The 240,422-nt window shown below is 43.3% G+C and overlaps 4 protein-coding genes and 1 long non-coding RNA gene across 5 annotated transcripts; 4 read left to right on the forward strand and 1 right to left on the reverse strand.

Moving 5' to 3' along the window:
• The first annotated feature begins 52,100 nt into the window (after window positions 1-52,100).
• On the forward strand, window positions 52,101-53,313 carry LOC147600477 (uncharacterized). Its single transcript, XR_015258825.1, has 3 exons — window positions 52,101-52,248; window positions 52,914-53,048; window positions 53,205-53,313. It is a non-coding gene; the product is annotated as an uncharacterized LOC147600477 (long non-coding RNA).
• Window positions 53,314-59,084: 5,771 nt separating this feature from the next.
• Window positions 59,085-63,000, forward strand: LOC147600478 (nesprin-2-like). The gene is made up of 5 exons (XM_086750183.1): window positions 59,085-59,217; window positions 59,964-60,128; window positions 60,999-61,355; window positions 61,868-62,002; window positions 62,887-63,000. Exons 2-5 carry the CDS (start codon window positions 60,018-60,020, stop codon window positions 62,899-62,901), a joined length of 618 nt encoding a protein of 205 aa, XP_086606309.1. The 5' UTR covers window positions 59,085-59,217; window positions 59,964-60,017; the 3' UTR covers window positions 62,902-63,000.
• A 5,385-nt stretch (window positions 63,001-68,385) lies between these two features.
• LOC147600479 (nesprin-2-like) lies at window positions 68,386-77,548 on the forward strand. Its single transcript, XM_086748438.1, has 7 exons — window positions 68,386-68,475; window positions 68,763-68,918; window positions 71,641-71,781; window positions 72,121-72,303; window positions 72,846-72,983; window positions 76,682-76,915; window positions 77,444-77,548. The coding sequence occupies exons 1-7, from the start codon at window positions 68,386-68,388 to the stop codon at window positions 77,546-77,548; spliced, it is 1,047 nt and encodes a 348-aa protein (XP_086604564.1).
• A 1,434-nt stretch (window positions 77,549-78,982) lies between these two features.
• On the forward strand, window positions 78,983-146,253 carry LOC104486276 (nesprin-2-like). Its single transcript, XM_086750170.1, is given in 46 exon segments — window positions 78,983-79,101; window positions 79,682-79,834; window positions 80,090-80,299; window positions 81,407-81,508; window positions 82,604-82,723; window positions 82,893-83,093; window positions 84,855-85,028; window positions 85,615-85,746; window positions 87,369-87,565; window positions 87,682-87,814; window positions 89,886-90,068; window positions 90,518-90,664; window positions 91,460-91,636; window positions 93,423-93,578; window positions 94,488-94,637; window positions 96,762-96,932; window positions 98,850-98,983; window positions 99,571-99,775; window positions 101,728-101,907; window positions 102,237-102,365; window positions 102,922-103,076; window positions 103,390-103,537; window positions 104,808-104,902; window positions 106,278-106,512; window positions 107,943-108,137; window positions 108,899-109,024; window positions 110,946-111,101; window positions 115,908-116,066; window positions 117,040-117,206; window positions 129,033-129,195; window positions 133,554-133,741; window positions 133,898-134,048; window positions 134,507-134,689; window positions 135,966-136,103; window positions 136,893-137,087; window positions 137,944-138,226; window positions 138,581-138,649; window positions 139,454-139,590; window positions 140,491-140,620; window positions 142,001-142,212; window positions 142,655-142,855; window positions 143,167-143,349; window positions 143,867-144,055; window positions 144,732-144,821; window positions 145,054-145,100; window positions 145,921-146,253. Coding segments are annotated over 45 exon segments (7,182 nt in total). The 5' UTR covers window positions 78,983-79,101; window positions 79,682-79,774; the 3' UTR covers window positions 146,147-146,253.
• A 6,305-nt stretch (window positions 146,254-152,558) lies between these two features.
• Window positions 152,559-187,768, reverse strand: ESR2 (estrogen receptor 2). The gene is made up of 9 exons (XM_086748910.1): window positions 187,648-187,768; window positions 185,909-186,381; window positions 179,398-179,573; window positions 176,563-176,679; window positions 167,283-167,582; window positions 161,710-161,848; window positions 159,252-159,385; window positions 157,393-157,567; window positions 152,559-154,736 (listed from the first exon to the last, which is right to left on the reverse strand). The coding sequence occupies exons 2-9, from the start codon at window positions 186,340-186,342 to the stop codon at window positions 154,547-154,549; spliced, it is 1,665 nt and encodes a 554-aa protein (XP_086605036.1). The 5' UTR covers window positions 186,343-186,381; window positions 187,648-187,768; the 3' UTR covers window positions 152,559-154,546.
• Between the last annotated feature and the right edge of the window lie 52,654 nt (window positions 187,769-240,422).

Raw genomic sequence — 240,422 nt, forward strand, 5'->3', positions numbered from 1 at the left:
TAGGTACACTCTTTTCTAGGTGCAGTGCTCTTAAGCTTGCAGGGGGATTGAATACGGAGTTCTTAGATGCGGAAACTTCACCTCAGTCAAGCACAGCAGCCTGTCTCGGGTCAGCATGACAGACAAGCAGTTGAGGAGGCATCTTGCCTCAAATGAGCGCTGTGCACGTTTCACGTTGCCTGTATCGTTTGGAACTGTAGTCACTTGGTGGAAACAAAATATCTGCATCTTTTTGAATCTTGTCATTGTATTCTAGTCATCGTAACACTTTCAATAAAAGGATGCCCATTTGTTTTGGTTGACATACAGCGTCCTGGGGGTTAGGACTGCTGTGTTCTCTTTCTATACCAGCTTTGAAATAAGAAATTGTGGCATTGCACGGCAATGGTTTGTAATGCACGTGTTTTCTAGATGAACATGATTATGGCTGATGTATACAAATATGTAATTACTTTTTTAATGAAGGATTATTTTTTATTATTTTCACCTACTGAATAGTGTACAGTATCTTGGGAGAGAATTGTGCATTTTTAAAATCTTTATCTGTAAAATGAAACCAACACTTGGGCAATGGCTACAGAAACCCTGTGTACAGTCAGCGTTGCCACTGCTCCTCGGTTGTACAGTTTGAGTACTGTCACTAAAACTTTGCCAGTGGCTGCAGGGGCTATTGCTGTGTCTGGTGGGGAGGCAACCAGCCCTGCGTTCCAACAGTGCCGACCCTTCCGCTCCCGTGTAAGTCAGCTTGTTTGCATGCTAACACAACAGCGTCAGGAGCAGCATAACCACTCTCGTGCTTGTCAGAGCAAGAGATGAGGAATTCAGCAGTGGAGCCTGTGTCCAGTGGCACAGAGCCTTTCCTTTGCAACTGACGGTAATTTCCTGGAGGCAGAAGATGAAGTTGAAGCAGCCAATGCTCATTACTCTTTTGGATGGCTGAACTATTTCTCCCGTCTGGAACGGATTTTCTAAACCGGGAGATATGACAGTGCTGGAGCGGGTAAGGTGCACAAAATGGGCTTTATGATTAGCCTTTTCTGCCCTTGTCACCACTGGTGCTTGCTTATTCCCATCTTCGGGCAGGGCGGTTTATGAAGCAAGTTGCTTTGCATTGTTGCGTTCAGAGAAAGACAGTCCCTGGAGCAAACCAACAGCTTCTTCCCAACCGTGATGGCAAGAAAGCACAGTTCATTACCAGGATATTAAACTAAACTAATAACTAACTGGGATGTAGTTAGGCTTGCGCAGTCAGCAACATGGTTGAGGAAAGTCAAAGCTGACAGTTTGGCATTTTTTAGCAGTGGTACCGTACAGCAGTTCACATCCGGGCTGTGTGCTCAGATCTGGGACAAGGCAGGCCCGTGCCGTACTGACGTGTCTCGACCTCGGTCTCAAGCAGCAGTGCCCGCGCTCCAGCCTTCTAAAGACACACGGATCCGGCAGCCCTTCCGGACATGGCAGCTTCCACAGCCAGTAAGCCAGCACACTGCTGGGTGGAGCTGTGTCTGTGGAGCCAGGCTTGTGCTCCAGCTTCCGATTTCCCAGTGTTCTGGTTTTGTTTAGTGAGGGGGGCTACGGTGGCAGCTTCTATAAGAAGCTGCTAGAAGTTGTTCCCCTTTGTTTGGTGGACTCGGCCGGGCCTAGGGCAGACCCACTGCTGGCCAAGGCCGAGCGAATTGGTAGCAGAATGTTCCCTGGTAATGCCTCTGCGATAACGTATTTCAGAAGGGGAAAACAGAAAAAGGAAGATGTGAAGACGTAGAATGGGGGCAATGGGGGGAAGGCGTAAGCCTTGTGGGCCTTACGGCCCTCATCCTCTGGCCTCCCGCCGGGCAGCCATCTCTGCTGGACTTGGCCCGGCCCGGCTGCAAGTATTGGAGAGGAGAGACGTGAAGAGATCCTGAGAGGTGTCTGCCTGGCTGTTGTGAAGAAATTCTTGTGAAAGGAATGGCTGCAGATACCAAGGTCAGTGAAGAAGGAGAGGGAGCAGTGATGCTGCTCCTGGCCAAGATCCCCCTGCAGCCTGTGGTGAAGATCATGGCTATGTTAAGCCAGGGAAGAGGGAGGGGTGAGGGGAACTGCTGTGTCAGTTCCTCAATGGAGCCACTGCAACACCCTTGCACCCTACGCACCAGTGCGCAGGCTGCTGCTGCAGCTGCAGGTTCATCGCCTCCTTTCCCTATCACGCAAAATGGCTTAAATTTCGCATCTCAAAATGTATATCTGGACCAAATTTCAGCTTTTTTCTATGGAAAACAGACTTTTAAAATAGATTTTTAAACTGTAAGCAACACGCTTTCGACTTGGGTAGATACACTCTTTTCTAGGTGCAGTGCTCTTAAGCTTGCAGGGGGATTGAATACGGAGTTCTTAGATGCGGAAACTTCACCTCAGTCAAGCACAGCAGCCTGTCTCGGGTCAGCATGACAGACAAGCAGTTGAGGAGGCATCTTGCCTCAAATGAGCGCTGTGCACGCTTCACGTTGCCTGTATCATTTGGTACTGTAGTCACTTGGTGGAAACAAAAAAATCTGCGCCTTTTCCAATCCGAGACAATTGGTAGCAGAATGTTCCCTGGTAATGCCTCTGCGCTAATGTATTTAAGAAGGGTAAAATAGAAAAAAAAGGGAAGACGATGTGAAGACGTAGAATGGAGGCGACGATGTGGAGGCACGAGCCTTGTGGGCCTTGCAGGCCTCAACACCTGGCCTCCCGCCAGGCGGCCGACTGGGCCCAACTCGGCCCGGCCCGGCTGCAAGAAGTGGAGAGGAGAGGAGATGCGAAGAGAACCTGAGAGGCGTCTGCCTGCCTGTTGTGAAGAATTTCTTGTAAGAGGAACGGCTGCAGACGCCAAGGTCAGTGAAGAAGGAGAGGGAGCAGTAATGCTGTTCCTGGCCAAGATTCCCCTGCAGCCTGTGGTGCAGCCCATGGTGGAGCAGGTTGTCCCCCTGCAGCCCATGGAAGCCCACGGAGGAGCAGAGATCCACCTGGAGCCTGTGAAGGACCCCACATCAGGGGAGGCAGATGCCTGAAGGAGGCTGTGGCCCGTGGAGGGCCCGCTGGGGCAGCCATTCCAGAGGGACTGCACCCCGTGGAGGAGATGACCCACGCCGGAGCAGTTCATGAGGGACTGCAGCCCGTGGGAGGGACAGCACGCTGGAGCAGGGGAGGAATGTGAGGAGTTCTTCCTGCCGACGAGGAAGTAGCAGCGTAAAGCAACGTGTGATGAAGGGACCGTCACCCCCATTCCCTCTTCCCCCTGTGCCACTCGGGGTGAGGGGAAGGTGGTAGAGATAATGTTAAGCCCGGGAAGAGGGAGGGATGGGGTGAAGTTATCTTGTTCTCCCTCTCGTTCTCCTGCTTTGCTTTTAGGAATAAATGATTAGTTTTCCCCAAGTCGAGTCTGTTTTGCCCGTCACGGTAACTTTAAGGATTTCTCCCTGTCCTTATCTCAAACCTGGAGCCTTTTTTCTTACATTCTCTCTCCCTGTTCTCTCGGAGGGTGGGGGGAGTGAGAGAGAGACTGCGTAGTCTGGTCCCGATCGCGGCTGCACTACGACACACAGCTACAGCTTTCACAGTGGCGCTGTATCCAGAGAGTAATGATGGATCCTGCCCAGCCCTCACCGCACACGGACACACACTCTCTCCTCTCTCCCTCTGCCGTCAGTATTTTGCATTTTGAAAGCAATTACTTTCCAATAGAGCTCATTTAAGTTTCTGTCGGCCATGGCCGTCAGCGATACTCTGCTCGCTCAGGCTGTGCTTCCACGTGAAACTCTTGTCCCTATTTCTGCATACGTAGTTTTGAATCTTCTGCAAGCAATTCTAAATGACATCTGCAGGCCCTATCCTGATCAGCCTCCCGGACATCTGCTGGGAAGAGTGCAGCCTCAGCAAATTCGCCAGCAACACTGAGCTGTGTGGTGTCGTCGACACGCTGGAGGGAAGGGATGCCATCCAGAGGGACCTTGACAGGCTGGAGAGGTGGGCCTGTGCAAAGTACAAGCAGGCCAAGTGCAAGGTCCTGCACATGGGCTGGGGCAATCCCAAGCACAAATCCAGGCTGGGCGGAGAATGGATGCAGAGCAGCCCTGAGGAGAAGGACTTGGGAGTTCCCGTGGATGAGAAGCTCTATGATTCTCTCAGTTTCTATGATTCTAGGGTTCTATGATTCCAACAGTTCGCCATGGTAACCGTCCACTCGGTGGTGCCTCCATGGTCTCAGCACATGATCGCATGCTGTGTCCATGAACTCCTACTCAGGCGATATTGGTTTGTTTTATTCAGGTAATTTGACTTTGTATCTGAGCTTCCGTTTCTGGAGAGGAAGGGGATCAAGCGATATCCAGCTGGGGAGGGGCAGAGCATGCCGTAAGCGTAACCTAAATGCTTACGTACACATGCAGGGAATCATAGAATGGTTTGGATTGGGAGGGACCTGTAAAGGCCATTCAGTCCAGCCCCCTGCAAGGAGCAGGGACATCTCCAACCAGATCAGGTTACTCAGAGCCTCATCCAACCTGGCCTTCAATGTTTCCAGGGATGGGGCATCCACCACCTCTCTGGGCAACCTGTGCCACTGCTTTGCCACCCTCAACGTAAAAAATTTATTCCTTGTCTCCAGTCTAAATCCACCCTCTTTGAGTTTAAAACCATTACCCTTGGTCCCATCGCTACGGGCCCTGCTGAACATGTGTGACAAATGGCTGTCACGCACAGTATTATAGGTGTGTGATGTTTTGTTATTGGCATGAATGAACCCAAACATACAGGCTTGGAACTAGAGCTGGAAATTTCAGGTGGAGGTTGAAGTCAACTGGTCCCTTTTTATTTCTTTAGAGACGTATGCCTAGACACACTTAGGCTGCTGTTGCGGGATCTGGTTACTCAGATTTACTTTCGCTGTTTAACGGCACTTTCCCGTACTATCTCAGAGGCAAACAAGAACAGTAATGATTAAAGGAAGACATTGACAGCGGAAACAATGCATTTTTATCTCTCTGAGAAAAAGAAAGAAAAAATGAGATGGATGACTGCATTTCTTTCATGTGCTTTGCTTCAGAGGGAGAGGCCGCCTCCTGTCTCCGACGCCAGCCAGGGCTCTCGAGGGAAAGCGGGAGACTCGGAGGATACGGTGGATTGTGGTAGGCCTGAGCCAGAACCCACCCTCCAGGTGTGCCAGGCCCAGGTTGCTGGGCTGCAACAGCAGCTACACAAAACTCAAGTGACCCTGGGGTCAGACCCCCAGGCCCCCAAAATACAGCAGATGGTGGGACTGCAGCTTGCTGATTACCAGGTAAGACTGAGCCGTCAGTTTGCTGCTGCCACCCAAACAAGTCGCCTTTCCCTGGAGTGTGTGCAGCAGAAGAGCTGTGCTTACTGCTTCTCCTCCCCGCTCTCCATCGGCTGCGTTGCGCTGTGCAGAAAACAGGGAACCTCTTGGCTTCAGTTTCGGGGCAGCTCTCCAAGGGCTTAGTTAAATACCTATTTTTAGAGTTGGGATCTTTATGCATCCGGGGGATTTAGGTAGGATCCTGAGTATTTTCACAGCTTTGTTTTTATTTGGATTATTTTCAGGAACATGGCTCAGTATAGTTTGAATCCTCTGTTAAATCTTTCGCTGGTCGTAGTCGTGATAAACCAGCTAGGAAAAAAGGAATATTTTTTTCTGTTGGCATTTTCACTTTCTACGGTTGTCGCAGTGACTTGAAAGGCTGGTATAAGATAGCTTCCCAGCTGGTAAATTCTTCTTCTGCACTTTTTGCCAAAGTCTGGCAGCATCGGTAGAAAGATAGGAGCTGTTCCCCTGCCCTCTGTGAGCAGTGGCAATATTTGGACCTACTGCTCTTCTACTGGATGGCAGCAGAAGGAAAGGAGTGGGTGGTAGCCCTTGGTGAAAACAGGTGGAGGAAAAGAGGACTGGCATGAGGGGCTGGGCTGGATGGGAGTCCTGGCATGCAGATTCTAGGAAACTGCAGGCATCCCACTTTGAAGTTCCCTGCGGTGCCAGTCTGCTGTAGCAGTTTGCTTCAAGCACTGAGTCTACCTAAAGCAACAAACTTCACTCATATAAAGGAGCCCACACCAACATGTCCCCATTTGAAATGACGAGGAGACATTTTCAGCTCTTCTGTTGGTTTTGTAGGGTGGGGTCTTTTTAACAGGAACGGAGTCCGTGCCACTTGTTGGCGTGGGTTTAGGCTGTGGTTCAGCCAAGTGCTCGGGTGCTGAACTCTGTGGGAGTGAGGATGCTGAACGCACCCGGAGGAGCTGGCTGTGTCTGGATCCCCTTCAGGGTTCCTCTCAGCATAGGCTTCAACAGGGCAGTTCCACCCAGGGGAAACAAGCAGGCTTCAGGCAGCTGTAAGCGCAGTTGAATTCCTGTCGCCTGTTAACACTCTGGCTCAGTGTTAAGACGTGAACTTGGAGGGGGGAGGATTTTCTAGCCTAGTCAAGATCTACACAGACAAATACACAGAGCACGAAGCGGCAGCAGACTCTAGATGTGGATGTCTGAGGTGAAGCAGTTAATTTCTTGCAGCTGGTTACTTTGCAGTTGAGCCATGGTACCTGTCTCCATACTCACCTTAAAAAGGTGAGCTTAAAGTGATGCAGAGATGCACTTTGATTCACAGCAGCTTGAATTAAAACACAGATCCCCACAGTTCACAGTGGCCTGGCTGACAGGTGGTAACGTCAGTATGTTTTGGTAATGCAGCGCCATTCCTCCCAAAGGATGACGTGACCAGTCCGTGCACTGCCTCCTTCTCCCCCAGAGGGGTCCGCTGTCTTCTTGGTTGCATCACAGTTGAGTCTGTCATTTCTGCTCTCCTCTTCTATGGCTCCATAGCTGAGTTACTGTAACTTCCTGCAGAGACAGTTGTTGGAAACACTTGTAAGACTAACTCATATAACATTGATGTATTTGTTGACAGTAAAAGGAGATGAGAGTGGAGAATATCTAGGGAGTGTGCACCTATTTCTCTTTTTGCCTGTATGTTTCTGTTCTTCAGGGACAGGGGAAGTGTGGGCAATGACTTCAGAATGTTCTCAGGAAAGGAGTGTTGTACTTCTAAGAATGAATAATCGACTGTTGTCCCTTCTAGGCGGCGTTATCACAGATTGAACAGAAGATCCTTTCTTTAACGGAAGGTCGTGAAGATAACGTAGACTACCAAAAGGAGACAGAGGCTATTGCCTTGAAGCTGGAGGAAGTGAAGTGCAATTTGGACAAAGTCCAGATGACGCTTCAAGACAACTGCAATCAAAATCAGGTAAAGCACAGGAATGCTCTGCAGAGCAAGAGTGAGAGACTCACGGTGCCTTAATGTGCTGTACTTGCAGAAGAACAGGTAGAGCTCACCATGTGAAGCAAGGAAGGGAGAAGAGTCAATCAGAAGCCTCACACTTGCTATTCTTCTGCTTTACAGTGCTGTCTAACTATTTGTAGTTTGCAGCAAGTTGTGGATTTTTAATGAATCTGAACAACTGCTTTTCTGCTTTAAGTGCTCAGTGGCAGTGGTCAAGATTTTGTGAGGAGTACCGGAAAAGGATAAAAACTGTTTGTTGCTTTGCTTTTTTTTTTTTAAATGCCTTTCACATGCCATGATGTTTGTCTGTGGCAGTGTCACAGCAGAGAGGCCTTTCAGCAGTCACTTTCTCTTGGAAGGATGCGTAAGTGGCAAGGGCAGTGACTCTGCCAGCTCTCCGGCGCTACAGCTGCTCACTCTTTGCTGAGTTTCCCAGTGGGTGAGACAGTCAGTGCCAGCGTCAGAGCTGATTCCCACTCTGTTGTGCAAGGGGCCAGAGAAGCCCACCTGATGTGTTTGTGGAAGAGCAGCCACAGTCTGTCCGGTGCTGCAGGAGCAGAGTCTAAAAGGGAGCTGGCATGGGCCAGGAGAGAATTAACGCTGGAGAAGGGTCCTGTGAAATATCCCTGTGAGCAGCGACAGATAGAAAATCCAGGTGCATGAGGAACTTTATGAGCATAAATCGCACATCCCTGCAATTTGGTCAAACAAGGAGAGTGCAGGGTTAGTATCAATTGGTCTGCTAACAGAGAAAGCAAAACAAGCCCTGTAACTGTCGGGGAGAGAAGTGTGAGAACTTGGGCGGCGGGTTAGAATGGATCAAACTTGCAGTCAATGGAACTGGACAGAGATCGTTGCAAGAAGAGCGACTGTGTTTCATACATTGCTGATTCTATGGATGGCAAGTCTGAGAGGGCTCTGCTTTTGCCGTTTCCCCAAAGTGCACCTGCAGTTTGTCAATTCTTGTCATTTCTGGAAGAGTTTCTCTTTACAGATTCACAAGATGGTACTGGTGTCTGGCTGCTTTTGTTACCATTAATCCAGTCTTGAAGCCTTAGAGTCAATATTGCCAAGACCCAGAATCCAGCAAGGAGCATCAGCAAATGTACTGCAGAAGCAATGAATTTGCCACGTCCAGTCTTGTAATAACTAGCGTCACTGTGGTGTGTGTTTGTTTACTGGGAAGGCCCAGAGACCCAGGATAAACTGTTAGTAAAGCTGCAGAAGCCCAGTGCTAAATCTGGCATGCGAGAGCTCAGCAGCAGCCCAGCCACCCCAAAGGGACACAACTGAAGCTTGACCTTGGGCGGCTTGTCAACCTGCAGGGCTCACCCACCAAAATGTCATTGCAGGTGAAGCAGCTCAGCTCTGCAAGCAGCAGAGGCATCAACAAGGAGAAAATGATGTCTACTAACCTGAGTGATGACGAACCCCAAGATAACCAAGAGCTTCTGAATACACCAGCTGCAGAGCAGCAGACAGGTACAGAGCATTAGGGGTGGCTTTGGTGCTGTGGTGTTTGTCCTGTGACTCTGGGGGAGACAAAGCAGAGATGGCACACAGGCAGCACATTTGCCTCGGGAGCAAAGGAGAAGTAAAGCACTGTTCTCTACGTTGATGTGTTTTGCTAAGATTTGCTCAGCTGCCTCCTCACCTGGTACTGCCCAACCCATCTTTGCTGTTCTAAGCTTTTACTTTTCCTGCCAGAACTGAGGTTTTTATCACTCATAATAGACTTCTGTCTCTTTGCTGGTTAGAGTGAATGGGAACAGTTTCACTTTTGTGTGATACTGAATACTTCAGAGACTTTTAATCAGATTTCAAACCAAAAAAAAAGTGTGTCTCTTTGGATAAAATAAGATTGCTATATTTCGTTTTCTCAGTTACTGGTACTCTGGATGCTGCAGCTCCCATTTACAGAAATGTTTTGTCAAAGCTGGCAATGTATTCTGTTCTTCACTGTCTTTGCTGTGGTGCCTTCTTCCAAATGGGCCAACAAGCTGGTTCTCTTGACCTTTTAGGACCTCATTCCTGGTTTCGGGTGCTTGAGACTGCATTACAAACACATCTGTACTGCAATCACAAAAGCAAATCAAGTGATAAAAAGCAGACTCCAGCTGTATGCACCAGCTTACTTAGTTCATGGCTCAAGTCTTACAAATGGAGGAAAATTGAGTCCCATTCATGGGATGAATAGGAAAGCATCTGAGAAGGGCTTAGATGGGCTTCCAGAAACAGTGGTAGAGATTGCACAGGTGGCATCTCCATCTCCTTTAGCTCGGAATGAATGAAGCATAAACCCAAGTCCTGACTGTTGGATCTGTCCGTCCCACGATGAATTAGAGAATCATAGAAGAGTTTGGGTTGGAAGGGACCTTGAAAGGTGATCTGGTCCAATGCGCTTGCAAGGAGCAGGGACATCTCCAACCAGATCAGGTTGCTCAGAGCCCAGCCCAACTTGGCCTTCAATATTTCCAGGGATGGGGCATCCACCACCTCTCTGGACAGCCTGTGCCAGTGTTCCACCACCCTCCTTGTAAACAATTTTTTCCTTATATCAAGTCCGAATGTGCTTCCTTCTGTTTCAAAACCATGACCCCTCCTCCTATCACAACAGGCCCTGCTGAAGACTTTCTCCCCATCTTTCCTATAAGCCCCCTTTGTGTACTGGAAGGCTGCTATAAGGTCTCCCCAGAGCCTTCTTGTCTCCAGGCTAAACAGCCCCAGCTCTCTCAGCATCACAGCTGGGCTCACTGAGTTCTGTCTCCTTAGATTTGCTCTGTTCTTCCAGGTGAATTAAAAGGTCTTCCATTCATGTGATTAAAATCCTCTGTAGCATGACTGTGTGGATAGCATGACCAGTAATATGCAACTCACAGACTGCAGAATCTCAAGGCAAAATGTGTCTGGGTAACAGTAGGACCTGGTAGCAATTATTGATCAGAGAATAATTTACTCGTAAAACTCCTTGCATCGATTGTACTGACTCTTCATCTTACTGAAGTTCTAAATACTTGTTGTTCCATCATTTGTAGGCATTGTCGATAGGCGGGAGCTCGTCCAAGCTCAAGACCTCAGAAATAAGCTTAGGATGAAACAGAAATTGCAGCAGTGGCAGCAGCTGAACTCAGATCTCAGCGATGTCTCTGCTTGGCTTGATAAAACTGAGGAAGAGCTGGAAGAGCTGCACCAAGTGAAACCTCCAACCAGCGTCCAGGTGCTGGAACAGAGGGTCAAGAAACTGAAAGTAAGTTGTGGCATCCTGAGAAGTGGGATTTCAAGATGCTGGTGCTCTTTATCATTGTCTTTGTGCTCCTAGGATCTCTCATCACCATGAATGCTAATAACAATGTGTGTGTGCCACAGAGGAGCTAAGCTGGTTTTGGCTAAGAGGACTAAAGAGAGTAGTGAAGCAAGGTGCTTCTGGCTTCACATGCAGAGATTGACAGGCAGCGTGCCTGGGAACACAGGCAGCCAGGCTGAAAGAAAAACCTCTCCCTTTCTCTTTTCTTGGAGAGACATTTTATTCTCTCCCAAACAAAACGTTCAGCCTCAAGCTTCTCTTTTTAGGCCCTTTCTTTTAGAAAACAGGCCTTGTCTTGGGGGGTTGGGTATTGTGAGCAGTCGTACTGCATTTTTTCCTTATTCTGTGTCATTCATCTTTTTGCAAATCTTCTTTTTCTACCAGGATGTGCTTAAAGCATTTGATAACTACAAGACAGTGGTGCTTTCCATCAACCTGAGCAGCAAAGAATTCACAGAAGCGGACAGCACAGAGTTCAGAGAGCTTCAGAATAAGATTCGGCAGGTGAACTTGCACTGGGAGAAAGCAACTCAAGCGCTGGACAGCTGGAGGAAAGGTCTACAGCAAGCCCTACTGCAGTGCCAGGTGCATACCCCGTGCCAGCTTGTAGGGGAAAACTCCTCTTGAGGGTGCTGCTGCGGGGGAGATAAGGGGAGAAGGCAGAGGGGCAGTTCCTGCACATCAGCGGAATGGTTGCTCAGAATCAAGACCCTTCATTTTCTTAGAAACTTGACTCTGTGAGGTCTAAAGAGTTTGGTAAAGATATCTTTGAACTGGGTAAGAGCCTTTTATTACCTAGGTGGAATAGTTTGATGAGGTTGCTGTAGCCTCACTAACCGTGAGTTTGTTGTTGGCTCTGTCTCATCTGGGCTGGTCATTTTGTTTGGAGGCAAAGCCAGGTGAAAGCACTGAGAGTGTTTTTTCTCTTCTGCGCAAATCTCTTGTTTCTCTAGGACTTCCATGATCAGAGCCAAAAACTCATCCTGTGGTTAGCAAGTGCTGATAGACGACGGCATAAAGCACAAGTTGCTGGTGCAAACGCTGACCTCAGTACAGTACTGGAATGCCAAAAGGAGCTCATGGTAAGTGCACTCCTGACTGCAGCACCTCAGCTCTTCCAGTGCTTCCAGTCAGTAGTTCTCACCACACAATGAAGAGCAAGATGTTTATTTCTCAAGATGTCTGCAGCGTGTCCTCGGACCTGCTGCATTCAGGCACATGGCTGCTTTCTGAAGTGGACTAAGAGATTGCCTATACGAGGCATTTTTTCCCTGTAATTACGCATCATAATTAAGTTCCTTATGAACAGTCTTTATGCTGGAGTAAGGCTTCCAAGACGCAACATCTTTTCCATATGGATTAATTGCTGCTATGACTATATCTAAGTGTTAGTTCAGGCAGGTACAACTGGTCTTCTCAAGAGAACTTCATTTCATCTGTAGCTGTAAGAGCCATTGCTATGTATTGCGGATTCCCAGGCAGGTTGAGTTGTTCTCTAAAGCCTTCCAGAGCTCCTCCTTTTATGAGAACATCCTTAAAGTTGAGAGTGACTGTGGCACTGTTTTTTGTTTGTTTGTTTGTTTGTTTGTTTGTTTGTTTGTTCTAAGCAACTGGAGAAAGAGCTGCTGGAAGGACAGCTTAAAGTCAAGTCACTTCAAGAACTCACTGCTTCCCTGCTGCTTAAATCAGATGGTGATTACGTTGAAGCTGAGGAGAAGGTCTATGTAATTGGAAGGAAACTGAAGCAGCTTATTGAACAAGTTTCACATGACTTGAAAACAATACAAGGAAATCTGGTGAGTCAGAGTTGAAATACTTTGAGTATTTGAGATGCATGTACCTTATGAGAGAATTTACAACAGGACTTCAAGCCTACAACTCCTCTCAACTGTGTTGAGAAGGAGACATTTCTTGTAGTTTGTGAAACCGGGATACTAAAAGCTACTTCTCTCCACAGGTCTCCGCGAGGGGAAGTGCAGATGGTGGCAAGAGCAGGAGCAGGAGGTATTATTTTCTATTATCCTGATCTCTGGAAGGATAGTGACAATGGCACGGGTGAGCTGAGTGCCAGCAGAAAGCTGGGCAGCTGTTCCTCACAGGTTGACATACAAGTGGAGGTGATTTCTGCCCACCTGTAGAATCTCCTCTGCCTCCCAGCTCTGGGCTGCACCTGGGTGAATGGTTTCCTTTAGCACTCCTGCTCCTAGAGCTCTGCACCAATGTGCAACCGTGGCTTGCCTTTACTCCTGAGAAATACTTTCTAATGCCAAAGTGGGGAATCTTTTAGTTTTAAACCTTCCTTTAGTTCCACCAGCACAGCTGGACAAAGAAACTTGCAGCTCAGAGCCACTTATCCCAAACAGACAGAGAAGGACAAAGGGAGGACTTCTCCCTCAGGACATTAGGGTCTGTTCAAAGGAGACATCTCAGTAATGCCAAGGCAAAGAGGAGCCTCATCAGTCTGAGTGGTGGCTTTCCTCTATACTTCAACATGGATTTAGGGTGGTTGGTTTGTCTGTTGGGAAAGCTACAGTTTGCATCTGAAAACAGGGTAAAAGCCCACTAATCTCAACTCTTGGAAAGAAATGTTTCCTCTTCAGTAGAAAGGACAGTAAACCCAAGCCAGCAGCTGGCTTCCCATTGAGCAGTCCTGCAGGCTGTCAAGTTGCAGTTCAGGTGTTTCATGTGCAGTGCATTTTCCGGTAGATACACACACTCTAAAGCTGCTTTTTCTTTCTTTCTCTCTTTTTTTTTCTTGTTTTCAGAGGTGAAACCTGTCCACAACGTAGTGAAGCAGTTTCTCCATCTCCCTCCTTCTTTTCCCGGGCGTTACGAGTAGCTGTTCCTTTGCAGTTGTTCCTTCTCCTGCTTTTACTAGTGGCTTTCCTTCTTCCATATTCCAAGGAAGACTACAGCTGCACCCAGGCAAACAACTTTGCCCGTTCCCTCTCTCTCACGCTGCGATACATCAATGGGCCTCCACCAACTTAGAAAGCAGCCCGTGAATCTTCAAGACCAAAACACACTCTCTGCAGTGCTTTTTTCATGCTGTTTCCTCAATCAAGCACTGACGTTGCAGAATTGAATACAGAAAGTTTTGTGCTGTGTCAGTTCCTCAATGGAGCCACCGCAACACCCCTGCACCCTACGCACCAGTGCGCAGGCTGCTGCTGCAGCTGCAGGTTCATCGCCTCCATTCCCTGTCACGCAAAATGGGTTAAATTTCGCATCTCACAATGTTTATCTGGACCAAATTTCACCGTTTTTGTATGGAAAACAGACTTTTTCTATAGATTTTTAAACTGTAAGCAACACGCTTTCTACTTGGGTAGGTACACTCTTTTCTAGGTGCAGTGCTCTTAAGCTTGCAGGGGGATTGAATACGGAGTTCTTAGATGCGGAAACTTCACCTCAGTCAAGCACAGCAGCCTGTCTCGGGTCAGCATGACAGACAAGCAGTTGAGGAGGCATCTTGCCTCAAATGAGCGCTGTGCACGCTTCACGTTGCCTGTATCGTTTGGAACTGTAGTCACTTGGTGGAAACAAAAAAATCTGCATCTTTTTGAATCTTGTCATTGTATTCTAGTTATCGTAACACTTTCAATAAAAGGATGCCCATTTGTTTTGGTTGACATACAGCGTCCTGGGGGTTAGGACTGCTGTGTTCTCTTTCTATACCAGCTTTGAAATAAGAAATTGTGGCATTGCACGGCAATGGTTTGTAATGCACGTGTTTTCTAGATGAACATGATTATGGCTGATGTATACAAATATGTAATTACTTTTTTAATGAAGGATTTTTTTTATTATTTTCACCTACTGAATAGTGTACAGTATCTTGGGAGAGAATTGTGCATTTTTAAAATCTTCACCTGTAAAATGAAACCGACACTTGGGCAATGGCTACAGAAACCCTGTGTACAGTCAGCGTTGCCACTGCTGCTCAGTTGTACAGTTTGAGTACAGTCACTAAAACTTTGCCAGTGGCTGCAGGGGCTATTGCTGTGTCTGGTGGGGAGGCAACCAGCCCTGCGTTCCAACAGTGCCGACCCTTCCGCTCCCGTGTAAGTCAGCTTGTTTGCATGCTAACACAACAGCGTCAGGAGCAGCATAACCACTCTCGTGCTTGTCAGAGCAAGAGATGAGGAATTCAGCAGTGGAGCCTGTGTCCAGTGGCACAGAGCCTTTCCTTTGCAACTGACGGTAATTTCCTGGAGGCAGAAGATGAAGTTGAAGCAGCCAATGCTCATTACTCTTTTGGATGGCTGAACTATTTCTCCCGTCTGGAACGGATTTTCTAAACCGGGAGATATGACAGTGCTGGAGCGGGTAAGGTGCACAAAATGGGCTTTATGATTAGCCTTTTCTGCCCTTGTCACCACTGGTGCTTGCTTATTCCCATCTTCGGGCAGGGCGGTTTATGAAGCAAGTTGCTTTGCATTGTTGCGTTCAGAGAAAGACAGTCCCTGGAGCAAACCAACAGCTTCTTCCCAACCGTGATGGCAAGAAAGCACAGTTCATTACCAGGATATTAAACTAAACTAATAACTAACTGGGATGTAGTTAGGCTTGCGCAGTCAGCAACATGGTTGAGGAAAGTCAAAGCTGACAGTTTGGCATTTTTTAGCAGTGGTACCGTACAGCAGTTCACATCCGGGCTGTGTGCTCAGATCTGGGACAAGGCAGGCCCGTGCCGTACTGACGTGTCTCGACCTCGGTCTCAAGCACCAGTGCCCGCGCTCCAGCCTTCTAAAGACACACGGATCCGGCAGCCCTTCCGGACATGGCAGCTTCCACAGCCAGTAAGCCAGCACACTGCTGGGTGGAGCTGTGTCTGTGGAGCCAGGCTTGTGCTCCAGCTTCCGATTTCCCAGTGTTCTGGTTTTGTTTAGTGAGGGGGGGCTACGGTGGCAGCTTCTATAAGAAGCTGCTAGAGGTTGTTCCCCTTTGGTGGACTCGGCTGGGCCTAGGGCAGACCCACTGCTGGCCAAGGCCGAGCGAATTGGTAGCAGAATGTTCCCTGGTAATGCCTCTGCGATAACGTATTTCAGAAGGCGCAAACAGAAAAAGGAAGATGTGAAGACGTAGAATGGGGGCAATGGGGGGAAGGCGTAAGCCTTGTGGGCCTTACGGCCCTCATCCTCTGGCCTCCCGCCGGGCAGCCATCTCTGCTGGACTTGGCCCGGCCCGGCTGCAAGTATTGGAGAGGAGAGACGTGAAGAGATCCTGAGAGGTGTCTGCCTGGCTGTTGTGAAGAAATTCTTGTGAAAGGAATGGCTGCAGATACCAAGGTCAGTGAAGAAGGAGAGGGAGCAGTGATGCTGCTCCTGGCCAAGATCCCCCTGCAGCCTGTGGTGAAGATCATGGCTATGTTAAGCCAGGGAAGAGGGAGGGGTGAGGGGAACTGCTGTGTCAGTTCCTCAATGGAGCCACTGCAACACCCTTGCACCCTACGCACCAGTGCGCAGGCTGCTGCTGCAGCTGCAGGTTCATCGCCTCCTTTCCCTATCACGCAAAATGGCTTAAATTTCGCATCTCAAAATGTATATCTGGACCAAATTTCAGCTTTTTTCTATGGAAAACAGACTTTTAAAATAGATTTTTAAACTGTAAGCAACACGCTTTCGACTAGGGTAGATACACTCTTTTCTAGGTGCAGTGCTCTTAAGCTTGCAGGGGGATTGAATACGGAGTTCTTAGATGCGGAAACTTCACCTCAGTCAAGCACGGCAGCCTGTCTCGGGTCAGCATGACAGACAAGCAGTTGAGGAGGCATCTTGCCTCAAATGAGCGCTGTGCACGCTTCACGTTGCCTGTATCGTTTGGAACTGTAGTCACTTGGTGGAAACAAAAAAATCTGCATCTTTTTGAATCTTGTCATTGTATTCTAGTCATCGTAACACTTTCAATAAAAGGATGCCCATTTGTTTTGGTTGACATACAGCGTCCTGGGGGTTAGGACTGCTGTGTTCTCTTTCTATACCAGCTTTGAAATAAGAAATTGTGGCATTGCACGGCAATGGTTTGTAATGCACGTGTTTTCTAGATGAACATGATTATGGCTGATGTATACAAATATGTAATTACTTTTTTAATGAAGGATTATTTTTTATTATTTTCACCTACTGAATAGTGTACAGTATCTTGGGAGAGAATTGTGCATTTTTAAAATCTTTATCTGTAAAATGAAACCGACACTTGGGCAATGGCTACAGAAACCCTGTGTACAGTCAGCGTTGCCACTGCTCCTCGGTTGTACAGTTTGAGTACTGTCACTAAAACTTTGCCAGTGGCTGCAGGGGCTATTGCTGTGTCTGGTGGGGAGGCAACCAGCCCTGCGTTCCAACAGTGCCGACCCTTCCGCTCCCGTGTAAGTCAGCTTGTTTGCACGCTAACACAACAGCGTCAGGAGCAGCATAACCACTCTCGTGCTTGTCAGAGCAAGAGATGAGGAATTCAGCAGTGGAGCCTGTGTCCAGTGGCACAGAGCCTTTCCTTTGCAACTGACGGTAATTTCCTGGAGGCAGAAGATGAAGTTGAAGCAGCCAATGCTCATTACTCTTTTGGATGGCTGAACTATTTCTCCCGTCTGGAACGGATTTTCTAAACCGGGAGATATGACAGGGCTGGAGCGGGTAAGGTGCACAAAATGGGCTTTATGATTAGCCTTTTCTGCCCTTGTCACCACTGGTGCTTGCTTATTCCCATCTTCGGGCAGGGCGGTTTATGAAGCAAGTTGCTTTGCATTGTTGCGTTCAGAGAAAGACAGTCCCTGGAGCAAACCAACAGCTTCTTCCCAACCGTGATGGCAAGAAAGCACAGTTCATTACCAGGATATTAAACTAAACTAATAACTAACTGGGATGTAGTTAGGCTTGCGCAGTCAGCAACATGGTTGAGGAAAGTCAAAGCTGACAGTTTGGCATTTTTTAGCAGTGGTACCGTACAGCAGTTCACATCCGGGCTGTGTGCTCAGATCTGGGACAAGGCAGGCCCGTGCCGTACTGACGTGTCTCGACCTCGGTCTCAAGCACCAGTGCCCGCGCTCCAGCCTTCTAAAGACACACGGATCCGGCAGCCCTTCCAGACATGGCAGCTTCCACAGCCGCTAAGCGAGCACGCTGCTGGGTGGAGCTGTGTCTGTGGAGCCAGGCTTGTGCTCCAGCTTCCGATTTCCCAGTGTTCTGGTTTTGTTTAGTGAGGGGGGCTACGGTGGCAGCTTCTGTAAGAAGCTGCTAGAAGTTGTTCCCCTTTGGTGGACTCGGCCGGGCCTAGGGCAGACCCACTGCTGGCCAAGGCCGAGCGAATTGGTAGCAGAATGTTCCCTGGTAATGCCTCTGCGATAACGTATTTCAGAAGGGGAAAACAGAAAAAGGAAGATGTGAAGACGTAGAATGGGGGCAATGGGGGGAAGGCGTAAGCCTTGTGGGCCTTACGGCCCTCATCCTCTGGCCTCCCGCCGGGCAGCCATCTCTGCTGGACTTGGCCCGGCCCGGCTGCAAGTATTGGAGAGGAGAGACGTGAAGAGATCCTGAGAGGTGTCTGCCTGGCTGTTGTGAAGAAATTCTTGTGAAAGGAACAGCTGCAGATACCAAGGTCAGTGAAGAAGGAGAGGGAGCAGTGATGCTGCTCCTGGCCAAGATCCCCCTGCAGCCTGTGGTGAAGATCATGGCTATGTTAAGCCAGGGAAGAGGGAGGGGTGAGGGGGACTGCTGTGTCAGTTCCTCAATGGAGCCACTGCAACACCCTTGCACCCTACGCACCAGTGCGCAGGCTGCTGCTGCAGCTGCAGGTTCATCGCCTCCTTTCCCTGTCACGCAAAATGGCTTAAATTTCGCATCTCAAAATGTATATCTGGACCAAATTTCAGCTTTTTTCTATGGAAAACAGACTTTTAAAATAGATTTTTAATCTGTAAGCAACACGCTTTCGACTTGGGTAGGTACACTCTTTTCTAGGTGCAGTGCTCTTAAGCTTGCAGGGGGATTGAATACGGAGTTCTTAGATGCGGAAACTTCACCTCAGTCAAGCACAGCAGCCTGTCTCGGGTCAGCATGACAGACAAGCAGTTGAGGAGGCATCTTGCCTCAAATGAGCGCTGTGCACGCTTCACATTGCCTGTATCGTTTGGTACTGTAGTCACTTGGTGGAAACAAAAAAATCTGCGCCTTTTCCAATCCGAGACAATTGGTAGCAGAATGTTCCCCGGTAATGCCTCTGCGCTAATGTATTTAAGAAGGGTAAAATAGAAAAAAAAGGGAAGACGATGTGAAGACGTAGAATGGAGGCGACGATGTGGAGGCACGAGCCTTGTGGGCCTTGCAGGCCTCAACACCTGGCCTCCCGCCAGGCGGCCGACTGGGCCCAACTCGGCCCGGCCCGGCTGCAAGAAGTGGAGAGGAGAGGAGATGTGAAGAGCTCCTGAGAGGCGTCTGCCTGCCTGTTGTGAAGAATTTCTTGTAAGAGGAACGGCTGCAGACGCCAAGGTCAGTGAAGAAGGAGAGGGAGCAGTAATGCTGTTCCTGGCCAAGATTCCCCTGCAGCCTGTGGTGCAGCCCATGGTGGAGCAGGTTGTCTCCCTGCAGCCCATGGAAGCCCACGGAGGAGCAGAGATCCACCTGGAGCCTGTGAAGGACCCCACATCAGGGGAGGCAGATGCCTGAAGGAGGCTGTGGCCCGTGGAGGGCCCGCTGGGGCAGCCATTCCAGAGGGACTGCACCCCGTGGAGGAGATGACCCACGCCGGAGCAGTTCATGAGGGACTGCAGCCCGTGGGAGGGACAGCACGCTGGAGAAGGGGAGGAATGTGAGGAGTTCTTCCCGCCGACGAGGAAGTAGCAGCGTAAAGCAACGTGTGATGAAGGGACCGTCACCCCCATTCCCTCTTCCCCCTGTGCCACTCGGGGTGAGGGGAAGGTGGTAGAGATAATGTTAAGCCCGGGAAGAGGGAGGGGTGGGGTGAAGTTATCTTGTTCTCCCTCTCGTTCTCCTGCTTTGCTTTTAGGAATAAATGATTAGTTTTCCCCAAGTCGAGTCTGTTTTGCCCGTAACGGTAACTTTAAGGATTTCTCCCTGTCCTTATCTCAAACCTGGAGCCTTTTTTCTTACATTCTCTCTCCCTGTTCTCTGGGAGGGTGGGGGGAGTGAGAGAGAGACTGCGTAGTCTGGTCCCGATCGCGGCTGCACTACGACACACAGCTACAGCTTTCACAGTGGCACTGTATCCAGAGAGCAATGATGGATCCTGCCCAGCCCTCGCCGCACACGGACACACACTCTCTCCTCTCTCCCTCTGCCGTCAGTATTTTGCATTTTGAAAGCAATTACTTTCCAATAGAGCTCATTTAAGTTTCTGTCGGCCATGGCCATCAGCGATACTCTGCTCGCTCAGGCTGTGCTTCCACGTGAAACTCTTGTCCCTATTTCTGCATACGTAGTTTTGAATCTTCTGCAAGCAATTCTAAATGACATCTGCAGGCCCTATCCTGATCAGCCTCCCGGACATCTGCTGGGAAGAGTGCAGCCTCAGCAAATTCGCCAGCAACACCGAGCTCTGTGGTGTCGTCGACACGCTGGAGGGAAGGGATGCCATCCAGAGGGACCTTGACAGGCTGGAGAGCTGGGCCTGTGCAAAGTACAAGCAGGCCAAGTGCAAGGTCCTGCACATGGGCTGGGGCAATCCCAAGCACAAATCCAGGCTGGGCGGAGAATGGATGCAGAGCAGCCCTGAGGAGAAGGACTTGGGAGTTCCCGTGGATGAGAAGCTCTATGATTCTATCAGTTTCTATGATTCTAGGGTTCTATGATTCCAACAGTTCGCCATGGTAACCCTCCACTCGGTGGTGCCTCCATGGTCTCAGCACATGATCGCATGCTGTGTCCATGAACTCCTACTCAGGCGATATTGGTTTGTTTTATTCAGGTAATTTGACTTTGTATCTGAGCTTCCGTTTCTGGAGAGGAAGGGGATCAAGCGATATCCAGCTGGGGAGGGGCAGAGCATGCCGTAAGCGTAACCTAAATGCTTACGTACACATGCAGAGAATCATAGAATGGTTTGGATTGGGAGGGACCTGTAAAGGCCATTCAGTCCAGCCCCCTGCAAGGAGCAGGGACATCTCCAACCAGATCAGGTTACTCAGAGCCTCATCCAACCTGGCCTTCAATGTTTCCAGGGATGGGGCATCCACCACCTCTCTGGGCAACCTGTGCCACTGCTTTGCCACCCTCAACGTAAAAAATTTATTCCTTGTCTCCAGTCTAAATCCACCCTCTTTGAGTTTAAAACCATTACCCTTGGCCCCACTGCTACGGGCCCTGCTGAACATGTGTGACAAACGGCTGTCACGCACAGTATTATAGGTGTGTGATGTTTTGTTATTGGCATGAATGAACCCAAACATACAGGCTTGGAACTAGAGCTGGAAATTTCAGGTGGAGGTTGAAGTCAACTGGTCCCTTTTTATTTCTTTAGTGACGTATGCCTAGACACACTTAGGCTGCTGTTGCGGGATCTGGCTACTCAGATTTACTTTCGATGTTTAACGGCACTTTCCCGTACTATCTCAGAGGCAAACAAGAACAGTAATGATTAAAGGAAGACATTGACAGCGGAAACAATGCATTTTTATCTCTCTGAGAAAAAGAAAGAAAAAATGAGATGGATGACTGCATTTCTTTCATGTGCTTTGCTTCAGAGGGAGAGGCCGCCTCCTGTCTCCGACGCCAGCCAGGGCTCTCGAGGGAAAGCGGGAGACTCGGAGGATACGGTGGATTGTGGTAGGCCTGAGCCAGAACCCACCCTCCAGGTGTGCCAGGCCCAGGTTGCTGGGCTGCAACAGCAGCTACACAAAACTCAAGTGTCCCTGGGGTCAGACCCCCAGGCCCCCAAAATACAGCAGATGGTGGGACTGCAGCTTGCTGATTACCAGGTAAGACTGAGCCGTCAGTTTGCTGCTGCCACCCAAACAAGTCGCCTTTCCCTGGAGTGTGTGCAGCAGAAGAGCTGTGCTTACTGCTTCTCCTCCCCGCTCTCCACCGGCTGCGTTGCGCTGTGCAGAAAACAGGGAACCTCTTGGCTTCAGTTTCGGGGCAGCTCTCCAAGGGCTTAGTTAAATACCTATTTTTAGAGTTGGGATCTTTATGCATCCGGGGGATTTAGGTAGGATCCTGAGTATTTTCACAGCTTTGTTTTTATTTGGATTATTTTCAGGAACATGGCTCAGTATAGTTTGAATCCTCTGTTAAATCTTTCGCTGGTCGTAGTCGTGATAAACCAGCTAGGAAAAAAGGAATATTTTTTTCTGTTGGCATTTTCACTTTCTACGGTTGTCGCAGTGACTTGAAAGGCTGGTATAAGATAGCTTCCCAGCTGGTAAATTCTTCTTCTGCACTTTTTGCCAAAGTCTGGCAGCATCGGTAGAAAGATAGGAGCTGTTCCCCTGCCCTCTGTGAGCAGTGGCAATATTTGGACCTACTGCTCTTCTACTGGATGGCAGCAGAAGGAAAGGAGTGGGTGGTAGCCCTTGGTGAAAACAGGTGGAGGAAAAGAGGACTGGCATGAGGGGCTGGGCTGGATGGGAGTCCTGGCATGCAGATTCTAGGAAACTGTGCAGGCATCCCACTTTGAAGTTCCCTGCGGTGCCAGTCTGCTGTAGCAGTTTGCTTCAAGCACTGAGTCTACCTAAAGCAACAAACTTCACTCATATAAAGGAGCCCACACCAACATGTCCCCATTTGAAATGACGAGGAGACATTTTCAGCTCTTCTGTTGGTTTTGTAGGGTGGGGTCTTTTTAACAGGAACGGAGTCCGTGCCACTTGTTGGCGTGGGTTTAGGCTGTGGTTCAGTCAAGTGCTCGGGTGCTGAACTCTGTGGGAGTGAGGATGCTGAACGCACCCGGAGGAGCTGGCTGTGTCTGGATCCCCTTCAGGGTTTCTCTCAGCATAGGCTTCAACAGGGCAGTTCCACCCAGGGGAAACAAGCAGGCTTCAGGCAGCTGTAAGCGCAGTTGAATTCCTGTCGCCTGTTAACACTCTGGCTCAGTGTTAAGACGTGAACTTGGAGGGGGGAGGATTTTCTAGCCTAGTCAAGATCTACACAGACAAATACACAGAGCACGAAGCGGCAGCAGACTCTAGATGTGGATGTCTGAGGTGAAGCAGTTAATTTCTTGCAGCTGGTTACTTTGCAGTTGAGCCATGGTACCTGTCTCCATACTCACCTTAAAAAGGTGAGCTTAAAGTGATGCAGAGATGCACTTTGATTCACAGCAGCTTGAATTAAAACACAGATCCCCACAGTTCACAGTGGCCTGGCTGACAGGTGGTAACGTCAGTATGTTTTGGTAATGCAGCGCCATTCCTCCCAAAGGATGACGTGACCAGTCCGTGCACTGCCTCCTTCTCCCCCAGAGGGGTCCGCTGTCTTCTTGGTTGCATCCCAGTTGAGTTTGTCATTTCTGCTCTCCTCTTCTATGGCTCCATAGCTGAGTTACTGTAACTTCCTGCAGAGACAGTTGTTGGAAACACTTGTAAGACTAACTCATATAACATTGATGTATTTGTTGACAGTAAAAGGAGATGAGAGTGGAGAATATCTAGGGAGTGTGCACCTATTTCTCTTTTTGCCTGTATGTTTCTGTTCTTCAGGGACAGGGGAAGTGTGGGCAGTGACTTCAGAATGTTCTCAGGAAAGGAGTGTTGTACTTCTAAGAATGAATAATCGACTGTTGTCCCTTCTAGGCGGCGTTATCACAGATTGAACAGAAGATCCTTTCTTTAACGGAAGGTCGTGAAGATAACGTAGACTACCAAAAGGAGACAGAGGCTATTGCCTTGAAGCTGGAGGAAGTGAAGTGCAATTTGGACAAAGTCCAGATGACGCTTCAAGACAACTGCAATCAAAATCAGGTAAAGCACAGGAATGCTCTGCAGAGCAAGAGTGAGAGACTCACGGTGCCTTAATGTGCTGTACTTGCAGAAGAACAGGTAGAGCTCACCATGTGAAGCAAGGAAGGGAGAAGAGTCAATCAGAAGCCTCACACTTGCTATTCTTCTGCTTTACAGTGCTGTCTAACTATTTGTCGTTTGCAGCAAGTTGTGGATTTTTAATGAATCTGAACAACTGCTTTTCTGCTTTAAGTGCTCAGTGGCAGTGGTCAAGATTTTGTGAGGAGTACCGGAAAAGGATAAAAACTGTTTGTTGCTTTGCTTTTTTTTTTTTAAATGCCTTTCACATGCCATGATGTTTGTCTGTGGCAGTGTCACAGCAGAGAGGCCTTTCAGCAGTCACTTTCTCTTGGAAGGATGCGTAAGTGGCAAGGGCAGTGACTCTGCCAGCTCTCCGGCGTGACAGCTGCTCACTCTTTGCTGAGTTTCCCAATGGGTGAGACAGTCAGTGCCAGCGTCAGAGCTGATTCCCACTCTGTTGTGCAAGGGGCCAGAGAAGCCCACCTGATGTGTTTGTGGAAGAGCAGCCACAGTCTGTCCGGTGCTGCAGGAGCAGAGTCTAAAAGGGAGCTGGCATGGGCCAGGAGAGAATTAACGCTGGAGAAGGGTCCTGTGAAATATCCCTGTGAGCAGCGACAGATAGAAAATCCAGGTGCATGAGGAACTTTATGAGCATAAATCGCACATCCCTGCAATTTGGTCAAACAAGGAGAGTGCAGGGTTAGTATCAATTGGTCTGCTAACAGAGAAAGCAAAACAAGCCCTGTAACTGTCGGGGAGAGAAGTGTGAGAACTTGGGCGGCGGGTTAGAATGGATCAAACTTGCAGTCAATGGAACTGGACAGAGATCGTTGCAAGAAGAGCGACTGTGTTTCATACATTGCTGATTCTATGGATGGCAAGTCTGAGAGGGCTCTGCTTTTGCCGTTTCCCCAAAGTGCACCTGCAGTTTGTCAATTCTTGTCATTTCTGGAAGAGTTTCTCTTTACAGATTCACAAGACGGTACTGGTGTCTGGCTGCTTTTGTTACCATTAATCCAATCTTGAAGCCTTAGAGTCAATATTGCCAAGACCCAGAATCCAGCAAGGAGCATCAGCAAATGTACTGCAGAAGCAATGAATTTGCCACGTCCAGTCTTGTAATAACTAGCGTCACTGTGGTGTGTGTTTGTTTACCGGGAAGGCTCAGAGACCTAGGATAAACTGTTAGTAAAGCTGCAGAAGCCCAGTGCTAAATCTGGCATGCGAGAGCTCAGCAGCAGCCCAGCCACCCCAAAGGAACACAACTGAAGCTTGACCTTGGGCGGCTTGTCAACCTGCAGGGCTCACCCACCAAAATGTCATTGCAGGTGAAGCAGCTCAGCTCTGCAAGCAGCAGAGGCATCAACAAGGAGAAAATGATGTCTACTAACCTGAGTGATGACGAACCCCAAGATAACCAAGAGCTTCTGAATACACCAGCTGCAGAGCAGCAGACAGGTACAGAGCATTAGGGGTGGCTTTGGTGCTGTGGTGTTTGTCCTGTGACTCTGGGGGAGACAAAGCAGAGATGGCACACAGGCAGAACATTTGCCTCGGGAGCAAAGGAGAAGTAAACCACTGTTCTCTACATTAATGTGTTTTGCTAAGATTTGCTCAGCTGCCTTCTCACCTGGTACTGCCCAACCCATCTTTGCTGTTCTAAGCTTTTACTTTTCCTGCCAGAACTGAGGTTTTTTCACTCATAATAGACTTCTGTCTCTTTGCTGGTTAGAGTGAATGGGAACAGTTTCACTTTTGTGTGATACTGAATACTTCAGAGACTTTTAATCAGATTTCAAACAAAAAAAAAAGTGTGTCTCTTTGGATAAAATAATATTGCTATATTTCGTTTTCTCAGTTACTGGTACTCTGGATGCTGCAGCTCCCATTTACAGAAATGTTTTGTCAAAGCTGGCAATGTATTCTGTTCTTCACTGTCTTTGCTGTGGTGCCTTCTTCCCAATGGGCCAACAAGCTGGTTCTCTTGACGTTTTAGGACCTCATTCCTGGTTTCGGGTGCTTGAGACTGCATTACGAACACATCTGTACTGCAATCACAAAAGCAAATCAAGTGATAAAAAGCAGACTCCAGCTGTATACACCAGCTTACTTAGTTTATGGCTCAAGTCTTACAAATGGAGGAAAATTGAGTCCCATTCATGGGATGTATAAGAAAGCATCTGAGAAGGGCTTAGATGGGCTTCCAGAAACAGTGGTAGAGATTGCACAGGTGGCATCTCCATCTCCTTTAGCTCGGAATGAATGAAGCATAAACCCAAGTCCTGACTGTTGGATCTGTCCGTCCCACGATGAATTAGAGAATCATAGAAGAGTTTGGGTTGGAAGGGACCTTGAAAGGTGATCTGGTCCAATGCGCTTGCAAGGAGCAGGGACATCTCCAACCAGATCAGGTTGCTCAGAGCCCAGCCCAACTTGGCCTTCAATGTTTCCAGGGATGGGGCATCCACCACCTCTCTGGACAGCCTGTGCCAGTGTTCCACCACCCTCCTTGTAAACAGTTTTTTCCTTATATCAAGTCCGAATGTGCTTCCTTCTGTTTCAAAACCATGACCCCTCCTCCTATCACAACAGGCCCTGCTGAAGACTTTCTCCCCATCTTTCCTATAAGCCCCCTTTGGGTACTGGAAGGCTGCTATAAGGTCTCCCCGGAGCCTTCTTGTCTCCAGGCTAAACAGCCCCAGCTCTCTCAGCAGAGAGGGTAACAGTAGGACCTGGCAGCAATTATTGATCAGAGAATAATTTACTCGTAAAACTCCTTGCATCGATTGTACTGACTCTTCATCTTACTGAAGTTCTAAATACTTGTTGTTCCATCATTTGTAGGCATTGTCGATAGGTGGGAGCTCGTCCAAGCTCAAGACCTCAGAAATAAGCTTAGGATGAAACAGAAATTGCAGCAGTGGCAGCAGCTGAACTCAGATCTCAGCGATGTCTCTGCTTGGCTTGATAAAACTGAGAAAGAGCTGGAAGAGCTGCACCAAGTGAAACCTCCAACCAGCGTCCAGGTGCTGGAACAGAGGGTCAAGAAACTGAAAGTAAGTTGTGGCATCCTGAGAAGTGGGATTTCAAGATGCTGGTGCTCTTTATCATTGTCTTTGTGCTCCTAGGATCTCTCATCACCATGAATGCTAATAACAATGTGTGTGTGCCACAGAGGAGCTAAGCTGGTTTTGGCTAAGAGGACTAAAGAGAGTAGTGAAGCAAGGTGCTTCTGGCTTCACATGCAGAGATTGGCAGGCAGTGTGCCTGGGAACACAGGCAGCCAGGCTGAAAGAAAAACCTCTCCCTTTCTCTTTTCTTGAAGAGACATTTTATTCTCTCCCAAACAAAACGTTCAGCCTCAAGCTTCTCTTTTTAGGCCTTTTGTTTTAGAAAACAGGCCTCGTCTTGGGGGGTTGGGTATTGTGAGCAGTCGTACTGGCATTTTTTCCTTATTCTGTGTCATTCATCTTTTTGCAAATCCTCTTTTTCTACCAGGACATGCTTAAAGCATTTGATAATTACAAGACGGTGGTGCTTTCCATGAACCTGAGCAGCAAAGAATTCACAGAAGTGGACAGCACAGAGTTCAGAGAGCTTCAGAACAGGCTTCGGCAGGTGAACTTGCACTGGGAGAAAGCAACTCAAGCGCTGGACAGCTGGAGGAAAGGTCTACAGCAAGCCCTACTGCAGTGCCAGGTGCATACCCCATGCCAGCTTGTAGGGGAAAACTCCTCTTGAGGGTGCTGCTGCGGGGGAGATAAGGGGAGAAGGCAGAGGGGCAGTTCCTGCACATCAGCGGAATGGTTGCTCAGAATCAAGACCCTTCACTTTCTTAGAAACTTGACTCTGTGAGGTGTAAAGAGTTTGGTAAAGATATCTTTAACTGGCAGATGAAGTTGCCAAGCCACTGGCTATCGTATTTGAGAAGTCGTGGCGGTCTGGTGAGGTCCCCGATGACTGGAAGAGAGGGAACATAACCCCAATTTTTAAAAAGGGGAGTAAGGAAGACCCAGGTAACTACAGGCCGGTCAGCCTCACCTCTGTGCCTGGCAAGGTCATGGAGCAGATTCTACTGGAAACCATGCTAAGGCACATGGAGAGCAAGGAGGTGGTTGCTGACAGCCAACATGGCTTCACCAAGGGCAGATCGTGCCTGACCAATTTGGTGGCTTTCTATGACGGGGTGACGGCATCGGTGGACAAGGGACGAGCAACTGTCATCATCTACCTGGACCTGTGCAAAGCTTTTGACACTGTCCCGCATGACATCCTTCTCTCTAAACTAGAGAGACATGGCTTTGATGGACGGACCACTCGGTGGATAAGGAGTTGGCTGGATGGCCGCACTCAGAGAGTGGTGGTCAACGGCTCAATGTCCATGTGGAGACCAGTGACGAGTGGCGTCCCTCAGGGGTCCGTGCTGGGCCCGGCCCTGTTCAACATCTTTGTCGGCGACATGGACAGTGGGATAGAGTGCACCCTCAGCAAGTTTGCCAACGACACCAAGTTGTGTGGTGCCGTCAACACGCTGGAAGGGAGGGATGCCATCCAGAGGGACCTTGACAGGCTGGAGAGGTGGGCCTGTGCCAACCTCATGAAGTTCAACCAGGCCAAGTGCAAGGTCCTGCACCTGGGTCATGGCAATCCCAGGCACAAATACAGGCTGGGCGGGGAATGGATTGAGAGCAGCCCTGAGGAGAAGGACTTGGGAGTGCTGGTGGACGAGAAGCTTAACATGAGCAGGCAATGCGCCCTTGCAGCCCAGAAGGCCAACCGCATCCTGGGCTGCATCAAAGAGGAGCGTGGCCAGCAGGTCGAGGGAGGTGATTCTCCCCCTCTACTCTGCCCTGGTGAGACCCCACCTGGAGTACTGTGTCCAGTTCTGGAGCCCCCAACACAAGAAGGACATGGACCAGTTGGAGAAGGTCCAGAGGAGGGCCACAAAGATGATAAAAGGGCTGGAGCACCTCTCTTATGAGGACAGGCTGAGAGAGTTGGGGCTGTTCAGCCTGGAGAAGAGGAGGCTCCGGGGAGACCTGATAGCGGTCTTCCAGTACCTCAAGGGGGCCTACAAGAAAGATGAGGAAAGGCTGTTTAGTAGGGCCTGTTGTGATAGGACGAGAGGTAATGGTTTTAAAATAGAGGGGGGTAGATTTAGATTAGAAATTAGGAAAAAATTTTTTACGATGCGAGTTATAGAACACTGGAACAGGTTGCCCAGAAAGGTGGTGGAGGCCCCATCCCTGGAAACGTTCAAGGCCAGGCTAAATGAGGCTCTGAGCAACCTGATCTAGTCAGGGATGTCCCTGCTCCTTGCAGGGGGGTTGGACTAGATGACCTTTGAAGGTCCCTTTCAACCCTAACCATTCTATGATTCTATGATCTTTGAACTAGGTAACAGCCTTTTATTACCTAGGTGGAATAGTTTGATGAGGTTGCTGTAGCCTCACTAACCGTGAGTTTGTTGTTGGCTCTGTCTCACCTGGGCTGGTCATTTTGTTTGGAGGCAAAGCCAGGTGAAAGCACTGAGAGTGTTTTTTCTCTTCTGTGCAAATCTCTTGTTTCTCTAGGACTTCCATGATCAGAGCCAAAAACTCATCCTGTGGTTAGCAAGTGCTGATAGACGACGGCATAAAGCACAAGTTGCTGGTGCAAACGCTGACCTCAGTACAGTACTGGAATGCCAAAAGGAGCTCATGGTAAGTGCACTCCTGACTGCAGCACCTCAGCTCTTCCAGTGCTTCCAGTCAGTAGTTCTCACCACACAATGAAGAGCAAGATGTTTATTTCTCAAGATGACTGCAGCGTGTCCTCGGACCTGCTGCATTCAGGCACGTGGCTGCTTTCTGAAGTGGACTAAGTGATTGCCTATACGAGGCATATTTTTCCTGTAATTACGCATCATAATTAAGTTCCTCATGAACAGTCTTTATGCTGGAGTAAGGCTTCCAAGACGCAACATCTTTTCCGTATGGATTAATTGCTGCTATGACTATATCTAAGTGTTAGTTCAGGCAGGTACAACTGGTCTTCTCAAGAGAACTTCATTTCATCTGTAGCTGTAAGAGCCATTGCTATGTATTGCGGATTCCCAGGCAGGTTGAGTTGTTCTCTAAAGCCTTCCAGAGCTCCTCCTTTTATGAGAACATCCTTAAAGTTGAGAGTGACTGTGGCACTGTTTTTTGTTTGTTTGTTTGTTTGTTTGTTTGTTTGTTTGTTCTAAGCAACTGGAGAAAGAGCTGCTGGAAGGACAGCTTAAAGTCAAGTCACTTCAAGAACTCACTGCTTCCCTGCTGCTTAAATCAGATGGTGATTACGTTGAAGCTGAGGAGAAGGTCTCTGTAATTGGAAGGAATCTGAAGCAGCTTATTGAACAAGTTTCACATGACTTGAAAACAATACAAGGAAATCTGGTGAGTCAGAGTTGAAATACTTTGAGTGTTTGAGATGCATGTACCTTATGAGAGAATTTACAACAGGACTTCAAGCCTACAACTCCTCTCAACTGTGTTGAGAAGGAGACATTTCTTGTAGTTTCTGAAACCGGGATACTAAAAGCTACTTCTCTCCACAGGTCTCCGCGAGGAGAAGTGCAGATGGTGGCAAGAGCAGGAGCAGGAGGTATTATTTTCTATTATCCTGATCTCTGGAAGGATAGTGACAATGGCACGGGTGAGCTGAGTGCCAGCAGAAAGCTGGGCAGCTGTTCCTCACAGGTTGACATACAAGTGGAGGTGATTTCTGCCCACCTGTAGAATCTCCTCTGCCTCCCAGCTCTGGGCTGCACCTGGGTGAATGGTTTCCTTTAGCACTCCTGCTCCTAGAGCTCTGCACCAATGTGCAACCGTGGCTTGCCTTTACTCCTGAGAAATATTTTCTAATGCCAAAGTGGGGAATCTTTTTTTCTAAACCTTCTTTTACTTCCACCAGCACAGCTGGACAAAGAAACTTGCAGCTCAGAGCCACTTATCCCAAACAGACAGTGAAGGACAAAGGGAGGACTTCTCCCCCAGGACATTAGGGTCTGTTCAAAGGAGACATCTCAGTAATGCCAAGGCAAAGAGGAGCCTCATCAGTCTGAGTGGTGGCTTTCCTCTATACTTCAACATGGATTTAGGGTGGTTGGTTTGTCTGTTGGGAAAGCTACAGTTTGCATCTGAAAACAGGGTAAAAGCCCACTAATCTCAACTCTTGGAAAGAAATGTTTCCTCTTCAGTAGAAAGGACAGTAAACCCAAGCCAGCAGCTGGCTTCCCACTGAGCAGTCCTGCAGGCTGTCAAGTTGCAGTTCAGGTGTTCGATGTGCAGTGCATTTTCCTGTAGATACACAGCCCTGCGTCTTGGAAGGGTAGTGTGAACCCTGGAGAGGCAGCTAAAACAAGCTGTTTAATTCAGACTCTAAAGTGCCTTTTTTTTTTCCCACTCTGTTTTTTTTTTTTACTTTTTTTTCTCCTTTTCAGAGGTGAAAGCCGTCCACAACATAGTGAAGCAGTTTCTCCATCTCCCTCCTTCTTTTCCCGGGCGTTACGAGCAGCTGTTCCTTTGCAGTTGTTCCTTCTCCTGCTTTTACTAGTGGCTTTCCTTCTTCCATATTCCAAGGAAGACTACAGCTGCACCCAAGCAAACAACTTTGCCCGTTCCCTCTCTCTCACCCTGCGATACATCAATGGGCCTCCACCAACTTAGAAAGCAGCCCGTGAATCTTCAAGACCAAAACACACTCTCTGCGGTGCTTTTTTCATGCTGTTTCCTCAATCAAGCACTGACGTTGCAGAATTGAATACAGAAACTTTTGTGCTGTGTCAGTTCCTCAATGGAGCCACTGCAACACCCCTGCACCCTATGCACCAGTGCGCAGGCTGCTGCTGCAGCTGCAGGTTCATCGCCTCCATTCCCTGTCACGCAAAATGGGTTAAATTTCGCATCTCACAATGTGTATCTCACCAAATTTCAGCTTTTTTCTATGGAAAACAGACTTTTTCTATAGATTTTTAAACTGTAAGCAACACGCTTTCTGCTTGGGTAGGTACACTCTTTTCTAGGTGCAGTGCTCTTAAGCTTGCAGGGGGATTGAATACGGAGTTCTTAGATGCGGAAACTTCACCTCAGTCAAGCACAGCAGCCTGTCTCGGGTCAGCATGACAGACAAGCAGTTGAGGAGGCATCTTGCCTCAAATGAGCGCTGTGCACGCTTCACGTTGCCTGTATCGTTTGGTACTGTAGTCACTTGGTGGAAACAAAAAAATCTGCATCTTTTTCAATCTTTGTCATTGTATTCTAGTCATCGTAACACTTTCAATAAAAGGATGCCCATTTGTTTTGGTTGACATACAGCGTCCTGGGGGTTAGGACTGCTGTGTTCTCTTTCTATACCAGCTTTGAAATAAGAAATTGTGGCATTGCACAGCAATGGTTTGTAATGCACGTGTTTTCTAGATGAACATGATTACGGCTGTTCTGGTTTTTTTTAGCGAGGGGGGCCCTAAGGTGGTAGCTTCTGTAAGAAACTGCTAGAAGTCATTGTCCTTTGTTCAGTGGACTCGGCCAGGCCTAGGGCGGACCCACTGCTGGCCAAGGGCGAGCCAATTGGTAGCAGGATGTCCCGCGATAACGCCTCTGCGATAACGTATTTAAGAAGGGGAAAACGGGAAAAAAAAAAAAAGGTAAAAGATGTGAAGCAGGTGAGTGGGGGCCGAGAGGAGGAGGCACGAGCCTTGTGGGCCTTGCAGACCTCGCCCTCTGGCCTCCCGCCGGGCGGCCGACTGCGCCTAAGTCGGCCCGGCCTGGCTGCAAGAAGTGGAGAGGAGAGGAGACGTGAAGAGATCCTGAGAGGCGTCTGCCTGCCTGTTGTGAAGAATTTCTTCTGAGAGGAACGGCTGCAGACGCCAAGGTCAGTGAAGAACGAGGAGGAGCAGTAATTCTGCTCGCGGCGTACACTCCCCTGCAGCCTGTAGCGCAGACCCTGGTGAAGCGGGTTGCCAACTGCCACCGCCCCTCGGCCCACGGCCCGCTCCCCGCGCCCGCGCACTGGAATCTGCTGCCGGGCCGCGCCGCCTCATTGGTGCTCGGCACCGGGACAGGCGAGCGCTGCCCGGATTGGAGGAGGAAGAAGACGAGGAAGAGGAGGCGGTGCCGGCAGGGTCGGCGCGCAGCGGCGTGGGGTTTGCTGTCGCCATCGGCTTTGCCTGTCTCGTCCCTCTGCGGGCCGCGGGGGAGGCGGGCGAGCGCCGGCCGCCGGCACAGCGAGGCCCATCGGCTGAGGTAACGAACCCGGCAGTGCGCAGGTGAAAACGTCCCCGTCCCGCCGCGCCGGGCCCTCGTAGGGGAGCCCAGAGCCCCCTTCCCGCGGAGGGCGGCGGGCGGGAAGGGCCTGGCGGCGGCGGAGGCGGCGGGAGGGACCCGGCCGGTTCAGGCGCGGCCCGCGGCTTCCTCGCTGTGCTCCGCCGTGAGAGGCGGGGAGCAGGCAGCGGCGACAGGGCTCTGCAGCCCGGCACCCTCGCCCTTGGGTGTCTTTAGCCGGTGTACGGTTGATATCTGAATCATTTTGCCTTTTTTTAAGTGTCTTTTTATGTATAGCGGATAACACCACACGTGCTGGTACTGTTAAATATCATAAATTTTGTTTAAATGTATTTACCTGATGGCGTGGTGTTTGCTGTGGAGTTTTTTTCCCCCGTAAAATACAATTAATGATGTTAAAATGGCTACTGTGTTTGAAAATACTGTCCACTGCTTCCCCTGTATGTCTGGCAGGAAAAAAAAAGAAAATTACTTATAATGAGCAGCAGTCCTGCAGTGTTGATATGACCAAAACCCTCTAAGGTACAGTAACTTTTTTAGGCAGTGAGCTCGAGTGCTGGGTGCTTTGAAGAGTCAGTCACATCCCCTCTGTGCAGGCAGTGAGTGCCTGAACCCTCTGAACGTTGCTGATCTTACGGAGGGTACCGAGTTTTTGACCCACTCAGCTTCTTGACTCGGCTCACCCTCCAGGTCCGTGAGTACCGGTGTTGGCATAACGGAGGAGGTGGGACTGTGGCAGACTTGATTTCGAATGATCTGAGCTGTTGTGAAAGTTTCAAAATTGCTGATTTTTCAGCCAGTAAGTTCCTTGGTCCAGCTCACATTGAGGAACCTGGCACATGAGTTAAAATAAGGTCCCTTACAACTCTAACCATTCTATGATTCTAAAAGCTCACCGCTACTGAAGTGTAACGGTAACTGGCGTGAATGGTTTTTGCCTCTCGTCTCTCAGCATGCATCTCTTAAGAAATATGTCTCCCCTCATTTTTTCTGCCTCTGGATTAAGTAATTCTACTTCATTTCTGTCCCTCCTTGTACGTCACAGTTTGAAACCTTTCAAGATGTTTCTCTCTTCTCCCTGTGTTGTCTCAAAATCATTCACGTCTTTTTTGAAGTGCAGCACCCAAGACTGGACAATTTCGACCTCAACAACACCAGCATCTGCTGTCATGCCTGCACAGACTACATTCCTGTTTACGTGTGCCAGTACAAATACTCTGAGTCAGTATGGCCTGTTTGCTGTTTTGCTGACCTGTTTTACCCCCGCATCCATTTCTGCTGACCTACCAAGCCAGTTACTTCTCCCTCAAGTAGACAGTGATGCTACGTGAAAAATGATTTACTGCAACAGCCCCAATGCTTCTTCGTTTTTAGTGCAGGACAGATGGACAGTCAAGCAGTCAAGACCTCTTTTAAAATAAAACTCCAGGTGATTTTAAGTCAGAAAACTGTAGAGTTTGTCATCCTTTGTAAATTGATGGCGTTTCTCAGAAGAATTGTATTTAAAAACCAAAACTTAACTAAGATTGAATGATGCCACAGTTACGCATCAGTTGTGTAACTCTAAATTTAGACGAGATATTTGTACGTATTTATGAATATTTAAATCTTTAAGTTGACTTAAGCCAAACCAGCTAAAATAATCTAAAAGTAAGCAAGGGCTGATAATAAAGACTGCAGGTCAGGGAGTTTCATACCAGTATAAGGTAAAATTTGGCAAAAACAGTGTGACTTCCTGTTGAGCCCATCAGTGAGGGACAGAACCTGCAGATGCACATGTTTTGCTTTGTTATATTTACTTAATTCTGCTAGCTGTGTTTGTCAGTGACATACGTTAACACTTAGATTTATTCACTGTCCCGTGTGATGATTTTGATCTGGACTGACCAGTGCCGTGAGCAGCTCAGAGAGCCATGGATAGCACACTCTCCAAAAGGGAAGTTCTGGCACGGCCTGATGGCTAGACTGGCTTTTCTGCAGAAGTTCAGCATGTCGTTTTACACGGTTGTACTTTGATCTGCCCCGTATGAAGTGAAATCCATCTTTGCCAAACACTGAAAATCATGTGGGTATTTATTAAAATAACTGCCATGGAAGGGACAAAAATCAAGACTGCTGTGCAAGTCCATTGTCCTGTGCACACAGAGGTTTTTACTGTTCATTCTGGTTTTGTATAATGGCTATACAATTAGTTCTGTCTGTAGCTGAACAAGCCGGTAAATAATGCATTTGGCTAATTTATTTCTTATATGAAAAATTGTATGTTTCGTCCATTTTGATTGTCTAAGGCATTTTTAATGTGTTTTGTATCAGGTAATATTTGTATGGTAACAATTCAAGAAAAATACCAGCTTTATCAGTGCATAAACACAAATCTTACCTCTTCTTTTTCACTTGGCCATCAGAATTTACAGAGTCGGCTTCCCTTTTATTTCCAAGTTGCTTTCTTTTTTTTTTTCTTTTTTTTTTTCTTTTTTTTTTTTTTCAATGTAAGAGACAAATGTAAAATTGCTCATATTTCTAAGGGGCACTATTACTTGTCTTTCCCCTATTCTGTTTAGTCTGTATTTTGTATTTTTACAAAATAAAAATGATTACATGAATCCCAAGCAGAGATGGAAAAGAAATAAGTACTACAGGTGTTTTACATAGATGTGTATGTGCATATATTTATATATGTGTTTGTATAAATATATATAATATCAATTTGCAAGAATAAAAATGAACTCTCATCAGATGAAGTTCACATGACCAACATCTCGCATACAAGTGTGTAGGCATATGCGTAGAACTATGTGCACATTCACAACCTGCAGCCCTTCCTGAAGATCTACAAGCAATTGCAAGTTCTTTTGATCAGTGTTTCTCCACTGCTATCAAAGGCACAAGACAAGCCTCTCCTTTTAAAAAGTTATACTGCCTTACTGTCCTACAGAAGGGATTTTTTAAAAATAGCTTTGAAAGGAATTTTCAGGGCCAGCTCCTCACCAGTGAGGCACTGTCCTTTTTAGCACCCGAACATTCAGAACAGCACTCAAGAGTCCCCCAAAACAGAGGTTTTGTACCAGTGACTCAGATTTGTGCCACTTCACGTTTTTTTTGTGTGACTGAAGTTCCGCTATGGACCATCTGTTATGGCCACCCAGGCAGGAATAGGGAGCCTGCATCCACACTGGCGTTCTGCTCTTCACGTAGCAGCTTGTCAGACAGGATCGTGTCGTAGATACCACCTTGGGAGTCCTGCTCCATTGTGTGATAAACACGAGTGGATCTAGCTGGAGCTTGTAAGTGTTTCACGTAGCACGTCTGATGTGGATTTGTCTACAGTAAGGGTCACGTAATATTCCGTAAAGGATCTTGTATATGTCAAAAGAAGCATTATTGGGGGCACCGTGGGATTAGTTCAGATATTCCCTGTTCCAGTACTAGTAAGCAAGAAAAGACTGGAGCTCCCCAGAGAACTAATTATTCAGACCAGCAGGAAAAAGACCAGAAAGAGAAAGTGTTATGGAGGAAGAAGCAGTGCTGTTTGAAGAGGCAAAGAGTAGTTCTTTGTTATAGAAAGGAAACAAGTGTTCGTGTTGTATTTTTTTCCACTCACTTTCTCTTCCTTATCTCATGGTACAGCTTTAACCTATTGGATAATTTATATTTAAAGTTTTCAAATTATGGCAAATGCAAGTGGTGTTCTGTAGTCCATAGCTCTGCTCAGCGTTGTAGGGAATGCTGAACATCAGGGGGAGTCCTAAAGCATTTAAATATGTTTCAATTATAAGTCCTAATGGGTTCCAAAGCTTGCGGTAGGAAGCTGGGCAGAGGAAGGGCTGTACAGGTGCCGAGGGCGCTTCCACAGAGCTTTGGAACAACTTGCTAGAAGCAAAGCTACGCAGAACAAAGTGGCTGAGTGTTGGTCACAGGTCTGAACACAAATCCTCCTGGGAGTCTGCTGCATGAGCAGGAGCGCCCTCACAGCGCGAAACAAAGCGGGCCCCGCTACATCCACCGTCAGCGGGAGTCAGCCGTGCGCAGCACAGGTGCAAGGCAGTCAGCGCTGCGGGCGGATGCAGCAGCAGAGACCACAAACACTGGAAGGGAATCTGTATGGCTACTGCTGAAATGGGAAGGACAGGAAAAGAACGGTTGTGTAAGCATTTTCTAAAATATTCCCAGATCCACTGTCAGGGTTAAACAAATAGGATAATTTAGCCGCTGAGAAAATCACGTGAGTAGGAGGCTTGCAGGTCTTTCGTGACCCTGTACAGGAATTACAGATCCCCTAGAAATTACCAGTAAAAAAGGATTTAATGTGAGACAGGAACTGGAGTTGAAATCCCAAAGCTGTGAATCCTAGAAAAAGACAGAAATTGATTAGATTTAGACAGAAAATAGTTGAGAACCACCTAAACAATCTGCCAAAGCAGACCACACCAAAATAGGTAACTGGGTAAAGAACTCTTCTGTGCAAGTGCTGGAAGTTTAAAAACTTAGCTGAAGAGAAGAGAATGTCTCACTTTAAAGGAGCACATGGGTAGAACTGATTTTTAGGAAACACTGAGAAGGAATGGCGTTAAAGCCTCCGCAGTACTTGATGACAAAGACTAGAATGCTAAGGTTAGGAAAGAAATTACAAATAAACCAGGAAAGATCACTAGACCATTGTACAAATCTATCATGCGTGCTTCCTTATCTTTCAGTCAGTGTAATTCGGTGTAGACTGTACTTAGAATAAAGAGAAAGCCAAGAAATAAGATGGTGTGGTACAATTCCTACACAGGGAGAGGATTAATACACTGGGGATCTCGAGCTCAGAAGAAAAAAAACTTCAGGCTGAATTTGTTAGAGGTCTGTCAAGATCTTCAACGGAATTGAGATGCGTGAGTGAGTGACTTATTTTTCAAAACTGCTTTGTATTATTTGTTCTTGTGTTATCTGGCAAGATGAAACAAGCTTTCATGTCTTGTTACAGAGGCAAAAGGTATGAACAGGTTCAAATAAAAAAAAAATTAAAACCAGATGCCCAGGAACACCAAGGAGATTAAATTGTCCTTGCACTGTAACAGGCTACCATAATTGCAACACACATTACATATACAACACATTAATGAGTTCAGGAGCGTGTTTGCCACTAAATAAAAATGCACCCCATCAGCTTCAAAAATCTGTTCTGTAGAGAAGTCTAGACACCAGATTTAGGGTAACATAACTCAGTAAATATAGAAGAATTCGAGCCAGTTGTCTGTGATGCGTTATGATAAGATTTGGCATATTACCATTATTGAGTGGCTTCTTTGACATGCTGTCCAGTCCCCACATTTGGAGAGTTTTCAACATTGTTCTGTGTCAGGTGGGTCCCGGAAGAATTTACAGCAAGAAGCAATAGCCAAGACTTGAATGAGGGAAGATCAGAAATAGAGTTGAGATTTTCCTTTTTAAGAGGATCCAAGGAGGAGTTAAAGGCATGATTTGCTAAGGCATCGAGCAGCACCAGCAACCTCTGGAAAATTCATCTTAGCTATATTTAGTACGTTTGAAGAAATTGTGGCTCCTACTTGAGCCATTTCAGCTCAAATAGAGATAAAAAATAATCAGATCACAGACTCTTAGCTCATCTTGAATAAATATTTAAGGGCATTGTGCATTGTGTTCTGAGTCATGTTTAGGTCAAGTCTGTGTCTTTCTAGGTGAGCTCCTACCTTTAAGCAGATTCATCTCTAACTGCATTCTGTAGGTGTGCATTTGTACTTCATGTGCTAAAGACCATAAAAAATGCGCTGTACAATGAAATTCTAATGTTGAGAGCTTTTAGTACACAAATGGCTAACGAGAGCCCTTCAAACGAGCTCTTCCGTGCACGTTTGTTTTAGAATAGTTGCAGTGCCTCACAGTTACTGGGTTTTAATGGTGGGCTGTTGAGACAATTTTTGAAGTCCTGTAATCTTTGTAGAGTTCAGTTCTTGAAATTTTATCGCCATCTTGTAGCTTGAGAGTGAGATACTCCTCGGCAACGCCGTTCAATGCCTGTCTGAGTACAATTTTAAAATGTGAGGTTTTTTCTTTTCACTGATTTATACCCAGGTCAAATCCATATTAGGATCTTAGGTTCTTCTCTTGAAAACTCACTGCAGCTTTGTTTAGGATCTTAAAATACTAGGTAAGCCACATCCTGGAAAATATGAAAATAAATTTTCTCAGTCTTCTACATGAAACATCCTTTCTGAGTTACCAAACTTTGTTCTGATGCACACTGGTTTTGATCCAGAATTTCATTCCTTGTATGAGAGACTGAACTGTAGAGTCTTTGTCTCAAAGGATTGCTTGGCCAAGTGAGACATTCCTCCAACTACCAAATAAGATAAGGACCATAGAGACCCCCGGTTTGGAATTGTTTTTCTAAGTGGGAGACTCCTCCAAGCGCTAGACAAGATAAGGACGACTGCAAGGCCACAGAGATGCCTGGTTTGTGGTTTATGTAACAACTGTGTGGAGAGCAGGGCCACGGTCGTGAAGTGTGTGTACAAGTACAGAAATGTGAAGACATGCAGCTGGTCAGAAGCTGCAGCCCTTGAGTGGGGATAAAAGGACTGCTGAGACAAGCCCTCATGGTGATCGCCAAACACCGATGCAATCACCCACCACCGAAGCCCTGCTGCGATCGTCCACCATCAGAGGCAAACACTAATGTGATCACCCACCGCCAAAGCACCGACAGATTTGGACCCCTGGGACACCAATGCGATCCATGGTGGTGACGATTCTCACAACTCTATCCCGAATGCTTGCTTAATTTCCACCTTTTCTTTCCACTCTGTCCTAGCGCTACTATCACTCACCTTTTTATAATAAAACTAAGCCTTGTTGCACAGCATTTGACCTCGTTTGTGTCTTAATCTTGCTTGAGGTGATCGAACCTGCAGTGAGAGGTTGGTCTATCTTCCCCTAGCCTCCCAGCCTCGTCTGAGGTCGGCTAGAACGCAAGGAGGCCTTCCTCTCATCCAAAATCAGATTGTAACAACAATACAAACACTAATTAATCCTCAATTAAACAAGTTTAAAAGTACACAAAGAGCACTCACAGGTCGATTTGTTTCAAGGACAGCATGAACTGGAGCAGGTGTTTGCCAAGCAGAGCTGTCAAGTTGTAACCAGCTCTGACTGATGCTTCTGCAAGTCATTGTGTTCTTGGGCTCCAGCTGAAATAGCCCTCAAAAAGGTACAGGATTCACTTTTGCTTGGAAAAGAAAAAACATCCTTACAGAAAATCAGGGCTCCAAATCTGGCAGAATTTCTTTGGAGACATCTGTGGGTATAAAGAGAAGCTTGAGTAAGTAGGTACATTTGGCTTTGTTGCCTTGAAATACACAACCTCGCTTGCTTCCACTTTTAAAACTTTGTTGATGTTTTATCAGCACAGGTTGAGGAGAAACCTGATGGATCGGCACTGGCAGGAAGCACTTCTGGAAAGATACGTTTTTCTTTGGGTAGCTGGACGACCTCTGCGTGTGCAAAGCAAAGTTCAATCTCTGTATTGTCTCACTTTGTGAAGTCTACAGCCAAAAGCTATCCAGCGTCAAATGGAACAAATCTAAGGAATTCCTTCCTCTCTCTCCTCTGAAGTTCTAAAACACTCCCAGTTTGCTCCGTGTTCACATAACTGGCCCCATTCACCCTTGCAGAGTTCAGACTGGGCAAGGCCAGGTGATGCTGTCCCGGAGCTGAGGGAAGAGCCTGGATGTGAGAGGGGAAGGCGGCCGGTGCCTGGGATCTGTGCGCGAGGTGAAGGGAGCTGAGCCTGGGGAGGGCCGTGGATCTTCCCAGATCACAAAACGGTTCTTACCAACACGCAGCTTTTCTTGCTTACTTCCAGCACAGCCCTTTCCCAAAGCACAGGGACACAGGCAGCGCTTGTGGCCTTGCCTGGCTGTTCCCGAGGGGCGGGGTGCGCAGCGCTGTCCCGCTGAGCGCTGCGAGGGAAAACACCGGGAAACCCCCGGCAGGAAAACGGCGCCGGGGGAGGGCAGGCGGGGAACCGCCGTCCCTGGGCGGGAGGGCGCAAAGAGACGGCGGCTCCCTGCCTGTCCCGGCCAGACCCGGGGAGCCCCCCTCACTCACCCCCGGCACGCCGGGCCCTCCCGCCGCGGCGGGGGGAGGCGGAGCGCCGGACAGGGCCGGGCCGGGCTGGGCTGCGGGGGCCGCGGCCCCGCCGCCTTCCCGCTCGCAGGAGGGGAGCGCGCTCGTTCTCTGGCAGCGGCCGGGGCGGGGAGCAGCCGGTCCCTCCTCCTCCCGCCCGTTCTCGCCGCCGATGCCGGGACTGCGCCCGCGGTGAGTGTGCCCCGCCGGGACCCGCTCGCGGGAAGTTGCGGCGCGGCCTTTGTGCGGGGAGCGGCGGCTCTGCCCGGCCCCGGCCCCGGCCCCGCCGCCCCGCCCGGCCCCGCTCCCCCCGCGCCGCGCCGCTCCGCTCGGCTCCGCCGCGGTACCTGCCGCTCTTTGTTCCCCGCCGCCTTTGTTCCCTCGGTGCCGGCTTCACCTTCGGCACCGCCCGCGGGACGCGGCTGCACCGGGGTACCCGCTCCCGGAGCGCGCTCCCCCGTCTCTCACCTCCTCGCCGGGGAAAGGGCGCGGGGAGCGGGGGAAGCGCAGCGGCGGGAGTTCGCTCGGGAGCGCGGGGGGAGCCGGGTTTGTGTGAGCTCCCGCCTCCGCCGGGCCCTGCTCCTCCCCGGGAGCCGAGCGTCCCCGGCCGGGAGCCGGGCTGGGCTCGTTTTGAGGCGGTGGGGAGCGAGCCCGGGGAAGGGAGGGTGCGTGCAGGTGAACGGCGCTGCCCTGCAACCCCGCTCCTCGCCTGGGTGCCGTGGGGCATCCCTCAGAAAGTCGCTCTCGCTCGGGTTACCTGTGTGGAAACCCGTGGTGGGTACTTCTTCAGGCAAAGTTCTCAGCGGAGGGAAAGGAGAAAGTACTTTCTGGCAGGGCCACGGGAGGTCCCGGCATTTCTTCCCTCGCTGCTGCTGCCCTGGGTAAAACGTTGCGTGCTGAGGAGTCGCACTTTGTGTTCTTCCCACTGCACATGGGCTCCTTTCTCATCCCCACCTTGCCTCCCGCCTTCCCTTCCTCCCTCCCGTCTTTCAAGGACTCCTGGCAGCCGCCTGTTCGCTCTCGGAGCAGTTATTGCGGATCTGTGTTACTGCGGCCGCGGGATGCGGCACACTGGTGTCTGTAGCTTGGTGCTGAGCTTGTGTCAGGTGCTGTGCGTGCGTGGAGTTAAGGGAAGGCTCTCTGTCCTCCTTTCACCTCAGTCCTCTCCCTGTCCCCTCAAAGAGGGGTCATTTTTCTTTCTTCTCTTTTTCCCTGAGAGCTGCTGCAGGAATTGGGAGGTAGAGCAGGTGCACGCTCCTCGAGTTATGCAAAATGCGCAGAGAAAATACTTTCAATACTTAGAGGAGGCTTGTAAGAAAGATGAGGAGAAACTTTTTAGCAGGGCTAGTTGTGACAGGACAAGGCATAATGGTTTTAAAATAGAAGGACTTAGACTAGATAGAAGAACGAAATTTTTTACCATGAGGGTGGTGGAGCACTGGCCCAGGTTGCCCATGGAGGTGGTGGATGCCCCATCCCTGGAAAAAATGAAAAAAATAGATGGTATAGTTGTATAAATGTGTTCCCTGCTAGATAAATTTAAGTTTGTCAAAGGCACTGTCAGCTGCATAACTGGTGAAAAACTGGCATTAAAAAGCCTAAGGAGTGGATGGCTGCTGAGGCACCTGTACAGGGCACTGAAGGCCACTTTTGTTCAGATCCCTGCTTCACCGTGGATTTTCTTTAAAATGTTAGAAAAGCCATTTAAGCCCTTATCTTTAAAAGTATGTTGATATCTAAATGATGTGACTTAGTACCTTTAAGAATTTAACCTGCAACCTCTGTCTGTGCCCCCAGGTGCTGCAGTGCCTCACTCCGTGGGCTGCTGTGGCAGCAAAGCCGGTGGTGATTCAGAGCAGAGCTGCTCCAGGGTCCTGGCCGTGAGAAGAGCAAAAAGTGTTTAAGAAAGCCAGGAGAGCAAAACTCAGTGTGAACACTTTCGGTAAACTGGGTAATTTGCTCTCAAAAGGAAAAGGGAGTTGAAAGGAATGGTGTTGTGAGAAGAAGGGCACAGGGTTTTGCTTAAGCCAATGTTTTGTAACCTTATATAGATAATACATAAAGCTTTGTTTCAAGTTATGAAAATGTATTTGGCAAGATTCACTCTTGTCTTAGTAGTTCGACATGACTAAAGGTTTTACCTGCGCGACAGGGCTGCAAGGTTACAAGAAGGATATCTGGCAGTTGAGCCTGCAAAAGGCGGGAACTGGGTTGGGGGCTGATAACCACAAGAATATCAACAGCTCCAAATATGGGACTGGCCGCTTATATGCTTTTAGCTAATTAACACCTGTACAACGGCGCGTGATATGCTCTTAGCCAATCAGCACCTGTCACAGACAATGTAGGTAACCAACAGAATGTAGATTGTGAGCTCCAAAAAAGGAGACAGGCAGAGTGGGTAACCAGGAGAGGTTATAAATATTGTAACTGTGAACTAAGGGTGTGTGCCTCTGCCATGAAATGCACCCGACGCAGCTGACTCGCGAATAAAACTTTGCTCCAGTGACTTTGTCCTCTGCAAATTTTTCATGGTGAGTGGCTATTTCTCACAGTGAAGCAAGAAAAGTTCCCACTTGCTGCCATACATGGTAGTAGTTAATTAGTTAATATTTGTACGATATTTGGATTTGAACAGACCCATTCCTGTAGAAATACTTTCATCACTTTCACGGAGTTTTAGATAAATTTCCTAATCTTGACCAAAAATACTGTGTTTGGTTTTGATTGCTTAACACCATGTTGCTGAACATAAATGCTGGAAATAGCTCCTTTCCCTGCTTTCCTGTTGGCAGAAAATGAAACTGTAACTGGGTAGAAGGGATTATATAAAGGGCTCAGGGGTGAATTGCTCACCCTTCCCCTGGGTTGGCGAGTACTTAACGGATCTTCTTTCTTCTGATGGTTCCTATCATTTACAGCGTGTGCTTGCTTGGTGTTTTAGTTCATAGCAGCAGTGCTCTGGAGGAGCTCTCCCAGTTATCCCTGCTGACGGTGCTTTGGTTCGTTTTGCTGAGCTGCCAGGGAGTGTGGAAATGGTTATTTTGCATGAAGCTGAAATAAATTCTCCAAGAAGGTTCGGTGGCTGTCTGTGAGCGTTCAGGCTAGAACTAGCCCAACACAACCTTTCTTCCCTGGACATGTGGTGGGTACACTTTGTCCTGATCACCAGCTCTTTTTGTCTACTGCCCTGTTCTGGTTGAGCTCCACTGCTTGCTACTGTAGATGCAGTCTTAGCTGACCTGAATGGTGAAAGGAAGATAGAAAAGTATCACACAGGAGGTAATTCCTGCTGGTGAAAGAGAGATGGGAAGGTGTCAGACAGGTTTGCGCTCATTAATTTCAAATAATTGTTTTTAAAAGGTATTTTTTTTAAAAAAAAAAAAGATAAAATCCACACAGTTGTAAATGGTTCACTGTCAGTGACGCACTGGTCCTCGCGACAGAAGAAAACCTTTTTGCTGTTTGGTGACATTGTTTGATGAGTGTGGACAGACAGGGTACATCTGTTCTGCTGCAGTTTGCTTCCGCCAGCTCCCTGCCGAGGGAGGAGACGGTGCTTTCCTCTGAGCTGCCGCCTCTGATCTTGGGAGGGGAGGAACGAAAGGCAACAGAGAGGAGATTAATTTTAAGTTTGGCTTTTCTGTATAGCTGTTAAGGGAAGGCTGAAAGTAAAACCATGGTTGGCAGTGCTCCTGCCTTCCCCTCCTCTTCCTCCTGGGAGAGTTCAGCACCGCCGTGGTCCCTGCGGTGTCCCCATGCTCCAGCCCTTAATGATTTGTCTGGTTTGTAGCACTTGTTTAGTAGCACTGTCTGTTTGTAGCACTTTATCCATCGTTACTGGATAAAACAGTCATTGTCCAGCAGTGTGTATTGATTTTCGGCTAGCCTATGTGACACGCTGCTTCTCTGTGTTATTCCTCCCTAAGCAGTTCTGCTGAAGATTAGCTTTAAAACACAGGGAGAAATGCGATAGATTTTGGGTGTTTTCAGATTAGCAGATTCCTACTTTGTTCTCTCAGATCCACTTTTTGGCTCGATGAGTTTTTTCTGATAGCTTTTTTTTATTCTGGGTCAGTGACATTTTGAAAATTAGGGCAAGAGAAAACCAAGGTCACTTAGAGTTCTATAAAAAGCCCTAACAAAGGATCAATTCATCCTCATAAAAATAAAAATCTGTATTAATTAACCACGTGGTAGAGATAAGAATTTGAGAGCTTGATTAAATCATTAGTACCTCTGAGCAGTGGAGGGGGGAGATGCTGGGAGGGAAAACACATTCAGCCTGAAAATTGAGATACGGCTGCCTGCCACAGCGCCAGAGGCACATCTGTACTGAGCCGTGCGTAGCGTAGCCTGCGTGGAAGCAGAGTGACGGCTGCGCTGCAGTCTGGGGAAATATTGGCAGGCACAGAGTTTTGTTATTGAATCACAATGAGATTTTTTTTTTTAAATTCTTATTTATTTGGGTAGGGAAATAAGTCACGTTCCAGCTGAGGCTGCGGCTGCTCGGAAGGCAGCCCGGTGGGTTGCACTAGGCAGCGGCTGTAGCTTTGGGAGGGTGTAAGGTTTGCTTAGGTGCGTGCTGTGAAATAACTGCCTTGTACTTTTGCCAGGTGAGACGTTTGTCTGAGAGCTGCCCATGTGAATCAAGTCTTGCAGTATCTGGCCCATATTGCATGATGGAGCACGTTAATATGGAGACATTCAACCAAAATAAGGCCAAATGTCCTCATCCTAACCATCTTTCTGTAACCAACCCCAAAAGCACGTTCTCCAGAGCAGTAGCAGTGGTGTGTCTTTGGCAAGAGCTACAGCTGGAAGAGTTGCTGGCATAAGGCAGAGTTGTTAATATTTGCTTTCCATCCCTTTTCAAGTGCCAGCAATACTAGCCTTGGCTGCCTGATAAAATTGAGTGCAGCTACTCAATAATTGCTCGGTAGGTAATTGGAATGGCTCCCATACAAAACTTGTGGGTTGAGATGAAGACAGTTTATTAAAATAGCAAAGGAAAATATTTTGTATATTTTACTCCTCCCCCTCCTTCTTCACTGACCTTGGCGTCTGCGGCCGTTCCTCTCACAAGAAATTCTTCACAACAGGCAGGCAGACGCCTCTCAGGTTCGTTCACATCTCATCTCCTCTCCACTTCTTGCAGCCGGGCCAGGCCGAGTCGGGCCCAGTCGGCCGCCTGGTGGGAGGCCAGAGGGTGAGGCCTGCAAGGCCCACAAGGCTCATGCCTCCCCCTCTCTGCCCCCGCTCAGCTTCTTCACATCATCTCTCTCTTGTTTTTTTTTCTGTTTTCCCCTTCTGAAATACGTTATCGCAGAGGCATTACCAGGGAACATTCTGCTGGGCTTGGCCAGCAGTTCATCTGCCCTAGGCCTGGCTGAGTCCACCGAACAAAGGGGAACAACTTCTAGCAGCTTCTTACAGAAGCTGCCACTGTAGCCCCCTCCCCCCCCCAATAAATCCAGAACACAGAGTAATAAAAATATTACCTCAATCCTTTGTCAAATCCAGCAAAGATTTCTGGATATGCTTAATTGTAAGCATATGAATGATCCCTCTGGAGTCAGAGCTATTTACAAGCAAGTTATTCTTACACCACTAACACTGAAACAGACTGAAATAAGTTGATCCAAAGTAATTTGTCTTTGCAGGACTTCCCTTATCAAAATATAAAAAAAAAAAAAATTTTTACAACTGAGAATGTAACCTATTCTTTTTGCTTCACAGCCACGGGAAAAAGGATTTAATACCTTCCAGTGAAGAAGCAATATAGAAAATGCTTTGACATTTTTAAAGAGCAGATCAGTAAGTATTAACTTCAAATTCACAACTAAAGCCAGTGTAGCTGATGAAACATTTTATTTGTTAACAATGAACCTTTTCCCTCTGGCTCAAGCTCATAAATATTCATGTTGCTGATATTATTGTACTGACATTGTGCTGACATTGTACTTGGCCTAATTTGGACAATTATATTTCATTTTCATGTAAGTATTTCAGTGATGTAAGTGAGCTTTAGTAGAGGGAAAAAGCACAAAACTGTGTTGACTTATGTGCTTGTCAAACCAGTGCATCTTGTCTCTGTCTCTGAGCTGCTTCACCAATGCAACGACGGCATTACAGCTTGATGATAGGATGAGAGGTAATGGTTTTAAAATAGAGGGAGGTAGATTTAGGTTAGCTATTAAGAAAAAAATTTTTATAATGAGGGTTGTAGAACACTGGCCCGGGTTGCCCAGAGAGGTGGTGGATGCCCCATCCCTGGAAACATTCAAGGCCAGGTTGGACAGGGCTCTGAGCAACCTGATCTGGTTGGAGATGTCCCTGCTCCTTGCAGGAGGGTTGGACTAGATGATCTTTGAAGGTCCCTTCCAACCCTAACCATTCTATGATTCTATGATCCTGTGATGAACAGTATCTAGCTGCAAATGGTAGGAAGGAAAGATATTGACTTTTTTTTTTGAGTAATCAGTTAAAAAATAGGCTAAACTTTGCCTGTCTATCTAAGGCCTGTAATGATTAAGCTCCAAATAGAGCAAATAGTGCAACGTGGCTCACACCCATCTTCTTAGGGGTAGCCCCCCTCTTCAGTGCTTGCTACGCTCACAATGTGTTGGATTTCTCTTTGTAATGACAGAGATACTTGGAAGCTTCCTGGAAGGAAAGCATTATACATGACAGTGGCTGCTGTTGTTGCTTTTCTATTCCTCATTTTGGAAATAAACTTTTGGCAGGGTTCTGCTTTAAATGATTTCAATGCCTCTGTCTAGATCCCTGCTGAGATCCTGGCAAAGTGGAATTCAGTTCATGGTTCCTTAAATGAAGCTGGAAACTATCTCATCGAAGTCAGCAAAGAGCAAGTTGGATCAAATATTGCCAAAGAGCTGAAGAAACTGAACAGGAGATGGGCTAAGTTCATCAAGAGGACACACTTTGTAAGTTGCTAATTTCATGTGACTCTTTTGCTGGGCGGCCTTCAAAATCATATTTTCTAGACTTACCAGCTTACTAGTCAGAGGTTGGTAAATATTCCAGTCACCTCAGGATTGCCAGTTTTAAAAGAGGAGGAACAGAGAATACACAGAGACATCCCATTCTTAAGTCTTTGTGACTCAGTCAAATGCTCTTTTTGATACGATAGAAAATGTTCCGTTTTTAAAATGGAAATTTTAAAACCACTTATAAAAGGAAATCTTATTGCAGGATAAAGCTCTTTATTCAGTTCTAGAGATGGAAGTAATCAATTCCTTAAGAGCTCGTGAGCCTTTGCTAAATTATATAATCTCTGCCTCAGCTAGTAGAAAGTAATTATTGCTGCATAGATGTTTCTAAGGTTTTGCAGCTTTACACCAGCTCACCTGACAGACTTTTAGGCTCTGTAAATTCCTATACAACCTACTTAATTTTGCATATAGAACATTTCCTAGAATGCTCTCACAAGAATGACGTTTTGACTCTGCCTGGGAATATTAGAGCTCTTAATTTTCTAAGCGGAGCCTTTCGTTGACATTTATTAAAGTTACTGCTGTGACAATAAGCGGTGGCAAAAAATTACAACATTTTTATAGGAGATGAGCTTAATGACAGTGCAAGAAGTTCAAAGGAAACATATTCCCAAGAGTGAGAGAAATCTGGAGTTTCCTAGAAAAACGCATAGTAAGAGATGCTTTTAGGAAATACAATCAGCAGAGATAAAGAGGCCTCTTGCACCTTTATGAGGATTTAAGGACTTCAGGAGTTACTTGTCTGGCATTGCTTTGGACATTATAGCTATATAATATATATAATATTTATTTTTATATATAAAAAGGCAAGGGCAAGTGCTTGAGCTCTGGCCTGTGACTGCCAGTACCATTAAACTGTTAGCATACTCCCTGGTCTGGGTTTGACCAGCACATTGTCTCTTGGACAATTCCCTGGGGGATGCTGCAGCCCAGGAGTTGCTCTCCATGGTGTGGCTGTGGCTGCTTGCTGATAGGGGAGGGGGCAGCCCATATGGGCAAAGGTTGTGCTGTCCCACCTGCTCTCAGGGTGGAAGAACTAAGCCTCAGGTGGTTCATTTACCAATTTGTTTGGCATTTGTTTCTCCTTCGATCCTTCTTGGGTGCAAAAGCTGGAAAGTAAGTTAGGCGTGTTGCAGGAGGGTAGTGGAGAGACCCATGAACCAGTGACGGGTATGAACTTCTTATCCTGCTCTTTGTTTGTAGCTTGGTGAAGGGAGCAGAGATGCAGCTGAAAAGACCAAGGAGCTTCCAGGGAGCCTGGAGAAAATGGAAGAGCTCCTTAGAGGGGTGGACAGCTGGGCAGCAGAGACTGGATGCCTGCTTGCCGAGATCAGTCATGAGGGGCCTGTGCAACCTGAGATGGAGGAACACTTGCAGGTGAAAATGGAAATACACTGCTTAAAATACTTGTTCATCAGATTGTCTTCTTTCAGCACGGACTCATAGCTGGGATAAAATGAGCCATCACCAGTGAAGCAGAAACGAATGCTGGGTTTTGTGCTGTAACACTGGTAAAAAGCCAAGGCAATGCTAGTGTTTTGTTGTTGTTTCCCAGGGTCACTCCCAGATGAGCTATGAATGAATCTTCCAACATCGGTGTGTCCAAATGACAAGCAGGTGCCAGTGAAGTGCTGTTGGTGCCACTGATGAGCAGCTTGCTCTTGAGTGATATTAATTACTCCCTGTCCAGCACAGCACTCGCAGCAGACTGAAACCTTGCAAGGTGCTGAGTTGAGAATTTTCCCTGGTCATGCAGTGCTTTCTGCCATCTATCCTGCAGTGCAGGAAGGAGATTTGGGACAACTTGGCTGTATTCAAGGCTTACCTGTCGAAAACTTTAATACTTGAAGTGTTTTCAGCAGCATGCTGGGTAGTTTGTGCATCTCAGCTTATAGGCAGTTGCTCTAAACATTCACTGTGAGCACTGATGAATTTCTTGCTACTTCTGCTAGTCTCTGTTGTTTCCCATGTCTCTCTGCCAGGCATTACTGTTTTCCCCCCTAGCAGACAGCAGGTGGAAATACGTATATATAACTCAGCAACTTCAGTACAAAGTCTGATTTATTTTCTTCACCTACCAGCGAAGGTGAGACTGAACAAAGATGCCAAGCTTGGCACTGGAGAAGCTGAAGCGCTGTGTTATGTTGCCTTTTGCTATTTCTTCAACAGGGCCAGTGTAATCTAATGGTAGGACAGTGACCACCAGAAGGAGGTTTTATTGGAGCTCTTCCGTCTAAGGGCTAAAATTAAACAGAGATCTTCTTTGGTACATTAAATCCACCTACAGCAACGGTGCACCAGAATTAGTGTTAGTTTACTTTTGGTTTGTACATCCTTGCACTGTGTTTAGTTGACAGAATTAGGAGTGTGAGTCTGTGTAAAGAATCTGTTCAGCTTTTTGTAATTGTGGGCATATGTTTATAAAATCAGCCTCATCTTGCAGTGTGACACTAGTTTGTTAAAAACAACAGAGTAACAAAAGACACCCTGAAACGCAACCTCCAAAAATGTGAGACTGGTATTGTATCTCCATGTCTGTGAGCAGAGGAGATCAGGTTGCTATTACCTGCAGTACAGTAGGTTGAGGTCCAGAATAAAGCGCTGATTGTCATTAGAAGAATGCTAATTGACAACTTCAAACAGGAAAAGGTGTTAAATATTCATAGATCAAAACAGCTCTATTAACGACGTTTCATGATAAATATTCAAATATGGCACACTACTTTTGCATGCAAAATACCCAGCTGCGTCCTGGGTTTTAGTAGTGAATACTGTAAGAAAATCTGAGCCTTGGTATGTGCCTACTCTTGGACGACTTCGTGATCACATGATGCGTATCCAAATGTGTGGTTTGTACATTCATTTGGAAAGCTGTTTGGATGGGAGAGCGTGTTTTAAAAACACTTCTGATTGGCTCTCAGGCAAAGACACAGGAGGTATCACATTGACAGAAAGACTGTTTCAGCTAACAGATTCTCCTGTGGATGGCAGCAAATTTATTTGAGATTTTGCAATACATTGACCATAATTAGGATGTAAGATTTTTCCTTGACCAAATATTGGCCATCCTTGATCAATGCTGGCTTTTTCATTCAGTCCCTTTAAACAAAAAGACGTAGATACCGTACAGGCTGCTAATGCTTTTCGTTCAACCAGAGCTTGGCTGCAAGGGGAACCTCATGCCAAGAACAAATGGTGGCAGCAGAAGAGATACTGCAGTCCCTGATGCGAAATGTTTTAAGTCAGGCGTCCCAACAGTATTCTGATGCCACTGGGCTGCAGGCACAAATTAAAGAAGCCAAAGACAAAATAGACGTACTCCTTTTTTAGTGTTATTGTACTTTATACACACAGACCTTTCTAATTTTGACATTATGTGATTAGGAAGACTCCTTTTAATTCATGTAAAATAAAAAAAAAGGTTTTTAGTATTGGAATAAGTCTCTCAGACTCATACCAGGGCAAAAACTAGAACATTTCAGAGATTAGCATCCCAACTCAAAAAACGTGAGTGGTGTTGGAGAGAGACCAGAGGAGGCCATGAAGATCATAAGAGGGCTGGAGCACCTCTCTTGGGAGGACAGGCTGAGAGAGTTGGGGCTGTTCAGCCTGGAGAAGAGAAGGCTCTGGGGAGACCTTCTAATGGTCTTCCAGTACCTCAAGGGGGCCTGCTGGAAAGATGAGGAGAAACTTTTCAGCAGGGCCTGTTGTGATAGGATGAGGGGTAATGGTTTTAAAATAGAAGGAGGTAGATTCACACTGGACATAAAGGAAAATTTTTTTTTACCCTGAGGGTGGTGGAACACTGGTACAGGTTGCCCAGAGAGGTGGTGGATGCCCCATCCCTGGAAACATTCAAGGCCAGGTTGGATGGGGCTCTGAGCAACCTGATCTGGTTGGAGATGTCCCTGCTCCTTGCAGGGGGGTTGGACTGGATGGCCTTTAAAGGTCCCTTCCAACCCAAACCATTCTATGTTGTAAAGCAATAGCTTTATGTAATTACTGACACTCCTGCCTATTCTGAAAAGAGTCTCTTTCTTCCAAGGCTGTCACGGGTGAAATAACAACACCTTTTCCAAATCTGAGAAGAGACCTGCAGAGAAGGAGGCTTTGCTCAATTTTGAAGAATCCCAGAAAGCCTGAGGCCTCCATTTCAAAGGCTGTGCAACTTGTCAGTCAAAAATTAAGTCCTGAAGAATGTATTTCAAGATATGAGGTGGGTTTGTTTTCTGAGCCAGCTGAATTTGAGTTTTTCTTAGTGCTATTTAGTGTCTAAAAGGCTGAGGTACCACAGTGAGAAAAATATCAGAAGGGTGGGGTTTTTTTGTAGCCATTAATGCTTTTCTTAGCTTTTTGATTCAGCACTGTTAGCACATATTAACTCAGCAGACGGCTTGAATGAAGAAATATAAATCTGTAAATCTTTTTTTTTCCTTGATTAAGAGATTCTTATCAAAAGTCACATGTCTGAATTCTTGAATGGATTTTTGAAGTGTGATTATAAATACTGAATCACCTTTTTTTTCCTAGTGGCTAACTGGTAAAGGAAGTGTCCGATCTCAAAATCTGGATCTCGTAAAGGGGTCCTTAGTGAGGTATCAAAAATGGAAGTGGTACCTTAAAAGAGTACCCCCTAAAAGAGGAGTTACAAGAACAACATCTGCTTTTGTCCAAAAAGCATACACTGATATTGCCTGCAACCTTTTGCAGATATGCAAGGGTGGAGGATGCCCTCATATTCACCCATGCAAGGGCCATCACAGCCCATACATGCAATGTCTACATGCTTTGTGCATGGTTTTTGTATGCTACTGAGGTCATTTTATTAGGTAAATAATCTACATACAATTCTGTTTATTTTTCATTATGCTTTTCTTGCAGGAAGCTTTTCATGCTCTGGACACTAAAGTTCTTGACAAATTTTTGAAAGCAGCTGAACAACTGAAAAATATTTCATCTGATTGTGAAAAACTGGTAGTGGAAGAAGAAAGTAAAGATGTTCGTAAAAGATGGGAGGTGAGATAATATAGGAAGGTGAATCCAGTGTCTGTTCTCATTAGGCCTGGTGCCTTTGAAAAGCAGGTTTTTTGTCACAGTATGTTCTGAGAGTTTTATTTCCTTTGTGATAGTCTCTCACCATCTCACAGGGATAATGTGTTTTGAATTTTACAGGCAGTTCATTGTGAAATTATATCCTATATCCAGCTCATAGTAGAAAGGGAAAAAAAGAAATTTAACGTAACTTAAAAAAAAAATCAATAAGCAATTAGGCAAAGAGAAGAAACTTCTAAGTATGGATAAAACCAAAGGGCTTCTCGAGGAACATGAGGTACCTGCCACACTCCTTTTCTGCTCACCTGCCTCTCTTTGTCAATGCACTGTCTCTCCTTCTTGCTGCTTCAGGTTCAGCAAATATTACATATGCAAGAGTAAAGAGAAATAAGTGTTCTCAGGCGCTCAGATTTTTCTTCTCCTGTTTTTGTTAGATTTTTAGTAGATCTTGATTTCAGCCTAGAAAGTATAATCGTTGATGGGGAATATTTTAATTAAATGTTCTCATTCTACTTTTTCTGTAGTCATTTGGACATGTATATCTTAATGTCAGCATGAAGAGGACTTGGGTCCAAAGTAGCTAAAGTTGTAGTAATGTAAGCAATTACAAAACCAAGCGAGAGTCAGTATAGTCTTGGGAATGCAGCTGGGGAACGTGATACCAGAAATCTTTATTTCTTTTCTGGCTCTATTTGAAAAACAATCAAGGGAAAATGAATGTTTCTCTCCTGGTTTGACAGCTTACGTTTTACGTGCACTCATCTGAGAAGACAATGGAAATGGAAAAAGGTGTATGAGAATAATTGCATATCCTTGTGACTTAGCATGGGATTATGATATTATCTTTCTTTGTTTAGGCCTTTTTTCCACATGAAGGCAGCCTGAGGGAACTTAGCAAGTCATTAGAAGACCTTAAAATATTGGGAAGACTATCAGAAGAAACTGTCCCAGACATACAGACCCTGACTGCACTGTGAACAAAAGCTAGAAGGGCATCATACTGAGATTAGATGGTATTTACTGAGAGTAGATAAACATTAATGATCAAGGCTCCTTCCTAAACCTGCCTTAAAACTGGCAAGCTGCCGTTGTGATTGGTATGTTTGGCGACATGTGTGGCAGGGATTTAAATATCTTCTCCATTACCAGTTCACTGTGAAGGCACATGAGATTTTTTTTCCCTTGCCACACTTGCTGTTTTTGTGGATGGTTTCATCTCGCTCAGATTTTATTATACTGCATTTATTTTAGAATGTAACTCAACATTTTTTAAATCTGTGTGTGTTTTCTTTGTATAAATCTCATGGTAGATCAATGAAAAGACTGAAAACTACAGTGATAATTTAGGAAGAGCTCAGGCTTTGTGGGACAAACTTCTTAGTTTATCTGGCACAATCGATGCGTGGGCAAATGCAGAACTTAAGAATGCAGAAGACCATTGTCTGACTGAAGAGGACCTTATGCAGTTGAAGGTAATTTGAATGGAAATTTTTTACGCTTAACTTATACTGTGATGCTACGGACTTTGGACTATAAACGTGCACATCGCATAGAAATATCAGCTCTGCAAAAGCAGAGGAAGTTGTAACATTTGCAGTTGTAGCTGCGCGGATAGTTTCACTGAAGATACTGGATAATGTATTGGGGATACAGGTCTTTAATAAATAGATAGTGTATACGTATACTAAATTGTACTAAATTAATGCAACACTGCAAATGCTGCTTTAGACTAGAAAAGCCCCTTCATTCCTTTGTGCTGTACAAGCATACAGCAAAGACCAGGCCTGGAAAGCTTGGAGTCTGGAGTACAGTGGTGCACATATTTCCTCGTGCCTAGAGAAGAACAGGAAGAGAGTGTGCATAGGCTCATTATTAGTTTTCTAGTTAGAAATTCCTGTCAGTGAAGATACTGGAGCCTCAGAAGTGGCTGGGCAATGGACAGTTCAAAAAAAGGTTGCAGAGGTGGCTTATTTGCTCCTGCGATCCTTGTCCCAGTGTGCTCCCCAGTGCAATTTAACACGGCCTTAAAGTGGCTGGCTGCTAACGATCTCGAGAGGCTGCATGGGGGAAGACAGCAGCAGAGCCTGGGCTCCCATGGCCATTTCACACAGAATATAGCATTAACTCTTGGTATTGGGGTGTGCTTGGGTGTAAAAATACATACACTAGCTGTATGCCATTGAAGAGCCTCACGTACAGGGGTAAATATTTTAATTTCTTACTTTAGGGCCATAATTGTCTAGCTGCACTGCTTTGTTGTGCTTATAGCCCGTATCTACTGATCAAAAATAATTTCCTGCCTGAGTGGGGTTGAGACGTAAATATATCCCATATCTGCTTGTTTGAAAATATGCAAGCAATTCTTTCTCGCTGTTCACATGCTACAAATGCCCTGGTTTTTACTGTGCTTGTTTGTGGCATTACTGCTGCTGTTAGGACTGTGGATTTGTTTTAAGTTGCAGAGCAGTAAGAAGCCAAAGTGTTCTTTGATTACAGATCTTCCCAGTGAAACAGCAGTATGCACGTTGTGCAGATAGTTTGTCAGGTTATTATTGCCTGTACCATTGTTAGGGTTTACCTGGGGTAGTTCAGGTCCCTGAGGTCTCCAGTAAAAATGCACCAGCTGGCAACTGCATGGTAAGAGCCATTTTGTTACCTGGAAACTGCTCAAGCCCGGCATGGCGTGGCTGTGCCCCCGATGTGGCCTCTGCTGGTGCTTAGGAAGGGCTGTGCTGGAGGTGCCTGCACTAAGGTTGCTCCACTGCTCCTATGCGAGAGGGTAATTCTCAAAAGAGAGGGTAAGAGAGGGCAGGGGAGAGAGAAACCGTGTTTCCCATGAGCTGCTGTAAAAGCAGAATAGAAGGAGAGAAAACTGAACTCAGTGCATTGGTATTTTTGTAAAATGTAAAGTGCAGAGGGTGTCAGGTTCACTTATCAATTTATTGTTGTTTCTTTTGTTGTTGATTCTGAAACATCTCTACTTTACTATTAATTAAAAAAAAAAACAACCCAACTGTTGCAATTAGTATCGTGTTACATGGGGTTGAAACCAGGCTCCTTTGTGACCACCCAACAGAGCAACGGTACATGTGCTTTCAAGAAGCCTGTCACAAAAGAACAGAGTATTAAATTACTTGACTATATATTTAAAGATAATTTCAGTATAAATAGTGTGAGAGAAGTTCTGCTTTCCCCTGAAGGCAGTACACAAGTGGGAACTCTTTTAAGGGCTGCAGCACGTGAATGGGTTTTGAAGATGGCATGTTTAGAGACTGCAGAGGAGTACTTTGTCCTGAGGGAGTTTGGAATACGGATTTGGGAATCTGAGACAATGTGACTATTTTAGATACATCCTGTTTCATAAGTCGAAGCTGGTATTTTACTTCGACATTACTGGTTTGTTCCAAAATCCATTTCAATGAGTAGAAGTCTTTTAACATACAGAGGATTTACATTTGAAAAGTGCTTACAGCATGTGTTGTATTTTATCACATCCCTACCAAAGTGTATCATCAGGATGCCCATTCTTGACTTTACATCCATAACATCTGAGAATATCCCTTTTTAATAGAAGTAGCCAGAAATAAATACAAAGTTAAGATTATTTTCCTGCACATTTTCTTGTCTTAATATAGAAGTGAACTAATTAAGATTGTTAAATTTATGCTAGATTTGCATTAACAGCTGCTTTGCTTGAGAAACAGAATGTTTCTGACTCTAATACAAAAAAAAAGTCTAAATTGCTAAAGTGAAAATCAGGAAACGGACCAGTTGTGGGAGCTGTATATGCCAAAATGCAGAAGGCACGGATAGTTTCAGTGACATGAACCAAGATACTTAAGATTAAGCTTGTGCTTAAAACCTCCTTTGGGCCTCCCCCTGCTCCAATGTGGGGTCCTCCACGGGCTGCAGGTGGATCTCTGCTCCTCCGTGGGCCTCCATGGGCTGCAGGGGGACAACCTGCTTCACCATGGTCTTCACCACAGGCTGCAGGGGAATCTTGGCCAGGAGCCGCATTACTGCTCCCCTTCCTTCTTCACTGACCTTGGCATCTGCAGCCGTTCCTCTCAGAAGAAATTCTTCACAACAGGCAGGCAGACGCATCTCAGGATCTCTTCACATCTCCTCTCCTCTCCACTTCTTGCAGCCAGGCCGGGCCGAGTTGGGCCCAGTCGGCCGCCCGGCGGGAGGCCAGAGGGTGAGGCCTGCAAGGCCCACCAGGCTCGCGCCTCCCCCTCTCTGCCCCCACTCACCTGCTTCACATCTTCTCTTCTCTTTTTTTTCCTGTTTTATGTTTCTTAAATACATTATCGCAGAGGCGTTATCAGGGAACATTCTGCTACCAATTGGCTCGGCCTTGGCCAGCAGTGGGTCTGCCCTGGGCCCGGCTGAGTCCACTGAACAAAGGGGAACAACTTCTAGCAGCTTCTTACAGAAGCTGCCACCTTAGGCCCCCCCTCACTAAAGAAAACCACAACACAGATGATTCCACGTGTGTTTGTTAACATAAACTGAAGTTCTGATTTTGCAAATGCAGACACTTCCAAGATACTTGTCTGCCCTAACATCCCTGAACTGGCCTCCAGTTAAATTAATGGGAACTTTGCTGTTGAGATCAATGGAAGCTAGAGTAGGCCTACAGTATATTTTTGTAAATGTCCAGGGAAGTAATTATTTAAAAGAAATATTTTTGAGAATATTCAATTGCCTTCTCTTATTACTGAGCACTCAGTACAAGCAATACAAGTGACAATCAGAAAGAGAGACCATTGGCTATATTGGGTCCAACACTGCAGAATGTAGAGTACCCTCTTCACAGTGTGTTGAAGACAGGAGATGAGGTGCTCAGCACGTCTGAAGAGATGCTCAGGACCTTGCAGAATCAGGCCTGTGAATAAGAGATGTGACAGGGTAATGGCAGCAGTGTGCAGCTGGCATAGGAAACTTGAAGCAAGAGTACATAACGTGTGTGAGGCTATGCTTTGTCATTTGCCAAAAAATAGGAATCTTGAGGGGCAAAAACCAAAACACTTAAGCTTTGCTTTTGTCTTCATTTATCATGCTGTACTTTACAGAATTATAACCGGACTTTATTTATTTGGATTTGTTTGTGTGGGATCGTATTTTCAAATGTTGACATTTAAGTTCCATCTGGAAAATATCTGAGCTCCATCACTAAATGTGAACACACAAATGTTGCTTTTGTCTCACTGATCATAGCTGCATATTTCTTGTGGACAAATGCAACCAGCTCGCCTGCAGCAGATCAGCGTGCATGCTTATAAAGTACACAAATTGAAATCCAGTGTCAAGTTCAGGAAAGTCAGCACTGGACTGTGTGAACACGATCCATGTTGCATCTGCTGGTTTTGTTGCCTGTATCTCTAAAACACCTCCCCCCCTCCAACCAATGCAATGTCTGTCTTCTACAGAAGAAGTCATAAAAAGTTGTCAAGGAAAATAAATTCATAGCCATATTTTAGTTTTTAAACAGAACTACTGCTGTAATGAAAAACAGAAAAATACAAAGCATGCGCATCACATCCCAGATGCTAGAAACTATGGGCTTATAGGTTAAGGTTTAAGAGGGCTAGTCGCTTGTCCTTCAGTTAAGTCCAGTTCAGCAGGAATAACTTCAGTATTTTTCATTTTCATCACTTGAAAATTCCAGTTTAAAGCTGATCAGTAATTTAAAACCTGAAGAAAAGTATTTGGTATGCTCACGTTCATTCTAATGGTTGTCTTGTTCACAGTTTGACATTTTCTAGGTAATGAATAAAAATTTTTTTTAATGCTATTAAACGCAGTATTTTTTCTTAGCTCTCAAGAGCAACTTCAGTTCAACAAGAAGTGATATGAGCAAAGCAAAGAAGATGTAAGACTAGCTCTATCTGAGCTGGAGAAACAGCAAGAGGAGATAAGTTTTGCCCTTCAGCCTGGTTTGCAGGAGAAGCAAGCTCAGCTGACAAACTATGCCGACCTCCTGCAGAAAGCAGAAGACTTAACTTCCCAATTTAATGAGCTGAAAAGCCAGGAAGATCACCTACAGGGTCACACTGGGGATCCCTGCTTCACAGAGGTGGAATGGCTGGAATTAAAGCACCAACATGAAAATCTGCTCAGCCAGCTACAGGTTGGAACCACGCTCTCTTTCCTGAGGAGATTGTTGGTATGCCTGTTGATTGCAGTTCCCATTGTTTGCCTGTGGTGTCATTCAGCTGGCAAGGTTATGGGTAAAACTGGGAGTGGTGAACTTTCCTCTGTAGAAAGGCAGGGAATTCCTCTCTCTCTCTCTCTTTCTGTCAGGAAGAAGAGCACCAGAAGCTCATATTTTTCACCTTCTTGTGCTTTGCAGAGGGATCAATGTTTAAATAAATTAGACCAAGGTAAATGTGAAAAATAACATTTTATACTGTATAAACAGATTCAGATAGCTATGATATGGCACATTTGTTTCTATAATCTTCAAGCGACAGGAGGTTTTTTCTTTCCTTTTGGAAGGATGAATGGCTTCTCCTGCATCCTGTGTGCTATTCATTCCACCTGGTTTGTGCAAATTGCATTTGCACCCTGTGTGGCGTTCTGCATCTAATCTTTCTCCCATTTTGAATAGAAAACATCCCTTTTAGAAGTATATTCTTATGGAATGCAAACTCTCTTGCTTCCTGCTACTAATGAAGATTTTGTCCATGGTGGAGTCCCTGTTGTGCTGGGAAGAGAGCGAGAGATTTTCTGGCCACCTGTGGGTAGCTGGTTTTTATGGGAAACAAGCAAGTTTTTTGTGCTGCTGAGGTCCTGGAAAAGCTGTGACAGTCTGTGGATGGGTTATAGTTGTTTGACCTGATGGTGGACTAATCCTAGAAACTTCTTGGTTTCTAGAGCACAGTGCAGACATTGCAAAGTCATGTTCAAGAGCACCAGCAGTTTCAGGATATGGTAACAGGCCTGAGCACTGAGCTGAAAACTGTCTCCGAGAAGCTTGCTGGTTGTGAAGGTCCAGCAATGGAACAGCTATCATCTGAGCAAAACCAGTTGGGATCACAGGTATGTTGCAGGTTTAGCATCCGTGAGAAAGTGGTCCATGCCCTCGGGGCTTGTAGAGACCATCACGTTTATAAAAGAGGACTGCTAATCGTTTCAAACTGAAAAACTAAGAAACCTTTCTAAAATATGGAGTATATGTGGTGTTCCTTTTATCAAGATAATTGTACGCCTAAAACTACTCTTAATGAACTGAGTGGACCTTTACTGTCAGCTGAACCTAAGGCAGAATTGTCCTAGCTCAAGCACACAGGCTTCTTCAATTTGGTTGGGTTGGATTTTTTCCTCTCTGGGTCTAATAAGGAAAGAGATCATTGCATTTGGTGTTGTTAAGTGTCTTTAAATTACCCAGAGTGGAAAGCTTAGGAAAATGTTGGTGAGCCAAGTTCAGTTTTAAGAAGTGTCCTTCATACATAAATAGACATTCTTTTGCACTTTGGCAGAATGGATAACAGTCTTGTAGCTGTGAGTGTAGAGAGCTGCTGAAAGCTGAAGCCATAGCTCAGATATGGATCACTGTAATTCTCCTTCCTCCAGAATTTGCTACTTCTCTAACAAGTAAAAAGGAACAGGAGAGGGAGGGGATTGTCGGTTCAGATGTTCGAAAGATCACCATGCGCCTCACAGCATACTGATTATTTTATCTTTGTCGTAATGCTTCTGCCTTCAGGTGTTCTCTGTTCATAAACATGGCTGACTAAAATTAGTGGGTTAGTATTTGACTTTCTGCAGCAAATAGGTCTGCATGTACTTTTCAGCACAGTTTGTTGTTCACAACAAGTATTTATGATTTTAGTGATTGACTTTAGACCTTAGCATTAAGCATATTGAGTGAAGATACTTTTCAATAAAATGTTTTCTTTGCGTTTAAAGGAACAACAAGCACCTCTTAGTCGATGCAAAGACATGTTAAAGAAGATTTTGGTTTTAGCAGAAACTGTTAAACAAAACACCTCTTCACCAGGACAGAAGTTTATTGAGGATGAGATTGAAACACTTGAGAGTGAACAGAGGAGTCTGGAAGAAAGACTTGAAAATGTCAAGAAAAAGGAGGAAAATACTTTCAGTGAAGCCCTTGAGTTAAAAGATGAGTTTGGTAATGAAATACAAATGGAAGATGAGGCAGATGCAATGCTGAACAGAGAGATACAGATCGCTTCTGATACTCCTGCTGCTGCAGAAGAGAGCCCCACACCAGTGGAGTTGAAGGAGCCTTTGGAAATGCGTGGTGTGAGTGTATTTGTTGACAGTAACAGCAGTGGAAGACTGATGAAAGAGGCGTCTGTCTCTCAAATGCCTTTTGTATATTGCATCCTATGTTGCATCCTTGATTTTGTTGAAATTAAGCCTTCTGTAAATATATGTGTGTAAATCAAAGATGTGGAGAAGAACTCCCTTAACTTGTTACAGCAAGTCTGTAACAAGCCAATAGTGTCTATCCAAAACTGCAGTTTTCCATTTAAACACAGCCTGCGTATACCTTTCTCTTGCACATAATTAGAGCAGGTATCCTTGGTCAGGACACAAAGGGAGAAGGTGTAGAGATGAGAAAATTTCAGATACGCCTCTGCCAAAGAACTTTGAGAGCTTCTCTTAAACCAGTAAGACTTGTTTAGAACCGCAGCACAATATTTGTCCTGTTTGTTTTCGTAGATAATAATTTTTGTCATTCAGAGAGTTAATGTTAAAATACAATGTTTACAGTCACACGAGCAGGTTTTCTTTTATATCATTTCTCTTAGGGTCAAGATGTAAATGGAAATGTGTCAGAGAAAGAGAAGCAAAATGATGCACTTTTGGAGGAAAGCAGTGTATCGTCAGACAGCCCGTTACAGGGCGTCCGTCAAAGCAAGGACAGATTGGAGCAGACTGTTCAGGTGCCTGACAAATATGTTCTAAAATGTGTCAGTATATATCTGTGCATGTGTCTGTTCACTAGAAATGCATATGTCATTCCTCAAAATGAGTAGTCTTACAGAGACATAGTTTCCTTATCTGATGAGAGGAACAATAAATTATGTTCTCCAAATCATCCCCGCGGCCTTGCACATGTGAAGTGTGCAAAAGATCAATGTGATCTCTGCGAGCCCCCAGGGCATGGGGGAAAGAAGATCTGCCAAACCCCATGTCCTGGTTTCAGCAGGGATGGAGTTAATTTTCTTCTCAGTAGCCGGTGTGTTTTGGATTTCGTGTGTGAAGAATGTTGATAAAAACACTCTGATGATACGAGTTGTTGTTAATGAGACCAAGGACACTGTCTGGCTTTCCAAGTCTCGTTAAAGTCTCGTTAACATGCAGATGTGGGAAGCTGGGCGAAAGACAGACAGAATAATTGATCCAAACTGGCCAAAGAGAGTATTCCATGCCATAAACGTCATGCTCAGTATATAAGTGGGGGTTGCCCATGGGAGGGGGCATCCGTTCCATTCCATTCCATTCTGGCACCCATTCTGGCACCCTTGTCATCCTTTTCTTCTCTCTTGCTTGCTGGCATCGTTCCCTCTACCTTGCTAGCTTGCTCTCCCCGCCTTTGCTTCCTGCTCAGTGTTGTTTCCATGATTGCTGCTCAGGACGCGCTGCGTCAGTCATCTGGACATCGGGTGGTGAGAAATCATACATTGTTCATTTTGTATATTTTATATATATTAATAGCCTTATAATCTATTATCTTTGTAGTTTTTAGTATTTCAGTAAACTGTTTTTATCTCAACCCACGACTTTTCCTTTCTTCCCAATTTCTCTCCCCTGTCCCGCTGGGTAGGGGGAGGGTGAGTGAGAAACTGTGTGGTGATCTGGGCTAAACCACCAGACCCCCCAGTGGAAACAAGAAGAGTTCAGCTCTGCAAAGGCTGACATAGAAAACCTGTACCCCGAGCTGAAAAACCTGGTGAAACCAGAAGACAAAATATGTCTGGAAAATACTCTAACAGAACTAGTCAATAACAGTTTAGTATTAAGGGAGAAGGCTCAGAGAAAGGAAGCTGATGAACAGAGGTAGGTTTAAGAGATCTCACTGTCTCATGTTCCTTACTATGACAAATTTGACTGAGAGTAAATGCAGTGTTGTTACCAGGTGATTCAGCAGAAAGAGCTGTCAGCATTTCTGTTGTTCCCAGATGTCATTGTATGGAAGGAAGATTACCAGACAAGAAGCATATAATAACCTTCTTCCAGGTTCATTTCACCATCTTGTAGATCATTAAGATCTTGCTGCTATGAAGTTATTCCTTCAGCAAACTCTCTGTAGACAGCTGTCTTTTTTTCTCCTTCATGAAGTTTACTCTAATGCTAATAATTTACAATGCAGTCATTTTTGGTATATTCCAGAAAGTATGCATGGGGCTCGACTGAGTGTCATAGGGTGTCAGAATCAGAAGAAAGCACATTTCCACAGTCTCCAGTTCGGTGCTGGTGCAGGTTAGAAGAGTTTTCAGAGGGGCCCTAATGCATGTCTGCCATAGGCTGTTCTGATGGCTTGAGAAAGTAAAGACTGAACAGGACACAGGCCATCGTTTCCTTCCTTCACATCTGGGTATGGAAGAGATCTGAAGGGCCTTCAGATACAGGGACAGAGAAAGTTTGGAAGATAGAGTAAAAGATTTTTAAATTGCTTGCTCACGATCCAGTGCTTCTGATTCTATTGAGCATAACCCTAAAATCTGCTTTTATAATCAAAGAATTGGATGACTTTAAAGGCTTTGGCAATAGAAAAGAGCTGATAAGATATAGAAACAAGAAATTGGAATTGTACAGACCACACATCATAGGGAAAAACAGAATGTGTGTTACAAACTGGGGACTGATGTTTTGGGAATGGCTGAGGAGGACGGAGGCTTGGATCAAGACATTCAGTTCTTTTGAGCAGCTCCATGGCTGATACATGGATATACATACCTATATTTCTTTACTTCTGGGGCATAAGTATATCAGATATCGGACCTGAAGTGTCTAACAAATGCTAATTGAGGGTAACTTGCAAAATAGTAAGGACTGCTAGTTCAGAAGGTTTGGGGTTTTTTATTCTAGTGGACGTTATGGTTGGAGAGAGGAGCAACCACAACAGATTTTAATTGATCTATTGTTTCCTATAGGTATTTTAAAAAATACAAAAGCTACACAAAAACCAAAGATAAGATTTGTGATAATCTTAACAAACTGGAAAAGATGCTTAGACAGTCTTTGTCTCAAATACCAACATCTTACAAAGAAGCTTTGGAGCACTTAGAAGAGAGCAAGGTAAGAGAAACTCTGAAGAACTTGAAAAGCTCATGCAAAGCTGTGATGTGGCAGCTCTGCACAGCACACGATGTCGTAGTAGAAAGAAGTGAAATTCTGTATCCTGTGTTTATGTATATATAAAACCACAGAATATATTTATATACCTGTAAAAAGACAGGATTATAATAGGCCATGTAAAATGAGTACATCTTATTGCTACAGAAATCAAACATTATCTGTGCTTCAGATAGTGTTGCACTCTTGTTCAGATCCCTCATGCCTTCTCTGCAGGACCAGGACTGATCAAATTTCTAACTCCTCTTACTCCTTCACCGAATAAGAAACATCCTGAATGTATCTGAAAATACTGAGGCAGAAGCTGCCCTTCCTGCATTATGTGAGATAAAGGCAATGCAGGATCGCTGTAAAAAGTAAGTGATGTGAAATGTCTGTTGAAGATATGACACAGGACTGCTTATAAGCGCAGTGTTTTGTTGGGTGTTAAAGAATGTACGACAGCTGTAATGCACTTAAAAAGACAGTGAATGCCCTACTGGGTCAGACCAGTGCTGCATCTGACCCATCTGCTGTCTGTGGCATAGGTGTGGGGAGACAGTAGTGAGGGAGAGGAACTGACCCTGGCCATATCGTGTGTCCGCTGCAATTTGGGGTCAAAAGCAGAAGGAATCGGAAGGGATGATGGTTGATTTTGGAGGCTCCAAGCTCTTGTGAACTTGAATGAGATGTGTGGGTCTTACACTCTTATGAAAATCAGACCTTGTGCTTTTTGCAACAATGCAACTTTTGGCTTACTAAGTGGTTTGTAAATCTGTAATGGTACTCGCCCTTCTCCATGCTTACTTTTTTTACATGGAAATCTTTCTGAATGTCTTCTCTACCAGCATTTTCAGACTCTGAGAACCTGAGCTGTATTTGCATCTACCAAACATACTTTGTTTAGCAATATCTGAAGACTTATTTTTTAAGAAACTGAGACAAAAAAGGGCAGAAACTCAGAGATTTAGTTATAGAAAACAATATTAAAATACAGATGAATGCGGTTCTAGATATATATTTTTTTAAATGTGTACAAAACAGGATCTTTGATTACTCCTACTTAGTGTGGAGTCTAACACTTAATATATTCCTGTTGGAAATCTTTCATAGTTTATGTGAAAAGCCTCAAGACCACAAGGATTCTGTACAAGCTGAGATTCAAGAGAGGAACAAGATCATTGAAGAAATAAGTGGTGTGACAAAGTCATTACAGAATGCTGCAGCTGTGTTATTACGAGATGCTACTGGAAGGGCAGGACAACTGGAGGTTGGTGATGGCTCTGTTCCTGTGTGGGGATATTCAAAATATGTTCTGTTTTATGCTGTGGCTTGAACTTGCTCCAAATAAAATGAGTGGCAAAGTATATGCATATGCACATTGACTTAAAAGAGAAGGAATCTGGCTCAGCAGATGATGACTGGCCCTGCTGTGTCCTTGGTTTACATTCCTCTCCCTCTGTGTGGTCCCGTTAGCAGCAATAGAGGTCTCTCCAGATTGCAGAGATTCACAGCCAGTGGCATGCCTTTTGGGAAGGACTGCTTAGTTTACATCCTGCGCCTGTTCCCCCTCTGCATAGCTAGCCAGGACAGCTTCAGATGCTCCGAGTTTGATGTCCCACATCAGGGAGTTAACGTTGTAAATGCTTTTTAGAAGTCAGATCATGCTCAAGACTACAGTCTGCAGCAGCAGCAATCAGCACTCTGCAGCAACCCAGTCTATACATTCGTATCATTTCAGTGTATTTTTGTTCTTTGTCTTTGAGTTCTTGACTTTATGAAGTGGTATTATTCCTAACACTTCCTGAATGTGGGTTAATTTATTTATTATTTTAATTATATTTGTTTCAATTTAGTCTTACTGTGTTTCTATTACTAGCTTAATTTTTAAATCTTGATAATTTTTTGAAAGTTATATTTAATGGTGTTATCTTTTAGCTATAGAACTTTATAATAATTTATTTATTCTACCTTACTATGGTCTATTACAAATTTGGGCTCTCTTTGCTGAGTCTTACATAAAAACTAGTTAGAAATCCCCACCATGTATTTTCCTTAGAAGGTGGATGCTTGAAGCTGACAAAGGGCTACGAAATGTACAGAAGCCAAAGACCATGGTGGCAGATATGAGCATTTTCCTAGGGGTTAGCATGAGAGAGAAGCGTTAACTACATCCTGAGGAAGTTCTGAAAACCCATGAGCCAGCATTACTGTGGTGAAACCTTGTGGATTTGTCTGAAATGGCTAGTTTTCTATTAAAAATGATTTAGAATTAGAATTAAGAGTTGGGTCTGCTCTTTTACCAACTTATTTGTATCCAGGAGGAAATGTTATCACTGCAGGTGCTTGGTGTCAGCTCTTTTCCCTCACATCCAGACTGTGCCGCTCTGAGCACCTAAAACTCACCCTAAAGTGAGTTTTAACCTTGTTCCTGTCCCTGACAGCAATCAGCACAAGCAAATGTTTGCAGCAATCCTGTCAAATTATTTCTTTGGCGCAGAATGGCACAGCAGCCCTCATCCTTTTGAGACGATTCAGCTGAAAGGATTTAAAAATTCCTTAATTTTACCTAATGCAAACAGCGATAAGCCAAAATTTGCAGGGCAATTTCATCCCTACCTCCAAAAACCACCTAGTTTCTATAAAATCTTTAGCATTACTTGGGGCTCCATGGCATTTATTAAATGGAACTGCCTATTTCAGCACCAGATGATAAGTCTAGGTTAGTCAGGTGGTGAAGTTTTAATTCATCACCAAAGATGAATAGGCAAATGGGAAGGGATATCATCTAGTCCTGGAGGAAACAAAGTGGGACATTTTTGACAGGCGTTTGCTTTCCAGCTAAATAATCTGTTGTCATAGTGCAGCCCCGATCAGGACCAGACTACACAGTCTCTCTCTCACTCCCCCCACCCTCCAAGAGAACAGGGAGAGAGAATGTAAGAAAAAAGGCTCCAGGTTTGAGAAAAGGACAGGGAGAAATCCTTAAAGTTACCGTTACGGGCAAAATAGACTCGACTTGGGGAAAACTAATCATTTATTACTAAAAACAGCAGGATAATGAGAAGGAGAACAAGATAACTTCCCCCCACGCCTCCCTCTTCCCAGGCTTAACATTATCTCTACCACCTTCCCCCCACCCCGAGCGGCACAGGGGGAAGAGGGAATGGGGGTGACAGTCAGTTCATTACATGTTGTTTTATACCACTGCTTCCTTGTGGGTGGGAGGAACTCCTCACATTCCTCCCCTGCTCCAGTGTGGGGTCCCTCCCACAGGCTGCAGTCCTTCGTGAAACTGCTCCGGCGTGGGTCGTCTCCACGGGGTGCAGTCCCTCCAGAATGGCTGCCCCAGCGGGCCCTCCACGGGCCACAGCCTCCTTCAGGCATCTGCCTGCCGCAGCGTGGGGTCCTCCATGGGCTGCAGGTAGATCTCTGCTCCTCCGTGGGCCTCCATGGGCTGCAGGGGGACAACCTGCTCCACCATGGTCGTCACCACGGGCTGCAGGGGAATCTTGGCCAGGAGCCGCATTACTGCTCCCTCTCCTTCACTGACCTTGGCGTCTGCAGCCGTTCCTCTCAGAAGAAATTCTTCACAACAGGCAGGCAGACGCCTCTCAGGTTCTCTTCACATCTCCTCTCCTCTCCACTTCTTGCAGCCGGGCTGGGCCAAGTTGGGCCCAGTTGACCGCCCGGCAGGAGGCCAGAGGGTGAGGCTTGCAAGGCCCACCAGGCTCGTGCCTCCCCCTCTCAGCCCCAGCTCTATGTCTTCACATCTCCTTTCTTTTTTTCCTGTTTTGACCCTTCTGAAATACGTTATCGCAGAGGCATTATCAGGGAACATTTTACTACCAATTGGCTCGGCCCTGCCCAGCAGCAGGTCCACCCTGCCAGACACTTCAGCTTGAAACCTGTTGCTTTTTGTGGCCTTTGCGTTTTTTATAATAATGAAGGAATGAACATTGGCTATTAAGCATCTTTCAAAGCGAAAATGCACTTTTGGCAAAAGGGAGAGCACAAAGGTGCTCATAGGAGCAGTTCCAGTGATTACATTGCAGTACCTGTCCGTAAACATCAATGCGTCAGTTGCCTGACCTGGAGTAGTATCAAGTGAAATGAATTCTTATAGATTGAAAAGCATAATTTGATTAAATGAGTGAGTATTTCCCAAAGTTAATCTGCTTGCAGAGGTAGTCAAATAGTCAGATTAGGTTTGATATCACAAAACCAACTTTTCCAAACCATAATCATGGCAGGAAATATAAAACACACTATGTATGTACAAATACACATGTGTACGTATACACACATGCACATGCACTTGTTAAAAACTGAGTAAAACTGCTGAAGTAACTCTTAATTTTGTAGGAGGTTCAGAGTGTGATTCGCAAAGAACGTCAGATTCTAAAAGATATCATGGAGAAACTCCGGATCAAGTATTCTGAAATGTACACAATAGTTCCTGCGGAGATTGAAACTCAGTTGGAGGACTGCAAGAAAGTATTGCAAGACCCAAAAGACAAGGTAACTGTTGATGTAATTTTAATATTTACCTTTTTGTAATGCATAAATAAGTACAACCAATATTTGGTGAATGTTGTAACTATGAATTTCAACTTGAAACGTTGGTTATTTTCATTTGCATTGTCCCCTTGGTGAAAATGTATGCATGAGGAATTCCTCATGTTAACTCTCTCCTTTTAGAATAACTTTGCAGTTATAATATTACAATATAATATTTTTCTTTTCTGTTAAAAGAGGACAGTTAGAACTACTACCAGTGGACTACTAGTCCAAGTTGATTGGGAAGGTTGTATAGCTTAAGTGAGAAGATATTTTCAAAACTGAGTTAAAAGAGGACTTTGAAGCTGGATTTTTTTTCTCTTATTTGCACACATGGTAGGGTATCACGGCATGAATTTTTATTCCACCCCTCAGGATGTGGTCACATTCCTTTAAAAGCAGGCAGAGAATTTACATAACTAAATAACATTGCCTTGGCTTTTTGCAATGATTTCTACCTACAGTTAACTGGGAGCAAAATTCAAGGTAAATGGAGAAATACTGTAAGTTTGGCGTCCAATTTCAGCCCAGTATAATTATCATTGTTATTTATTAATTTGTGTTACTTTCAAAAAGAAAAAGGCCTTTCAGTTCTCTTATTTCAGAAATAATAATGTTTAATGCTAATTTTATAGGCTAAACCTCAGTTAATTTGATAAAACTTGAAAGTTTAATAACACAATTTTGAAATCCAGTTACTTGTTAGTGTCTGTCAGATTACTCATTCCTTTTATGTTGTATTAAATATTTAGAGATATATTCATTACAGCTTATTAGTTTTAATTTGGTTAACTTTGTAGTTTCTGTTTCAAAACGGAACCAATCTTTTTAGAACCAACAACTGGGTAGGAGAGAGAAGGAGAAGGGAAGTAAAACGGTATTTATGCTTTGGGGGTTTTTGTTGTTGTTTACTGTTTCACTTACTGAGATAAAAGATAATCCCAATGCACATATTACGTGTTGGAGTGAAAGAACTGGTCCTGGAAATTGGGTAACATTTGCTTTTCACATTTAGGTAGTGGAAAGCAATATAAACTATCTTGGAATTTTTTAAAATGCATTTAGGAAACAAAACAATCCTAGTGGAACTGGAGATCAGTTTAGTTACATACTAGGAGATACCAGCATGTGGTAAATTGAATTAACTTGTCATATTTTAATGGCATTCTGCTTTCTTCTAAATCTGCTAACCTAAAAATGAAAATAAATTGTACTTTTGATGCCATGTATTTTATGTGACAAATTTAATAAATTCATCCCAGTAAAAAGTCTTGAAATTCAAATCCTGCCTTACGGATGAGCAGAGCATTGACAGATGCAGCGTTCTTTCTGGGGAAAGACAGGGAGTCGGTGCTTGGTCTGCTTTCTCATTTCCAGCTGTGTCGCATCACTCGTACATGTTTCTCTTTTCTTTTGGAAACGAGCACAACATCAATAATTTTTCATGTTTGGTTTCCTGCAGGAGAGTAGTAATGGTCAAGTGTTCAGTGATTACAGTCTGAGTTCCTTTCTCCAAGGAGTCTTAGGCACTAAGTACAGACTGGACTTTGTAGCTTTTTTGTATAAGCCTGAGTATTTGAGAGGAGCACTGTAGTTCTTCTCTGTATGTATTTATTTTCATTAATGCAATTTTATCAATACAGTACCTTACTATGGGTATTATTATGTTGGTCTGACACTACATGTTGGGATCTATAAATAATAAATAATGTTAATAAAATTAAGAAATAAAACTGGATACATAATTTCTTAAATAATTATCTTAATTCCTCTTCCTACAAAAAAAAAGATAAAATATTTCAGTATAAGGAGGTTCAAACCAGAATAACTGCTAAACTAGAAATCTTTTGCAATGTGCAATGCCCCATAAATCCTAGGGCTGCTCCACACAAACAATTTACCACGATTTAACGATTTCCTAGTGCTTGGCTGACCGTAGCAGCTAGCAGGGTTTAGTACGAAAAGACATCACTTTGGGCTAAGAACAAGGACTTCCTCACTCCCTGCATCTCATTTGGTATCCTGGTACCTTGGTGTGTCGCTCAGTTCTGTGCTCAGGCAATTGCTCAGCTTGGGTTTACTTGAGAGTTTTTCTCTTTACATGGAAATTCAGGCCCTCCAGTATACCAGTTTTTCATTTTTGTGGAGTTCTAGAGAGTAAAATTAAGTTCCACATACTTTATGGGGCTCAGAGCCTTTTATTTTAGTAATAAATTTCTAAATTTGTATTTAGAAATTCACTGTATATTTATGCACTTCCATGTACCCTTATTTCTTACACGGAAGCAGTAGCTGTTGGCTGGGAGAGAAAGGTGTCATTCCAGGTTTTTAACCTTCACATCTAGGAAACAAAATGTGCCCTTTCCACAATGCAGCATGGTCAGCCTCTGTTAGATTAGAACAGGGGCAGCACCCAGAGAGTTGCAGCGTCGTGTTGTTTGTTTCCTCAAGCATTGCCTTTCTTGACCAGTCCTTTTTAAGTGAGAGGGAATTACTGAACAACATATAAATGTTGAACGTGCTCACATTAGCACTTCTCCCTGCAAATGTCATTCCATTCCTGTGTTTTCAGGTGACTCGTCAAGAGAAACATAAAAAGCATTTGAATACTTTTGGTGAGGTGGTGCACAGAAACAAGCAGGTCTTTGTAATCTCCCCTATCGTTTTCTCTTTGCTCTGACAGGTTAGCTTTGAAATGTTGCAGATCTCTCCTCAGTATGTGCTGGAAAAAAAAGCAGAAACTATTCACAATGGCCTTCAAGCTATTGAAAAGATCTTACAAGAGAAGAGTGAAAACATTGCCAAAGCCAAAGAAGTACAGAAGGTAATCTTGCAAAAAAAATTTGTGGGCATTAAAAGATTTTTGGTTGTTTCCACAGAGCCTATTTTAGCAGGGGCATAAAGTGTCCCTCCGTTCATTTTATGTCTGCAAAAGGAGAACTACAAGCAGCTAGAAGCTGGTGAATATTTACCAATTCTTTCTCACAGGAAAAGATGTGTTTTTTTCAACTGTGAAGCACACCAGGAGATGCAGAGTGTTCTGTTCTCATCATATCACTTCCAAAATCTTTGCAATTCCGCGTGCCCCACATGAAGAACAAATAACTCTGCTGTTACCTTTGAGCCTGACGTTATATTTCATTTCCCCTCTCTCCCCACGCAGCAAATCTGGGATATGCTGGACCTTTGGCATTACAAACTCAATGAACTGGATGCAGAAGTGCATGATATAGTAGAGCAGGATTCCTGCCACGCACAAGAGTTGATGGATATCTTAGTGACCCCCTTCCAGCAGTACCAGCAGGTCTCACAACTTGCTGAGCGCAGAACTGCCATTTTAAACAAGGTAGATGCAAATGGAAAAGTTTTTTAAAATCGCATCTGATAAAAAACAAAATAAAGGCTTTGCATAAAACATCATCAAAGGCTCTCAAATGAATAAAGAGTCAAAATTTTGCTGTAGGTGCATTGGCTTATTGTAGCTAAGAGTTTCTGGAGTGGCAAACATCACCTCCAGCTGCAGGACCAGCTCTGCACCATGGTTGACAGGGTTAACATGGGGAATTCATACCCCTGGATGAGTGAAGAGATGGTTCTCTGTAACTCTGCTATTGGCTGTCTATTAAAGTAACATTGCCTTATAGATTGCAACAGTGCCCCCATGAAATGTAAGCACGTAAGCTCCAAAATTACCTTTGATTAGAGGAGATAGCCGGAAATCACGACACCGTTTCAGAAAAATTATGATCTTTATTTCACCATACTAATTTAACTGACCTTGATGAACATGCATCCCATTTTCTTTTAGAAGAGTTCATAGATGTGTTTATCTTACACAGTGAATAGAAATGCATTTGTGCCTTTTTGTAAAATCCTGTCGTTTCCTAGGCTGCCAACAAGATGGAAGAATATGATGAACTCTTGAAGAATGTGAAAGTTTGGATAGAAAACACCAACTGCTTGCTAAGAGCAGATGCTCAAAATGACTCTGCAAAAAGCTTACGCAAACATACTGATGACCTTCAGGTAAGTGTTAATGTAGACACGTGGTCTTGTTAGAACTGGTTGCTTTGTACAGACACAATTTTGCATTCTTAACTCTTACTGACATAAATCATTTACTGTTTTCAGTAAATCCTTTAAGTGAAAAATAGTTACAGTTGACACTCACGAAATACAGATACATACTTTTTGATGTTGGACCTGTCTGTCTTGTGAAAGTCCTGACCTCTAGTACATCTAGAGTACTTTCCCAAAATTCCTGATTGTCTTCTGTTGCCCTGCTGTGTGGCTATAATGAGGTTTTATGGCCTGAATATGTACAGTTCTTTCTTGTGTTGTGCGTATGTGTTCCAAAAAGGGTAAAGTGGTATTTTGATGTCTGTGTGTTAGATGGAAACTTTGAAGGTAATTGTGGCTTGGAAGGCAGTTCTCACTGAATCTTGATGGTAATTCTGATTGGTAATTTAAAGAATCAAGTGGTTGTAATATTACAGGGAAGATCAGGGCCAGGCAAGTGCCAAGAGGATTGCTGGCAATTTCGTATTTGCAATTTGAGTTTTCTATACATCCACTCCAGAATGTTGGCACTCTGAACATAGATTTTTCTATTAAAACTAAGAATTCCTTATAAGAAGTAGCTGACTGTTCTGCACTGATATGATGCAGAGCATGTAGCCATAATGGACTGGACATAAGGAAAAAATTTTTTACGCTGAGGGTGGTGGAACACTGGAACAGGTTGCCCAGAGATGTGGTGGATGCCCCATCCCTGGAAACATTCAAGGCCAGGTTGGATGAGGCTCTGAGCAACCTGATCTGGTTGGAGATGTCCCTGCTTCTTGCAGGGGGGTTGGACCAGATCACCTTTCAAGGTCCCTTCCAACCCAAACCATTCTATGATTCTATGAATGCAGAGATTGTAGTTTCCAAAATCAGTGAATGTTTTTATGACAAAAGCTTATTGTCTCCTGCGTTTGTGATTTGGAGTGGTTTGTGTGTTCTGGGCTGGGGAACTAGTGGATTTGGAAATGCACCCAAGGCTTGCATTAGAGCTGAGATGTGCATTCAGTCCCTTCCTTCACGTGCCACAGAGGAGAGCGGATCACACGCATTTCTTGCAACCCTCGTTGTTGTTCGTGGAGACCTGTAATTAATACAAAAGGTCATCCAGTTAGCTGCAGAAGATGGGCATGCACAAATGGTCAGATATTTTCTGGGGCTTTTTGTTACATCTGCTGTCTCCAGGCTGGTGTACAGAAAACCCTTTTGCAGTGTCTGGCTGACCTGTCTTGTTGATGTACTTGGGGCCAGCCTGACCATGGCACAGGAGCTGGAGAGGAATCTTCTCCAGGGTTTCATACTTGTCTTTTTTTGAGGTGGGACCTCTCTCTGAGTTTGAATCTTCCTCTTTGTGCCTTTTGCCATGCTCATGTAGACTTATTGTATCTGAATTATTTCCTTGAAATCATGGTAACAGTCTCTCAGTTGTCTGCCTGCAGGATGCAGCAGTTCAGTTCCCTTAGGAATTCAGTGTTTTAGTCTGAACTAAGCTTTTGGGAATATATGCAATGGTCAGTGACATACAGGAAATTAAAGCTGATTCCTTCTGATCTTAACCTCTTTCATGTTCACTATTGATGGATTAAACTAAGCTCTTATTTTGTCTCCAGATGGCTTATGAAAATTTTCATGTGACCCATCCCTTTCTTGGCAGGATGATAGCAGCACCTAGAAAAAGCATACAGTATCTTTGCTGATTTGGTTTCCCGAACCTATTACAGTAAAGCAGAATTCTTTAGAACATCTAACTTCTTACTGGGCATTTTGGTGAACAGGCAGAAACAAGTGGCAGCTAAAATGTGAATGTCCATCTTTGATTTTCAGTTTGTGAAATTAAGAGCACCACACCAAGACGAAAACTCAAATATGCTGCATGACTCATGCAGGCTTGGAGTTTGGAAAAAAGCAATGACTATGTGAGATCCGTATCATCCCTACGATCTTTTTTTTTAAGTCCATGCAATTTCTTATGTCTGAAAAATGGATGTGTTCAAACGTACCTTTTTCAGAGAGGCACCAGATTAAATAATCGAGAATTTTCAAAACACTTTAAAACCGTCAGAAACAAGGTACTTTGCAATTACAACGTGTTGTCATGAGACTTCTAACTGGTTTTTGTGGAGCATTAGGTCAAGGTTTAGGTTTTTCTCCTTTTTGAAACAGCAGTAACCTTTTTTACTCAGCATTTGCCTTTCTCTTATTGACATCCGACAATCTGTAGCTGAATGAAATTTCTTTGTGAGAAAACCAATTGGAAAAATCGCAATTCTTGGCAGCTAGGATATCAAACTGTGCAAAAAAGAATTTCCAGTCCTGTTGAATGGGTTGAAATCAGCAGTACTACAATAGCACCAGCTAAGACATAACAAAGGATAAAGCTATTAATGGATGGCATTTTGAGTGCTGCATTAGAAAGGCAGCAAGTGTCCTGAGAGAGAGGAAAGCAAATGGGAGGTGAGTTTCCTGTAGAAATATTTACATAGGTTTTCTTTTTTCCTGCGGATTAGTTTTGAAATTTTCATGTTTGGATGTGTTTGCCTATATCTTGCTATTGGTGATGCGACAAGATATTGCTCTGGTAACTTATGTAAAATTAACTTGCAGTGTAACACCTGAAAAAGTATAACAGAAACAAAACATGTAATAGGCAGTGTAAACGCTTTGGGGCAGGATTTTAGGTGACTTAGATCTGTGTTCCGTGTTGCCCTCTGTTTCTTATTGCGGGCTGTCAAGTACCACACCTATCACTACCTAAATATCGTCATCAGGAAAATGAGCTGGAAGCCGCAGCTACTTCTACGGGTTTTCTGTGCAAGAGAGTGGCAGTATTTGCATATTTGATTATTTACCATGCTCTTTTTTAGTAAGCTCTTCACTAACAAATGCAATGCCTGCCTGCACATACACTTCTCTGATTTTCTGCCAAATCTAAATTTAACATGCAGCTTGTGCACTACCACTGACCGTCTCAGTTGCCTGAATGCATGCTCTAGAGCAATGAGAATGTGCAGGTAGTTGTTTTCTTATGCTGTTGTGCTTGATTTGCTTACCAGTGTTTGCATGCGTGGAGGTATATACAGGCCTGTACAGCCTTCCAAGCAACAGGTGATATCTCCAAGCTCTTTAGTCTTCTCCTTATTACAGAAGTGTGCAATATTGGTCAATTAGAAGAAAAAATAACACAAGACATACTTAAAAATACACCGTTTTTTTCAGTGTGACCTAGAGCCCAAATAAAGCATATTTACTGTTGGGACTGACCATGAAAGTAGCTTATAACCGTTGCCCAACAGCTTGGTTTGCAGCTTTAAACTGCATTGCTTTTACATCCAGCTCCTATAGAAAAACATCTCTCCTCAGGGGAGAACTGGTTGGTGGTGAGCCATCCCACTTCCTGTGCGCTCAGGTGTCCCTGTGCAAATGCAAATCGCTACCTGGAAACCTGTTACACCAGATCCTGGATCGACTGGCTGCTGAGTTTCCCTTTCTTTTTCTCTTTTCCTTCTCTCTCTCTTTTTTTGTTTGTTTGTTTAGTCTGGGAACACAGGGTGCTTTCAAAGATCTGTGAGTGTGAAAGTTAAACATTTCCTACTGGTAAGGGAAGGGGAAAGAAAGAACAGATCAGATGGATGACTGCATTTCTTTCATGTGCTTTGCTTCAGAGGGAGAGGCCGCCTCCTGTCTCCGACGCCAGCCAGGGCTCTCGAGGGAAAGCGGGAGACTCGGAGGATACGGTGGATTGTGGTAGGCCTGAGCCAGAAACCATCCTCCAGGTGTGCCAGGCCCAGGTTGCTGAGCTGGAACAGCAGCTAAACAAAACTCAAGTGTCCCTGGGGTCAGACCCCCAGGCCCCCAAAATACAGCAGATGGCGGGACTGCAGCTTGCTGATTACCAGGTAAGACTGAGCCGTCAGTTTGCTGCTGCCACCCAAACAAGTCGTCTTTCCCTGGAGTGTGTGCAGCAGAAGAGCTGTGCTTACTGCTTCTCCTCCCCGCTCTCCATCGGCTGCGTTGCGCTGTGCAGAAAACAGGGAACCTCTTGGCTTCAGCTTCAGGGGCAGCTCTCCAAGGGCTTAGTTAAATACCTATTTTTAGAGTTGGGATCTTTATGCATCCGGGGGATTTAGGTAGGATCCTGAGTATTTTCACAGCTTTGTTTTTATTTGGATTATTTTCAGGAACATGGCTCAGTATAGTTTGAATCCTCTGTTAAATCTTTCGCTGGTCGTAGTCGTGATAAACCAGCTAGGAAAAAAGGAATATTTTTTTCTGTTGGCATTTTCACTTTCTACGGTTGTCGCAGTGACTTGAAAGGCTGGTATAAGATAGCTTCCCAGCTGGTAAATTCTTCTTCTGCACTTTTTGCCAAAGTCTGGCAGCATCGGTAGAAAGATAGGAGCTGTTCCCCTGCCCTCTGTGAGCAGTGGCAATATTTGGACCTACTGCTCTTCTACTGGATGGCAGCAGAAGGAAAGGAGTGGGTGGTAGCCCTTGGTGAAAACAGGTGGAGGAAAAGAGGACTGGCATGAGGGGCTGGGCTGGATGGGAGTCCTGGCATGCAGATTCTAGGAAACTGTGCAGGCATCCCACTTTGAAGTTCCCTGCGGTGCCAGTCTGCTGTAGCAGTTTGCTTCAAGCACTGAGCCTACCTAAAGCAACAAACTTCACTCATATAAAGGAGCCCACACCAACATGTCCCCATTTGAAATGACGAGGAGACATTTTCAGCTCTTCTGTTGGTTTTGTAGGGTGGGGTCTTTTTAACAGGAACGGAGTCCGTGCCACTTGTTGGCGTGGGTTTAGGCTGTGGTTCAGCCAAGTGCTCGGGTGCCATTTTAACAATGTTTTCTCAATACAGCAATGGAGAATCTGACCCAAAGAGCAAGCAGGCTGATCCCACCTTAGCTCCAAAAGACCAAGCGGGTAATAAGTGGCAGTATTTACAACAAGAGCTGTCATCGAAGATGAAATCTCCTCTCTGCCAGCTTGTGGAACCTCAGGTCTGTTTACGTTCAGAAAAGCACTCTTTCTGCAGGCAGCTGGTTGTGGTAAAGAGAGCAATTAGTGTATCTTCCTGCATCATCGTACCATGTCTCTTTGTAGAAAACTGCAATCTGTGCAAGTGTTCTCCAGAGGACATTGTTACTGCATACTGTTTTCATTACTGTCTTTTCATTTTATTTGGAGGTCACTAATGTCTTTGAAGTAGTGACCACTAAGCGTAGTGTGGGAGCACACAGGAGAACCTGTGTAGTTAGCATGCAGGCTAGGTTTTGTCTGCCTAATCTTTTCAAGAGAACCAAGACAGTTAGCCAGCAAGCTCTCAGCTGATTTGTGTGGATGTAGGTTAAGTCTTAGTTCTTCTGAGTGAGAACACTGTGGTCAAAACAAATGTCTGGCTTAAACTTTGTTCTGCCATTCACCGTTGTGGTCTGTCTTTCTCTCATATCAAAAGCAGAGTTTGGGCTGCAACAAGAGCACGCTGTGTATTTATTCTGAACAGACTGCAGAATTTTACCGCTTGGACAGAACTATAATTTATATTATTAACAGTTTTGTTCACATTACATTAGAATGACGAGATTCCCTGTTCTCTGAAACGACTGCATTATGTGGAACTTTATCAGTCATGTAAAAGGACGAATATCAGCTCTTTTTCAGGCAAGATTCCCACTGCAGTGGGCAGCAGGGCTGCCTTAACACAAACTGCAACTTGTAGCCCTTCAAGCTGGGAATCAGAGGCTCCTGTTTCAGTCAATCTCCCATCAGGGAGTAGCCTACCCAACTGATTTTTGCCAGTAAAAAGGCTTCCCTGCTATCCAGGTTCTCGATATTAATGCCTTGAAACCTGCATTTTAATGCTGTTTGAGAGCAGCGTATCTGGTTGCCCAGAGCCCTGTCTTCATTTGAGCTGTTCACCTGATTGCAATGTTCTTTTTCCAAATGCTAGGTTACAACAAAGATAAACGTGCTGCCCCGAGGTGCATTTGCTAGTGCAGGAACTCCAACTGTGGAAGAACTGAAAACTTACACTGCCCAGCTGGGAAACCTAAGCCAAGAAGCAAATGTGGTGCACGCGCAGGTAAAAATGGCATGTCCTAGCCTTGCAAAAAATACTAGGGGTTCTAGACACAAGACACTATTTGGGCACTGGAAGCAGAGCCAATAATCATATTATTGCAGAGGGCACTCACTGTAGTGTGGCTTTTGCATCAGGTATGGACTATAATGCAGAAATCAGCTTAAGATCTTGACAGGAAACATTTCACGTTTCAGCTGTGATACTTCTGCCACCTGAATCAAAAGATTTGCTAGTGTTGGTAAAACTCCTCCAACTGTATAAAGCAAGAAGCCTGTGAACGATTTCAGTAAATCTGCAGTATTGGAGCTGACCAGACAAATTGTCTTGTGCCCATTCCTGAGAGTAGAGACCTGTAAGGACCACAGCCACTCCCAGTACATAAAGGGTCATTGTCTCAGCTCTGGCCTTGGCAGCTCTGAATATTACATGCATATAACTCTCTCCTCCAAGTCTGTCCCTCAGTATTTCATTCATTCCATTTTATTACTGGCTGACTGAACCTCTAACCATATACGAGTGAGTAAGTCTTAGCCATGCCTTGGGAGAAAGTACTGAAAACGTCTGGCTTGCCTTTACCCAGGATCATGTGGCAGAGGAAGTCTCTTCCAATTTGGACAGCAAATTGTTTGAGCTGCTTCTGGCAATCAGCAGATGCTTGAAGAACGTGGAGGAGATGTTAAACACCTCAGTCCTCTCCACCGAAGAGGCAGCTGTGCAGCAGGCTCTTTACGAGGTAACTGTCCTCAAGCACCCAGGGAAGGAGAAACCCCTGTGGATTTCTGTTACAACAGAGTAGATATGACCTGATATTTCCTCTCTGTTTTGCTAGTATTATTCAGGAATAACATCACCAAAACATTGGATGTTGCAGAGATTTGGGACTATTGCTTTTAACAATTATCAGCCTGACTCCTGCTGCCTTTTACAGGCAAAGAGTCCTTGGACAGAGACCATTTTCATTCACGTTATCTTCCTTTCAACCCTTTAGACTCTTTCTGTAGAGCTGCAAAAACTTCACACTGATCTGGGTAACAAAAAGGATGATCTTCTAAAGTCTATTAGCTGTGCTGCTGGGAGCAATGATGTTTTCTGCGAGTGCTTTAACAACTTGCAGGCACGGCTGGAACAAACTCAAGCTGCCACTGCTTCTAGGAGCAACTCAATGAAAGCTGGGCTGGATCACAATAGCAATTATCAGGTACTCCACTGCCAAATGCACATGTTGTTTCACAGCATCTGTTAGACTTGTCAGTGTTGATGCATTTGGGTTGCAGAGGAGCAATTTAGAATGGGCTTTTTTTTTGGTACTAAACAAACTTGTCTTGGCCTCTCAAGAAGCAAATTAATTAATTTTGCTGTGTACAGTGCTGTTTGCAGTGCTGACTGCCTGAGAGGCCTTGATCACAGCAGAAAATTTGCATGCAGGAAGGGTGGGAGTAACATGGAATCCCATGCACGCTGAGCTACAGGCTAAAGCAAGTGTCCGTGTGTAGGGATGAGGCCAAGGAGGGTTTTGTATATTCGTCTGCTGCTGCGTGGACTCAGGAGCGGCAGGCTTCTTCCTGTTTGCTGCCATCTCTGGCACTGGGCTACTTTTAGCTATTTGCTGGATATTGATTTGACCCTCTATATTTACTGTTCCTTTAGATTTTGTGCCACAGTAACAGAAGCCATAGTTTTGCAAATTTATGTTTTTGTGTTCTTTTTTTGGAGAAGCAGAAAAATTTTTCTGTAGATTCTCATGATGGGCTGTATCTACTAGCTGTTCCTCGAAACTATTCAGATCAGGTATTTAGGGTGAAGTAAGGAAAAAAAAGCCTGGTCTTTGAAGTACAATTTCAAACGTCCAGCAAAACTTCAGTTTGCTCATCACCTGTTAAGTCAGCTGTTTACTGCTGAATAGTAGGAGAGTTCCTTTGAAGAACACTGGGACGCTGTCTCCAAAGAGGAGCTGGACTAGTCGTGCAGTGTTTACTTATGCAGAATCCATGGAGCTCCATCTGTTGCCAGTAATGGGCTCATTTTCTCATTTTCAGAAGAAGAATTTTTTTTTTTCAGTAAGTTTCACAGATTTTTGCGGTCATAGAGGATCATTGACAGACTAATGTGCTTTCCTGCAGTACACAGACTACGTAATTTCCTTCTCTAAAGCAGTAAGCCCATAATGCACATGCTGTATTTTTTTTTAAGAGGAAAAAAGTGCTTTCGCCATAAGAAGTAACCATTTTGTTTGCTGTGCAGTTCTTTCTGGTCATTACTATATTCCTGGTATGTGACATGCTTCTGATGTTTGTTTCTTTTGCAGAATGAAACCAGACTGCTCTATGATCAGTTAACTGCGAAAAAAGCTGCTCTGCAACAATGCTTGAATGCAATACGTGGACATAATGTTTCTGAACAGCTTCAGGTAATTTCATTCGAAGGAAAGGAGAGGAATAACTCACAGCATTAACTGTTATTTCCAGTTTTCTGCAATCTGTTAAGATCTGTGTTTTCTGACGTTTGAGTCGCACTTAGGTTTTTGGGGAAGGAGAGAGTTCAGTATTTGCCACGTCCTTCCTTTTTATTACTACAGCCCAATCTGTATTAAGGCCTAATTCCAGTCCTTTTAGTAGTTGGAGTGGAAGAGCCAGTCTCTTCACAGCCTCTCAGAGCAAATACACCCCACACTACAGCAGGGGAGAAAAAGAGCTATACAAAGTACAGCACTTCACACGTTATGCCTTTTTATATGCAAAACTAGCTTTTCTTTGTGGGAATAGAGCTCCAGTATTTTTATCTACTCATTCAGCATTTATAAGCGTTTTATCATACGGCATTTGACCAGTGAAGCTATTTTCTTCGACCTTCCTAGGGAATAGCAGAGAATGATAAGTGAATAAACTGCATATCCTCCCCAGAATGGTCATTGCCTGGCTGTCTGCTTGTTGGTGAAGGAAAGAGGGTGTGCCAAAACTTTTTTGTTACCTTTTTTTTCTGTAAACCTTGTTTACAGAACTAACTTTCTGCCAGGCTGAAAGCTACATTCAGCACTGCTGAATTCCCTCACAGGGACTGCTGCCTTACATGTATTCTGTTAAGTAACCACTCTTGGAAAAGGAATGCCAGAAGTATGTAACTTCCCTTCCTTCAGAGAGAACCTGTCTCAATCCATCACTACCCAAGTCCTGCTAACTCATAAGAAAAAATGGTGTTTTTTGAGCTCATGATTCCTTTTAATGGCTGCTCTTGAATTAGTAAACTGGAATGCATGTCGAATGTTGAACTGAGACACAAGACCTGAATTCCCTTCCTGGCTGTGCCCTGTGAACCCTGTGAGCTGTGTCATGAGCAGTCTTGCCTGTTTAGCTTATAAGCTTGATGGGTCTCAGTGTCTCGTTGTGAACTTATGAAGTGGTAGCACAGCAGAGATCCAACCCTGGGATCCACTGCACTACTAGTGATAATGGAGAGTTTAACGGAACAGAACTATTCCTAATAGCTTATTTTGTCCTTAATTCAGAAAACTGATGCCTGTGCTTTGGAGCTGCAAACCTTTGAAAACCAAGTAGCAAAACTGAGAGGCCACGGGGAAAGATTTCAGTTACCTATCACCTTAATCCAGGAAGTTTATAAATTAGAGGTAAGAGCACAGTACAGTTTCCACTTACTCAGCAAGGTTTGATTCTTCTAAGCAATGTACTTTTAGCATCAAAAGGCTGTTGGTTATTTTGTACTCTGTGATTGTGTGTGCCGGTTTGTAGGATTCATTTCTGTCCTTCATGAATCACTAAACTGTGCTCGCATTGTAGGATGTCCTGGATGACATGTGGGAGATTCTGAATGCAAAGTATGTGGAGCTGAGCTCTCCTTCCATCAGTGAGAGCCAGTATGAGGATTTACTTCATGGATTTGCAGAGCTGGTAGCTATTGGACGAGAGAAGATTGCTCAAGATGTAAAGCAGCTAACAAAAAGCAGAGCAGCTCTACAGTCTCACCTGCAAAATCACAAGGTATAAGATGCTTATCACAGCACTGTTTAGAGCAGCATAGCAGGAGCACTGTTTTCTGTGACTGGCTTCTCTCCAGTGTCATGGAGAAGATCAACTAGCCCATAGCATAGGGGAGGGACTGGAGTGCGTGCAGAAAACAGAGCAAAGTTTTTCAGTAGACCCAAACAGGAGCCACGAAAATACGAAAAAGGTTGTTCTGACAACTGCAGTGTTGCTGATAAATTAAGATCAGGATTTCAGTTTTGTCAGTCTAATACTACTTTCACTTACCTCAGAATATACTGATGTGTGAAGGAAACACATGTCCTTTTAATTTCTGGTAATAAATCAGTAGCGAGGTTCCTGAAGTTGCTGTCTAGAAATTGGGAGTTGGGCCTTTGCTTTCAGCATTCTGTGCTATCGTGATCTGATGGAGGAAACTTACCCATAGCAGCTCCTTTTCTGAAAGGAGGATAGTCTAGATCCTCCTCTTGGCAGCCCATTATCTCCTGTACCCAGCTGCTACATGTTTGATGGGAGATGGCTGAGAATGCACCTGCACTTTGCTTGGCAAGAAGCCCTGGCCAATGCTAGTCTCTTGAAGATGTCTCTGTCATGTCAGTGCCTTGGTTTAAATGCTCTACATAGCCCAGACTCCCTTAAGAATTGCTTCAGGATGCCAAGCACTGCAAACCGCTACAACAGAGTCATAGGAATGGTGTTTGTCACTCAAATATTGCCCTTAGCAAAGCAAAATGTTAGCAATTTAGTTACAAAGGAAAACAAATAATGTATCTGCAGTCCAAATATACAAACATTGATTTACAAAAGCAAAAGAAAACTACAAAAGCAGTTTTCCGTGCCCTGGTTATCAAAAGTTATCAGGATGCTCACACAGCCTATGCCTGGGGTATGGTCCTTAAGTGAAATTCTTGTACTAGTTATTAGTTCTTAGTGAAGAAGATCCTGATTGAAGAGTGTGATCTTAAACTCTTAAAGCCTTTTTTGTAGGGGGAGGTGTCAATTGAGATTCAGACGTTCCCCAAGAGCTCAGTTGAACCATAATTAAATCAAATTGTTACCTTATAGCTATCTCAAAGGATTATTGTGCCCTACCTACTACCTGCTTGGAGTTACCTCCCATCCAGGTAGAAGTGGATAATATCTGTCTGTTGATAACTACCTAACACTAAACCATGAAATTATTTATAGTTAAAATCTTCCTTCCATCATCTTCCTACAGCATCTTGGTATTTCATATGAACTGAAGGTATACAGGTAGATCTTTTTCTTTAGAAATGAAAAAATGAAAATCGTGTATGCAACTCATCTGCACCAGGTGAGGTCTAAACTCAACATTAGGAAGTATTTCTTTACTGGGAGGGTAGTCAAGCACTGGAACAGGCTTCCTAGAGAGGTGGTCGATCCTCCAAGCCTGTCGGTGTTTAAGTGGCATTTGGACAATGTCCTTAATAACATGCTTGAACTTTTGGTCAGCCTTGAAGTAGTCGGACAGTTGGACTAGGTGATCGTTCTAGGTGCCTTCCAAGTGAAACTATTTTATTCTGTTTTATTTGATTACTGATTCTTGACTAACTGTAAAATGATCAGTAACTGTCCATCTTGGGGTGATGCAGAATTTGGGTAGGAGGCTCCTGATTCCAGCTATGAGAGACCCTGAAACTGGCCGCTCCTCTCAGCGACTCTTCTCGGTCTTCTCCATATTCCTGCTGTGGGTGTGTGATCTCTCTTAAAGAGCAAGCTTTAACTTGTTTTTTTCAGGACTTTTTCCACAACCTCATGACGCGCATGGCTTTCATGCAAACGTTTTCCAAGAAAGTAACTCCCTCCATCCTACAAAAGAGAGAGGAATTCTGGAGAGAGCTGGTGAATGAAGTCAAGTTGCTGGAGCAGAAGGCCTGCCAGTGTGGTATACACTTAGAGACCCTGTTAAAGGTAACAAGTCAAAAGAGACCCAGAGTAAAAGCTGGCGGGAAGGAGAATTGCGTCTAGGGGAACCTCTTCTGCACCACTGATTCTTTGGCTAGTAGTTGTCCTTTCCTATCTCCATGGGATGGCAACAATCTATTCCTTGTTCTCTATGTGTCAGTAAACTGGCTTTTTCCTTGAAAACCTCTGGAAGTGTACTTTTCAACCCGTTACTCTGACATGGGTGGGACTTTATGACTTCTTGCAGTAATTTTTGAGTGCCTGGACTGAAAGGAGAGGCCTATAAGGCTCAAAAATACCAGCACCACTTTAAAATAAAACCTAAATATTTATCTTAAAACACCCTTAGAGAATAAAAAATGAACTATACCATTTTAATATAAGAAATCTCAAAGATATTCAAGAATTACTTAATTCGTCTGTGGTGAAATCATGACTCACTTTAATATTTCCATATTATTCACCTGTTTTGGTGTTCCGTTCCATTAAAGCAAGAGCTGCTGTGCTAGAACAGGCACTAAGGCCTCAGTCTGATGTAGCAAAAATGCAGAGATAGATGTGTGCGATGTTAATGATGCAGCATATCTTTTAGGAATGGATGGAATTTGATGATGGAAGTCTGGCTTTCAGTAAGGAGTTAGAGGCACTTACCTCTATGTTGCCTTCTGTGAATTTGGTTGAAGAAACAGAAGAAAGATTAATGGAAAGGATTGCGCTTCTACAGGTATTTACGTGTCTGTCTCTCTGTTTTTCTTTGTGGATCTGTAGAGTGGGCAGTAAGGTTAGTTAGAACATGAGCAGAAGCTAGCCTGCAGGACACTGTTTTCTTCCTGTCCTTATCTGTGCGCGGATGCCTGCTGAAAACTTCCATGTTACATTTAAAAGTAGCAGGGGTGGGGGGGCTCCTAATTTCAGCCTGGGCCTACAAGTTCATCTAAGTGGGAGTAATGACTATAGCTACATTAGAACTTGATCTTCAAATGCAGATATTTGGGTGAAGGTAAACCTTCTACAGGTTTTCCAGCTCCTTCTAAAATCCTGAGAATTCAACATGAGATGGCCTGATTTCTGTGTGGCTGAAGAGAACAAAATTATTTTTGTATAGAATGGCAAATAGGCTCCTGGTTTCTTCCCAGCTTCACCTCTGCTGGGAGAGGTGAAGCTTTGTTTAGAAAATCAAGTCCAGCTGAAAGCATTTTTTTGTGTTTTAAACACATATAAATGTAAGGACATAAAAGTAGCCTTTATGGTTGTTTGATAAAATTAAGAGGAAGTAGTGTTTAATAAACTTAGTTATGTATCCTCAGAGAGTGCTCTGCATTCCTCACAGGGTTGACCTTTCTCCGGGAACCGACTCTATTAGAAATTTTGAAATGACTGAGTTATTCGGTCTACATTGAGTCCCGTTTAATATTTAGATTCATAGACTATAAAGGCAAAAAGGACTACTGTGATTTAATGTAGGTGACTGCATGAAAGAGATCATTGGACATTCCCATAAAATTCTGAGCTACAGTAAAGCTTTTGAAATAAATCAACGGTAGATCTATAGAGTCACAGTGGCCCTCTGGTGCTTTTGGTGCCTGTCGCACTGAGACAGGAAACATGCACTGTTTCCATAGCCATTGACTGTGAAGTTGCCAAGTTTCCTTAGTTTTTTTTAAGTTCTTAACTAGCTCTTTGCCCTTAAGTCTTTATTTGTGTTTAAAGACATCAGAAACAAAGTAGTAAAACAAAGTAGTAAGGCTTTAGAAGGTGTCCCAGCACTGGAGCTTCACAGTTTCAAGGACAGAGCAGAATAAAATTTTCTGGGGCTTAATTCCTGTGCGAGAAATATCCCTGTTAATAATAAAAATTGTACAAGCCCCTTCTGCCTGGAGAGAAGTGAGATACTGGCACATCGCAAAATTACTCCATTCTACCTTCACCCTGGGACTGATCTGCTTCCTGGGATGTTTGGTTTTTTTTTTCCTGGTTTTCCCTTTTGTCATTTTGAACTTCCAGTGAAGGTAAAACGATGCTTTGTTTTTATTCATCTTCATGAGGGTGGTGGAACACTGGCACAGGTTGCCCAGAGAGGTGGTGGATGCCCCATCCCTGGAAACATTCAAGGCCAGGTTGGATGAGGCTCTGACCAGCCTGATCTGGTTGGAGATGTCCCTGCTCCTCACAGCAGGGGTTTGACTAGATGGTCTTTAAAGGTCCTTCTAACCCTAACGGTTCTGTGATTCTACATGACAGAGGAAACATGAGATTAAGATGTTAGAACAAATGATACATGTTTTGCTAGCTGTGTTTTCAGTTTTTAAAATCTTCTTATTTTGCAAACTTCCCGTTTTCTGATAGAAAATCAAAAGCAGTGTTGATGAAAAGCATGCCAGGCTGTACCAGATGGTGAAAGAAGGGAAGAAATTGCTGACCGCTGTGAACTGTCCGGAAATAAGAAGTCAGATTATGAAAATGGAAGAGCAGTGGTTGTCCTTAACCAAAAAAGTTGACCATGAACTACACCAACTTCAAACATTACTCAAACTTTTGATCAGGTGGGTGTACGTAGCCCATGTCTCCTCACAGAGAGGAGGGCAACTTGGAGGGTGAGAAATGTATCCTAGACTCAGCTAGGAGATGCATGTTTGTGTGATTTGTTTTATCTTTGTAGCTACAGCAGAGACTCAGAGCAATTAATGAAATGGCTGGATTCTGCTCAGCAGAGAATGAATTTTTGGAAGGAGCAGTCTCTCAATGTGTCACAAGATCTTCCCACCATCAGGGATAACATCAACAGCTTGTTTGTAAGTCATTTCTCCTGCCAGGTTTAGATAAGACATTGTGGCTTTCAGTGAAAATTACCCTTTTGGGTGGGTTTTGTCTTTGCCATGACCCAGAAACTGCCCCCGTAACATAGCACTGAATGGCTGTGTGCTCCAAAGCCACCCCATGATCTGTATGGGGAACCAAGAGGATGGGAAGCCACCAAAGACCTTCCTTCAGATTGCCAGGCCAGCCAGATTGCGTAAATCAGAACGGAATCGTCTTGTAATGAGCTCCCAAGTGCAACACATAACAGCCCGGTCAGGATCTCTCAGGCACTACAGCTTAATAGCACGGTTTCTGTCTTGCTCCTGATGCCAAATACCAGATACAGCAGTTCAGCCAAGCTGGGCCACTTACCAACTGAACCTGAACTGTGGGCTCAGGGAGCAGGAGTGAAGACAGTGGGGCTATGAAGATGGTGAGCCAAAGTCAGGGGAGGGAAACATGCTGAATTGCATTTCATGTCTTTGCCTGCCCCTCGGTGCTGTGCTCCCCTTGTGTGATTAGCCAGGAGGTTCAGCCCCCAGCCTGACAGAGGGAGTCTTGCACAGTGGGAAAGCAAAGCATCGTGAAGACTGGACTGGTAGGTGTGAGCTGGCCAGAGGCTCAAGGACTGGGATTACTCCCTGGACCACTGCGTAAAGTGGGGATGGGAATATTCTCAATCCCTGTGGAGCAAAAGGTGGTTGTCGTAGTTCAGCCCCGATCGGGACCAGACTACGCAGTCTCTCTCTCACTCCCCCCACCCTCCGAGAGAACAGGGAGAGAGAATGTAAGAAAAAAGGCTCCAGGTTTGAGATAAGGACAGGGAGAAATCCTTAAAGTTACCGTCACGGGCAAAACCAGACTCAACTTGAGAAAACTATTCATTTATTACTAAAAACAGCAGGATAATGAGACAGAGAACAAGATAAACCTCCTCCCCACCCCTCCCTCTTCCCGAGCTTAACATTATCTCTACCACCTTCCCCTCCCGAGTGGCACAGGGGGGAAGAAGGAATGGGGGTTGCGGTCAGTTCATCACGTGTTGTTTTACGCTGCCGCATCATCGTTGGGGGAAGAACTCCTCACATTCCTCCCCTGCTCCAGCGTGGGGTCCCACCCCTACGCCACAGTCCTTCGTGGAACTGCTCTGGCGTGGGTCATCTCTTCCACAGAGTGCAGTCTCTCCAGAATGGCTGTCCCAGCGGGCCCTCCACGGGCCACAGCCACCTTCAGGCATCCACCTCCCCCGGTGTGGGGTCCTTCACAGGCTCCAAGTGGATCTCTGCCCCTCCGTGGGCCTCCATGGGCTGCAGGGGGACAACCTGCTCCACCATGGTCTTCACCACAGGCTGCAGGGGAATCTTGGCCAGGAGCCGCATCACTCCTCCCTCTCCTTCTTCACTGACCTTGGCGTCTGCAGCCGTTCCTCTCACAAGAAAAGTTCTTCACAACAGGCTAGCAGATGCCTCTCAGAATCTCTTCACATCATCCATGTCATCTCCTCTCCACTTCTTGCAGCCGGGCCAGGCTGAGTTGGACCCAGTCAGCCGCCTGGCGAGAGGCCAGAGGGTGAGGCCTGCAAGGCCCATGAGGCCTGCGCCTCCCCCTCCCCCCGCCTCTGTCCCCGCTCAGCTTCTTCACATCTTCTCTTTTTTTTTTTTTTCTGTTTTCTCCTTCTTAAATATGTTATCGCAGAGGCGTTATCACAGAACATTCTGCTACCAATCGGCTCGGCCTTGGCCAGCAGCAGGTCCACCCTAGGCCCGGCCAAGTCCACTGAACAAAGGGGAGCAACTTCTAGCAGTTTCCTACAGAAGCTGCCACCTTAGGCCCCTCCCTCACTAAACAAAACCACAACAGTGGTATTGAGCATTGTACCAACTTGGGCAGAAAAAGGCCTTACCTGCTGTCAGAACTTGTTGAGTTTAGGTTTTCTGAACTTTAACAAACTTGTTGAAGTCTGTTTGTTGAGGCAGTTCATCCTGTGACTGAAAATCTGGTTTGTCTTCTTTCTTTTAATAGATAGATATTTACCCTCTCTTAAATTTCTCCCATGCACCTCAGGCATTCTCTAAGGAAGTTGATGAAAAATCTTCCCTGAAGTCATCTGTGGTGAGGACCGCCAACCAGCTCTTTCACGTGAAGCAAGCTGATACTGCAGCACTGAGGTCATCTCTGGCAAAGTTTGAGCAAAAGTGGGGAGAACTGATTGTACAGCTCCCAGCCATCCAGGAAAAGCTTCACCAGGTGAGAGAAACTGTGCTGCCATCTCTCAGTTCAAGCTAAATAATTACTTTAAAATGATGCTGCTGGAATACGGTTGGCTGCTCCATAAGGCCCCCAAAGCACCTCTTTCCTCATTAGCTGTCTGTCTTGCTTTCAGAATATCCTCAATATTGTACTGCAGTTTAATGATTGCAGTGTTCTTCCTGGGTTGTTTTGCACTTATCTATCATCTTTACAGTTTTATATGAAAGCCTGATACAATTAGAAAGAATTTTATTTCAAATTTCTGAATTCTCAAACTTTTCCTAGTTTAAGTCATGGGCCTCTCTGGTGCACAGGGTTCACGTTCAAGTTCCCACACAGATAATTGCAATTATAGTGCCTGAGCCTTTCTAAAATTACAGATGTCATCTTCCTTGATATTTCTAACAAGCAGAGTGTAAAGGATTCATTATATGCTTTACCCCCAGCTTCAGATGGAAAAACTTTCATCACGGGAAGCTATTGCTGAACTAATGACCTGGCTGGACCATGTGGAGCAACAGCAGGGACATGAGGAGCCAATAAATTCCCAACGTAGTGCTGCCCAAGTCAGAAGCCTCCTTCAGAAGTACAAGGTAAATGGGAAGCTGTAAGTCCAGGCCTTCTGCAAGGTGCTTGGTTGTAAGAAGGACAGAGAGAGCCTACAGGCACTGTCATATCCTTCCCCTGGCTCTTGGGAGGCTTCCTCAAACAGTCTCAGAGGTGCATTAACATCTTCCTTGATAAAAACCTTTTGCTTCCATGCCATACAAAACACTGCCTGCCCTGCAATACCGCTACTGCCTGCTGTGCTATAATCTCCTTTTCCTCATGCTGTCCCATCTATCTCACTTGTTCGCTCTCTCTTACATTTAGATTATAAAATGTGTTGAGCAGGAAAGCTTTGCTTCCTTAGGAGGACAGACTCTGTGTTTCTGCTGTGTTTAGTCTGCCTTTTCAACAAGGAATACTTTATAATTTTAGAGCTCCATAGCCAGGATCCATTTAACTAGAGAACAAGGTTTTTGAGTATTATAGTTCATAAAGGGACAAACTGCTAGGAAAGAGGGACAAGATGAACATCTCTGCAGAGAGGCTGCAGCAGACGCTTTGCTAAACCACCGATGGCAGAGGCTGATTACCCCAGGGAGGATTCAAGCCATGCTTGCACCTCCATAAATGCCAGGGAGCCCAACCTCAGGGCACAAATCAATTATCAATTGATAATTGTTCCTACAGAAAGGTCTCTTTCCAAAAAGTGTTTTAGGCCCTGGTTCAGAATAAGCCGTGAATGTCTCATAACTATGCCTGCAAGCATCATTGGAACTGATCAGACTAAAACTGCAAAACTAATTGTTTTATGCTTTTTTTCTTTTTTTTCCTCCTTCCAGGAATATATGATGGAAATGAACTTTAAACAGTGGATAGTAGATTTTGTTAACCAGTCCCTCTTGCAGATGAGCACTTGTGATGTGGAAAGCAAGCGGTATGAAAGGACAGAATTTGCCGAGTGTCTTGGAGAGATGAACCTGCAGTGGCACAGGCTGCAGGCGTCTCTGAACAGAAAGGTTTGACTGAGTTCTCATTGTTTTCTCTCTCAGCTCTGATCTGCCTGTGCCAGTGCTCTGTAGTTTGCAATCAGCCTTTCTCCCTGAGTCTGAAAACACCATTGAACGCAGTGAGACTCCCTGTGCTCTCTGCTGTCTGTCCATCCTGCTGTCTCAGGGGCAGCCTATGGAGTGATCTCGTAGCACATCAGCGGTCATGTGGTGGGCAGGCAACCAAACCTCAACAAAGTCTGGGAGTGTAAACTCTCCTGTAACTTGCAGGGAAGGAAAATAGGCAAAATTTGTTCTTCATGACAGGCTGGGACTTACCCTAGCTGACTGTATTAGGTGGAAAAAATAAGATTCCTCATGTGAAGAAAATACAGCCAGTGACATGTCAATAGAGAAGACCTATACTGAGAAAACTATGACAGAGGGAGAATTTAGGGTAGTGTCTGCAGGGGACCCTGTTAGTTACATCTGTTGAAGCTTTTGGGTGCTGTGAAAGTTGAGGCATTTAAAACTTAATGGGAGAAAACACTGGATGGTTTGTGGAAAGGAGAGGTGCTACACTGCTTGGTGCAAACAGCCAGGCCCTGCTCAGCAAACACAGCACCAAAAACTTAAACAACCCCTCTACATGCCGTATGATGGGAATGAGAAATAGGGATATATTAAGCTACCACTCATTTTCCTGTTGTAGCAGTTGGAGTTGCCAAAAAAGTAATTATTAAGTAGGTAGTGTTGACAGCCACATTCACATGGGGACTTATGACCCTGCTGGAAAAGGGACAGCAGGGATCTGTTCCCAGCCCTGCTACAGCCCTCCTGGGTCACTGGAAATGGGTTACTCTGTGTCTGTGTCCTCTTCCTGCAGTAACGAAATGCACTTTCCGAGTGGAGTGCTTTGAAGATGATAGGCAAATTCTACGTGTAGACTAACTGTACCAGCACATCTTCTGTGTTTCTTTGTAGAAAACCTGTTTCAGGCAGTGCCTCAGAATTACTTTAGTGAGGCTAGAAATAATCCATGCATCCAGAATTATATGCTGGAGCTCGTGTGCCCCAGTGCCCAGAAAAGCTAGTGTGACTCATGCTATATAGAAAAGACCAGGAGAAGGTTAGCATCCCAAAATGGAAACATGAGGCTGCTGGAACGAATCCCTCTACCAGCACGTTCCTCTTTCATCTCTGTTTCTCTCTCAAACTTAGAGGGCTTTGGGAGAAGCTGCCCTCCCTGAATCCAGATACAAAGACTGCTGATCAAACAGAAAATTCCCAAATTTTCTGACTCAGAAAGTCTTCCAGAAACATTTTCAAGTCAAAAATTCAGTTCCTGCACAATTGAAAATTCCCATGATGAAATTTCAGTTTTGTTGGGGAGAAAAACGTTACCTCCCCTAACCATTTTCAAGAAACTGCATTCTAAGATTTAATGGATCCTCAGGGCCAAAATGGAAGATATGAGACTTGAGGTCCCTTGCCCATGAGTAACTTTGGTGGTGGGTTTTAGGGAGACTGAGGTTTTCAGGCTCCATATGAATGTGCCCATGTAGCCCAGGGTTCCCCAGCTTTTCGGGTCCGCAGGTTGCCAGATGCAGAACCCACGCTGCCTTGTTTCCTTCCCAGGGAAAAGGTCAGATCCTAAAGAGCCAGTAAAACCTTTTAGCTTTTCCTTTCAAAATATTTTCTATAAATAGTATTTTCAGTGCAAATATTGTTATCTCAGATTTTGTAATGGAAGGAGGAGCCCTGCTTCTGCCCACCTCTAGGTTTCAGTAAGTTAAAATAGTTCTGTAACTTTCAGATGCAGGAGCTGGAACATGTTTTGGAGGATATTACTGAAAACGAGAACAAAGCACAGACTCTACGCAACTGGCTGGAAATTCAGAGTGGTCGACTGAGATCTTTACAAACCCCAGCAAGTTTGATCTCTGCTCAGAACACATTAGATGATTGCAAGGTAAAGCATTATATATGTGATATAATGGTAAAAAAAAAAACCATAACATATTTAGCACTTTGCTGAATTCAGACTAAAGAACTGCGCAGATTTTAACAGAAAAAAAAATATAAAGAAAATTGCCATTGCTCAATAAAATGAGGTCCAAATTTGAAAATGTTTTGGGGACAGTAAGTGGGGAGAAAAAAGGTCATGGCTTTAAGCATTGTGTCATAGGAAAATGTTACAGCCCATTGTGTGTATGGATATTTACTCATGTTGTGAAGAGCTTGTCGCTGAGCTTTCCCCAGCACATCAAGACTAGCTTATAGTCCTGCTGATTGTGTTAGGGGGGAAGTTATTCTCCCAGGCATCTCCACTGATTTCAGCGGGATTTCTCCTATGGGAGAAAGCCTCTGACTAAAAGGACAAACTGAAAATAACTTCCTAGAAGTTTTTAGGATATTAGGGACTTCCAGATTGCAAAATCAGTTCCTATCTTGGTCTGCTGGAGCAGAGGAGGACCTGAATGCTAACTTGCCCAAGGAAAAGTTTACCTGCACTAATAGAAGGACTTTTACATCTGGAGAGGTACAAAGAGGCCTGTATGGCTGCTGAGGAATTAGCTCCCTACGATTTCCTTCCCAAGCATGATGTCCAGAAATGACACTGACATTAAATGGACTGATGCTAGCTCTACCTGCAGGAGACCGTCTAAAGCAGCCACTGTCGGTCTGAACGGCTGTAAAGCAGTTGTTCTGTATCAGAGTTGAAATAGTGGTGGTGTTGCATGGCTGAAGAATTACACAGAATTGGTTTTAAAGAAGGAATGTTTATCTAAGCTCCTCACACAGAAGAATTTTTTTTCCTATGGTCTCATTAAAAGATCTTTATCTTCCCTTTTTTGTTGTTGTTGTTTTGTTCATTTAGGAGCTAGAAAACCAACTCATAACTAAATCCAAAACTCTTGATGAGCTCAAACAGAGTTTGGCTTTGAATGGCAGTGCAGAACAAACCCCAGAAACTCTGTCTCTCAGGAGAGCTGAGCTGTGTGAAATGATGGACAGCATTGTAAGCCAGGTAAAAGCTTTGTTTGCCTTCAGATTTCCTCCAATGTATATTCTTATCACTAGTGTCATTAATCTGCTTCATGAGATGGCAGGAGCTGGTACAAAAAATTATGCAAATTATTGCTCACACTTAAACCTTCCTAAGATCTTCCTTTGAAGTCTGTACCATAGTATAAATTAATGTATGTCCAAGGTTGAGAGAGAAGAGGAAGTCTGATCTCAAAGTATTTTGAATACAGGAGGAGGAGGAACAGACTCCCATCTGCAGTTTAAGAAAATAAGGAAATAGCACTGCTATTTTTCTGTCAAGTGGAAAGTGGAAACCTTAAGCACTCTTACTCGATCTGCCTCTCTTTCACACCCTGGTCTTTCTCCCCTGTAGTACGCTGGTGGAAGCTGCCTCTACTGCTGCCCCACTCTGACTGTAGCTTCTCCATCTCCCAATTACTCTTTCCTCCACACGCTCGGATGGCTTTTGCTGTCTTCAAATCCAATGGAGTTTCCAGTTGCTTCAGGGAGAGTCTGGCAGATTGGTTTCCCATGCAAATTTACTCCCCAGCAGTTTGCATTTAGAGTTAAATTATCTTTGTACTTGGAACTGATCTTTTTTATCTAGATGTAATTGATAAATGCAGAAGATAAAATAATAAATACATTAATGGATTTAAATTTGTGATAATAAATAACCATGTCCTGTAAAGGATGACATGTGATGCAGTGATTGTGTTTGTAGTTAAGATTCCCTTACACTTTCTATTATAAATGCTTTGCTTTTGTTCCTCAAATGTAGGGTCACATTAATTTGAGTATTTTTAGGACTTAAATATCAAACTTACAAACTGCAGAATGTTCTTACAGCCTAGTTGTCTGCATGTGCAATGAAACACCGAGTGCAGCTTTCTTCCCATGGGTGACTGCTCTCAGCAGAGCCAGGCTGTGATTTCAAATACCGGTCTGAGGAGATGTGGTACCTCGATTGTATTGTCTGTAGGTTGATCTCAAGATTGTGAGCCTGTGGCCCAGAGAGATTTAATGAGCACCATGTCTTTCCATCTTCCTTGTGCGGGCAGTAATTTAGCTGCAGGCTACAAAAAGCAATTTGAGATTCCTCCCACCTATCCCATGATTCAAATGAGAATAGGAATGATTAATCCATTTACTCCTGCATGCCTGGAACTAGGATACAATGATCCGTGCAGTCTATTGAGCATGCACTACGGTGTAGAAAAGTCTTCATCTTCCATTGTGTGGATGCATAGTCAGAACTGAAATTTGGCTTCTGGCTTTGCCAGGGCTCATGGAGAGATACTGGTTTGCTTGCTTGGTTTGCTTGCTTTTCTCAAAGCATCTGGTACTGGCATGACTCAACACAGATATTGAACTAGAGGAATGTTTTGTCTAACCCAGGACATGCCTTACATACTCACCTGATACAGAAAGATAAAAATGACAAATCACACTGAAGGACTGTAGTGTTTGCAGTGTCTAGGAGTATGTGGCAAATGGAAACATGCTTGCCCCCATGTAGATTAAACGACTGTAATGATGAAAGAGACATAGAACACAAAGAGGATATCCATAATGTTATTTTATATGAGAATTCTGAAGTTCCTAGGCTGAGATTCAGGTGGGCCTGCATTATTAGAGCACAATGGCATAAGAGGGATGATAGCTCTCCAGAGATTGTAGTAGCGTCTTCTTCCGTACAAAACAATTTCTGTTCACATTTTCATGAAAAGGAAACTTGATCTCTGGATCAAGCTATCTACTTCCTGAGAAGATTAAGGCTCTCAGCTTCCTCTCACTTCAGGTTGATTTTGGCAGGAAGGAATAAGCAGTTCGTTATTTCAGTACTTTTTACTTTTGGGGTCATTCTGGAGTTGTGGCTGACAGAATAGTGCTACTTTGAACTCTGGTTAAATTTTTATTTCCAGCAAATTCTCATACTTCACTCTAAACACTGTTTACTGCTTGGTTTGAAGCCTGCACAGTTCCCTACCAAGTAGGAGAATACTCCAACTTGTGAAATTCTTGTGGATTGTCATAGAGTAAGCATAGATTTTTAAGTCAATTTAAAGGTGATTTATAGGTCAGGACTACCCAAGAAACAGTAACAGAAGTGGTTCATTTGCAGGTTGCACAGTTAAAGACCTCAATGCAGTCAGTAACGGAGCAGTGGAGAGTATATGACGAAGTTTACGCAGAAGTCAGCCTGATGACTACAAGATATTTGTACTGCATAGAGCAATGCAAATCTTCTGTGGTCTCACTGGAAGCTTTGAAAAACCAAGTCAAAACTCTCCAGGTAAATCTACTGAAGTTGTCTTATTTCTGTACTTCCTTCTATGCCTTTAATCTAACAAACAAGCTCCACTGAAAAAAGACAGAAAAAATTATCTGAGCAACTTCCTCTTTATTAGAGTGCCATTGAAGTCAGTGGGATTATTTTTTTTTTCTTTTATTTCCAGAGGCACTGGAACTATTTTTAGACTTCCTACTTTATTTAGCATGTAAGTGCAGCTTTGGTGCTGTTTAGGCAGCAAGGTTCAAGAGAGACGTACAGGTCAGGTGCTACCACATCTGCCTTGCTGTGGGCTGGCAGAGCTTCTGTTTTGGATTGCAAAGATCCCTTGACGTTTCACTCTTCTGCACGTGCTGGAGGCCATCCCTGTATGAAGCACCTGGTCCTCGTGCTCCCTTGCACTACAGAGTCCAGATGGACATGTGCACTCCACCACCATCCCTCATGCTAATGTCAACTCAGTCCATGTCTAATCCACATGGACAGCAGGAAATCTGGCTGAAAATACAGCTGGCAAAAGGAAACCTAATGCCATCGCTGTGTGTGTTTGCCTAAAGGTTTCTCACCATTCCGGTGAAAGATGTTGGTTCTCGGCTCATTGGCTGAAAGGAACTTTGCCCCTTCGCTTGCGGTTCCCAGGGAAATGCCCTGCCGTAAGGCTGTGGTGTAACCTGGAAGGAGATGCCTGTTCATCGATGCTGGAACTCAGTGCAGAAATGAAAGGGACCTAGGAGAAAATTGGTGAAGGGACCATGTCTAGATCTGGGATCTGAACGCTCTGTTTGGGGTACTGCGTCCCAGCCGCTGTGCCAGTGACCACGGACACATTTTGCATTAAAGCATCTTTCCACATTTACACAGCACTGGAGTCAAGGTCCCGGACCCAGGATTCCCCTTCCCAAAAGCTGTGGCTTGGGTTGGGTGGCTGCAGCAGCCCTGTGTCAGAGCAGGGGGATCCCTGAGCCTGGCGTTTCCGATTCCTCCAGCGCAAAGTCAGCTGTTCAGTCACTCTCCAGAGAGCTGGAGTTCCCTGCGCAGCCTCTGAATGAGGCTGGGCATAAACGCCAGGCGTAAGTGCTCTGGATCGTCCTGCTGCGCTGCTTGGCTATTACAGAGCCTAAGTGGGGCATCCAGAGTAGGCAGTCAGGCTGGCCCTGGCTCCGATCTGTTTTACAGATGCGGCTAAAATCCCCTTACTTGGCTTTAAACAAGTGTCAAAGGCAGTGTAAAGACTCCCTGTTTCAGTGTAAATAAGGCCTGGTTTGGCTTATTGTCAAGTTATATCAGAAGCGGTGCAGACTGAACTGAGGCTGTGAATCCCGGGTACGTGTCTGTCAGCAGTAAAGCCTGCATAAGCGCTTTCCATCCTCACCTGGGGACACATAATAAATGGGAGGAACTGGGGACCTCCTTCCTTCCTTCCTTCCGTCACCCTCTTTATTTTTAATCTGGATACGATCCACAGCAGGGTTCTGCAATTGCCTATATCAGGAGGGGGAACACACAGCCAGGGACAGGAGTGGTCAAGCCAACTTTACTGCCAGTAGACATTTCCCTCAAACAGTGGCTTAAAATAAAAACATTTTTGGTTTCTAGTGAATTAATTTAGTTAGTTAATTTAGTTAATTGATTAGTTAATTTAATCAGTTCAAGGCTGTGGGCTTGTTAAATGAGCTGTTTCTTGAAGAGCAAATAAGTGACCTCAGTTTAAAACAGGCCTCCTGAATGATTTTTTAACTTGGACCATTTCACCTCTTTTAGCTTCCTAATTTTTAGGATCAGGTGTTACATTTTTCACAAACATTTTAATCTGTGCTGCAAACGTATGGCGTTATTGCTACCCTGTCCCTACCAATCTATAGAGGAAGCTGTACTTAGGTCCTTCATCTCCACAACTAATGGCAATAATCCATTTTACAGTCTCTTCAAGATGAATCGGAGAACAGTGAAGAAAGTTTGGCCAAGCTCCAGGCTGCTGCCAGTAACCTGAAGAAGAACTGCTCCCCCTCCTTTGCAGAGATTATTGAACAGAAGTGCACGGAGGCACACACTAGGTAAGCTTGCAAAAAAAAGAGCTCCAGTTACTGGTATTTAAAAAAAAAAAAAAGTCACTAAGGCAGGACTTGAATGTCTGTCAGATTTTTAAATGTATATGAATGTGACTCACCTGACTGAGGGTACCTGTGTGAGGAGTAGCTGATGCTGCCTTTTTTGCGATGAATCACAGAGCACAAAATGGTGCTACGTCAGCGGGCTTTCAGTAACACGGCTCTGAACGCAAAGAAACTCCCACAGGAATCCTACACCAAATCATAGAATAATAGAATGGTTTGGGTTGGAGGGGACCTTTAAAGGCCAGCTAGTCCAGCCCCCTGCAAGGAGCAGGGACATCTCCAACCAGATCAGGTTGCTCAGAGCCCAGTCCAACCTGCCCTTGAATGTTTCCAGGGATGGGGCATCCACCACCTCTCTGGGCAACCTGTGCCAGTGCTTCGCCACTCTCATGGTAAATTTTTTTTTCCTTATGCCCAGTCTGAATCTACCTCCCTCTATTTTAAAACCATTACTCCTTGTCCTATCACATCGTATTGTGGAGGAGAATCTACTAGGAAAATGCTCTTATCCTTTGATATGTTGGCAGGTGGGACTCGGTAAATGAAGACATCACAGATCAACTGCGGGCAGCGCAAGCGACCCTGCAGCTTTGGGAGCCCTTCCATACTTCATGCACTGAAGCAGCAGCCAAGTTACAACAGCACCAAGAGCAGTGCGCTCAGCTCTTGGATGCTCACGTGCCCGAGGATAACGTGGTAGAAACCCTGATGCAGAGGATACAGGATATAAAGGTACATGAGTGTGTTTCTGCTGCCTGGTACAAACCAGGATTTATTTTTGAGAAACAAACCAAAAGAACACCTTTGCCCTCTCTTCTTCCCCAAATCCAGCCAGTGGAAAACATAAAATTTGTGGGTTTTTTCTATTAACAGACACCTTTGTATCACGTTTAAATACTTTGACCAGATCCTGAGACCAAACCAAACCAGAGTTAGCACAGGATGAGAAGAGAGCAGAAGGGAGCATAAAGGCTGTATAAAGGCTCAGGCCTGTATTGGAAGGAATCATTAAACCAGAAATTATTTCCTTCATGGGAAAATCTTGGTAGGAGAGAGAATATCTACTAGAACAACAGATGGGGAAAAAAATACCAGTTTTCCAGAACACAGGAACATCTTGAGGTCTTCTACAGTCTTCAAATTGGTTTTATTTGGTACTTTTTTTGGCCTGGTCTGATAAGTTCACAGATTTCTGAGCTTATTAGATTATTCTAAATGCTTTTGACATTAGGCAAATGAGATCTCATGCTGAGACCACAGGGTACATGTGACTCTCTCAGGCAGCAAAGCTGTCATTAGGTTCTGACATTTTTGGTTTCTTCAGACTGCAATAAAGAAATGTAATAATCCTTATTTCGGGACAGAGCAATGATTCACCATGCTTTATGAACCTCTAGGCATATATTGGAAGAAGTCCACAGTGCTCCATTAAAAGTGGCCAATTAAGAAACTTTACATCATGGGAAAGGGAACTCATCTATTTCTTCCTGTGTCAGAAAAACCTGACAGCAGCAAAGCTTAGACCAAAACGTTTTCACTTTCTTCTGATCTATTAATGGCTATGACATATCTTCATCAATATGTCTGCAGAAAGGCATCACATGTTCTGGAAATTCGGGGGAAGAGTTTTGCACCTACTAAGCAAGGCACGACTACTAGAGTGCCATTAGCTCTGCAGAGCCTGTCCTGGTGTGTGTGGGTAGGACACACGGAGTTTATTGTGGTTTTTGAAAGTGGTGAGTTAGAAGTATGGGGATCAGTGATACGGCTTATGAGTTAGGTGTACTTGAAAACACATGTGCATTACAAAACTGTATTTTAATCTCTCTAATCTTTTCCTCTAGTAGATATTAGGAAAGATTATGGTTTTATGGAACTCTGTCGCCACAATAAATAGTCACACAGCGAGAATAAGAAATCAAAATGGGTTATTTACTAAGTGGCTGAAGTGGCAGTTGGCAATGTGATCCATTCCAAAGACAGGGGTCAGGGACTGAGAGCCATTTTGCTTTTTAGGGAAACATGTCTGCTCTTCGATAGCAAAGCATCTTTGTTCATTACTCACAGAAAAGACAATATAGAGTGGCAAATTCCAGGGAGTTTCATGGCTAAAAGTAAATGACAGTTCTAGAAATAGGTACAATAGAGGATTACATTTTCCCATTCCTTGTCCAGGTGAAAAAAAATCAAGTACATTGAACGAGTATAAAATGACTCTCTTTTATTGTACTGCCTTTAGAGCTTAATTTTATAGAATCATTTCTGTAGTAAAGGGGAACAAATAAAACCAGAACCATAGTCCTCAGTCACTAGGGGATCCGAAGTACTGGTATGTTGGTAACATAACAGCATTTCTCATCTGCAGCATGGGCCAGTTTTCCATTCTGTAGAGAGGGATGTGCTGATGTCTCCCTCTGATCTCCTCTGTAGCAGTAGTATCCCACTGCCTGGTGTTCCACTCAGCTTTGAACTGTGCCTTTACCAGCACTAGAGTCAGTGGATGCAATGCCCATTATCCTCCAAGAAAAGACTGAAGCTTTCACCAGAGCTGAATCTGGCTCCCGGAGGAGATCAACAGAAAGAGCTTAGTTTCAGCAACAAAAGATCCTAAATGAAAGTGGCACATGAATGACGATCTGATTGATTTGCTGACTTGTTTTTTTTCTTTCCCCTTCCCTTACCAGAGGTTACAGCATGGCCTTCAAAACATAACAGTGTGCTGTATGCAGTCTTCAGTGCTGGCTGATCGAGTCAAACAGCAGGCTGGGACAGCTGCACAAGCCATGCTGTTGGGGAAGCTGCAGCCGCTCCACAGAGCATACTATTTGGAAAAGATGTTGCAGAGGAAATTAGATGAATATGAGGTATTTTTTTAATATTAAATTAGCTGTCTGTGCGAGGTAACTTCTTCACGAGAGCCCTGTAGTTCTTGACTTGAAATGAAATTTCAGTAAAATTAAGCTGGACAACATGATGAGCTCTGTAAAGAAATAATACATGAAGCCAGAGGGACAGATGAAGGAAGGGTTTTCACCCTTCCTACCTGTTTGTGTTGCTCTAACAAGCCTTAGTAGGCATTGGAATTTGCATTTAACGTGTTTGTTTTCCTGATGATACCGCTTATTGCTGCTTTTTCTATACTAAATATGTATATTATGTCATAATTAACATAAACATGCAATATTTACCCTAGTTCAAGCTTTCACAACTGGAGGATTTCAACAACTGCCTTGAAACGCTGGAGGGTCAAGTCAAGAATTGCACAGACACCTTCGACAACCTCTGTCTAGAGGGAGAAACAGACAGCTCAGAATTGCTCATGGTATGTTTGGATTCCCAAGTACAGGAAGATACATACTCAGGATTTAAGTGTCTGTAGGACACCAGCTCTTGCCTGCTTCCAGAAGCTTTTTCTGTCCTAAGTGTCATAGTTAAAGCACTTCCATCAGAGTAACTATAATCTTGTGCAAAACACAAAAAGCACAATTATGTACGTTTGTAAGAACTCTAGAAATGCATTGCAGGCCAAACGCCTGCATGGAGGGGAGGAAAATCTGATAGATTTGAGGTTGATGGGATGTATTTTTATCCTGGCTTTGCTCGGGAGCTACACTGTTGCCCTCACTGTACGGTACAAAGTAAAACTGCAAGTACCAACTCTTGAGTGTCTGTTCAGTACTGTCGGAAAAAGCGGCCCTATGAATTGTGACTTTTTTGTTTCCTAAATTGTTTGAAGTTAACACAGAAATGTTGGGGGGTTTTGGGTGAGCATTTTGTATGCGTAACGTTCAGATGCTTCCTAAAGAAGAGGCTTCTCTATTTCTTTGAAATGAAAGAAAGGCTGTATGTTTTGCAATTAATTTTTTTTTTACTTTCAGAATCACACAGTGGAGCTTGCTGGACTTTCTCCAAGCATAGAGAGGTTGAATGAAGCAAGCATTAAGCTGCCACTCAGTGACTTCACCCTGAAGAAAATGCAGAGCCTGACTCGTCACTGGAGTCAGAATACAGCAGCTGCTCTGGAATGCTGCAGGTCTGAAATGCAAACAAAAAATGACTACTAACCATTTCCTTTTCTGTGAGGAAAATCAAACCAGCCCCTTTCTCAGGGGCTTTTCAAGTTGAATTCCTGCCCTTTCAACTTACTCCGGATTATTCAGTGGCTATTTGCATTCCAAGTCACTTGAAACAAAAATCTGGATGTTCATAGGCAAAGAAGGTAGCAAAGTGCCAAGCAAAACCCTGCTATGTTAGTATTGCTAACCACCACCTTGGACCATGTGCGAACATATCCAGAAAAACAACAACGACCACAACCGTTTCTGATTATTTCTTTTGTTTTACAGTGTGCTTGAGGAAACCAAAAATGATGAAAAGAAATTTCTTCAGAAATGTGAAAACTGGATGAAATTCCTAGAAAAAATGAAAGAGGCCCTAAAAACAAATATTCCAAGACGGTTTGAAGAACTGCAAGAGCAACAGAGAGTGTATGAGGTAAAGCTAACTCTAAAAATTGAAGCATCTTATTGAATGGTGAATCATAGAATCTTAGAATAGAATCATAGAATAGTTTGGGTTGGAAGGGAGCTTTAAAGGTCATCTAGTCCAACGCCCCTGCAAGGAGCAGCGGTGAAGGTAAATCACCAGAAAATAGTGTACCTCTTGAAATTGGATCTGGGCAGAGTTTTACAGAGCTTTTCACACTTTTGGAATGTGGCCTTGTACTTATTCAGAGGAAAACTTTGAAATGTGAAAATCCTTTTCCAAAATGGATAGAACCCTTTTTGCAGGGTAAGACATTTAGGAGTGTGTCCTTGAGTGTTGCATCGTGACCTCCTAGATTTCTCCAGCCCTGAAGTTACTCGCCTGTCTGCCTGTCCTACAGCGCTGAAGCCTGTGGCCTGTGACAGCTAGCTAGGCAGTTTGCTGGTGATCTGGCAGGAACCTTTGCACTTTCTGGAAGAACTGCATTTAAAACAAAATGTTTTCACAGCATATTTCCATTTTGACCCGTTCTTAGATTTTTGGTGGATATCTGTTTCAGTGGCATTTTTCCAAACCCTGTTTGTTACAGAGATAGCACTTCAGCCGTGTGTGACAGTATCCATTCAGGGGAGAAGGTACATTGCATGCTAGCAGTAGCATGTGGATGCAACTCTAAGCAAAGTATCTATCTATAGACTTTGTCCTAGTGCTGGGAGGATGCAAAATTCAGGAAAAAAAAAAAATCATGTGGTAATGCTAAACATCATGAACTGTTAGGGTGAGCTTTGTGCTGCTTCAGTGGACCAGAGCTTCACACTACCCAAAGTACTGCTGCTGTCCACAGAGTGTTAAGTCTCTGCATGTTACTGATATTCATGAGGGTCCACAGAAAGTTATTTTCTGTCTTTTACTTAGACTTCTCCAATTTGTTCATTGCAATGAAATTATTTATAGAATAAACTTCTGCTTGTTGTTATACCTTTTCTGTGGGTTTCTGTCTAGAATGCATTTCTCATGAATGAGTCCAGCAAACTCTAAGCTTCAGATTACCTGTTTACATTCAGCTCCTGGTGGGTTCTACTATCATATATGTGCAAATTCCTCCTGGTACCCAAAAAGTGTGGAATCTTTTAGGATGCATTTGACACTAGCACTTGAAAATAACAGAGCTTTCAGCATGTAAGATTAAATAAATGCTGTCAGTCGAGAGGAGTAGAAATAACTTCCATAGAAAAGGCTGTTCAGTGACTAGTTAAAACTGTTGTTCTCATATTTTCAGATGCTGCAAACTGAGATTTCCATAAATCAGCAGACATTTAATTCTATCATAGCAAAAGTTCTACTCTCCTTGGAATACGGAGAAGCAGAGAAAAGGTAATCTATTTGCTTTCCTCCCAAAGATCTTGGTAATTCAATGAATATGCTCTCTTCCTTGGAGTTGGTATTGAATCTTTGCTGTCATGAGGACATAAACCCAAAATCTGGGTTCACTGGGTTCACTCTTTAAATAACCCCCTGGCACATCTTGCAAAAGCGTGAGGAGGTGTAGTGAGAAAGAAACAGAGGTGCCCTGGCCAGACTGCATTTTGAACAGTAAGTGGATGTTCTGGCTAACAAAAATAATTGCTCCGGGACAGGAAGCTTCCTTGTCTACTGCTACCCAGCACTTGTTGAAACTACAACCGTGGTCAAGAAGGTACCTTCGTACAGTGGGTAATGAGGATGCTGCATATGAAGGATCCTGTCTCTCCCTAGACCTCTCTACTTTTTAAAGTGCAGAGGAGTGAGACTATCCATGTTTCCCCTGGCATGCATGACAGGGCATTAAGTCATCAGCCACGCAACCCAAAAGATAAGGTAGCTAAACCTGGTTTTTATCAGTAGGATCTTATACTTTTCTCTTAATCAACATAGAGTGAGAAGCAGCAAGTAATATTTGTGAGCAGAGGTTCAACTGCCGCGGGCATGTTTGCTGTGCAGACGTTACCCCTCTCTGCCAGAGCTTGCTGCTTGCAGAGAGCTGGCAGGACAGAATGTGTGTTCCCCTCAATCACTTCAGTGTGAGGTCCACAGCTTGGCTTAAAGCTGCCAGAGAGGGTAGGGCTAAACTAAGGACAGCTGCTGGGTTTTGTGTAGAAGCTGGCCCCACAGACACAGGTGTTTGTATAAGAGCTAATCTGGGGACCATGGTGTCCTGCAGAGGAGCAGAACTGGTAGATGGAGGGTGTCTTAACCACTCCAGCTAGATCTGCTGGATCATCTAACCACGTTGCAGGAATGCCTAAACAACTGAATGTGTTGAATAACAACACAGAGCCTTTTCACTTTGCAGTTAGGTCCCGCTGGTGTAGGATACAGTGATGGCTGAACTCCCACTTAGAGACTGGTAAAAGCACAGATCAATTTTGCAGCATAATCAGAGACCTCATCTCACTTGCACTGACCTTCTCATTCTTCAGAGAAGTGTTAAGTGCATATTGTTTCTGTGATTGCTGCACCATGTGTGTTGTTATACCACAAGAGCAAGAATGACTTGCATTATCCATTCTTGTATCACATAAAAGGTTTTTTGGATTGCTTAAAAGAGGAAATATAGAGAGCAGGGCTGAGCTTAGGGCTGCACAGAGGTTTTTGCATAGTTGCGTATTGTAATGGGAACACAATATTGCAAATGGAAATCAGTCACAGTTATTGTAAAATGCAACCTTGAGGTCAAAATATATTAACACTCAACATTTGTAATTTTCAGAGCAGAGTTTATTTCCAAGCTCACATTGCTGAAAGAGCAGTGGCAGAATGTTACCCGGCTGGTTCAGCAGAGGAAGAAAGATATCGATGGACTCGTGAGCCAGTGGCAGCTTTTCAGGAGTTCCATGCAGAGTCTCAGCAGATTTCTTGCTGATAGAAAAAGCTTCTTCGCAACTGTGAAAAGCCAGGATTGCTATAGCCCTTACGAGCTTAGAAATCTAATTCATGACTTCAAGGTACTGTATTTATGTCTCATCAATGTAATATCTGTGGGTTTTTTCTCAGACTGAAATTACTTCTGCCAGTAAGGTAAAAAACTTTAAAATCACATGCTTTTTGGGGAAAAGCAGTTGCTGACGCTTTTTCTTAAAGCTGAGCACAGATGAGGAAACAGTGACATTGTGAAAGGCTCATTATACTAGGAAACTTCCTGGTCAACATTGTCATTCAGTAGCCTTGTATGCTTTAAAAATATTAACTGATATGAACATGGAAATGCAGGGTGCCAGGGAGATTAGGCAGGAAGCCTGGGCAGCAGGTACCCTCTAGGTCTGCGCGCACTTTACTGACATGGCTGCTGAACGCAGGCCTTGCGGTTTGCCTGAAGGGAGCAGGCACACGTGTGGCAAGACAGACCACATGGATCCTGTGTGTGCAGGAATGGGCAGGAGGTCCAGGAGCAGAGGATAAAGCACTTGCAAGGGGGTCTGTCCTTGGAGCCACCGCTCCAGGATGCATAAACCTGGGCAGCAGTTCTTCAGGGCAGCGAGCTGTGCACTTTATGTGCAGGGGAAAAAAATATTTTTCCTTTGTTAATTTGGGGTATCTTGGTTTTAAATTTAATTATGCACCTCCTTGTTTTGTAAGAAAGTAAAAGCAAGCAGTGAACCTGATTCCTGCTTGAGGCAATCGAAAACCTTTCAGAAAACCATTATTGAATGCTATTTGCTTGGTCCAAAATTTATTGTATTCCCACACACTTAATGTTGATGGATTAACACATTACCAGTATTCCATTGGCGCTTGCCCTGTTTATTTCATCTTTATTTTTACCTGCTGTGTAAAGGTGATTTTCAGTAGTTTTTACCAGTTAGTGCTCATGCTTTTCCGTGGTGAGAGAAGCCAGAAGGTCTTCTCCCTCTTACTCCAAATTGCCCTTCCCTCCTGCTGTTGTTTTACAGAAAGAAACAATGATCATATCCGCTTGTGTTATAGACCGGTTTGTGTTGTAGGCAAATTATTATTCATGGCTTACTTCATTTGGAGTTTGTCATAATTAACAGAGCTGTTATCTCTGAAAAATTTGTCTTAAGTTGTTGATGCTAGAGGTGCTAAGAGAACTTAAAACTGGTTTTTTATTCAGAATAACTCAGACAACTGAATTTCCATCTTTTTGTAACCGCTGCACTTTCAGTCTATAGATTCAGTCTGTGAAAAACTATTGCAGAGTTTTATAGATCAGAAGATCAGAAATAATCTGATTTTTCTGAAATTACAAGAGCAGATAGAAGATCTATTCATTACTCTTTCATGAACGTGAACATGAACAAACTAGTGCCTTGTAACTGCCTTTGTGAGTCTTCTTCCCAAGTGAAATGCCAGGAGTGCGCTTCTAAAGCTTGTCAAGAACAGCTTAGAAACTTAATTTTTTTTTTCTTTTTTAAAGAGTAAAGCAGCCGTTCTTCAGAGGTGGCAAACCACCTACTCCTTAATCATTGATGTTGGGGAGAAGTTACGCACTGTCTCCGATCCCCAGACCAACGCTGTTCTCCAGGAGGAGCTCAGCCAGTTACAGCAGAGTTGGGGGCACAGCCAGGTCCTGCTGGAGAAGAGCAAGATGCAGATCAGCACCACCTTGCAGGTAGATGATGCCCTCCCCAGGGAGGAGCAGCACCTGCTTCTCTGGCATTGGGTCTCAAGAGCTTCCCTGTCCCACCATCCCCAGGGCAGGCAAATGCTGAGCTGCTGATCGCTGGTCCTCCGAGGGAAGTGCCTGTGATGCGCCATCAGGGCTTGTGGGAAGTTATAACTGCAGTTCACTGATTCTGCAAAAGGAAATGGGGCTGGCATCCATTTGTTGCTACAATGGATGTTTTCCTGCTCTGATTGTTCTCATGCTCCCCATGGCCTGGAGCTCTCTCCTGCTTTGGGCCATGAAGCCTGAGCTAAAATTTAGCTTAGAGGGAGTTGGCATGACTCATTGCTCCTCCTGTTGTTGCACCTCTAAACAGAAGGGTAGGTCTTATTTATTTCCTTAGAGCAATGAATTTGCTTTCATGGCTAGACAGTACATAGGTATGTCTTAAAATCGAATACTGTCAACGATACAATCCCAGGCCCAAAAACAATGCTTAAAGCCTCTTGGGTTGGACCAAACAAAATGAGCAGAAATGCTCTGGTAAGGCAAACCTTAAATACAAGAGAGGGTTCAAGTTCTGTAAATCCATGCATCAAATTATTGTGGGTGGTACTGCGTATCAAACAGAAAATCCAAGTAACCAGAGCACATGATTATTTACTTCAGTGGGTTGAAGAGGCTATTTTGTACCACACCCATATGGTTCAGTGTGTCATGATAAAGTATCTTAACCGTTTATAACTTCCTTGGGTCTCCCTGAGCAGCATTGGGACTGCTGTGAAGAGCAGATGAAGGAATTGGAAAGCAGGCTGCGAGAGCTGAAGGAGAAAGTAAAAGATACACTTCCAGTTGAACATGAAGAACTCCACAAAGCCAAGGAACACATTAAGGTATTGAACAGCCATATCGTATTGAAATAGATGTAGTCTTTGCACAACACCTGATCCCTGAAAAATTGATTTTCCCTCTTACCTGGTCTTCAGTGACACTGAATTTCTCTCCTTTACACCATCCTGATTGCTGCCAGTCTGCAAAGTTCAGCTGACCAAAAAGATTACAAGAGGAGTAGTAGTGTTTGGATTTTTTTTTCCTGCTTCTGCTCCCTTTCCACAGTCTGAACAAACAGTTGCTGGAACAAAAGGGAAAAACTCCCTGGTCTCAGCTCAGTTGGCTGCCATCCTAATGGCTGAATCTCCCTTTCTTTTTTCCTAATGCATTTTGGCCAGGGAGCTCCTCAGCTGGAGGAGAGACCTTGTAAGTCTGCACAGCACCATGCACATCTGTGGGATCTGAGAATAATTAAAGAGAAGGAAAATTAAGAGTAAGGGAGTGGCAAAAGCCCTTGCAGCCCATAGTGCACCATAAAAATTAAATGGCAAGGAAAGCATTTCCAAGGGATAGGAGACATTTTGTCTGGACTGGTCAGTCTTTCATCATCCTTTTATGAAGTGAATTGTTGGTCTGTGTAGTGGGAACAAATAAGCTTATTAACGAGCCAAGGCTTTGAACTCATTATCAGCTGTCTGAAATCTTCTTAGTGGGTGCTGGCTGCCTTTCCCACAGCAGCAGTCTTGCTGTAGCCCTGAATTATTTGTGAGATGGCAGCACACAGCTCCTGTCTCTTATTCCAGTAAGAGAAATTCAGCTGCAGAGGCGTTTGGGTCAGACAGTGCCAGTGCAGTTGCTGCTCTTGGGTGTCACAGCATAAAAAAGGACCATGGGGCAGAAGGGACCTCCTTACCTCTCCCTGCATTTCACTCTTCTGTGGAATAAAGCTGGTTTTCTCTCAGGCCTGAGCCTTATCCAAAGCTAGCAAAATCCCATGAAACTCCATCGTTAGCTCCACTAATGCAGGAATTGTTAAGATATATAAATACATGTGTGCACATCTGTAGGGAGTAATTTGTTGGGAGCTCAGGTAAAATTTAGTCTCAGGTTTGTTTGATTGTTTGTTTGTTTTTTACTCCAGTGTTGAACCTGATCAGATTTTTATTATTATTATTATTTAGGTAAGTAACTGGATCAAAAGGCCTGTGAAAATGTTCACAGGGCTTGCACCAGATACTTCTGAGACAAACACAATTTTCTTTCCCGTTAAAATGAGACAAATTGGATGGGACCGAGTATCTCGACTGTAGAGTTTGCCACCTGTACGCAGTGATGTCCCTGCTTTTTATGTGACAGTCTTAACACTGATAAAGAAAACGCAGAACCTTGTTAGAAAGAGAAAGGGGAAAGAAGCAGGAGAGAGAGGTGTTTCTGTGACTGAGCAGTTTAAAAGCTGTATATTTCTGGGAAATCTAAGTGCCTGTGAAATAATTCATTAGAGAAGGGAACCAATGTTCATTTTTTAGCATTTAAATAAATAACCTGAAATTGGACCAAATGCAAGTGGAAAGCAATTTGGCCAAAAAAAAAAAAAAAAAAAAAAACCACAAAAAAACCAACCAAACAAACAAAAAACACAAAAAAAACCAAAACAAAACCCAAGGAAATGGGCAGGTTCCTTCCTGGATGTGAAACCCCAAAGGCTGCCCTGGAGCGTGGGGAGCAGCAGGGGGTCAGGCAGCCTTTCGGCACTTTTGGATGCCGCGGAGGCTGCGGGAATCGGCAGCAGCTCCGCGCTGGGCTGCGGTCGGGCCCGGAGCCGGAGCCAGGGGGACCCCGTCCAGCCCAGCCGGAGAGCGCAGCACCAGCGCCTGCACGTTCCCCTCGTCTCCTCCCCCACAGGCCAGGCAGGGGATTAGCGAGCAGGTTTGGAAACCGGAGGAGCTTAGTGCCAAGCCTTGGTCTGGGTGCGTTTCCATGCAGGAGCTGGAGCAGTCGCTGGCAGCCTGGGCCCACGACATGAAGGAGCTGCGGGCCAGGGAGAGGCAGGTGTCCCACTGCATCCCCAGCGAGAACGTGATGGTGCTCCAGGAGCAGGTGGAACATCTGCACGGACAGTGGGAAGAGCTCTGCTTGCGAGTAAGTCTTCCGCCTCCTCTGGGGTTTTATAGCGGGATATTCATAGGACCTGGAAAAAAAAAAAAGCAGAACAGAGGGTTAGCAGACGGGATTTCCCTTGGGGTTGGCTTACTTTTGCAGTCTGCCTGGGGATGGGGCTGCTCCTGGTGCAGCTGACCAGGGCTGAAGTTTGCCCTTTGTTTCCTGGACCCAGGCTGCTGAGATTTTTTTTTTTTTTTTGCAAACCCTTTGCAAATGAGTGCCCGAATTGCACAGAGCTCACTTGCAGCTGTTTGCTGCAATAGGTGGCTTTGTTCTGGGCTGCCAAAGGGAGGGCGGGGAGGGGAGAGAGGGATAAACGCAGGGATTGCCTGAGGGTATGAAGCGGGGAAAGGGAGGGGGAGGTCTCTGCAATCTGATTTTAAAAGCTAGGAGAGTTGAAGAGAACCGAAAGTGTTTAAATACTGTCTCCCTGGGTTTAAACCCATTAAGAACTGACTTGTCTTTTCTGTAGCAGTAAAATACTGTGAAACAGTTGCATTCTTTGTGGCTTGTTGCTTTCTTACATGTAATTTAGTGCTGCATGTAAAATTGCTGGGGAGCATTTACCAGCGAGGTCACATGAACCTGATTCATTGGGTTATTATGCAGTGTGAATGTGTGTTTACTTTGCCCTGTTAACTGGACTGGAAGAAGTAAAATACTTCGGGGTCTTAAGTTACTCTGGATGGCTTTGCATGCCAGCAAGCCACATTCTTGCCTCTCTTCACTCACAAGTCAACAGCTTTTATTTCACAGTTTGTGAAGAAGTATTGAAGCACGTCAGTATTTTGTGTCTAACCCTTACTCAGGCAAAGGTAAAGCAAGCTTGGTGTGAATATTGCCAGGGTAATGAACAGCTATGTTGATCTCCCAAACTTTGGTGTGATTAAATAGTTATTGGGTTCATTTTTTTCGCATTGTGACGAGAAGAAATAATTTAGTATCTTTGCCTTAAACTGGACGGTTAATCTACAACCAGTGTTTTCTCTATTACTTTTTCTGAACTCTGGAAATGGTTCCAGAGATACCTTCCCCCCTCCTAAGAAACAGAAGCCATTATTTTTAAATCGAAGTGCCTGAACCATTTTCCTAATGGAAATCGGTAGTTAAGCCTACAAATGAGAGAACTTTGTTGTTTTTCCTGTTTTGGTGAACTGCTGACGACTGCTGTTTGAGCTGTTTTGAACAGCCCGGAAAATTAAGCTGTCTTTTCTAATGTACCCCACTACAGTCTGTCCAGGTAGTAATTTCAGTTCAGATTTTATTCAAAATTTCCATTTTAATTTCCTGAGGGAACAACGTTTAGTTCAGCCTGTCTTGGAGAGAAGAAACGGGTGACATTAATGTGGCTGTGTGAGGCACAGAAAAATCTGTAGTGGGAGGAATCCGTTCAGTGCTGCAGTGGAGGGACGCACTGAAATGTTCGCGCAGCCCAAGTGAGCCTCCGGAGAGCCCGCGCTGGTGCTCAGCGCTGGACACAAGGGTAGGAAAGCAGACTGCATCTGTTCTGCTGCCAGCACAACTCCTTTGTTTTGGCTAACGAATTAGAGGAGTCAAGATGTATTGTGTGGGGAAAAAATCCAACTCTGCAGTTTAAATGCAGAAAGCTGAAAGCCTTCTAAGAGCGAGATGCGGCTGCAGCTGTCGCAGCCACGGGATAGGGACAACCAGCTGCCTGTGCCGGACTGGGCAGGGACACAAACACACTGAGTGAGCAGATGCGCTCAAGGGATTAGCGTTCACTTAGCAGCCCTTGCAAGGTACATGTAGGTCAAAGATTTAGCCGTTCATACCAGCAAGTATCCTGTCCTGATGAACGCTAGCGTACGGGTTGCATGCCTGGGCCTTGATATTCTTTTGGCCTCCCTTGGGATTGCCCACATGGCTCCTGCTTCACGCTCTGGATGCAGAACTGGAGCTGGTATCCCGGGCAGCTGCTCTGAGGAGAAAGTGCTCAAAGCGAGGCCTGGTTTGAAGGGCTCGTTCCTAGAAGCTTGTCTGGGATTTTTTAATCTCATTCCTGTTTGTTGTAGTATAACCCCAGTCGGGACCAGACTACACAGTCTCTCTCTCACTCCCCCCACCCTCCCAGAGAACAGGGAGAGAGAATGTAAGAAAAAAGGCTCCAGGTTTGAGACAGGGACAGGGACAAATCCTTAAAGTTACCGTTACAGGCAAAACAGACTCGACTTGGGAAAAAAATAATCATTTATTCCTAAAAGCAAAGCAGGAGAACGAGAGGGAGAACAAGATAACTTCCCCCCACACCTCCCTCTTCCTGGGCTTAACATTATCTCTACCACCTTCCCCCCATCCTCCAACCCAAGCGGCACGGGGGGGTGAGTTATGTAGGGGGGACAGAGGGAATGGAGGTTACGGTCAGTTCATCACATGTTGCTTTACGCTTTACTGAATTTACAGTTCATCCCCTCGCTGGGGGAAGAACTCCTCACATTCCTCCCACAGGCTGCAGTCCTTTGTGAAACTGCTCCGGCGTGGGTCATCTCCTCCACGGGGTGCAGTCCCTCTGGAATGGCTGCCCCAGCGGGCCCTCCACGGGCCACAGCCTCCTTCAGGCATCCGGCTGCCCCAGTGTGGGGTCCTCCACGGGCTGCAGGTGAATCTCTGCTCCTCCGTGGGCCTCCATGGGCTGCAGGGGGACAACCTGCTTCACCATGGTCGTCACCACAGGCTGCAGGGGAATCTTGGCCAGGAGCCGCATCACTCCTCCCTCTCCTTCTTCACTGACCTTGGCGTCTGCAGCCGTTCCTCTCAGAAGAAATTCTTCACAACAGGCAGGCAGACGCCTCTCAGGATCTCTTCACATCTCCTCTCCTCTCCACTTCTTGCAGCCAGGCCGGGCCGAGTTGGGCCCAGTTGGCCGCCTGGTGGGAGGCCAGAGGGTGAGGCCTGCAAGGCCCACAAGGCTCGTGCCTCCCCCTCTCTGCCCCAGCTCTACGTCTTCACATCTCTTTTTTTTTTCCTGTTTTCCCCTTCTTAAATGCGTTATTGCAGAGGTGTTATCAGGGAACATTCTGCTACCAATTGGCTCGGCCTTGGCTGGCAGCGGGTCCGCCCTAGGCCCGGCCGAGTCCACTGAACAAAGGGGAACAACTTCTAGCAGCTTCTTACAGAAGCCGCTACCATAGCCCCCCCTCACTAAACAAAACCAGAACACTGTTTTACTCCCAGTCTGTATTGCTTAGTCAGTGCTTCCTGCTTTTAAAATCCTGCCTTCCCCATGCTTAGCAGGCAAAAATGGAGTGAGGATCATTTCAGGATTCCATGATGGTTTTCCAGATACGAATAGTCTTTTCTTCTACGGACCAAGTTAACTTGCCTCTGCACATGGGAGATGCTAGAAGTGGTAGAGGAAGGATGAGAGATTTTCCCTTCGTATCTCTGAGGGTACAAGGGAGCATCCCAGAGCAGTGGCCCTCTTAGAGAGACTCTCAGAGGTCCCTGGGGTCTCCAGGAGACTTCTTCCCAGGGAGAACTTTGGAGATTGTTTCCCTGTGTCCTAAGGCAGTGTGTTTGACTTCCTCTCTTTGCTTAGATCAGCATGAAAGATTTAGAAATCACTTTCACCTTCCCATCCCCTCCTTAAAAAAAGTCAGAATTTAGAGGACAAAAGCGATAGAGCAGGAGATCATTTGGTGTCTCCTGTTTTGATCCCGGTGTTAGGTGGAGCTGATCTTGCTTCCACACTACACACTTAAACTTCACTCTGAGGTACAAAATAGTGTTAGAGATTAGTCTAGGAGAATCAGTAATGGAATTTTGAGGAGTCATATGCTGTATGGGGTGCATGTGAGATGTGAAGAGGGAATGTTTCCTGCCATGGAGTGATATTTAGAGTGGCCATTTGCAGCCAAGGCAAGCCAAATGTTTTGCTCAGTCTTTGCACAAATTTTATTGCTGAGGGTGAGGGGTTAGTTGTTTGTCTTGTTTTGGTTTAGTAGAACTTGTACCATTTTTCACTTCCTTTGTCCCATGTATCTTGGTACAGGAATCCATCGAGGTAGATAAATGAATACAAGTATTTATTTAAGACCCCTAGGCTAGAAATAACCGCTAGTAGCCAGTGGAAGAGTGACCCTGCTTCTTTCTGAGATGTTGGAGCAGTGATACCAGCTTTGCTGATTCAGGCAGCATCAGACCTTAATTTCTCTGTCTAGACAATTTGTTTATCCATCCTGGCAAATGTAATTCTGAGGGAAAAAAATAATCCATAGTTTTCAATAAAAAGGATAGATTCTTGATGCTGATTTTTTTGGAAGTTCTCCAAGAGCAGGTGAGCAAATGGTAAGAGAAGAGGGAAGTTTTCCTAGAGAGAAAATAATTGTAGCCAGTAGTTGCAAAGTTTCTCTTAGAGTTGTAGAAAAATGAGAACTTACCTAGGTGTTATTTCTCTTGTGTTATATATGAGACCATATGTAGTAATTATATATTTTTTTATTCCTTCTGTGTTTGGCATTTTCAGGTTTTCACTGAGTAATCTTTAAATTGTTATGTAAGCTCATCATTTATAAAGCTGTTGCTCAGTTTAATTCTTCTGAGGGAGAGAATCTGGTGTTTGCTAGTCAGCTCTTGGCCCTGTTTTCCAAAATAAGATGTAATAACAATCTGCCTCCTGGCTTTGAAAGGAAAGCTGGAGATATGTGATAACTGCTCCTGCAAAATGGAATGTGATCAAATGCAGACTAGCAATTAGAAGGCTCATAATTGCTGGTTTCCTTCCTGAGAAAGATATTTCCAGCAGCTCATGTGTGTGTTTATCCATAGGTGTCTCTGCGGAAGCAGGAGATCGAGGACAGGCTCAATGCCTGGCTTGTGTTCAATGAAAGGAATAAGGAGCTCTGCTCCTGGCTGGTACAAATGGAAAGCAAAGTCTTGCAGACCGCAGATGTTAGCATTGAAGACATGATAGACAAATTGCAGAAGGTAAGTAGTGACACCACTTTTCTTCAATAGCAGTCTGATAGCTCGTTATAGAGACACCATTCCTTATTTCTTCCTTACTTCTTGGAAGCAGTGTGTGATATAAAACCAGCGCATACAGGCTTTTGTGAGCAGATGGGCTTTTCTAGCCTCTGCTCTTACGTTCTTGATGTTCAGACTTGGAGCATAATGCAAAACAGAAATGCCACCTGGTTGCATTTAGTCATGGGGTCTGATGTGTTTGAGTTGCAGTGGCTCAGGGCTTTCCCTGCTGGAGATCAGGGGTGCTCTGGGAGCTTCTCACTGCTCTCACCACCTCCACCCGTGTCAGCAGTTACAAAACTGGTAGTCAGAGGGCAAAGAACAGATTCAAGGACGGATGCTTGTTCGCCTGGCTTTGTGTTCAGCCAGGCGAAGAAGAAGTTGCTTTACCCAAAAATCAAACCTAATTCTACCCCTTCTCCTTGGTAGTCAGTGCAGTTAATGCTTTTTAATACTTTCATGTTAGCTTGATTTTAATCAGGACCGTTATTTTGCTGCAGTGTTCTTCCCCATGGCTTAAAGGTCTCAATATCTAATCCCAGATCTCCTCTGGCTAAGAATACCAGCAAAATAAAGCCATCCTAAACTTGAATTTGGGTTCTTTTGAGGTAGCTTGATTGAAAAATTACGTTAAGTCGGGAAAGCAGAGAAAGAATTAGAACATTAAACTGCTATTTTTAGGAGTACTTACTCCTGGCACTTGCAAGTCTTTAAGCTGCTTGTTTTTTTCATAGTGGCTTTGTTGTGAGAGTGCTTTTCCATTGAGGGTTTGGTTTGGTTTTGTTTTAAGCGAAAGAGTTTTACATGCTCATGTAGAAACCTCAGCCATCACAAGCTGACTTCACATCACACACGTGGGAAAAGAAGCAGATAGCTTTGTTTTGGTTGTGTTGTTTTGCCGGGGAACTAAGCAATGTTTGTGTATATTTATCAGGATTGCATGGAAGAGATAAACCTATTCAGTGAAAATAAGCTTCACTTGAAGCAAATGGGCGATCAGCTAATCAAGGGTAGCAACAAGACCCGAGCTGCAGAAATAGACGATAAACTCAACAAAATCAATGATCGCTGGCAGCATCTTTTAGATGTCATTGGAGCACGGTAAGAAAATGATTTTCAATGTTTTATAGGAGATAAAAGTCAGAGGCTGGTGTCCTTGACCATGAGAAACAGAGTGACAGGATTTTTCAGTGAAAATTTATAATTGAGAGTCAAAGTAAACTGAAGTTAATGCTTTTTCATTTTGGCTTGTTTCTGTATTATGCCACCAAATGTCTGTCTGTATTTCGTGGTAGAGGACAGAGTGTAAGAATTCATACAAAATGTAATTTTAATAATGTGAGCTATGTAAAAGAAAGAGTCAAAGTGATTTTTCTGTTGCATATGTTGAATTGCAGCTTAATTTTAAGGCAGTATAGTAGGAGTTTGTTTGGGCTCTTCAGGAGAGCCTTCTGTTTTAAGACAAGACTCTTCCACCCTATGTCCGAATGGACAAAATTTGTGACTAGACTCCTGGCGTGTCTCTGTAGACAGTCAGATTTATGTGAGCATAATACTCCTTTTTTACTTTGGAAAGTGTGTGAAATTTTATTTAATATTAGTTTCTTTACTCAGTCTGTTTCCTAAAAGCAACTGGAAGACCATAGCGTTGTTGTCCCAGATCTGGGTCCATCACCCGCTGTGCAAAGAGCCGATCCACACACAGAGGGGAGGTGTTGTCCTTGATTGCGTGTTTGCCCAGGTATGGGCGTCTGTCCCAAGACAGCACACCTTAAAGCTCTAAATTGTCTTTAGTTTATACACAGAAACATTAACATAGTCCACTTTCTAATACATATGCATTGTTATTTTATTAAATGATTGATCAGAACCTCTTTGCCTAGCATGTAAATTAGCAAGTATGTTCAGTCCTGTTTCTCCGCCTGCTTCTTCGTCAGTGGTACGATTTAGGTGGAGGGTCCGTAAGTCGGTGGTGGTGGTAACCCCTGCTGGAATTACCTTTCCCCTGGTTTCTTCAGTAGTTTGGAAGACCCAAGTAGTTCTTCAGGGGTTGCTGAAGGAGCAAGCATTTTATCATTTTATGCTTCTTGCTTTTAGACAGGTCAGGCAAAGGCACACTGTTTAAATTGTGCGTCTTTAACTAACGTTATTCTGGCTTCAAACCCTTAAGGATCGGGCTACAGAAAGGGTATCTATAGCAGCAGTTAACTTGGTTATTAATCTGAATTTTACATTTTTAATGCTATTGCAACACCATGAGTTTATATTTTAATTTCAGGGTCTTCTGCATGATGGTGCAACAGAAACTACTATCAGTTAAAATTAAAACAAAAAGCTGCATGATCTAGGCAATGACCTCTTCTTAAAGGTTTAAACACTTCTATTACACTTGACAGAGTTAAGAACATCATGATCATTTTAGTGTTAGCCTTACTGAGACGATCTTATTTCACTGCTATCTCTGAGTTTCTACCACAGCTTGAGGGGAAGATGCTGGGCTGGTCTCACTGCCTGCTCGAGTTTATTAGTAATCCAGAAATAACGAGGCTAACACCAAGTAAGTACTGGTCTAAACTTCTCTCCCAAGGTTTTGTTTTGCCTGTAAACCTCCTCTCTGGGCCCCCAGAAGCTCTCTTGCTCAGCTGACATTTGGGAAGATAAGGCGAGTGGTTGTGCTGTGACAATGTAGTGCTAAGTGAATCTTAATCAGGAATGAGATCTGAATTGATGGTGGCACATGAGCCGTGAATGATCAAGCAGAAGCTGCCTTCTTGAGATCTAACCCTTGGCAGGTAGTCTTGCAATGGTGGTCTCAAGGTGTCTTAGTGTTTGATCTGGTGTAGGAAAGAAAGCTTCGCTTTTATAACAGCACTTTTCCTGTTCTCATCTGATGGTAACATGTCACTTTTAAAGCACTTTTGCGATCGTTTGTGTTCTGCTGTGTGTTGGTTTTGGATTGTAGTAATTTTAAAATGCAGATCAAAATGCACTGTTTTAAAACTGAGATAAACATGACACATTTCTAGTAATCTTTAGGAAAATATGCTAAACAACTGATGGGATATTAAGAGAGAGATCTGGCAGTCTTGTTCAAGTAGTCTATGGCAACAGAGCACTTGTTTGTCTGCCTGGGATGTCTTAAATCTTTGCCTTCAGACGAGTATGGGCTGGTGCTTTGAGGTACGCTAATGCAGATTTGCCCGGAGCATGAACATAGCGCTCAGTATGGGATCTCTAAGTGGATATTGCAGCTACTGGGGAGTTGGTGTGATGCTTCGTGAGTGTTCCTGTGTTCTTAATCCCACAAGGTCTGGAACATGCCAGCTTCTACTTGTGATTTCCACCAACTTTGTGCTCAGGACCAGGGTAATGAACCGGAAGGACCTGACAAAATGTGATTTTTAAGCAGCTCCCTCAGTGGTCCCAGGTTATCAGGCAGCCCAGGTCCTTTTGGACCTGGCTCTGCTGGTCCTTTTGGACTTAATACTGCAGAGGTTCAGCGTATTGCAGTGTTCTGCAGCATGGGAGTAGCACATCTTCTCCCTCACCTCATGCACCTTGCTTGGGCTTGGCTCGCAGCTGAGCTGTTCTTGGCTGCTCAGTCATAAATAACCCTCAGGCTAGACACAGCAGAATCTGAGTATGGTCCTAAGAGTTTATTTTGCCCTGTTGACAGCCTCTCAACTTTCTGTTTCAAGATGACTTCTCTAGCAGTGCTTTGCCACTGAGATTTGAATTCTGAAGGAATTAAATTAGAGTTCAGTTGACTGAAATTTCCACCTGGCTCACAGGTATGCTTTGAGGCATGCAAGAGGAGGCTCCTCCTGTGCTTTTGGGTAGCTTCTCTTAAGCTCAGGCGATGGGGAGGAGGCAGCAGTTCTAACGATCACAGATAAGCCACAAATTGGGCTTCTTCGTGGAGGAGCGGAGGAGAGCAAGGAGCCTTGGGCTAGAGGCGACATGACCTTGAGCGTGGGTTGTGATCCCCCATGCTGGTAGACTGTCTCTTTCATTTTCATTTTGCTTTTGCAAAAGCTTAACAATAAAGAATTGTATTTAAGCTGTGTTGGAAGAGCACATGGGAAGAGAGTGCTGGCAAAATTAATGTTGGTCCTGTTGCATGAAGCCAGTGCAATCCAGCCATCCTTGCACAATCTCAAACATCTGCCATCACCAATTTCATTGAATGGATAGGATGGGTTGGCACCAGGGATGCTGGAGACTATAGGACGTGGTACAGGGGCTGTGCACCCACTGCTGACCGGCAGAAGAGAGACTGCAGCGTTGCACAACTCCTGCTGTAACAGCCTACCCAGTCTAAGCCCTTTTTATTGGGCACCGCTTCATTTCCTGGGGAAGATCAAAGGGATGGAGGAAATGCTTCAGGGCAGAACTGCCAGAGGGCTTTAGAGGGTTTGGCAGTGGAGGTAGGAGAGTGGAAGGAGGGAAATGATGAATTTTGACGGTGGTGAGGAGGCTATCTTGTCTTGCTCCTGAAAAAGCTATTTGTAGGAACTTATTTTCACAGCACCTATGTGAAATGAGGAGGTGGTTTTGCTCCTGGCTTTTCAGATCAGCAGTGGTGGCAAGTAAGTGGAAATGAAAGTTTTCTGAGTTTTTGGGTGCTGAATCTGTGACCACTTGAAACTTTTTTTTGACAAGTATTACGTCTTCAGCACTTTCTGTTAACCAGCTGCTGCCTTTATTTGCACTTGCACCACAGCCCACTGCACCGCTTCCCTGGCCCCCAGTGGCTGTCCGTCTCAGGGGCAAGGGCCAAAACTCATGCTGTCTTCATGGCAGGGCAAGATTTGGGCACTAAGTAAACTACAGAGCTATGCACTGAGTAGGAGAAAATACATGTTGAAGAGCTGTGTGTTCGAAGCCAGTCCTCCATCCTGGGTGCTGAATCTTTCTAGTAGAGCAGTGCTTTACGGTGGTTAAAGAGTGTAAAATAACCCGTATCCACAAGGGAGCCCCATCAAGATTGATTGGCAGTGTCAGTTCTGTGGTTTCTAATGTCTCCATAGCTGACCCTGCAAGTTGAGTAACATTTGCCTTTTCTGTAGGGCAGTGTATGTCTGTGTGGTATCAACATGAAAGCAAACCAGTCTGGAGCCAATGCATCAGTACAGAGCATTCCTCCCGATGGCTTATTTCACCTTTTTAAACCAATGAACTTCCTGGGACAGATGGGCAAATTAGGTGAGCTCTCCATTTAGTCTTTGAAGGGATTCTCTTAGTTCCTGGTGACAAGCTCAGCTTTGCCATATGGCTGCACTTGCAGGACTTCAACACTTCATGATGTGCCTGTGCTCGGCTTGTGTGGTGACAAAAGCTTTGCCCCATGTGTTGTGGCCAGCAAGTGGCTAGGTACAAACTCAGAAAAGTCTCAAAATGTTAATTCTCATGAATAAAGTAACCACCTAGACGTTAGTGTGCCTGTAAAGAAGAACAAATGAATTTCTGTTTGGCTCAGAAGACGCTCTTACCAGGGTTGGTTCTCGTGCTGAAGTCTCTGTTGATAGAGGGGCAATAATACAGACATACTAACAGGCAGAAAGGGAGCATTGTGCTGGCTGTAAAAGTGGACACAGAAGTCTCTTGCTTTTTTCTCTGGTCACCAGCATCATGGCGGCACTCTGCCAGAAGAAACGGCTGCATGCTTGCACATACACCCAAATGAAGGCCTGAAACAGTAGGAGAGGGAGTGCACAGGCTGCACATAGGTGGTAGACAGCCCAAAACTCATGGAGTGGGATTTGCATCCCCAGCATGCTCTGGAGCAGCCCTCCCCAGCCATGCATTAGCTGGTGAGAGTTGCCAAGGACCCGTGTTGTGCACAGCCATGTCCCTCAGTGTCCTTCCCTGGCCCGTTCCCCGCTGATACTAACTCCGTGCTTTGCTTCCCAGCACGGCGGGGTAGTATGTGCCTTCAGCGCTGCTGTTTGCATCGTGTCTGCCGGCAGGCTGGAGGAGCACCCATGTGTTGCCAAAGGGTGTCTGTGCTGCCTGGGGTTGTGCAAAGCGTTTGGATGGTGCCGGAGCCTTCATTAAAGCCACCAGCGTCATCAGGAGCCGCCTCTGGCGGTGCTGGGTCTGCAGATCGGTCTCTACAGTAAGAAGCGTGGCATTTCTGTACCTGTGGGCATCCTGCAGCTCTTCCCACTGCCACTGAGCCGTGGAAGGGGGATGCCATTTCTCAGCTGGTCTGGCTGTGGGCACACTGTGATGTGTTTTCTTACTTGGTGGGTCTGGCCTGTGTTGTTTTCAGTCTTGTGAAGAAAGGCACGTTTTTTGTGTATCAGGAATGGACCAGCAGGATCAAATGATTGTGATCTTTAATATGAGCATGAAAGTACAGGGAAGCTAGCAAGGCCAAATGTGCCCTCTCTCATTTTAAATGTGAATCCCTGGTAACTAGTTCTTTTCCCTGCAGGAATCTTGAACTGCCCCAACCAAAGTCAGCCCCTTCCTTCCCACATTGAACTTGGGAGATTCAGGGTATTTTCAGCTGGTTTGTTGCGTACCCCGGCAGAAATTCCCAAATAGCCTGAAACTGCTCAGGTTGCAGCAAAATGTGAAGGAGTTGAAGCTTTCCAGTGACACCACCTTGTGCTGTGCAGGGGCTCCACAGAGGTTTGTTGGGGAGCTCCAGCGAGCCACTGCTCTGTGCTTCCCCTTTCTCCCCGCACCCTCACTGTGGCTGGGCTGCCCCATAGCCGCTGCGGCAGCAGTGGGTCCCGGCTCGGTAGGTGTGGGGAGCAAGTGAGTCCATACAGCCTCTCAGCTGGCCTCTCTGTTTATTTTCCACCACATCGCCCTTTGGCAGGGCAGAGCATCAGGCACCACGTCTTGGTGTGCTGTCCTACCCTGTCGCAGCTGCGGCTGGGCAGGCCGCAGTCTGTGCGTGCTCTCCAAGTTCAAAGGTCTTTTTAAATTGCTGCAGATCGGTATTGCGTGGCCAGGAAGCGCAGTGTGCCACAGTGCGGCCCCTGGGTAAACGATACAGTCGTGTTCAGTAGAATTATGATGACCTGTGGCAGTAACGCTGCAAAATCTCATTCTTGTAATTATTTTGGCACAAAAAAAAAACTCTGGAGAGTTGAAATCTCACTCACAAAGTGCCTGCGTTCTCTCTGTGTTCTCCATGCTCCCTGTCCTTTAGGGATTACGCTCCTCTCTAGTGTAAAAGCTGTGACAGAATTCATTATCGTATCAGGCAGGGTGGTTGGGCAGGTTTTGGTTATGCAATGTGTGCTGAGGTGTGCCGGGAGCAGGGGGAGCTAATGGTGCAAGGGGAGTCCTTGTCTTCTGCATGCTGTCACCATTCCTGGTGTCTCCCTGTCAAGCTGGGAGGGTTATTTGTTTTCTGTCTCCGACCTAGAATTTCGAATGCCTTTTTGAACCTCCCCGGACCATAGTGAGGTTCAACTGTCAAAGTGACTGGGTGTCACTTACCTGTGCAAATATCTGAAGCCCTCTCGGTGTGCGGTGTCTTCCAGGCACTTTTTATCCTGCCATACATTGACTGTGAGCGATTGGCAAGCCAATGCAGGTCTGCAGAAGATTACCTGAATACCGAAAAACCTTTGATTTAAAAATCATGCCTTGCATTTTTGATGGGATTATCGTAACTTCTTTATTTTTTTTTCCTGATACTGTCTGGGTGGGGAGTGACTTTTAATCCAAGGTTCTCCAACTTCCGCCTTTTTTTCCCTCCCTGTGATCTCTGGCATTCGTAACACACAGAAATCACGACAGCGTGTTTTTCCACAAACGAGTGATAGCGTAAATGAAGATTAGGGGTTATTTTGTCCTGCGAGGTAACAGGCTACTTGCACGGGAGGCCTTCCGCCTGTACTGGAAGGTTAAAGAGAGGACAGGTTAGTGTGTGGGAGCTTTAATTCGTACTTAAACAGCTGGGATATAATGGTAAAGGCGAGAAAGAAGAACGCAGGGGAAGTTAACAATACATCTGTGTGCGCGGTGCCTGTGCGTGGATGTACATGTTCTCCGGTTTTTGGATTCTCTTCAAACTGACTCTGCTGCAAATCATCTGAGTGTGATGCTCCAACCCCTCTTTGGCGCAAGAAATGAGCACCGCATCTACCTTTTTCGGTGCCGAAGCCCCCAGCCTGCAACCTTTTTGTCGCCAGCCGCGGGCAGCCGCTCAGCGTGCGCTTCTTCGCGTGCTAATTCTCTTGTGTCAGAATAAAGCTCTTGTGGTTTTGTGCTGAGGAGGGATGCGGCCATTTGCCAGGTAAAATAGCAACGCAAAACGTAGGGGTTAAAACTGGGGAGAGCTACAGTGTCTGCCTAGCTCGGGGTCGGGGAGAAGGGGCGAGCCTCCCCCCCACGCAGGATGCTAAAGCGGTGAATAAATAGGGCATCTGTGGAGGAGGGGTTTCCTCTTCCATGCCTGCCGTGGTCACACAGACAGTTCCCCTTGCAGCTTGGGATTTACAAGCTGAGGAATGGTTTTTTCGTGCGAACCGTCAGTTCCGTGTTGGTAAGCGGCTGCGGGTTTGGTCGCGGTGGGTTTTGTTCGAGCAGCGCTGGCGCGGCGGGGGGGAAGGGCACCGCAGCGCTGACGGCCAGTGGCTCCCTGCAGTTCGCCTTGGACAAGTGGATGGGTGGGAGCCGTGGCAGGAGTAGTGCTGAGGGGCCTCTCGCTTAAAATCAGCTGTGGTTGGGGGGTTTTACACCGAAGACGGTGGAGACCTGCGACAAGAACCTTTTGGACTCGCCTGCAGGGTGACGCGAGAAAAGCCTCCCTCTCCGGCACACCCGCTCTTCGCTCACCGTGCTAACGCAGCCCACGGACACGGGGCTTCCTGGCCTCGTACCAGGGCCGGGTGCTGTACAGAGAAACATCCTTGCGTTTTATCCAAAGGCCTAAAATTTGCCTTTGACATCAGCTCTCCAGATCGCATCTTTTGTCCCTCAGATGCAGCTCTCGGAACAAAGATTTCCTGGGTTGTGCATCTCATTTGCTTACCGGGTTGTAAACAATGCTGTCAGCTGGCAGGGCAAATTCTGCTCCACTTCTCTGAAAAAGAAATGTCCGTGGTATCTTTTTCTGATGACATTTGTGCTTGAGAAGGAGAGTTTGGAATATACATCAGGATGTGTTTCATTCCTTCGGTCCCTAAAACGTGAATGTGACTTTACCTTATTTGAGCTTCCCTGTGGCTTCTCCTGCAGCATTTTGACAGCTAATGCAAAGCAGTTGCCAGGCATTTTGCAATTCTTTGTTCGGGTGAAGACATTTCAGTCAACCTGGAAGTGCCTTCTACTGCTGGACGATTCCTGAGCAGTTACTACAAAATATTCTGTGTCTTTGTGGATCTGTGCAGTGGTTCAGCCTGAAACAGCTGAGTGCTGTTTGTAACCCAATGCTGGCAACTTTGTTGAGGGTATTAAGACCCAAATCCAGTCTCCAGTCAGGTCAGTTAGTCCTTCTGTTCAGTTTTGCAGCCAGCTTTTAGTTATAATCTCCTGGTTTTGTTCTTTTTCTGCCGCTTCTGTTTTGGTGTAAAGATTAAGACATTTAGAAACTGGCTTTGTTTGGCTTATCCCGGGCATCTTATACGTGTGTCCAAGCACTGTTTTGAATCAGGGTATCTTTTAAGCTGGTGCCATTGCAACATACAAGAGATGTTTGATTTTGTTGAGGTTTTTTAGATTAGTGGTGATATTTGTTGTGATTGTAAAATTATTATTTATTTACTACTATTTTTTTTTTCTTCTGGGGCTGTGTTGGATGGTGGCAGGTGAGTTCTCGTTGGGAAGTGAGCTACGGACAGGTGGGCCTTTATTCAGTGGACAGTGACTTTTGCCTGTTTGACCAAATAACTTCAGAATTACACAGAGGAAGAATTCAATCAACAGTGGTGGCAGCCTCTTCCACCTTCTGGGTAACTGGGAGGAGTTTGTTTCCTCTGCTGCACTTTTATTGCTATTGATTCACTGTGTGTTGGGTGATTGGTCAGCTGGATGGGGGGGCCTTTTGTCCCCAGGCTTGGTGGCTTGCAGTGTGCACCCCCACCCAGCTCCCAGGAGGCCTGTCTTTCTGGACAAATAGTCCCCTCAGAATGCCTCTCAAAAGAGTTCATGAGGTTTCTGCCATGCAAAGAGCAGATAATTTGCAGGAATACTTGCAGTGTGCGGAAACGCATCTGAGAATGGCTGTTGCAAATGTAAGGCTTTTATGGATGTAATTGGTCTGTTTTAAGTTTTTCTTTGAGCTGTAGCCAGAGAAATGGCAATTCCCTGTGACTTCTGTGTAAGCTAAGGATGCTCAAGGGCGATGCTCAAGTTTTTCGTCATTTCACCTGTTGCTTCGGTGTAGAACCCTGCCCTTTACCTTGGACTCTGTGTCTGCCGACTGCAACGAGAGCAGATCAGCCAGTGTGAACATCTGGACACAGCTGCCTTCCTATTGCTTTTTGAATTTATTGACTGTGCTGTCAGTCACAGAGATATTTACCTATAATCCATTATCCCTGCTGTGCCCTTTACATCAGTATTGGTGGCTTTGTGGGTGCAAGGTGGGAACAAGTTGGACCATGGCCCAGGGCCAAATCATTCAGGCTGGCTTGCAGGGTCGCATCAGCCAGACAAGACTAATTTTACGTTTTGGAGTGCAGAGTTGCTAAATACCTGCCAGGAGTCCTAGTGTAGGCCTGTGCTCTTCTTGCCTTCCTTGTGAAACAACTGAAATACTGCCTAGTCCTTTTGGGACAAGAGGCAGGGGAAGGTGCTTCCCATGCTGCTAATCCATATGAGACCCCACATTGGCTGGCCTTACTCCGTACCTTCACAGTAACGAATAGGACTGAACAAATCCATCAGGATCATTCCCACATCTCCTCCATAAGTGCTTTACCTTAAACCAAGAGTCTAGCTGACGTGTGTATCCTCTTTGATTACCTTAAGGTTGCTAATAAGATCAGTTGTTGCTTACAGAGAGGCATACTCATTGTGGATTAGCTGTCCTGCATCTCTTCTGGCATTGTATCCTATGCTGCAACAGGCAACTGCAAAAGGTACTTGGTTACAGGCAGTTTGGACCCCGTCCTCTGAAACTTGCTAGGATAGTTTGGCAGCAGGCAGGATGGTGGGCCAGGAAACTCCTCGTTTTTCTTGCAAGGAGGGGCAGGTCCTTTGCGTGAAGCCAGCGTCCAGGTACCCTGTCAGGGCACTTCTGCCTTGGTGTAATCTGTCTCTGCCTGCACTAGGTGAGATTACGTGCCCCTCACCCTGCCTGGTCCGAGCTTGCGTGACACTGGTGATGCCAGGTATGTTAGGGTTCATCTCAGACGGCTCAGCAGTCCCTGCGTTTTGGGACAGGCAGTGATCTGCTTGTACAAGCTGCCCTTCCAGTCCCAGCCGCCAGTTTTGTTCAGCTGGTGACAGTTCCCAGTCATGGTGGCTAATGAATGGGAAAAATTTTGGCCTTTTCACAATGCCTACTTTGAACTTTTTGTACTGCACTTGACTTAGATAATGAGGCTTATCTAGGTAGTTGCTAGACCAGGCAGTAACTTAGGGTCTAATTTGGAAATTTGCATTTTGAAAGTCATGTGCAAGGTCCAAAAATCCATCCAAGGGCACAGGGACAGAACTAGACATCAGAGGGGTGCAAGCAGCCAGGAGGACAGCACCAGGGAGCAATGCTGGCTACGAAGTGGGTTCTCCCTGGGACAGGGATGGAACGATATCAGCTGACTTTGGTGTCTACAGTGTTGATGTTTATAGGGCTGCAGGTAGCTCCATTGCAGTTCATGGAGAGAAGCATGTGGGGTTTGGTACAGTTCATCTCATCTTGTGTTCTGGTCTGGATGTTGAAGACAGGTCTGATGGAAAACGTGATCTAGATTATTCCCCCCCCCTCCACTAGCTACCAAGGCTTAGATGGCAAGCTCCAATGTCAGTCTGAAGTCAGAAGAGATAAGCGTCACCCCAGTGTTGGGCTTTTTAGTAATTTTTGTTGGGAATTGTAATAAATGAGAATTTCAAGGAAAGATTTGAAAGCAGTGAGGTGGTTTAACAGATATTCGTCCACATGAGGCCAAATTTGCCAAAATGTACAAACACGCTACTTGGATAATTTGAGGGACAGATAAGGAGTTTTGACATGGGAATATGCTGTAAAGGCCGGAAATAGAGAAAAGTTTGTCTGCAGCTTGAGAGGTGTGCCACAGAGAGCTGTAAGAAAAGTAAATGGTCTCGGTGGTTCATTTGCTTGTCTGCTGCACAACTCTGACCGTTGGATATTCTCCCTCGTCAGGATTGTTCTTTTCATTTTCCTCCACTAAGAGAGTCTGGCCCATCTCTGCACATCCCGGTGTGCTGTTTAGAAGAGCTTGTAATGTCATGGTGCTGTAAGTTCTACAGTGGTCGTTGTTCAGGCCTTCTCCTCTCCTGTCAGCATCCATTTGCCCAGGGTGATGGACCTGTGATTTGGGCAAATTCTGCCTCCGTTGGCCGAGCAGTGCCTTGCTGATTTGGGTGGGCCTGTTGGTTGCTGAAGAAGACACAGTACATAATTCACAGCAGGAAAACCAGACCACAGATACCCATTTTAGTTTAGCTGCAGCATGTTACAGTACAAACTCTTACTTAGACAAATGGCCCAGAACTGACTGAAGAGCTCACTAGCAGATGAACGAGGCTACAAAAATTCACTCTGCTCGTACAGTTTCATTAAAGAATTCACCCAAGACCTTCTTGCAGCTGTAGAGCAGAGGCTTGCTAAGCCAGTCTAGGTAGGTTTTGACTAAAACATGGCTCTGATTTACAGGCAACAGCTTGGTGCGACGCTGAGTGCTTCGTAAAGCCGTGCCTGTCATCACCTTCTGCTAACATCATTTCCACTGACTGCAGATCCTTGTAACAAAATGTTCTTCCTGGTTTGCTTAGGGTGAAGAAACTGAAGGAGACATTTGCTTTTATACAACTGTTGGACAAAAACATGAGTAACCTTCGCACCTGGTTGGCCCGGATTGAGTCTGAGCTTTCCAAGCCTGTTGTTTATGACATCTGTGATGACCAAGAAATCCAGAAGAGACTGGCAGAACAGCAGGTGGGAAATAGCAGCAGTTAGAGTACACGAGCTAAAACGCTGATTCCGGTTGGTCCTGGTTTAAAATCACCTGTTTCTTTTCTTTAGCAAGGCCTTCTAACTGTTTACTTGTCAAGGCATATTCCTGCCAAGATGCGTTTCATGGAAAATTTTTATTTGTTTGCTGTAACTTTAGTATTGTGTTGACTTACCTCCACTTCTCCCTTCCTCTCTCCACCCAGGAGAGAGTTTGCTCAGTTAAGTACAGCAGACTTCCTAAGGGCTAGGCAGGGCACAGACAGTGGGCAAAATCCGTGAGGATGACTTGGACTGACGGGGTGAATGCTGGGTCTACTGCAAACTGTCTGTGATGGATTTAAGTGCTGTGGTTTGGTGTATTGCCCTCACTAGCTCAGTTGTACCCCCCTGCTTGCAGACAGCAGAGCAAGCTTGGCAGAGAAGTATGTTTGTGCAAACAAACCTTTGACTGAGGCGTGGTCCAGTAGGCAGGCTCTGAAGATCCCCTCAGGGTTGGGTGAGATGGTGCGTGAATCCTGCTGAGGGATGTGTCAACCAACCTAGGACCGCTGGATGGTGTTGGAGTGCGTGTAGGCATTTGTCCAAGACAGTGGCTTACCAGGGGGATTTTAAGGATCTATGCTACTTTTAAGTGCTGGAGATGGCAAAGATTGGGCACAGCTGAACGTGCCAGCTATCCCAGCCAAGTGGAAGTGTGAGATGAGTTGAATGGTCCTGGAGTAAATTTCTCTCTCCAGCAGCCAGGGAAGCAAAAGGAATTTCTCCAAAGCACAAACTTGCTGATGGAGTCAGCCTTTTGCTCAGGGCTGTGCTATCAGCCTGCCCAGGTTCAAAGTGCCTCCCTGGGAAGGCTGGGAATGACCACGGCTGTCGTGTGGCCTTTGTGTTAAACGAGTATTTGCCCTAAAACTGAGGATCAAGAATAAAGCTGTCGAGCATGGATGCTTTATGACATCTGCCTTTGAGAACATCTATGGGTGTTCTTCCCATCCTTCCCATCTTCTCTTTCTCTGACTGCTGCTTTCGTGTGTAAAGAAAGATCCTTGAGTGACCCAGACTCCAGGGCTGTGTTCTCTGCCCGTTGGTATGGCTCTCCATCCACTCATGTCCCAGATACCATGGGAAGAATCAGCTCCCCTGTGACACGAGTGGGGATGGCTCCTGCTGGCTCCACTGCAGGAGTTGGTCAAACACCAGAAGCCCTGGCCTGGTGCTTCTGATGGTTTCATCTGCATTGTGAATTTTTATGTAAACAACAAGGCAATACTGCCTCCCCGTCCAAACCTTTTGCATTCTCAAAGACTGTGATAAATTGCCAGGCAAAGAAGAACTTGAGACACCAAGGAATTGTGTCCAGACAGATTTATTTTTACTATGAGCATTCAAACTTCAGCTCACTGTAAGCGCCATCATTTGCGACTCAGAGCTACTTACTGCTTTGTTGTTTGGATTCTGTTTCAAACACAGACCTCTGGGCACCTCTGAACTCCTTCTGCTGTAACCTTTTAGCAGGCTGAGTGGGAGAAGACTGTGCTGACTAAAAAGACAACAGTAAAAAAAAAAGCCTCTTTTGCTCCACATTAGAAAAACCTTTGTCTGAATGCAACAAGTAAAAAGACCTGGGTTTATCTGAACAATTATTTCAGCAAGAGCAGCGTGATGGTGAGAAATATGCCCTACAGGCGTCTTTTATTTGACATCCATGACTGGAAAAGCTTTACCTGTTCAGTCTTGAATAATGAGATTTTAAAGCATTGTGCATCCACAGAGGTGTTTTATGGCACGTTTGTTCGATTAAAGGATGAAGATTAAAACACAGTAATACTAAGATTTCAAAGCTGTTTCACTAAAGCAGAAGTCTAGCAGCGTGTAGTCTGTTTAAGCTGTCTGGGCAATGCTGTGTGGAGTGGAAGGAAAGGTACCTTTTTGGGCTCAGTGTATGTTCTTGGCCCCGCTACTTAGTTTGTTGTGTTTGTCTCACCGTAACGCAGTGCGTTGGGTTTTGGTGACGGGGCTACAGGGGTGACTTCTGTGAGAAGCTGCCAGAAGCTTCCCCTTTGTCCCATGGGGCCAGTGCCGGCCAGCTCCAGGCTGGACCCACCGCTGGCCGGGGCCGAGCCGTTTGGTGACAGTGGAGAGCAGCGAGGATATTTGAGAGGGACAACTCTGTAAACACCAAGGTCAGTGAAGAAGGAGGAGGAAGAGTAAAGGTGCTGCAGGCAGAGATTCCCCCGCAGCCCGTAGTGCAGCCCCTGGTGAAGCAGGTTATCCCCCTGCAGCCCATGGAGGTCCATGGAAGCACAGAGATCCACCTGCAGCCTGTGGAGAACCCCACACCGGAGCAGTCCATTCCTGAAGGACTGCATCCCATGGAAGGGACCCCATGCTGGAGCAGGGGAAGAGCGTGACGAGTCCTCCCCGCAGGGAGGAAGGAGCAGCAGAAATGTGTGGTGGACTGACTGCAACTGCCATTCCCTGTCCCCCCACGTTGTTGCAGGGATTGAGGTAGAGAATTCAGGAGTGAAGCTAAGCCCAGGAAGAGGGGAGGGATGGGTTGAAGGTGTTTTTGAGATTTAGTTTTGTTTCTTATTAGCCTACTCTGGTTTGATTGTTAGTAAATTAAGTCGATTTTCCCCAAGTCGAGCCTGTTTTGCCTCTGATGATAACTGCTGAATGATCTCTCCCTGTCCTTATCTCCACCCACGAGCCTTTCATTGTATTTTCTCTCCCCCATCCTCCTGGGGAGGTAGGGAGTGAGCGAGCAACTGCATGGTGCTTAGCTCGTGGCTGGGGCTAAACCGCAACGTATAGTCAGGTCATTTGGAACAACAGCTTGGAAAATCACAATGATTCTGTCTAGGGTTATTCCACAAACCCAGGCATGACCAAGAGTAATGAGATTGTGTCAGCAACATTACCATAGCGCAAGCAGAGTGGATTTGTAATCTGTGTCCAAATTCTCTGTTTCACTAATACAGCTGTAACTCCAGTGTAACTTCATGAATTCAGCAGAGTCTCTCCGGGTACCGGTAGCGCGGTAGCGCCTGCTCTCAGACGTAGAGCCTGTGTTAAAAAGACACTGCTGCCTCTTGCTCAGAAAACAGCTGTGAATCCTCAATAAGCTGTCAAAAATTGTGTTGGGTCTCCTTCTGACAATCTCTCATCTATGTAAAGATTTTGACTTCTACATTCCTTGAAGCTGTACATGACCACAGATCGCCCAGGCCAGATTTTGGCCATTTATGACTCAGCCCTTTCAGGTGCCGGTGTAACACCACTGAAGACTGCCACTGGGCGATACTCAGTTCCTTGCAGTTTGTTGGCTTCTGGGAAGATACTCCTTCAACTCCTGTTGGATATAGTACAAGCTGTGTCTGCTTTGGGACTTTTTTGGTTGGTTTTGCAAGTCTCGAGCAAAACCAGTTCAGCTTCATGTGTTCACTGAAATCAGTAATGCCGTTTAATGGGAGCTCCTGTCCACTGTTGTCAGTGAAATACTCAGTTGTGTTTGCTGTTGTACTAGTGTTATTCAAGCAAAAGTCTCCCTATCCTTCATTAGGAAAGCCAGAAATGGGTTGGAAAATGGAAATGTAGAGGATATTGTACTTTCATTAAAATTTACAGTTGGTTGCATTGTACAGAGCTGCCTTTACAATGAGAAATATTTAGATAAGGCTTTCTTTTTGTGTCGTTCAATTACGTTGATTTAGGAGTAGTTGTAGGTATAGAACGAGAGGCCAGACTGTGATGGAGATGCAGGCTCTGGAGAAGAAACATGTAGTGTAGATTAGACAAAGGGTCCTTACCAAACCCTTTTAAATAGTCTGTCAGAACAGCAGCTCTACAGGAGGAAATACGAAAGGAAGTGTAACACCAGCTGCTTGTGTGCTGTATGTCTGTGTTGCGCGATAACAGCCTGTGATCACATAAAGTACACTAAAGTACACAAACAGTGCTATGAGTTCTCTGTCAAGTCTTACAGTGTGGTAAGTTGATATGAGACACTGGCATCTTGTAGTAAGTACGTGTTTACGGTGTGTGTAAGGTTTGGATTTTGAATGCTCATTAAAATTGTCCAGACTGTTAATAAGAAGATTGAGCTTTCACTGAGAAACCAAAGCTGGACAATCCCTTTTTGCTTGGCAGTTCTGTCCTGACCTGTCAGCCTGTCATCTGCACAGCTCACCTTGCAAGTCTGTTTTCTAAAGCTAAATAAGCTTTTCCTGACATACAAATTGTTCTGTCCCCATCCTCTGCAGCATTTTGAAAGGGTATGTCTGAATGTGAAGTCTAGCCGTTGTTGTTTCCTTCTGCTCAAGCTATTCTTTTGCCAATGGCAGGATCTGCAACGAGACATAGAGCAACACACTGCAGGGGTGGAATCGGTGTTCAATATTTGTGAAGTCCTGCTGCACGATTCGGATGCGTGTGCTAATGAGACAGAGTGTGACTCCATCCAGCAGACTACCAGGAGTTTGGACAAACGTTGGAGAAACATTTGCGCCATGTCTATGGAAAGGCGAATGAAGTAAGTCTTTTTCTTACCCCTCCTAAAGAGCCTGTGTCAGCACTTTGAAGAAACCCTGTAGCTTTTGCCACAAACTGGGTTTTGAAACAGCAAACAAATCCAAAATTAATAGTTAGTTTGTGATAAAACCTTTCAATTTTTCTATCTCCCTCTCAGAATTGAGGAAACATGGCACCTGTGGCAGAGGTTTTTGGAAGACTATTCTCGCTTTGAAGATTGGCTAGTGACATCGGAAAGCATAGCAGCTAAGCCTAATTCTTCAGAGGTTTTGTACACACATGCAAAGGAGGAGCTGAAGAAATTTGAGGTGAATGTTGTAACTTCTTTTTTTTACACTCAGCAGTAGGCTGGATGCTCAGACTGCTAAATGCGTACTGTCTGCGTGAAATGCCTGGATCACTGAAAAACACCAGTTCAGCAGTGGTGCTATAGAGAACATAAACAGTTTGGCCAGTATGTGGCTGCTAGGTATCTGGCTGATTTGTTTGCCTCCAGAATATTTTGTTCAGTATGGAGAATCCAGTGCTCTGAACTGACAAGATCCTGCTTATAAATTAAAGATTTACTTTTTATAGGCAGGGGACCTTTGTGGGTTGATTTATTTTTTTTTCTCCTTCCTTGTCCTAATGAGCTAAGTCTGAGCAGATGATTTAAAATACGAGAGCTTCTCTGGAGGAGGGCATCATCGTCTGTCTTGATGGATGGTATCATCCGGATCCTTTCTCTTACCGGCAAGGGAACTGAGTTACTTGCTTTGCCTTGCAGACATTCCAACGGCATGTTCATGAACGGCTCACTCAATTGGAACTGATCAATAAGCAGTACAGGCGCCTTGCCCGCGAGAACCGCACCGACTCAGCCAGCAAGTTGAAGCAGATGGTACATGAAGGCAACCAGCGCTGGGATAATCTCCAGAAACGAGTCGCTGCCATTCTGAGGAGACTCAAGGTAATTGCATGGTGGGGTGAGAGAGTGAGGAGCGCTTGCAAGTTTCCGTAGGAATCTCCCAAGGGCAAAACACATCCTGGAGCAACTATCTTGTGTTGGTTTGTGTCTTGAGTTACCAGTGTAGGAGAGCAGCTCCTACCTGTCCTTGGTTCTCAGTAGTTGAAGAAGCATAGGGGAAGAACGGGTGCAGGTTTTGGAAGGTGTGTAGCAGTCCTTACTGCTCCTGTCTCACTCTTCTCTTATCCAGTCCTGTCATGGCTGGATGCATTCATGCGCTTGCACCTTTCCATAAATAAGAGGCAGAGGGACAAAAGGGCCCCAGTGCAGATGTGGTTTGGAGTTTACAACGCAGTTCTACTTTATGCCAAGTTATGATTCACCTACAAGGCTTTAAGCATGGAGATGTGATGGAGAGGCATGCTGCTGTCACCAGCTCCTGCTGTGCTCTCTGCCTGACAGAGGAATGTTGTCGAAGAGTATTTGTGGCACTTCAAAGAAGTGTCCTGCTTGTTGAGTTAAACTGAGCTCTGGGCAGATATTCTGTGCTGTGCCCTGGGGAAAACTTGTCACTGCATGATTTTGAAATACAGCAGTGCTGCAAGCAATCGACAATTAGATCCCAAAAGTCAGTGGATGAGGTTGTTAGAGTGTTGATGGAGGTGTTGTGTTTGGGATGTTGTATAATCCCCTTCCTGAACACTAAATCCACCGAGGAGAAGTGGGGCACCACAAGGTGCATGTCTGTTAGCAGCTTCTGCAGGAGATGGCAGCAGAGAGAGCTCTTCCTGGCTTCCACGCCAAATGGTGCATTAATTACATTGGCGTGGTCATCCGGGATCCAGCCTCTCCATTGTTTTATTGATTTTAATGCCATAGCTGTAATTACTTTAATGAGAGATGAGGCTTGCTTCCTTTGACTTTCTGTCATCTAAATTTAGAACAAATTAGATGTTAAACCTGAGCCCGAATGACTGTTACACTGGCGTAATGATGTGGGGGAAGGTTTACGGTGTGGAAGCAAGAAGGTCGTTCTATAGAAGCACCTTGCGCTGCTGAAGTTTTATGCCCTCTGCCATACGGATAGTGTGCTGACATAGGACACTTTGTTCCAGAACACTACGGGAAGGGGACAGTTTTCGACATGGCGTGCTGCCATTTGTGCCCTGAAGGCCTTTAAGGTGAATAGCAGTTTTGAAACAAAGCATTGTTTTCGGAGGGCTCTTGTCTCTTTGAGTAGCTGAAGTCATGTAACCCTGGCTCCCTTCTTCCTGTTCAGCACTTCACCAATCGGAGAGATGAGTTTGAGGGAACAAGGGAAAGCATCCTTGTTTGGCTCACAGAAATGGACCTCCAGCTGACAAACGTGGAGCACTTCTCCAAAAGTAACTTTGATGACAAAATGCGCCAGTTAAATGTACGTATCCTTATAAAGCAGTTGTTTAGTATAGCCCAGCTGGTCCTGTTGGGCTGCCGTCTCTTGACAGACTCATCTGCTTTTCTGGAACTTCACAATAGCCAACAGATCTCTGTAGGGCTATATTTGTTTTAAGATGCCACTAAAATGTTAAGACTTATCCTCTGAATCAAGACTAAAACGTACAGTGTTTAAATTCAGATTTGGTGTTCAAGCTCAGTTCCATCTTGCCAGTTTTCTCCTGACAGCGAGTGTCAGTGACAATGATAGCTGGCCTGGAAAAAAGCACATGCAGGTTAACAGTAATAGCTACATGCCTAAATTCAGGCAGGTTTTTTTGGGTGAGAATTTTTTTTGCTTGTTATTAAGGTAGGATCTCTCTTTTGGGTGCAGTGTTTGTAGCTGGGACTTTCAAACAGACATAACACGGCAGGCGTGTGCAATGATTCTAAAGAACACAGCAGTTCTTTGCTACCTGCTCAGGTGCTTGTTTCTCCTTTCCCCCTGCACTGTTAATCGTTTTGGGGTGTACATTTACTGTTGTGTAGGCTGGAGGCCCAACCAGCCCAACTTCTTTGCTACTGAGAAAAAGATTGCATGTACCCAGCAGAAAAATAAAGTCTGATTAGCTGAACTCTTGTATTGTGAACCTCTGCAGGCTCAGGACGCTGCAATCGTATTGATGTACACCCGGGTGGAAAATGCCCCCTCATTTGGAACTGTAATCTTGCTAATAACACAAACCTCAGGACTGCAGAAGTAATTCTTTTTCTTGTATGTTCCAAATAGGGTTTCCAGCAGGAAATAACACTAAACACCAGTAAGATTGACCAGCTAGTCATTTTTGGGGAGCAGTTGATTCAGAAGAGTGAGCCTTTGGATGCTACCCTGATTGAAGATGAATTGGAAGAACTTCATCGATACTGTCAGGAAGTGTTTGGGAGAGTGGCCCGGTTCCATCAAAGACTGACTTCAAGGCATCCCGTAAGAAGCAACAGTTGTTTTGATGCTTTGGCAAGATTTTGGTGTTTGAACTGCAATGCTCGTTGCTTACCCTAGCAGCTTGACTGAATGGTTTGAGCTCAAAGGGGTCAGGAGCTCCTCAGTAGTTGTGCCAGCTTTGCCAAGTCTTTGTCGCCAGTCTTTTCTCCTCACACCTCTCATGTTGGGTCTCCATCCGCAGAATCTAGATAATAGCAGGGAAGTAATTAATGGGGTTAATATTTAGGTAGTAGTGGTTTGAGGGCTTCAGAAGCTCTTTTTTGGGGATTTTTAATATCACTTTGTTTTCTTTAATTTTAATAACGTGCTTAGAATATATCTCTCTATGGATTTGTTTGTGAGGCTCCATCTGTCTGCTTTCTTGTGGGAACCCTGAAGGAGGAACAGCATGCTCTTTACTTTTTGTTGGGAACATTTAGCTGATTCTTGGTTTGCTTTGACTCAAAAAGAAAGCGCATCTATTAAAAAGCCAGGTGAGGGAAGTAACATGAACATCTACAAGTAGCTGTTCTCCCCTGCTTGAGCATTATTCCATTACTGACCTGTGCAGTCCATTTGGAGCTGGGTACCCCTACCTGCAAACTAGAGAGAGACGTTATGATGGTCGTTGAGTGTCTTGAAAGACGGGAGGTAGCTGCTGGTGTGAGGACTGTTTTGGCAGAAGAGGGAGGAGGCAGAAGTGATGCTTCCCTTTAATTTTATGCACGTGATCTTTGGTTGCTGCAGCTGACCGCAGAACAGTCCCCAGTAGTACTGTGTGGCCCAATCATTAGCTCATTAAGTAACTCATAGCTATTGTAATTCTTATTCATATGCAATAATTGTTATATATTTTCAGGAACTGGACGATGAAAAAGAGACTTCTGAAAACGAGACAGATCCAGAAGACTCCAGAGAAATCCAGAATGATCCCTGGCATAAGAAGGCCATCAGCGAGGGACCCTCTTTGATGCAGTCCCTTTGCCACCTCATGCCCCCTCCTCAAGGTCCTGAAAGATCAGGCTGTGAAACCCCTGTCAGTGTTGACTCCATCCCGCTTGAGTGGGATCACACAGGTGATGTGGGAGGTTCTTCCTCTCATGAAGATGAAGAAGAAGCAACATACTACAGTGCTCTGTCAGGTGAGAACCACTTGCCAGCTGTTTGTTTTGACATGGACAACTGCAGGATGCCCTTGTGTGGGAAGGGAGGGGATCGAACGCTTCCGCGTTTTTGGTTTGTTTTCAGGTACTGTTGATAGATGTGAGTGGTCTAATCTCTTAGATGTCTTGATGAAGGGAATGATATTGCCTAAACCAAGCTTATATTTTCAGAAACATAAGGGTTTTAGAAACCTTACTTTTTAAGAATGTTTGATAAGAATAGTACCAGCAACTTATTTTGTTCTTTGTCTTTGCTGTTCCTCGTTGTTTCAGTTGTTTTTAATAGTTGGAAAATACTGAGTAGTGAGGAAAATGACATTATTCTTCTTTCAGATGTAGAAATCACTGAAAATCCTGAGGCATATCTTAAAATGACCACAAAAACTTTGAAAGCATCTTCTGGTAGGCACCTGCTAATGCATGTGTCTGAACATGGCAATCTCCCTGTGCTGCACGCTATATTCCTCAACCTCTCTCATACGTAGTGTCTGACTTCCTGCCTTGTGTGGACACCATGTCTCATCCTGTCATGGTGTTCTTACGCTGCAGTATTCACATATACATTACAAAGCAGTCAAGAACATACCATTTAGATTTTGCCTGGTAAATGCCAAGGTGGTTAACATGCATTTCACTGTATTGATTCAAAGTCTTTTGGAACTTTCTTGGTGGTTTGCTCTGGGTAGTATCACTTTTTTGGTCGTTTCTAATTTTGATTGCATAAATACTGAAGGAAATAGTTCCAACTCTGCAAGTATTTTCTGTGTTTTGTGCATGACAGAACCGTGTGTGTCCTGTCTGTTAAATCCAGAACAATGTTCTCCAAGTCAGGACGTGTCTGTACTTGTCCCTACTGAAATGGGTTGCAGATGTGTGATAGCGTTTTAGAGATGCAAACTTGCCAAAAATACAGTGCAGCCTTTTGTCTTTTTATTTTTTGAGTACTCATACTTACGTTCAAGCATTTTCCAGAAGAAAACAGAATGTCTCATAACTGCATGGCTCTCATCTCATTACCTTTGAAACACTGTTGATGTTTTGCAAATGTGCATGCTTTGCAAGGAAAGCTGCGAAACTGTTATTTTTATGCCATAACTTGATGCCATTTTATTCAGAGCGCTTTCTAACTTAATACATAGCAACAGCTTCTTTGTGGAGATGAGATTTTGCACTCATGGCATATGGTTTTGGTTTTATTTGTTTCAGGAAAGTCTGTTTCAGAACCTCGTCGTTGGCTCACTCCAGGTAGCCCAGTCTGCAGGAAACTCCGATACAAACAGGCAGAGATGGCTGGAAGTGTGTTGTCTGGTCCAGAGACAAGTACTCCCTATAAGCCAGGCTACGTGAGTTGGAGGCTCTGTGGGCACTGAACCTGTGCTACACAGTCTGTTTGTTGTTCCTTTTGGGACTCTGTCCTCTTCCCTGCTCCAGCATCAAGGCAAAGATCAGTTGCAGGGGGAACGTTCACTTTATGCAAACATAGACGTTATTGTGGTGGCTGAGGTAACCAGTGAGAGTCTCTGTCCACTCACTAGAAAAGCTTCTTTGAAGCAATTCAGAACAGTGATGTTAGGCTCCTGATCAGAGTCAGGGTCTGGGGGAACTTACTTTTTCTGTTGTCCTAGGACAAGTCTAGGAGAATGTAACTCCCCCAAGGATCCTCTCCCGTGATATCTACTGACCTGTCTCCCTTTCCTAAGCAGACTGATTTTAAGGGTCATTTTCTAGCATGCAGCCCACCATGTAATCTGTTTCTGGGCACTAAAAACTGGGCCAAAATGCCTGTTGTTTGTTGGTCCCTCAGCCTTGGTGGCTGACTGACAGCCATGGCTTTGCCAGCAGCTACGAGGTTCAGTGAATCCAGACCAGTTGTCGGCACTCTGCTAGGCACAAGATGGTGCTGGTGTCTGGCTGCTTTTGTCACCATTGATCCAATCTTGAAGCCTTAGAGTCAATATTGCCAAGACCCAGAATCCAGCAAGGAGCATCAGCAAATGTGCTGCAGAAGCAATGAATTTGCCATGTCCAGTCTTGTAATAACTAGCGTCACTGTGGTGTGTGTTTGTTTACTGGGAAGGCCCAGAGACCCAGGATAAACTGTTAGTAAAGCTGCAGAAGCCCAGTGCTAAATCTGGCATGCGAGAGCTCAGCAGCAGCCCAGCCACCCCAAAGGAACACAACTGAAGCTTGACCTTGGGCGGCTTGTCAACCTGCAGGGCTCACCCACCAAAATGTCATTGCAGGTGAAGCAGCTCAGCTCTGCAAGCAGCAGAGGCATCAACAAGGAGAAAATGATGTCTACTAACCTGAGTGATGACGAACCCCAAGATAACCAAGAGCTTCTGAATACACCAGCTGCAGAGCAGCAGACAGGTACAGAGCATTAGGGGTGGCTTTGGTGCTGTGGTGTTTGTCCTGTGACTCTGGGGGAGACAAAGCAGAGATGGCACACAGGCAGCACATTTGCCTCGGGAGCAAAGGAGAAGTAAAGCACTGTCCTCTACGTTGATGTGTTTTGCTAAGATTTGCTCAGCTGCCTTCTCACCTGGTACTGCCCAACCCATCTTTGCTGTTCTAAGCTTTTACTTTTCCTGCCAGAACTGAGGTTTTTATCACTCGTAGTTGCAACTCCAATTTGCAGAAATGTTTCGTCAAAGCTGGCAATGTATTCTGTTCTTCACTGTCTTTGCTGTGGTGCCTTCTTCCAAATGGGCCAACAAGCTGGTTCTCTTGACCTTTTAGCACCTCATTCCTGGTTTCAGGTGCTTGAGACTGCATTACGAACACATCTGTACTGCGATCACAAAAGCAAATCAAGTGATAAAAAGCAGACTCCAGCTGTATGCACCAGCTTACTTATGGCTCAAGTCTAACAAATGGAGGAAAATTGAGTCCCATTCATGGGATGAATAGGAAAGCATCTGAGAAGGGCTTAGATGGGCTTCCAGAAACAGTGGTAGAGATTGCACAGGTGGCATCTCCATCTCCTTTAGCTCGGAATGAATGAAGCATAAACCCAGGTCCTAACTGCTGGATTATACTTTGTCCTACGATGAATTAGAGAATCATAGAAGAGTTTGGGTTGGAAGGGACCTTGAAAGGTGATCTGGTCCAACGCACTTGCAAGGAGCAGGGACATCTCCAACCAGATCAGGTTGCTCAGAGCCCAGCCCAACTTGGCCTTCAATGTTTCCAGGGATGGGGCATCCACCACCTCTCTGGACAGCCTGTGCCAGTGTTCCACCACCCTCCTTGTAAACAATTTTTTCCTTATATCAAGTCCGAATGTGCTTCCTTCTGTTTCAAAACCATGACCCCTCCTCCTATCACAACAGGCCCTGCTGAAGACTTTCTCCCCATCTTTCCTATAAGCCCCCTTTGTGTACTGGAAGGCTGCTATAAGGTCTCCCCAGAGCCTTCTTGTCTCTAGGCTAAACAGCCCCAGCTCTCTCAGCATCACAGCTGGGCTCACTGAGTTCTGTCTCCTTAGATTTGCTCCGTTCTTCCAGGTGAATTAAAAGGTCTTCCATTCATGTGATTAAAATCCTCTGTAGCATGACTGTGTGGATAGCATGACCAGTAATATGCAACTCACAGACTGCAGAATCTCAAGGCAAAATGTGTCTGGATAACAGTAGGACCTGGTAGCAATTATTGATCAGAGAATAATTTACTCGTAAAACTCCTTGCATCGATTGTACTGACTCTTCATCTTACTGAAGTTCTAAATACTTGTTGTTCCATCATTTGTAGGCATTGTCGATAGGTGGGAGCTCGTCCAAGCTCAAGACCTCAGAAATAAGCTTAGGATGAAACAGAAATTGCAGCAGTGGCAGCAGCTGAACTCAGATCTCAGCGATGTCTCTGCTTGGCTTGATAAAACTGAGGAAGAGCTGGAAGAGCTGCACCAAGTGAAACCTCCAACCAGCGTCCAGGTGCTGGAACAGAGGGTCAAGAAACTGAAAGTAAGTTGTGGCATCCTGAGAAGTGGGATTTCAAGATGCTGGTGCTCTTTATCATTGTCTTTGTGCTCCTAGGATCTCTCATCACTATGAATGCTAATAACAATGTGTGTCTGCCACAGAGGAGCTAAGCTGGTTTTGGCTAAGAGGACTAAAGAGAGTAGTGAAGCAAGGTGCTTCTGGCTTCACATGCAGAGATTGGCAGGCAGTGTGCCTGGGAACACAGGCAGCCGGGCTGAAAGAAAAACCTCTCCCTTTCTCTTTTCTTGGAGAGACATTTTATTCTCTCCCAAACAAAACGTTCAGCCTCAAGCTTCTCTTTTTAGGCCTTTTCTTTTAGAAAACAGGCCTTGTCTTGGGGGGTTGGGTATTGTGAGCAGTCGTACTGGCATTTTTTCCTTATTCTGTGTCATTCATCTTTTTGCAAATCCTCTTTTTCTACCAGGACATGCTTAAAGCATTTGATAACTACAAGACAGTGGTGCTTTCCATCAACCTGAGCAGCAAAGAATTCACAGAAGCGGACAGCACAGAGTTCAGAGAGCTTCAGAATAGGCTTCGGCAGGTGAACTTGCACTGGGAGAAAGCAACTCAAGCGCTGGACAGCTGGAGGAAAGGTCTACAGCAAGCCCTACTGCAGTGCCAGGTGCATACCCCATGCCAGCTTGTAGGGGAAAACTCTTGAGGGTGCTGCTGCGGGGGAGATAAGGGAAGAAGGCAGAGGGGCAGTTCCTGTACATCAGCGGAATAGTTGCTCAGAATCAAGACCCTTCATTTTCTTAGAAACTTGACTCTGTGAGGTCTAAAGAGTTTGGTAAAGATATCTTTGAACTAGGTAAGAGCCTTTTATTACCTAGGTGGAATAGTTTGATGAGGTTGCTGTAGCCTCACTAACCGTGAGTTTGTTGTTGGCTCTGTCTCATCTGGGCTGGTCATTTTGTTTGGAGGCAAAGCCAGGTGAAAGCACTGAGAGTGTTTTTTCTCTTCTGTGCAAATCTCTTGTTTCTCTAGGACTTCCATGATCAGAGCCAAAAACTCATCCTGTGGTTAGCAAGTGCTGATAGACGACGGCATAAAGCACAAGTTGCTGGTGCAAACGCTGACCTCAGTACAGTACTGGAATGCCAAAAGGAGCTCATGGTAAGTGCACTCCTGACTGCAGCACCTCAGCTCTTCCAGTGCTTCCAGTCAGTAGTTCTCACCACACAATGAAGAGCAGGATGTTTATTTCTCAAGATGTCTGCAGCGTGTCCTCGGACCTGCTGCATTCAGGCACGTGGCTGCTTTCTGAAACGGACTAAGAGATTGCCTATATGAGGCATTTTTTCCCTGTAATTACACATCATAATTAAGTACCTTATGAACAGTCTTTATGCTGGAGTAAGGCTTCCAAGACGCAACATCTTTTCCATATGGATTAATTGCTGCTATGACTATTTCTAAGTGTTAGTTCAGGCAGGTACAACTGGTCTTCTCAAGAGAACTTCATTTCATCTGTAGCTGTAAGAGCCATTGCTATGTATTGCGGATTCCCAGGCAGGTTGAGTTGTTCTCTAAAGCCTTCCAGAGCTCCTCCTTTTATGAGAACATCCTTAAAGTTGAGAGTGACAGTCTGTGGCACTGTTTTTTGTTTGTTTGTTTGTTTGTTTGTTCTAAGCAACTGGAGAAAGAGCTGCTGGAAGGACAGCTTAAAGTCAAGTCACTTCAAGAACTCACTGCTTCCCTGCTGCTTAAATCAGATGGTGATTACGTTGAAGCTGAGGAGAAGGTCTGTGTAATTGGAAGGAAACTGAAGCAGCTTATTGAACAAATTTCACATGACTTGAAAACAATACAAGGAAATCTGGTGAGTCAGAGTTGAAATACTTGTTCGTGGATCTTACTTTCTGAAAAATAGCAACATATTAAAAGTAAAGGTATTTATAAAAGACTGGCTTAAAACTTAACTACTTCCACCTTCATGAGCTGAAAAAAGAACCGTTAAGTCTACCTGTAGGCAAAACTCCAGCATCACGAGGCTGGTGCAGTAATGGAATAGATTACCCAGAGAGGTTGTGAGGAGTCTGATGAGCAGACAGGATAAAGCCTTGAGTAAGGCTTTTGGTCCAGTGTCATAGCTGACCTTGCTTGGAGCAGGAGGTTGGACAAGATGAACTTCCTGCGGTGCCTTCCAAACAGAATTATCCTGTGATCCATACCAAGAATCAGGCTAGGAGTGTGTAATGAACACAGAGTTGTAGTTCGCAGCAATACGGAGCTTATCCTGAGAGCTGTCAGATAGAGATATTTTCAAGTTAATACTTGTACGCCCCTGTTGCTCTTAATTCCTTTGGGTTGCGCACAGTAAACTATTTTTTTTTCTTCTGCTGGAGAACTGGAGCATCTGTTTACCCCTGGTTATGCACATCTAAAGAGGCAATGGGCTGTGCAGCTACAGAGAGGCAATGACAGACGGCTCTTTGCACTTCATCTGCTGTGAGTTTTGAACGTGCATTTTAGAGGAAGGTGTGGTTGCCTTTTAGGATACCAGAGCACTCCTGCTAGTTCCAGATGACTTGGACTCAGGCGTCGATAAACCAGGCGCAGCAAAATCCAGCCATGCTGTGAAGAAGGCAAGTATTCTTTTTTTTTCCCAATATTTTGCTGTCAGCATATAGCATATGTTGACATACTTAGCCTGTAGAAAGGCCCTCAAATGTAATCATTTTACCTTTGAGATGCATGTACCTTATGAGAGAATTTACAACAGGACTTCAAGCCTACAACTCCTCTCAACTGTGTTGAGAAGGAGACATTTCTTGTAGTTTCTGAAACTGGGATACTAAAAGCTACTTCTCTCCACAGGTCTCCGCGAGGAGAAGTGCAGATGGTGGCAAGAGCAGGAGCAGGAGGTATTATTTTCTATTATCCTGATCTCTGGAAGGATAGTGACAATGGCACGGGTGAGCTGAGTGCCAGCAGAAAGCTGGGCAGCTGTTCCTCACAGGTTGACATACAAGTGGAGGTGATTTCTGCCCACCTGTAGAATCTCCTCTGCCTCCCAGCTCTGGGCTGCACCTGGGTGAATGGTTTCCTTTAGCACTCCTGCTCCTAGAGCTCTGCACCAATGTGCAACCGTGGCTTGCCTTTACTCCTGAGAAATATTTTCTAATGCCAAAGTGGGGAATCTTTCTGTTTTAAACCTTCCTTTAGTTCCACCAGCACCGCTGGACAAAGAAACTTGCAGCTCAGAGCCACTTATCCCAAACAGACAGTGAAGGACAAAGGGAGGACTTCTCCCCCAGGACATTAGGGTCTGTTCAAAGGACACATCTCAGTAATGCCAAGGCAAAGAGGAGCCTCGTCAGTCTGAGTGGTGGCTTTCCTCTATACTTCAACATGGATTTAGGGTGGTTGGTTTGTCTGTTGGGAAAGCTACAGTTTGCATCTGAAAACAGGGTAAAAGCCCACTAATCTCAACTCTTGGAAAGAAATGTTTCCTCTTCAGTAGAAAGGACAGTAAACCCAAGCCAGCAGCTGGCTTCCCATTGAGCAGTCCTGCAGGCTGTCAAGTTGCAGTTCAGGTGTTTCATGTGCAGTGCATTTTCCTGTAGATACACAGCCCTGCGTCTTGGAAGGGTAGTGTGAACCCTGGAGAGGCAGCTAAAACAAGCTGTTTACTTCAGACCCTAAGATGCCTTTTTTCTCTTTTACTTTTTCTTCTCGTTTCAGAGGTGAAAACCCTCCGCAATGCAGTGAAGCAATTTCTCCATCTCCCTCCTTCTTTTCCCGGGCGTTACGAGCAGCTGTTCCTTTGCAGTTGTTCTGTCTCCTGCTTTTACTAGTGGCTTTCCTTCTTCCATATTCCAAGGAAGACTACAGCTGCACCCAGGCAAACAACTTTGCCCGTTCCCTCTCTCTCACGCTGCAATACATCAATGGGCCTCCACCAACTTAGAAAGCAGCCCGTGAATCTTCAAGACCAAAACACACTCTCTGCGGTGCTTTTTTCATGCTGTTTCCTCAATCAAGCACTGACGTTGCAGAATTGAATACAGAAACTTTTGTGCTGTGTCAGTTCCTCAATGGAGCCACTGCAACACCCCTGCACCCTACGCACCAGTGCGCAGGCTGCTGCTGCAGCTGCAGGTTCATCGCCTCCATTCCCTGTCACGCAAAATGGGTTAAATTTCGCATCTCAAAATGTGTATCTGGACCAAATTTCAGCTTTTTTCTATGGAAAACAGACTTTTTCTATAGATTTTTAAACTGTAAGCAACACGCTTTCGACTTGGGTAGGTACACTCTTTTCTAGGTGCAGTGCTCTTAAGCTTGCAGGGGGATTGAATACGGAGTTCTTAGATGCGGAAACTTCACCTCAGTCAAGCACAGCAGCCTGTCTCGGGTCAGCATGACAGACAAGCAGTTGAGGAGGCATCTTGCCTCAAATGAGCGCTGTGCACGCTTCACGTTGCCTGTATCGTTTGGAACTGTAGTCACTTGGTGGAAACAAAAAAATCTGCATCTTTTTGAATCTTGTCATTGTATTCTAGTCATCGTAACACTTTCAATAAAAGGATGCCCATTTGTTTTGGTTGACAACAATGTTCTAGGGCTTAGGACTGCTGTGTTCTCTTTTTATACCAGCTGTGAAATAAGAAGTTGTTGCATTGCATAGAAATGCACGTGTTTTCTAGATAAACATGATTATGTAGATTATGGCTGATGTATACAAATATGTAATTACTTTTTTAATGAAGGATTATTTTTTATTATTTTCACCTACTGAATAGTGTACAGTATCTTGGGAGAGAATTGTGCATTTTTAAAATCTTTATCTGTAAAATGAAACCGACACTTGGGCAATGGCTACAGAAACCCTGTGTACAGTCAGCGTTGCCACTGCTGCTCGGTTGTACAGTTTGAGTACAGTCACTAAAACTTTGCCAGTGGCTGCAGGGGCTATTGCTGTGTCTGGTGGGGAGGCAACCAGCCCTGCGTTCCAACAGTGCCGACCCTTCCGCTCCCGTGTAAGTCAGCTTGTTTGCACGCTAACGCAACAGCGTCAGGAGCAGCATAACCACTCTCGTGCTTGTCAGAGCAAGAGATGAGGAATTCAGCAGTGGAGCCTGTGTCCAGTGGCACAGAGCCTTTCCTTTGCAACTGACGGTAATTTCCTGGAGGCAGAAGATGAAGTTGAAGCAGCCAATGCTCATTACACTTTTGGATGGCTGAACTATTTCTCCCGTCTGGAACGGATTTTCTAAACCGGGAGATATGACAGTGCTGGAGCGGGTAAGGTGCACAAAATGGGCTTTATGATTAGCCTTTTCTGCCCTTGTCACCACTGGTGGTTGCTTATTCCCATCTTTGGGCAGGGCGGTTTATGAAGCAAGTTGCTTTGCATTGTTGCGTTCAGAGAAAGACAGTCCCTGGAGCAAACCAACAGCTTCTTCCCAACCGTGATGGCAAGAAAGCACAGTTCATTACCAGGATATTAAACTAAACTAATAACTGTAACTGGAGTGTAGTTAGGCTTGCGCAGTCAGCAACATGGTTGAGGAAAGTCAAAGCTGACAGTTTGGCCAGAGCTTGCAGATGTGAAGACGTAGAGCAGGAGCAGAGAGGGGGAGGTGGAAGCCTTGTAGGCCTTGCAGGCCTCGCCCTCTGGCCTCCCACCAGGCAGACGACTGGGCCCAACTCGGCCCGGCCACAAGAAGTGGAGAGGAGATGAGATGTGAAGAGAACCTGAGAGGCTTCTGCCTGGCTGTTGTGAAGAATTTCTTCTGAGAGGAACAGCTGCAGACGCCAAGGTCAGTGAAGAAGGAGAGGGAGCAGTAATGCTGCTCCTGGCCAAGATTCCCCTGCAGCCTGTGGTGAAGACCATGGTGGAGCAGGTTGTCCCCCTGCAGCCCATGGAGGCCCACGGCGGAGCAGCAGATCCACTTGCAGCCCATGGAGGACCCCACCCTGCGGCAGGTGGATGCTCGAAAGACGCTGTGGCCCGTGGAGGGCCCGCTGGGGCAGCCGTTCTGGAGAGACTGCACCCCGTGGAGGAGATGACCCACGCAGGAGCAGTTTCACAAAGGTCTGCAGCCCACACTGGAGCAGGGGAGGAATGTGAGGAGTTCTTCCCCTGATGAGGAAGTAGCAGTGTAAAGCAACGTGTGATGAAGGGACCGTCACCCCCATTCTCTCTTCCCCCAGTCCCGCTCGGGGTGGGAGGAAGGTGGTAGAGATAATGTTAAGCCCGGGAAGAGGGAAGCGGGGGGGGAAGTTATCTTGTTCTCCTTCTCATTCTCCTGCTTTGGTTTTAGGAATAAATGAATAGTTTTCCCCAAGTCGAGTCTGTTTTGCCCGTAACGGTAACTTTAAGGATTTCTCCCTGTCCTTATCTCAAACCTGGAGCCTTTTTTCTTACATTCTCTCTCCCTGTTCTCTCGGAGGGTGGGGGGAGTGAGAGAGAGACTGCGTAGTCTGGTCCCGATCGCGGCTGCACTACGACACACAGCTACAGCTTTCACAGTGGCGCTGTATCCAGAGAGCAATGATGGATCCTGCCCAGCCCTCGCCGCACACGGACACACACTCTCCTCTCTCCCTCTGCCGTCAGTATTTTGCATTTTGAAAGCAATTACTTTCCAATAGAGCTCATTTAAGTTTCTGTCTCTGTAGAAGTCAGCCAGCTCTGACCATTATTTCGTGGCCAGGTTGTCACAAATGCCCAGGCAAACCTTTGTGCCAAGATCTAACCGTCACTTGCTGTCATGATATTCAGCTTTTCTGCCATTAAGGAACCTATGCGGGGGGGGAAAAAATTGAACAATGTTCAAAGGTCTAAAGAAAATTTCATAGCCTGCAATTTCCTTTCATTATGTACAGTTATATCAAATTGTTGAGCTGATGTAATATATAAAATGAGGAGCTTTCATGAAATTATCTCAAAATGTCACCAAAAAAAAAAGTCTGGGGAAAGAACTGAAATCGTTTTCCCCCAAACCTCTTTTAAATAGTTTTATTTCCAGTTGATTATCACCACTGCACTGTAGGCTGACACTGAAGCCTACTTCAAACAAGTCATTATATACACCCAGCAATTTCTTAGTGTCGTCCTCTCACTCGCAACTAGGTCGTTACGTGTTTGGTGAAGGAAAAAAGAAAAAAAGATTCAAAAGACAGCGGAGGAGCAATAGCGAGAGGAAGCTGTTATAATTTAGCCCAGATCAGGACAAGGCTACACAGTCTCTCTCACTCCCCAAACCCTCCGAGAGAATAGGGAGAGATAATACAGGGACTGGGAGAATGACGAGCCACCCAGTGTAGCAGAAGCGCAGGTTTGGCAACATCTAAGGAACCTGAAGGTGCACAAGTCCATGGGACCCGATGAAATGCATCCACATGTCCCGAGGGAAGTGGCAGAGGAGGTTGCCAAGCTGCTGTCCATCATATTTGAGAAGCCGTGGCAGTCCAGTGAAGTTCCCAGTGACTGGAAAAGGGGTAACATAACCCCCATTTTTTTTAAAGGGAAACAAGCTCCAGGGAAGGACAGGCTGGTCAGTCTCACCTCTGTGCCTGGCAAAGGCATGGAGCAGATCCTCCTGGAAACCATGCTAAGGCACATGGAAAATAGGGAGGTGACTGGTGACAGCCAACACAGCTTCACCAAGGGCAAATTGTGCCTGACCAATTTGGTGGCCTTCTATGATGGGGTTACAGCATCGGTGGACAAGGGACGAGCAACTGATGTCAGCTACCTGGACTTGTGCAAAGCATTTGACACTGTCCCACACGACATCCTTGTTTCTAAACTGGAAAGACACAGATTTGATGGCCCACTTGGTGGATAAGGAATTGGCTGGGTGGCCGCACTCAGAGAGTGGTGGTCAGTGGCCCAATGTCCAGGTGGAGAGCAGTGACAAGTGGCGTTCTTCGGGGATTTGTGTTGCGCCCGGCCCTGTTTAACATCCTTGTCAGCGACATGGCCAGTGGGATAGAGTGCAGACTCAGCAAATTCACCAACGACACCAAGCTGTGTGATGCCATCAAGACCCTGGAGGGAAGGGATGCCATCCAGAGGGACCTTGACAGGCTGGAGAGGTGGGCCTGTGCAAAGTACAAGCAGGCCAAGTGCAAGGACCTGCACATGGGCTGGGGCAATCCCAAGCACAAATCCAGGCTGAGCAGAGAATGGATGGAGAGCAGCCCTGAGGAGAAGGACTTGGGAGTTCCCGTGGATGAGAAGCTCAACACAAGCTGCCAATGTGTGCTTGCAGACCAGAAAGCCAACTGCCTTCTGGGCTGCATCAAATGGAGGGCGACCAGCAGGTCGAGGGAGGTGATACTACCCCTTTACTCTGCTCTCATGAGACCCCACCTGCAGTACCGTGTCCAGCTCTGGAGCCCCCAACATAAGAAGGACATGGACCAGTTGGAGAGGGTCCAGAGGAGGCCACAAAGATGATCAGAGGGCTGCAGCACCTCTCCTATGAGGCCAGGCTGAGAGAGTTGGGGCTGTTCTGCCTGGAGAAGAGAAGGCTCCAGGGAGACCTTACAGCAGCCTTCCAGTACCTCAAGGGGGCCTATAAGAAAGATGGGGACACACTTTTTAGCAGGGTCTGTTGCCACAGGACAAGGGACAGTGGTTTAAGGTGGAAGAGGGTAGATTTAGATTAGACAGAAGGAAGAATTTTTTTACAATGAGGGTGGTGAGGCACTGGAACAGGTTGCCCAGAGAAGCTGTGGATGCCCCATCCCTGGAAGTGTCCAAGGCCAGGTTGGATGGGGCTCTGAGCAACCTGGTCTGGTGGAAGATGTCCCTGCTCCTTGCAGGCGGAGGTTGGAACTACATGATCTTCTAAGGTCCCTTCCAATCTAAACCATTCTATGATTCTATTATAAGGTCCAAACAAGACAAAAACTGTTACCTCAGAAGCAGCTGATCACTGGTGACAGCTCAAATAGGACGAAGAGGCACCTTTCTAGGGGCTTACTCCATTTTTAGGCTCTGTTAATTTACTCTAATGATGCAAATACAGCAAATGTCTTCCATACTCCACAGGCCATCAGAGGAAAATAAAAAGTTCCAGCACTTAAAAGGATGCTCTGTCATCAAAATGATGTCTTGATATATCCATCATTCAGTCAGTAAGGTATTAATATATTATTAAGATGTAAGTATGCATATTTATTAGAAAAAAAAAAATTAAGTGGTACCTGTTTTAGTTTGCGACATATTTTATAGAAGCACCCAGCCTGTTGGGCACTATCTCAAGGGAGAATGTTTCAACACATCTTCTCCCCATATTCTCTCTGACTGGCAACACGATAGCACTAAAAATAGGTAATTTGCAAGACGGTGGAGGTGTGGAAAAGGTCTCCCATTCCTGGAGACGAAGCATTTCACCTGCCTGAAATGCTCCAAGACTTACCACATCTCTAAGATAAACTAGGGTTGTTCTACCATTTGGTTCTCGTTCCAGACTTGAGGGGAACCTCAGCATATTTTTAACAGCACAAATAAGGAAAAGTTAGAGTTTTTTTCTTTCTTTTTTTTTTAAAAAAATAAATAAAAATCCATGGCAACTGGCATGAACCACCTGTGAACATCCCAAAACTGCAGCATAATTTCTCCAAGTAGAAACAGTCACCTCTGGCCAGGTCCCGGCTCAGCAGCAGAAGCTGATGTTCAACAGAGCAGTGAAAGCCAGAAACCAGCCCCGCTCCTCTCCCTTCCTCTCAGCCCTCGCAGCTCCTCAGCGCTCAATTCAGTCATGCTGAAACTGGAAAAGCGCTCCCAGTAGCTAAACTGAAACGCAGCATGGCAGCTCTGCTCAGGCCTGGCAGGGACGCGGACGCGCTCCACACCAGGAACGCAGCAGCTGAGAGAGTCTGTGGGATACAGACTCGTGATAAACCCAGCATCTCTCAAGAGACGAAGGCGCTCTTCAGTCATCCTGTCACACAGCTCCCTGTTTATCAACTGTGCTGTTCTAGAGACGTGCACCTGCTCCTTATCCACAAATGACCACAGCTCCATTAATCCAGAGAGTGAACAGCTATTGGCTTTTGCCCATTTTAAAACAGTGCTAGTAACTTTTAATAAAATGATGTTCAACAAGACAAAAAATATCTGTTCAAGTCACATAATTTCCTAGTTGCACTGTGCTAGCAACAGCGTAAATGAATCACAACGTGTGGCACAAATCTGCAGCATTGCCCTTTTACAAAGTCAAACCAGAGCAAATTGCCGTTTAGAAGTGAGTTTTATGATTTATACCCACTCTCCCATTTTCTTTTTAAGAGGTTGGTTTTGAGATTGCACAAAATTCAGCCTTTCTAAAGCAAACCAACCAAAAAAAAAAAAAAATCACTTAAACATTTCTTAGAAAAACTGTATTAGACAAAAAGATTACACAGGATAAGGAAAATCAGAAAAAGAAAAATACAACAGGCATTGAGGCCAGAGGGTGATCAAGCCCAAGAAACACTGAAACATTCATTTCACAGCAAAACTCCCCTCAAAATGAAAGTACCAATGAATTCCAGACTGTACTCACATTTTCCCCTTTTTTTTTCTGTAGTAAATATTACAGTTATTAGAAGGGCACTGCTATATTACAGTTTCTTAAAAACAATAAAAAGGTAGCTAGTAAAAATTTAGACCAGCAGCAGCAGCAGCTGGTATAGTACAAGATCAAACCAAGACAATGGATTTGTGTAACTCACTGAAAACTCTTTATGCTCCTTCTATAAAAAAAAATATTGTCCTTGGCTTTGGAAAAACACCAAGAACAAAGGTTTGACTAATAGTTAAAGTATGCAAATGGCATACTAATCAAGGTCCCTAATCCAAAAGATTTATTGGCTCAAACCAGACTTTTGGTGTGATCCCACCTGCAATGCCCAGAACATTCATGCCCTATATTTAAACATAACGATTTAGAGTGATTGCAATTCTGGCTCCCATCAGAATGCGATACTGGCAGTTGCCAAAATGAACGATGCCATCCTGCTCTTCACTGAGGTCATGGGTCAGGTTGTTTCCTCTGGGGTTTTTGTTCAGTGCAGCTTAAACGCATGCAGAAATCAGCACAATGGAGGCAGGGAGGGTGTGTAAACCCGCATCTTCGGTGAAATTCAAAGAAGTCATCACACTTACAAAGCCAAGGAAGTGCCAGAACCATCGTCCCCTCTGCTCTTTGAGGGATCCTACACAAGATATGAAAACCACAGCATAAGGTGCCATGCGCTTTGAAAACAAGCAAGCAGCAAACCTGAGGGCAGCAGGCAAAGCAGGTGCCAGCTTAGGCTCCCATCCACTGCCTCTCCCCCTGCAAGGCGGCTGCAAGAGGACCTAATTCCACACGCGAGTCAAAAGGAGAGGAAGATGGTTTGTTTCTAGCTGATTTCACAAGCCCTGATTAGCAGATCATGTACAAATACAAACAGTTAATATTCACAGAGCAACCTCTTGTACCTAAATATTACAGTAGATTTAACATCATTAATAAATATATAAAACAACATGTTAATCTCACAGACAAAACACATTGCAAAGGTCAGCATTGACTGAAATATCCAGGCAGTTTGGTCATTGTTTAAAGCACTGAAGAATTATACACAGGTAATAACGTGAGTGTTAAGAACAGGCTCACAAAATGGAAACTTAAGCTTGGTTTAACATTTCTGAAGAGGCTCTGAACTGGCCCTAGAAGCTCATGACTTCCAGAGAGTCCTTCAAAGCTATTCTGAATGGCCTTCAAACGAAGGTCCTTGCAGCCATTGCATATTTAAGAACAGAAGAAACTCCTTTACACTGTACATATCTCGGCACTTCCACCAGATCAGCTGCGAAGCAGGATTCCGCAGGGACCGGCACACACAGGTAAGCGATCTGTCCCAAACGATACTACTTTACGTTTCATACAATCTCACACTAAAGGAAGATATCATCTTGTCAGCACTCGAAAGCCTTGGTCTGGGAGACAGAGACCTAGGTGCTCACTCCTAGCCCTGACACAGACTTCTTCTGTCATCTCAAACCAGTCGCTTTATCTCTCTGCCTCAGTTCACCTGCCTCTGAAAGGTAGAGGCAGTAATTCCCCATCTCGCAGTACTGTTCTGAGGCTTAATTTCATAAGGTGCTTTTGAAGGGTCTTAGAAAAGACACTATAAAAGTGCAGCTATTATAATGTCAGAAACACGGACAGAGGTGTGTGTCCCATGAGCCTTTCCCGAGATACTGATGTGCAAATCTAGAAGAGATGAGGACTCGCACTTGGTCACACTTCAGCAGTCCCATCACAGCAGCTTTGTTTTCCCCCACAGCTTTGACAAGCTCACGTTCGTCTTGACAGAATTACTTGGCTGCCCCGTTTCGCAGACTGTCTCCAGTCTCCATTTGTTCCAATGAGCCAAATTCGGGATGTGTGACCGGGGACTTCCTTTGGCCTCGGAGAGTATGTGCATTCAGCATCTCCAGCAGCAAGTCATACACTGGGACCACATTTTTACACTTCATGCTCAAGAGATGCTCCATTCCCTTGTTACTGTGAAGGAGAACAGAAAATAAGTCAGTGAGCCGGGTCGGACAATGCAGAGAAGGCAAACATGCTCATGGCTTCAAGAGAGTCCTTTTTTTGCTGTTGCTAGGAAGTAAGAGGATTTAGCTGCTGTAGTCCCTGAGATCACTTACCACTATCAACAGTAGTAACATCCCAACACTTTAAGGCTGAGTGTTTTACTATTTAGAGAATCAAGATTTGTTTTAGACCACACAACTGACTTCAGAAAAGAATGCAGATGTACCTACCCTACTGAAATCAAAGAGAAAACCTCTTTGATGCTGTAGACGTGGAAGGCCCACACGCTGCAGCTCTATACAAAAGGGGCATTTACAATGTGTAGCTCTAGTGAGTACCCACCTCTCCTGCCTGGTTGCGTAGGAAGACCAAACTACCCTGGCTAACGTCAAGCGGTTTGTTTCCTCTCTGCATGTCCAGTGGCGGATCTTGCAGATGGCTACAGGCTTTAAAAGTTTGGGGTTTTTTTTGCTTTTTTGTTTTGTTTTGTTTTTGTTTTTTGTCTTTTGTTTTTTTTTCCTTATGCAGTACGATACAATGACATCTTGTTAGATTGAACGCTCTGTGGCTGTATCATGAGATGGCTATTGCCAGTGCAGTTGCACACACATATCCTGCAGATGCACTCAAGGTTTTGGGTACAAAATCTAATTGTCCGTGCTCAATGCTGAATTTATCACAGTGGAAATAGCAGCAGACAGACAGCGCATAGCTGACCTGGAGGACTGGATCAGGAGGGGGGGCAATGCTTCCAGAAGAAAAATGAGGTTCTGCTGTAATTTATGAGTTATAAATATGTTAATGGCAAAGAAGAAATTATGGCCCCCTCCTACACCAAGCTCTTGAGAGTCCTGCATCATTTAGTCAATCAAGGCTGAGAGCACCAATTATTTTCAGAACAAAGTATAATTGACTGACCAGTGCTAAGCAACGTAAAGGAGACGGTTCACAGCAAGTAGCCTCCAGGCTTCAGCTGAGGCAGGCACAGCATAAAAACTGTTGTTTTAATAAGAAAATAGAAAAATGCTGCAAAGATTCACAATGTTTGTTCACACCATGCCACAAGAAGAGCTCCTGCAATGCTGTGATGCAGTGTCACACCACAGTGGGCAACCAAGGTGATGGCAGTGCAGCAAAGCCATGAGTCAGGTTCAGCTCTGGCTGGTGCTGTAGCTTCTGCAGGGCCAAACTCACCCCCAGTTCACAAAGTGGCTGCTAAAAGTTGCCTTTCAGCACAGTCGGGTCCCTGCTGCTGCCACCCACTCTCCCAGGAAGCTTGTTGCAAAGATGGCTGCCCCTCTTCCAGTGTCCCTACACAGAGTCAGATATGCCCACCTCTCCTTTGCATGCTCCCGCCTGGTCCCAGGACCATCTTCTGTGGACACACAGTCCAAAGCCAAGACATAAGACAGCTTTGTGAGTAGCTGGTCTCTGGGTAATACTTTAAAATGACGAACAGTCTCAAAATTAAAGCATCTGTAGGGCCCTGCTGTACTGCGAGCAAAGATGAGCAGCTCAGGGAGGTCCAGGAACTGGCAGGTAGCAGAGGAGCAGCTTCCCATGGGGAAAGCAGAAGCGTGGCATCACTGCAGCACGAGTCACTTAGCAAAACTCCTGTGGTTCCAAATAAAAGGCAATAAATTGAGCCTGGGACAAACATAGAATCATAGAATCATAGAATGGTTTGGGTTGGAAGGGACCTTCAAAGGTCATCTAGTCCAACCCCCCCTGCAAGGAGCAGGGACATCTCCAACCAGATCAGGTTGCTCAGAGCCTCATCCAGCCTGGCCTTGAACGTTTCCAGGGATGGGGCCTCCACCAGCTCTCTGGGCAACCTGTTCCAGTATTCTACAACTCGCATTGTAAAAGATTTTTTCCTAATATCCAATCTAAATCTACCCCCCACTATTTTAAAACCATTACCCTTGTCCTATCACAGCAGGCCCTTCTGAACAGCCTCTCCCCATCTTTCTTGTAGGCCCCCTTGAGGTACTGGAAGGCCACTATAAGGTCTCCCCGGAGCCTTCTCTTCTCCAGGCAGAACAGCTCCAACTCTCTTAGCCTGGCCTCATAGGAGAGGTGCTGCAGCCCTCTGATCATCTTTGTGGCCTCCTCTGGACCTTCTCCAACTGGTCCATGTCCTTCTTGTGTTGGGGGCTCCAGAACTGGACACAGTACTCCAGGTGGGGTCTCACCAGGGCACCAGGGCTCTCACATTGCACCCAAAGCACTTTGCTCCATCAAAGCCCACGCTGCAGATCAGGTTTGAAAGAGACTTTTATTTTGGATGGGAGAGTTTTTATGGCTGAGTGGGTTGGTTTGTTTTTTGTTTTTTTTTTTTCGAATGGCTGAATTTGTGTTATTACTGTTAAACATTTCAAGAGGGTACATAATTTAATGTAATACAGTTAAGATTGCACTTTAATATCAACACACCATTTCTGAGTGCCAGCAAGCACTGGAGTGCACCGCCTGTTTAGCAGTGCTAGGAAGGAAAGCCTTAGGAGGAGCAGAGCTGAAGAGCAGTACCAGGATTCCCTCAGGAGTGCTCTGGAGTTCAAGCCTTGCTTTGTTGCTGTAACAAACACACACTAACACCTTCCACACATTCCATAAAACTTACCTTGCATGTCTGACGTGAGAGAGGAGCATCAACAAATTGGCCAGACGAGTTGTTTGCTGCTGTGAGGGGATTCCGCTCTTGGCAATAACCCACACCAAAGCATCCGTGACTACGTTAAGCAGGTGATGCAGTTTCCTGTTGCTTTCAGGTTCTTCTGCTGACAAGGGAAACATGCCTAACCAGAGAAGATAAAGAAATACTCCTTGCTCATGAGGAAGGAAAAAAGCTACGACTGTAGATTTTTTTCTGATGTAATATTTCAACAGGATTAGAGAAGATGCATTTCCTGACACTCCCCCTGCCAAGACCATACAAACGATGTTGCCACACCAACTCCTCCAACTTACATTCCCGTGCCAAAATCTGACAGCCACATCATTGCAAACTGAGTAACTCTCCCACATCCTCACAAGAGAACATGTTGAACATAGACCCTTCAGTCTGGAGACAGGCTCTCCATTCTCCAGGGTTTTTTTCCTTTGAATCACTCTGTGCCTTGTAGTTTAGTAACTATTATGAATTATAGTATTGTGCTTGCTCTAATACCTTCTTGCCGGAAAAAATATTTTTTCTCTGAGTGTGTCCTAGGGAGGGAGGAGAATATGGTGAGAGACCCTGCTCATAGACCCAGCCTGCCATGGTCTCCCTGCAGCTCACTAAGAGAGCTGGAATACAGCACTTGCCTGCAGTGAGAAACCTCAAAAGTCAGCAAAAGCAAAAAAAAAAAAAAAAAAAAAAAAAGGATTTGGAGTATGGAGAGGGAAGTGAAAAAATCACCACTAAGAAGGTCTAGAAACACACAATAATATTATCAATAGAGCAGAAGAGACTTGGGGAAAAAAAGAAAAAAATCCTCTTAGTGGGAGGGGAGAACATAAGGAAAGACAGAGCTGCAGAACACCTTGGAAATTAGGAGTGAAAGATCAACTTTGACAAGAAAGGAGAGCAGGGAGAGGTGAAAGGAGAGATTTTTTTTGAGAGGTGAGGCTTTGAAGAAAATATGGCTGATGAACATGGGTTTTTGTTGGGGTTTTTGGTTGGTTGGTTGCTGCGGGTTTTTTTTTAAGAAAAAAGGGCAGCTTTTATTGTCTGTCGAAATAAACAAGTGGGATAACAGCTGGACTATTCCCCTTAGAACTGGGCTGAGAATTACGCAGCAGCTCCTTGCTGGAAAGAGCAGATATAAATAGTTAGATGTTATTTTGTTTTTGGGGTTTTTTTTGACAACATTAATTACAACATGTTCAGGGGAATAAAATTATTTGACTGCAGACTACCCTAAACTAGCAAACACACACTCCTACTTGCCTTGTGTAAAAGACTGCAAAGCAAAGCTCCTATCCTGAAATTCATCTTACAGAACTGTTGAGTACTTCCAATTATTTCTACCAATTAATTACCATTAAATAGGAACATTTAGGCCCAATTAATCCTCACTCAGTTGAGTAACTAGTTTTACTAGAATTAAGAATTAAGGACAGGCTTGTAAACCTGTTTGTACAACAAGTTTACACATGACCAGGATCCACAAAAAATTCTAATTGAGAAAAAGTTCTCACTGAAAAGGACAGGCCCACAGCCTGGGCCGTGAGCCCCACCTTGGCAGAAGCTTTCAGACTTTGCGTCTTTCATGCAGTTCTTGCAACAGGACATAGACCCTAAATCCAGCAAATTATACCGTTTAGAAGTTTCTTGAGCAAAAATCCTTACAAACTGATGGTTAGAAGTCCTTTCCTATTGTTCTCTTTCAAAGGCTTTACCCCATTTGATATTTCTGCGATTTTTAGAGGCTGATTTCCCAGCCACCCGCAAAATAAAAAGTACAATTTGGTGAGCGTCAGAGTCAACTGAGTACTCACTGGAATTGAGGAGGATCATTGCCTTGACACACAGATACTCCTTGTGTTGCAGTTTCAGCTCTCGGAACCTCGAGGTCATGGCCAGGAGCATATCAAAGATCTCCAAAATTCCCTCTACGCATTTCCCCTCATCCCTATGGAAACACATTTAAAAATTCCTGAAAAAGCAGATTTAAGGAACTCTGACTCAGACAGATAAAAGGCAAAGAAGGCTGCAAAATGCCTATCGGTCTCATCCTTGGGAGAATTCAGAAGGTTCTGTCATGAAATCTAAATTGAAAATCACACTGGTGTAAAAGGTCAGCACCTCTAAGACACTGATTTTCCCTTTAAAGTGCATGCAGGATTGACCGCCACGAAGTATGCCCATATTTCTGTAAGAGACTTTATCTTCACAGCCAGCATAATTCTGGATAATCAGTTCCAAACTCTAGTGCAGGGCACAGTACCACCTTGAATCATTTTCCCGATTTGTTTCCCGAGGAGTAATAGCACAACTGGTGACATCACCACTTGTGCCTGATGGAGGCCTTGGGACTTGGTGAATTAGAAAGACCCTCCAAAGCCAAGTTTCTTGGAACAATAAGACATTTTTAAAGAATAAACCAGCCTCTACTCCCATTCCCCTTTTTCTTTGAAGGTGTTAAAATGGATTTGGGGGGTTTTGTGGTTTGGTTATTTTTATGTTTGCAAGTGTTTACTGAATGCAACTTTCTCCATTTTGGATATTAGAAATGGTCCCATTTTCTGATCTAAAAAAAAAAAAAAAAAAACAAAAAGAAAACAACAAACAACCCTAGGCCATTCCAATGGTCTTAAAATTAAGCAGCAGCATATTTCAAACCACTAAGTTACTGTTCCTGCTTTTTGGTTAGCTTTTGTCTCACATGTAATAGACAGAAAAAGCAATTAAGCTCTATGACACAATATTCAAAGGGTTGTTTCTCATACAAGCTGTAATATGAGATTTTTTTTTCCTCTGTAATGTTTTTACGAGTAAGCAGACTTTAGCACTGCAATGCAGGAGAACTAAAGAACTTTACTACTACTGAAACTTTACTTCCACTGGATCCCAAGGGGAAGGTGCAAAGCCTTTGGGCAGCCAGGCAGGCACAGGCAGGTAACACCAACCAGGTGCAGCAAGCACTGCCTGCAGAAAGGCAGCTGCCCGAGTATCGCCTAGTTTCCCGTGCTCCTCAGAGCAAAGGAGAATTTGAAGCTTTGGAGAAGGACAGGCAGCTGCCAGTTTCAAAACAAAGACACAAGCATCAGAGAAGTACTTGCCTGCAAAGATTCTGTAGGAAATGTATCTGAAGTTCAGCTAAGATAAAAGCAATCAAGTTACAGACCAGTTTCATATAAGTATGTCTTAAAAAAAAAATAAATTACAGTGTGCCCAGTTGCTTGCTAGCTCCCACTCTGCTGTGTCTTGTGGAGATGAAGGAATGCATCAAATAAGCTCACTCTATTCAGCACAGATTAGCTCCTGAGGAACTAAATGTATCATATATTTTCAGCAATTTCTTATCATTGTGTTGAACAACGCAGCGTGTCCTTGCATTGAATTTTATATGAGCAAATAATATTTTTTTCATATCTTTTAGAAATTAAATTTATTTCTCTTACTAACCTGTTTTGTTTTCTGTGCCTACAGTGATGATTATTATTGAGCTCAACCACAGAACTGGTACAGACCTGAATTTCCCCAGGTTGAAAATGTTAAGAGGCATTTAAAACTACCCAAGAGAGCAGATTTTTTCCCTGAATTTTTACCAATATGAAGATCAGGTCAAATCCTTCTAAGGTCCTGCAGAAAAACACCCTTACTAATCCATATTCTTCCCTGCTGGTACATGACGTTACGGAGAAATAATTTTTTATCTTGCAATCACCCTGCTTGAGCTTTAAAAAAATACTTTCAGTACTAAAACACAAGCTAGAGTTTTTTTAATCCTTTTTGACTACTCCTGTTCATTATTATATCTATTTATGAAGTCTGTACTAGAGGTAGGAAGAAAAACAGGTAGAAAAGCTACATAAAATATGGCCTGACACTATATCTGCTTTTTTCTGAGGGGTAGGGGGAGAAAATCTCTCATGGGGAGGAAATTAATTGACAATGTAGTGCATTGTGTTGATGTGTCTACAGTTTCAGAGACCCAAACAAAAAGGAACAAAACCAACAAAAGGTGGGAAAAATACAGAGAAACTTCACACTGTCATGTGCTACAAGAATTAAGGAACTGGTGAGTTCAACAACACTGTTTATGCTTAGCATTCCTCAAGTTCCTGTAAGGATGTGGAACCTCAAGACATTGTTGTTAACAAATACAAGTAAAGGATATTGTTAGATAAACCACCAATAGCATCTTCCATACTTAATCCTCTTCCTCTTACCATTCACCCCAGCTCCAAACATGCTAATACAAAGTGTTCTCAAGAAGTTTATTTCTCTTACCTATCTAGTACAAGGTCTGGTGCAAAAATTAGTTTCCCAGGATGGTCAATTGATCTCCACATCAAACCAACCATTAAAACTTCCATCCAGCAGCTCTCCAAGAGTCTTACTTGGTCATAGAGGCTGAGATCAATGAAGCCTAAAATGATGAAAATAGCATAAAATAAATCAATCTGTTTATTTCTCTGTTTTGATAAAGAAGACTGAGTATATGAGAAACAAAAAGAAACAGAAAGAATTATGGGTTGTGAAGAAAGCTAGAAAAAGGAGGACCGACATCAGAAGGACCATGCTGCCATCTCAAATAGGAACATAGATATTTGTTATTATTGTCAAATCTTCCACAAAACATTTGAAATAAAGCAGAGGGATGTTCAAATGCAATTACTCTCATACAGTTGCTGAAACTCAAGTGACTGCAGAGGACCTGCCTTATGCTTGGTCACCTCTTCAGATGACGGTCCCACAGCCTCCTGAGAGGCACTCAGGAAACTCACATTTGTTGGAGATTACTGCTTTGCACTGCAGAGACTCCTAAGAAAACAGTCTGTTCTTTCCCCAGAACGCATACGGTTGTTACCTGAAGGGGTTTTTTTGATCTCGTAAGACTGGCATGTTTCTGGGTTTGTTGGGTAACTATGAAAGAACCTACATCTTGATGTCTCTGTGTTATCACACCCTTTGTAAAGGACATGTGATGACACCAGCTCATCCTTTTCCTGCCACCCCTTTCTCCAAAACTGCAATAAACCAGAAAAAAAAAAACAGACAATGGTGGTTGGTGAAGGTAACGAGTGTCCCCATTGGCTTCATTCACAGGATCCTAGAAGCAAGAACAGAATTATGCATAAGCCTGTTTCACCATTAAGTTGTCTCCAGAAGTCATAGCAAGGCATCAGATAGCACTGCAGCACAGCCAGAAGGGACAGACAGTTGTTGCCCTACCTGCCCCCTCCCCTGCAAAAAAAAGACTGGAGAAAAAAGACACATAGAGGCCAAATAAAGGGAAATAAAATTAGAATAATAGAATCATAAATAGTTTGGGTTGGAAGGGATCTTTAAAGGTCATCTAATCCAACCCCCCTGCAAGGAGCAGGGACATCTCCAACCAGATCAGGTTGCTCAGAGCCTCATCCAACCTGGCCTTCAATGTTTCCAGGGATGGGGCATCCACCACCTCTCTGGGCAACCTGTGCCAGTGTTCCACCACCCGTAGTGTAAAAAATTTTTTCCTAATATCTAGTCTGAATCTACCTCCCTCTGTTTTAAAACCATGACCCCTCGACTTGTCACACCAGGCCCTACTGAAGAGTTTCTCCTCGTCTTTCCTGTAGGCCCCCTTAGGTACTGGAAGGCCGCTATAAGGTCTCCCTGGAGCCTTCCTTTCTCCAGGCAGAACAGCCAACTCTCTCAGCCTGTCCTACTAACGAACATAAAAAAAAAACAAAAAAAAACCAAAAAAAACCAAAAAAAACCAAACCAAACCAACCAAACAAACGAAAAACACAACAGAAGAAGTGTGATTATCAAAATGCAAGTGGGCCAGCTGACTGCTCAGTCAAGGGATGAAATACAGATACAATGATGACCAGTTCAGTGGGCAAAGTGTAGCTGTGTTCAAAACCAAGATCAGGCCACAGTTTTCAAAGCAGAGCTGCATTAGATAGATCTCTTTGCAAAGGTGCTTCATTTTTAGATGAGCTGATATCTCTGACTCTGCACAGTGAAAAACCGTTACACAGCCTGGCCATGTGGAGACAGGCTTCCCATAGCTCTTTCCAGTTGTCTGAGCTCTTAAAATACACACAGTACATTTGTGCTGTCAAAGAATCTGCCGTCAGTAATTTATACAAATGCTCCGTGTATTTTAATCTTATTAAACTACTAGGCTGGAAGACAGTCGGTGACAGCCCCAGGTCGACATAAACTGGGTAAAGCGCTCTCTCTCTCATCATTGCTAAAAGTGCTGCCTTTCAAAATCGGTAGCTTTGCTCCTGATTTTGTAAGAAGGGTAAACAGGAGCCTATGAGCAGTACCTTCCCTCCTGGATTTCGCTGTCGCAGAATTTACTACAGAATCCACAGCCAACAACAGATTATCTGCCAGACACACACTCATAATTTTAAAAGTGCTTTTAGAAAAATAATCATGGAAGTATAAATAGCAGAAACTGAGAGTGGTAGTTTCCTGGGAAACAACAGCCCAAAGACATTTCAGAAGTTTATTTAAATAAACATTTACGCAGGCATGTGCTGATTTCTCTAGCATAAACAACCAGTTCTTGTGTTTAAATCTATCATCTCAGCTGAGTGAGACGTCACACCAAGTCCCAGCGCTCAATCAACAGGTATTTAAAGATCCAGATTTAGCCCGGATGTCATCTGCTAAGCTCACAGCACCGGTGGTATGATTTACGACCACTGAGCACAGCTATTAGGGGGACTCTACCTTTCCTTTTCCTAACAATCTTGTGCTTCAGAGATCGAGGACAGCACAGCTTCCTCCACCACGGCTCCTGTTGCAGTTCCAGAAGTGCCATTCCATTTGCTGCAGAGCACGTTAAACTACTTATTTTTCTATGGCTGTAGTACCTGTCCCTTAAATCGTATGCTTTATACGATTAAATTAATCATTTAATTATAAATCACTAAGACAGACAAGAAGACACTTGTGCTGGATGTGTAGTAACTAGCAAAAGACACTGCTCCGGCCAGCAACACACGAGGTTGCATAATGAATCCAAATTTCAATATTATGACAATATCCTATCGATTAGCAATGCAGGTTCGGCTATGAACCACGTTCAACTCCCTTCAACTAGGTCAACGAAGTCAAAGGCAAAGCAGAAGTCATGTTCTGCCATCTGACAACTTAGAATTAAAATACTTGGAATTCAGACAAAAAAAAAATCCAGGTGTCAGCTTCTATTTTACTGAGCAACAACAAAAATACAATCCATTAAGCCGAAACTTCAGACAAAAATACAGTCATAGAGTAAAACTCCTTAAAAAAAAGAAGGTCATTAAATATTAAATAAAAAAAAATTATAGAATTTATCTTTCCTATTTATTCAAAAAATTACTGTTAACATCAGCATCTACACGGAAAAATAAAAATATTTTCTTTCATTTTTTGTTAGTGTCAAAATAATATCCAATAATAATTTAGAGGTGAAAATGGACTTCTTACCCCCTACACAAAAGCAAATATTCAGCTTTACAGAAAGTAAAATTACTGTTCACTGGGCCATTAGTCAAGAACTCTGTATTTTTTTTTTCTGAGACCTTACCTCCAGAAAGCAGAGCACGGATCTAGATGATTGACTTCAGGCAAGAATTTTTGAAAACTGAAATTCTATGTCCTAAGCTTTAGTCATCACAGTTATTTTAATGGAAAAAATAAACAAATCCACATTCAAGTAAATGCTGCAACTACCATGTAACATAGCAATATTACTTATAATTAGGTACGTATTAAACATCATGTCTATTTTTGGCATTGTTCTAAAATGGTGTTTACTTCTGCTCAGTGTAAAAGGAGTGATCAGAAAAAACAAACATACGCAATAAAATGTCAGCATTCCCAGGAACTGTTTTGAAGGGATTTGACTGATTCAATGGGTTTTCTTCATACAGTTCTCAGTGCCAACCGAAAGCTTTTATTTCTGACTGATGTTAAAAATCAGCTAAAAGAGATCAAGGTCAAAACTGGGGTTGGTTTGGAAACTGATATTTTAAAAAATTTTAAAAAAAATTAAGCTCAACTAGCTAAGGTTTTGAGTTTGTGGTTGGTTTTGGTTTGTTTTTTATTTTAAAGCTGACATAGTTAAAAAAATAGAAATTAAGAAAAATCAGAAAATGGAAAAAGTTGGTTTGGGTTTTTTTCTCATTCCAATATTGCTTAAAATGAGGTCATATTCTAAGGCTTTCTCTGGTTTTCTTTCATTATTTACTTCCTACCAGACTACCATAACTATACAGAGTCCTCTGAAAATGTACCTTTTAATCACATTTTTCTAATCAGACAAGAAATTATAGCAATTGACACCACTTAACCCCTTACAGTCACTTACTTCACAGTTATTTTCAGAGTTTCTTAAATTAGGAAAAATAAAGATGAAGCATTTGAGCTCTCAGTTTAAAATATTCCACATTAATGACAAAAGCATTATCACTTTGCAAATGGCTCGAGTGGTTTAAGATGCTCGGGTTGTTCAAGCGTCTCCTCCCCAGCAGCTGACCTGCAATTCCCACACCCCACAACCGTGGTGCCTGAACCCTCCAACACAGCGGCTGAGCTGTGGAGAGTGTAACCTGCAATGAGGAGATGCGGTCCAGCAGCTGGAGCTAGTAGCACCTTCAGCCACCTAGATCTGAAATGGGATACGCTTCCCTTACCCTCAATTCTTAGTTTAAGGATTCTACGAAATGTTCTCTAGCAACCTTATTTCCTGTACTACGTACGCACTCAGTTTATTTCTAGATACAAGGATTACTCTCATGTCTTCTGGTGTGCTGGCTCCTCAGACCTGATGGATGTGGGGTTAGGGCTACCAGACACACTGCAGAATATATTCCCATGCAAGGTAAGCACCGCCGTAGGGATTGCTTCTGGCAGAACACTGTATCTGAAGTTAAGGATTAAGGCCCATGCTGCTATACATCTATCAATTATTCAATATTTCGTTCAGCTCACTGTTATTTTTTGGTCACCTCACCTCTCATGAAAGGGCCACAGTCTGCAGTTTAATCTGCCAGTCAGCAAGTTTTTCTGCACAATCTTGCCAACTATCTTCTCTGTGTGCTGGCTGCTTTTATTCTTTATTCTGACTGTTTTAATCATGAGTGCTTCATGGTGAAGGCATTGCAAATGCTCACCGCTGCCAGTTTGCAAGAAGTGAAATGGTACATTGCCACAATATGGTGGTTGCATTTGAGACATTCAAGGCAGTAACACGTGTAGTTGTACTTCAGTGCATGTTCTTTGTGTTGCCAACAACCAAAAGGATCCTTAATTATTTTTCTTTTGAAGGAGAGCGCATGATAATTCTGAGATGGACGCTATGCAGCACTTTGCAATTTGATGCTGTTGTGTGGCAGCTCTGTCAAATGAAGCAATTGCAGACACTCAGTGCATGAATACACTTCATCAGTCTTCATCAACTGTCTTAGAAACCTTCTATCAGGATACAAGGAAAGAACTTGGTCGTAAATTATTTTTTTATAGCAATCTAGTTAATACCCCTTTAACGAACCTTCTAAATCAGATTAATCAGGTATTTGTAGTTGATGAGGTAGAAATTACATGCAACACCAACCATGCTTTTTAGCAGAACAAATAGGTATTTGACTAACAACAGATAGCAAATTATGTGCTAGGTTGTTGTTGAAATCAAAATACACCCAGGTGAATTCCTGAGAGCAACAAATTGTCCATTACTCTATAGGATGAAAAGCTTAAGATTTTCATGCTGCACATTTACCGTGTCGTGCTGTTATTTCAGGGTAGAGGATGATACATTGATGGTAAAAGCGTTTAATAAAACAAACAAAAAACAAAATTTAAATTCTTACCAGGAATTTTTTTGGCCCAGCCAATCATGTGAACCAGCTCTTTGTCTGCCAGTTTTGTCAGGGACATCATCATGGAGGCCTCTGTGAATGGTTTGCTGGGACGACTCACCAACACATTGGGAGGCTCCGCTTCAAGTAGCGTTAAAACAAACTGCTCTGGACTGACTGTGCTGAGCAGGATCTCTTTTACACGGGTTGCCGTCTCATTGTACTTCTTAGCTTTGCCAATGCAATGCATCTGGTCTTCTGAATTACGATGGCGACGCAGAATCCGATATCCACAACGTTCTCTTCTTGAGCCTGCCACGAGATACACATGATTGCATTGATTTCTCTCAGTGTTGCATTGTGTAAATACAAATGTTTGAGGAGAAGGGGAAAAAACCCTTTAATATTGGATGTTCTAATATGAAACATCAAGTTTCAGAATTTCTAGAGCATTCAGCATTGACTTAACTTTGCTTCCACTGAGTTCAGCTGAGGATTTTGTTTATTCTGTTTTAAAAAAAAAGACTTTAAAAAATGTTTATTTTTGAACTTCAGTTAACTCTCTTTAAAAGTCCATGGGAAAATTCCCATTGACATAAAAAAGAGATAAATCAGGTCTTTAAATGAAAATAAAGACAGCTGTTTGTAAATTCCATTTTAAAATTCTGTTTTAGATGTAAACTGGGGGAAGAAAAGACTTCTTAAAGTCTAGGCCATGCTATAGTGTATATACCTCAGCCAGAAGCACAGCTGGGCCTCGCTGCTAGCTGGGTGTTCAGCTAGGGACCCACTGAGATGCAACCCATTTTCTCCCTGTGTCCCAGTAAGCCAGCAGGACTTTCCCCAAAGCAAATTCAAATATCTACAATAAGAAGGAGCAAGCCCCCTGGTTTGGAGTTCTAAGTGCAAAGAGCATTTCTGTCGCAAAAAGCAGTCCTTTAAATTCCTGGAATTCATTTATTTTTCATTCTGACAACACCAGACATTCTCCAATTCTCTGTTGGTGCTGTTGGTTGGACCACTGCTATCTGTTCTTGCATAGTTGCCATGGAAAGAGTCTAAAAGCGTCTCCAAAAACATGGTATGGGGATTTGCTAAAACCTTCAGCTATGGCTTCTACTTCCCTCACCCCTTCAGCATATTTTATAACAAGGATTATGTTTACTGATTTACAAATAATCCTTGGAGTAACTAATGTGCAAGATTGTACCATATTAAAAATCAGGATATTTAGAAATATTAAGTTACTGAAGAGATCCTTAGACTGGAATCCTCAAGCACTTAAGATTTCTGATATCACAGCTAAATTGTCCTCTAAATCTTTCAGAAGTTAATTTTTTTGCTGGTCATCAATACTTTTACCAGCAGATGATACTCAATGGTTGAATTTTCATAGATGTGAAAATGCCTGTGCTAACATAAATCTATACCAGACCAACATTTTTTATTGCATTCATAGAGACCATGGAGTCTTAAAGCACAATAAGTTGTCTCATTTGGTTTCAGTCTCAGCCCAAATTTGACAAAAGCATCCTTTCTGCTACTGCTACTATCTTGATATTACTACATTTGTGAAGTCTTTTTGGTGTGTTGTCTAAAGACTCCTTGCCCTGGTCACAGACTCTGGTTCTTCTTCATTAGGGTATGTGATTAAAGGCTTCATAAAGTACGTGAAGATGAAGCAAAGGAACGATGAAGATGGAAGAACCCCAAGAACATACTCAGCCTTGCTACTGGACCTGGGGACATGACAATGTGGCTGTTTCCCTTGTCAATCTACTAGATTCAGCAATTCCTACCATTCTCCATTCATATCCATCAGAGTTATATGGACCATGAGTCGACTAAATTCCAATCAGGCAATGCAATTCTGGCCCTGGTTTTCAGTTACCAGAGAGGTCCAAACATAAGCCAAATTAAAAATAAAGTGACCAAGGGCACAAAATATAATTTCAGATGCTGTTGACAAGGCTTTGTCTTGCTAAATAAGATGTTGGGTGAATGCAGACTCTCAGTGGTGTGGGTTCCTCAGATGAGGTCATAGTCCTGTCTTGTCTTCAGTAGTTATCAAGCACCATTTGAGTCAACACATGAGAAGGGTGAGATGCAAAGGCCCATCAGGTACAACCTGAAGGCACTGAAAAGACTGAATGAGGACTAACAAAGTCTGCCAGGACTTCAAGAATGTGCAACATTGAACTGCACATTGCCATCATCCTCGCTTTCTGCCTGTTCAGTAAACCACCTCGGATGTAAAAGAGAAGAGGATGACTATTAAAGAAGTTCTCAATATTGGAGAACACCCCCTACCCAGAAAACTAAGAGACTGGAGAATACAAATAGGCAAAACTGTCTCAATGAACAGTCCTCAGGGAAGGAGGAATCCAAGTGGAACAAGGCATTTGTCACTGGAAGCATTAACAGCTGGAAGTCCAGCTTAAAGTCTGCACCATTTGGGGCAAGGATGGTTTTGTGTCCTTAAAAGGAATATGGGTAGGATGAAATGGGTTGAGTACTGACAGGACATTTGCATAAATAATGGACTGAAGGAAAACAATCAGAACCAAATGCTTAGCTGAATGACATCTAGCAAGAAATTGCCAGAGCAGCTGAAGGTAAGATAACACACTAGCAGAGACAATCAGTGCTGGAGACCTTATCTTATGGTAGATTAATTAAAATCAGACTGGATGATACCCCCCAAAAAAAAGGGTACCTGCAGAATTACACAAGTCACAGAGCAATTTCTCGAACAGTCTGTCTGGGCAAATCCTCTTCTTCCTGACAGAGTCAAAGGACAGTGAGGCACAGACTAATTTCTACAAAGACACTTGGATGATGTAGTGAACTCTGCCAAGGCTCATTTTGGACTAATGCACAAAGGTCAAGAGAAAAATCTTAAAATGCTTTGTCAGCTTCATAAAAACATTAGAATGGCACAGTGGGCTGCAGACTGTTCTGAAATCACGTCATGCACAGAAAGTATGTAAATATTTTCCGTCAGGGAAGACAAAGAGGAAAGGTCAACAGTGAGGTAAGCAACTGGAATGAAAGTACAAGTGGAGACAGATGAGGAAATGCCTAGGTACCAGGGTGCTCTACGTAGAGAGATCTCCATGGCTCTGGTTTCCATAGGAATGTGCATGGTAGAGACTGTAACCACCAGCAGAGAACTGAACTAAAGCAAGAAGCAACACCTCACATCTTTTCCACTATTTAGAAAGCTGAAGCACATTGAGCATGGGCATCTTGAAGGTCAGAACAGGAAAAATAGCGCAGAGGGATTAAAAGCCATAGGGAGATGCAGGGCAGAGAAGAAATTTTCTTGGGCTATTAAGAAATGTCAGCTGCTCCATGACATGCATGGTTTTTGTTGTCCAGTACATGGTGGAGCTGTGAAGCCCCAAAAAAGAAGACACATGAATAGTAGTCTTTTAATTAAACATATGGAAAAGCTGTTCAGTTAGGGACCATATCTAAAATTATAAAGTCAGAAAAACTACTGGTTGAAGAGGGAGCTGGGGAGAGGGTGAGATACACACCCACACCCACACCCTCCCATCAGCTGTCCTCAGCTCTGCTATACTGTCACCCAGACTGCTCTGTGGTGCGGAAAATATCGGGGCTTTGGTGCCAAGACCCGAGTTATCCTTTCTTTGTTGTTATTTTTAAATAACACCTTGTAGCTTATCCAAAATATAAACACACTGGTAAGTGACCAGGTACTTTAATGAAGATTTAAAAAAAATCAGTAAAATTTTTAAAAATATTAAAAAGTAGTAGTCCAGTATCCTGTTCTAATTGATATGATCTTGTACAATTTCCATCTGCGCAGCTGCACTCCATGCTCCATCTTAAAATAATTGTTAGGTTGTGATACTTATTGACAGTATGAAAGGTCTCAATACTTGTGGAAGGTTCTTAGTGGGAAACAGAAAGCCCCTTTAAATTACTTCAGGTTATCTAACTAAATCAAGTTTCATGTATAACCCGTAGTTACTAAAAAAAAAGTCTCCATAAATGGAGCATTAATGCATAAATATAGCAGTTTTTATTTAAACATAAAAACAGTTTCTAGGAGTATTATGACATTTCTGCATAAAAAAATTTGTACTAAAAATATAAAGTTGGTGATGAAAAGAGATGAGGAAAAAAACCTCTACCCAGGCAAACCAGATTCTGAGTTATTGTTTGTATTTTTTCATCACCACATATTGCCAAAGCAGGTGAAAGCTGAGCAGTTGCATATAACATGGCTCGTCAGTAATTAAAAGCGATACCACTTATTTCCACATTAAAATTTATTCTGCTTTTATTTTTATAAAAAAGGAAAAAAAAAAAAAAAAGAGTGCATTGCAAGGCTCCACAGCTAAGAAGATAACATTTAAGCTTGCCAGTCAATTGACACATCAGAAAGCAGCAGCCTTTCCAGTTAAAACAACATTTCAACTACATAAAGGAAGTTTTGTGCTTTTTATTCAAATCCAAAGCTTAGGCAGGACTGAGAAAGTTTACCTGTACATCTATTAACAACGAACACGCATGTATAAGTAGTGATAAAACTATATACTATAAATAATTATAGACCAGCTTAATGATTAGCTTAACTAGACATAGAGCTGTGGCTCAATCTGTGTAAAGGCACAGCAATAAAATACAGCTTCCCAGATTAGGGACTATTTCCAACAAACTCCCTAACTATACTTAATAGCTAATATCCATTCATATAAAGGTAATTCAGGCAATTGGAGAAGTGCACAGGATCATCAAATCCCTCATTCTTCCCACAGCAGCCTCCTTACTCAGAGCTAGTCTTTGTGCAAGAATATTCAGCTGAGAATGCTGGACCAAGGGCAAGACCTCGAGCTACAGCACCATAGACCACACAGGTAATGATCACAAAAATGCAAGAAATAAGACACATTGGGGGAAAAAAAAGTCATTAAAATGAGCCTGTTGCTCACTCACCCAGGAAGAGGCCACAGCAGGCGTTATTGGCAGTGAAACACACTATTTTTAAAGCAATTCCTGCTTTACAAATTCTTTGAAAACTGCAAATGCCTCTACTGTTTGATATGATGGGCAGTTATATGGCATGTTGCTCTTAATAATGATTTTGGGCCCTCGCTGCTTAACCAGTTCAGCAGCAACTGCAGATTCCACTACTGAATGTATTATAATCAGGTTTTGTAAGCGTTTGAGCTTAAAACTTGCTCCAGTATACATTAGTAAATCATTATCACTCCAGTCACCTTTGGAAGCAAATGCAAATGTTCTGGCGAGGACGTCTGCATTCACCGAGCAGACCTACTGACAAAGAAGCTGCTGTCTGCCACACACACATGAGAGGATGAGCTGAAATTACAGTAATTTTTATAATAGCTATAATACAATTAATAAATTTGATGTCCAGAGAATGCCATGAAACGTCTTTTTACCACTTACTTTCTGCGTGAAAAGTCATTTGCAGTAATTTCAAAGTGCTATCTAGAAACTGCACGCAGCAGCCAAGCACAGGAGAAAGAGAGAGCCAAATCCTGAACCATATCAGCCCACAGAAAAGTCTATTTTTTTTTTTTTCTGTAAACTTGTGGAATGATGCCAGTATTCAGGGGCAGTATTTCTCCACCACTTTGTAGTACTGCCCCTCAGCCTCCTCATTTGGGGTGGGGAGGGGGCAGAAAGGAGCTTTATCTTTGGAAAATTTTCAACACATAGAGAGCTGGTACGTGGAGCAAAAGATACAGAGAAGGGGCAGGGGAATAAAAGGTAAGTCTAGTCCAACAGGAAAACTGAAAACTCCTTATGGAAGAAGGTCTCTTTGAGCCTCAGGAAGGAAAAAAGAAAAGTATGAGCATAGCTGCTCCCAGAGTGGCTATAGCCAAGTGATGAAGCAACTTCTCTCTTCTTTACTGCCTTTGGCAAACAGGCCAGTCCCTTTGAGGCTCCCCAGGTAAACATCAGAAAGCTCCAAGAGAAGATCAATTTTATCCCAATCTGTTTTATTCGAGTTTGCTGGGTAGAATTTGCAGCAGTATTTCTGTTTTCCTTGTTCCTGGTGACAGTGCTTTGCAATTATTTCTCTACCATGGCTAGTAGTCCTAGTGCCAAAATTTATAAGTAGCTTTCTTGATGGGAACAGTAGGGAACGCAGGCTTCCTACAGAGAAACTTACAGATGCAGTGTCTCATTGCACTGACCCTCACTGTGTTTTTGGCAATTATGGTATATTTTGTAAGAAAATCCATCACCACCTTAATACAAAGCACCTCCAAGCTAGCCTCCACTGAAATACCTGTGGCTTGTTGGGTTGGCTTCTCAACAGTTATGAATTCAATGACATTCAAGAAAATTTCAGAATTTCAGACCAGGAAACTCCAAAGTAACACTTTCTTACTGTTTCCTACTGTTGTAAAGATGCATGTACTGCCCAATCACATTTACACACAGAAACATATGGTATACACGCACACACACAGATGTGTATTTTTTCTCAATGTATCTATTAATAAGATACAAAATGAGGATTTAAAGATTTGATGCAAACAGTGCTGAGTTTTTATGAAGAGCTTTCATAAACTACAGAGTGCTAATTGAGGTTCTTTTATCACTTTTTGCTGGGCAAGCCTCCACTGAGCAAAAATGCACTTACTAACCATTCTGTCCTATCCGGGGTGTAGCAGACGTGAACCAATGCATTCACTAAGTGACCTTGGAAAGGAGCAGAGATGGGGAAAAATCTTCATTAAAAAGCAAATGTACTCTTTCATAGCTTTCTACAATAAAAAAACCCTGGTATTAAAGCACAGCTCTAACAAGAAAAAATTTGAAAGATAATCACTCTGATCCTCAGGAAATGGCATTTACTTTTCATGCAAGAAATACGGTCTTAAAATCTGTCTGGTTTAAATGTCTGTCGCCATGTGTCCATGCATCAGCTTTACTCACAGGTGCCACTTAACTCATCAGGCAGCTCAGACAACGCTGAGTAATTTTTATATTCCTTTTTCTGAAATTAAATTGTTAAGACTCTCAGATTAAATTCTGAAGAGTGTCAAATTTCAGTGCTACTATTAAAATTTTTTTTTTAAAAAACAAAATTCCTGTTATTTTCCTCTTACAGTTTCAAAGTGCCATTTTTGGTCTGGCAGAGTCATTAATGTCCTATAAACATTCATTATTGTAGGAAAATATGTTTATGAATATGTGACAGGATTAAAAGGAACACAGGCTAAGACATAAGTGCATATTATTATTATTTATTACTTGTAATATCACAGTGCGTATGAGGTTTAATCACAAACCAGGACTTCCTGGACGATCAGAATAAAAGGATTCATTTAAGAAAAGCATTGTGGAGGACCACCTTATCATATCATAGTGGAATCAATCTTTACAAAAAACTCCAGCTCCAGAACTGGAGCTTGATAGAAACCCCTGTTGGAAAAACCTTGAGTGAAATTCTCAGCCATAAAGATGAACAAAAGGCAGTGACACAATTCAGAAAGTAAATTTTCAAAAGGAGTCTCACTTGCAAGCATAAGGCTTCCCTTTCTGGAGGCCAGACAGCAAAGGTAGCTAAGACCATAGTAATGAAAAACACTGAAAAAGCTGAGATGCATCATTAGTGCAGAAGAAGATGGGAGCTTCATATAGAAAGAACTAACTGACTTGAGCAACAGAAACTAAATGAACCAAAATAATACAAGGAACAATTGAAATTGTAGCTCTAATCTGGGAGTTATAAGCTAGAAATGGACAGGGAGGCTGCAATCGTAACAGATCATAGAATGATTATGTACTGCCAGCATGATGCAACCATAAAAAAGGCAAATAGGATCCTGGCTTGTACACAGAAAAATGCTCCTGCAGAAACAGATCTGTATTAATGCTACTACAGTGGGGAGAGCTCACAGAATACTGTCCATGATTCTGGTCATCCAAGTGCAAAATGGATTATTTCCGCCTGGAGCAGATTGAGAGACAAGCTACTCTGATGACTTCCAGATTCTGTCTGCTTTCCTATTTTGTAGTCCTTAAACACAACCAGATCATGAACAATAAAAAGAAGAGGAGCCTCTAAGCTACAAGACAACGTTACCACAAGAACAAATGGGCATTAATTGTCCAGCAATAAATGCACGCTGGAATTCTAAAGAATGTTCCTGATGAAAGAAATAATATTCTGCGAACAGCCTTCAGATCAAAGCAGTGGGAGGAATCTATAAGAAACAACAAAAAATTTGACTGTGGAAGTACACTAGATATTGAAATATCTTTTAAGTTATTTTCTTCTTAAAAGTAACCTTTAAAATATCATCTATAAATGTACAACTACAGTGAAGTCACATCACTGTAAGTACAGGATAGGAATAAGAAAAAGCTAGATAATTCTGAGTGATGCAGTGAAAAATGGTGGTTGTTCACTACTTCTTTTGATGGAAGAGCTGGAGTACATCATCTGAAAACAGCCTGTTCAAAAAAAGAACAGCCTGCCTACCACCTTCCCCGCGCTGCCCCACCAAAGCCCCACAAAAAAGCCTGGCAACCAGAGACCTGGTTCTTCACATGACAAGTGGTCAAGCTGCAGGACTCCCTGCTATGGGATGTTGTAGATGCTAAGACTTTACAGGATTAAAAAGCAGGACAATGGAAAATTTGCCATTCTATTAACATATTAAGATCTATTAAATACAAGAAATATCTTCTATACCAAAAGTCCCCAGTTGCTAATTTTTGGAAGCTGAGAGTTGTCAGCAGTAGCTTCACTTAGGTGCTAGTCTCATTTTTATGCTTCTCCTGGGGCATTCACTCTTGCCACTGTTGGAGGCAGGATCCTGGGTTAATTAACTACAGCTTTGATGCAGCACTGCTGCTTCTGCATTACATTCAACCAGCAGAGCACAGTACAGGCTCTTTTACCTCCTATCAGGAGGGATTTCAGCTTGGTTTCAGGCTCAGACAGCAGCAGATCTTGGCTTCCCATTCCACAGAACACAGCATGAAAGTAAACTGCCTTCACACAGCTCTGCAGAGATACTATGGCTTTCACGTGTACCTACACCTTACTCCTTCCCATAGGTTTTCTTCTGAAAATGAAAAGTCTTCATCGGCTTTAAGAATCAGAACATTCCTTCCTATAAAACCAGCTTAAACCTTGCTCTAATTGCCTGTTGTGCCTTTTTAGGATTCCAAGAAAAAAAGAAAAATAAAAGCTATACAGCATTGACAAAAAAAAAACCAAAAAAAAACAGCAAAACCCAAGCAAACAGCACAGACATGCAAAACTCACCACATTTCATCATTCCCACTTCATAACATTTCCGCAACCGGCATGCCTGGCAGCTTTTGCGCCTGTTTTTGTCTATCGTGCATTGATTGGTAGCTGGGCAGATGTAATCGTTGTGTCCTGCAGCAGAGTAAGAAGAGAAAATTTAACATCTCCAACAGTCTCTCTTGGTCACTTCTTAAATATTACCTTCTTGATTTTAAGCATCTCAGCTTTTTCATATGCATGTATCTAAGCTCCATTAATTTGACTGATGCAAAAATTCATATTCATGCTATACTGAAACCGCCGATCTGTGGCCTCAAAAAGTAACCAGACAACATAGTCCAGTGTTTACTGATGACTGTTGATAACCAAGCACCAAGTACCTTTTAATACTAATTCATTTTTGAAAATGGGACATATGCTTTTGTGGAAATTAGCTCCCAGCCTCCAACTTCTTACTGTATATTGGGACTGTACAGATGGCAGATAGTAGATTTTTTTTCCTTAGCAGAGTTGAAAACAGCAGTGAACACAGCTTCAGTCCCGCAAAGATTTAAGTAAACTACAGCTCTGTTTACTGAACTCTCTGACATGGTGAGTTCCAGGAATGAAGAAGCCTTTGGAGGATTGACTCTGGACCAAAGTTAATTAAAAAAAGCAGTCCAAGAGAAAAAGACAACTAGTACAAAATAATGCATATTGTACGCTACAAAGAAAAGCACGGGCAGAAGGTATAAGTTTTAGATATTGCGGACAAGTGTTTATCTTATTTTCATCAGTTTCCACTACAGCTCCTTCTCTCCCACCCCACCCCCACCCAAACCCCTTTACATTATTGTATTTCATTAATCAATAATCTGGTCCAAAGGTTTATTACTGTAAACTGGACTTGAGTATGCTCTTGCTGTAAATACAGTTGAATCATCTCCTGCCAAACACTGGAAATCTCTCTTGCAGTAATTATCAAAGGATGCAAAAAATATTCACTCATTTGCATTTCTTAATGTCTTTTCTCTCAGGTTGTTTTTTAAGTTATTTTTTTCAAGCTTTAAGAAAAGATCAGGCAAAGACACAGCCAGTAGAGGTTTTTTTTTACTTGATGCAAGTCCAAGAGTTCATGTCCTCAAGAGTAATTATTTAACTGAACCATTGTGACTATTTCCTTGCAAAATTAAAATAATTCTAACCTTGAATTTTTGAACCGACCATTTTGAAAAGATGATATCAGGTTACAGTTTGTCTCATTTCCTACTGGCAGATATGACTGAGAAACAAATTACTGTTTATCACTCTTCACACAACATGGGGGGAAAGGAGGAGGAAGCTCGCTGTTGTGCTAAAGCCCAAGCACACAGCAGTAAAAAGTGGTTTAAAACTCCTTTGGCCTTGGGATAATTTAGCTTGCAGGCAGACGTTCAGAGATGTGGGACGAATATACTACCCTACAAACTTGGACAAGCAGAGGAGACCACACACGGTTACTCAGTCATACCATCTAATTTTAATTAGACATTAGCCCAATGTTTTGGTTTATGGTAGGCCCAGAAGTTTTTTATTTTTATAAGCAATATCCTTCATAGCAACAGTTGCAGCTGAGCGCTTGATAGGGTTTTTGCCAAGAGCTTACTTTCATTTATTTGAATTACAAACAAACGTTACCTTACACTAAGGTGCACAGAAGGCCACCATGGGTAACTTGTTCATGGCCAAAGCACGTGTGAACAATGCAGAGCAGGCAAATAATTTTCCTGACAGAAAACGCTTTGAGATCAAATTCAGTCTCCATTTGTGACAAACTGGAGACAAAGTCCTCTTCAGTTATTTTAGAAATCAAAAGAACTTGCATCAGTTTATAGAAATTGTTATTCACCCATGCAGAACTTGCACAATAAATTGAAAAGGCAAACAAGTTTTGAATTAAATTTGATTCTAATGATGATACCAACTCCACCATATTGATCCAAGATTGCTAAAGGCTTTGTGCGCAGAAGAGGAAGGGAACATACAGACTGAAAAATGACAGGATTTTCTGTGTTAGTATATGCATGTAGTATCCAATGTCACTCCAATCCAAGAGGCACCAGGTGAGGCCAATGAACATGGTAACTAGGGCCAAGGTTAAAGAAATGAAGCGGTCCAAAGCTGCAATATGGTGCATAAGTCACTGCCCGTAGGCTGTGATAACAAACATGGAGACCTACAGTTCCTTCATACTGCTGCCACTCAGTAAATTTGAACTAAATACCAAATATTTAATAATTTAAACACTGAAGTGGAAATCTTAGATAGAGATATCTGGCAGAGTAAGAAATGCAGCAATGTAGGCTCTGGGGGTGGAGGGCTGAGAAATAACAATAATCAGATTTGTACCTAATACTTGCTACACATATTTTTATATCCTACATACTGTGTAGATATTATATGCTATGACTCAACAGCTCTGGGCAATATACTCTTGTCAGGAATAGATCCTGGCAAGCAAAGTCTCCAGACAATTGCCTACTCCAACTGCACCTATTATAACAAATTCACAATTACTATGTCTACTTTGGGACACAAACTGCAACCAGATTCAGAGGTCTGCAGTGTCATCCCACCAAGGCCTTTGCTGCAGGGTCTTCCCATGCTATGTACTTCACCTCTTCTCTAAAGAAATCAATTGCTCACTTTGTAATGTGTCCAGATCTTGACAAGGTAAGAGCTAAAATATAAAGTCATGTGTTGCTCTATTTTCAGCATGCGGCACCATACACCAGTATTTTAGATCAACTCATTACTACAAGATTACACTGCAGCCCCCGATCATATGAAACAAATTATTTGACCAAACTTATTAAAAGCTGATTCTCCTACCTTGAATGCTTCTTTTAAAGAATGCTTTGCAGCCTTCACACGACCAGACCCCGTAGTGGTATCCTGAAGCATAGTCACTGCAGACTGCACAGAAGTGGGCATCCCTTTTTGAGCCAGGATTATTTGCAATTGGGCTTGTACAGTCATTGGTACTCATTTTTCTTTTTAAAGTTTCTCTGATAGAAAAGAAAAACATCTGTTATAAAAGAGTTTCCTTATTTTCCATTGTCTTCTATTCTCTCTCTATAGAGTCTTCTCATTACTGAACACAGGATAGTGTGAAACACTGTTCAGGCTATTTTCTGACAAGGTTATTTAAAGCATATAGTCTGACTCCAGAGCTTTCAATGATGACAGACTATAAAGTTTTAAAATACTCAAAGGCATAAAACTGGACCACTGTCGTGTCATTCACATGAACTCTGGGAAAATCATATAGAATGAATTTGTGAACCAAGTGGACTTTGCCTTTGGGAAGATTTGCGTGGGAAATGCAAACTCAGACAACTTGGACTGACATGGTAAGTACTACTACAAGCAGTTGCTTTGTACTGTTAGCAAGACAAAATTCTAGATGGAGCAATACACATCTAGTCTTAAGTATTTCATCCTTTAAATGAGGCTTTATTCATTCAATTAGGTGATGGAGACAATATCTTCAGATGTGAATCTCAGCCTACAAGATCAACCCACAATGTTAGACAGAGTTTTCTGTTCAAGATGACAATCCACATCAATCACCCTAATGCTAAATAAAAGGAAGTGTGAATACAAGAAGAATAGAGAAACAAAATTAATAAAATACTTTCATATACAAAAAAGAATTATTGCTCCATATAAATTAAGAAGTTATACACATTCCTGAAGCGCTGCAAATAGTTCCAGTTTACTGGAACTATTCTTAGTGATTGGATTAAAATTAGAACAGGATAAAAACAAGAAATAACAGCCAATTCCTGACACCCAAATCCTGTAAACAAACAGCAAGAGGAAAGGAACTTAGATTATCAGTAAAGTGGTTTTTAGGTATAGGAAGCACATCCATTGTGTACTGTATCTCTGGACCTCTTTTTCTTGGTGGTTTTAGCAGGCCTTCCCTTCATGGTCAATACAATTTCTAGATAGAGAGAAAATAGCGTCATGTGCAAAATCTCAGCAGCACTTTGACAAAAGGAAAGATGTGTAGTCAACTTGTAGGAATAATCTTAAGCACAGAAGCAGAACTTGGAAACTGCAGAATTTTCCTCATCCCACCTTCTAGCAGGGTTAGGGATGAGCAAAAATACAGTTGGGATAAGACAGCAGGCAGTATGGTTTATGACTTCTAAAGAACAAAGGTACATTGCCAGAGCAGAAGACACCTATTCACTGACAAGAGCAAGTTTAAACAGAACAGTAGAAACATACTGAAAGTGCTGTCAAAGAGGCTTTAACGAACGTATTAAAAGTAGACTTTGTGCTGGTTTCATGACAGGAGGTAAGGACAAACACACCCACATGCCAACTAAAAATCATCACGTTTTTAAGTGTTTGAGGAGAACGTGCTCCAATTTCCTAGTAGAAAATTTGGAATGGAAAAAGGTGATTCTTTGACCAAATTCCAAAACAGAAAAATGAAGATATTTGTTGTACAATTAAATTACAGCAACCTTTTAAAAAAATGTTAATTAATTCAGATATTGCAGGGCATAAGAGCGTTTAGATGTTTAACAAGCCAGGACTTTGATTGCACACACTCTCGCTAATGGATTGCTCAGTCACTAAGTTATTTCCCCTTCTACCACGCTGGGAACACCAGTATGGGGAACTCTCCCTTAGAATAAAGGGACTGTACCACACAGGCTTAATATGCTCCTCACGCAAGGAGGAGAAAGCATTGCTATTCCTTCCTGTTACCCTGTATTTTGAAGAAAAAGTAATTTGGTGTTTCACATTAGTAGAAGAGGTATATTTTTAAGCTCTACTTGGGAATCATGATCCAATTGTAAGAGTCAGAAGTGAACCAAAATCAGCTAGAGAGCATCTCAGTGTCTGATTGATACGCTGTAGAGAGCAATGTTTATTGCTCTTGTTAAAGCACTGAGATGTTATGGATGAAAATAAAGAAAAAGCACACACTGTAACATCCCTCTGAGGAATGTTGGTTTTTAGCTTCCAGCCATGACAAGTGTTTTTTAAAACACTTTTTCTTTCCCTGCTTAAAAGTTTAATGACAGTCACCCTGCACACATGGAAGCTGCATGACTTCTACAGACTGCGGCAAGCAGCTTGCACACAGAGCAGCAATCTGGAACGAGTTCCTCCTGAAGGCTGAATGGGCATCAAATCTGCTTGTCTGTGAGAGCTGCAGCAGCACAGCAGGAGGGTCAAACCCAGACATTTTGCTCCTGTTGTCTTTAAGGACAACAGAACTAGGAGATAGTCGAGAGCTTTGATGTTCACGTTCCTTACGCAGAGAACCCCGCGATCAGACAGCGTATCCACAAAGACAGCAAAGCGGAGCAGGTAGCCCCACACGTGGTTAGAGACCACCTCCCAGCGCTCGTGGGACTGCTGCACTCCAGCACGCTCAGCAGATGAACGAGCTGCCAGGGTCTCCAGAAGAACTGGCGGTAGCTGGCTGGAAGCCCGCAAAGCTCCTGTTCCAAAGGATGCAAGAAAATGGGGGATGGACGCTGGCTGCTACCGAGGAATCACATGGACAAAGATTTATCACTTTACACCTCCTCATACTTCTCTCTATTTTATCATTATGGTTTCTATATAGAGATAATATGTTTCCATAGAAAGAATTAAGATTTTTTTGAAAGTAACAAGTCAGTGATTTCCTACTAGTCATCAACAGTGACAAGATGATTTCTGTACAGGAGAAGGAATTAGCAATGCTGTTTAGGTTATTCAGTATCTAACAAGTCTCCAAATTACATCTAGCTTTGCCACAGCGAGTGTTAGATACATATGCCACACCTGGAAAACTGGCACCTAAATTCAAATTTTTAGTAAAAATGAAGAAGATTGGCAATGATTTGACCTAGAATCTAGAAAGATTTGCTCATGGCATTTGTTGTCTGTCAGGTTTTTTTTAAACTTAAACTATTGTACATTATAAATAGAAAGAGAGGAATAAAAAACACTGAGAAAAAATTTAAAAACCCAATAGGTAAAAAAATAGTAGTCTAGATTTTATAATTTCTTATAACTCTTCCCTCCCTCCCACAGGCCACTGGCTCCTTCAGTGCCTGGAGATAATTCAATCCCATGCAACCCTACGTTGTAGGATGAAGAAGGCTCTTTCTTGCCTAGAACGTGTGCAAGATGATGGGTAGAAATCAGCTGAAAAATACTATTCAATCTCTATCTTCCTTATTTTCTAAAGATCCATCTACTATAACTTCTGGATTTGTTGATACCATACAATTGTCAATATTTACATCTCCAAAGCACAGGTTCTGCTACACTCCAAGCACTGATTAATATGCTGAAAACCATGTCATAGATATCTCAAAGTTAGGAGACATATTTTTGCTTAATCTCTATAACTACTTCAGCATGAAATGGAGATGCCAACCCATCACCTCAAAGATACATTTAAGTGCTATACAGAATGAGCACAATTTAAAAAGCATAGGAGAAGAATGCAAATAATTATGCCTGCAGAGCTGAGTTTAAGCAATGTATGAATATGATAAAGTTACAAATAATTTCTAATTAAGCAAGCATTGGTAGTCTGTGTACCCTAACCCCTTTACTTACAAGCTCTACCTGCAACTAGACAGATGCACAAAGAAAATAATAGAAAAGAACAAATTAAGTTCCAGAAATATCACTCTGCCAAGTTCGTTAAAGTGTCCTAATACTTTTTAGAAAATAATGTCTGATCATTTGAAAATAAACCTTTTTTTTTCCTTCAATTAAAATCCTTTTATTTTAGGGAATGATGACAGAAATCAACTTCAGACTACTTTTAAATATAATATAATTACACTGTCACTTTTCTTTTCTCTTCATGTCATTTTAATATAAATTGAGTGTTCCTACACCAGCAAAATCTATGAGACTATTTCTATTGCCTTCACTAGGTACAGGACCTATAATGCAAATAAAGATAGCAGAGTCTTTATCCCCAAATTATTGCCATTTCAGACCAAAAAACTTAACTCTAATAATTCACATCTATTTTTCACAGAATATAACTCATTTTTGATGAACTATTGGTGCAAAGTAACATTACACCGCATAACATTTGCATTTAACAAAGTTAAAGAAATTTCTTCTGTATTCATATAATGAACCTATTTGTGAGGAAAGGGAATGCTGAGAATTCCGGTTCCTGATTTTAAGCTGATCTACAAGGAGATCCAAATTACACAGTGACCGGCTTTAGCAAAGTGGACCACGTTCGTTTAGCTAATGTTAATGGAAATTTACACCCATGGAACATAAACTTCTCTCATAGTGAGACTCTTGCTTACTTTGAAAGGTAAACTAAACTGTGTAACAGGCCTAAATATGTAGTAATGCTTTCATCCTCATCTTTCAAACAAAATCTCTTTTCTCAAACTACAATGCTGTTTAAAATAAATTACACTCTACAGCATCAGTATCTCCCTTCCCAGAGATATTCCTTTAAGCTTCAATCCCAAGAACTCTTCCTTCAAGGTATAATCTACCAATCTGTAGTGTCACAGCCACTGTTCCCATGGCAATAAATACAATGTTCATGACATTAATTTAAGACCTCACCAAAGGATAAAGGAAAAGGAAACACAAGGTTGTTTTTTTTTTCTTTACAGCCTTATTTCCAGACAGATATCCACAATAAGGGAATTACAATTCATGGTTTTTTGTGTTTCCATGCAATTTTTTTTTTCTTTTTTTAACAACTTCTGTACACAAAGGGATGGGTTACAATGCATCATACTGAGACAAATGGACCACTGAGAAGGTCCAGCTACCAAGCAACACAATCGTTACTTGCTGCTGAACAATAAAGATCATCCATAAATTTAGACTCCAGATTTCACTGATTTCTCCTCTTTAAGTTAGGTCATCATCAGCTACAACAGCATGAGTCTGTATGGATTTATACAAATGGCAGAAGACTTATTTACTTAAACTCCAGTGCTGCAGGTTTGGCTTCCCTTCTGTCTACATTGAGAGCATGCTGCGGAGCATCAGATGGGGTACTGTTGCTCTTGGGTTTTTCCAGCTGCTGTCCCATCACCTAGACAGCTTCAAACACTAACCTACAGCAGCCTTCACAGGGCTGACAAAGTTTTAAAACTCCAACCAGGTGGGAAGAGTTTGGATGTTAGCACTATTCACATTAGACCTGCTTGGGGAATTCTTCTGCACCATAAGTGCTACCCAAACAGCCTCTCCCAGTCCACACACCTCACCTAAAAGGGATTTGCAGTCCAGAACTGCCTACTGCTCTCTGCTGACTTCAAATGGAGACTAGTCGGGTGGCTGGGCTGAAGATCTGTGCAGCCTACAAGTCTGAAGTAGATCTCACACCTTAGCCCTGTGCAGTCAATGTAAGGCTCCCATTGCAGAAACAACACGGGTAGTCTCAAAAATAGCACAAATCCTTTATTAACAATTGAACTAAAACTGTTGCCAGGTCACACTATCTCTCATACTGACAATGACTGCTGAAGTTAAGTAAAGAGCCCTATGAATAAACATACAGCTGCTAAAACAGGAACAGCACCTGCAACACCCTATGCTTTTATCCACCTACCAGCTGTTGTGACCATGAATGGAGTAATTTCATCAGCTGATGATCTACACACTGCTTATGGTTTGTAAAATAAGTAAATGTGCAGAATGAAAACACGTTTTTGCAATAGTTTCTTTACAGTTGAAAATTTAGCCCGTGAACCTGCTGTTCATAATGCCTTCATAAAGCCAGTTGAGAACAGCAACAAGAAAGTGTCAGATTTTTCAGTAGCAGCAACCTTTTGACTGTGATGCATGCTGCTGTCTGGCTGTTAATACTAAAACAAATAAAAATTAAAACATTTCCCTTGAATGTTAAGTTCATGAAAAGCCTTCACCACTATTAGACACAATTAAAAAAAATCCAGTAAAATGGAATACAAAAAATGTTGTATAAAAAGGAAAAAAGGATGAACATTTACTTCTTGCACTCAAAGGACTTAATTTGCCAGAGCAAAATTCATTTTTATTACACAAAGTAGTACCTAGCAGTCTTGAACTTTTGTTTATACACAGTAAACAGCTCCCACATCGAAGGCATTTACAGTGCTTTGTGTCAGTGTATGGTTCTCTAAGGAGGTATTGAAAAAGAAATCCTATTTCACAAGTTACATTAAAAAATCCACAAAACTCAGGACTGATTTGGTGTTTGGTGGCTGTATTTTGGTTTTGTATCATTTTTCAGAGAGACCAACACATAGAAGTCAAATGTAAAAAGAAAATACTTAAAAGAACTAAAGAAATTGTAAACAATTTTCAGCCAAGTTTTAAATAAATGAGTAGTACTGACCTGGTCACAGGTAGCAGTGGCTCCATCGGTCTTGCTTCGCACCACGGACTCTTTGGCTGCTCTGCATACAGAAGTGATGACTGACAGTGCAGTGTCAGAGGGGAGAGGTGGCCAGGAGCAGACCATAACACACTGGGGCTCGATGTTTGCCTCACAGATGCACTCTCTGAATCACCAAAATTGCTGGTAATGTTGTAATTCATCATAGCAGGACCGCAGAATGCCATTGCAGAATATTCATGTCTGTTTTCCATGTAAGATGAGGGAATATAGACTGGACTATGTTCTGCTGTCAACGTGGACTGATTACAGCTGTAGGGAACTGGAGAGATGATACCAGCGGGTGAGTTTTTAATTTCTGTTTTATTGCATCCAATCTCCTGAAGTGGCAGCAACTGAGAAAAGTCCTTGTGAGAAGATGCACACAGAGACATTTTGAAGCAAGACTGAAGATTGATGTTTAAATATTCATCCTAAGATGGTAAGGTGCAAAAACATTGAATTAAAAAGTAAGAAAGTTCTATATTATATCTATACAAAAGAAAAAAGGAATCAGTAAAACAGAATATATAAAAATATCCTGTTAAAACAGATTACCTAGGTACTTAAACAGTCAGTGAACAAATTTACTACCTTTAAGAAAAAGAAATCTTTCTAGAAATTCCTTAAAAATAAAGGCTAAGACACATGTTGAATTCAGACTCCCTTAACAAATAATAACAAATTAAAAAAAAAAAAGCACTTGAAGTCTGAAACAAAGATGCAGGTGACAACTTGGATCTTAACAAAAGTAACTTTTACAACTAAGGTGAAACTGCTTTGTGTCAGAGGCAAAATTACCCTGTGGTGCACAACTATGGAGTGAGCGTCCTGAGAAATCAATTCTCTTCATAAAAACTCACCACCTCCTGCTCCCACTGTAAGTGTACTACTTCAGCCTCACCTTTACCAACACAAACATGTAACAGCAGATACTTTGAAAACACATAAACACACATACACATACATCTCCTTTACCTTCCAAAACCAGAACTCCACTGCACATCCCTCTCCACAGAGGAGGAAGACATGTAATGGATGTCAGTAAGCAATGCAACTTCATCACTGAGAGGTCCCTGGATTCAGCACCTCTGAACAGAGTCATTATAAAAGTAGAAGTCACAAAATGCAGATATTTCCAAAGCTGACGGCACAGAACTCAAGTAATTTCATAAGGTCCAGAAGTTTTATAATTTCCTGCCAGTCTCCAGCCCCATCCCAACTACTCTCAATCCTTCCTCCCATCTGAATCAACTACCAAAACAGAGACCTTAATTTACCCACAGTAAATACTCTTTGCCAGATTTAGATATATCCAAATTATTTAAGGCAGAAAAAATTTTGAATGGGGAAAAAAAAAATCCCACTAAACCCATACTCCTAAGACATAAACCCTGTCCTGGAAGCATTACTTTTACAGTACCATTTTAAAATACTTCTTTTTTTAATCTTCACTAAGGGTTTCATCTGCAATTCATTCCAGCTTTGAAGCGAAACATGCAGCCCTCTTATAGCTTGCAATCCAAAACAATTCTGTTTCCAAAATAGCAAGTTCCAACCCCCAGAACTGATATTGTAGTGTACTTTTACAGATGGTAATAAGATCTTAACTTAAAAAAAAAATCACAGGATAATTAAAAAGTCACCCACAGCTTTGCTACTCCAGAAGTGGCCAAAGTATTGATGCCAAACATTCTTACCTTTTTTCACCTCACATGACCATAAAGCAAGATGAGGAAGATTGAAACACAGGTTTGGTGAAGTACCAGCAACCTCCCTGTCCCAAAAATTCTCAGCCAGATGGCATTTCTATTGTGCCATCTCAGGACACTGACACATTTTTCTCCTCTAGGGCCAGGAGAGAGGGTAGCAGCAGTAACAAAAAAATGTAAGCAATAGCCTCTTTGAATAAAATGGATAGTTTAGGGTCCGTCCTTCCTTCTCACTTTGCACTCTGTTGATGAAACTGAAGATATCTGTAGAAATAACCAGGAACTCATTTAAATCATCTCAGGCACTTCAGACCCAGCTGCTGTTTTTTCCTTTGTGGGAAGCAGGAAAATGAGATATCTCAGCAGCTGTTCATGTCCAGCAGTCGTTGCACTGGAACTCCACTGCAGCCAAAGCAGGGGAATCTGACCTCACTCCTCACACAGTCTACACGCTTCGTTTGCCCCAGCCAGATACTTCATAGTCTACTTTAAGCATCATTCAATTCTCACTGCAAAAAGCACTGAAAATCCCAAAGGTGCTTCCACTCCCATATTACTGGGTGGGTAGCCCAAATGATTTTTAGGCAGCAGATGATGGAACTAAGAAATGATCTTAAGACTATTTTCAGAGGGTATTATGAATGGGCTCGGTGAGCACTGTGAATTCAGAAAGGTTTTAAAGCTTCTTTGTAGGTCAAACTGTATACCATTTGCCATCTCAGAGGCTGTATGTATTTGCGGGGTGTATGGACACTCTCCAGGAGCATCTGGAATGTCCATCCAGAGCTGAGTGTGCTGCGTTTCTCTGGCTCCCCCTTCCCCCCACCCCCCCCCAAAGGGCACACAGGGCAGGGTAACCCCCAACCCTTCTGGGAGAAGGGCCTTAGAACAACATCTCTGTTCCAGTCAGCTAGAGACATTCTGCTGTGATACTTAGACAGTTTTTGCAGCAGGCAAGCGGTTGTGTAGTTTCCCAAACATCTGGAAAATACCTGTATGTACGCTGTGGAAGCAGAGAGAACACAGAGCTGGTACGATGCAGTTTTATGCCATGAAATCAGCTGAGCTTTAAGGCATGTTTTTCTGGAGAGATAATCCACTACAGTGGTATGCAGAATAACTGCCTGTTTAGCAGAAGGACATATGGTCTCCAAAGGGCAACAGACAGTATTTAGAAACACACACAGAAGTTACGAGAAGCAAGAGTGAGGTTTGTTTTAGAAGGAGGAGCCCACGCAAGCATGAAAAGTCAGTACAGCCTTCCTCAAAAACAGACTGCTCATGACTTATTTACAAGAGGAGGGACTCTGGATTCCAGGAGGTTAAAGAAAACTGTACTCATGTTCTTCAGCAGACCGCAATATAGTGAAAAAATAACAGCATTGGCTTAAGATAATTAACTTGGGTAGCAGAAGTAGTTTAGCCACAGTAAACTGTGGATCTACAAGAGATCACAGTGTTCACATTTCCTTATATCCAGAGAATTTAGTATGGGAATCCCAGAGCCTCACAAATAAAGTGAAGCTGCTGAAGTTATCCAGTATTGCTCAGAAGATCCTAAAAACTGACTGCTGGGCTGTGAATTTCTGTGTCTTAAAGAAAGACTGCAGATTGAGGGAACCAGGTCTTAAGATTTAATGCTGGAGAAGACAAACTCCCCTAACACCAATAGCCAACAGCTCAGAAGGAAGCACAACCACATCTAAGTCAAGGATTACGATAACCAGTGCAACAGGCTAACACATTTGTTCCATCCTGGTATAATGTCCTCCTATCTTAAGCACCATTCACTAAACAGAAATGAACTTCTACATGGCGTGAACCCCAGTCCAAACACTCCCTCCTTCTCTGAAGAAAGATTTTAAAAGCAAGATTCAACTATAAAGTACATTATTTAGATCTAGTCTATCAGCACAGCACTAGATCTGTACCAGACACAGAAACAAACCAGGTATCCATTATTTTTATACTACAGTCTTCTGGGAGATTGCAAATGTTTCAGTCCATTTAAGTTAGTTTAGCTTAGCAAGACACTCAACAACTGAAATGCTGTTATTAAGTACATAGCCATTCTGTCCAATTCCTTGAGTAACACTTACCATTTACAAATCTAAGACATTATGAGCAGGGTTCACATCTGGCATAAGAGAAAAAAGTTCCATTGGCTCCAGTACCCAGAGGATGATACCACTATCCATGAGGATGTAGGAATAAAAATGTGATGTTATCAAAGTTCTCCACAAAAAAAAAAAAAAAAAAAAAAATTAGATTTCTTGTCTTTAAACAGCTCTACATACTGAACTCAATGCATCTTGAGAGTGACCATGCAAGAAACACCAGATCGGGCACAAGAACTGGTTTAGATGTCATAGTCAAACAGATACATGGGTAAATAATTAAGCCATCTGACCTATTTGAACAAACTCAAAAGCCCGATATTGCACATTACCTATACCAAATATCTTTTTTAAAGCCTCATATGAAATAACTAATTTATTTTTTTTTTAGTTTTGGAAAGTCAAAAAAAATAGGTAGAGAGGGCAGGCTGCCATGTTTTAGAGCCTGCTTGGAAACATAATACAATAGTTTTTCCTAGAAAATCTCAACAGTCTGCAAAAAGCAATAGAGTAATGGATGTTCTCAGGCACCATTCCATCAACATGCACTACAACATGCTTAGAATTTTCTAGGCAAGTCATATATTTTGAGTAAAGAGTTTTGCGATAGAGAATTAAGATGACCTTTTTCTCTGCTAGACTCAAAGTGCAATCATTCTTCCTTTCATTTTAATCGAGGTGATTCAGCAAGCATGCATTCCAGTACCCCACAGCTTAAGCCCCTCAGTCATCTTGCAAAGTGTTCTATTAATATTCTGCTAAGTTAAATTTTACACAACTCACCACAACAACAAACTGAATCTTTTTCTCAAAAAAAAATTGATCGTTAAAGGAAAGTCATTCCGGATGCATAAAACGTCACTTGTGCTTCAAGTTTTGCGAAAAACTTATTACTCATTAAACACAGCAGTGCCAGATGCTGGCAAGAGAAGGCATATAAGTAAACAAGTTTATTATTACCTGAGAAGGACAAGATGCAAAAAGTAGGCAACAGATAGGGAAGCAAAATTAAAATAAAGCTATCTGTCCAAACCTCAGATGTTGTACTCATTCCTGCAAAATTAATAGCCTGTTGTCAACGAGTACAAGATCGCCTCTGAAGAAAATATTGCAGATTAAAAGCACACAGGCAAGAATATTTCAAAATGCTTAAGCAAAATGAGCACTCTTTTTAGCCTGTCTTAGCCTTTGTGTTACTGAGGACACTGACAACTTCTAGGTTACTCTAAACATTCATAAATATGTTTCAGGGCTCAATGATATGAGATACACGGAGGCACCAAGGGAACTAGGTTTGTTCCGCCAGAGGAACACAAGACTACAGGAGGGTCTAACTGCAGTGTTCTACTCCCTGAAGTGAACTTAGAAAGACAAAAAAAAAAACAGACTCTTTTCAGAAAAAGTGCAGAAGCCAAGACAAGAGATTACAGCCACAAGTCAAGGGAAATTCCAGTTGAGCATATGAAAAAATTCTCCACGGTGAGAATTAAGTACAGGAACATGATACCCAGAAAGGCTGTGAAATCTCCATCTTTGGAGATATTAAAAAAAATTGACTGAAAAAGGCCCTGATCAACCTGACCTCACTTTGAGCAGGATGCTGGATTAGTTGCTCTCCAGATGTCCCTTCCCAGCAGAATTTTTTTTATTACTATGTTCATCCACTACCAGAGGCATTCATAGCAGAGGAAATTCCATTTTACCTGTGCAAGAAAGAGTGAAGCTTATCAAAGGATCATTAATTACCCCAGACACTGGCCACCTTGTCAACATTGTAAGAACTGTGGTTCTTGTCCAAAGACAACCAGCATTTAACACTTCATGGTACATGAAAACAGCTGTCTTGCATATACTGCCATGGGATTAGTTCACTAGAAGGTACGCATAGAATTGGAAAAGATTTTCAGATCGCAATTCAAACTATATTTAAGGCTGACTGCAGTCGTTTTTAGCCTTTCAATTTGTAGACCCTTAAAATGTTATCAGAACTCAGAATGGATTTAAGCTTTCTATGATTTGCATTTCTCAGATACGTTTCATAGACTTAGGGATTCAGAGACCAGAAATGGAAAGCCACTGTCCTGCTCAAGAATACAAATGCAAACTGAGGTACTTCAGCTTCTTTACTCTCCATGTCATTACTTCAAAGTACAGCATGGATGCTCAATACATATTAGATCAAAAAGAATATTTGAATTTCAGTCTGAAAATTTTAGCATGTTCCCTTAGAAAAGAAACATCTATTAAAACTGTTACAGAAGTAGCAATTACAAGGATCTGAGGTTTTTATAATCACACTTCAATCCACAGCAGTATTGTGGCAGAAGCTAGTACCCAGAGTATCACCCTTGCCATTAAGAATTTATTATTAAAAGAAAGCATCTGCCTCTGACACAAGGAAGGACAGAGAAGAGCATTACAGGCTGGCATACACTTGGGACTCAGATTTTCATGGAGCTGGGATGTGCATCTGTATCCAGCATTTCTGAAGCACATGCTAATTAATTAAGAAAATTCTTAAGAAGTTAATTCTGAGTAGTTAATTCTTGTTTTCATGATCAGAACACAGCTCTGTGCCAACAGCAGGGAATCTACCAGTTCCTTGGATCCAGGAGGAATTAATTCCTTTAACCACCTTCTCCCTTAATGACAGCGCCCTAGAGCAAGCATATAGGAGTCTTCCTCCACCCCATTACTTTCTAATCATCAGAAAAGCCTGTATTGAGGGACATCTTTAATTTGTATGACTCTGCTGAGAAACAGATTGCCACACTCAACCATCTGGAATCAAAAAGGGCAAATATATGTGGATAAATAGCCTCATTTTGCCCAGTAGGACTTTTACACAGCTTGGCGAGTTACTGAATAACTCTCTCAGTTATTGGCATGGTGTAGACATGAGCTGGTACAGGGGCCGAGATTCGTTGACTCAAGTCAAGCTCTTTCTGTTTACTCTTATGACAATTCAGCATCTCTCGTATTAGAAATAAATAAATTGGGGACTGAAAATACCACTGTATTTATTCCCTGTTTCCACAGCAGTTCCCCCACGCAAGTCTGTGTGGATATACAGCCGACACACACAGAGCGGTGCCAGCAGCAATGCACGCACGCCAGGCAGAAATGTAAGAGAGAAAAGGGAGGAGGAAAAAAGTCAATATGTGAAGAAAAACAAGTAAATCAGACAATAGAATAGAGCAGGAATTGAAACTTCCTGTTCTCTCAAGGAGAGAGACTGTCTGTCTTGTTTGCTGAGGAAAGCAAAGATGTGAGATTTTCCCTGGCAGCCGCTGTCCGTCACTAGGCATAAACACCTGTGATGAGATTAAGAGCCCTGCAGGCAATGGGCCATAGAGTGAGGTCATAACTGCCCCTAAAACCTATACCCCCTGGCAATCTATAGGCAAAGAGATTAGATAGGTGGGTAGGCAGACAAACAGGACATACCCTCAAATGACATGAACTGATTTATTTCTGCAGCACATGCTATACCACCCAAGGATCTGACCTGCCATAGCTCCGAAACGTAGGGTGGCAGTTTCTGTTCAGCATATGTGTCAGTGAATGCAGGATTTAATTTCTCCTGGCTAAGCAGACATGACACATGGGCTGTTCCCTTGAGCGTGCCATGCCTCAGGCTCCTCAAATGACCTCTTGCTTTATGAGGCTGAGAAGGAACAGTGATAACCATAGTTGTCTTTGGCATAAGAAAACCCTCCCTGCAAACATGCTGTCAGGGAATAATTTTTTCAGATCTAGGTGACCTGAAGAGTGGAGAAAAAGCAGCAGACTTTTTCCTGTCAGACCAATGTGTAATATCCCTTATTCCACTCCCTCCTACCTCAAACAAAACCATCTTATTTACAGTGTTTTTTTCCCAGACAGCCACTTTACTATGCAAATTATTTACGCTGTAGAATTAATTTACATAATGAAAGAGTCTGTTTCACCAGTGGTCTTATTAAGCAACAAGCCCAAAGCCTCTTCAACCAACAGCACTTTGTCAGCATTGTTTTCAGGACCACCCATTGCATCTGTCCAAGAAAAACATGCCACATGCAAGATGCCTTTTCCATCACTGCCACTCAGGCAGCCACTAAAGCTGCAGAGCTGACGTGTGCTTTAGGAGACACTGAGAGAATGGCTTCATTTGTGTGACTATGACAGCAAGCAGCGGCCAGTTTATATCTTGCCCTACTCAGTATGAAAACAACACACTTCATAAATATGTGGCTGCCTTACCTTTTACTACAGAAAGCAAACTTTTTAGTCTTTTTAGTCATAAAACTTGAATAACAATCTTTTCTATAATTCAGAAGTTAAATCCATGTATGAAGATGTATGGAATGCAGTACAGTTTTAGCTGCTTTTCTGGTTTTACCTATAAGTCAGTTTGTTTCTTTATAGGAATTTATGTAAAATACTAAATCACTTGTATTCATTTTGTTATGCATCTTCACATTAACAGAAAATTCAAGACTAAATATTTTTGCCCGAGCAATTTTATTCTAATTTCTTAAAAAAAAACCAAAACATTTTGCAATGTTATTATTTGATAATAACAGTTGTTTCTGTCTCTGGAGAACTGGACCAGCAAACTAGTCTGTGTGAATATTTCTTGCTGCTAGCAAAAGCATGCTGCAGATAACTGGAAAAGAGCATGATAACACAGTGGATATAAAATCTATTTTGATAACTTAAAAGACTTACAATTGCCTGACCAATTAGTAATTATGCTGTAAGTTTTCCCTGATCATCACTAATTCACTGAAATAACAAAGAAACCAAGGTATTGCTTATTCTTGCCTTTCAAGCTATGAAACACTGTTATAATGCTGCATGAAATCCCAGATCAGATACATTTAACATTATACACAGGTTAAAAAAGTTTGTGTATACATTTTAGTCCCTTAAACAAAAACAAAGCTGTTCTAGATTTGTCTCATCATTAACCTGGACATGAAACCCTGCCTTTTACCATGGATAAAATCCTGTCTCAACTGAGTTAATCAGAATTTTGTTGCTGATTCACACAGGTGGACATTTGTCTAATATATTAATCAAGACAAAACTTGAATGTCCTTATAAAAATGAAATCTGAGCAATTATTCTGAGATTTCTGTTCTCTGGGTTTCATATTTCCTGTCTCTGGAGGACTGGACCAGCAAACTAGTCTATGGGAATATTTCTTGCTGCTAGCAAAAGCATGTTGCAGATAACTGAAGAAGAGCACAATAACACAGTGGATATAAAACCTACTCAGACCCCAGGATCACCATCCCTTTTCACTGTAAGTTCTTTGCTACTTGTATCTTTAAAAGTCAATATTCAAGAAAGAGAACCAAACCTAAGTGTACTTAAAGATAACATATACCAACATGGCTTTATGGTGGTTTTAGTTAATAAATTTTAATCCATTCTTTATCAGAATATATCACAGGCACTCGCAGTGGCTGACTCTTATTGAAGGCAATTCAGCAATTGCAACATTTTAAATCATCTCTAAAACTTGGATATTTTCTTCCTGTGATATTTAAAGTTTATCAAGTTACCAACAAACAAATTCACTGGGATATAAAATAATTTTTCTGATTCCACTTTCTTCAGCAACAATTGAAGATCCATTAACTGATTTTCCTAATTTACAGCACTTATGAGATCAACTGTAAAGACGCCTCAGATTTAGTCCATTCCTTCAGGTCTAAGATTTTTATTGTTATTTGTTTTTTGAAAGTCTGAGGAAGCTGAACTGATCACTCACACACACACAGTTACCAGTTTGAGAATGGAGACACTACAGCTGTCTTTCTCTAACACTGTGTTACAGCCACTGTGTCTGCAAAATGTAAGTTACATTTTATTTTAAAAGACACCAAGAAGTTAAGAAAGGAAAGGAAAAAGGAGTATAGTGACAGAGGGTGATTCTATGTTTAAAATTTGTTCACAAAAATAAAGAGGAATTTTGATAAAGTTCTAAAATAGCAAATAAAAGTTCTAAACCTTTCAACTAGAAATACAAAATGTAGTTGTTGCTTCAGTAACAGGATCATACTTTGGTCTTAGATTTCTCCTCGTCTTGGGGGGACAACAGATGAGCAAGGAATTTCAAGGATACGGATGAGGAAACAGATTGCTGGTGATACTCAGCATGTCAGAATCAAATGCTAAGTCACTTTATGTTCAAAAGTAATTTCTCATGCAACTCATATCAAAACTTTCTCTGCACATAAATGGTAATTGTGCATCATTCCCCACATGACAAGGCTGAACCCTTTCCCAAAAAGAAATAGCACATTTACCAGCCATTCCAAGGTCTAAATTGCATAATTTGTTGTTTATCCCATTCTCTCTCCAGATTGAAATTTATTTTCTCTTATAAAAACTCCGAGATAAAAAGACCAGATCATTCTTGAAATTGCCAGCCAAAAGTCTTCACTAGCATTCAGGCAGAGGTTTTGATGGGTTTGATGAAGATTTACACACGTGCTGTCCAATCTTTAGTTATTGTTAAATACACCTTTTCACATTGCCAAAAGCAAACTTAAGAAACAGCCTTGTATCTTCTTGTCTAATTAGGAAGATCCTTTTAAAAACTGAAGTTCTCATTAAGATAATGTAACCTATATCACCAACTTTAATATGGGAAAACCACTTACGTAGATGCAGCAACTGTACGAACAAAACCTGAGACATTTATCAGTATGAGACCTGGAATTTGAAAAACCTGATCCAAAGTCCAGTAAAGTCAATGAGGAAACTTTCAATAACTCCAATTTGCTTTGGATCAAGTCCTAAAAAATACTGCGATGCTAAGAAGTGGCTTTTACCTCTTATTAGCATACTCATTTGTGCAGTTTTCCAAATACCTTGAAAAAACCAAACCCCTAATATACGTTCAAAAATATTCCTTCTGCTTTTAGTGCAGCAATCCTATTCTAATTCGATCCTTAAGACACAGTCTTAAAATATAGCAAACTTCCACAATTTTCTCTGAATCCTCCAAGAATTTTTAAAACACAAACCTGTTGAAAGATCATTTAATCTGCATAAGCTGTTAGACTTTAAGAACATATTTGCACTGGAACCAAAACAAAAACTCGATAATTGAACTATCTCATTTCACTTATAGAGGTTATTGTTCATAAATCCAGAGACTATCAATTGCAGAGCTTTGGCAACATTTAAAATAATAAATATTTCATTCAATATAGCACATACCTGATTGACACTGAATATGGTTTCTGCTCTTTATAAATGTTCTGACAGGATTACATGTCAGCAAGGCTTTCAAATAGCAATTCAGGATTTGTTTTCCTTCTTTCCTTTATCTCTGATTCTAAAGCAGCTGTGCCCACCACCACTTAGTCATCAGATCTCAAATATGAATCTTTTCAAAGCAATGTGATGCCCGCTCACCAGTACAAGATTACACAGATACTATCAGTGTTTCCTTTCCCTGTGAAGGCAAGACCTAAACAGAAGTTCCTCCTCCTCCTTTCTGACATAACAAGCTTCTGAATTTGTCGTTCACTGCAGTTAAAGCTCTTACATGACTGAATCATTTTACAAGCCAAGCATTCTAATATTTAGCACAGAAATATGAATGATTAACTAACCAGCAATTCTGGAAGCAAATGCTGAGATTTTAAAAAGCTAAATCAAACTTCGTATATCTGTGCCACAGAAAAACCTGAAACATAATTAACATTTTCTCTGAACCAGCAATGTACTCATCTTAGACATTTTGGGCAACATAATTAATAAACTACTTGGGCATTATTTTTAACACTAGATGCATAAAGACAGATGAGGAAGGATTTTTTTTTTGTAATATAGCTACATTCTTTTTCAAACAGCAAATTAACTGGAAGCTATTTAAGTAATATCTTTATTTTACTGAGTTAACATTTATTTAAAAAAAACCAAAAACCTGAAGACATGCAGCAAGGTCCAATTCTCAATTATACATTGGTTTTGCTTTCAAAATGTGTGATTAGTTGCACAGCATTCACCTAATTTTCTCTAAGGAAGCTGAGATGCTTGTAAATTTGCTTGGATAAAGCCTCATGTTATTAATTCTTGCATTTTAGACCCCACAATATCTCCAGGTCTACACAAGTTTCTGAAATCCCTTGTCTGAATTAGGAGATTCAACAGTTGTCAACCCAGGCAGCTGAAATAATCCTTCCCCCTTTGCTATCAACAGCATCTCTGCAAGCACAGCCAGGACCAGACCAAGGCAGTATTACTAGCCACTCAGTCAGCCATCACCATAATTACTTTATGCTAACGCAGTTTTTCTCAGAATCAGATGTGGCCTTTCTACCTTGAGCTTCCCTGTCTCCTCTCACTACTATTTTGCAGGTCCAAACAGAGCTGCTTTTAATCTGAAATTCCTTTTCTTTTAACAGATAGAGCCTTTTGCAAGCTACAGGGGATTTAAATCCATACTGCCAGCACTTCTTGATGATTAGTTGTTACATGGAGTTGGACCTGTGTCTATCCAATCCTATTTATGCCTGTGGTAACCCTTAAACACTGTTTAAGGGCAAGGTCATGTTCCCTACCATCCTCAATAGTAATGGGATAGGTAAAGGTTTACTGCTAAATACTACGGAAGCGCACCGTAGTTGTTCGGACATATGAGGGCTACTTTCCCCTCACGTCTTGGCAGAGCCCCTGAAGCACCTGTACCAGGCCCCGATCCTGCAAGTCCCTTTACTCTAAATACCTGACCCTTGCCAAAGCTCCACTCTGTCTTTAGCAACTGTCCTCCTGCCCCTTTCTCAAGACAGCAACAGGGATCCTACTGCTAAAGGGCCCCTTATTTTCCACAAATTGATGTCAGAAGCTTTCAAAACAAGGAGGGACAGAGGGGACACTACCCAGCAGAAGTTAGGCCTGTGAGGACATCAGTAGGATCAAGAGATCCTTATGGCTGACTTCCCCCCATAAAATCCAGGGGAAATCAACTAGTAAAACAGACAGCTGCCTTTTCTTGGGTAAGTCTACTAGAAACTATAGCAGTTCCTGTCATCAGTCACATTACAGCACTCCAGGTTTCTGCAGAAAACTTCTGTATTTGACTAGCTTCAGTAACTTCAAGATGTGTTGCCACAGGCATATTCTATATCTAAGAGCTAAGGTACATGTTCTGCCTGGTAGGTCGCCCTAAGATTAGAATAATACATGTGCACCTCTGCAGAAGTGTCCACAAAATGCAGATCGAAGAGGGGAAAGGGGAACGACGACTATGGATACCAAATAAGCATTCGGAGTAGCATTAAGTAGTTACCTGTGAATTGTATCCTTCCTCACCATGCAGATCTTCTCTCAGCTAGGAGCCACAGCTATTTTGGGTAATATAAGCAAAAACCTTCAGTCAAGGCAAATTAAGATTATATTAAGGATTTTATGTGTTAGATAACCAGATGGAATAAAGAGTAACTAGACAAATGATCAGGAACAGGTTGGCAGTAGACAAAGAAAAATCAGTCAAGTTCTCTTCTCTCTCTTTTTTTATACATCATGTACAATAATGTCTCCTAAAACAATATAAACTGAGAAGGCCTTTAATTAATGTATTTTCCTCATAGGTATTTTTGGGGGTGAGCATCAAGACAGGAGTTTCCATGCATTGAAAAGGGATTATTAGACTCTGAGCTACAGCAGTTTGTAACTGGAGCGGCACCTGTCTAGCAGACACGTGGAGCAGCTATGAGAAGCCTTGAGACAATACATAAGACAAAAATAATCCAGGTAAGATGTAGCTCAGGATGGTACTCTCCCCTGTGTGTACAAGTGCATGAAGGAGAATACATTAGTGCCAATAGATTCAAAAAGCAGTTCCTTTAGACAAAGGTGGTGTAGTGAATAAAATGGGTACATTTACCTAGTTGACAACCCAGGCCCATCACTGATGGATGGATAAATTTTGTCTTGTCCCAGACACAAAGAGTTCATTATATCATTATCACCTAATATTATTCAAGGCTGAGCAGCTCCTGGGACCTCAGGATTCACCATGCCAACTGTTTGGTGTATACCATCTGTATACTTCACAAGTAAAGCACCAAGTTCTCTTCTCAGCATTCCCACTATATTTAGCATCCCAGGTCTCACCGTCACGACTTGGCCTTCTAGCAAATTCATGCTATATGAGCAATTTGAAGGGTGGTTTGACTTGAGGATTCACCTTACAAAGACCCTTTTTACCACCTCCCACAAATTTTAAAGGTGCTATAGTAAAAGTGTCATGCCGAAGGAGGAGTGAAGGGAAAGGGACAGAACAGAACTACAGAGAGAATCTTCGTGGACAACGTTCATCAGTGGTTACATGTCCTTGCATGCCTATTATTAAATTGCTGTGGCCATCTCCTTAAGGACACCCACTGATAGCTGTAAAAAAAAAGCTACACAATTTCATTGCAGTATCTCACATATCCATAAAAAGAAATAAACTTTAAGGAAAAGAAGGCTCTAATACTAAATTGCAGAAATAAATACCATAATTATGCCTAAAATAATTTGAAGGAAACTACCCATCCCTGTATTACCTTGGGCAAAGGTATATTCGCCTCATCACTTGTGAATATCCAGTAGGTGAATACTTTGCTTTGTTACCACAGCTTCCACCCAGCACCATACACTTCATTATCTAACTACTGCCAAAAGAAATGAAAAATCAGTATCACAAGGGAAGGCTTACTTCCACTGCATACAGAAAACTTCCTGTGAAAAATTTCCAGCTTTAAATACAGCCCTCTGGTTCACAGCACCTTCAAATCCGATAAAGTTTTCAGCCACCATATTAGCCCTTCTTCTTGAGGCTCCTAGCTTCAAGCTGAGCAGGAACATGTCTGGATGCTGTGATATATTAGGATTGCATCCAATGCTAGCTGCAGGTCCTGAAGGTCCACTCATTTGAAGCTCAGCTGTAGTGATAAGCAGCTCTGTAATTGCATTAGGGAGAGATCAATAAACATACGGTGTCCACACTGCTAAGGATTCATTTTTGCTTGCATTCCAAGGAATTCCTATCATTCAATTTTATCCAGGTATCTTATCTAGTAGGCTGGAATTAAAGAAAACCATTTATAGTAGGTTCATCCTTTTGCGAGCGAGAAGAAAAAAGAAATCTAAAGTTTTAAATGTTAAACATTAAATTATTGCAACATACATTGCGATTCAAGATTGCTGTAGTATTTTATTCTCTTTTCAATTAGTTGCAGTCTTGGCAACAGACAACTGAGGACAAAGGCTGAAAGTCACTGGCTGAGCACGTGGAACTTGTGTTGCTTGATTCTGTGCAAGAGAGAATTCTCTCTTCCTCTAATTTACCTCATCCAATACAGGTTCAACATCAGTGATTTTGAATTTAACTTGGTTTTTAAATGTAGGAAACCTGGGTTTCCAGATACTCGACATGGATCCAAAACTTTAATATAAAGCATACATGAAAAAACAAGCAGTCTCAATATCACACATACAGTCAAGGATATTACTAAATAGAAGATTTGGTCTGCTGGGTCCAAAGGATTTCCCCTACTGACAGAGCTCAAACTCCCTTCTGCTCTCATTTAAGTCTTTTCAGACACAGCTCCCACCCATGGCTCATGGTCTTGAAGAATATTCCTGTATCTTCCCTTCAACCTCTTGGCCTTCAGTATACTGCTACGCTAGAACATGTCTGTTAGGACTCATATGTCCTGAAGTAGCAATTAAGTTATTATAAATAAATATCCATTTTTTTTTCCTGAGATCCTAGCTTACTGACTGATATCAGGAAGGAGACAACCCTGCTTGCCCAAAACAAAAAATAGACCTTGTATCTCCAGCCTTCCTGCTTCCAGAGAAGTTGGCCTCTAGAGATGACAGAAACAAAGTCCTTTCCATAGTATGAGCTCTTTCTTGCTAATATACAACCATGGTCAGGTCACAGGGGAGGATTTTGTTTCTTGCTGTCCTAGAGATAAATGTCCCTTTCCCTCTCCTCCTTTTCACCTACCTCCTATGTTCTCAAGGGCACCAACCTGCTACTTTTTCCCTAAAGGATTTCCTCCTTATGCACTGCAGGGCTAAAGGCAATGGATTCATTTCCCATCTACCCTACACTAGCCAAAACTATCTTTTGAGGAGGTTCTAAGTAATTCCTCTTAATTTAATCTAGTTACATTTAGTCTACTAGACAAGCTCAGGGAAAAAAAAAAATCCAAAACATAATCATTTTAGTGTAGGAGCCCTTGGAGAAGGCTGTTTTCCATAAAGCCACAAAGAATCGGCAGAGAGGGTTAACTACCTTACATATACTGGGCAACTGATACAAAATGTGAACCATGCAATTACAGAAGGTAACAACTACTATGAGGGACACGACTGCTGTCATACACCTGTTTATTAGATCTACTCAACCTAAGCTTGCAAATGATTGCTGCCTCCTTTTTGCTGTGATTTTATGAGAAAGTAGGCAATGGGAGGGGAACGAATAGTTGGGCAAGACAGAGAAGGCCTGCTAGCTCAAGCCAATCACTAATGAAGTGGATTTGGTATGTGGATGAAATGTAATTGGTCACACCCACTGCTCTTCAATAGTTTTTCAACAGACATCAAGAACAGCTGTCCTTAATTCAGAGTCTCTCTTGCAATACAACTAATATACTCAAGCAAACTGAAATGTATTTTCTTTCCTCAGCAGACAACCTGAATCTAACTAGCAAAGCAAAGTTCAAGATGCAGAAGATAATACCAGCAGAAGAACAAGAGAAGAGAGAGCGTTACAAAGCCACCTGAAGTGGCTGAAAGATTCCCAAAGTATTTACAATTGAAGCAACTGAACTTTATGTTTTGATCAATGCAGACACTTAAAAACAACTTGCCCTTTAAGGGGTCTGTTTACAAAGAAATCAACCAACCATGAACACCACAGTGGTGAAAACTCCTGTTTCTCTTTTCAATGTCACCACAAAAAAATGGGGAGTCTTCTCATATATCTTTTTAATTCACAGTTTTCTGAATCAGATGGCATTTTGCGGCAAATTTAGTTCGACTTCCCCTTCAAAAATAATCAGCCTTCAATGGCAGCAGCTACTGGCTGAGGTCAGATTGGGCCATGTCCTCTTGTCTGACAGCTCACTGCCATCAGCAGCAGCAGCGTCTGTCCCTTACCTTCTCAGGACCACATGGTCCCTCCCTGTCCCTTGTGCTGGCTCTGGAGCTCACCTGACGCAGAAGAAGTCACTTCAGCTTGGGAACTTTGCAGAAAGCTATCCCAGCAAAAGGAGGGGAAGGGGGAGAGAGAGAGAGGGAGAATTTGCTTGGGTTGTTTTTTTTTTTTTTTTCCTTTCTTTTTTTTTTTATCTCACTGCCAGGCTAGTAGGATGAATCTACTTCTCAAGAGGTCAGACAAATGGCAAACCAAGAGAAAGGCAGGGCTGCACAAGCAGGAGTAGGGGAGGAAAGACTGTTCCTTTGCCTGACTACAAAGTGTTAGCTCAGATCAGTTCCTTTCTTCCTGCAAGGAGGACTTCTAGCTACAGCTGAGGCACTGACTGGACAGAATTAGAGGATAAAATTTGATTCAAGTCAGGCCACATGTCCTGTATGCACCCCTCTTCTTCCATCATCCCAAACTACAGAGTAGTTAGCCCTCTGCCCAAACTCATTAAGAGCCATCAGGTGTTCTTCTTCCCCTTGCTCCCCAAGCAAACCCTCTGCCACCCAGGGAAGTAAAGCTACAAATAAGCCAGCATGAGGTGTCACAAAAACATCAGGGGATTCTCTGGAGCTTGGAAGGCCCTTTTGCCTCATGGTGCTGGTGGCTTGATCTCTCTCCTGCACTTGCTTCACTTCTGTTTTCCTCTACATCAGCCTTCTCCCACTTCTCAAACTACATCCCTTTCCTGCCTTTCTAGCCAGCTGATCCATGACCTACATCCACCCTCCCAAAAGGAGTGCCTTTCTCCTTCTATTCCCATCACCTCATAGCACAGAGAAGGGATTCAGATTAAAATTTACATGGTAGGAACAAAACAAAACAAAAAAAAAGCCATCACTTTCTTAAGAAAACCAACAAATAGAAGAATTCTAACCTAAAACAGTTTTCCTTAATAAATGCAATAATAAAACGTAAACATCATATTCAGTGGAGTCATGAGACAACAGCATCTTCTGTACATTGCTGTTTTACTGAGAAGCCTTACAGCTGAGATGCTCTGATGCAGGGACAGAACATTTTGGACGGGGTTAAATTCCTACAGTGGGGACATGAATTCTGCATTCTCCCAGGAAAGCAGCTCCAGATTTTCAGCCAGGATAACTTTTGAGGGACAGTGGACCTAGTATATTCCAAGACTAATCAGGTTTGCTCTTCATCCAGAATCACTAGGAATTTAGGCAACATCTTAAATCCAAATAGGCTTTAAATGTAATAAAAGTTTAGAGGAAACCTGCTGCCAATGTATGTGCTAATACACGTTCTTTTCACCTATTGCCTTGCTAAAACCAACATTATAGGGGAAAGGGAAGTAGCAGAGCCTGGTTTGCTTGAACTATTGAAAAAATAAACCTTCAAGGAAAAAAAATAAAGCTATAATCTCAAAGAAGTCTGGCTGTCCAGCTGAGGGAATCAACCAAGGATAATCAGCTGAGTAACTGGCTGTGGTTTCACACTTGCTCTGTCGAACTGTGCCATGTCTGTTGCCTGGTTTCTAAAAGCTGGAAGGACTGGACTTAGATTCCCTACTAGAGGGGGGATAGCAATGGTGAGAGAGAGTAGCAGCACATAAGCAACTGGACCACTCAATTTTTTAAAATTGCCTAGCGCTACCTAATACATTGGCAGAATAAAATCCAATCTTCAGAATAATTTATTTTAACTGTTTTGTCCTTTTTTTTTTTTTCCCAGAAGTAGCCTGTTTCTTATGCTTTAGCATGCTAACTCAGTAAGGTATGAGGCCAGACAGCATCTTTCCTGGAGCACAGTTCAAGAAGAGGACTATGTGGCTTGGTACAGCATTAGGAAGTTAAATAGAGAGGATACACAGCACCTAAGTGAAAACTGTCCTGGTGAGCTCAGTTGCAGGACTTCCAAACTACCGCGCACCTAACGTTTTTACTCGAAGTGCTCATTAAACAATTTTGTTGTGTTTATGGTCAACCTCTCTTCTAACTCCATGCTTATACTATCTGGGGTCTTTAACTGTTTATTTACAGAATACATATAGAGAACACTGCTTCTCGAATCAGGGTAGCAATCAATCAGAAGTTCTTTTTACTCTTTCTGAAATATTCTGCATGAACAACTCCAACCAATTTTTATTTTTCTCTGAAGTTCGTACTAGAAACACTTCTCTTCTTGGTTGTCTCTTTCCTTGCTTACTTTTAAACACACCCATCCACAAGCAGATCAAAACCTCCCAGCTTGTACTTCCATTCAGAGTGGTCTCAAAAGTAGCTTCCCATGTTCCAATTATTGTTAAACAAAGCAACCTATTATTGTTCCCACTTTCAGCCAGAATGGAAAGCAACTAGCACAGCCATCAGCTTCAAGGAGGTTTTTACCCAGCCTTGAAGGATGTGAAAAGCAAGAAGCAACAATGGTTAGTTTTCAAAGGGCAGCTTCCATCTAAAAGTCCAATAATGCAGAGTGCACTTGAAAGGATAAGGACTTGGACACATAAAATCAGCACCCAAAATTGAGAGAAACCTGACATTTTAACCTTAATCTCTTTCTGTCACTTTCCTCATCTACAAGATGAAGGACAGAGCTCTGAGAGATCCTCACATGAAACCAGGAGGCAGGAAGAAAGACAGGAAAGGACATTCACAAAATCCACAGGATTGTGAACACTGCAAACAGCAGAGACAGCAGTCATTTACTTCTGCTGCACCAGTTATGAGTGTAATAAAGAGGGTGTTAGAAACCAGTAACAGTGGCTTGCTCTGAGTGCAAACAGCTTTCCTACTTATCTCTCAAAGCTATTTTATCTTGAATAGCCACAAATTCATGAACATTAGAGACTTTTCACCAATTAATTTCCTATTTTGTCAATCTTTGCCTGAGCAGCATTGTGAAGAGATGTAGTAATAGTGATGGCAGGAATTAGGAAGGAATAGAAGAGGCCTCTCAATAGAGGCCCATGTCTGAACAAATTTAACATATAAAATAATGACTCTACTCAATTATTCCATACAGATGAAACCTTTGTAACATGTAAACTAAAGACATCTAGCTAGTTCATCTCTTTCAAGAGAAAAAAAGACAGAAATGTGTATAGATGAAGACATGGTCAAAAGAAACGATGTAAAAATGCATCCAGTCTAGGGCTAACAGGAAAATTGCCAAGAAGACAATGCCAGAGTCCACTGCCTGAAGAAGAAAGTAAAACATTAGAAATGGATTAGGGGGAGAAATATAGGGATAAACAGCACAAATATTCACCAGGTTGCATTTTTTTGTGATTCTATGCATGAACTAGAGAACAAAACTGTCTTTACTTCTCCTGTCTCCCTGGTCTCGACCTCCAGCATCCTCAAGTTTATTCTAAAGTCTCTAGAGATAGATATATATAGATATATGTATATATATATGGATTTTAAATTGTTTATGGCAACATTTCAATTTAGTGGGCACTGACCACACTTAAAAGAGCCCCACAACCATTAATTGTCCAAACATATTTAGAATTTACCTTATAGTTCCAGCTTGTTTTATATTAGAAGAGACCTTTGGACTTCTGCACAGCCCACCCCACTTCCTTACTCTATTGACAAGGAATGATTCCATGCAATTGCAGAGCCTACCACCAAGTAGAAGAAAGCTTCAATCAGTTCTCACAAAGGTGGTCCATGTGAGATGAGAGCAAAGGAGAAATGTTATCTTCCCAGCAAGAAGCAAAAGGCATGCAGGGATCTGCATTTCATGATCTTTCACCTCAGCTTTTCATCATGTCTCTCATAGGATGACACTAGAGGGGCACCATCTAGCAAAGCTGGACTAGGATCAATATTTACGAGCACTCTTTTTTTTTTTTTTTTTTTTTTGAGAAGTTAAATTTGAACACACTAAGTCCTTTAAGTATTGGAAGGACATATGCTCAAAATGGCTAAACAGAGCTCCTAGGAGCTGTAAAGTTTCAACAGTGACAGCATTTAGGACAACTGAAGTAGCTTTATAGAGAAGAAGGAGGCTGGAGGGAAACTATTCTCTCTTACACTCTGCAGCACGTTTCATGTTATAGAACTGAAGAGCAGCTGCAGCTACCTGTATATCTCAAAGTGGCAGTCACCCATCTCACAAATCTAGAAATAACAGTAGTCTGTGTCTTGTTGCATCTTGACCATGCTGATTTCTACTTCAAGCAAGTACTGCATCTGTTGGACGATCATGGCATTTAGCCAGTTGCTGAGATGCAAATACGATCAAACTCCATCTCTGTTTTCCCTCTGTGCTCACTACTGAAACTTCAGCAGGTGAAAGAACCACGAGATCTTTCTTTGGCACTTGCTTAATTCCTGTTGTTGCTGGGTAATGCGCTAGCTACAAATCCAAACAAGAACCCACACCAGGTCTAGTGTGCTTCAAGAAGATTCTCGCAGACCAAGGCAGCAGACCTTTCCTGTGAATGCTTTGAAAGATATGACCCCATCTTTGGTAGCAACCCCTCAAGGCTGATGACTATTGTAGAAGAACCAGGAGGAATTGAGTGAATACTGCTGGTTAATCCGCTCTCCTCCAAATGTTAAACTAGATTTATTTTTTATTTTTTTTAAAGTGTGTTCAGTACTGAAAGAAGAGCCAGTAATTCTGAAGCAGACAGAATTCTATACAATATATTTGTGACGTTCAAATTATTTCTGCCAATGCCTTTTGCAGTCTTGCATGAAAAAGAAAGCAGCACAATGAAGGATGCTTTTGTGTAATTTACATAGTTAGTTTCTAGTTGATATTTAAACTATTTCTTGCACATGCATTATATATTCTGTGTCACTGCCCAGCAAATTGCATTCAGCATCTAATTTGTTAAATAGTTTCCTCTGTCAGGAGAATGTTCCCACTGTAATAGTGATATTTTATCCTGTCAAAAAAATGATTAGGCTAAAACATCTTAGCAAATACCATAAACTACCCAATAACATCAAAAATTGAAGATGTACAAAGGGTATCCAATTACTCAGGAAACTTCTAAATTTTCAGGTAACAGAACTCATTTTCTGCTTGAATGAGTAATCAAGGAAATATAATTTTCCTTTATATTGGTCATGGCATAAGGCGCAGCCTAAGGACAGAAGCATAAAATGGTCTATTACATTTTCTTTATTAGTGTTAGAAAATCATTTTCAAAACTATTTCACTGCTTTTTTTTTTTTCTGGGAAAGGAACCTCCTTTCTAGATATTTTTATGACCTGTCTCCAAACTCTTAGCTGTGTGAAACTGTCTCTGGTGGAAGAACATAGTCTCTCTGAGAAGTTCTGTCCTTGCTGAAGTCAGTGGAAGTCTTGCTATTAAATTCACCAGAGCCAGGATCTCTAATTCCATATGGGATTAAACTGCAGGAAAATTAGCATTCAAAATCCAGAATAATCCCAAGGCTTCATTGACCAGGCTTTACTTGCATTCCGTGCCAAAAATAACCAAAGAAGAGCAAGCACAAACCGCATATTCAGGTTCCCAGCATCTAAATGTCCTAAAGCCAGTTAGCTGAGCTCACAGAAACAAGTGAGATTTTATATCACCATAAGAGGTTTTGATCTGAAGGCTGCTTGTCGACTACTTCTGTGCCTCAGGGAAACTAAAACCACACCTTGGATGCTAGAGGGCTGCTAAGTGCAGCCTCAGCAGTGCCAACCATCTTCCTTTCCTTGACTGCACCATCTTGCCAAGGTCTGCTTGTGCCACAGGGTGAGCACCTCAAGCGTGGAGCACTGTTATGCCAAGCTCCACTCTCACTAGTGAAACAGCCTTAGTTAAACATGTCTTCCAGAGCTGGGAACTAACATAAATAACCGGAAACATATCAGCTTGAAGGTGATCCAGAGGTAGCAAAAATATTTTTCCCCAGAAGTCACAATTCACAGCTTTGGGAACACAGACTGTTTTACCGTGATGTAGCATGCAGTAAGACTGGACTTGCCTATTATTTCTTGAGTTGCATTTTTGGGAAGAAAAAATACATGTGTGAGACCTACATGTAATAGACCCAATTATCCCCTGACTCCAACTTGCACTCATTTTGATTTTGACTTCATTTTAGCTTCTTCCAGTTTCCCTTACTGTGAAAAGTGGATTAGGCTACTAGGACAATTTATACAATCTTAATTGGAAAAGCACACTGTAAATACTTTCCGTGTTCTGGAATACAAGATGTTTAATCTAGATACAAGTTTGTTTAAATGACCTTCTAAACTGTGAGTGTTTGCTCGCTGCCTTATAGGTGATCCTAAAATATTCCATAAAGTTTGTAATCCCTAGGTTTCTCTCATGAAAAGCCTAAGGCATGTTCCATAATACAAATGCATTTCCAGCAAGTAAGAAGGTAACAGCTGTCAATAATAAGTGAGAACTTGCCCATAGTCTAATACTTCCTGTTTTTTCTTTCTTCTCCTAGTTAATAAATTTGAAGTTCTTTAGCACATTTACAATTACCATAACTGGATGTTTTTCATTCAACCGGTCATGTTCCCAGAAATATAATAAAGAACAGTGAGACGGAGATGAGAAAAATACTGAACCTTCCATTTCTTATAAGGAGGCAGAAAATTTTGCTCCTGAACACTTGGAACAACTTTGCATCTTTTACGATCACCATTATCCAGCTGCACCTGAAGATGCACCCAACTTAACAATAAGGCTGCAATAAGGCTGCTTGAAACATAAAAATAAACATACATATGTATACACACATACATACACACATATATATGTATGTTTTACTTCCTTCTACATATAGTTCAATATATAATTCTAAGTACAGTTGAGCAAGAACAAAACAAAAGACATCCACCTAGATGCTTCTGAGAGTTTTTGGGTCAGCAACTGGTCACTTGTAATAATTTCTTCTTCTTCTACCTCCAGTTCAGACACAATGGAGTGGGAATCATGAAAATGTGCAGCTAAATAAGCAAGAGGAGGAGGGCTTTTTTTAAGATCCAACCTCCCAAAGGAAGGATGGCAGTGTAAGAACTCAATTAGGGGACCAAATGCAATAAGCAAGTAAATAAAATGACTGTACTTCAAAATAAATCTCTGAATCTACATCTAGATCTTGCAATTCCAGAAGTGCTATCAAGCAAACAACCATCCCTCTCATATTTTGTACTTTAAATGGTGTAAGGAAAACAAATGTTCTCATTTTGTAATATGCTTTGAATTTGATATTTTTTAATTTGTCACACATGGAAAGAATGCAATTATTAATGCATGCATTACATTAAGCTGGACTAAAGTCTACTAGGAACTCTAGAAGTTCTAAGGCTATCCATTCATTAAATTTAAAGCATGACAAAAATACATGTAGCTCTTCACCAGTTATACGACAGAAAGCTTACCAAGCATATGTTCTCTCATTAAATTTGACATTCAGTTGTTTGTACTACCCTGGATCAAAATAATCCAATCGCCAGCAAGCTGTGGTGAACCCATGAATGTGTTTACTTTCACGGCAATGTGCTAATAATAGTAATGATATGAAAGCAATGAGAACGTTACTATAATAATTTTTAGGATAAAAGATCAAGATTGTTTTTAATTAAACCTCTAAAATTGTTCTTTGTCCATTTTTTAAAACTCTGGATAAACCAACTCCTGATTGCCTTTTAAAGGAACAATAGAGTTCTTGTGACTCCTCTCTTACAAACAGTATTTCTCTTCTGCAATATCTCTCTTCGTGATAAAAATCATTCTTTCAGCTTGCTGAAGAAGTCTCTTAAAAACTCCTTACGCTACCATCATATGAACAAAGAGTCAACTTGTATTAGCTAGAGCACCCAAAAACTGTTTAATAAGCTTTTAAAGAGTCTCTTAAAAGACCTTAATGATTTGCTTTAATAGCAATACAGAGGGAGAAAAAAGTACCTGGCTCTTTTTTTTTTTTTCTCATCTTGCTGTTTCTTCAAGTGCTCTTTTAACTGAGCGTAGCTCATTAGCAACTGCTTCCAGCATATGCTGTCTGCATCGTTCTCTATTTCGTAGTCTGTGGAGACTTGATCTGTTTTCAAACTGACCACCTTTCCAGATATTTCTTTTTCTTTAGTCTTCTAAAATCCTTCAAAAATATGTTCTGCTGTGAATTTTTTTTTCTGCAAAATATATTATGAAAACAGGAAATAAATCCGAAATTGCATTCAAACATTCAAATTGTGAACAAGGAGCTAAATTCCCCGAACTAGTGGCTTTGTCAGACACATCCTTCATGTAATTAATCCAATAAGCAGTTTAAAGTGGAAAGAATAAGATGAGGCAAATCTTTAAACAATTCCGTAAATTTTGAGCAATATGTAGGTGCTAGAAGAAACAGACATATACCTACTGATTTGCTTGAAGCACCTACAGACAAATGGAGACATCTTCTTCCAGCTGATACAGATTTGGGTTAAAATGTTAAAACTGCATCAGCTGATTTCTTTTGCTCACTAACTTGGGTAACATTGTGCTCAGTCATCCGACTTGGAAAAAAGCTGCCTAAAATTGTCTGCCTTGGTGCTATTGTGTTAGCAATCTGCAGCAGTGTCCTCTACCTGGTCAGTGAAATAGGATTGCTGTACTTAATGTTCAGATTGTAAATTGAGTCTGTAGGTGTTGATTTGGCATCTTTCTTTCACTGAGCTATTTCTGATGTTTCTTAGCACCGTTGTGAGTTTTGAGGTTCTGAGAAACTTCTATCATTCAGACAAACTTGTTGCTCTTTGTCTTTCCCAGGCTGCTTAAATCTCCTCTTGCATTTGTTTATCTGCTGTTCTGCACATTTATTTCCCTCTCCTTTGGAAACCTTACCCATATTACGAGAATTAATTTTATACAGCATGTGCTATGAAAAACTTTAATTCCTCCTGTTAACATTTGACATCTCTTCCCTAAAACAAAGACAACCTGAAGAACAAGATTGAATGAAAGGGCAGGATGACACAGTTGCTTCTCAACTTACATGTATTACTATTCCAAAGTGCTTTCATGCATTTATGAATTTACTGGTTTAGTAACAGTTAATGGTTCATATGATGTTTGGGAAGTAAACTAGAATTGTTTCTAAACACTGAAAATGTCCTAATGCTCTAGCAATCTCTGAGGGAGAAAAGCAGTCTGTTCCTCTTGTAAAACAGCTGGAAGACACAACTTTTCTCCATTATGAGGCTCACCAGGAAAATATTGTCAAAGAACTGTGTGCCTGTGTGAGATTCACGTGTGGTGTGCTCCCTCTCTGCTCTCAGATAAGATTACCATCGACAGATTCTTTTTTCAGCTCTACTGATCAGATTTTTCTTCTGAAGTCTGCTTCAAGAAAGCTTGCCTTAATATATGGAACTGTTGCCTTTTCAGTAGTACTTTGTGACTCAAAATTGTATCTGAATTACTTGCAGATTAAAGTTACAGATTTCTACACCCTGTAGGAAGGGTTTGTAGTTGGAGGGGGAATATATGTTTGTGTTTTAAATTTTAACTAATAAGTATTCATTAGATTCATAATCCAGTTCTCAATGTATTATGTTTCTGTTCATCCAGTTCCTACATGGTTTCCTACAGAAGCACAGCAACTGACACGACTACGGCAGTCTGGTGATATTGATTCACCACCCTAAGATAGGAGGAATCAATCAGACTGGATTTTGCATGTGAAATTGAAAATTTACACTGACTTTTCCTGTAGGTTAGATGTCCAATCTGTACTGGCAGAGATAGTCTGGTCTTGTTCATTGAGCTGCTCCACTTTTTCCAAGAACGCAATAAGAATCCAGAGCTCTGTTAAACTAAACTCCCTTATCTTCACATTCCAGCATGTGTGTTGTACAGAAAACACATCAGTAAACAACGTTAAATTAATTTTACCATTGTTCCAGCCAAGATTACTAAGAAAACAGCTAATAGTCTCTATCTTTTAGAAATCTGTGTAGCATTTTCCTTCTTTTGAATCCCTTTGTCTTTAAGGCATATTATCTCAGATTCCATGTAAAGATACCAATGGTGTGTACTGTATCTATAAGAAATGTCATCAAAGCTTTAACCCCAAAACATCACACTAGAAATGAAAATATCTTGTTTCTATTTAATTATTCAGATAAATCAAGTTAAGAAATGTACCTAGGCAAAAAGAATATAACCAGATGTTCCTTTATACTCTGCACAGCAGCAAAGAGAACAGAGAAGACGGATGCAGACAGAAGGACCCTGAAATCAACAGAAGTACTGCATGTATTTACTCATTATCCTCCCACACACCCATGTGTAACACCCTAGAAGAAATGGATGTATGTAATTGGATGAGGCATCAGAGAAAGTAATAGGTAGGAGAAATGAGAAGAGTCATGAACAATAATGAAAAAAAGCACTAAGGGTAAAAAAAGTAGTAAAAAGAAAGTGTAACAGAATTCTGGGTTCATTCACTCACTGGGATCTTCTTTTGCCTTGTCAAAATCTGCCACTCCTCCCTAAAAGTGTTGAGTGTTTTAAAATCTCTATGAAACTTAAGAGTTGCCAGTGCCTTAAAGGCTGGTCCCCTACTGCTTTATACCTAGTGTCGCTGCCTCGTCAAGGCTGAACACAGTGTAAATTAGTCAGTGAGTTGTCAGAGCTGCTATTGCCAGAATTAGACAGTGGCTTTAACATGGTCCACTGTTCTTTCTTTTGAATCTTCTTCTCTCTGTACGTAAACTTTCCTCCTCAAGCTTCCAAGTGTTTCAAATTATTGAAGTACATTTCTGTACAAGTTTCCCTCAGAGCCTTGTGGTAGGGATCTCGCTGCTATGCTAAACAACAGGTTAGTAACGGAATTTTTTAGAACTGAATAATTCAGATAATCTGGTCCAACTCCACTGCTCAAAGCAGGCTCCTCTATAGCTGCATTAGGTTGCCCAGGGCAGTCAAATTCTGAGTATCTCCAAGGACTAAGGTTCCAGATACCTTCTGGGTTACTTGGATCAGTGCTGGTTCAGGCTTGTAGTGAAGAATTTTTCTCCTTGCATCTCATTGGCATTTTCCTTGCTGCAATTTGTTTCTATTGCTTCTTTTCCTTTAATTGTTCACATGAATGGCTCTGTTTTCTAGTGGATGTTTATAGAGGTATTTGAATCAGATTTATTAGATCATCCTTTTCTCTTCTTCAGGCTGAAAAAAAACCCAGCCTGGTCAGCTTCTTCTTGCATGTCTTTTGCTCCGTCCCTCTAGCCATCCTGGTGGCCATTTGGTGAGCTCAGCATAGGGTGGCTAGAAGGCTACTACAATTAATCAGTTCTTGCTGGTAGTGGACATAATGCTTCCTTCTTGGCATCTCTCTTTTGGGTAGCTCACCTCTAAGAGCACTGACAGGCTATCTTTACAAACAAATCCATGCAGGAGGAGTAGAGGGCAGCAAGAGCTATGGTGGGAGCTCTTTGACACCAGAGATAATGCTCCAGCAGCATTGTGCAGAGGATGCTCTGCAGAAGGGTATGCCCGTGTGAGGCTTTCAAAAGTAGAGAGCTCAATGATTGCAACATTTGTCAGTTAACTGATCATTCCCAGCTCAAGACTGCATTTCATCAGGCAATTTGGTAGCCATTTGTTTCCAGACTCTCAGCAAAGTGAGAATGCTGACCTGCAAAAACATTAGATAAAAGAGTTGTGCTCCACCTTTATTAATTTGGATTTGCAGCGTGGGGAAGTGACTATCCAGAGTACTCCTTTGTTGCTCCAGAAGAAGTTAAGGAGTTCAGGAACAGTGGACTGCAGTAGCCAGGGAAACCAATGGCCCATTTTGTTGCATATTCTGCCTTTTGTCAAAACCATCATCACTATATCAAATAGTGTGCCTGTACTGTACAGATATCCAAGACAGCTTTACTAAGTGCAAGTTCCAGGAGCATCTAACTGTGACAACTTGGTGTTTCACATGGCCTTCATTTCTCTACCAAGAAGTTCTTAACCTCTCTGATGCCACGGCTAGTTGACTTGCAGTAGGTCTGTAGGAAGCTGCCATCTGCAATGCAGACAAACATTGGGGAAAATAAAACCATTCATAATGTTTTAGCCTAGATGTCCAATATTAAACAGTACGGCCAGTATCTTCCTGGTTACCAGTAAGTTACATTGTGAATTCTGAACATTGCACAATTATTTTTAATTAAGTGACAGCAGATGCTATGTTAATTTGTGTAGGAGTGCATTTTATTTTAAAATTCACAGAAAACTGGCCATGAGTTCGTTTTTAATTTGAAATGTTTGAGAATAAGAGTAATTGCAATAGATTAAATGGCAAAAAATATTGCTAAATGTCTTATTAGCTCTACTATAGTTCCATCAAAATTATATTACAGAATTACTCATCTGCTTATTTTATAATACAATGGAGAAGAGGAGAAAAAAATCTCAAAAAATCATTGAGAAAAGTTATTTAAGTACTTTCAGGAACAATATAATTAATGAAGGGATCTTTTCACAATCTGCTAGAACTAAAATAAAATCAATGACATTTCACCAACTGTGAACTTTATTATTCTAGACACAAAGTAAAATATTTTTTAAAACACATTTGTAATTAAATCAAAGTGATCCCATTGCATGCTTATGTCTATCCCTTCCCTTATGTAAGGAATATGTTATTTTGAGAGCAAACACAGCATCTGTACTGATCCTATGATCACATTCCACAAACTGTTTTTAGTACAAAAACTACACGGAAAGGGAATAAAGTGAGGGTTTTTTTGAGGATGCTATAGGAAAGCAACAGAAGGGGAAAGGCTGATGGTGAGACGCCTAGGAAGAAGCAAAGAGACAGAATGGTTTCCTGTGAAAGAGAAAATTTAGGGAGGAGTTGTAAGGCATGCAAGGACTACCGATGCAAATGGTGTGCGTGGAAGAAGAGCCTGCCAAGAAGTCCTGTCAGAGCTGTGTGGGACAGCGGGCTTGTGAGACATGCTCCTATCAAAACACAGTGGGGATATCAGAGGCAAGGAACAGAATGGGCACAGCTGGCTTGAAATATTTGTCTCTGTGAACCCATAGCCGAGTTTGGGCTCAGTTGTCAAAGACAGTAGAAAGAGATTCTACAGTTCTCCAGAGCAGATAAAAAAAATACTTCTGCTCAGAAAAATACTCTCACTCCTCTGTTTGCTGGAAGTACCTACCAAGGAAAAAAGAACATCTTTAAAACAAGACCTCTTCCCATAATAGAGCTAACTTACACAAAAATATTTGGTAGAGGCTATAAATGTCTGTGGAAATTTTGTATTAACAATTTGCTATAAATTCCATTGGTTTGGTTTTTTGTGCTATTTCTGAAATAGATATAGTGGACATACATGTCCAAATAACACTGATTTATTGTAATAATTTTAGCAAGAGTTTTTCAGGGAAAATTCATCCATGTTACTTTTTCTTCATAATCTGTGAAGTTTCACTATAGATGAATTTAGCCCATTGTCACTCTGGGTTATTCCAAAACCAATAGAGTAGACATTTGGAGACCAAGAATTTTTCAGCACAATCATAGATCATGCAGGATAATTGCTTTCAGATTTACAAGGAAGGCTGAAAAGCAGCAGGGATGTCTGACACATCAATGCAAAGTCATTATGTTCAATCTGAATCTCACATGTGAAGAAAAAGTAAGTAACAGAAGTGCTGTAGCAGGTATAAGGGAAGACTGAAAAGGAAGAAAGCTTCACTGAAGTAAACCTTACATATTCTACTCAAATCCTCCCTTTAGTTTTACTCAAAAGCACAGGGCTAAAAACCAGTCTCAGTCTGCCCAAATGCTTGTGGATTTTCATGATGCTGAAGTGAGGGAGAAAACAGAAACAAGGACTTTTTTGGAAAAGCAGATGTAGTTTTCTATGCCATATTTTGTCAACTGATGTAACTGCAGTACTTTGAGTCCTATAGGAAATAATGTATACTGCAGAATTGCAGAAAAGCAATGTACCCAGTGTTAAAATGGAAGATAAAAAGCTCTATATTTGATGACTTACTACAAATCCTAAAGGAAATGGCAATTTAAATTAGACAGATCCATCTTGCACATTCCTGGAACCTTCATTGCCACAGATTTATGATATCATTTTTTGGCTGGTTTTGTCCCAGTCAGTCATGCAGCTGTTGCTCAGGAGTGCAGCCAGCCGAGGTAGGCTCTGGGTAGTTTTTGTCTTGTCCTTGGAGGCAAACAGAGTTTCGACTTAGTGCTTTTTTTTTTTTTTCCTTTTTATGTGGAAGTTTGTGGAATTAGACCTTGGCAAATATTTTGGCTGTCTCTAGGAAAATATTAGTGTTCCTTTCAGTATTTTGTGTGGTCAGTATAGCCTCCTCTCTCTCAACAGTACCAAATTACATCAAGGCATTACAGCTAACACCAACTTCACTCTAGAAAAACAGCAATCACTTTCTCCTGCCTATGAAATAGTGTATGTTACTGCTGTTTCCTAAAAGAAAAATTGTGACTTTGTGGCATTTTTTGCTAAATCTTTTTATGACTCCTAAATACACCAGTATTCCCATAATGCACTTTTCATAGGAAAGTACTCCCTTTCCTTGCAAGAAATATTTCACTACCATCTGATTTTTTTTTGTTTTATAGGACAAAACCACAATATTTTGCTCATGCCTGAGGCAAGGATAGCGCCTGTACTTTGTGCTCTTTGCTGCTGAATTAGTTTCAGGACCCCCTGCGTGAACCAGTACTCCCATGACTTTGTAACCAGGCACTAAAGCCCAGCAACAAGGGACAGTGACCCACGGTTGAACCTGAGAACAGCAAGTGCTATGCCCTAGATAAGTACTTCCTTTAGCATCTACAGGTAGCAGCTTGAGGTACATGAATTAATGCTAATTTTCTCACAAGGTGAAAAGGGCATCTTGCTTTCCTTTTTTGCTAAATAGCATAGCTCTTCACAGTGATGCTAGCTAATGATAGTTATCAGGAGAGGTAAATAAGAATTTCTGACCTTTTCTTGGTATCATTTGTTGTTCAACGAAGCCAGCTGCTGCTGCTTGTTCCCTTTACTGTATTTCTCAAAATAAAGTAACTTTAGCTTCCCTATTAATTTTAAATTTAAGTTCGTGAGCAGTCAATGCCTTTTCAAGAGTGCAGTGCTGGTCCTCTCCAGCCAATGTTCTTCCAAGGTATAGTGAATCATATAGTTTAAAAAGGCAGATGCCCAAAGGAAGTGCTACATTTTGCTGTCCTACTTAGGGCTCAAGTCAGGGAATGAAAGTAATATTGAACACTATATAACACAATATGGGAACAGCAGTGTCATTCAACAACAAAAGCCTTTCATTATTTACACAAAACTTGAATGTATTTGTGGATATACCAAGTAACTGGCAAGTCAATAAAGGAGTTATTTTGCACCTCTGAGATGCCATTGATTACTCTGACCTGGAGCAGCTGGTGAGGATGTTTCTTCTAGGGACGTTTCACCAGTTGGAAATTGCTGCACAGGAACATCTTGCTTACAGTGAGGAATCCAAGTACATAATACTTCAAAGAGAGCACTGAGTCTCCCTAGAATCTTTTCTTTCAGTACAAAAATATGTACCAGGGATGCTCTGCCAGCACTGCTCTATCACTATGTTTTTTAGGTAGAGTTCACCTCAGGCAGGAATGGAGAGAGATAAATTGCTCCAAATTTATAGAGGTACTACTGGTTTCTCTTAGAGGAGCTGTTGACTCTCACCACAACCACTGAGTTGTTGGTCCCAGATACCGCATGTATGCTGATATACTACATATACAAAAAGATTTGTTATGCTAGTCCACAGCTAAATCCACTTGTGCACTTTTAGGAAGTAATGGTCTCAGGTGGGAATTGGTACTAATAGTTGAGAGATGATTAGGAACATCTTTTGACATTTCCATTCAGCTGTTACTGGCTATGAATATGTTTATTGAGCATGAGTACAAAGCTGGAGCATAAGACTTTAAATTAATCTGTGACTTTACCTGAACGTCACTCACAGTTGGGTACCACTACTTACCACATTAATAGCTAAGCCACTAGACTGCACAGCCACGCAGCAGGGAGTGTGTGCTCAGTCTTTGCCACCCCGAAGGACTGTTAGTTCAAATGGAAGTCAGTTGCATCCAATGACACAGAAATACGCTCCACACATGTCGGAGTCTCTGAGATGGGCACAAAAGCTCCCTTGCCATCTCCTGTTAAATCAGTGCTGGTGGACTTGACCCAAGACAACAACAAAAGCAAGTGTCCCCTCTGGAAAGAGTTTTGTAACAGATAAAAAATTATTTCCTTTGGCAGCATGGAGGAGTGTGGCCATGAAACTTGTATCATGGTGAGTCACTGCAATGATGCTTGGGAGAATAAAGAACTGCCCACTGTAGCAGAAGAGCAGGTTCAGGACCATCTAAGGAACCTGAAGGTGCACAAGTCCATGGGACCCGATGAAATGCATTCATGAGTCCTGAGGGAACTGGCAGATGAAGTTGCCAAGCTTCTGTCCATCATATTTGAGAAGTTGTGGCAGTCCAGTGAAGTTCCTGCTGACTGGAAAAGGGGTAACATAACCCCCATTTTTAAAAAGGGAAACAAGGAAGCCCCAGGGAAGGACAGGCTGGTCAGTCTCACCTCTGTGCCTGGCAAAAGCATGGAGCAGATCCTCCTGGAAACCATGCTAAGGTACATGGAAAATAAGGAGATGACTGGTGACAGCCAACACAGCTTCACTAAGGGCAAATTGTGCCTGACCAATTTGGTGGCCTTCTATGATCGGGTTACAGCATCGGTGGACAAGGGACAAGCAACTGATGTCATCTACCTGGACTTGTGCAAAGCATTTGACACTGTCCCACACGACATCCTTGTCTCTAAACTGGAGAGACATGCATTTGAGGGTGGATAAGGAGTTGGCTGGATGGCCTCACTCAGAGAGTTGCAGTCAACGGCTCAATGTCCAGGTGGAGAGCGGTGACAAGTGGCGTTCCTCAGGGGTCGGTGTTGGGACTGGCCCTGTTTAACATCTTTGTCAGCAACATGGAACGTGGCATAGAGTGCACCCTCAGCAAGTTTGCTGACGACACCAAGCTGTGTGGTGCGGTCGATACCCTGGAGGGAAGGGATGCCATCTAGAGGGACCTTGACAGGCTGGAGAGGTGAGCGCGTGCAAACCTCATGAAGTTCAACCAAACCAAGTGCAAGGACCTGCACATGGGCTGGGGCAATCCCAAGCACAAATACAGGCTGGGCGGAGAATGGATGGAGAGCAGCCCTGAGGAGAAGGACTTGGGAGTGATGGTGTATGAGGAGCTCAACACTAACCATCAAAGGCACGATTGCAGCCCAGAAAACCAACCGCATCCTGGGCTGCATCAAGAGGAGAGTGGCCAGCAGGTCGAGAGAGGCGATTCTCCCCATCTACTCTGCTCTTGTGAGACCCCACCTGGAGTACTGTGTCCAGTTCTGGAGCCCCCAACGTAAGAAGGACGTGGACTTGTTGGAGCAAGTCCAAAGGAGGCCACAAAGATGATCAGAGGGCTGGAGCAGTTCTCTTCTATGAGGACAGGCTGAGAGAGTTGGGGCTGTTCTGCCTGGAGAAGAGAAGGCTCCAGGGAGACCTTATAGTGGCCTTCCAGTACCTAAAGGGGGCTAATAAGAAAGATGGGGAGAAACCCTTTAGCAGAGACTGTTGTGATAGGACGAGGGGCAATGATTTTAAAACAGAAGAAGGTAGTTTCTAGACTAGACATCAGGAAAAAAAATTTTACAGTGAGGGTGGTGGAACACTGCCCAGAGAGGTGGTGGATGCCCCATCCCTGGAAACATTCAAGGCTGGGTTGGATAGGGCTCTGAGCAACCTGGTCTGGTGGAAGGTGTCCCTGCCCAGGGCAGGGGGCTTGGACTAGATAGCCTTTAAAGGTCCCTTCCAAGCCAAACTATTCTCTGATTCTAGAATTCCCCTCATAATCTCTGCAACTAAAGTGGGAGTTGAATATCCTCACCTTTATTAGCAGAAATCCCAGCAGATCCTCTTGCCATTAACATCATATAAGAAGACAACCTGTCTCTGGCCTCTCAGATTCTTCTCTAGGCTGTTTCTGCTCTTCTTCCTTTCTCTCTGTAGAGACATCCAGAATTAAATATTAATGAGCACTCTTCAGAACAAAATTGGCTGAAAATGGTATCTAGGGATAAGCAAATATCAAGAAAATTAAAACTGCACGAATCTCTCAGATATTTCTTGGCTTCTCAGGGCTAAGAAAGCTGGTTTAAGTTAGGAAAACTTTTCAAGGAATAGTTACTTTTGTTTATAACAAGCTCCAGCATATGGTATGTGTGAGGGTATAGAATATCTTTCCAGAAAGATTTTCACAAAGACAAAGAATATTCTTCTATATTGGACACAGGACTACATATAATAGTCTGTAATGTTTTGGGTTTTTTAATTAAAATATTTGAAAATGCGTGTTAAGACATAGCTTCAGTGTAGTGTCAAGATTTTACATTGTTGTTCAAATTGCATCTCCTTAGAGGAAGCGGTAAATTACATTGTTCATATACTGTTCTCACAGTCATTACTACTAGTGAGAGGCAACCCATTGATATTTTGGTAGCATCGTACTTCTTAAATGCACATGATTGATAGCAATCAATACCAAAAATTATGATGCATCCATACTCTGATGGTATTTGAAAGAGCATTCTTGTATACTGCCTATGCTGCCTTCCATGCCTTAGCCTGACTCTAATCAATACTACCCTGTCGTACTGTCTCTTCACATGTCCTGCTGTTCAGAGGATGCCAGCATTCTTCGTCTTGACCCACCACCCAAGGAGTAAGGAAGAGGGTAAGAGAGGTTGTGATCAGCTAAAGAATTCTGTACCACAAGGAGAATGGGAGAGTTCCAGTGTCCCCAGTCCTACCTCATGGTGCAACCTCCAATGCACAACGAAGTCCTCAGGAAGAGTCTCAGACTCCTACTGAAAGAGACTCTCCAGCTCACTGTTGTCTGATCTGAAATCCCACTGAAACATGCCTAGTGGCCCTGTGACACTGTCTATCGAGAAAAAATAAAAATGTCACTGATTATAATTATTACTCAAGGCATTCAAGCCAGTAATCACAGGAAAAGCCTGGATGATCAATATCTTGTAACTCCAGGGCAACAATGCTCCAAATCCCATCACCCTGCACATCCCTTAGCCACTCTGTGCAGTCCCATAACATATGCACTGTGGCTAAGTGACGCCTGAACTCTCTCCTCACTCCTGGCAGAGATACATCCTGGGTGTGCTGGATCCAGACAGGCTATCGTGGTTCCCTTTCATTCAAAGCATCACATGTCACCACTGTTACAGTCAAATCGTTAACAACCATAATAGCTGTAAAACTGACACTTTTGAAAAGGATTTGGAATTCTACTTCAGACACTTTTTCAATTCTCAGACTCTTTCACTTAGTTCTCCCTTCTGAGTGTATAAATATTGCTATTTGACTGTGACTCTACAGTGGTTACAGAGGCAGTAATTTCTTTCAGCTACTTGACATGAGCTTTCAAGGACTGAATGTGAGATGACTGCCAAGAATGATCCTTTTTTTTTTAGATTCCTAATTCTGACTTAATTCCTTGCAAAGGTGACTCTTCGGTTACCAGCTGGCTTTGGAAAAGCCACACCACAGGAAAAAAAAAAAAAAAAGATAGAAAAGAAGTACCTGTACTTGCTAGAGACAGAGTCACAGAATGTTTGAGGCTGGAAGGGACCTCTGGAGATCATCCAATCCAGTTGTCCTGCTCAAAGTAAGATCAGCTAGAGCAGGTTGCTCAGAGCAACGGACAGTTGGGTTTTGAGTATCTCCAAGGATGGTGACTCCACAAACTCTCTAAGCAACCTTTTCCAGTGTTGACCACCCTCAGAGTAAAAAAGGTTCTTCTCATGTTAAAGTGGAATTTCCTGTATTTCAGTTTGTGCCCATTGCCTCTTGTCTTTTCACTAGGCACCACTGAGAAGACTCCGGCTCCGCCTTTACATCCTCCCATCACATATTGATATACATTGATAAGATCCCCCCCTGAGCCTTTTCTTGACAATGCTAAACAATCCCAGCTCTCTCAGCCCTTCCTCATATGGTAGATGCTCCTGTCCCTTCAGTGGACTCACTCCAGTATGTCCATGTCTCTTTCATGCTAGAGTGCCCAGCACTGGCCCAGCACTCCAGATCTTCCTCATCAGTGCTGAGGAGAGAGGACAGATCACCTTGACCTTCTGGCAGTAGTCCTCCTAAGGCAGCCCAGAGTGCTGTTGGCTGCCTTTGCTGCGTGAGCACATTTCTGGCTTATAGTGAGCTTGCTGTCCACCAGGTCCCCTGGGACTTTTTCTGCAAAGCTGCTTTCAAGCCAGTTGGCCTCTAGATTGTACTGGTGCATGGGTTTTTTTCCTCAGCAGGTGCAGGACTTTGCATTGTCCTTTGCTGAAGTTGATGAGTTTGCTGTTTGTCCATTTCTCCAGTCTGTTGAGGTCCCTCTGAATGGTGGAACAACCACCTCTCAGTTCTTAACATCTGCAAATTTGCTGAGAGTGCACTCTGTCCCATCATCCAGGTCATTAACAAAGATGTTACACAGTACTGGGCCCACTATTGACTCCTGGAATACACTAGTAGTCACTCATCCAGCCAGACTTTGTGTCATTGTTCACAGCTTTTGGGACCAGAAGTTCAGTTCTCATTCCACTTTACAGTCTAACCTGTAATCTAACCTGTATTTGATCAGTTTGTTTATGAGGATGTTATGAGAAACTGTGTCAAAAGCCTTGCTAAAGTCCAAATAAACAACATGCGCTGCTCTCCCCTTATTCACCAAGCTTGTAATTTCATCAAGGAAGGCTATCAGGTTGATCAGCCCTTTGCTGTTAATATATCTGTAAAAGTCCTTCTTGTTGGCTTTCACTTCCCCAACCAAATTCAATTCCAGGTGGACTTTGGCTTTCCTAATCCAATTTCTGAACACTTGACATTATCTCTATATTCAATCCCACATCACCTGTCTCTGCTTCCACCTCTTTATGCATCCTTTACATGTTTGAGTTTACTCAGGAGCTCCTTGTTCATCCATGCTGGCCTCCTGCCACCTTTGTTTGACACCCTGCACATGTGGATGGATCATTTTGGTGATCCTTGAAAATCAGCCAGCTCTCCTGGTAGTCCTTGAAAATCAGCCAGCTCTCCTGAGACCTTCCTCTTTCCAGAATCATATGCTATAGGAGTCTTCTAAGCAAATCCCCTCAACAGACCAAATCTGCTATTCTGAACTCCAGGGCTATGATCCTGCTATTTGCCTTGTTCCCTTCTCATAGAATGCTGAGCTCCACCATCCTGTGGTCAACTTCACACAATATCTGTAATCTTTAAAGAAAAGGCAGCTCAGAAATTATAAACTTTTTCTGTTGGATATTGCTATGCTTGTGCGATGCTAACGGAAAGCACAGCAGCAAAATTACACCTCAATTACATGACAGCTACAAAACTCAGTAACTTTTAGAATAACTTCAACAGTGGCTAAAGTGGCTAAAGTAAAGTGGTCTGAAATAACTTGGAGATAAAACTGAGATATTCACTGCCCCTCCAACACTACAGCACTATTAAAGTGCAGTACTCCCCAAATCCCCAAATGTAAGTAGCAACTACTTTAGAGCACACTGCAAATATAAGTTAATCAATGTTTACTTCTCCACATAGTCATTGCCCAGGTCCTGGCTCAAGCTAAAGAATCTATGTTTGGAATAAAGCTGTTTTATCTTGCTCACAGGTACCTCCTCCTTTTGGTTTGAGGAGTCCACAGGAGACATGTCACAGTACCAGCAGAAAAGCATGATCCTCTGATAAAACTTGTCATTGGTTTGATCTCCGAGGTGGAAAGGGAGTAAGAATGACCTCCTTCATGAGGTACTGTGTCCTTCTTGCTCCTCTCTCCTCTGACCTCTGCCCTTGCCAAGCTGTCTTCTACTGAAACTGAGGACTTTCTCCCTGGACTTATATCTTGCAAGGCTGTGCTTTGCTTAACTAGAATCCCCAGGTGCCAATAAGCTGAATAAAGTATTTAATTCTTGCAGTGGCAGTATAGTTTCTTGATGGGGCTGTTAGTGTTTCTTGTGGGATCTGCCTGGCAGTTAACATAAGGAATTGGCTGTGAATCATTTCCTAAGTCCTTATTTGCAAAAATCTCCATGCATTAAAATGTTGTGTTCTTCAATGTCATGCTGACAGCTCCCTTGCTGGCACACACATACATACATGTTCTAATTGTTGTAAATACGAAAAATACTGCAATAGGAAAACTGAGGTAGCTGTTTGGTGGCCATTAAGGTCTTCAAATATAACATTCTGTTCTAATCTACTTAGTTCAAATTTCTTATTAAGCAGCCTAGTATATAAGACCATCCTTGAGAACTGGCAGGAGAGAAATTGGAGCGATATTTGATTTTACTTGACATACTAAAAGTACATTTGCTTTGTGATCAACAGAAGGTCAGGAACATTTTGTTATTGCAAGAAATTGCATCAATTACAAGCTGTCCAACCTCTCCCTGCAAAAGCAACATGCACAGGAGTTACCTGCAGCCTCCGGGCTTTGTTCCTTGTTTTCTTGTGGGTTTTTCCTTTGGGAAAAAAAAAAAAAAGTTGCCTTTAGATAGGCTTAGCACAATTATGTAAATACTGTTGAAAATGGCATGCAACAACTTCTTGAAGAAAGAGCTTAAGAAAATGGATTGTACAAGTACAGGATACAGGGGAAAGGTTTTTATACTTTCACAAAAAAACCTGAACTCCGATTACTGATTGCCAGGAGTAGTCCAGGATCCAGGAAGGATCACTCCATACATAAGCCTTTCCTTATACTTTTCCTGCACATCAATTATTGACTAGTATTAGAAAAGAGATATCGTTCTACTTAGAACTGTGTTCTAAACTACGTATTAATTCATAGGTGTTATGAATAATAAATTATGGTTTTTTACACACTTTCTGGATGAAGGAATGGTCTGCATTTCTTAGGAGAAAGAGTCAATTTGTGGAAGAAGTAGAAAGTTGTCATACTTAGACCAGAGCTGCTAAGATCTGCAATTTTGCAAATACTCAGAGAATTTGCAGTTCATAATCAAAATTGAAATAAAGTGAGTTTGATGGTTTGATGCAGTACCTGTACCTGTAGTTGTAGTCACTGAGGTTCTGCCTGCCCCTTTTTTCTCTGCCTATGACTGAAATAATATTTTTTTTTAAATTACTGCACAAATGGCCACACCTCCATTTTACATGAAAGACATCTGAACAGCTTCCCCAGAAGTACAATACTCCATCATGCTCGTTGTGTTCCTTTCCAGATTTTATAATATTGCCCAACTAAGCAGGAATTCATGCCTGACTTTTCCCTTGCAAAACACTTCTGGTCCAAGAAAATATTTGGCAAATCACATAGAAAACTAAGACTGTTCTTTGTAGCTCACTCCGAGTAAATATATGATTCAGCAACACATAAAAAGATGTTTTGCTAGCACATATAAAATTAGATGCAATACAATACCATTAAGGAAAGGAAGTGATATAAGGCAAATAAGTGCTTATCAGGCAGTTTTACAGGTGCAGAATAATACATTAATGTCATTACACTTAGTTTCTCTTTTTCAAGCCTCATGTTATTAGCTGCTTGAGAGGTGCAGTTTTCCAAAGCAAAATTTACTTCTTAGTAATAATTTTAGCTTTAAATTGAAAATTACCTTTAATTTTTTTTTAAAGTAACAGTAATATTAGCTGTAAGGATTTCCTATGAGTATGTTAAAGGATTTTAAAACACAATAAATCCTTCCTCTTCTCCTGACAACACTATGCTGACCGGTCTTAATGCTTGTGTATGTGATATCTGCAGTTTCCTGTGTCTGTGCACTCCAATGATGTGATTTCTAGCTGCTGCTCCTGTTCTCATGGAAACAGGTGTCAGAAGTAGGTACTTTAAACTAATCACAGTTTCATTTTTTAAAAGTCCTTTGAGAAGCCATGATTAGGTATAGGCATGAGTGTCCTCCCTCTTCTTTTTTTTTAAATACGATCTTTTGTAGATGTTTTACCTACCATCAATTATTTGCGATTCTCTTGGTACAATCCTTGGAGTGAAAGATAACGAGCTCCAATCTGCCCGTGTTTGCAGTGTTTGGTACAGTCTCCACGTAATAAAGTACCAGTTCTTATAATATCTATTTTATAACTGATGTAGAATGAATCTGCTACCACTACTGCAATTATTTTGAAATTTTAATCTATTTTAGCACATTACTGAATCAAAATCCAATCATTCACTCCTAGTTGTTTCCTGGCTGCTTTTTCAGATAAATTTGACCAGTGGCATACCATAACAGAGTGGCTTTCATAATTTACCAAGTATCCAAAAGTCATTATTATTTTTGTATCAAGTCTGGCTGAGTTGCACCGGCCTTAGCCAGTCTGGTAACATCTTTCAGGAAGCACTTGCTAGTGGAAAGGTGAGCAGCTGCAGATGATCCATGATCTCTTTGGCCCAAAAAACAATATTGGTCTCTCAGATTAGAAAAGCTCTCCATTTCAAAAACAAATCTACTACTCTGTGGGATGTTTAAAAATAAACGGATGTAAGAGAGCAGCCAGCCAGCTAGCCAGAAAGAAAACTAATGAAATTCTGACATAAGCAAAGATAAACAAATGTTATTTGGGAGACTGGGAGTTTGAAATTGTCCATCTGATCTTAATGTAGCTATGTACCTACCAAGAGCATGACTAGATTGCAGAAGAGCCAAAACCATAAGGTGAAAGGAAGCATCTGACTGTCTAAGTAGGCAGCTGCAATACACGTAACAGGAGCAAGCAATCATGGCTTAGTGTCAGAAACAAGAGGTATGTTACTGGAAATGCAGGAGATCTAAAATAGGGAGGACACAAGCAACTTTATTCAAAGGTAGAATTCTTATTTCCCAGAAGAACTAACCAGGTTTTCATGCAGACATCATTATCTCTCTACCTGCTACCACAATACCTGTCCGATCACACAGTTTCACCTGATAAAATGTGAGGATTGTAAGACCCACAGGAAAATGTCAGAGACCTAGCTGTGATGAAGACAGTACTAATTAAATAAGAAACCATCACATCTTGTTGATTACAGGCTCCAGACTTGTCTTTCACGGATAAAAAGCTTTGATGATATCAAAGATGGCGATACCCTTACACTGAGCAACATCTTCCTAAACAACATGAACAGTCAGAGGAGAGAAGTACTGCTGGGCTAATTGGGGTAGCATAATATAAAAGATAACAGAAATTGTGTAGGTTTGCAGCCAAAATTCAAACTGGGCTGTTTATCTTCCTCAGACAAACTTCTCCAGATGCTGGAGAGTGCAAAGGTATCATAATAAAAAAAACCCTGCATTCTGCAAAAGAACGAAGGGTTCCCTTTCAAAAAGCATATGAGTTTGTCACAAATTGTGCTGTTTGGGTTAAAAGCAAATGGGAAGTACTAAGCAAGTTATCTTTTGGCTGTAAATGAGGAAACGATCCCTGCCATTCATGCTGCAGCCAAGGGAAGGCTGCAATGCAGGGTGTAGTACTTTAAAACCCTTGTTATGCCATGACAAAAATACAGATAAGCCATGATTAATAATCAGAGTTTTCACTATCATGACTAGAACTAAACTCAAAGAAGTCTCAACCATATCTCTGAAGAATCTATAGTCCCCAATGCAGCATGACAATATTTATTTTACATATCTCAGCATGAAGGCAGTATGTTTTCACCTGTAGAGCTGACTATTCATTACACGTCGTTCGGTGGCTATTCTACAGTGAATGCAGGACCTGCCCCCGTGGCTGCCCCTGAGGGACTGAGGGAAAGGGAGGCTCCTGTCAGTGTGCTAAGCCTTAATGGCCCTGACCAGACCCCCCTGGGACTTCACTCCTTGCCTGAGCTATGTTACATGCAAATCTGTCTCCAGGTCTGTCTCAGGCCCTGACCCTGGATGGGCCTCAGAGCTATGCCGTAGGATACTGGTCTCCTGGATGGACCCTGTAGGATGTACATTGGAGCTTGTCTTCAGCCTATCTTTGGCCCTGCCTCCTGAATGGACTTTGGACTTGTGTAGTAGCCCTGTCTATGATCCTGTCTCTATTTGCTCCTGACTCCCTGTTTGGGCTCTGAAGCTGGTTCATTGCTTGCCTGGTCTGGAACTGTTGATGGACTCTATTACCACCACCCAGCTCTGCCCACCATGTTCAGACAGGACATGGACATCCATCAGTGTGGGCACTGCCCAGGCTGGGGTCACCCTGAGCTCCTGGCTCACATTCCCTTAGGGAGCAACCAGTCCCCGACAATGATTTCACAACCCAAAAAAATTAAGCTAGTCTTAACACTCCTTCTCTCTTTATCACGCCCGTAAGAAAACAGAAGCGGATGAATAACATGATAGTATTTTGTTTCCTTTGTTAATAATAACAGGGGCAATACATATGAGATCATCTTACAACAGAAGATCTTGCTTTCAGGTAAAGTGCGTACCCTGTTTTTTAGACTAGGCACCAACCAAGGGGTCACAGGGATGGAACTAATTTGTAGCCAGTAGAATTGTGGCTAAAACCTAAAAGATTAGAAAAAGAAAGCTTTTCTCTTCAGACAGACAAGCAGGAGCTCAGTAGCACACAGACACGTGCAATTATTTCACTAGCTGTATGAGCTGTAGCCACCTGCATAAAAAGATCTCTTTTTTACCAGATGAATAAAATACATTTAGCTTTTGCAAAATAAATCCGTAAGACTAGCCTGATGCTACGACCAGCCTTACACCATCTCCTGTTCAGTGTTCATGAAAGATGTATGGCATGTTTCTCTTCTCTGTTACAAGAGCTCCCCTTCGTGTCAAATACCTGAATAGCAGCTTTAGCTGCACAACTTATTTCCAGTCTGAGTTGGGTCCAGTCTTCCAGATTCTGGCACGCAAGAGCTGTACGGTCACTAAACTCAGTGCAGAGTGGAGCATATTTACTACATGCTGGAGTGAAAATGCAGCATTGAAAAACTCAGGTGGAAATGTGTGTAACCTATTCCAGTTTTACAACTGTAGGAGGAATTTTGAGGAGAAAACCAAAGGCACATCACTTAGCAAGAAAACCCACTCTACTACCTGTCCTTAGTCGACTGGTCTCACACCAAGTGCTGGGAAACTGCTTTATCTTTTGACATTTTTTATTTCATCAGATTTATTCCAGGAATGGTTTTGGTGCTAGGATAAACTGTAGAATACACAGCTAGATCCATGAAGTTCTTGTTCGAGGTAATGAAAACTGTAAATATTCATAAAACAGGCTCGAGTGGTGGGTCTGTGCTTAATTCATAGGCTGCAGAATTCAGCCTAATATGTTTCCCATTGATTTGAATGGTGCAGAGCACCCTCCAGCAAAGCTGCAGGACATCTACACTCTTACAAGAGACTCTTCTGACTATATTACCACTTTTGCAGGACATGGCACTGCAAAAAAAAAAAAATATTGAAAAGCCACTGGTTTGCAGGGAAGAGAATGATACAGGAGAATTCACGTTGCTTTTCCCATAAATATATATATATATAAAAAAATAACTGGCTCCCTCCAACTAGAAGTGGGAGCACAGAAAGGCCTGGCGCAAAATGCTGTCTGGTCTAGCCAGCTCTGCTACCGAAGCTCAGGGCAGCATGTGCTTCACTGGGAACGTTGCCACTGTCTGAATGGGTTCAGCGTGTGCTGTCACTGCTGCTTGTCATGAGGGGGTAGGGGAAAAGGTTTAGTTCATATCCATCGCTTCCTCAGAACTGGAAGCGACAGCACTGCTTTTTACCAAGACAGTCCTTCAAGATTATTTAAATACAGCTGTTGGGGTTTTGTGGAAAAACATTGAGCGAGTGAGCTTGTGACATTCATTACAAGCAGCTTAAAATATCTCTTCTGCTCTGTGCAGATTTTCATCTTGTGCTCACCTCCACCGTTACCGGATGCAGTATCTGCCATACCTGGTGCAGTCAGGGCCATATTCAGAAAGTCTAAAAACACACCTGAAGTGATTGCTTTTGGCTGGCCTCTTGGCCTTCAGAGGGCTCAGCCCATAGAGAACAGCATGCCTATGGATGTAGCTGCCCAATAACCCAATCTGGACCTCACAGAGTAATATTATAGAAGTTCTTTGTGAAATTCATATTTCTACAGCACTGAGGAGAGAAATACTGATTTCTACTCTTGTTATGTGACAAGCATTCAAAGTAAATCCAAAGTAGATTTCTGCTATAGCAAAAATGTTTCTCACTACTTGAGAAATGTTGACTAACTGTTCTGCAGAGCTAATTAACAGCAAGGACAGAAATTCTGTGTGCACTTTGTAAAAGTTTTAAAAAATCCTGAGCAACTTATCTTCCTCCCAATTCTTTATTTGCCTTGGCTGGCCACTACTGTCGCTGTTTGTTTGCTTTTTTTGCCACAGGGTCAAGCAACTACATTGTGACGTTTGTGTCATTGTGCCATGGATATTGCATCACCTGTGATAACAGAAGTCACTGACGTAGTCACAGAACAAATGGCAAGACTTTGGTGGACTGGGATTTCACACAGTGTATACCATCGCAACACCACAACAGGACCAGCACTACACCATGACCCTGTGTGGGGTGCCATAGGGCAGACCCAGTTTGAATGGGTCTGCCCACGTATGGATTTTGGCATGAGTACTCTTCATATCACTCAAGTCTCTTATTTGTTTGCTTCTTAGTCCTGCCATAAAGAAGTATTTGAGATCTACTAATTCTGGGGCATGGGACATAATTTTGTGACTTCAGCACTGTAATGAGTAGTGTCTTATGCCTGTATCTTCAGGAAAGTTCCTCTTCCTCCCATCAGAAATGTTAGCTCTCACTGGGCACTTAACATGAGTATACAAAGTCTTCAATAAATTCTAGATTAAAAAGTAGCCAGGCTGGATTGATTTTAGCCTCTTTCCTTGTTGATAGCAACCTTGCTGTAACAAAGACCACAAAGAAAACAAAAGCATGCTCTGGACTTCGTAAAATACATTCCTGAAAGCGTATGATGTTTTACAGGAAGCAACTGATCGGAAGTTATGTTGTCCTTTTTATGTACTAATAAACTCCTCATTCATCTCTGTAAGGCTGATTCAGAAAGCCTTTCCCCTGCTTAAGGACTTGCAAGTCTTTTTACCTTGATGACATCCAGGGCACCTACTGAATTTAGATATTTAGAATTTGAGAAGATTGCCTGTGGCTGAAAAAGTACAGAAAGTACTCTCAGTTGATGGGCAAAGCTCTTGGTTTATAAAACAAGTTATGGTTTCTTGACTGGTCCAAGCTTTATAGGAATATTGTCCTGTGGGTATTACCAACTGTTCTGGTTTGGCTTACTGCTTCCTAAATATGAGGTGGGCCTCAAGAGGGAGACGTGCCAGTGTAAAAGATTGATAAAACACAGAGTGCACAGTCCAGCATAAGGGAGTGGTTCAAGGAGGCAATAGCTGAGACAAGGTGGGAAAAGCCACAATAGTAAGAGAGATTTGAGGATGGTTGAACCTGGAATAGGTTGCCCAGGGAGGCTACGGATTCTCCATCCTTGGATCTTCAAAATCCAACAGGACACGATCCTGGGCAAACTGATCTAGCTGATATTGCTTCAGTAGAGCGATTTGACCAGATGTTCTCAAGAGGTCGCTTGCAGCCTCAACTACTGGCACAACAGCAGAGAGAACAGCTGGACCCAGAGGCCACGGCTGAGAAGAAGGCATTATCAAAGCCTGCTAAAATAAGATCAGGAACCACTGTTATAAAGAGGTTATGACAGAAATGTCTTAGATGTTCTCCATCGATGCTTTTGGGAATAGACTCTTTCTGAAGGGACCACCAATGCAATCAAATTCCTAATGTGAAACAGCCAACTCCGCATAAGAAGTGCTAAGAGCTCCAGTATTCACCCTGTCTTTCTTTGAAAGTATCAGGGAGGCATGGACACTTGAACTATGCTCGCTTCGTAATTTCTTCACTCATTAAGGCACTCCCCTTCAGACTTTAACAATTGCTTAGCTATAGGGAGCACTATAGAAACATATACTGGTTCATGTTCATGTGTTTGTCCTTCCACCCCGGAGTATTCTGACTGATTAAGGGAGGGACACACAGTAGGTAGCCGGGAGATCTGTTCCCATGAAAACCTAGAAAGTACTCCAGCTAATAAGACTTTCAACACCTGAAATTTTAGATTAAAGAAAGCCCAATGCCAAAGGTGGCAGTTATTAGAGCAAATTGTCCTCACACCTTCCATTAACCCAGAGTACACTCATCACTGAGTCAAGAGAAGAGAATGTCCTCCTCATTAGTGTCACCATTTGCAATAACTAGCATAATGCAACCCAAAAGCTGAGGAAAAATATCTTTTTTTTTTCCCTTGGTTCCATTTTAAAGTGTCACTGCATAAAGTGCTTTCCCTAAATGTCTTCCACCTCGTATAAATTTTCTTCTTTCTTCCCCCATCACAACTTCATTGGCCCCAAAGATGCAACAAAGCTTGAACATCAGGAGTGGCCATTTGCCTTCAGCCTTTTTGTTCTTCCAATCTGAAAATGACTATAAAAAAAAAATTAAATGTATTTGTTATGCCAGTTTTACACAATTACCTGGAGCTCAAGCTGTGGAGGGCGGAAATAAGCCCAAATAAGACAGAAGTGCAAGTGAATAGTGGATAGGAAGGAGGGGCCCCATCCTAATACCTTGAACTCATGGGTTTAACACTGGCTCTGCCCATTGAGAATGCTGATCCACCCATGGATGCCAGCAGTTAGAGACTACATACACATATTTGACTGCATCCTGTTGCACAAACACAGAAAGTTGGTGTCTCTGCAGGAAATCTTGCTGCCATGAGTACAATAGCGGACAGAGTCACACAAGGTGCCTTCTCCCTAACTGGGTGTACTATGTCTGCAGTGACTAGCACAAGAGACCACGAGCTGGGAGGTTTGGTATGGACTTGTGTACTGCTGTTGACTCACTCTAAGGAAGTCAGCCTGTTCAGTTCTAAGCCCAAATTAATCTTGCAGTCAAGCTGCTTGGTTACGAGTCCAAGCTCCAAAGCACATGTTTATGTCATGCGGAGATTTGGGAGCACAGGCTCTGCCACATCTGCTCTGCAGTGTGGTTTGGCAGAACGCCATCCACCCACCAGAATCCTCCATCTCATACTTCCCAGGGCATTCAAGGGATGTCATATAGCCAATGGCAAGCAGAAAAATTGGCCAGACTCCTTCATAGAAGCCCTCTGTTATAACATGATATAAATCTTCCAAGTCTAAGCCTGCATAATCTGCAAGAAAGGTACTGGTAAGAAACAGCCAGGACAAAAGCCAAGGTCCATATCCCAACAGCTTTTCCTGCTCTGAACTGAACAGCGCTGGGGCAACTGGAAATGGTAAATCACAGAGACTAAAGCAAAATGTGAGTCTATGTTTGTGCTTCTAAGCAATTTTAGCTAATAACATGGATGTTCTTCCCCTTGTAACAATCCCACTTAAATAAGATATAATAAACATTAGACTAAGACCTACCAGCATCGGTTGTTACATTTAAAAGGTAATTGTGAGATGCTTCACACAGGGTGCAGTAAGGTGGGGAAGGAGTTGTAGCTGCTGAGATACAATCCGAGGGCAACGCAGACATCCATGCAGCTCCCTATGCCCAGACTTATGCCTACAGCCACACAGACCTGTGACCTCTCAGGATTCACACACCCTACAGCTTCCCCATGTGCAGCAAAGAATCTATATTACCTACCATGTGGCACTTTCGTTTTAGCAGCTACACGAAGAGCCACCCCCCTGAGAGGTTGCCCTCAGAGCCGCCATTCATCCCTTCCTCTCCGCGGCGGCCATGACACCTGCCTGTCCACCTTGCCAGACCCCCCTGTTTCACCTTCAGAAACCATGTACCTTACTTCACTTCAGTTTAATCTGTAAGATCTATCTACGGACAGACATTGGTGTTAAACTAAAGAAAGATCTGGTTTGTACAATTGGATCATGAGTGCCTGTGTCAGGGGAGTTATTCTCTTTCAGGCAAAGACGAGCCCACTTAAAAACTGGCACCCGGAAGTGAAGGAGAAAGCTCCAGCAAGGTGGCCCCTGGCATCTAGCTAACATCAACTGAAAAGGACATAGCAAATGTAGAATTTGAAAGCACAGAAAATACATCCTTTCCTATGCTACCAGCACTTTAGATTACTGACAGATTGCTCAATTCAATTCCAGTATAGAATAGTTTTTTGTTTAAATTCATCATTCTTTAGCTGGGGCTGTGGGATACACCAATGCCACAGGAGAGCAGAGGCTGCCAGGTACGCAGAGGTGGCTCTGCCCTACTCTCAGTAATCCAGCCCTGATATATAGCAGTAGCATAGCTGCATATCCTGAGTTTAAAAGGTTTAACATTGTTATTCTTGCAAATAAAAAGTGCTCTACACAAAATCAATTGCAATATTTCTGTTATTAAGGTCATTGACAGCATCATTTTTTACAAAATCTAAAGTCTTGCTCTAGATGAGGATGGTGGTTTCTCTTTATAGGACAACAAATTTTTACATTTTCACTCTTAAAAATGCCATTAATGTTGCTAATGTCAGTGATGATGAACAACGTCAGACCTGGAGAGAAATCCACTGGCAAAGGTATGTAGACATGCCTGATACACAAACGTTTCTGAACCAAGACACACAGAAAAAAATCTCACTGATTTCAACAGCACTTGGATCCAGCAAAGTAAGAATTGCTGAAAGGAATCTGGGCCAAAAACATATTAAAAAGCACTTTGACAAAGCTGCAAAGTATTCTTACACGAACAACAAAAACACAACCACCCCTGCCCCATCCGACACATTCTGGGATACTCCTTCCTGCAGAGCTGTGTACCTCCAGGGAAAGCAGGAGATGGGACAGCACTGCAGCCACACCTGGGAAGGTGAAATGGGGGCACAAACCACCCCACGGCAGGGCCACAGGCAACAGATAGGTGGACTAGCAAAGGCTTCTTTCTTTCTCTCCATCCTCCAGGCCTGACCCTTTGAATTCAAAGCCAGTTGTGGGCACTCGGCATCACTGTGGATGGAGGCTGTATGCAGGTCTCTGGTATGTTAACTTTTCACAAGGCTGAGCTAAAGAAAAAGAAATTTTCTTCAGAGTCCTAAGTCTCAGAATGCTTTGTGTATTCCTGCTGTACAGAAACACTACCTGGAAAGCACATTTCAAATTAAACTACTGTAAGCATGCCATTAATCTGAATGTTTCAACTAGGAAATGTCCTCCCATGAAAAAGTGTTAATAAGTAAATTTGGGAACAGGTTCATTTTTATATGTCATCAAGTGCTTCTTTTTACATCTTCTTTGAAAGGTACGGTGTCACCTGAAAGCACACCAAGAATTACCACTTACTGATTTTCCATAGACTATTTCCTTCACACTCAGGGTTCTCCAAGTTCCAGGAGCAATTTTTTAGCAGGGCCTGTTGTGATAGGAGGAGGGGTAATGGTTTTAAAATAGAAGAAGGTAGATTTAGACTGGACATAAGGAAGAAATTGTTTACAATGACAGTGGTAGAACACTGGCACAGGTTGCCCAGAGAGCTGGTGGATGCCCCATCCCTGGAAATATTCAAGGCCTGTTTGGACAGGGCTCTGAGCAACCTGCTCTGGTTGGAGATGTCCCTGCTCACTGCAGGGGGGTTGGACCTTTAAAGGTCCCTTCCAACCCAAACTATTCTATGATTTCATGATTCTATGTATACATAGTGTCACTGATACATATACGTGTGGTACAAGAAGTCCAGGCCTTTTCATCACCAACACCAGGTAACAGCTGCAACCTGCACCCCAGATTGAAAGCAGAAAGTGAGGTGGTGAACCCAGGCAAGCCATTGTTCCTCCTCTCTGCCTGTATGTTAGCTGGTGATATCTGAACCTCTCTTCTCTCTGGAATAGGTGGAAACAGTAGAATACTGATCAATATAAATGCTACAGAACTGTTACACTCCTCTCCTTGAAAAAGAAATTTGCTTATGCATTTGCCTGTGTGTCACTCTATTTCCCAATCAGTGAATACAATTTAAGATAACTCTTCAGGCTTTAGAAATCACCCTTCATATGAAGCTGTAACGCTTCTCTGTCATGAGCACTTACGCTTGCTGCGCTGAGTGAAGGGGACCTTCCTGAGTGAAGGACGCCATTCTGTCTCAGAATCAGACTTCTTTAAAGAAAATCCAAATTGCCCGGTAGTCCTGTGAAAATGTTCCTTCTTCAAATGTCAAGGCTCCCCTCTTCAGATTCTAGGACAGCCAGGAAAGCAGCTTTTCAGAATTCCTCTGAAAGCCATGTGGGCTGCCTGTAACACAAAATCTCCATCATCCTGTAACTTGTAAAAATGATACAAAGTAAGAGGGACTGGGAATAAAAAGCTGTCCACAAAGGGGAAAAATTCTTTGCCCCATTCATCAGATCATTTCACAAAGCTCCAGGAATGCTACTGAATCCTCAAAGGTGAAGGGAAGGAAGACTCAGGCTCCAAATGTGTTCCCGTGGCCGCAGCTCAGACCATACTGCTTATCTTGTCCCTACACTGACATCTCACCACATAGGTCCACAGGGTCAATGCTTATGCTAGGGTCAATATTATACTGCAGGAATGGCCTTAGGGCCAAATCTTTTGTTTGTCTCATTGCTACAAGTTTTTCTCTGCTGATCCTCTATGACTAGTATGGGGACTCGGTCTCCTTCTGAATCTTCCTGCTGGTCCTACACTGCTACAGGGGCACAAGAGACATGAATAACATCACAGCTCAGCACAGCTCCTCTTCGAAGGATCATTCATTTTATTCTCCAGTTTTCTAGGCCATAAAGAGGACTCACAGACCAAGCAGACTTCCTCTACTGACCTCACCATATTCCTATTCTACACCAAGTCTACAGGCTCTGAATCTTCCTGTCGCCTGGGCAAGCATCAATCACCAACTCTTCCCTATGCCCAGCTTCTAAGCACAGGCTCATCATGGTTTGCTCTGCAAAGCAGTGAGGCTCCAGAGCAAAACTACGGCTTGCGCAGTAGTTGCAAGCAAAGCAACTGCACCAGGGTGCACAGTCTAGAGACGGCAAAATGCTTAGCTTCAAAACGATGGCTGGAGGGGACCAGAAGGGCCCTTAATGTGCTTTTTGCCAGCTACAGCTGATACAGGCCCTGTGAGATTATTTAAAGCTCTCAGAGATAGCAGCAAAGGATGGACCATTTCATGGCATAGACTTTCTAATCAGATCTCAAGCTGGTTTATGAATCGGAAAGCTGTGCTTTTGAGAAATCCTTCTCCCAGAGACGTGCAGGACAGACGCTAGAGCTCTGCAGACTTGCGAGGTTAATTTAGTGCTTTTCTTCTCTGATGCAGCTGAGCATGCAAGAATGGACACACTCCACAGCTTCAGGGCAAACATTAGCCATGTGTCTCTGAATCTGGTGCCTCCACCAGGCTCTGCCTCATTTATAAATGGAGCAGTTCTTGTTTTAAACAGCAGGCAAAAGGAAAGGGCAGAAATGTGATCACTCTGACTAGAAGCTAACAAACTTGGGATACAAAGGTTTGCAATACAAGGCATAAATTGGGAAATATTTGCACATGTAAATAGGCACATATATAAATGAGCTCACTTATGTTCATACTGTTCAGAGTGAAAAAGAATGAGATACTTTAATAGTCTGTGTGTCACCACTTTTTAACTCTTTTCAGGCTGTACTCACAAGAAGCTGAAACTCTTCTTCTGGAAGAACTATCTGAGAGGCTGTCTGGATTAAACTGCAATGGAAAGATTGTCTTCCAGACATCCTCCTTCCTGCAGCCCTGAAACTCACCTTTCTCCCTGCCTACCTCTGCCTGTGTCAGTGCAACTCCCTACACAGTTAGAAAGCTGAAATTGGTATAAGTATTTCTATAAAAAACATTGGAAATCTATTTTTTGTAGTCTTCTAGTGAAATTTAGCACCTGGAAAAAGGGGGGAAGTCTTATGTAGTCACAGGCCATTAACTAAAAATTATTAGCCAAAGAGAATTAGGAGAAGATGGAAATGAAAAGCTAGCTAATCATAGCTCCATTGCTTGTCTCTATATTTTGCTTTAGGCAATCAATTCATCCTTCTTTCTCTCTGGAAAATGTGGTAATACATCATTCACAAGCAGGCTGGGATAGTGAATTAGGCTGTTGTTTATTGCAGGGAGTGCCACAACATGCTGTAGAGGTATCAGGAATGGTAATTATGTGATAGAGAGGACTACTCAGAAAATGCTTTCTTTGTCCTGAATTATCTCATAACATCAAAGAGTCACGACAACCTAGGTCCCATATTTATCAAGCACTCTGGCACTGTTCTCAGTGGAATCGAGCTTGACACAAAATTCTTCAAACTGTTAACGAGACATATTTCTTCTGCGGGATCACTAAGAGGTCAATGAGAATTGTTGGAAGATTTCTGTGTGAAGGCAAGATGACGTTTCTAAAGGAAGTCAGCTAAAAGAGCAACAAGAAAATGAGCCAATGGAAAATGTACACAAGTATGTACAAATCTGTATCACAAGTGGAAGTCCTGAGATAGTCCAACCTGGTTGTTGCTGTCCTTAGAGCAACAGATAGACCACAGTCAATACAAAACTGCTGTGTGGTAGGCAAGTGAATGGCAAGCTTGAGACAGGGGTCAGAAAAGCACATCAGAGACTTCTTTGTTACTGCCGTTCTGTTGAATATAACCAGCTTGAATATAACCCTGCCAGAAAAATCTACGATGAAAGTACCTTTCACTTGCTTTACAGAAAATCAGGTCATTGTAGCTAAAAACTGCTCATGCAATTGATTTGATTAATCTGTCTGCCTTTGCACTGAAGTGGGCAAGATGCACTCCAAGTCCCTGTTCTGCTAGTTCAGGGACTGGACCAGGAACCCTGAGAAGACAGCCAGAGAGCAAATACCATCTTAACTCAGGGCAGATATTTTTGCAGTGACTGTCCAACAGATGGCTGCATCACCAACTTATTTCCATGATGTGTTTAAAATGGATGCGGCACATGAGTCATCTAAACAGATAAGAGGATAACTACACTCAGGATAACATTTTATGATGGAAGAAATGTTAGCTCATGCTACCTAGTATTACATTAACACATCTTAGCTTATAAGGGCTATTTCAAAGCATGTACATTCAGGTCAGTCTCAAACCTTACATCAAAGTTCAGTCATCTACTGATCAAAGGCAGAGTTGATCAATAGCCTGTATTTAAATATGTCATGGTTACCCCATTACGAAGTTGTGTTCTCCATCATAGCAGATAAGGTACATTCTAGAGTAAGGTCATTCATTTAACGGAATCCTGCTTTGTTCAGTGGGTCATCTCTAAGC

Source organism: Chlamydotis macqueenii, chromosome 5 (assembly GCF_036417535.1).
Source record: "Chlamydotis macqueenii isolate bChlMac1 chromosome 5, bChlMac1.mat, whole genome shotgun sequence".
NCBI classification, from domain to species: domain Eukaryota; kingdom Metazoa; phylum Chordata; class Aves; order Otidiformes; family Otididae; genus Chlamydotis; species Chlamydotis macqueenii.

Coding starts and splice junctions, on each gene's coding strand:
- LOC147600478 (XM_086750183.1), top strand. CDS start 60,018: ATGGTAACAGGCCTGAGCACTGAGCTGAAAACTGTCTCCGAGAAGCTT. Junction 60,129..60,998: donor AAAACCAGTTGGGATCACAG/GTATGTTGCAGG, acceptor TTGCGTTTAAAG/GAACAACAAGCACCTCTTAG. Junction 61,356..61,867: donor AGCCTTTGGAAATGCGTGGT/GTGAGTGTATTT, acceptor CATTTCTCTTAG/GGTCAAGATGTAAATGGAAA.
- LOC147600479 (XM_086748438.1), top strand. CDS start 68,386: ATGCACTTTTGGCAAAAGGGAGAGCACAAAGGTGCTCATAGGAGCAGT. Junction 71,782..72,120: donor AAGCCAAAGAAGTACAGAAG/GTAATCTTGCAA, acceptor CTCCCCACGCAG/CAAATCTGGGATATGCTGGA. Junction 72,304..72,845: donor GAACTGCCATTTTAAACAAG/GTAGATGCAAAT, acceptor GTCGTTTCCTAG/GCTGCCAACAAGATGGAAGA.
- ESR2 (XM_086748910.1), bottom strand. CDS start 186,342: ATGTCTCTGTGTGCATCTTCTCACAAGGACTTTTCTCAGTTGCTGCCA. Junction 179,574..185,908: donor CCACTGCTACCTGTGACCAG/GTCAGTACTACT, acceptor CTTTTCTATCAG/AGAAACTTTAAAAAGAAAAA. Junction 154,737..157,392: donor TCTCACGTCAGACATGCAAG/GTAAGTTTTATG, acceptor TCTCCTTCACAG/TAACAAGGGAATGGAGCATC.